The 258,066-nt window shown below is 57.7% G+C and overlaps 18 protein-coding genes and 1 non-coding gene across 21 annotated transcripts; 7 read left to right on the forward strand and 12 right to left on the reverse strand.

Annotated features, from left to right (window-relative positions):
- Positions 1-13,084: 13,084 nt before the first annotated feature.
- Positions 13,085-22,289, reverse strand: FOSL1 (FOS like 1, AP-1 transcription factor subunit). The gene is made up of 4 exons (XM_065408248.1): positions 22,161-22,289; positions 15,709-15,951; positions 14,020-14,127; positions 13,085-13,573 (listed from the first exon to the last, which is right to left on the reverse strand). The coding sequence occupies exons 1-4, from the start codon at positions 22,287-22,289 to the stop codon at positions 13,085-13,087; spliced, it is 969 nt and encodes a 322-aa protein (XP_065264320.1).
- Positions 22,290-29,984: 7,695 nt separating this feature from the next.
- On the forward strand, positions 29,985-34,961 carry LOC135880963 (transmembrane emp24 domain-containing protein 10-like). 2 transcript variants are annotated; one of them, XR_010561531.1, is made up of 7 exons: positions 29,985-30,351; positions 30,708-30,828; positions 31,177-31,250; positions 31,651-31,777; positions 31,953-32,086; positions 34,624-34,672; positions 34,928-34,961. XR_010561531.1 is itself a non-coding variant. In XM_065407407.1 (5 exons), the coding sequence occupies exons 1-5, from the start codon at positions 30,148-30,150 to the stop codon at positions 32,072-32,074; spliced, it is 648 nt and encodes a 215-aa protein (XP_065263479.1). In that variant the 5' UTR covers positions 29,985-30,147; the 3' UTR covers positions 32,075-32,373. The 2 variants fall into 2 exon arrangements, 1 of the variants encoding a protein (XP_065263479.1); XM_065407407.1 differs by lacking the exons at positions 34,624-34,672; positions 34,928-34,961 and having other exon boundaries at positions 31,953-32,373.
- Positions 34,962-40,115: 5,154 nt separating this feature from the next.
- Positions 40,116-42,375, reverse strand: LOC135881588 (Bardet-Biedl syndrome 1 protein homolog). Its single transcript, XM_065408245.1, has 4 exons — positions 42,320-42,375; positions 40,766-40,838; positions 40,384-40,515; positions 40,116-40,226 (listed from the first exon to the last, which is right to left on the reverse strand). The coding sequence occupies exons 1-4, from the start codon at positions 42,373-42,375 to the stop codon at positions 40,116-40,118; spliced, it is 372 nt and encodes a 123-aa protein (XP_065264317.1).
- On the forward strand, positions 42,374-47,744 carry LOC135881589 (cathepsin W-like). The gene is made up of 11 exons (XM_065408246.1): positions 42,374-42,469; positions 42,994-43,060; positions 43,538-43,651; positions 44,113-44,246; positions 44,503-44,602; positions 45,274-45,354; positions 45,895-46,011; positions 46,485-46,549; positions 46,682-46,787; positions 46,896-46,954; positions 47,520-47,744. Exons 1-11 carry the CDS (start codon positions 42,374-42,376, stop codon positions 47,742-47,744), a joined length of 1,164 nt encoding a protein of 387 aa, XP_065264318.1.
- Positions 47,745-55,337: 7,593 nt separating this feature from the next.
- LOC135881841 (cathepsin W-like) lies at positions 55,338-60,818 on the forward strand. The gene is made up of 11 exons (XM_065408554.1): positions 55,338-55,427; positions 56,062-56,128; positions 56,581-56,694; positions 57,014-57,147; positions 57,384-57,483; positions 58,161-58,241; positions 58,717-58,833; positions 59,296-59,360; positions 59,483-59,573; positions 59,707-59,765; positions 60,701-60,818. Exons 1-11 carry the CDS (start codon positions 55,338-55,340, stop codon positions 60,812-60,814), a joined length of 1,032 nt encoding a protein of 343 aa, XP_065264626.1. The 3' UTR covers positions 60,815-60,818.
- A 669-nt stretch (positions 60,819-61,487) lies between these two features.
- BBS1 (Bardet-Biedl syndrome 1) lies at positions 61,488-71,342 on the reverse strand. The gene is given in 16 exon segments (XM_065408247.1): positions 61,488-61,631; positions 61,831-61,917; positions 61,996-62,130; positions 63,570-63,724; positions 64,083-64,152; positions 64,430-64,588; positions 64,902-65,022; positions 65,523-65,629; positions 65,787-65,918; positions 66,175-66,247; positions 67,128-67,166; positions 67,542-67,588; positions 67,816-68,088; positions 68,456-68,490; positions 70,601-70,677; positions 71,291-71,342. Coding segments are annotated over 16 exon segments (1,644 nt in total). The 5' UTR covers positions 71,338-71,342; the 3' UTR covers positions 61,488-61,544.
- A 1,679-nt stretch (positions 71,343-73,021) lies between these two features.
- Positions 73,022-90,703, reverse strand: DPP3 (dipeptidyl peptidase 3). The gene is made up of 18 exons (XM_065407816.1): positions 90,675-90,703; positions 89,687-89,969; positions 89,357-89,446; positions 88,932-89,069; positions 82,747-82,821; positions 82,368-82,461; positions 81,998-82,128; positions 81,486-81,616; positions 81,153-81,211; positions 80,491-80,685; positions 76,351-76,463; positions 75,963-76,055; positions 75,679-75,741; positions 75,242-75,366; positions 74,544-74,664; positions 74,145-74,324; positions 73,738-73,900; positions 73,022-73,193 (listed from the first exon to the last, which is right to left on the reverse strand). The coding sequence occupies exons 2-18, from the start codon at positions 89,954-89,956 to the stop codon at positions 73,042-73,044; spliced, it is 2,193 nt and encodes a 730-aa protein (XP_065263888.1). The 5' UTR covers positions 89,957-89,969; positions 90,675-90,703; the 3' UTR covers positions 73,022-73,041.
- Positions 90,704-101,329: 10,626 nt separating this feature from the next.
- On the reverse strand, positions 101,330-105,675 carry PELI3 (pellino E3 ubiquitin protein ligase family member 3). Of its 2 annotated transcripts, none has more exons than XM_065408139.1 (6): positions 105,535-105,675; positions 104,625-104,648; positions 104,203-104,304; positions 103,401-103,598; positions 102,532-102,720; positions 101,330-101,896 (listed from the first exon to the last, which is right to left on the reverse strand). In XM_065408139.1, exons 1-6 carry the CDS (start codon positions 105,673-105,675, stop codon positions 101,330-101,332), a joined length of 1,221 nt encoding a protein of 406 aa, XP_065264211.1. The 2 variants fall into 2 exon arrangements, with proteins under 2 accessions (XP_065264211.1, XP_065264210.1); XM_065408138.1 differs by having other exon boundaries at positions 104,625-104,754; positions 105,524-105,675.
- Positions 105,676-111,301: 5,626 nt separating this feature from the next.
- Positions 111,302-120,766, forward strand: LOC135881941 (actin-related protein 2-B-like). Its single transcript, XM_065408712.1, has 9 exons — positions 111,302-111,396; positions 116,695-116,805; positions 116,959-117,174; positions 117,571-117,643; positions 118,140-118,276; positions 119,172-119,321; positions 119,522-119,667; positions 120,070-120,202; positions 120,586-120,766. The coding sequence occupies exons 1-9, from the start codon at positions 111,349-111,351 to the stop codon at positions 120,754-120,756; spliced, it is 1,185 nt and encodes a 394-aa protein (XP_065264784.1). The 5' UTR covers positions 111,302-111,348; the 3' UTR covers positions 120,757-120,766.
- Positions 120,767-125,448: 4,682 nt separating this feature from the next.
- CD248 (CD248 molecule) lies at positions 125,449-127,647 on the forward strand. The gene has a single exon (XM_065408571.1). The coding sequence runs from the start codon at positions 125,488-125,490 to the stop codon at positions 127,645-127,647; it is 2,160 nt and encodes a 719-aa protein (XP_065264643.1). The 5' UTR covers positions 125,449-125,487.
- Positions 127,648-145,073: 17,426 nt separating this feature from the next.
- RIN1 (Ras and Rab interactor 1) lies at positions 145,074-151,079 on the reverse strand. The gene is made up of 10 exons (XM_065408410.1): positions 151,039-151,079; positions 150,432-150,615; positions 150,011-150,125; positions 149,716-149,788; positions 149,344-149,435; positions 148,098-148,901; positions 147,355-147,660; positions 146,584-146,715; positions 145,663-145,814; positions 145,074-145,328 (listed from the first exon to the last, which is right to left on the reverse strand). The coding sequence occupies exons 1-10, from the start codon at positions 151,077-151,079 to the stop codon at positions 145,074-145,076; spliced, it is 2,154 nt and encodes a 717-aa protein (XP_065264482.1).
- Positions 151,080-153,615: 2,536 nt separating this feature from the next.
- BRMS1 (BRMS1 transcriptional repressor and anoikis regulator) lies at positions 153,616-161,330 on the reverse strand. Its single transcript, XM_065407756.1, is given in 12 exon segments — positions 153,616-154,143; positions 154,621-154,753; positions 155,148-155,187; positions 155,958-156,022; positions 156,416-156,508; positions 157,123-157,219; positions 157,625-157,704; positions 158,412-158,539; positions 158,825-158,915; positions 159,263-159,408; positions 160,910-160,979; positions 160,982-161,330. Coding segments are annotated over 12 exon segments (1,410 nt in total). The 3' UTR covers positions 153,616-154,025.
- A 1,113-nt stretch (positions 161,331-162,443) lies between these two features.
- On the reverse strand, positions 162,444-164,717 carry B4GAT1 (beta-1,4-glucuronyltransferase 1). The gene is made up of 2 exons (XM_065408356.1): positions 163,635-164,717; positions 162,444-162,769 (listed from the first exon to the last, which is right to left on the reverse strand). The coding sequence occupies exons 1-2, from the start codon at positions 164,715-164,717 to the stop codon at positions 162,578-162,580; spliced, it is 1,275 nt and encodes a 424-aa protein (XP_065264428.1). The 3' UTR covers positions 162,444-162,577.
- Positions 164,718-165,200: 483 nt separating this feature from the next.
- On the forward strand, positions 165,201-165,282 carry TRNAS-GCU (transfer RNA serine (anticodon GCU)). The gene has a single exon. It is a non-coding gene; the product is annotated as a tRNA-Ser (tRNA).
- Positions 165,283-169,782: 4,500 nt separating this feature from the next.
- On the reverse strand, positions 169,783-180,420 carry SLC29A2 (solute carrier family 29 member 2). Its single transcript, XM_065408105.1, has 13 exons — positions 180,348-180,420; positions 176,009-176,117; positions 174,711-174,792; positions 174,208-174,383; positions 173,419-173,558; positions 172,791-172,925; positions 172,475-172,572; positions 172,010-172,094; positions 171,648-171,850; positions 171,264-171,369; positions 170,996-171,081; positions 170,544-170,743; positions 169,783-169,894 (listed from the first exon to the last, which is right to left on the reverse strand). Exons 1-13 carry the CDS (start codon positions 180,418-180,420, stop codon positions 169,783-169,785), a joined length of 1,605 nt encoding a protein of 534 aa, XP_065264177.1.
- Positions 180,421-186,539: 6,119 nt separating this feature from the next.
- NPAS4 (neuronal PAS domain protein 4) lies at positions 186,540-192,427 on the reverse strand. Its single transcript, XM_065408608.1, has 8 exons — positions 192,253-192,427; positions 191,702-191,850; positions 191,089-191,191; positions 190,414-190,663; positions 189,777-189,886; positions 189,540-189,678; positions 187,858-189,119; positions 186,540-186,568 (listed from the first exon to the last, which is right to left on the reverse strand). Exons 1-8 carry the CDS (start codon positions 192,425-192,427, stop codon positions 186,540-186,542), a joined length of 2,217 nt encoding a protein of 738 aa, XP_065264680.1.
- A 13,083-nt stretch (positions 192,428-205,510) lies between these two features.
- MRPL11 (mitochondrial ribosomal protein L11) lies at positions 205,511-218,430 on the reverse strand. The gene is made up of 6 exons (XM_065407932.1): positions 218,344-218,430; positions 217,660-217,794; positions 207,467-207,562; positions 207,025-207,118; positions 206,237-206,396; positions 205,511-205,954 (listed from the first exon to the last, which is right to left on the reverse strand). Exons 2-6 carry the CDS (start codon positions 217,780-217,782, stop codon positions 205,843-205,845), a joined length of 585 nt encoding a protein of 194 aa, XP_065264004.1. The 5' UTR covers positions 217,783-217,794; positions 218,344-218,430; the 3' UTR covers positions 205,511-205,842.
- LOC135881920 (transmembrane protein 121-like) lies at positions 209,629-213,983 on the forward strand. The gene is given in 3 exon segments (XM_065408665.1): positions 209,629-209,670; positions 209,672-209,846; positions 213,037-213,983. Coding segments are annotated over 3 exon segments (1,164 nt in total).
- A 20,569-nt stretch (positions 218,431-238,999) lies between the features above and the next one.
- Positions 239,000-240,676, reverse strand: GAL3ST3 (galactose-3-O-sulfotransferase 3). Its single transcript, XM_065408720.1, has 2 exons — positions 240,549-240,676; positions 239,000-240,185 (listed from the first exon to the last, which is right to left on the reverse strand). Exons 1-2 carry the CDS (start codon positions 240,674-240,676, stop codon positions 239,000-239,002), a joined length of 1,314 nt encoding a protein of 437 aa, XP_065264792.1.
- Positions 240,677-258,066: the final 17,390 nt, after the last annotated feature.

Consider the following 258,066-nt stretch of genomic DNA (forward strand, 5'->3'; position numbering starts at 1 on the left):
CCATGCTCAATGTGATCCCTCTGGTGTCGGGGGAAGAGAACTTCCTCTGGTGAGGGAGCTCAACACCCTCCCCCTCCCACAACCAGGGACCATCCCAGCCAGCTCCTGTGCCAGGTTCCCAGCAGCATTCTCTGCTGGAAACACACAGGCAGCACAGATTTGGTATAACCAGAACCCTTCCCTACAGGCCCCCCTCACTGCACTGCACTGCACACCCTGGGGCTGGGTGGAGAGAGAATGAATCCCACCGGACAGACCTACCTTAGTTATGTTGCTTAATGCCCGACCGGGGAGATGCCAGGATGCCACAGTGATGGGTGTGGGAGATGCCATGTGCAATAGATACAGCCCAACGGGGTCCCATGCCTCAGCCTTTGTACAGTCTCTTCTGGGAGTGCCCCCTTTAACATGCCAGACCCTGGACTCAACTTTTTGCCAGGGTGAGCCCCGTGGCTCCACCGCTCCAGGATTGGGCCCTCAGGCTCCAGCTCCCCTGTTTCTCACTGGCACTCCCAGGGAGTTCTGATGGGATCGGACCCCTGGCAGAGACTTCTGCTCATCAGGGAGCAATGCCATCAGGGAGGATCTGCTGTGAGATGGGGCAGGCTTTTCAGAGCAAGCTGGGGATTGTTAGTCAGCTGGAATCCAGCACCGAGGGGCCCTTAGGTGAATAGAGGGAAGGCAATACTGAATTCAGAGTCCATCATCTGCCTCACTTCCCCAGGCATACTGGACCCTAACTCTCTATCTGGGTCCCTGTCTCTCTGTCCTGAGCAGCCGAGTCCTTAATGCTGTCCCCTGGCCAGGGCCGCCCAGAGGATTCAGAGGGCCTGGGGCAAAGCAATTTCGGGGGCCCCTTCCATAAAAAAAAGTTGCAATACTATAGAATACTATATTCTCGTGGGGGCCCCTGCGAAGCCCGGGGCCTGGGGCAAATTGCCCCACTTGCCCCCCCCCCCCCCCCCAGGGCCGGCTCTAGGTTTTTTGCCGCCCCAAGCAAAAAAATTTTTGGCTGCCCCCACCTCAGCCCTGGGCTCCCCCGCGCACCTCCCTGCTGCCACAGCCCTGGGCTCTCCCCCCCCACCTGCACCCCCTGCCGTCCCAGCCCTGGGCTCTCCCCCCTCACCCGCACCCCCTGCCACCCCAGCCCTGGGCTCTCCCCCACACACACCCCGTGCTGCCCCAGCTCTGGGTTCCCCCCCACCAGTGCCCCCCCACCCACACACACCCTGCCGCTCCAGCCCTGGGCTCTGCCCCCTCCACCCGCACCCCCTGCTGTCCCAGCCCTGGGCTCTCCCCCCCACCCACCTACACCCTCCTTCTGCCCCAGCCCTGGGTCACTGGTAACTTGCTCCCAGGGTGGGTCATTCAGCAGGAATTTTGGATGTGCACACAGACAGGGTTGGTTCCCATATGGTTACAGAACTGCAGTAAAGTGGAACAATTTTCAGCTTGTGTGATTGGAGGATATCTGGATGCATATTATAAGACTGTCCTCCATAAATGAGGAAAAGTTGAGGTGCCTTTATTATTCTTTTGTTCCACTCTTTGTTTCTATGGGGAATTTGCCAATGCAATCACTGTCTTCCCTTTAAACAAATAACACTAAAAAAAAAAAAAAAAAGGCAATGGCTGTTGAAAATAGCAATTCCAGTCCTAAAAACCACTGGGACGCATTTCTTGCTCAATTTTATCCTACTTTTTCTACAGCAAGTTACAGTGGATCAGTATATTTGATTTGGGAGAAATGAAGTAACAGCTGCCCAAACTGAGCTTGAGCACTCCTGAATTTTGAGGTGTTCAAATCTTGAAGGCAGATTTTCCCTTTCTGAATATTAGCTAAATCTGGAAAGGAAAAGTCAATTTCTGCTTCCATGGCTCAGATGTGGAAATCCTCCTACGAGCCTGGTTCTGTATCTAAAGCCGTCCAGGTCCAGAGCCTCCCCTCCCTTATTTTTCATTTTAAATTCTAGTGGGATCCACGTACCTCCCTTGCTAGGCTTCAGATAGAGAGGGGCACTGTCCATTTAGTCCATCCAATTCTTTCTTTGGGGGCTGCAAGGTGAGGTCACACCAGTATCCCTAATCCAGTCTGGGGATGTCTTCTGAAGGAGATATCTGGGCCAAAGCCTTCTACTCCTTGGGCATACTTGTTCCCCGTTCCTAGTGCCACCCCGCTCTAGCAGTGAGCTCTCCATTCACAGCAAGCTGCAACATGAGGTTTCAGCTACCATACTCCCTCCCCCTCCCTTTCCTGTTGATAGCGGCCAAGGGAATGCTGGGAAATGTAGTTTCTTTCCCTGCTCCAGGGCTGGCTCTATAGGCAGGGAGCTATCCAAGGAACTACAGCTCCCAGGGCCCCCTGTTGGTTCTCAGCTCTCAGGCTGGATCCCTGCTGGCTGCTGCCCCTGCAAATGGGCTGCCCCAAGCACCTGCTTGCTTTGCTGGTGCCTAGAGCCGCCCCTGACCCCGGCACCTCCTTTGACCCCAGCTGCCACCCTGCTACATTCACAAGTTCTGTGTCCTTGGCTGCTAGTTGTTGAGAGTTAATGCCCGGTCCTTGGATTTCCTACCATCTCTCCAAGGCCCCCTATTCATACAGGACCCAGGTCCTGTGGCACCTTATAGGCTAACAGATGTATTGGAGCATAAGCTTTCATGGGTGAATATCCACTTCGTCAGATGAATGTGATTCTTGATCGAGCATTCCTACCAACCCAGACAGGCTGAGACACCAACCCACACGTGTTATTACCCCTGCCCCAGAGGAAACATTAATCCCTTCAAAACCAGTGGGTAGTAATACACAGCAAGTGGGGAAACTGAGTCACACCTATTGATAACAATTTTATCCTAATTCCCTACAGTCTTCACAGCTGTCCTTCCCAGGCCCATTTGGTACCTGGTGCCAGATCCAAACGCTGAAGCTCCATTGCGTTAAAGACTGAAATAATCCCCCTGCGTGGCTGCACTTATCTCAGTTCAAACCCAGCTCTGTTAGCCTGTGGATGCACCAGCACAAGCAGAACCAATGTGTGACAGAGTGGGATTTTTTTTTTCATAATATTCTGTATGAATAGTCTGTGTGGCTCAGTTTCCCCTTTGTGGTGCTTGGTTAACAAGGTGGTGGGAAAAGGATGTTTACTCTTTGCAGAGATCCAGGTGTGACTGACACCTGGGCCCATGCCCATGGAGAATCCAAGAAGACAAAGGCCAGTCCAATTGCCCGGACATTTGGCACCTGGCAACTAACGACTATGGATGGCCCCCCCTTAGGGAGCCAGCCAGGTGTGACCAGCTGTGACCAGCTGGAGGACAAAGGGCTCAGGAGGAGGGCCAGGTGACAATGGTTGCCAGGAACAGGACAAAGGACTGGGGAGGGGCCAGGTGGGGTTAAGTGTGGGTGACTGGGACTAAAGATGGGGGGGTTAGGGGGCTCTGGACAGACCCAGAAGGACTTTGCTGTAACTTTCCCTTCTCTGTGTTAACGAAGGACTTTCTAGGCTGTGTTCCAGACATCTAATAAACCTCCCTGCTGTGACAGCGCTGGCTGAGTCACTCCAGTTTAAGGAAATCGGGGGGGGGGGTTGCTGCTCCCTTTGGGTGTGTCAGTCTCCCTGAGGTGTCCAGTTCAGGTGGACTCGCTGAGGGGAGCTCGCGGCATGACCCAGGGGTGCTGAAGGCTCCGAGCAGGGCCGGCTCCAGGCACCAGCCCACCAAGCTTGTGCTTGGGGCGGCACCTGGAGGGGGGCGGCGCGGCGCTCCGGCCGCCGGGGAGAGCGGGGCCACAGCCGGGCTCGCCGCCCTCCCCCCGGCGCTCTGGCCGCCCTCCCCCCCGCGCCCTCCCCCCGGCCGCCGGGGGGAGAGCGGCGAACCCCTACCGGGGCTCGCCGCCCTCTCGCCGCCCTGCCCCCTGCGCTCTGGCCGCCGGGGGGAGAGCCGAGCCCCAGCCGGGGCTCGCCGCCCTCTCGCCGCCCTGCCCCCTGCGCTCTGGCCGCCGGGGGGAGAGCGGAGCCCCCGCCGGGGCTCGCTGCCCTCCTCCCAGGGCTTTGGCCGCCCTCCCCCCCGCCGCCCTCCCCTCGGCCGCCGGGGGCAGAGCGGAGCCGCCCTCCCCCCGGGGCTCCGGCCGCCCGCCCCGCGGGGGGGGGGGGGGGGCGGCCGGAGGCTTTTTTGCCTGGGGCGGCAAAAAAGCCAGAGCTGGCCCTGGCTCCGAGGTTCGACCCAGGAGGTGGTGAAGCCAAGAGGCCTGCCCTAGCGAGAGTGTGACCCTCGGGGGCTGACACACTGAAGGGGTCCTCCCAGAGACTGCTCCAGAGCCATACGAGAGCACCGGATCTGCGCATCCATGACAACGTCAAGTCTATTCAAGCCAACGTGCAAGCCACACACACCCCTCACTGGCAGGTTTAATATCACCCCAGGTTAAAAGGGGGCACAGTAAAAACCTCAGCCGCATGGGAAGCTCAATCTGGGTTCACTCCAATTGCTTTGGAAACTTGGTGCAGACCCCTGTGCCCTGCTCTATATGTTGATTATGTCCCAGTGTAACTCTGGCAGGACGTGCGGCCCAATGGCTAGGCCATTCACCTGGGACTTGCAAGTCCCTGCTCTGCCACAGACGTTCTGAGCAAGTCAGCTAGGGCAAAACTTTCAAAAACGCCTGTCTCCGTGAACGCGATCGAATCGTACAAACGTCGGCTGGAAGGGACCTTGAGAAGTCAAGTCCCGTCTCCTGCGCTGTGGGGAGACCACATAAAAATCTAGACCGTCCCTGACAGGTGTTTGCCCAACCTGGTCTTAAAAACCTCCAATGATGGAGATTCCACAACCTCCCTTGGAAGCCTGTTGCAGAGCTTAACCACCCTGACAGTGAGAAAGCTTTTCCTAATATCTCACCTAAATCTCCCTTGCTGCAGATTGAGCCATTACTACTTGTCCTACCTCCAGTGAACATGGAGAACAATTGATCATCAACCTCTTTGTAACAGCCCTTAACATATTTGAAGACTTATCAGATCCCCCCTAGTCATCTTTTCTCAACACTAAATATATCCAGTTGTTTTAACCTGTCCTCATGAGAAAAAGCAGGAGAATTACCTCCTGTGTCTTACATACAACAGTCCTGTTAAAACATCCCAAAATATTGGCCTTTTTCGCAACTGCATCACGTTGTTGACTCATTCAATTTATGATCAACTATAAACCCCAGATCATTTTCAGCAGTGTGACCACCTAGCCAGTTATTCCTTATTTTGTAGTTGTGCATTTGATTTTTCCTTCCTAAGGGCAATACTTTGCACGTGTCTTGATTAAATTTCATCTTGTTGATTTCAGACCAACTCTCCAATTTATCAAGGTTGTTTTGAATTCTAAGCCTGTCCTCCAAAGTGCTTGCAGCCCCTCCCAGCTTGATGTCATCCCCAGATTTTATAAGCACACTTTGCACTCCATTATCCAAGTCATTAATGAAAATATTGAATAATATTGGACACAGGACTGAGCCCTGCAGGACCCCATTGGGAAGTTGTATCTAGTTGGACAGTGAACCATTGATAACTCCTCTTTGAGTACAGTCTTTCAACTAGTTATGCATCCACCTTATAGTAATTTTATCTAGACCACATTTTTCTAGTTTGCTTATGAGAATGTCTTGTGGTACTATGTCATATGCCTTACTAAAATCAAGATACATCACATTTACTGCTTCCTCCCCCCCCCCCCCCCCCCCCCAATCCATTAGGCCACTAATCCTGTCAAAGAAGGCAATTAGGTTGGTTTGGCATGATTTGTTCTTGACAAATCCATGCTGGCTATTCCTTATAACCCTATTATCCTCTGGGTGCTTACAAATTGTTTAATTATTTGTTCCAGTATCTTTCCAGGTATTAAGTTAGGCTGACTGGCTATGATTCCCTGGGTCCTTTTTGTTCCCCTTTTTAAAGTTAGGTCCTGTGTTTGCCCTTCTCCAGTCCTCTGGGCCCTCACCTGTCCTGCAGGAGTTCAACAGATAATTGCTAATGATTCTGAGATTGCTTCAGCTAGTTCATTAAGTACCCTAGGATGAATTTAATCAGGCCCTGCCAACTTGAATACATCTAATTTATCTAAATATTCATAACTGTTCTTTCCTCATTTTAGATTGCCATCCTTCCCCCTTGTTGTTAATATTACTTGGATTGAGCATCTGATCACCATTAACCTTTTTAGTTAAGATTCAAGCAAAATAGGCATTAAAAACCTCCACTTTCTTGATATCATCAGTGATTAGCTCTCCTTCCCTGCTAAGTAGAGGACCTGTACTTTCCTTTGCTCCTAATGTATTTAAATAACCTCTTCTTATTGCTATTTATGTCCTTTGCTAGGAACTCATTTTCTGCCTTAGCCTTTGTGTCTCTATGTGCTTGTGCTATTCTTTTGTTCTCCTCCTTAGCAATTTGTCCATTTCCACTTTTTGTAGGATTCACTTTTGATTTTCAGGTGATTAAAGAGGTATTCCTCCTATCTTTCCTTCGCATTAGGATAGTGGGCAGTTGTGCCTTTAATATTGTATCCTTGAGAAACTGCCAGATCTCCTGAACTCCTTTATCCCGTAAATTTTCTTCCCATGGGACCTTACCTACCAGTTCTCGGAGTTCGTTAAAGTCTGCTTTGGTGAAGTTGGTTGTCCATATTCTGCTGCTCTCACAGAACCATGAAAGCAGAATCAGCTGCTTTCCTTAGAATCATGAACTCTCTCATTTTTCCTGATCACTTTCACTCAAATTATCTTTCACCTCCAGATTCACTACCATTCCTCCCTGTTGGGCATATTCAAGTCTACAATGGCTGTCCTCCCGGGTACTACCTTCACTTTCTGGAAAAAGAGAGGGGTTCCCAATACATTCCAAGAACTCACTGGACATTTTGTGTTTTGCCATATTACTTTTCCAGCTGATGTCTGGGTAGTTAAAGTTCCCCATTACTACCAGGTCCTGTATTTTGGATATTTCTGTTATTTGTTCTCCAAATGCCTCATCTGTCTCCTCTCCCTGTTTTGGTGGTTTATAGTAGACCCCCTCCCATGATATCACACCTATTTTTTATCCCTTTTATCTTTACCCAGAGACTCCCAACTGGGCTGCCTCCTGGACTACAGAACAAGCGTATATATTCTTGATGTATAATGCAACCCCGCCTCCCTTTTTACCCTGCCTGTCCTTCCTGAACAAGCTGTACCCCTCCATACCAATACTCCAGTCATGAGGCTTATCCCGCTGTCATAAACATAGAGATAAGGGCAGCTGTACTGAATCGCTTTACCTGTAAGGGGTTAAGAAGCTCAAATAACCTGGTTAGCACCTGACCAGAAGGACCAATAAGGAAAGCAGATACTTTCAAATCTGGGGAGCAAGAGATTTTGTTTGTTCCCTCTCCTCTGGACAGAGAGAGAAGCCAAGCAGGGACAACATCTCTTGAAAATATACCTGGAATAATCCATCTAAGAATTACAGAAATTGTAAGTAAGGCAAGGAAATGCGTTAGGTTATCTTTTGTTTTAGCTTGTGAATTTTCCCTATGCTAAGAGGTGGTTTTATTCCTGTTTTTGTAACTGTAAAGCTGAGTCCAGAGGGGAATCCTCTGTGTTTTAAAGCTTTTTATTACCCTGTAAAGTTACCTTCCTGATTTTGCAGGTGTGATTCTTTTACTTACTTCTTTATAATAAAGTTCTTCTTTTAAGAACCTGATTGATTTTAGTGTCCTAAAGATAAAGGGTCTGGTCTGTACTTACATTAAAGGCAATTGGTTGGTATATTATTCTCAAACCTCCCCAGAAAAGGGGGTGAAGAGGCTTGGGGGGATATTTTGGGGGAATACGGATTCCAAGTGACCTGTCCCTAAATTTTTGTTTAAATCACTTGGTGGTGGCAGCAATACCATCCAAGGAAAGGAATTTGTGCCTTGGGGAAGTTTTTAACCTAAGCTGGTAGAATATAAACTTAGGGGGTCTTTCATGTGGGTCCCCACATCTGTACCCCAGAGTTCAGAGTGGGGAGGGAACCTTGACACCCGCCAAGTCTCTGTGATGCCAATTAAATCATACTTTAGCTTATGGACTAATACTTTCAGTTCTTCCTATCTCTTCCCCACATTCCTTGCATTTGTGTTTAGACAGCTAAGATGTCAAGCAAACTCCCCCACTGATTTTCCTCTTGTTGCTTCTATGATGCTATCGTAATCTTCCATGTCCCCCTGCAACATCTAACTCTCAGTTAAGGTTGTCCTTTTATATATTTACCTTTTGTCACCTGCTCCCTTTGAACCTAGTTTAAAGCCCTCCTCACTAGCTTGGTGAGTCAATGTAGGAAGATGGGCACGCATATCACTTTGGTGACTTGCAAAGTTTTAGCCTTTGGTTCTGTGCCTCAGTTTCCCCATCTGTAACATGGGGCTAACTGCACTGCCCTCCAGGGGATTGTGAGGATAAATACAGGAAAGGTTGTGGCATGCTGAGATGCTGCAGTAACTGGGCCAGATAGCCATGTTCGATACATGGCTGTCGGCGAGAGGAGTGATTTTATTTACCAACGTCATTACACTGAGTGTACAGTGAGATACACAGGCCCATATTCCATTTGGTCCTGGGAAAACTTAGACTTCAGACTTTCCCTGATCTGAAATGTAAGAGGTGTTGTCTCTCTTTAGGTTAAGAGGCACTGGGGAAGGCAGCCCTAGCCTGTCACCTAGGTTAACCCTCAGAGCGACACCCTTCATTTCTTTAAAAAGCAACAGAGGGTCCTGTGGCACCTTTAAGACTAACAGAAGTATTGGGAGCATAAGCTTTCGTGGGTAAGAACCTCACTTCTTCAGATGCAAGTCATTTCTTGTCTAGCAACTCTCCGGCGAGGAGGAGGAGTCTTGGGCTCTGCCCCCGTGTCTGTTCCCCCAGACGGATGGCTGACCCCGTTGCTTTCAGTCTGGGTCCCGCACGTATCCTGTTGTGTGTGTTTTTGGAAGAGCATCTGCTGGTGGTTACCAGATTGGATTTCGCAAGGAAAGAGTCATTCACAATGGGATTTTCCACAATGACCTAAGGCCTAGAGACCTGGGCTACTTGGACTGCACGCCAAATGCAGAGATCGCCTAACTGATTCCAGAGGCAGCCCCTGAGGCAGAGTAAAGGGGAGACTGAGCCATAGAAGGCTCTGGCTACACTTCAATTAGACACTTGTGGCTGGCCTGTGCCAACTGACTCCGGCTAAGGGGCTGATTAATTGCAGTGTAGACATTCAGGCTCAGGCTGCAGCCCAAGCTCTGAGACCCTCCCACCTCTCAGAGTCCTAGAGCCCAGGCTTCAGCCCAATCCTGAATGTCTACACTGCAATTAAACAGCCCCTTAGCCCAAGCCCCAGACAGCTGGCATGGGTAGACATCCCCTCAGACATAACTCCTTGAGGAAGAGAAGTGCTATCTCTCAGGCCAGCAATCCCACCCAAAGCCACTGCCCTGCCCTTCCCAGGACAGGCCCCCCAGAGGAAGAAGAGGTGGAAGATTTCACCAATTTGCTACTTACCAAGAGATCCTGCCTGTGTGCCAAGCTCCTACCACCTGCTCCTTTGCTGGGTTTCATTTACCTCCCCCCATGAGTTAAAGATCCCAAGAAAGGAAGCTGAAGAAGTTTGAACTCTTTTTTTTTGGTCATCTTCTAGGAGGGACGCTGCCCTTGTTCCACCACAGGGTGAACATGCTGAGTGTGTGTGTTTGTGGGGAAAAGTGCCCTGTTCATCACACCCTGGGAGCAGATGCCACCCCCTGCTCCGAATTGGTCAGCTATGGCTAGTGAGGTAATCCTGGCTGGTGTGTGTGTGTGTGTATTCAAACAGCTGCTAGGTATCTCATTTAACCATCACAGCTGTGTCAGATCTTGAAGATTCAGGGGAGGGAGATGAGAAAAACAGCAGCCTGGGACAGCTCTATTGCCCCAGGATGCCTCAAGCAGCGATGAAACACAGTCCCAGCTGCTCTCTCTGAAGGGGTAAATTGTTAGTCCTGTTCCCCACAGCTGGGGAAGGACAGGCACAAGAGAGTCAAACCCCAAAGTCAAAATTCAGATTCCCAGCCAGGGGGTAAGATTCAGGCCCCGCACACAAAACTTAACTGGTCCCTAACACTGAGGTTCATTCAGGCCAGGCCTCCTCCACTTGAATTGCCCCCTCTCAAGTCCAGGAGAGCTATTTTTATCTGACCCTTCACCTAGCCTGATTGGCCCCCATCTCTGCTTTCCTCAAAAGCCTCACCTGGCCTGTCGGGATCAAAGCAGGGCAATTAGCCCCTGTCTTTTCCTGCTCCTTGTTGGTCAGGCAACTCAGCTGCTTCCCAGGGGTGTGCACAACAGGCACTGGACCAGACACCTGCTGCAGCACAGACAGCAGAGAAGGCAATCGTCCATCCACGCTCACTCAGACCACACACAACAGGTGTTTGATAAACTACAGCAATGTCTTTAAAAAGGAGGCCAAAACCTCCACTGCTGCATCCGGCCCAGCTGGTATTTAGGCACCTAACTCCCATTGGGGGATAAACACTGTTGCAGAGCTGGGCCTCCTGCCTTAAATCTCCCACTGCAGGACAAATGGAGCCATTGTGTCTCGTGTCATCCTCAGCAGGTGGCTCAATGACCTGCTGTGTTGATTTGAGCCCAGGGGTGACTTTAGCCATGATCCAGGGGTGCAAGGGCACTCCCGGAAATCAGGCGAGATCGCAGCATCACGTGGGTTTGGACCAGCTTCCCCAAACTCACCACACCTCCAGTGGTGGCTGCCGTTCCGTGCGGAGTGCAACACCACTCTGATTTCCCAGAGGGGTGGCCGGGCCAAACCCGAGTGGCACTGCGATCTTGTGCCCCAGGTCACACTGCCTGGAGCAGGAAGCCAGGCCTACCCCTGCAGGCCAGGAGTCACTACTGTGGGGTGAGTGCGGGGCAGGCGCGATCCTCCACCCCAGGCCTCCCCCCTGCGATGGGCCAGCATTAGGGGTGTGTGGCAAGTTTGTGGGTGCCCTCTGGGCTGTTTAGGATAGTGCACCCCATTGAGTAGGGAGACTACATCTGCCCCGCTTGCCCCCACTGAGCTATTGAGTCTACCTCATTCGGAATTAGTTGAGTGGAGCTAGAGCAGTCGGGGCTGGGATCTGCTTGTTGGGTTTGATATTTCCTTGCTGAGTCTTTTTCATTCACAACAAGCATCTCCAAGTGGGCTTTCCTTCAAATGCACCCCTAGGCCAGTAACCCAAGGGCCAAAGATTTAAGTGCCACTTGGCTTCACTTCTAACTTGCTACCTCTCGCCCTCATCCCTCCGTGTTGATGCACATGTCCCAGGATGAAGGTGCTTTTCCCCCAGTTCCAGGAGGTGTTGGAGTCCAGCAGGCGGGAGAGGGGGGCATGGGAGATATGGGACACGGGTGCCACTGATACAAAAGGGGATTGGTTCATGGCATGGCCAGGCCCAGCCCCTGAAAGGGGTGTCCCCTGCAGACTGGGTTCAGTGCACTACAGGTGCCAGCTAGTGAAGCTACACCTCTGGTACCAGGGGTGTGGAGTTGTAGCTGTGCTACAGCAATGTGTGTGTGTGTGTGTGCGCACGCACACTCCCTCGACAACACAACCAACCCACTGCCCCCACACACCCATATACTCTCCACTCCATATACACTATTCCCAATAACCAACATGCTCCACCTCATACACCCCCCAACAACACTCCTGACACTCACATATCCTCATATATCCCCCCACTCTCTATATCCCCCAACAGTCCACCTCCCATCCCACAACTCTATATCTGCCCAATGCCCCCCATGCCACATACACCCCCCCCAACACCCTCAAGTCATATACCAACCAAAACCTACACCCCATCCCTCAAACACACACATGAGCTGTCTCTACTTGTAGCTTTTAATTGTCTCCCGAGACACAAGACACCGTTGGTAGAAAAATACTCTTTGAGTGACAATAAATAGCATAGAAATGGCAGCTCCAACAATGAACACTGTGCAGTCCAGAGCACGCCCTGCGGTTCTGGATCAGCTTCTGGAACTTGGAAGCAAAAAAAACCCCAACCAGTCCTGGTTCTTGGCTGGCCAGCGCTGTACAACCCTGCACACCTGAGGTTGTTCTGGATCAGGGAGTGGGTTCTAGAATGATTGGAGGGGCAGTTTGCAATGTTCAGGTGAGTTCTAGAATGAGGGAATTCTGGAACAGTCAGATGGAGGTCTAGAAACAGCAAGAGAGGTCTGGAACAGCTGTGAGCATTCTCAAATGAGCAATGGCAACCTAGAACAGCTAGACCGGTTCTAGAATGAACAAGTTTTGCTAGAATGGTCAGTCAGAGTCTAGAATGAGTGCCTGTTGAACTGGGACATCTGGTTAGGTTCTAGTATGAGACCATGAATGGCTGGGGGGGGATTCCAGAGCAATCCAGAAGGAGGTCAGGCAAGCTCTAGTATGTTCCTGGAAAAAAAACTGCAAGCACAATGGGAATTTTGAGAAGGTTGCCACATCCCAAAAGGAATGGGAGGGTGGGGCTGCTATGGAACAGACAGGAAGGGGTTGTGGGAGGGTCTGGGATGGTTCTGAAGCACAAGGACATTCTTGGGCAATGATGGTAAAGGGATGGACAGGTTCCTGTCTCGTGGGTGAAAGATTCCAGGGAGCCCTGGAATAATCAAACACCGATGGCAGGGAAGGTTCTAGAATGTCACTGAAAGTTCTAGAGCTGAGGGGGAAATTCCAGATGGGGGTGAAATAATTGGGAGCCTGGAATGGAGTGTGTGTGTGGCAGGGTGCTTCTAGAATTATCTAGAATGACAGTGAAGGTTTGAAAGTGGAAGGGGAGATTCCAGATGTGTCTGGAATGAACAGGAAGTTGGGATAATGGGAAAAAGTGCTAGAATGATCGTAAAGGTACCACAGCTGAGATGAAATGGTTCCAGAAGGGCCCGGGATGACAGGGAACAGTTCTAGAATTGTCTGGAACCACGTGGAAGGTTCCTGGTCATGAGGCTGGTTCTTGAGCAGGAAGAAAAGGGCTGGGGAAGCCGTGCCTGTCAGAGCGCCAGCAGGGTGGGGGAGTTGAGGGAGTCAGATGATTGGTCACCACTGCTGCTCCCACGCCGGTGGGCAGAGCTGCAGGGCTCAGGCGGGAAGGTATGGCCAGCAGGGGGCTCCCCTTCCCCTGGGGCAGGGTAGTTGAAGATCAGGCTTGGAGTGAAGGGAGTTAGCGAGGGTGTGACCATCAGGGTGGGGGTGTGCAGGGCCTCAGGCTCCAGGACCCCGCTTGGGGGAAGGCTGATCCGTGGGGGCACCGGTGGTGGGGGCCGACGTGAGACTGCTGGGGGAGGGTCCGGGGACTCCTGCTTGACAGGGGGTGGGGCGGACGGCCCCCCCAGCTCCTCCTCCTCTCCCGAGGACTCATCCTGCACTTTGCACACTGGCCGGTGGGCCTCCAAAATCAGCTCCAGCCTCTCCTTCTGCTTTTGCAGCTCTGCAATCTCCTTCTGCAGGCCTGACTTCTCCTCCTCCAACTGGTCCGTCTCCTGGGGGGGAGAGAGGTCAGGGGGAGGCAGGACACTTGGGTTCTATCCCTGGCATGGGGAGGGAAGTGGGGTCTAGTGGTTAGTGTGTGGGGGGGTGCTGGAAGTCAGGAGCTGTGGGTAAAATCCCCAGCTCTGGGTGGGGAGTGGGATCTGGTGGGTTAGCACAGGAGAGGATGCGGGATGAGATGCCTGGTTCTGTCCCCAGCTCTAGGAGTGGGAAGGGCACATCTTGCCCTACAGCCATCACAGTTTGCGTGGCTTTGATCCCATCCCTTGCAGAGCCAGGCAGGGTCAGAACTTGCATGGGCAACCTCCAATGAGAACTGAAGGAGGAGTCAGTAGGGGGACTCTCCCCTCACAGCCAGGGCTGGCCCCAATGCCCCTGCATGGTGCTGGGGGCGCTGTGCTGCAGGGAGTGCTGGGGGGACTCAGTAGGGGGTGTTCACCATTTGCAGACAGTCCGTTAGCTCTTTCCTCCGGTTCCGGCACTTTGCTGCAGCCAGTTTGTTCCTCTCCCGTCGTACCCTGCGCCGCTCCTCTTCCTCGGGGGTCATCTGAAGTGGGGGCAAGAGAGGGGCAGGGGATTTCAAATGAGTGACAATGATGCCATATCTATCCCCTTCTATGCCAGTCCATGGACAACTGCCAAGGACCAGGTCCTTGTCAGGCTTTCACCCCAAGGAATAATACCCACAGGGATCCCTCACAGTGCATCAAAGATGCAGCCACCTCTGGGGTGGGGTAGGGGGGGCTTCTTATACAGGGATCCCTAACTCAGTGCTGAGATGAGATTGGGGTACTTTTCTAGTTAGGGTGGGGGAATTAGCTTTGGGGGAGGTATATAGGGATGAGGGGGGAAGGGGAAGGGTTGTTTTGGGGACATGGCAAGCATCCCCAAGGGTTAAAGTCTGGCTCGGGGAGCCAGCCCTCTCTGGCCCCAGTGGCTTCAGATGCTGCCTGGACTCCACAGGCTGGGGTGGTTGGGGAGGGAACACTCCTGGTATGCTGCTGGCCCCAGTGCCCCTTCCCTTCTGAGTCATCCTGTGGCTCCATGACTCAGCATGCTGTCATTTCCTCTCCTGCCTGCCCCCGGGGTGTGAACCCAAACGTCCCAGCCAAATCCCAGCTTGAATGATTCCCTTCTAAGACTAGAATGAGGTCTAGTGGTTAAAGCAATGGATCTGGGAGCCAGGGTTCCTGAGTTCTAGTTCTGGGAGGGGAGTGGGGTCTAGTGGTCAGAGCAGGGGGGCTGGCAGCCAGGGGAGTGGGGTCTGGTGGTCAGATCGGGGGAGCTGGCAGCCAGAGCTCTGGGAGGGGCGTGGGGTCTGGTGGTCAGAGCAGGGGGGCTGGCAGCCAGGGCTCTGGGAGGGGCGTGGGGTCTGGTGGTCAGAGCAGGGGGGCTGGCAGCCTGGGCTCTGGGAGGGGCGTGGGGTCTGGTGGTCGGAGCAGGGGGGCTGGCAGCCTGGGCTCTGGGAGGGGCGTGGGGTCTGGTGGTCGGAGCAGGGGGGCTGGCAGCCAGGGCTCTGGGAGGGGCGTGGGGCTGGTGGTCGGAGCAGGGGGGCTGGCAGCCAGGGCTCTGGGAGGGGCGTGGGGCTGGTGGTCAGAGCAGGGGGACTGGCAGCCGGGACTCCTGGGGGTTATCCCCAGGTCTCTGTGTGGGGACAGTGCTCTGAACCGGCCTTGCTAAGCATTTGGAGAGCTCCGGATGGACAGCGCCCTGTGTCCTGCCCGCGGTTCCGATGTTAGCCACTAGGTGGCCCCGCTGCCCTGTGGCGTTTGCGGCAGGGGGCCCAGCCCTAGGGCGGAATGAGTGCCAGCCACCCTTACTTGGTTCTTGTGGGAGAAAGGGACTCGCCTCCCCCCAGCCCAGGCGAAGCCCTGCTTCCCTCTCCCATCTCCTCCAGCCACTGCAAATCAGGGGGTAGCCTCCCACTGTCCTGGGGATTTGAAGTGGGAAACTGAGGCACAAAGCAACACACACCCCGGATTTCTGTCTCCCACCCCTCCCTTGCTCTAACCCTCTACACCCCACTCCCCTCCTGAAGCTGGGGGTGGAACCCAGGATTCTAGCCTCCCAGCCCCCCTAGGCTAGGCATTCACCCCTCTCCCCCCGCTCCAATAACTACCCTACTCACATGCTCACTGTGCCTCCGACGTAGCCCAGGGGTGGGCCCAATGGTGCGGATGACGCCTGGGCGGGCCCCGGTGGGGTAGGGGCCATAGGGGCGGGGGTATGGGGCAGCTGTGAAGGAGGAGGGGGAGGAGCAGGTGTTGAGCATCGTGGGCCGAACCATCCACTGCAGGTCCTGGCTGGAGGTGATGGTGTTGAGGCTGGGAACGAAGCTGGCAGCCCCTGCACTCGGACCAGGGGGGAACTTCTGTGGAGACAAGAGGAGGTGGCAGTTAGAGGAGGCCAGAGGCTGGAGGGGCGGCGGGGGAGGGTTTCCCATTGCTGTGGGCTGTACAGGGGGCAGGACTGACACACGGACCTGGGGAGCAGTGCTGGCTGCAGCTAGCGGAGGGCAGCACTGCCAGCATCACAAGGGCACCTGGTGCTTCCGAATAAAGATCCCCATTGCCATGGGCACCCGGGCATGGGGGAAACATTCCAGTCTGCAGAGGGGGCCCTGGCTTGGCTTAGGGGCCAGGGGCCAGCAGTGAATTGCTCCAGGAGCAAATCCTGAGTCACCAGCTACATTCAGTCTCCTTGTGACCTCAGAGATCCTTGGATGCAGCATGTCTAGGACGCAGGGAGGGAGGGGCTGGGAATCAGGACCCCTGGGTTCTCCTCCAAGCTCTGGCAGGGGAATGGGGTGTAGTGGGTTGGAGCAGGGAGGCTGGAGTCAAGTCACTTGAATTCTCCTTCTGACCCTAGGAAGGGAGTGACATCTAGTGGCTATGGGGTGGGTTGTAGGGGGGCTGGGAGCCAGGACTCCTGGATTAAATTCCCCACTCTAACCACTGACAACATGGGAGCTCAGGTGAGTCATTGCATCGCTCCTGGGGGAAGGCTCCCTAGTGGTACAATGGGATAACACAGAGAGGCAGGAAGCGTAACCGGCTGATGTTCATAAAGTCGGGGAAAGGAAAGAATTCCTTGCACCATGGGACTGGTGGGTGAAACTCTGCCCTGGGGGCTGCAGGAGGTCAGACAGATGATCAGAGCGGTTTCCTGGCCTTAACGTGACTGGCTTTGTGAAGTGAGGGAAGGGGCTGCTATTTGAAAAAACAAACAAGGAAATTCCAGGTTTACATTTGGAGAAAAATCAATTTTGTTAATGGAAATTGCTAGTGTCCAGCTGAGCCTGGAGAGGACTTCAGAGGTCTGACAGCAAGTCAAATACTACACTGGGGCTCAGGGCTCCTGGCTCCTGCCACTGACCTGGGGAAGGGCCTTTCGCCTCTTAATGCCTCCATTGCCCCTTCACAGATTATATGGCCAGAAAGGACCATTGTGATCATCTAGTCTGAGCTCCTGCATAGCCCAGCCCCTAGGACCGCCCTGAACTAATTCCTGGTTGAACTAGAGCAGACCCGTTAGAAAACCATCCCGTCTCGATTTCACAGCTGCCAGTGCTGGCAGTTTGTCTGTTTAGACTGAGAGATCTTTGGGGGTAGGGACTGTCTCTTACTGTGTGTCCACGAAGCACCTGGGACAATGGGATCCCCCTCCCCTCTCAGCCCACAGTCTCTAGGTGCTGCCCTAATACACATGATAACCAGGAAAGAGGTACAGCTACTCATGGTACAAATACACTTTAAATCATTGTAAAGTGCCTCTTTGTCATTCAACACGTGTCCCCAGGCCCCTGATGAGGCTTCAGAAGGTTCCATATTTAACATCCCTCCACCATCCCCCCCCCATTATTGTCTCTGACAGTTCATTTCACCCTTCACCCTCTGTGACAACATAGGGATTTTCTGTAACATTATTATGAAGCCTCTGTGTTCCTCAGTTTCCCTCTGTACTTTGCATTGCTCCCCAGTGGAGGAAAAGGGTTACACCTGCTCTTGGGGGCAGTGAGGATGGGAGGTGTGGGTGCTGCCTTGCTGCCTTGCCCACAGGGAATGGGTCTTTAAAGAATTGATTGAAACCGACCCAGACCAAGAGAGGGTCCAGGGAGACAATGGAAGTGCCAACAATTGTGCAGCAGAGGGAAGCTTCCGTGGGTGGGGTTGTGAACTCAGCTTGGCTCTGCCTGGAGACAAAGAACTGGGAGGTCACCAGCAGAGGCTAAAGAGTCGGCTTCTGGACCAGGCTGGCTGCTCGCACCTGGGACTGATGGCGGGTCGGGGGGGAAAACAGAGTCTGAAATGGAATCGCCTACAGCTGGGCTGGTGGGTTGCTCTGGCTTGGCTGGATGGGCTATGTCTTAACCTGTAGTTCTCTGTGCTAACCTAAGGACTTCCAGTGCTGGGTTGCAGGTGACTAAAGGCCCCGCCTGTTTGACAAGGGCTGTCTGGCGTCACTGCACATGCATCCTGAGGTGCATTAGTCCCTGAAGAGTGGACAAGCCTCTGACTAGGAGTCTGTCTCAGCGCAGTGGCTGGGCAGCACACCCGGTGTGGCGCAGGAGGGCTAAAGCCCAGAGGCTCAGCCTTAGCGGCGGCAAGGCTGCATGGCCTGCCCTGAAGGAAAAGTGGGGCCCGTTGCTGAAGGGGTTCCTCCAAGAGACTGTTTAAAGCTGGGGCCCAGCCCTGAGGCTGTGGATCTGTGAACCCTCCCACCCCAGTGTTGTGTGTTGCGGTTGGAAATGCTGTAGGTGGGCTCTAGCTCCCAACAGTCAATTAAGGAGTGGGTGGGGGAGATTCTGTGGCCTGCGTTGTGCAGGAGGTCAGACTAGACGATCATAATGGGCCCTTCTGACCTTAAAGTCTATGATTCTAAACCCACCCTGCTGGCCTTGGGATTTTAAACCCAGAATCGGTGCAGAGGCTTCTATTGGGGTTAAACCTTTGGGGGTCATGGGGTAATCCAAATCCTGATATCTCCATTTTACAGATGGGGAACTGAGGCACAATCAACAGAGAGAGAGATCTGCCCTGGTTCACAGAGCAAGTCATAGGCAGGGAACCCAGGAGTCCTAACTCCAAGTCCCCTCTTCTTCCCCTCCACCCCCCAACAGTAGACTCGCCTCACCTCCCAGAACTGGGAATAGAACCCAGGAGCCCTAACTATACCTAACTATTAGGCCCTATGTCACCCTGGCAGTGCCCCCTTTAAGCCCTCAGACAAAGCCCCTTCCATCCCATACTCAGCCTGTCTGAATCAATACAAAGCTGTTCTGAAACCCTTTACAGCTCATGCTGTCTCTGAGCATGGTGGCCAATCACTGGCTAGGGGTTCCTACCCTCCCATCCCAAAGACACAGGCCCTCATAGGCTTTGGGAGAATCCCCACTGGTGATTGGCAGTATAGTGTGTAGGATACACAGCTGCATGGTCAGGATTCCATTCAGCAGGGGACAGAGTGGTACAGGCACAGCAGCTGGTTTGGTGCAATAGGCAGAGGGGCAGATACCTTGCTAGTGCCATGCCATGCCCACTGTTTGCCTCCTGCCCAGATTTAGGGGTGCCCATGTGGGTTACTTATTACATGAATGGGGCAGAGCAGAACAGGAAGGTTTAGTGTCTCTTCCCAGCCCCATCACCTTTTTAGGATCTGGCGAATGTCAGGGGCAGAGCCCAGGCATGGGGCAGAGGAATTCAGCTCCTTGGAGCTAGGACCAAGGGACTGACAGGCTCAGGGGGTGGAGAATGGGATACAGGACCCTTTCCCTTGAGAGGCCGCCAGCTCCAATCCAGCCCCCATGCTGCAAGACTGGCTGGCTCAGGGATATGGGGTCTTCCCCTCTAGAAGGCGCCAGCTCAGATCCAGCCCCAGAGCCACAGCATGACAGCTGCTTCTGTCCCATGCCCGTTGGGTGGCCCCCATGTAAAATGAGTTTGCTGGGTCTCAACATAGTGCATGGGCCCCGTCCCCACCTCGGCACTAGCCAGTCCTCTCAGCGACAGAGAGACCAAGGGCTCAATGGGGCACAGAGACCAAGCACCTGCCAGGGTGGGTGAAGACAAGACAGAGGGCTCCGTGCTGCCACTCTGGGCACACACCGGTGATTCCAGCTCCCAGGGCCCCTGAGTCAGCATGATCCTCTGGCATGCTCCTGCATGTGAACAGCAGGGTGTGCGCAGAAATCCTGCCCCCCGATAACCCTCCCTGTGTCCTCCCCACCCCTTGACCCAGTTTCCCTGGCCTGGTCCCTCCCCAGCTCTGGCGTCCTGCCCCAGCTCACTGTGCTGCATACTGGTGCAGCCCAGCCCTGGGGCAGCAGACTGGCCACGCCTTCTGTGTCAGACTGAGAACACCTCCGGGAGATACTGCCCCCGGGACTGGGGACTCCCCCAAAACACAAAGGGGGCTGGGCATGGGAGCAGAGCTTCCCAGGCACTGAATCTTGGCTGCCACCCTACTCAGGGCTAGTGGTTAGAGAAGCTGGGGCTGGGAGCCAGGACTCCTGGGTTCGCTCTGGGAGGGGAGCAGAGTCTATTGGCTTAGAGCAGTGGGGGCTAGGAGCCAGGACTCCTGAGTTCTCTTTGCAGCTCTGGGAGGAGAGTGAGGCCTGGTGGGTTGGGGGAGGGGAGGGAAGCTGGGCGTCAGGATGCCTGGGGTCTCTATCCCCTGTGTGGCAGCTGTTCACAGGGGGCCGGCAGGCACTGCAGCTGGCTTTGGGGTGGGGCTGGCAGCTGTCGCAGGGGCGACCTTATGCAAGAGGAAATTGCTGAGGAATCTCGGCTCCCTGGGACACAGGCTGGGGTGAATGGAGGGGCCACCGGGGTGAGCGCAGCCCGTGACTCAGCCCCGCCGGTTCTGGTGACTCACCCGGCATGACTTGGCACCATGGAGCTCCAGCCGGGAGCGCGGTGCCTCGGGAGCCAGCGGAGGGGGGGAGCAAGAAGGGAATTCCCCCATTCGCTCTCCGTCTCCAGGTCTGTCCTGGTGCCACTTTCTGCCGTAGCCTGGAGCCCCAGCCCCACCCCCCACAACACTCATCCAGCCGCTGGGGGAGGCGGGTGTCTCACAATTTGCCAGCGGGGGAGGGCGGGGGGGGGGGGCTGGGAGTGTGTCCAGCCCTGGGGTCTGTCTACCCCCCCCCACACACACACACTGGGCTGCCTGGGTCCCCACCGCTGGCTCCGGACAGCCCAGAGAGGGAGGCGAGTCTTAAACCCTGCCCGGGGAGAGCTGGCAAAACAGACTGGCCCGGACACCCCCCACCCCCTGTTTTCAGCCCTGTGGCTTACGTTCTGGACCCGTCCTGCGGGGCACGGAGGTGCCAGGAGGTGAAGTGGGTGCCCAAGAGAAAGGGGAGCAGAGCTGGCACGAACCCAGGAGTCCTGGCTCCCCCCCGCTCTAGCCCCCGAGCCCCTGCTCCTCTCCCTGAGCTAAAATACCGTGTGTCGGTCAGCCCCACAAACCCGCTGAGGATGGACACCCTGGTGCACCTGCTTCCGCAGCCCCCTCCTGGATGGGATAAACTGTGTGCCATAAACCCTGTAGGATGACAGCTGGCGAGGAGTCCCCTCCGCTGGTACAGGTGACTCTGTGGTGTCTCCCTGCAGCTGCCACTATGTGGCTGGGTGGGGGCAGGGACACGGACACGGACACCCCAGGCCCGCATAGCGCCAGATCACTACAAGGGGGGCACTCAGGCAACAGCGAACGAGGGGAGCCCCCCCCCATCGCTCTGCTGTAGAGCGCCGGGTGGGGGAACCCCCTACATTCCTCAGCCATCGGCACGCGAGTGCCTGCGTGCGGGAGGGGGAGGGGGTCAAAGCAGCGGCCGCCACGCGGTGGGGTGAATCAACCCAGAGTATGAGTCACACCCCCCCCCCCCCCGAAACGAAACAGAGCGAGAAAGGAGAGGGCAAGAAAACAGACGGGGAAAGGCTGGAGCAGGGCGGAAGGGGATCAGTGACTGGCGAAATAGGGCAGAAGTGGCTGGCAGTGCCTAGAGATGTGGCGGAGCAAGGGCTGGACAGAAGGAAAGGGGTGTGTGGAGACAGAGTGTGGGTGTGTATAGACAGCTGGGGATGGGGATGGCTAGAGACTAGATTAGCCAGAGGGGTGGGGATGGGGACAGAATGACAGCCAGTGGGGGACAGGGGCGCTGGGACAATTTGTACAGTGGGGGAGCTGAGAGCCATTGAACCAAAATGTAACCCTGGATATGATGGGAACCACTTCAAGCCAGGGCCCCCCAGCACCTAGGGCCGGAGAGGTGTGTATGGGAACAGAGAGACAGACAGAGGAGGAGGTGTGTATGGGGGCGAACAGACAGATAGAGAGGGGGAGGTTTGCATGGGGACGGGGGGCACACAGCGGGGGAGGTGTGCACCTAGACGGACGGACAGACGGAAGGGGAGGTGTGCACCGGGACCGACGGACAGACAGGTGTGCATGGGAACGGGCAAACAGGGAGGTGTGAATGAGGACGGCCGGACAGATAGACAGACACAGGGGAGTGTGTGTGGGGACAGACAGACCGACCGACCGAGCTCTCGGCCCCTTGCCCCGCTCGCCCCTTACCTGCTGCGCTGCTCCCAGAGTCCCTGAGGCGGCGGCCGGTCCCATGCTGCGCAGGGCAGGGTGCTGAGGGCGAGGGTTGTACGAGGATCCCGGGCCGTCCGCACTACCCGCTCCATAGTCCCTGAACATGTCTGGCTCTCCGCTGGGGCCGTGCTGTGCCTAGGTCAGTCCAGTGAGCGCCTCTCAACTGCCTCCCGCCTGGTTACTTTTTTATGAATGGGAACTCCGGGGCTGCCTCACTTTAAGCTGGGGGAGGGGAGGGGCGAGTCCCATCCCGCGCCCTTTTCAAGCCATCAGGGAAGCAGGGAATCCCCTCTCCAACAACCCACCCCCGTTCCGCTGGGCCCTATTCAATTAAGATGCACCCTTCTGCCCGGAATCAAAGTTTGGTCAGCCCCTAAAAGGCCAGCAAAGTCAATATTTCCCCCCTGTTCTAAATCTATTTGGTACGGTCCGGGGATTGACTCAGCTTGGTGACGTAGATATCCATATATAGTATGATTTCCTCCGGCTTGCTGTGCAATGGTAAAGGATTCCCCTCTGTGTTTGTTTCCAAGCTCTGTTTGTTCAAGATGCGTTTCAGAGAATCCGGCTCAAGATAAAAATACGCCCCCCCCCCCAGTACTACAATAACAACACCACACAAACACCCACACCTGTACACCACCACACACATCTGAACCTCACACACACCTGTACAACCCCCCCACCGTATTACAACACACGCCCTGTACACCACCATCGTACACATCTCTGTACAACACACAGCTGTGCAACAACACACCCATCGCTGCACAACCACACACACACACTGCACAACTACATGCATCGCTGTGCACACAAAAATACACACAGCCTGCACAACGACGTACACCTCTAAACAAAGCCAGACATACACACTCACATCAGGCCAGGTATCAGAGGGGTAGCCGTGTTAGTCTGGATCTGTAAAAAGCAACAGAGAGTCCTGTGGCACCTTTAAGACTAACAGATGTATTGGAGCATAAGCTTACGTGGGTGAATACCCACTTAGTCAGACGCAGATCACTGAAGTGGGTATTCACCCACGAAAGCTTATGCTCCAATACATCTGTTAGTCTTAAAGGTGCCACCGGACCATCAGGCCAGGTAGTTTGTTTTCACACAGTCAAAGATGCAAAGATACCCTCTCCCCTCCCCCCACTCTCCCCTCCCCCACGTGCTCATGCAGTAAATGAATTCGGGGCTGGGTAGGACCCCACGGGCAATGGGGGGCCCGGGACGGGACACTCCAGGAGCCAGGGGGCCTAGGAAAGGAATACAGAGAGAGAGAGAGAGGTAAGCAACAGGGGCCTCCGGTTGGTCCAGAGATAGGAAAGTGTCTGGATGGGGTGGCTAGACAGACCAAGGAGTGTGTTGGGGGGAAGGGAGAGAGTGGGTGTGTGTGAATGGATAGATGGGGATGTGCATGGGGATGGGTGGATAGAGGCGAAAGTGGCACAGGGGATGGGGGCAGAGGGTCCCTGTGACCATGCGGAAGGGGGGAGTCAGGGGATAGGGGTCCCTGTGACCCTACAGGGGAAGGTGGGAGGCAGGGGCAGTTTATAGGTGGGACCCTGCCCCTCCGCACATGCCAGCACTGCCAGTTTCTGGGGCTGAGCAGCTGGGCCAGACCCAATGATATTATGGTATGCCCTGTGAATCCCCCTAATACCCTCCCATCAGAACAAGAACCCCCCAACCCAACACAGGCAGGGACCCCTGCAATCTGGCTGCCCCCTCCCCTCTGCAGTATCATAGAGAGCCCCTGCCCCCTTGAACAGAGAAGCTGAGCCTGGCTCCCCCACCCTCCCCCACTGATGATAGCCTCAGGTCACCCCTCCGGCTAAGAAACAAGCCGCTGGAAGATACCCTAGCATGGAGAATGGAAGTGTCCAGCTAAGGTGGTGGTCTGGGAGTCAGGACTCCTGTATTCTGTCCCCAACTTTGGTGGTGGTGGGGGGGCTATTGGATTAGAGTGGGGGCTGGGGCCAAGACACCTGGAAGGGAATGGGGTCTAGTAGGTTAAAGCAGAGGGGGCTGCGAATCAGGACTCCTGGGTTCCATACACAGCTCTGGGAGGAGAGTGAGGGCATTGGTTTCTCTCTCTCTGCGTGGGCTGCGGGGGTGTAATTTCCTGACACGGAATTTTCCTGCGGGTTCCTGGAGAGCAATGCAGCAGCCTCTGGTCACTTTCAGAATCAGGAACTGAAAGCGACTACCAGTGAAACTGACAGGGCTGGGCTCCCTGCAGAGAGTGAAAGCATGTCCCGCATGTCCCGCAGGCTCCCCACAGCCACAAGGAGCCTGACAGTGTCATTGGGGGAGAGGGGAATGAAACCCAGGGGTCCTGGCTCCCAGATTCCCCCCCCCGTTTTAACCACTAGAACCCCCCTCCAAGTACCAGGGAGAGAACCCAGGGGTCCTGGCTCCTCCCCCCAAGCCTCAAAACAAACAGCTCTTCTGGGAGGTGGCCACAGGGTGGGGGTCCAGTGTCTGTTCCTGTTCCCTCCCCCCACCCAGGCGCCATGAACCCCCCCATCCCCTGTGAAGGTTAATGATCCCTCTCCCCAAGGAACGGGACAGGATGTGAGACACAGGAATGTGGATGATCTCATGCTCCCGGTGACTAACCTGGCAGGAATGGGGGGCAGAGAGCAGCCAGCTGGCACCTCGCCACTAGCCTTGGGGAGCAATGAGAGGTCGGGGACATGGCTGGTTCCCACCCCTGGGTAATGGCCCCCCTGCTCCCCAGTAACCCTGAGCACAGAGCAGTGGAGTCACCACAGTTCCCTGGGGACTATCATGGGACAGTTGCTGGGAGGCTGCCGGTTGGGACTGAGGGGCACCAGCAGAGCCACATGAGGAGGGGGAGCCCAGGGCTGGAATATCAGGGGGCTGCAGGCTGGCATTGAGGGGCACTAGCAGAGCTGGGTGAGAGGAGCCCAGGGCTGGGATAGCAGGGGGCTGCAGGCTGGCATTGAGGGGCACTAGCAGAGCTGGGTGGGGGGAGCCCAGGGCTGGGATAGCAGGGGGCTGCAGGCTGGCATTGGGGGGCACTAGCAGAGCTGGGTGGGGGGAGCCCAGGGCTGGGATAGCAGGAGGCTGCAGGCTGGCATTAGGGGCACTAACAGAGTGCATGTGTCCCAGCCTTTCAAACTGCCCAGTCACCTTACTCCATACTTGAAAGCAGCAGCAGTTTCCTGCAGGTTCCTGGAGAGCAATGGAGCTGTGTGGAGGGGATTTCCACAGGCTCCCGCCAAATCATCAGCACGTGGCACTCACAAGTGCTTGTGGCTGCCAGGGATGAGGCAGGGCCCCTCTGTGTCTATGGAGGGAACGGGAGAATGGGCCAAATCCCAAACAGGAGACGGCCGAGAGCTCTGTATACTCATCCACTTACTCACCCTTCCTTTTCCTCCTGACTTTACTCACTCTGGCAACTTGAGGTTTGGATCCCAGCCTAATGCAGCACAGATCCAGGGCTGGGATAACAGGGGCTGCAAGTCTGGATTGAGTGGCAGCAGGAGAGATGGGGGGGACGACCCAGGGCTGGGATAGCAGGGGGGCTTCAAGTCCAGAGTGAGAGCTACCCCTGTGGAATTCAAGGACAACAGGGTACCAGTGTTACCATCTCCTGGGACACTCCGAACAGCTCCCTCTATCCATGGGGCATGTTAACCCCTTGCATGCTAGAGCAGAGGGATCCTGGGTGCTGCAGTGCATGGGGGAGGGGCTGCCTTAAGATCACCAGCCATGTGCTCAGCCCCACCTTCCCCCTAGCTGCCGAGTTGCCAGGGCCACTTTGTGCAGTGGTTCCCAGGGGATATTCCTTCCTCGCCCCTAACCCCACCCAGCTTAGGGGCCTCCCTCTGCTCTGAGTCTCAAATACTGTCAGGCTGGGGCCCCTCAGGATGAGATGGTTCAAGTGCCATTGGCCTGGGGGTCTCTGCCCACCCCAATCTTGGACCCAAGGGCCAGGGGTGTCCTACACCCCCCCCCCAACTCCTCCCAGAGCTGGGAGAGAACCCAGGAGTCCTGACTCCCCCACCCTGCTCTAAGCCAGCAGATCCCGTAGCTCTTCCAGCATCCCAGTAAAACGTCTGCCTGGATTGGCCTAATAGAGAGGCTCCAGAGCTGTGCCCTTTACCAAAAGCAGTTTTGCCCCCTCCCCTCACTCTTGCCTCTCCCCAGCCCCATTCCCCTGAAGCCCTTCCCCCTGTTCCTACAGGCTTCATGTACTGACAGTGCTATACAGAATGCAGGGAGAAGATCCCTGGGAGCCAGGACTCCTGGGTTCTATTCCCAGCTCAGGCAGGCAGTTGTATGGCAGCCCCTTAGCACCAGGGTAGGGCCCTCCTTGGGCTTGGGGCAAATGGTGCCAGGATGGCATATTGGGTTGTTGGCACCATGCCCAGCCAGTGCCCTGTCCTGGAGCCAGCAGGGACATTCAACTCAATCATCTCAGGGCTGGGAGATTCTTGAAAGAAAAAAATCAGACTGGGTGAGACACAGAGCAAAGGAGGGAGTGGAGAAGAGGCCTTTCTCCTCTTGGGGCACTGGCTCCACTCTGACCCCAGGCTGGCTCAGGGGATTGGGCAAGGGGCTACAGGGCACCAGGTCCAATCCAGACCCAGGTCATTCATAACTGCAGGCCATTCCCAGTTCTGCTGGTGGATTGAGTTGTGGGCCTCCCTGGGGGCATCTGCATCACACCAGCTGAAGCAGAAAGGCCAAGGGCTGAATGGTCCAGTGACAACCAACTCCCCTGTGAAAGGGGGTTGCAGCAGGCCATTTGGGGAAGGGAGTCTCCATGCTGCTGCCCCATTTTAGGACAAGGAGAATCCCAGGTCCAGGAGTGCCGAGTCAGTACTGACTGTGCCCCTGTATCTGGCACAGCCCAGACCTCACCTCTTTCTTCCCCACAGGACCCAGAGTCTCATCCCTCTCTGAATCACTGCAGGCCTCTGGCACGTTCCTCTACCCAGGCGCCTGTCATTCCACCCCATGAGCTGGGGGATCTCCAGCACCGAGAGAGATTTCCTGCCCCCTGTGCTCCCAGCTTGCAACCATCAGCCACTGGGCCTCAGCCAAAGCAGCAGGTCTCCATGCTAAGCAGAGTCCAGCTGGGTCAGTGTAGGGTGGGAGACCCGTACTTCACGGGGAGAGGCTCTCCAAATAGCCCCACCCCGTGTCAGACAAACAGCATCCATTGAACAGGGAGGCTGCCAGCCACAAACCGGCACATAGTGCACACTCATTATGGGACTGCACAGACACCAACCTATGCGATCTAGTGTGTGAATGCACTTACACAGCAACAATCACTCAACTACACACAACGAAGACTGCACAGCCTCTCTCCTGATTTCACAATCATATGCAATGCCAATTGCAACACTCACCCAATTGCGCACATACACATGTATACAGCTTGACAATTGCACAGACTCTCACCCTAACCCTAACCATTGCCCATAATCACACACAACAGCAATTGCAACACACACCCTCTATGTGTGGATGCACATTCTGCCACACCCCCTGCTCCCTTTCTCAAGTTCCAAGCCCACAGCAGCCTGTTCCCCTCAAGCCCCGCAGCAGGGGGTGCTGTAGGGAGCAGGGTGGGAACTCTGGCTGTACAGGGAGCTCCTAACTATTCCAGGGGGGAGGGATAGCTCAGTGGTTTGAGCATTGGCCTGCTAAACCCAGGGTTGTGAGCTCAATCCTTGAGGGGGGGTCACATAGGGATCTGGGCAAAATCAGTACTTGGTCCTGCTAGTGAAAGCAGGGGGCTGGGCTGGACTCGACTCGACTCAATGACCTTTCAGGGACCTTTCAGTTCTATGAGATAGGTATATCTCCCTTTAAAAGGACAGACAGGGGGTGGTTCCCATTCTCAGCTGGGCTGTGTGATTCCAGCAGGTGCAGTCTTGCCCCCATCCCCACCCTCCTGACTCTGACGCCAGCACCTGGCAGGGCTGACGCAAGCAGAGCGATTGCTCCATCCCCACTGCCATCTACCACAGATAGGGAAGGATAAAGGGATATTGCTCTTCCCTAGAGACCTCGTACCTCAGTTTCCCCCCTGCCAACCAGTCTTCAAATCTACTAGTCTCCTTTGTTTTGCTGACAATATCCCTGAGCTCGTGTCCTGCTTTGTGCTCAGACTCACCTGTCCCAGGGCTCTGATCCAAGCTGCAATGACTGGAAGGCCCCTGATACCTCCCATAACACTATGCAGCAGGGAGCCAGGGCTATTCCCAGCCCCCTGCCGATTACACAGGGGGTAACCCTAGAGGAACCTCAGCCCCCTGCCACCAGGGGCAATGGGTGGTCACCATTCCTCTTTCCAACCCCAATCCTTCCCAGGGGTTACCCGGCGCCAGCTGGAAACTGGGCCTGGGCTGCACCCACCTTTCTCCAGCCCAGGCCCAATTTCTCCCAGCTGGGATGTTCCCATCCCGACTAACTTCCCAGCTGCTTGTGCCTCCCTCCCCACTAGGTTTATTATGCCTCCCCCAACACCTGTGGCTGCTCTAGGGACCCCATATCCCCTCCCTGCCTCACTCTCCATATCCCCCAATCCCATTTATCAATTCACAGGTGGCTCTGATAGTAAGGGGGGCCATAACACTGCATGGGGGGGAAGTCCCCAGCTATCCCTTCTCTCCCACACACACTCCTATTAACCCCTTGGGGCCCTGTTGAGGGGGTAGGGGATCAGTCTGCCCCACCCCTGCCCCATCCTGGCACATTAATTTCCTTGTGGCTGCCAGGTTCTCTCTTTTATGCAGTGCCAGCCCCGCTGCAGGCGGGGAGTGGTGCCAGGGCTTGAGACACACTCTAGGCATCCTTGCACCCAGTGCCTTCTCAGCCTCACCCCATCACAGCCTTTTAACCAGTGTCAGCAGCACTTGGGGGCTGATCCCTGCCCTGCCCTGCTCCAGGGGGCAGTCCTGGGGCTCCCTGCCTGGCTAACCCCTGGACAGACCGGGATTGGGGGGAGGAAGGGAAGGGGGTGGGTTGGAATGAGGAGAGGGGGGGACATGCAGGGGGAATGAGGGAGAGTAGAGAGGTGATGTTTGGGGTGATTGGGGAAGCAGGAGAGGAAGGGAAGACATGGGAGAGGGGTGTGCGGGGTTGGGGGGGCAAGCTGTGGAGCAGGCACGGGAGTGGAAAGGGCATAGGGGATGAGAGAAAGGGTGGGGTGCTAAAGGATACTGGGGGGGACTAAGAGGGAAGGAGGGATACAGGGTTTCCTTGCTCCGTACAGCGAGCCTTTGGGCTCTCTTCCTGGCTGCTGGCCCAGGGCGGGGCGGAGGGGTCAGAGCTGCTCCCCCTGACTCCTTGCACGTACGGCCCCTGCCCGGCCCCTGCTCTCTGGCGCCACCCAGCGCCTCTCCGCTTGTAAAGCGGATTCACTTAATTTTTACATTTCTTGCCCATTGGTGGATACAGACCCCGCCCCCCGCAGCTGGGGAGAGGACCCAGGAGTCCTGGCCCCCTGCTTCTATCCATTAGACCTCCCTCCCAGCAGCCCGAGGAAGGGGAGGAGAGAAGCCCCACCAAATCCCTGGACTGACATCCCTCCCCCCGCACTCTGCCCAGCTGCAAGCGTACAGGGCTTCCTGCACGGCACAAGCTGAGCCCCCCGCCGAGATCGCTCCGCGCCTGCGCACTTCCTCCCCCCCGCGGTCCGAAGTTCGCGCTGCCCGGACTCTATTTCGCGCTGCCGGAGATGGAGTAGAGTGGAGCCGGAAGCGGAAGCACTGCTAGGGCCTGTCCCCGCTGTGGGGTGGGGGCCGGACCATAGAGCGAGCGCCACGTCGGGTGAGCGCCAGGTCCGACGCCACCGAATCAGCTCAGGGACAGTGTGACAGAGGAGCCGGACGCAACCGACTCAACCTGCCAGGGGGAGCGGGACGCGGCGTCTCGAGGTCAGGGGGGTTCCCCGCCGCTGCTCGCCATGCGGGTGCCCCGGCCGGGCCCCGGACTCCTGGGTCCCCTGCTGCTGCCGCTGCTGCTGGCCGGCGGGTGCGGGGCGCTCTCGTTCCAGCTGCCGGCGCAGACCCGCAAGTGCCTGAAAGAGGAGATGCACCGCGACGTCATGGTGACCGGGGAATATGAGGTGTCAGAGGCCGGGGCGCCGGGGGCCAGGACCGATCTCCGGGTGAGAGCCCCTAGGGATCCCCGCCGCACCCCCGAGCCCTCCCTCCGTGGTTAACGCTGGCTTCGGGGCCACCCCCGTGACCCCTCGGGTGCCCTGCCCCCTACGCTGTGCACCACCCCAGGACCGCCCCTTTGTTCTCCAAGGTCCGAGGCTTACCTCGGAGTTATGTGACGCCCTCCCCCAAGAAGGATATCAGGGACCCCCGTCTCCCCACTGGACACCCCATACTCCTGGGTGGAGGGGACACACTACACCCCTATCCTCTTGGGGAACAAGATCATCGTAGGCATTGGGAGCCTGGTCCGGGGAGATGGGTAGTACTGTGGGATCACAGTCTGTCCCCACCCCCACCCCAGGTGACAGACTCCTCCGGCCACCTGCTCTACTCCAAGGAAGACGCCAAGAAGGGCAAATTCGCCTTCACCACAGACGACTATGAGATCTACGAGATCTGCTTCGAGAGCCACGCCCAGTCGGGTATGAGGTCTCACTCCTGGTGCAGGGATTCTGCATCCTGGGGGGCATTCCTCCCACCCCACAGCTCCCTGCCACCCTCATTTGGGGTCTCCTGCACTCAACACGGCCAGGAAACGTGTGATCATGAGGGAGGTCTAGTGGTTAGCATTGAGGAGGGTGCTGGGGGCCAGGATTCCTGGGGTCTATTCCTGGCTGTGGGAGGGGAGTGGTATCTAGTGACTACAGCAAGACAGGCTGAGAACCAGGATTCTAGGGTTCTATCCCTGACTGGAAGGGAAGTGGGGTCATGCACCAGCTCTTCCCTCCCCTGTGACAGTTATAACTTTTCTTTCATCCCTCCCTCCCCAGTGGGTTTCCGAGTTCCTGACCAGCTGATCACCCTCAATGTCAAACATGGGGTGGAGGCCCGGAACTATGAAGACGTGAGTAACACCCCCTTTGAGTCCCCCACCCCCTGCAGCTGCCCCTCTGTCCTGTGCCTGATGGGGAAGGTGGGGTACCAGCAAACTCAGCCCAAGGACAGATTTGACAACATCCACCCAACTGGGCATGTATCCCCAGCTCTGCTAAAGCCTGAGGGCCAGAATTCTGACGGGTCCCTGTATAAACAGCCCCCTGTGCCCCAGCCTAGAGGCGTCCGCATCTCAGCATGGTGCGAGGGATCCCTGTATAAACAGCCCCTGTGCCCAGTCCAGGATGGCCGTGTCTCAGCACCGGACAAGAGATCCCTGTATAGACAGCCCTTATGCCTTACCCCAGAGGTGGCTACGTCTCAGTGCGGGGTGGAATTGTGCATCTCATTCCCACTGTCCCCACCCCCAGATTGCCAAGGCAGAGAAGCTGAAGCCCCTGGAGGTAGATCTACGACGTCTCGAGGACCTTTCTGAATCCATCGTCAAGGACTTTGCCTACATGAAGCAGCGGGAGGAGGAAATGAGGGACACAAATGGTGAGGAGGCACCCCATGTACCCACTAGACCCCACTCTCCTCCCAGGGCTGGGGACAGAACACAGGAGGAGGGGACCGGGAGCCAGGACGCCTGGGTTCTCGCCTGTGAATTGGCTGGAAGCCACTTGTGATGATGCTTTGGGGTCCCCTGTTCACCCCATGTCTCTCTCCGCAGAGTCCACCAGCACCCGCGTGCTCTACTTCAGCATCTTCTCCATGCTGTGTCTGGTGGGCCTGGCCACCTGGCAAGTCTGTTACCTGCGCCGCTTCTTCAAGGCCAAGAAGCTTATCGAGTGAGCAGCCCCTTGGGTGTGTCTGCCTCTCTCACAGGCCCCCCTGCGCCGGGCTCCTTTCCTGATGGCCCTAGAATCCACATCCAGCCTCTCTCAGCTCTAGTGGGAAGCGGCGCCTGCACTGGACATCTCTGCCCATCAGGAATGGATTCTGGTGGGAAGAGGGGGTTCTGGCCCCCCAATAGGGATCCAACTACCCCCACGTTTAAGGATCCTGTAGTTAACAGAGGATCCGGTAGTGACGGCACCATGATCGGGAGGGATTGGGTTGTAATTATTTTAAAATAAATAGTTAATTGGGATGCTGGCTTGTGATGGCATTTTGTGAGGAAAGGGGGGGGGGGAATCTTCCACCTCACCCCTGATTCCATTGGGAGCCCCGTCCTATCATGTCCCTGGGATTGCTCTGGAGAAAACTGTATCCCCTCTACGCACTGCTTGCTGGGATGTGGCATGACAGATGCGTTCTGTCCCTGGCTCGGAGAGGGGTGCAGCTACCGGATTAGAACATGGTGGGGGCAGGGGGGCAAGTTGTATGGGCCTGTGGGGCCCGTGCTCCACCAATATGAGAGCACGGGGGCCCAGCTCCACCAAAGTTCAGGGCCGGGTCTCTCCCCTGGCCCTGCCGGCTGCCTCCCCTGGAGCATCCCCCCTAGCCCTGTCTGCCGCCCCTGGGCAATTTAAAAGGGCCAGGGCCCCTGCTGCCACCACCGGCAGCACAATGGGGCTAAGGCGGCTTCCTGCCCACCCGCTCCGCTTCCGGAAGCGGACGGCACATCCCTGCGGCCCCTGGGGACGTGTCTCTGTACGCTGCCTCGGCCCTGAGCTGTGGCCAATGGGAGCTGCAGGGGCAGTGCCTGCGAGCAGCAGCATGTGGAGACCCCTCTAGCCCCCCACCTAGGAACTGCTGCCAGAGGGGGGCATGGGTCGCTTTTGGGAGCTGCCCGAGGTAAGCGCTGCACCCCTCACCCTCTCCCACACCCCAACCCCCTTCCCCAGCCCAGAGCCTGAACCTAAACTCCCTCCCAGAGCCTTAGGCGGTGGGGGTGAGGTGGGGCCTGCGGGACTTGGACCCGCTCTGGGCACTACCAAAAATTATACAAACCTGTTGCCCCTGGGTGGGGGAGGAAGTGCTGGGCGTCAGGTCTGCTGGTTCTACTCCTGGCTCTGCCATGGCTCTGGACTCCAAGGTTCCTTTTAACACCCCCTCCCCCACACACCTAAAGTCTCCACCCTGTCTAACAGTGTTGATGGGAAGTGTTCCTTATCCTCCCTCCCCCGATGTTGGCTGGCTCCAAATCACCCATTGTTGGGGGTAAACTGCCTGGAACTCTTCTTGCTGTCTTTGTGTCTTTTTTTAAACCCTCCCTCCCCCAAACTCCTGCTCCTCTCCTGTCCATCTGTCTGGAGGGAAGTGATGTGGCTCAAGCGGACCCGCTGTGGCCACTGTGTGTGTGCTGCAGGTTTGAGTGCTGCTCTCAGGGAATGGATCTACTTACCTCAGGTTCACATGCAGCTCCCATTACCGTTGTAGCTGGCCGAGCGTGCAAGGTCCTTGCTCTCTACAGGACAGCATTTCTCGGTCTGAATGCCGTGGCCGGGCAGCTCCACAATGTTGGGGAACGTTCTAGGCATCGGTGGGCTTTTTTTCCCACCTTCCTCTGAAACATCAGGGATTGGCCACAGCTGGAGACAGGACACCAGACGGGTTGGGCTGGCCTCTGAGGTGGTTCAGTGATTCCTCTCTAGCTACAAGGCTGGGAGTCTTGTTCACATCTCAGGGTCCAGCTGATGGCCAGATTTGGGGTCAGGAAGGAATCTCCCTGGTCAGTGATTGGCAGGGACCTTGGTGGTTTTCTCCTTCCTGTGCAGCACGGGGTGCAGGTCAGCTGCTGGGATCACCTGGGCATGGCTCACCTCAGCGATTCCCTGCCAGCGCAGGAGTCTTGGGCATCCAGGACCCCTCAGTTTCTTCTGTTCTCTATCTGGGGCACGCAACAAGTTAATCTCCTGAGGACTGAAATGGTTTAGTCTAACCAAGGTCCTGGGGCTCAATACAGAGAACTGGGTGTGATTTAATGGTTTATAATAGCTAGGAGGCTCAGGGTAGAAATATAGGACTGGCATGGACCTCACGCAGTCAAAGTTCAGCCCCCGTGCTGAGGACGGTCCAAGTAAACCTAGACAATGTCTGACATATGTTTTGTCCAGTCTGTTCTTAAAAACCTCCAGTGACAGGAATTCTGCAACCTCCTTTGGAAGCCTGTCCCAGAGCTTAACTATCCTCTAGTATTTGTCCTAAATCTCCCTTGCTGCAGATTAAGCCCATTACTTCTTGTCCTGCCTTCAGTGGACATGGAGAACAATTGATCATCAACCTCTTTGTGCCAGCCCTTAACATATTGGACTATCAGGACCCCCTCAATCTTTTCTCACACCTAAACATGCCCAGTTTTTATTAACCTTTCCTTATAGATCAGGATTTCTAAACCTTTTATCATTTTTGTTGTTCTCTTCTGGACTCCCACCAATTTCTCCACATCTTTCTTAAAGTGCGGTGCCCAGAACTGGACACACTACTCCAGCTGAGGCCTCCCCAGTGGTGAGTAAAGTGGGACAGTTGCCTTCTGTGTCTTACATATGACACTCCAGTTAATACACCCCACAATTATATGAGCCTGTCTTTGCAACTGCATCATATTATTGACTCATTCAATTTGTGATCCCCTATGGCCCCCAGATCCTTTTCAGCAGTACTAGTGCCTAGCCATTTTATAGTTGCACATTTGATTTGTTTTCCTGCCTGAGAGCAGTACTTTGGACTTGTCTTTATAGAATGTCATCTTGTTAATTTCAGATCAGTTCCAAATTATGTTGACAAATTGAAGAATTCTCATCTTGCCCTCCAAAGTACTTGCAACCACCCAGCTTGGTGTCGTCTGCAATCCAAGTAACTGATGAAAATATTGAATAGTGATGGACCCAGGACTGACCCCTGTGGGATCTCCCTATATACAACCTGCAGTTTGACAGTGAACCATTGGTAACTACTTGAGTACGGTCTTTCAACCAGTTGTAGTCTAGAAGAAATTACTATAAAATGGGCGCACAATTCCCTAGTTTGCTTATGGGACTGTGTCAAAAGCATTACTAAAATCAAGATATTACATCATCTACTTCCCTCCAACTCCACTAGGCCAGTAACCCTATCAAAGAAGGAAATTAGATAGTACCTATCTTTAAAAAGGAGAACAATGTTTTCCCATCTCCAGTCTTCTTGGACCTCCCCTTTCCTCCATGAGTTCTCAAAGATAATTGGTAATGGTTCTGAGGTTGTTTCAGCTAGTTCCTTAAGTACCCTAGGGTGAATTTCATCAGGCCCTGCCAACCTGTTCTTTCTTTATTGTGGCTTGCATTCCTTCCCCCTTTTTGTAAATATTAATTGTGTTGAGTATTTGGTCACCGTTAAGCTTTTTCGTGAAGACTAAAGCAAAATAGGCATTAAACACCTCAGCCTTCCTGATAGCGTCAGTTACTGGCTCTCCTTACCTGCTAAGTGGACAGCCTAGACGTTCCTTCATCTTTCTCATGCTCCTAATTTATTTAAGGAACCTCTTCTTATTGCCTTTTATGTCCCTTTCCAGCTGTAACTCATTTTGTGCCTTTGCCTTTCTGAATTTGTCTTTACACGTTTGTGCTGTTTGTTGTACTCCACCTTAGCCATTTGTCTGTTTCTGCTTTTTGTAGAATTCCTTTTTGATTTTTCAGGTGATGTAAAGAACTCCTGAAGGAGCCACAGTGGCCTTTTACTATTGTCTATCTTTCCTTTGCACTGGGATAGTCTGCTGTTGTGCCTTTAATATTGCGTCCTTGAGAAACTGCCACATCTCCTGAACTCTTATCCCATAGATTTTCTTCCCACAGGACCTTATCTCGGAGTTTGTTAAAGTCTGCTTTGGTGAAGTCCATGTTCTTTATTTTGCTGCTCTCACCTCTTCCTTTCCTTAGAGGTATGAACTCATTTCCTGATAACTTTAACCCAAACTGCCTTCCACTTCTAGGCTTGCTACCACTTCCTGCCTGTTGGTGTGACTCAAGTCTACAATGGCTGTCCTCCTGGTTACTTCCTCCTCTTTCTCAAACCAAAGCTGTCTAGATGATCTGATGGACCCTTCTGAACTCTTCAGAAATGGACCCAGCTGTGAAATTGACCCTGAGCTGGTCTCTTGCTCAAAGCAGAACAGCAGGTCTAATTCCAGCCATCAGCTTGGGGGGGGGGGACGGACCCTTCCCCCACTGGCATCCAGCCCCACGGGCAGGATCAGGGTCTTGGAGTGATGAGCAGTGACTGGCAGCATGGGAGAGTAGTGGGGGCTTACGCTGTATCCCCACTTGTCACAGAGCCACAACACTGACTTGTACTAAAACGGGTAATTTTATCAGGGTTTTATTATTTTTCTTCCCCTGATACACTGTTCAAATGCAACCCCTCCCAAAGCCATGCAGGGAGCTCTGTATTACAGCCCCCAGGGGCTGGTAAGAGCTGAGATTGTGCCTCTTGCGGTAGGGAGGATTTGGGGGCACCTGCTGGATTGTGGGGCTCTGTGGGGGCAGGGAGGGGATGGACACCTTAGGTTCCAGAGAGTCATCTTGCTCCACTGCACCCCCAAGGGATGGTGCTGCCACAGCTTGGAGGAGCATTGTGGGGGTGCACCCTGCTGGTATAGGAGAGAGAGTGACTTAAGTCAGTGCAGCAGCTGCCCCCCGGGAAGATCCCCATAGCAATGATGGTGATGTCCAAGCTGAGGCTCTAGAGGGGGGTGTAGGAGCAGGTGCTATCTGGCTGGACCAGAGGCAGTTCCAGCCCTGCGTTGTGCAGGAAGGCAAAGAGCAGCGGGGTCTCACGCGCCTGGCAGCCAGGGCCCTGCAAGGTGGAGAACCGAGGGCTAGTAACATGGTGGGTTCTCCCCAACTAATTCACCACTACGACGTGCAGTGAGTGGCCTGGAGGCAGGGCAACCACACAGGGATCGTATCAGTACTGGTCACCCTCCCACTCTCCTGAGGGATCAAGCTACAATTGGGGCCTCACCTCTGGCTGCGATCAGGCTGGTACCAGATCTTGCCCTCCAGGGATCAGACAGTACTGCCCCACACCCTGCAGCAATCAAGATATTTCTCCCCACCCCCCATGTGACAGGGTGGCAGCTGGGAAGCATCAGGAAGGGTGGTGCTTCCCCACCTGCTCTGTGACTATCGGTCACAGGTTGGGGGGCCCAGGAACTCAGTGAAGGCGAAGGATTTGGGGTGGAGCACCCAGCTCTGCCAGGTGAGATGTGGGGGCATAGAGGGAAGGCTGTGAGGGTGGTTCTCAGACATAGAGGAATGGACTGGGGCTTTTGGTCTCTGCAGAGGGATCTTCAGGAATCAGGGGGCCTATAGGGGTCAGCAGGACTAGGAGGGAGAGGAGTAGGGACTGGAGGGATGGTCTCCCTGGGGAGTGCCTTTGGACTTCAGGGGGTGATAGGAATGGGGGGGACCAGATGTCTGGGGTCTGCAGAGGGAACGTTGGGGGAAGTTATAGACAAGTGCACTCTCAAGACATTCAGGGAGGCTAGGAGCAAACCTAGGAATTCTGGTGTGTCGTTCCCCCAGAACCACTAGATACCACTCCTGGGAATCAAACGCAGGAGTCCTGACTCGCAGCCCCCTGCTCTAACCACTACACCCCACTCCCCTCCCAGAGCCAAGATAGCACCCAGGAGTCCTGGCCCATCCTTGGCTTTTGGGGGAAGGATCCAGTGGATTAACCCGGTAGTGAGATCGGGGAGCAGCCCTGCTGGTGGATCAGCAGCATCTGATTGGAAGATATAGCTGCAGACACACAAATGGGATCACCTGATTGGTTACCATGGGATGGGCGAGCAGCAGCCAATGAGAGGGGAGTGTCACTCATTCCAGTGCTGCCCCCCCCCGAAGGGGGTGGAGCGGGGCAGAAGGAGGGCAAGGGAAGGACGGGGGTACAAAGAGGGAAGCAGTGGGTCCCTGGGAGGTGTACAGGGGAGGGGGGAATCAATGTGAGGGTAGGTGGTTGGGGGGGCTCTGTGGGGTGCAAGGGGGGAGGGTATCATTCCAGTGCTGCCCCCAGGGGGGAGGGACTTGAGGGTGGGGCTGTAGGGTGTGTTCCAGGTGAGAGGGGAGCAGCGGGTGTCACTCACTCAGATGCTACCCACAGGGGATGCTGGGAGCCATGTGCTGGCCTCAGCCCAGGCCACCTGCAGCTGCCCCCCCTCGGGCCTTGGGATCTCAGGGGCTCAGTCCAGTCACAGCAGCCAGAGCAGTGTGGCCCCCGCCTGGGCGAGGGCCTGCTCCCTGCAGCTGGAGGGAGACGACACAACAACGTAACACAATCTCCTGCACTACAACACTGCCACCCAACTGCACGTGACACCACACAACACAACACTGCTACACAACCCCTAAACAACAAAGCACTGCTACACAACTCTGCATACCACAACCACGACAACACCAGAACCTACCACAGCACTACTACACAACATAAACAATCCTATGCAACACACCATGGGTACACCACAGTGCAACATAACTACACACCACAACCACCACACAGTCCTGCTACACGACTACACACCACAACACTATTATACAACATAACACAATATACAACACTCCTGGGCCCAATCCCGACCCACAGCCCCCTGCTCTCCCAGCCCCGGGCCCAATCCCGACCCACAGCCCCCTGCTCTCCCAGTCCCGGGCCCAATCCTGACCCACAGCCCCCTGCTCTCCCAGCCCCGGGCCCAATCCTGACCCACAGCCCTCTGCTCTCCCAGCCCTGGGCTCCCCACTCACTGGTGAATCAGGCACCATGTTTCCTGAAGTGACGGAGATTTCAGACCTTTCACACTAATGATCCCTCTGCCTTCCCACACAGTCCCTGGGTCTGGGACCCTTAGAACACAACAACTGTTCAACTAAATGAGCCCAACTGGGGGGCAGGAGGAGAGATTGGGAGCCTGGGGTCCTGGGGATAAATGGAGTATAAAGCTGAGGAGTTGTTGGGGTGGGAGCTGTGGGGTGGGATGTATGGGCAGTCGCAGTCAGGGGGAGCCCAGGGCTGAGCTAGCAGGGGGCTGCTTGTGTCAGGATGAAGCACAGAGCCCTGTGGTGCTGGGTACAATGAGCTGGGGGTGGGGCCCTGCAGGGCTGAAATCTGTCAGGTGATTAGCTGCTTGGAAGCTCAGTGCCTGCACCTGTTCAAGGCCGTGAAGGGCGGGGGACTGGGTGGGATGGACTCAATGATGTCTCTGATCAGGTCCTGCCTCACTAGCTAGACAGGCCACAGGGTGGGGATTCAGTAGGGGGCATAAGAACATAACATAAGAATGGCTGTACTGTGTCAGACCAAGATCCATCCAGCCCAGTATCCTGTCTGCCGATAGTGGCCAAGAGGGGCACTCTCCCCTCACACTCAGTGCTGGCCCCAATGCCCTAGTGACACTGGCCCCCTTAGCAGACCAGACTTAAAATGGAGCCATGGAGATCTCCCGCTGGTCCCCCCAGGGAGAGGCGCCTTGTTCACAGGTGGTGTAGGGAGCAGATCTGGGGGCACACAGGTTCCAAGACCTGCCCAGCTGCCCCACCCCTAGTGCCCCATAGGGAATGGGCACAGACAGGCCTCACCCGTAGGGATGTTACACAAGACCAAACCTTCAGGCACGGGGGCTTGGCTGAGCCCTTGCATGGAGGGAATCACCCCTATGGGAGAGCGCTACAAAGAGAGGTGCATTATGGGCAACTGGCATGGGTGGCTGTTGGGCAGTGGGGCAGCAGAGAGGCAGAGTATTGGGATGGGCCCGTGGGTCTGATCGGAGAGGGAAGGGAATACCAAGCTGGAAAGGACCATAGGTCTGGTCTGGGGGGAGGGGGAGACATACCAGGTTCCTTATCTTAGGTTCCTCAGCACTCCCCTGCCTTCCCCTTTGCCCCATTCCAGCCCCAGAAACCCCGACGGCTGGCTGTCACCTGCGCAGGATGTAGATGCTCCCATCCCGGCAGGCCACCGTGACCCGGTACTCCACATCGAACTGCCCCATCACGTCCAGGAAGGCTGGCACGCTCGGCAACGTCATCTGCGACGGCAAATGGAGAGCAGGGGCAGCCCCACAGCCATGGGAACGAGCTATATATGAGCAGGGGTCCCTTGCCCGGTGCTGAGATGCAGCCTCTTCTGGGGTGGGATGCGGGGACTGTTTATATATGGACCCCCTTACCCGGCACCCCACTCACCTTGGCCAGGATAGTGAAGGCCTCAGGGTCCAGGATGAGGACATCGGCGCTTTCCATCCCAATCACCAGGCAGCTGACCGCGTCCTCATCCGCCATGTTCTTCTTCAGCATGCTCATGCAGGTGATGACAGTCTGGACAGGGAGATGGGCATGAGTGCTCCCCAGTCCCCATCTCTACCCAGGGAGGGCAGTGCCAGTCTCCCCAGGGGCATGCTGGGAAGTAAGGGTACCTGGATGGCCCTGCTGAGACCCACAAGACATTGGTGGGGAACTGGCAATGCTAGAATACCCCCTTTCTCTAACCCCCACTCCACCGAGTCCCCTACTCTGGGAGGGTCCACTGGGGAGTTTTCCCCAGACCCAGGGCAGGGCAGGGACCCACCTGGCGCTTGATCGGTTGTCCCTTATGTAGGTTCACAAAATTCTCCATCTCTGGTACATCTTGGGCCAGGAACCTGTAGGTGGGGGAGACAGAGAAGGGGATTGTGGGATAGTGACACAGCCTGCTCTGGCCCACAGTGTCCCCCCCTACCCCTTAGAACAGGAGCTCTGCTGCTGAGAGCCTTCCAAGCTTTGGGAAAACGTCCCCCCCACCCCCCAGCCTATGCTCCCCACACCACCCGCCTCCCCCACTGCCCAGATCCCTTCCTGATCCCCACCCCCCCAGCTTGTACTCCCCACACCACCTGCCTCCCCCACTGCCAAGATCCCTCCCCGATCCCCACCCCCCTGGCTTGTGCTCCCCACACCACCTGCCTCCCACACTGCTGAGATCCCTCCCCAATCCCCATCCCCAACCCCGGGCCCTATCCTGACCCACAGCCCCCTGCTCTCCCAGCCCTGGGCTCCCCACTCACTGGTGAATCAGGCACCATGTTTCCTGAAGTGACGGAGATTTCAGACCTTTCACACTAATGATTCCTTTGCCTTCCCACACAGGCCCTGGGTCTGGGACCCTTAAAACACAGCAACTGTTCAACTAAATGAGCCCAAGCCAGGGGCAGGAGGAGGGACCGGGATTCTGGGGATAAATGGGGTCCAAAGCTGAGGAGTTGTCGGGGGGGGGGGGCTGCAAGTCAGGATAGAGGGGCAGTGGCAGAGTCAGGGGGAGCCCAGAGCTGGGCTAGCAGGGGGCTGCTTCTGTCAGGATGAAGCACAGAGCCCTGTGGTGCTGGGTACAATGAGCTGGGGGGGGCCTGCAGTGCTGAAATCTGTCAGGTGATTAGCTGTTTGCGAGCTCAGCGCCTGCACCTGTTCAAGGCCTGGGGGTGGGGGGAACTGGGTGGGGTGGATTCAGCCATGTCTCTGAACAGGGCCTGCCTCGCTAGCTAGACAGGCCGCAGGGTGGGGATTCAGTAGGGGGCACTCGCCCCTCACAATCAGTGCTGGCCCCAATGGCCTAGTGCAGCCCTAGGGGGTGCTGTGCTGTGGGGGGTTCAGTAGGGGGCATATGTGCCTCACTTCTCCAGTGCAGTGTTACCTGGAGGTCACGGCTGATCCTTTTCCCTGGACTCAGGGTGCGGACCCAGGCATCCGGGCCGAATTCCAGCATGGCCAGGCCGGCCCCAGACAGAGATTCACTGTGCTGTGGCTTCCATAAGCATCTTTGCTCCCGAGGTCCCTGAATTCTGGGGGACTCTTACCTCCCATGGGGGGAGGGTGGTCACCAGGGGATGGTGCCTCCCGGTAAATGTAGTAGAGCAGATGTGCGATGGGAATGGACGGAACAATGCCCCATTGTCCCCAAATCTGCCCCCCTCCGCGGTACGGACCCTGAGGGCACAGGAGCAGGTTTGAGGCTGCTTGGACGTCTGAAGCCCAACCCCCACACCTTGGATTCCCTCCCCCCACACACACACACACATCTGCTCCCCCACCCCCGGATCTCACACCTACAGCTCCTCTGCTCTGTGGTTTCCACCAGTCTTCTGCCTACCCCTGCCCATATAACCCCCCAGGATGCCTGGGCAGGCACTGAGCAGCTACTGCCATGGGGCCTGGAGTCCTGAGTCCCTGCCTCCTGCTGCTGTGGGCCTGGGCCTGGGCCCTCCCAGCTGGCTCTGTCCTGCCCCCTGAACTCAGCAAGGTAAGGGATGGAGGATGCACCTGGAGGGAGCAGTTTTGGGTGGAGTGGGCCTGAAAGCCAGAGAAGGACAGAGAAGACACTGAGTGTCCGTGCCAAGAGCCGCTGGCTACTGTGCTGAGACCCAGCATTTGGTGCATGTGTGGAGAATCCAGGGACGGGGATTGGAGCCAGCACCCGAGAGAGGGGAAGGTCCTGTAGCCATTCCCCACCACTGTAGGCCAGTCTGTGCCTCACGCTCCTTGCACACTCCCCTATGCTCCACGTGCTCCCACACACACCAACGCCCACCCACCCAGACAGGCATGTCCCCCCATCCACCCCAGACAGCAGTGAACTCCACCCTACACCCCAAAGCAGGGATAGCCGGGGGCTGGGGTAGGGGTAGCAGGGGGCTGTGGGTGGGGATTGGGGGGCACTAGCAGAGGTGTGGGTAGCCGGGGGCTGGGAGTGGGGATTGAGGCAGGGGCACTGGCTGCTGGGATGCCCCTTCGCTCCCCACCATCCTGCCCGTTTGTCCATTTCAGGCTGAAGTGACTCGAATGTTCAAGGATTTTATGATTCAGTTCAACAGAACCTACAGGAGCCCCGCAGGTGAGGGACAGGACGGGGGAGGGGCTGTTGTTGTGGGGGGCAGGCGGCTCTTCCTGGGGGCTGTTACCAAGGGGAGAACGTGGGGGGCAGCAGGGGGACGGATGGGGCTGAGGCGGGCTGGTCTGTCCACCCCCGATCCCCTTCTCCACGCCTCTGTGACCAGCCACCTCTGAGCCCAGACTGCCTGCGGCTGGTGCAAGCTTCCTTCCCTGGGCCCCGCCTGCTCCCCTCCCCCCAGGGCCGGGGAGGAGTGCGGGGGGGCTCCGCTGCTGTCTCGCTCTTTCTGTCAGGCTGGTTTCACACCCAGCCCCCTGGGGCTCGGCTCTGTAGCTGGCAGCGGAAAGAGGCGCTGGGAAGGTTGGAAATCTCCGCCCGATTTGTCCTGGGGGACCGGGGGGGGGGGGCAGGGTGTCCGATGCCACTGGCTGGGGGTGTCATTCCCCTCAGTGCCCGTGACCCCCCCCCATCCCCCTCCAGAGCAGCGCAGACGCTTCGGGATCTTCACGCAGAGCCTGCTCGCGGCGCGGCGGCTGCAGGAGACGGAGCTGGGCACGGGGCAGTACGGGGTGACCCGCTTCAGCGACTGGACAGGTGGGGAGCGACCCCTGATGCCGCATCCCTCTCCCCTACAGCTCTGCACCCCTCCCTTCCCCTTCGCCCACCGCTCTGCACCCCTGCCATGCACCCCATTTCCTGCCCTGACCGCTCTGCACCCCACTTCCCCCGGCCCCACCGCTCTGCACCTGTCTCATGCACCTTCTCCCTTCCCCACCCCCACTGCTCTTCACCCCCCTTTTCCTGACCCCAACCGCTCTACCCCCCCCCTCTGCACTCCCTCCCTTCCCGGCCCCCACCACTCTCCATTCCCCTTCCCCACCCTGCACCCATCCCATGCACCTTCCCCGCCCCCACCGCTCTGCACCCCTCCCGTGCACCTTCTCCCTTCCCCTGTCCCCACTGCTCTGCACCCCTTTTGCCTGCCCCGCACTGCTCTGCCCCCCTCACTCCCCCTTCCAGCACCCCCTCAGCGCCATCTCCCTCCATCTCCCCAGATGAGGAGTTCCGGGGGATGTTCCGGAGCCCCCCGCCCCACACCATGCGCCAGGCCCCCCAGCTCCTGAGGAAGAAGCCACCTCCATCCTGTGATTGGAGGAAGGCGGGGGCCGTGACTGCCGTGAAGGACCAGGTAGTTGTGGGAGGGGTAGGTTGGGACCCCGCCCCCAAACAGGGAGTTAGATGGGGCAGGACAGGGGGAGCCATGGGGGGCTCAGTAATGACAAAATCATTCCACCCCCTCCCCCCTCCCCACTGCTAACCCCAGCCGGCGCCCCCTCCCTTAGCTGGGGCATTGGGGTCAGCGCTGAGGCTGGGGAGAGCACCCCCTCCTGCCCTGCAGCACAGCGCCCCCAGCACCACGCTGGGCCTCACCCCTCTCTCCTCAGGGCGATAAGTGCAGCTCCTGCTGGGCCTTCGCTGCCGTTGCCAACATCGAGTCCCTCTGGAACATCCACTTCCACCAGCCCCGGAACCTCTCGGTGCAAGGTAGGGGCTGTGGGGAGCCCCACCCCCTCAACTGGAACAGGGTTGGGCACCCCAGCACTGCCCCGCTGTGTGCAGCAGCCCCCCAGGCCGGGGTGAATGGGGGGCAGAGAGAAGGGGGTGCCTGGGACTGTTCTAAGCTCTGTGCCCTTCCCAGCCATGGGGGGTGGGGGGGGGGAAAGAGAGAGAGAGTAAAGTACCCACTTCACTTCCTGTCCCAAACTGGGAGCTTGTAACCCTTGATGGGCCTGGGAGCAGGCTGGGTGCGTGGGGTATACAGGGACCATGTCTCCATGCATGGGGTTCACATATTTTCACCCCGTTAGCACTCACTGGGGTGGGGGGACAGCCCCACCACAGACTTGCCTCCTGGTAAGTTAGGATCCCATCACCGACCTCCCCTGCCCCCCAGTCTACTATCAGCTGAGCCCTGCCTGTGGAACTCTCCCCCACCAGATGTTAAAGCAGGGGGTGGTAGGTGCTGAGTCTCTCCATGCAGGGGTGGGTTGATCACCCCACTGGGAGCCACTGTGGGACATCCTGCCAGTCGAATGAGCCAGTGCCCACTGGGGTCTTTCCTGGTCAGTGTGTGCCACCCAGCAGGAGCAGGATCCCAGGCTCTGACTGGGGTGAGAGGGAGCTGGTTTGGTGCTCACCCACTACTTCCCTTGCAGAGGTGTTGGACTGCAGCTGGTGCGGAGCGGGGTGTGAAGGGGGCTACGTGTGGGACGCCTTCACTACGGTGCTACACAAGCGTATGTAGGCACTGGAGGGACGTGGGGTCCTTTGCCCTGCAGACAACAAACCCCACACAGCCCCCAGGACTGTCCCCTGTTCACCCCTCACAACTGTTTACTGTGAGGATACTTTAGTGCATGGAGACTCACTCAGACTGGTGCCTCCCCTCATGCCAGGCACTGTAGAGACCCCAACCCAGATTGGGGCCCTGTCACCACAGGTGCTGCACAGACCCCTTGACTGAGATTGGGGCCCCCAGCCCAGTCTGCAGCCCCCATCACCGGACGCTGCGCAGTCCCTGACTGAGATTGGGGCCCCCATCACGCCAGGTGCTGCATGGACCCTGACCCAGACTGGGAGCAATCTTCCCAATACTGTATACAGAAGGGAGACCCCTCCTCAGTCCTAGACACTGCTCTGGCCACACTCTTTGTGACAGGCTGAATTTGGGGGAAGGGGGTTTACTGTGACCCTTGAGTCCAGAACAGGGGAAGGATGGAGCAGGGAATGAGGCACTCTGGGCCCATCCCAGACCTTTCACATACACTCCCTCCCAGGTGGTCTGACCAGCGAGGATGCCTACCCCTACACAGGGAGAAAGGAGACATGCCACAACCTCAATGTGCCGGCTGCCTACATCCAGGGCTTCCAGACCCTACCTGGAGATGAAGTGGGTGAGGCCTGGGGGGGAAAGGGGTTGGGGTGGGGCCAGCACTGGGGCCAGGAGGGAGTGGGCCATCTAGGGTTGAGTTCTGGGGGCAAAGGGAGCAAGTGAGGGAAGTAGAACAGGATTAGGAGGTGACAAAGAGGGCTGGGGAGGGGAGAGGGGGGAAGCAGGGCCAGGTTGGGGGCAGAACTGATCAAGACCTGGTCAGTTTCCAGGCAGCTGTGCATGGGCAGGAGGGTGCATGGGGTGATATGTGTCAAACCAACAAGGGGCTGGTTAGTTTCATGCTTCCCCCTGGGGGAGCTCTGAGCAGCAGAGGGGGAATGTGAGGGGTGCAGAGGGCCCAGAGGACACAGGGAGGGGCAAGGGCCAATGTAGCCAGTGTGTGGGGACAGCAGCAGCCTGGTAGGGCCATGCCTAGGTCAGGGATGTTTGTTCCTGGGTCCTCCTCACCCCGTACATTTGGGTTTTCTCTTGTAGAAATAGCTGCACACGTCGCAAGCAAGGGCCCAATCACAGTTACTCTGAACTCAGCTGTCATGAAGGTACGTGCCACCCAATTAGCAACGCAGGAGAAGCCCTCTGGCTACTCAGCCCATCCCATGGTGACCCGCCCACTAAGGCCCCCCACCACCACCACCACTACTCACTTTCGGCTCATTTTTGTGCCTCGTCAGAATTATCAAAATGGCATCTCCCAGCCCTCGGTGATGAGCTGCAGTCCAGACCACGTGGATCATGTTGTCCTGCTGGTTGGCTACGGGGGGGATGGGCAGTGCAAGGGTTTGGATTGGGGTGAGATGGGGTTAAATGAACTGTGGGCTTGGCAGGGGGCTCAGCTGTCAGAAGCACTAAGACCACTGTGTCTTTCTCTTCACCAATTCATTGCAGTGATGGATAGGCGATACTGGATCATCAAGAACTCCTGGGGGAAAGGCTGGGGAGAGAAGGTGAGTGGGGAGTGTATGGGGCTGCCCCGAGGGCAGTGCTGTCTGTGGGGCTGTGGGCTGGTTTTGTCTGAAGGAGGCTGTGCTGTGGGATCCTACAGAGATGGCCTCTGGGTGGGGTGCAGGGACTGTTTATACAGGGAGCCCCTGCCTAACGTGAAGACACGGCCCCCACTGGGGTGAGGTGTGGGCTTTTATTATCCACTCCCTGTCCAGGTTCAGACCCCTTTCCAGTTTGACACAAAGGCAGAGTGAGGGTTTGTCTACACTTAAACTGCTACCACAACACAGCTGCTCCGCCACCTCCACCATGGCAGGGGTTCTCCTGTCACTGAAGTTCATCCACCTCCTTGAGAGGCAGGAGCTGAGCTGACAGAAGAATTCTTCCATCCACCTAGCGCAGGCTACTGCGGGGGCAGGGCCACACTGCTACGTCTCTTGGGGTGTGTGGATTTTTACACCCCCGAGAGACAGAGCTATGTCAATGTCAGTTGCTGGTGTAGAGCAGCCCTGGGTGAGGAAAGACTGTCCAGTACCATCTGTCCCTAACCACATGTCCCCTCGGCAGGGCTATTACTGTCTCCATCGGGGCAGTAATGCCTGCGGCATCACCACGTTCCCTGTAACAGCCACCGTCCACCGCGTTGGGGCTCCGGGACATAACGTCCACTGCCCCCCCGAAGGGGGTGCTGCTGCTGCAGAGAGCCTGCTGACTGCCTGCCAAGACCCCTGCTACCACCAAGACAGAACTAACTGGGGCCATGGGCCTTCCCTGGGTGATGGGGGGAAATGAATTTGATACTCAGAGTGCTCTAGCTCCATCCCCACAGGTACCCAGAGCTGGGCTCGGCCCTTCCAGCAACACTGCCTCCATGCGAATGCTCCTTCCCTTTGCTGCAGCAGCGAAAGGGGCCCGTGAAACTGCCATTAAACTGCTTGTATGTGCCGTGTGTGTTTTGATTGGGGGGAGGTTGTTTAATTGTTAACCTGAGTGTACCCCCCCAACTCCCCCCGCGCTGTGCTCTCCACACACCAGCACCCTTGGTACAGCAACAGTGCTGGCTTTATTGAGATGCTACGATCACAGCTAAGGGGGTTTCCAGGTGCTGCCCCCAGGGCCATGATGGGGGAGAAACACCCCTTTCCCCAGCAGCTCTGGATACCAAACCAGGCATAACACACACACCCCCCCCCGACGTAAGGAGCTGGCCTGATCCCAGACAACGCAGCTGGGTCTGCACCCCAGGCTGGGGACGGCAGCCCTGACACCCCCCTCTACATGGTCCCAAGTCAGCAGCGTGCACCCTGGGGGCAGCTGTTGGTTCACTGCACAGCAGGGGGCCTCGGCTCCCAGTCCTGGCTCTGATCCAGTGAGGGCTCCTATGGGATCTACTGCAGCTCTGGTCTCTATCGCCCCCCAGAGGCGTTTCAGGCAGCTGCCAGGCCCTCTCTCACTGGCATGTTGATATGGGCAGTCAGCAAGGGCATGCTTTGGCCCTCCTGCAATACAGACACCTGCTGAGATGCAGCCACCTCTGGGGTGGGGTACAGGGACTCTTTATACACAGATCCCTCCCTTGGCACTGAGATGCAGCCTCCTCTGGGTCCTACCCCCCACCCCAGGAGGGAGGTGGGAGCATTTTAAAGGGTCAGGCAACTCTCTGGGGTGGGGTGTCCCTGTACAAACCTTGATGATGTCCGAGATCCCCTTGTCGCTCAGACACTCCACAAAGTTTTCAATGGGGTAGTTCAGTCCCAGGACCAGCATGGGGGCCTGTAGGGAGACAAAGCTGAGTCAGTCAGAGTGCAGGGGCCTGTAGGGGTGGTCAGAGGTGTTGGGGGGTGAGGGTACCTTGAAGAAGGCTCTCTTCATGGCATAGAGGCTCTGGTCGTAGAAGAAGCTCACCAGCGGTTGATGGAGGGGCGCCCAGCTGACGTGTTCTGAATGTGGAGGGTCAGTTTGGAGGTGGGGCTGATGCCCTGGACCTGGGGATGGGGGGGCGGGGTAAATCCTGAGCACAGGTTCAGTGCAAAGGAGAGAGGAGTCCTTGATCCCACAGCCAATCCAGCCAGCCTGGGGTTGGGGTGGGGGGGAGGGGTTCTCCATCACAGGAGCCACAAGAAGGGACCCCTGGAAATCTAAAGAGATGATTGAATCCCAAATCTCACCCCCACCGTTCCGGAGTTCAGCTCAGATCTGCTCACTGAGCTAGAGCCACATCCCCTCTGGATTGGAAGCCCCCAAGCGCTGGAGAGTTCCCTGCCCCCCCGTTGTCTGAAGGGCAAATCCCTCTCCCTGTTAAACACTGGCTGTGGCTGACGGTGGCTCCTGGCTCTTGCTCAGACTTTGTCTGCGACCTTCATGAACCCCCTGCTCCCACAAATCCCCCCACTATGCAGAGAGACCGGGACAAGCCCCCTCAGGACCTTCTCTCAGAGGAACTCTTCCACTAGGGCTCCCTGAGGCCCAGGGTTTCCATTGTTTGCGTGGCTCCTCGCTGACCCCTCCCCTGAAATACCAACGGAAGGTCCCGCCCCCAAAATACTGCCAATGACCGGGGCGGCCGAAGATCCAGCCGCTGGCGTCGCTGCCCCTCCCCAAATCTTAGTGCCCTGGGCGACCGCCTAGGTCACCTAATGGGTTGTGCCGGCCCTGCACCAGAGACAGACACTGAACATGCAACACAGACTTTGTTGCGGCACTATAACCATGGTATTTTATAATTCTTCAGCTAGTACCAGATCTCCTGACGTTTTAGTTCAGAGCCTGAAAGGTAAAAGCTTAGAAACAAATTAGCACAGTGCTCCCACCATGGCAGACCCTGCTCGGTTTCTGCCACAGTGTGTCTGGTACTTGGCGCTGCACAAATGCTCATTAAGTGGTGCATTTCTTGTGGGTATAATTTTTCCTTTTTCCCAGTAAAAGGGCATTAACACTTCACCTAGAAACTTTTCCCCATTTTAAAATCCCCAGCCACTTTGTCATGGCCTCGAGATCTGAGGCAGAAACAGGCACTGTGGTTACTGTGTCACTCTCACCACCCTCCCTCGTGGTGGTGACTGTTCTCTTTGTTACTGCTGCAATGGCATTTTGGCTCCGGGGAGGAGGAATCGACCCAAATATCCCCTTCCCAACCTCCAGGGGAGTCCCCAAAAGTCTGCCCCTTATGGGGTCTCAAATGTCCCTTCTCCTGAAGTTACTGCTGCAATTTGTTTATTTGCAAATCCCCAATTTTTGTTCCAGTTGTTTAATGGGTGATTTACAATGGTTATGGTCAGCGGGGGCTCTCCCCTGTTCTAAAGTTAATTTTTTGACCATTCCCTGTAATACCTGATTTTCTTTTTCAATTTTCTCCTTCTCTTTTGTGTGGTCCTGTAGGATTTGAGAGTGCTGCTTTAACTCTCTGTACCCATCCTTAAGGACATCTAGCTGGGTTTGGGTACTAATGGACATACATTTCCATTTCTCTGCTTCTGCAGCAGAGGCTTGTAAATCTTGGTGCAGTTTCTTGTTTTCATTTTTACATTCAACCAATTGAAGGAATACCTCATTACAGGTTTTCCATAGAAGCCAAACTGCAGCTGCTTCCTTTTTCATTTGAGTTGAGGGTTTATATATCAATATGTACCGAGCCAATTTATCTTCTAGGTCTGAAATTGTATGGACATCAGGCAACACTTGATCAGACCAAGGGCTGTGTCCGAATTTTTGCAAGATTTGTTCAAAAGGGGTAACATCTTTTACAAATGCCAATTTCTCAGTCTCCTCGCTGGGAGCCTTCTTAAAAGACAGTTTGTGTTTAAACATTTTCTAGTATATCCAACCTCCTATTGGGACTAAAATAGCAATGCTTATCTCTTTACTCTTATTTACCAATACTTCTTTTCCTGGAGTGAGAAAGCTACTTCTCCTCTCTTTACCCAGCTTTCTACCACCGGGGATGTGCACACCTTAATGATCAATCACTTCTTAATACTTTTCAAGGTTTGTGATCACTTTTCCATACTTCTCAATACTTTTCCATTACTTATTATCAAAGTTTGTTTCATTACTTAATAAATGCTTGTGGTACCTTTCCCAATTCTCCACCAAAATGTTGTACTTAAAGTACTGCACAGGAGCTTTTCAGGGGGAAAAAGGCAAAACACCACATTTATTAGTAATACATGTTTTAATTAACACTGTATCATATGTATTTTACATATATAACATTACACGCATGCACACACACACACACACACAAGCACACTCCGTCTTGTTCTTGTTACCAGTTAGTTGCTCCCCTTAACTTCACTGGCCAGGTGAGTTAGATGCGGGAGGGGGCGGAGACGGGCTTCTGCCGATCCGGATCAATGCTCCCATGTTGACAAGATGAGACCCAGGGTCCTCTGCAAGCCACCTCACATTTATAGCAGCTTCCCTCACATGCAAATCTGTACCAGATTCAAAATCTGTGTCTGTATCCATTGGTCCTTTGTGCTGCTTCCTTCTGGGTGTTGTCCCAATGCTGCAAAGAGGGTGTTTCCAAAAGAAGGTGCTTGCTTCTAACCCTCGAGGCCTTCAGTATGTCTGCTTTTCTTTAGTGAGCTCACTTGACACATTTTATTGTCCTTGGGTCTGGCTCCCAGCCCCTCTCCAAGAGTTGCAGCTGTTTGGAGGTGCTACCTTCCATGCCTTGCTCATTCACACCTCATTCATTCAAGAGGGCAATTGATTAAGGGAGTTGGGGGGGGGGGGGGGGAGAGAAGAGATCTTATTCTACTAGCAAAAAGACAGGTTTCAGAGTAGCAGCCGTGTTAGTCTGTATCCGCAAAAAGAACAGGAGTACTTGTGGCACCTTAGAGACTAATAAATTTGTTAGTCTCTAAGGTGCCACAAGTACTCCTGTTCTCCTAGCAAAAAGACATTTTCCTTCTACTTTAACTATCCTTAGGGGCTATACCATTATACCAAGTGTGACAAAGTTCCTCCTCTATCTTGGTGGGTCCTGGGCTTCCTGACCACCCTCCGGATGTTGATTCTGGAGTTCTTTTGGTCAGGACAGCACTGGGTCTCTGCGGGGGTTCTCCATCTACCCCTGGAGGAGGGAGAGCAGGGCCTGAAGTGTCTGCACGCTCAGGTCCACGTCTTCCGCCTCCAGGCCCTGCAGAGGCTCCTTTATGGTGCAGGTAGTCCGGCATGGAGCGTATTGGCGCACGCCTTCCTGCGCCGCTTCCGAGGGCTCCGATATGACCGGCAGCTCCTTTGTCTCCACCCGAGAGGTCTTCCGCGAGGCCTCTCCGAGCTGCCGGTCTTCTACCAGGACCTCCTCCCGACCTGGAAACTGTTTTCAGTGACCAGGTCCGTGGCGGCCACCGTGGGGGCAGATCTCCTCGCGGAGCCCCTGCTACACAACCCCCAGCTTCGTGTGCAGGTGGCGGAGTCCCCCATGGTGCGCCAGAGGTTGGTCCTGGCAGAAGTCACCAAAGTCGGAGACCTCCTGGACTACGACCGGGGAGACTGGCTGGATCCCCTGACGCTCGCTCAGCGCATGGGGCTCTCCAGACCTCGTACTCCCCGGCGCGTACTTCAGGAGGTGAGGGCCGCTTTGCCGCCCGCTGCTCGGGACTATCTCGACCGGGTCCTGTGAGAGGGCACGCCCCGCCCACCCTCCACTCCAGACTTTTTTCATCGGGCCCCTGCCCCGTGGACCCAACCAGCCCCCTCCCCGTCCATTCGCCATGAGCCGGCTGCACCAGCTGCAGCCGGTTCTGTTCCGGACCGCGCCAAGGAAACATCTATACACGCTCGTGCTCCATGTTCTTCATGTCCTCACCCTCGCGTCCCGCCCCGATACGAAGTGGCGGGACCTTCTGCCACCTCTGGAGGGTGAGGAGCCCCGGTGGGCCAGCCTTTATTCTGCTCTGACCGTGGAGGGGGCCCTCCCGGACTGAGTAACTTTTGAACTGTGCTCTTGTGGTGGGGATCTAGACTGTGTTTGTGGGGACACAGGGGGTGTGGCGTGGAGCCTGCCCCCTGGTCCATCTGTGTCCCCCCCCCGATCCCCACCACCACCATCATCGTTGCCCCCTCCACCACCCCCACCGGCTACTCACCATCTGCCTCAAGCTCCTGCCTCTGGGATTTCAGCTGCTCACCTAGGCTTGCTATGCCCTGTTGCCACCATTGGGCCTGATACAGCAGCCAGCTTCCAAAGACTTTCTTTTTGTTACAAGCGCACGTGGGTGCACGTACCCCCCCTTTTGGATTGACCCCCTCCCCCCTGCAGCAAGCCCCCAGCTTTGCCCCTGCTGCCTACCCATTTGCCCCTTGCTGCCTTTTGCCCCTCCCCCTTGCCCCAGCCCCTCGCTAGCTCCAGTTTGTTTGCCTGCCCCGCCCTTTCCCTCTGCAGCCTTTGTTTGACCCGCCCCAGCCTCTAAAGCTAGCCCCCTGGTTCCTCTGCCCCATTTCCCGCCTGGTTGCTCCCTTCCCCCTGCGGTCCCCTTCCCCTGATTAGCCCCTCCCCTCGTGCACCCATGTCCCCTCCTATGCGCTTGTACCCCTCCCCGTTTTAGTTTGATTCTGTCTCACTGCACCCCCCCAATGCTGTTATATCCTCCCTTCCTTGGTGCAACAAGAGGAGCCGGAAACCTTCCCTGAGTCGGTGACTGACCCCTAGCCCTTGATAGCCCCCCCCATCCACCCCCTCCTTTTTTTTTTTGGCGCCCTCCTCCCCTGCCTACAGCCTAGCGGGGAGGAGTGGTCGACCTGCTTCCCCCTTCCCTACCCCCCCTCCAGTGTTTGCTCTCCCCCCGTCCTCATTATGGCAGGGGACGAGGAGAGTGAGACCCCTCGGGCAGACCCTGCTGCCCCTCCTCCACCCGCCCCACCATCGTCCCCCCTAGCCACTACCTCAACCGCCGCTGCCAAGCCACCTACTACCACCCCTGCTGGAGCACCGGCAGCGGTGGGTAACGAGGTGACCTCCGCTGCTGCCACGTCCCTCGCCCCCTCTGACTCTGGGGGAGTCCCTCCAACTGGCAGGAAGGGCCAGGGCACAAAGAAGGGTAAAGGCCCCGCTAAAAAAGCCAGGCCCTCCATGGCAGGGGGTGCCCCCACTGCCGCGGCCCTGCAACCGGCCACGGCGTCCCTCCCTGCTGTTCCCTCCACCAGCTCTGTGGGTGTCCCTCCCCCCGCCCCCAGGGCATACGCCCAGGTGGCGGCGGCCCCCCCGCCTGCCGCTACGTCATCTCCCCCATCCACCGCCTCTGCTACCATCTATAGTGGCAGGGGCCCCTTCCCCACCTTGACCAGGAAGCACGGCGTCCGTTGCCTCCTGGTACCCGCCTCGCCCCACGTGGAGACCTACGTGCGGGCGTTGGCGAGGGTGGTGGGGCCCACGGCCATTGTGGCGGCCTCCAAGATGTACGGAAAGGTCGTCTTCTTCCTAGCATCGGAGGCCGCCGCCCAGGAGGCAGTGGAGAAGGGCCTGGTGGTGGGAGGCGTGTACGTCCCCCTGGAGCCGCTTAGAAGACCTGGGCGCCCGACTGGTCCTGACTTCTGTCCCTCCCTTCCTTCCAAATGCCGCCCTGTTATCCGCCCTCTCTACCCTGGGGAGGCCGATCTCTGTGGTCAGCCCTCTCCCATTGGGCTGCAAAGACCCCGCCCTCCGTCACGTCCTCTCGTTCCGCCGGCAGGTACAGTTACAACTGCCGCCGCCGGCACGTGATGGTGAGGCGCTCGAGGGGTCCTTCTTGGTCCCCTATCAGGGGGCCCGCTACTGGGTGCATTATTCAACGGGGGAGGCCCGGTGCTACCTCTGCCGGGCGATAGGACACGTCCGGAGGGACTGCCCCTTGGCACTCAGGGAACAGAAAACTACTCATCCAGTGACCAGTATATTTGTCCTCTACCAGACTCCTGTACCCCTGGTCTGGGTCTGTCACACAAGGCTTGACACAAAGTTTCGACATGAGGCTTTGATACAAAGTTTCCATATACCAAGGCTCATCAGTACAAGGTTTCTATATTAGACTTCGATACAAAGTTTCATGAAAACAGAGGTCACACGTGGGTAGACCCACTACAAGGATATATGAAGAGGCACAATGTAAAGTCATATGAAAATTATCAGAGATTTATCTACACAATGCCCCATTGTCCCCAAATCTGTCCCCCTCCATGGTGCGGACCCTGAGGACACAGGAGCAGGTTTGAGGCTGCTTGGACGTCTGAAACAAAACCCCCACACCTCGGATTCCCTCCCCCCACACACACATCTGTCCCCCACCCCCGGATCTCACACCTGCAGCTCCTCTGCTCAGTGGTTTCCGTCACTCTTCTGCCTGCCCCTCCCCATATAACCCCCCCACAGGATGCCTGGGCAGGCACTGAGCAGCTACTGCCATGGGGCTTGGAGTCCTGAGTCCCTGTCTCCTACTGCTGTGGGCCTGGGCCCTCCCAGCTGGCTCTGTCCTGCCCCCTGAACTCAGCAAGGTAAGGGATGGAGGATGCACCTGGAGGGAGCAGTTTTGGGGCGGAGTGGGCCTGAAAGCCAGAGAAGGACAGAGAAGACACCGAGTGTCTGTGCCAAGAGCCGCTGGCTACTGTGCTGAGTCCCAGCATTTGGTGCATGTGTGGAGAATCTAGGGACGGGGATTGGAGCCAGCTCCCACGAGAGGGGAAGGTCCTGTAGCCATTCCCCACCACTGTAGGCCAGTCTGTGCCTCACACTCCTTGCACACTCCTCCATGTGCTCCCCCTGAGACACCAATGCCCACCCACCCAGATGGGCATGTCCCCCCATCCACCCCAGACAGCAGTGGGCTCCACCCTACACCCCAAAGCAGCAATAGCTGGGGGCTGGGGATTGAGGGCCATGAGCAGAGCTGGGAGGGGGTGCAGAGCCCAGGGTTTGGCTAACAGGGGCTGTAGGTGCGGATTGGGGGGCACCAGAAGGGCTGTGGGTGGGGGAGTCCAGTGGTAGGATAGCAGGGGGCTGTGGGTGGGGATTGGGGGGCACCAGCAGGGCTGTGGGTAGCCGGGGGCTGGGAGTGGGGATTGAGGCAGGGGCACTGGCTGCTGGGACGCCCCTTCGCTCCCCACCATCCTGCCGGTTTGTCCATTTCAGGCTGAAGTGACTCGAATGTTCAAGGATTTTATGATTCAGTTCAACAGAACCTACAGGAGCCCCGCAGGTGAGAGAAGGAGGGGGGAGGGGCTGTTGGTGTGGGGGGCAGGTGGTTCTTCCTGGGGGCTGTTACCATGGGGAGAACGTGGGGGGTAGCAGGGGGACAAATGGGGCTAAGGTGGGGGTGGACAGACTAGCCTGATCCCCTTCTCCACATCTCTGTGACCAGCCACCTCTGAGCCCAGCCTGGCCTACCCGCGGCTGGTGCGAGCTGCCTTCCCTCGACCCTGCATGCTCCCCTCCCCCCAGGGCCGGTGGGGGGACGGGAGGCTCCGCTGCTGTCTCGCTCTTTCCGTCACGCTGGTTTCACACCCAACCCCCTGTGGCTCGGCTCTGTAGCTGGCAGCGGAAAGAGGCGCTGGGAGGGTGGAAAATCCCTGCCCCGATTTGTGCTGGAAGGTCAGGACTGGGGGTGTCGTTCCCCCCAGTGCGCGTGAACCCCACCCCACTCTCCTCCAGAGCAGCGCAGACGCTTCGGGATCTTCACGCAGAGCCTGCTCGCGGCGCGGCGGCTGCAGGAGACGGAGCTGGGCACGGGGCAGTACGGGGTGACCCGCTTCAGCGACTGGACAGGTGGGGAGCGACCCCCGATGCCGCATCCCTCTCCCCTACAGCTCTGCACCCCTCCCTTCGCCCACTGCTCTGCACCCCCTTCCCCTGCCCCCAACCGCTCTGCCCCCCTCCCATGCACCTTCTCTGCCCCCACTGTTCTGCACCCCCTTCCCCTGCTCTGCACTCCCACCCTTCCCCACCCCCATTGCTCTGCACCCCTCCCGTGCACCTTCTCCCTTCCCCCACCATTCTGCACCCCCTTCCCCTGCCCCCCACTGCTCTGCACCCCTCATTTTCCCTTCCAGCACCCCCTCAGTGCCATCTCCCTCCATCTCCCCAGATGAGGAGTTCCTGGGGATGTTCCGGAGCCCCCCGCCCCTCACCATGCACCAGGCCCCCCAGCTCCCGAGGAAGGAGCCACCCCCGTCCTGCGATTGGAGGAAGGCGGGGGCTGTGACCGCCGTGAAGGACCAGGTAGCTGTGGGAGGGGCGGGGTTGGGAACCTCCCAGATGGGCAGTTAGATGGGGCAGGGCTCAGTACTGACAAAATAATTCCACCCCCACCCCCCTCCCCATTGCTAACCCCAGCCAGCGCCCCCTCCCTCAGCTGGGGCATTGGGGTCAGCGCTGAGGCTGGGAAGAGCGCCCCCTCCTGCCCTGCAGCACAGCACCCCCTAGCGCCACGCTGGGCCTCACCCCTCTCTCCGCAGGGCAAAAAGTGCCACTCTTGCTGGGCCTTCGCTGCCGTTGCCAACATCGAGTCCCTCTGGAACATCCACTTCCACCAGCCCCGGAACCTCTCGGTGCAAGGTAGGGGCTGTGGGGAGCCCCGCCCCCTCAACTGGAACAGGGTTGGGCACCCCAGCACTGCCCCACTGGGTGCAGGAGCCCCGCAGGCTGGGGTGAATGGGGGGGACACAGAAGAGGGGGTGCCTGGGGCTGTTCAAACCACTGTCCCCTTCCCAGCCGAGAATCCCTCTGTGTGTATGTGTGTGTGTAAAGTACCCCCTTCACTTCCTGTCCCAAACTGGGAGCTTGTAACCCTTGATGGGCCTGGGAGCAGGCTGGGTGTGTGGGGTATACAGGGACCATGTCTCCATGCATGGGGTTTCACATATTTTCACCCTGTTAGCACTCACTGGGGTGGGGGGACAGCCCCACCACAGACTTGCCTCCTGGTAAGTTAGGATCCCGTCACCGACCCCCCTCCCCCCCCCCAACCCAGTCTACTATCAGCTGAGCCCTGCCTGTGGAACTCTCCCCCACCAGATGTTAAAGCAGGGGGTGGTAGGTGCTGAGTCTCTCCATCCAGGGGTGGGTTGATCACCCCGCTGGGAGCCACTGTGGGACGTCCTGCCAGTCGAATGAGCCAGTGCCCACTGGGGTCTTTCCTGGTCAGTGTGTGCCACCCAGCAGGAGCAGGATCCCAGGCTCTGACTGGGGTGAGAGGGAGCTGGTTTGGTGCTCACCCACTACTTCCCTTGCAGAGGTGTTGGACTGCAGCTGGTGCGGAGCGGGGTGCAAAGGGGGTTACGTGTGGGACGCCTTCACTACGGTGCTACACAAGGGTACGTAGGCACTGGAGGGACGTGGGGTCCTTTGCCCTGCAGACAATAAACCCCACACAGCCCCCAGGACTGTCCCCTGTTCACCCCTCACAACTGTTTACTGTGCGGATACTTTAGTGCATGGAGACTCATCACCACAGGTGCTGCACAGACCCCTTGACTGAGATTGGGGCCCCCAGCCCAGTCTGCAGCCCCTATCACCGGACGCTGCGCAGTCCCTGACTGAGGTTAGGGCCCCCATCACGCCAGGTGCTGCATGGACCCTGACCCAGACTGGGAGCAATCTTCCCAATACTGTATACAGAAGGGAGACCCCTCTTCACTCCCTGACCCTGCTCTGGCCACACTCTTTGTGACAGGCTGAATTTGGGGGGAGGTGGTTTACTCTGACCCGAGACAAGAACAGGGGAAGGATGGAGCAGGGAATGAGGCGCTCTGGGCCCATCCCAGACCTTTCATATACACTCCCTCCCAGGTGGTCTGACCAGCGAGGATGCCTACCCCTACACAGGGAGACAGGAGACATGCCGCAACCTCAATGTGCCGGCTGCCTACATCCAGGGCTTCCAGACACTACCTGGAGATGAGGAGGGTGAGGCCTGTGGGGAGAGGGGTTGGGGTGGGGCCAGCACTGGGGCCAGGGGAGAGTGCGCCATTCAGGGGGGAGTGGTGGGGGGCAAAGGGAGCAAGTGAGGGGCAGTAGAACAGAATTAGAAGGTAACAAAGAGGGCTGGGGGGGAGGGGGGGAAGCAGGGCCAGAACTGATCAAACCTGGTCAGTTTCCAGGCAGCTGTGCATGGGCAGGAGGGTGCAAGGGGTGACGTGTGTGAAACCAACAAGGGGCTGGTTAATTTCATGCTTCCCCCTGGGGGAGCTCTGAGCAGCAGAGGGGGAATGTGAGGGGTGCAGGGGGCCCAGAGGACACAGGGAGGGGCAAGAGCCAATGTAGCCAGTGTGTGGGGACAGCAGCAGACTGGTAGGGCCATGCCTGGGTCAGGGGTGTTTGTTCCTGGGTCCTCCTCCTCACCCAGTACTTTTGGGTTTTCTCTTGTAGAAATAGCTGCACACGTCGCAAGCAAGGGCCCAATCACAGTTACCCTGAACTCAGCTGTCATGAAGGTACGTGCCACCCAATTAGCAATGCAGGAGAAGCCCTCTGGCTACTCAGCCCATCCCATGGTGACTCGCCCACTAAGCCCCCCGACTCGACTCAGTTTCCGCTCAATTTTGTGCCTCTGCAGCATTATAAAAAGGGAATCTCCCAGCCCTTGGTGAAGAGCTGCAATCCAGACCATGTGGATCATGTTGTCCTGCTGGTTGGCTATGGGCATGGTGAGTGGGGATGGGCGGTGCAGGGGTTTGGATTTGGGTGAGATGGGGTTAAATGAACTGGGGTCTTGGCAGGGGGCTCAGCTCTCAGAAGCACTAAGACCACTGTGCCTTTCTCTTCACCAATTCATTGCAGTGAAGAAAAGGCGGTACTGGATCATCAAGAACTCCTGGGGGGAAGACTGGGGCGAGGAGGTGAGTGGGGAGTGCATGGGGCTGCCCCCAGGGCAGTGCTGTCTGTGGGGCTGTGGGCTGGTTTTGTCTGAAGGAGGCTGTGCTGTGGGATCCTACAGAGATGGCCTCTGGGTGGGGTGCAGGGACTGTTTATACAGGATCCCCTGCCTAACGCTAAGACACAGCCCCCACTGGGGTGAGATGTGGGCTTTTATTATACCAGGGGTGGCCAACCTAAGCCTGAGAAGGAGCCAGAATTTATCAATGTACATTGCCAAAGAGCCACAGTAATACGTCAGCAGCTCCCCCCATCAGCTCCCCCACCCACCAGCAGCCCTATTGATCAGCGCCTCCCCCTCCCTCCATGCACCTCCTGCTCAGCTGTTTCATGCCGTGCCGGAGGCTGGGGCGGGGAGGAGAAGAGCGAGGGCACAGTCGGCTCAGGCAAAGGGGTGGAGTGGGGGCAGGGCTGGTGGCAGAGCCAGGGGTTGAGCAGTGAGCACCCCCGGCACATTGGAAAGTTGGCGCCTGTAGCTCCAGCCCCAGAGTCGGTGCCTATACAAGGAGCCGCATATTAACTTCTGAAGAGCCGCATGTGGCTCCAGAGCTGCAGGTTGGCCACCCCTGTATTCTACACTCCCTGTCCAGGTTCAGACCCCGTTCCAGTTTGATGCAAAGGCGGAGTGAGGTATGTCTACACTTAAACCACTACCATGCCACAGCTGCACCGCCACCTCCACCAGTGGCAGGGGTTCTCCTGTCACTGAAATTCATCCACATCCCTGACAGGCGGGAGAATTCTTCCATCCACTAGCGCAGGCTACTGCAGGGGGCGGGCGGCACTGCTACGTCTCTCGGGGTGTGTGGATTTTATGTAAGTTCCCGGCATAGAGCAGCCCTGGGTGAGGAAAGGCTGTCCAGTACCATCTGTCCCTAACCGCGTGTCCCCTCGGCAGGGCTATTACCGTCTCTATCGTGGCAGGAACGCCTGCGGCATCACCACGTTCCCTGTAACAGCCACCGTCCACCGCGTTGGGGCTCCGGGACATAACATCCTCTGCCCCCCCTGAAGGGGGTGCTGCTGCTGCAGAGAGCCTCCTACTCCCTGCCACCACCAAGACAGAAATAACTGGGGCCACGGGCCTTCGCTGTGTGATGGGAGAATGTATTTGATACTCAGAGTACTCTAGCTCCATCCCCACAGGTACCCAGAGCTGGGCTCGGCCCTTCCAGCAACACTGCCTCCATGCGAATGCTCCTTCCCTTTGCTGCAGCAGTGAAAGGGACCCGTGAAACTGCCATTAAACTGCTTTTATGTGCTGTGTGTGTGGCCCCTTTGATTGGGGGAGGTTGTTTTAATTGTTAACCCAAGTGAACCCCCCTATCTCCCCCCGCGCTGCGCTCTCCACACACCAGCACCCTCGATACAGCAACGGTGCTGGTGTTATTGGGATGCTATGATCACAGCTAAGGGGGTTTCCAGGTGCTGCCCCCAGGGCCATGATGGGGGAGAAACACCCCTTTCCCCAGCAGCTCTTAATTCCAAACTCCCCCCACCCCCTCTGATGTAAGGAGCTGGCTTGATCCAAGACAACGCAGCTGGGTTTGCACCCCAGGTAGGGGGGGATGGCAGCCCCGACACCCCCTTCTACATCATCCCAAGTCAGCAGCGTGCACCCTGGGGCAGCTGGTGGTTTACTGCACAGCAGGGGGCCTCAGCTCCCAGTCCTGGCTCTGATCCAGTGAGGGCTCCTATGGGATCTACTGCAGCTCTGGTCTCTATCGCCCCCCAGAGGCGGTTCAGGCAGCAGCCAGACCCTCACTCACTGGCATGTTGATATGAGCAGTCAGCAAGGGCATGCTCTGGCCCTCCCGCAATACAAACACCTGCAAGAGAGAGAGCCTAGCGCGGAGATGCAGCCACCTCTAGGGTGGGGCGCAGGGACTTTTTATACACGGATCCCTCCCTTGGCACTGAGATGCAGCCACCTCTGGGTCCTAACCCCCACCCACCCACACCAGGAGGGAGGTGGGAGCATTTTAAAGGGTCAGGCATCTCTCTGGGGTGGGGTGTCCTTGTACAAACTTTGATGATGTCCGAGATCCCCTTGTCGCTCAGACACTCCACAAAGGTTTCAATGGGGTAGTTCAGTCCCGGGACCAGCATGGGGGCCTGTAGGGAGACAAAGCTGAGTCAGTCAGAGTGCAGGGGCCTGTAGGGGTGGTCAGAGGTGTTGGGGGGTGGGGGTACCTTGAAGAAGGCTCTCTTCATGGCATAGAGGCTCTGGTCGTAGAGGAAGCTCACCAGCAGGTTGATGGAGGGGCGCCCAGCTGACGTGTTCTGAATGTGGAGGGTCAGTTTGAAGGTGGGGCCGATGCCCTGGACCTGGGGAAGGGGGGGCGGGGTAGATCCTGAGCACAGGTTCAGTGCAAAGGAGAGAGGAGTCCTTGATCCCACAGTCAATCCAGCCAGCCTGGGGTTGGGGGGCGGGAGGGGTTCTCCATCACAGGAGCCACAAGAAGGGACCCCTGGAAATCTAAAGAGATGATTGAATCCCAAATCTCACCCCCACCGTTCCGGAGTTCAGCTCAGATCTGCTCACTGAGCTAGAGCCACATCCCCTCTGGATTGGAAGCCCCCAAGCGCTGGAGAGTTCCCTGCCCGCCGTTGTCCGAAGGGCAAATCCCTCTCCCTGTTAAACACTGGCTGTGGCTGACGGTGGCTCCTGGCTCTTGCTCAGACTTTGTCTGCGACCTTCATGAACCCCCTGCTCCCACAAATCCCCCCACTATGCAAAGAGACCAGGACAAGCCCCCTCAGGACCTTCTCTCAGAGGAACTCTTCCACTAGGGCTCCCTGAGGCCCAGGGTTTCCATTGTTCGCCTGGCTCCTCGCTGACCCCTCCCCCCGTGGGTCAATATTCTCATGGAAGAGCAGCCCCCCAGGTGCCTGCAACATCCTGTAACGGCCTCGCAGGCGCTGCCTGCTCCGCTCCCAGCACCTCCGCCCTGGGCAGCAGAGAAATCAGATGCTTCTCTCCCACCAGTGACCCTGCCAAAGCAGGCAGCTTAGTCTAGTAGTTAGACCATGTGCTTCAACCTAGAGCCCTGCAGCGGGACTGGGATCCCGAGGGTCGCGCTGCCATGACAGCGGGAGTGGCAGAAATATTCAAGAAACAATGCGGGAGCAGGATTAAAAAAATAGTCCTTCTACACCGCAAACCACACGAATGCCCCGGCCAGCAGGCACCGCTCTCTGGCCGCCCAGCTCTGAAGGCAGCGCCGCCGTCAGCAGCAGCGCAGAACTAAGGATGACAATGGGAAATCTCCCTGCCTGGGCCTGGGGATGGCTTCCTGTCCCCTTTGCATGATGATGCAGGGGCTCTCCAGCCATTTGCCTAGGGCCAGCAGCCAATCAACAAGGGGGATCTCTACCAATCACAACGGATCTTGGCTTTATGCCTTATCTGCAGCACAGGGCCCTTTAGTGTCGCACCGCTGGCACCAGGGTCAGCACTGAGTCCCCATCCTGCTCCCTGCAGCACAGCGCCCCCTGGGGCTGGCCAGTGCATTTGCACGGACATGCTGAGTTGGTAAGTAAATCCCAGTCCAGTGGCTTCTCTCTTTCCCATGGTTGATGCTCAGAGTGGGACTGGTGGCTCTATGGCTGGGCGCATGGGAGGAGGTGGGAGATGCCCCACCTCACCTCCCACCCCCAATCTCCATTCCCCCTCCTCATTCCCCTACACCCCCAGCTGCTCCATCCCCAACCTGCCCACAAGCAGTCCCCCTCCTCAACCCACCATTCCTGCCCTACTCACCCACGGCATTCTCGCGCTCCCACAGAGTCTGGTCCACGTACAGCCTGGTCTTCTTGGGCACGCTGAGTCGGATGCTCTGGGCCACGGGAGGGCCCAGCTACGTGTCCTTCTCCTCAAACACGGCCGTGAGCTTCAGGATCTTGATGATCAACCCCCCGCCTGCGGGGTGGGACCACCAGGATAGAGTACAAATGGGCACAAAGGTCCTGAATCCCCTCTCCCTGGATCAGACCCGTGGGCCCCTCCCCCCATGTTGTCCTGTCTCCTTAATGCCCCTTGCTGCACTGCACTGTCCCACGGGAGTTGGATTCCTTCCTGACCCACCAGCTGGAGCCCAGCTGATGCCCAGATGCCTGAGGGTAGAATTTCTAAGCTAGGGTCAGGGTGTCCTTACAGATGGGGCTGGGCAGGGTGTCCTGCACACAGCCGGTAGCATCCCCTGCAGGGTGCGTTCACTATTGCACAGAAGCAATTGCAAGGAACTGAATGGTGCCCACCCGGCACGCCCCTTGCCTACCTTTAGTCGTCATGATCAGGGTGTTGTCCTCACGCCCATAGCGGCCAAAGCAAATGCTGGTGACCACGTCCTGTGGGGGAGTGAGGGGGGTGGTAATGGGGTATCAGGCAGCTCGGCCAGTGTCCTGGCTCCCCCATAACCACCAGACCCACAATCCTGCCTCCTAGCCTCCTCACTCTAATCCACTAGACCCCATTCCCTTCTCAGAACCAGCGATAGAACTTAAGAGGCCTGGCTCCCAGCCCCCTGCTCTAGCCCATGAGACCCTACTCTCCGTCCAAAGCTGGGATAGAACCCAGAAGTCCTGCATTAACCCTGGCACTGGCTTTGCTTGCTGGGGAAGTTACCTGGGTGCGGATGACATCCACAAGGTTTTTGTCCCGGTACATGTGCACCTCCTGGTTGGCCAGACCTACCATCACGGCTTGGAAGCCGCGTGATTTCTGGTCTAGGAGGCTCATGGTCATTAGTGGGGCTGGCAGATAGACTGTCCACAGCTTCTTCCCCTGTAAGAGAAAGAGATCTGGCACTCAGATGTAACCATTTCTGGGGTGAGGTGCAAAGCTGTTTATCTGCCTCTGGGGTGGGGCAGGGGGGCTATTTATACAAGGATCCCTTGCGTGGCACCCCTGTAACACTGGCCACCTTAGCAGACCAGACCTAGAATGGAGCTACGGAGATCTCCCGCTGGTCCCCACAGGGAGAGGCACCTTGGTAACAGGTGGTGTAGGGAGCAGATCTGGGGGCACATAGGTTCTAAGACCTGCCGAGCTGCCCCACCCCTAGTGTTCCATAGCAGGTGCCCTCACCCACTCCCACCTTCTGTGTATAGCCCTGCAGGGTTTCGTCAGAGCAGCCGGCCACGATATTCTTGTGTACCCGCACCAGCCCCACGGGCTGGGCACTCAGCTCGATGCAGTACTTGGGCCGCTTGGACTCCCTGGAGTGGGAAGGGAGGGCAGACAGGTCAGTGCCAGCCCCCCACAGTGCTTGCTGCCCCACCCAGCTCCCTCCTTGCACCCCTGCCTTGTGGGCTCCCATCACTCCCCCCCCCCGCACCCCCTGTGCCCAGGGAATGGGCACAGACAGGCCTCACTCGTAGGGATGTTACAGCAAGACCAAACCTTCAGGCACCGGGGCCTGGGCTGAGCCCTTGCATGGAGGGAATCACCCCTATGGGAGAGCGCTACAAAGAGAGGTGCATTATGGGCAACTGGCATGGGTGGCTGTTGGGCAGTGGGGCAGCAGAGAGGCAGAGTATTGGGATGAGCCCGTGGGTCTGATCGGAGAGGGAAGGGAATACCAAGCTGGAAAGGACCATAGGTCTGATCCAGGGGGAGGGGGAGACATACCAGGTTCCTTATCTTATGTTCCTCAGCACTCCCCTGCCTTCCCCTTTGCCCCATTCCAGCCCCAGGCACCCCGACGGCTGGCTGTCACCTGCGCAGGATGTAGATGCTCCCGTCCCGGCAGGCCACCGTGACCCGGTACTCCACATCGAACTGCCCCATCACGTCCAGGAAGGCTGGCACGCTCGGCAACGTCATCTGCGACGGCAAATGGAGAGCAGGGGCAGCCCCACAGCCATGGGAACGAGCTATATATGAGCAGGGGTCCCTTGCCTGGTGCTGAGATGCAGCCTCCTCTGGGGTGGGATGCGGGGACTGTTTATATATGGACCCCCTTACCCGGCACCCCACTCACCTTGGCCAGGATAGTGAAGGCCTCAGGGTCCAGGATGAGGACATCGGCGCTCTCCATCCCGATCACCAGGCAGCTGACCGCGTCCTCATCCGCCATGTTCTTCTTCAGCGTGCTCATGCAGGTGATGACAGTCTGGACAGGGAGATGGGCATGAACCTCCCCCTTCCCCAGTCCCCCTCTCTACCCAGGGAGGGCAGTGCCAGTCTCCCCAGGGGCATGCTGGGAAGTAAGGATACCCGGATGGCCCTGCTGGGACCCACAAGACATCGGTGGGGAACTGGCAATGCTAGAATACCCCCTTTCTCTAACCCCCACTCCACCGAGTCCCCTACTCTGGGAGGGTCCACTGGGGAGTTTTCCCCAGACCCAGGGCAGGGCAGGGACACACCTGGCGCTTGATCGGTTGCCCCTTATGTAGGTTCACAAAATTCTCCATCTCTGGTACATCTTGGGCCAGGAACCTGGGGGTGGGGGAGACAGAGAAGGGGATAGTGAGACAGCCTCCTCTGGCCCAGTGTCCCCCCTACCCCTCAGAACAGGAGCTCTGCTGCTGAGAGCCTTCCAAGCTTTGGGAAAACGTCCCCGCTCCCGGCCTATGCTCCCCGCACCACCCGCCTCCCCCACTGCCGAGATCCCTCCCCGACCCCCACCTCCCCAGCTTGTGCTCCCCACACCACCCATCTCCCCCACTGCCGAGATCCCTCCCCAACCCCCACCTCCCCGGCTTGTTCTCCCCACACCACCCGCCTCCCCCACTGCCGCGATCCCTCCCCGACCCCCACCTCCCCGGCTTGTGCTCCCCACACGACCCTCGTCACACACCCGTCTCCCCCACTGCCGAGATCCCTCCCAGACCCCCACCTCCCTGGCTTGTGCTCCCCACACGACCCGCCTCCCCCACTGCCGAGATCCCTCCCCAATCCCCCCCGCCCCAGCTTGTGCTCCCCACACCACCCACCTCCCCTACTGCCGAGATCCCTCCCCGATCCCCCCCTCAGCTTGTGCTCCACACACCACCCGCCTCCCCCACTGCCGAGATCCATCACCCCCTAGTCTTGTGCTCCCCACACTACCCGCCTGCTCTACTGCTGAGATCCCTCCCTGATCCCCAACCCCCAGCCTGTGCTCCCTACACCATCTGCCTTCCCCGCTGCCAGGATCCATCCCTGACCCCTTCACACACTCTCCCTTGGCCACCAGCCTCAAGCTCCCTGCTCCAATCCCCTAAAACAGCCAGGCTCCTAGAGCTCCCAGCCCATGTTTTTGGTGCTAGCCAGGAAATCGCTGGAGGGTGAGGTGCTCATGCCACTCCTTGCCCTCAGTGGTACCATATGGCCTTACCTCAGTGATCGTACCGACAGGGGGATCTCCGCCTTGTCCCTGACACACACCAGGAGAGGAAGATGTTGAACAGAGAGGAAGACATTGGACAGAAACTCAGTACGATACATTCACCATCACAGACCCTGCCATCCACAACCCAGAACAGAACACAGGAGTCCTGATTTCTCACCCCCTCTACTGTAACCACTAGATCCCACTCCCCTCCCAGAGCTGGGGATAGAACCCGGGAGTCCTGGCTCTCAGCATGCCCGGCTCTAACCTCAAGGATCTCCCCAGAGTCCACACCCAGGGATCGAATGTTAAATGCCTCTGGCATTAGCTCCCAGCACTTGCTAAGCCAAGGACCAGGACGGAGTTTTTGGGGGGGCATGGTGATGTGACAGTCCATGGGGGGAAGGAAGAGCCACTCACCGGATCCCCTCCAGCATTTCCTTCAGAGTCAGGGGGTCGATCATGTCCTGGAACGAGAGGCAGATAGAGAGAGATGGGAAGGCACATGACTATAAGCTGGGAATAGAACCCAGGAGTCCTGGCTCCAAGCCCCTCCATTTTAACCACTAGACTCCACTCCCAGAGCTGGGTCTGATGTGGAGTGCCAGGGAGGGGTGGGCCCATTGGTTTGAGGTGGGGGACAGGGGTGTGGACTGGTACCCTGAGATGGCCATGCCACCCCCCACCTGCTCACCTCTTTGGCCTGCTCCCAGACGTCCTGCTCCAGGGGGTTGGCATCCAGGGGGGGCAGGGTAAATTTGAAGTAGGGCCGCAGGTTCTTGTAGACATAGACAAATGGGCCGGAGGCCACAGCCACGGCAGGCGTGCGTGGCTCATTCTGGTCCATCAGGAAGGTAGCGACGGCAGACGGCAGGTCCAACAAGATGCTCTCGCTGGCCAGCCCTGTGCCCCGGTACACCTTCAGCCTCATGGTGTGCCCAGCCATGCCCAGGTCACCCACCACCAACTGGGGGGGAGACAGAGACAGAAGGGCAGTGCTGGGGGGTCCTCACCCCCCACCCCAGGGCAGCTCCCACCTTCTGGGCTGGGCACAGGCACCCTCGCTCCCTCCTGCCCAGAGAGGCAACTGGCCCAGAATACTCACTCCCACCCCAAGAGACAACCCCCACCCTGAACGTCTGCCCCCACCCCGCCCCAAGAGACACAATCCCCATCCAGATGCTGTTTGCCCCTGGGGGGGGGTTGCCAAAGCCAGGGTGGAGTGTGAGGGATACCAGGCTGATCTGGGAGGTGGTGGTGGGGGGAGGTACCAGGCTGGATAGGCCCATTGCCTGGGGAGTGGGGGGGCGGGCAGGCAGGCCAGCCTTCCTCACCTTGTACTCTCCATCGCCATGCAGGTCAGCCAGTGCTGGAACAAAAGAGAGATGTGGAGTCAGCATCCCTGACAACCTCCCCCCGTGCTAACCAGGTCCAGCCATGCCCAGTATCTGCATGGGAGACCAAGGGGACGCTCTCCCCTCCCAGTTAATGCGGACCACAGTGCCCCAGCGTAGTGACAGGGGGCACTGTGCTGCAGGGAGTGGAATTAGTAGGAGGTGTTCTCTCCTCGCAGATGCGTTGGCTCATTCCATACCAACTGAGGAGGCTTGTGCTCCAGAGCCGTGTAATAATTTGAAGGACTTTGAGATGAAAGGGGCTCTGGAAACATGGAGTGTAAGAGCATGACTGGGAGCCAGGACTCCTGGGTTCTATCCCCAACTCTGGGAGGGGAGTGGGGACTAGTGGTTAGAGCAGATGGGCTGGGAGCCAGGATTCCTGGGTTCTATCCCCAGCTCTGTAAGGCAGACCATCTAACCACTATGCTCAGTGCTCTGTAACCACAGGGCTGTGTCTATCACTGCTGTGCGTCTGGTTCCCCTCTGGGATGCTCTCAGCAGGGTCTCATAAATGTCCACAAGTGGCATGAAAGGTCGGGGGATATACCCTAGGGGAGACCCCTGTAATGGGTGGCCCTCCACAGGCCCTAGCTAGCATGAGCCCAGCAGTATTAGTCATTATCCCTAACAGCACAGCTCCCATCTATCTTCCCCTCCCAGGGACGTTAGTGGTGGACATGATGAAGGCAAGGTGCCATAGAAGGGGTTAGAGAGACAAGGTATTGGACCAACTTCTGTTGGTGAGAGAGACAAGTTTTCAAGCTACACAGAGCTCTTCCTCAGGTGTGGGAAAGGTACTCTGAAAGTGTCTCTCTCTCTCTCTCACCGGCACAAGTTGTTCCAATAAAAAATATTCAATCCCCCACCTTGTCTCGCTAATATCCTGGGACTGACACAGCTACAACTACACTGCATACAACAATTAGAAAGGATTACACAGGGCCCTGGAATCCAGGGCTGCTTGCTATGCGCTACAGTTAGTTATTTAATGGTGATCCGAGGCAGGCTGGGAACCAAGCTCAATCAAGTTCAATCCTTGAGGGGGCCACTTGGGGATCTGGAGCAAAATCAGTACTTGGTCCTGCTAGTGAAGGCAGGGGGCTGGACTCGATGACCTTTCAAGGTCCCTTCCAGTTCTAGGAGATGGGATATCTCCATTAATTATTTATTTAAGCTTCTAACCTCAGCTTTGGGAGGGGAGTGGGGTCCAGGAGGTTAGAACTGGGGGGCTAGGACTCCTGGGTTTATCCCCAGTTCTGGGAGGAGATAATGAACACAGTTATAAAGTTTTCTTCCCAGCACTATCAGGAATGCAACAGCTGCTTTCCAATGAGTTCTCCTTGGAGGACCTAGAGATGTGGAGCTGGGGCTCTGTCACTGAAGGGTGGGAGTGGGTTAAATCCTTAATGGAGAACACTTTCCTGCCAACCAGGCCTCAGGCCTCAGAGTTAAATAAGCATCAGACCGTCCCCTTCATTGCCTTTCCCTGTGTTTTTAAGTTCCACGTCCTGTTTGCTGTGGCTGTGCATCTCACACACTCACCTTGAGAGACAGGAGACTATGGAGTCCCATTCCCATTGAGTGTTAACAAACCTGGGTGGGTGGGAGGGAGGGTTTATTTCGTATTCCCAGGGTTGGGATCCCATGGCTCTGTACATAACTATGCTTTGCCATCCGCCAGCACCACACGTGCTTAAGTGTCCTTGAGAAGAGCTTCCTTTGCAAGGTACCTCACTAAGTTATTGATGGAGAATGTGGGGGGCAGATAAGGGAAGGGACTTATCTAAGCACCTACAGAGACAACATGGCAGGGGCAGGAACAGAACCCAGCTGTTTGGATTCTCAGCACCCCACCGCCCACACATTATAACCACTGGAATAGAAACAAAAAGTCCTGATTCCCAGCCCCCCTCCAATCTAACCACTAGCCCTCACTCACCTCGCAGAGCCAGAACTCCTGGCCCTTTTCCCCCTCCCTCCCCACCTCTAACCACTCAATGGGCCTCCACCCAGGAGAATCCCACAGGCCCATTCCCCAGCTCTCTCAGCTCAGGGCACTTTATGGGAGGATCCTGGACTTACCGATGCAGGAGGAGAAGGTGTAGAGATTGGCCATGGGGTCGTAATGGGCATCCAGCCATTTGGAGTTGGCTTCATTACTGGAGAGGGACGTGGACAGGGTGGGGACACAAAGAGACAGGTAGACACAGAGCGACAGTGAGAAACTGGGATATATTTCAATCAACACATGGAACAGAAATTCCAGCCGCCCCAATCCCTCCCCATCTGCTCAAACCACTAAAGCCCACTCCCCTCCTAGAGCTGGGCTAGAACCCAGGAGTCCTGGCTCCCAGCCCCTCCCCTACTCTAACCACTGGCCCCCACTCTCCTCCTAGAGCTGGGATAGAACCCAGGAGTCCTGGCTCCCAGCCCCTCCCCTACTCTAACCACTAGCCCCCACTCTCCTCCTAGAGCTGGGATAGAACCCAGGAGTCCTGGCTCCCAGCCCCTCCCCTACTCTAACCACTGGCCCCCACTCTCCTCCTAGAGCTGGGATAGAACCCAGGAGTCCTGGCTCCCAGCCCCTCCCCTACTCTAACCACTAGCCCCCACTCTCCTCCTAGAGCTGGGATAGAACTCAGGAGTCCTGGCTCCTGGCTCCCAGCCCCTCCCTGCGCTGGGAAGAGGATCCCAGACATTGCCACCCCCAGTTAACCAGGCCCATGAAAGAGGCGTTCAGGGATCACCAACATCCCCCCTCCCCCCACACACCTCTCGCTGCTGGAGGAGGAGGAGGCGGCGGCGGCGGCGGTCGCCATGTCCTTCTGCAGGACTGGCAGGATCTGTTGCTACGGCAACCCAATGGCTGTGGATGGGAGTAACCGGAAAAGTCCCCTAGCCAGATACGGTGTCGCACTCAAAAGGATCCTTCCGGGGGAGACTAACCCTAGCAACTCAGGGTTCCGGATCCGCGGGGACTGTCTCCGCCCTGCCTCCCTCCCCACATCCACCCCCACTGACTCTGGGGCGCGCGGCGACGGGAGGGGGGCGGGCAGAGAGTGGAAGCAGAGCAGCTCCTGCAAGGGAGGAGTCACCCTAAGAACCTGACTTCCTCCTGGATCCAGCCTCCAAGGGAGAAAATGGTCCCCTAGGAGCCATGCAGGGATCCCCAACTTGACTGACCCACAGTACAGGCCCCAGTGCCTGTGTCCCCAGGAGGGGAAAGGCCCTGTATCCCATACCGCCGCACCAACCAGTCCCTCCCAAGCCCGAGGCCCAGATCAGAGCCAGCAGCCCCTTCCCCTGCCCCCTAAGCCAGCCGGGCCACTCTCCTTTGAAAATGAGAGGCGGAAATGCACTGGTCTGGCTCCTGGAGATCCCAGCTGAGCTGAGGCCCGGGCCCAGATACTTCATATGGCTCTGCAGAAAGAGGATCACCCCCTGTGACAGGACAGGAAAGGGAATGAACAGGGGGATTCAGAGATTCCATGGCCAAAACAGACTACCACACCCATCCAGCCCAAGCCCTCCAGCACACACTGGCTGTATCATTTCTCCCAGGTGCTGGATTAAAGTAAGATGTCTCGTTAAAGGCTCCAAGCAATGGTGAATCCCTCCACCTCTTTGGGGAAGCCCTTCGAATGGCTGTGGAACTTGCACCTGAGATAAAGGTTAAATCGGTCTAAATTCAACTTCCAGCTGTTGGGTCTTGCTATGTCTTTGCAGCCGTGGTGAAAAGTCTCCACTACCTGCTCTCTTTTCCAAGTGTAAGTACCTATACCCAGCGATCAAGTCAGCTCTCACCCTTAGCTTCGATCAGCTGAATAGACAGAGCCCATCATGCAACCCTGGCTCATTTTTGTGGCCCTCCTTTGAACGTTCCACACCCTGGTGGAAGTGTGTACACCCAAACCGAACACAGCATTCGAGCAGCAATCACACTGACACTGGGGGCATAGGCAAGATCATTCCCTGCTACTCGCTATCCCGGCTCGTACACCCAAGGGTCACATTAGCCCTTTTGGCTGCAGGGATGGACTGGGAACTCATATTGAGGCAATTATTTTTGATGCCAGCTACGTCCTTTTCTGAGTCACTGCCTGAACCTGCATTGTTGTCTCCCAGACATATTACCTTGAATGTGGATGTACTGAAACTTCTCAGGGTTCTCTGGGAAGGGAGTAGGGTCTAGTGGTTAGAGCAGGGGGAACTGGGAGCCAGGACTCTTGGGTTCTATGCCCGACTCTGGCAAGGAAGTTGTTTTGGTGGCTTGTGCTGGTGGAAGGGAATGGGAGCCGGGACTTTTGGCAGAAGTTGGGGGGGTGGGTGTTAGACACTAAGGCCCATTAAACCTCCTGCCATTTTGCTGAGGCTGTGGTGAGGAGCCCCATTAATGCTCATGTGGGACAAGCTCCCCCACCCTTGTTTGACACATCAGACGCAGCAGAAAGAGACGAGAGGCAGGTACAAAAGCTGAGTGTATTGAGTCCCCTGTGCAGTGGGGGGGTTGGGTCTCCCTGTTCTCAGCCCCGGCTTGCCCAGAAGTGGGAATCGGCGTCCGACAGCTCCAGCAGATGGCGCTCCAAGAGCTCAGCATCCTCAGGGAATCGCTCGGAGAAGGAGCGGATCAGTCCGGCTGCGGTACCCTCGTACTGCACCAGGGTCACATCCTCGCCTGAGGAGGAGGAGGGGGGAGACAGGGTCATGGCATTGCCCTCATCACAGCCCCCCACCTCACCTTCACCCCACTCCTCTCTCACACACACACACACACACACACACACACACACACACACCCCTCTCATGTTCTTGCCTGCAGAGGCGGTCACGGTGTTTCCCCCACCCCCTGCTCCATCACAGCCCTCTGTATTGCACCCACCCCCTGCTCCTGTACCCTTCCACCTGCCCCTACCTTGTCACGTCAATCACCCCTCATGGGCTCCAATCTTAGCCCACCACGCCTTCTCGGCACCCTCTCCACCTGGCACCAATGCCCCATGGGTCTGAACTCCCAGCTGGCATAGGACTGGGGTAAACCAAGGCTCCGTTACCTGAGGGGGGCAGCTGGGTGGGAGTTGTGTGGCAGAACTGTACCCGCCACGTGAGTGTCACCCCAGAGCAGGGTGCATGGGGGAATCGGGGGGACTCCATACCCTCCAGGCAGTGTTACCCCGTAGTGAGGTAGATAGAAGGCTGGGCAGTGCCGGGGGATTCCATACCTTCCAGGCGGGTGTTGGCCTGCACAAACATCTTGCGTGCCTCCTTGCGTAGCAGCACGGTGTCGCGCAGGCTCAGGAAACGCTCAGGCCCCTCGTCTGTCACAGCTGAGAAACCCCCATAGAGCGCCCGGCCCCCCGCCACATCCGCCGTCGACTTCAGCACCTGCAACACAAAGGGGGCTGAGACCCAGCCAGGCCGCCCCCGGCAGAACCGCCCCATGCCCCCACAACACAGCCATGGCCCCACCACCCCCATCATGGTCCCCCTCACAAGAACAAGCACTGCCTCGCTGAGCCCCATTGTCGAGTAGCACAGCACCCCCATTGGGGCCAGCACTGACTGTGAGAGGAGAGCGCTCCCTACTGAGCCCCTAGCTTGCTCCCTGCAGGCCTGCCCTACCCCTCACCTGCAGCCTGCGCAGGAACCGCTCAATGGCCGGCTTCCCCACAGGCAGGATCTTGTTGCGGTTAAGAGTGATGAGTGCATCGGGTTTGCCGTCAGCGCCCGTGGTGTGTTGCAGCGACACCAGCCCCTCGCCTGCCTCCAGCAGCACCCGCAGGATCACGAAGCGCGCCTGCATGTGAGCCTGGGGGAGAGCAGCAAGGTGCAGTGATGAGCCCAGGAGTCCTGGCTCCCAGCCCCCCTCCGCTCTAATCCACTAGATCCCACTCCCCTCCCAGGGCTGGGATAGAACCCTGGCTCCCGCCACACACTACAGCCCTGCCTGCCACCCCCCCCAGAGGAGGAGTCAAAGGCTGCCCTGCCTCCCTTTTAAAGGGCCAGTGCCCCCCCACCCCCAACTCACCTGGCGCCAGGTGCCGGTCTCAGGGGTGTAGAACTCCAGGCCTAGCAGCCCAGCCCGCACCATGTTCAGCCAGTTGATGTAGATCACGTCTTCCGCATCCTCGCCTTCCAGCTCAAAAATCCTGTGGGGGGCAGGAGGGAGTGAGGGAGGCCCACTGGGGAACCCCCAACCTCCCATCCCCCCCACTGGGGGGACTGTTGCTGAATTCCGAGACCAACTCTCCCAAATTCTGCAGGGTACCCCCTCTGTCCCCCCAGCCATGACCCCCCCAAAACTCCGCAAGGTCCCCCCATCCGTGATCCACCCCCGATGAGCCCCCTGCAAATACACCGGGTCCCACACCGTAGAACAGGGGATGTGTCTGGATGTGGGGGGCCTGGATACAAAAGCCGGGGGGGACGGGACTTGCTGACAGTGGGGGACAGCAACAAGTGCAAGGACACGCCCCTCTGGGTATCTGCAGGACAGCAGCATTATCCTGCGCCCCAGACCCTGCCATCCCCCAGCCTCCCCCCCACTGTCTCACAGTCCCCAGTGACAGCCCCCACCTCACCACTCACCGTCCCCTCCATACCCAGGTAATATGACCCCCCCCCCCCCCCATGACAGCCACCCCCACCATCCAGGTGACCCTCCCCATCCGCCTACGGTCTCCAGCCCTGGCGATAGGCCTTGTCCCCCCCACCCAGGCCCCTCACCGGAGCACGTCTTTGTTGAGGCAGAGGTAGAGCCCCACGCACTCGGCCCGACACTCCTCGTAGCTCGATGCGATGGTGGAGAACTTGCTGTCCCACGTCTCGCCGCCCTGGTACCAGCTCTGGATCTGTGGGGGGGACAAAGTTAGGGGGCAGGGCTGGCACTTGAGGGAACCCTATAGGCAATGTGGGGGGCAGGGCTAGGGGGCTGGGACTGATACCCAATGGGACCCTATAGGTAATGTGGGGAGGAGGGGTCTGGGGAAGACACTCATGAGGACATTATAGGGGTTGGGGTGCAGGGCTGGCAGGTGGGGGGCACCCCAAGGTGATCACAGATGTTCAGTGTAAGCTGGCTCTGCCACTTCCCTTCCCCCATTAAGATCATTACTCTCCCCACCCTCCCCCATCGCCATCACTTTCCCTCCCAGCCCCCTTACCAGTTCCCCCGTCTCCGGGTTGATCACAGCCTCTCTGTCGAAGTTACAGGTGCCCTTCTCCTCCTGTGGAATGGGGGAGACGTTAGCATCCACCCTCAGCCAGCACTGCTGCGCCGCACCAGCCGTGCTAGCCCATGGGGAGAAGCATCATCCCAAACACTGTGTGCAGGGATCCCTCGCCTGCAGCGGCGATGCAGCCTCCTCTGGGGTGGAGCACAGGGGCTGTTTATACAGGGATCCTTTCCCCCTCCCCCACCCCCATCCCCTGCCAAGGGGGTGCTTACCTGCACAAAGAGCTTCCCGCTGCCATGCCCCAGCAGCTCGTGAAGCCCGACCTGCACCTCAAATGATGGCCCCTTCCACTTAATGTACAGGTCCTGCAAGAGACCCACAGCCTCAGCCAGCTATGGTGTGCAGTGCCCCTTCCTCCCAACCCACAATCCATGTTATCCCAGCCTTGGCCTTCTCCCAAAGCCCCCCCGCTCTGCCAGTGCCCCATAATCCTGACCCACTGCCCCCCCGCTATCCCAGCCACGGGCTCCTGACCAGCTCTCACAGTGCCCCTCAGTCCCAACCCAGAACCGCTGCTATCCCAGCCCTGGCCTTGCCCCAACCCCCACAGCTCTGCCGATGCCCCTCAACCCTGACCCACAGCTCCGGGCTCCCACACACCTTGTCCTCCTCAGCGAGGAAGGTCAGTTTGTCCTTCTGGGTGGCATAAGCCACTGACAGCACGTTGCCCAGGGACACATTCTTGAAACCTTCGGTCTGGCGGATGTCGTCATCTGGAGAGGTGGGGGAAGCAGACACTTGGCTCAGCCCCACCTGCCCCACACTGTGGCCCCAAACCTTCTCCCTGAAGCACAGCGCCCCCTAGCACCGCACTAGGGTCAGCAGTGACTAGGAGAGGGGAGAGTTACACTCCCAGCCAGGAGAGGCTGAACTGCAGTGATCTGACTTCTCCAGGAGATGAACCTCCCTAGAAGCTGCTGTAAACTGTTCCAGGGAAAGCTGCCAGGGAAGATTTCATTATTTACAAACACTTTGGCTGAGAGAGCATTAGAGGACTGTCACATGGAGGTAGGAGGACTTTTATACCAGCCAAAGGATGGTCTGCGACTCTCTGGGCATTTCTGGGACAAGTCGCAGTGAAACTGCAGCAAAATGTTGACTTGCTTTAATCAAATATGTAAACCATTGCAGGAAGAGTTGGAGGATCAGGGACTGTCTACGTTGCTGGCATTACAAGATAAGCTCATCGCTGCAGCAAACGGGGAGCAAACAGAAACAACTGAAGAAGAGACAATTCAGACAGAGTGCTGAAATATTTAAATGGCTTGAAATACAGTCTCAGGAAAGCATGAATGAAATTAACAAGCCAAACCCCTGTGGAAAATCTGCCACCCCGAGCCCAGAAAATAGAACTAAGTCTAAGGGAAGATTTTAAAACAACAAGACAGACTGGGAACGCAAACCAAGAGGACAGGTTAAGCCTAAACAGTCTGGCTTATCAAACTGAGAGTGGAATTCAAAAGGGGTACGCTGAGGCAGAGACAATGGAAGCTGTGATCAGGGCAGTTTGCCTGAGCTTCAGGAGTTACTTGGAGGGAAAAACTAATCAGAGCCTGCCAAAACTGAGGGTATATTAAGGTCCTATTACCAGGAAAAAGATGCAACTGAACTTCCCCTGCAGCTCTCAAGAGCAGCACAAGATGACACATCTCAGGATTTGCTACTCCCAGCCCTTGATCTGAGACAGAAAGTACTGTCTGCCTCACAAGTCTGATTCTCACTGAAAATATGATGCTGTGCTACAGATATGACTTTACTGGAAACCAAGCTACCTCGTATTACTTGAAAAATCCAAAAGCAGGTACATCAAGAACCACATGAAGAGATGGGACATTGAGGAGCAGAGCAAGTAATCAGTCTTGCAAGAGATCGGTTTTATTGGCCACAGACGAAGAGAGACAGACATTGTCACTAGAGTCTGTCCATGCGACAAGCAAAAGAACCCTCACCAGCCTACCAGAGCACCATTAACTCACAGTTACAACAGAACCATTTGGGCTTGTATCAAGAGACTTCTTGCATCTGGATAGAAGCAAAGGAGGATAGGAACACATCTTAGTCATAAGGGATCACTTCACTAGGTATGTCTAAGCCTTCCCTCCCACCACCGAGTCAGGAAACACCATGGCAGACTAGATCTTCGGTGACTGTTTTAAAATTTGGTTTCCCCCAAAGGATCCAAGAGGCAGAGTTTGAAAATCATTTATTCCAAAGGTTACAGCACTACAGTAAAACTGAAACTCCCTGCACAACTCCAAAGCATCCATGGGGCAAAGGGCATGTGGAAAGGCTGAATCAGGCTCCGCTGAGTAGGTTGAAAACCTTGCTGGAAGAACAAAAGTCAAATTGGTAGGATTCCCTTAATAAAGTGATTTTTGCCTATAACTGTACATGAAATGAGCTACTCGGTTCTCATCCTTCTGTTTATTATATGGAAGTTCAGCATATTTGCCCATTGACGTTGCATTTGGTTGATCTATAAACTCTCAATCTGCACCTGGGAACCGTAAAGATTATGCTGAGAAGTGAAAACAGCAGATGAAAGCAGCTTACAAACCAGCATCAACATGTTCTCAAAAATCTGCTACTCACGAAAGGAATCACTGTGATTAGAAAGTGCACCAGTACTCGTCCAGAGTCTCCCAGAGAGAAGGGGACCAGACAAATTAAGATTGTAGTGGGAAGATAAAAAAATCATGTAGTACTTCACAGGGAAGGGGACAGTCTAGTCCAGGGGTAGTCAATTATATTTTGGTCAAAGTCCAAATTTCTTGGTCAAGGTATAGTCAAGGTCCAGACTCCAGGGAAAATAATAAAACCCAACAACAACAACGATAATAATAAGTAAATAAAAAGATGTTCAAAAGCATCTGGCGATCCGGATTGGGCCCATGATCCGCCTATTGACTACCCCTGGTCTAGTCTATGAAGCACAAGCAGAAGACAGGAAAGGAAATGTTTGCAGTGAAGAACCCTATCTTCTACTTCCCTATGACTTCCCCTTGGATGTAACACCACTACAGAAGACACATAGGACAAGGCAAACTAACACCAAAGGAAATCAAGATGAGGACAGGAATTCAGACTCCAGGGACTCAAAGTGAGAGTGAAGATGAACTACATTGCTGATGATATCCGATGCTGCCCATGCCACAGAGACTCTGAATCCACAAATATTTCTTCCCCAGCTGGGAAATGAGGATCCTGTTGACCCTGTACGTTTGGAAACTGCTGGTCACATTGATGGGACATTTGCAAGAGACGTTGAAAGACAGGATTATCAAAATGTGACCATGGAACCTGAAACCAACAATGCTCCCCGGAGGACAGATCACTGACACACAGGGTCGGCTGACTAGGAAGAGAAGAGCCCCGCAGATGCTGATATAGGAACAGTTAGGGCACCTACTTATCAATAACTAAATCCAACTATTGGACCGGTGAATGCACCAGGAGGGTGTCCTCATGTTTGTCACATGTCATACCCAGTACCTATTCCTGCACCTTATCCGGCATTCTATCCAAGACTGATGTAGGGGATATTGAATTACACTGTGGATGTTGATCTACAGCGTTTTACGGCTCTGGATAGTTTGTAATTCTGTTAATTTAGTGTGTTTTTCTAAGTAGCTTGCCATATGCCTAGTGACTTGGAGTTACATGGTGATGCCACCGATCACATAGGAACTGTTATTCCATAAGATATGAACATCTTTGGGGACTGAAGGTAGGGTGACCAGCAAGTGTGAAAAATTGGGACAGGGGGTGGGGAGTAATAGGCGCCTATATAAGACAAAGCCCCAAATACCAGGACTGTCCCTATGAAATAGGGACATCTGGTCACCCTAATTGAAGGTGTTCAGAACTGACTATTCTGTTGGACAGCGGAACTAAAATTGCTGCAGAAACTTTCTGCTGAATGTGAAATAAATGGGAGAGAGCTGCAGAAGGTCCCACCATCAGTCCCAGAACTTGTGACAGATGAGAGGCTCAAATGACAATGATGTGCTGGGACTATTGCTAATAACTCAAACGGATGGACTGGTTTCTATTTTGCTTGGGAAGACATTACATGAATGGGGGGAATGTAGTACTCTAAAGGGAATGTCAGGGTTAGATTTACCTGTGCCATGTCCCTTTAAAGATTGAAGGTCTGCCAAGGGGGTCCAAAGGGGAAGTTCTGGTTGCAGCAGCAGCAGCATCTGTGCTCTGAAAGCACTGAGCAGTAATGGAGCTTGTGCAACGTGTGTGGGTGTGTTCAGGTTTTGATACAGAGCTTAATAAAACTCCAGTTTTAAAACTGTCCCTGGACTGGAGTGTAACAAGAGCGCCTATTGTACCCTCCACCCTGCTCGCTGCAGCACAGTGCCCCCTAGTGCTGCATTGGGGTCAGAACTGATTGCAAGGGGAAAACACCCCCTATTGAATCCTCCCTGCAGCATAGTGCCCCATAGGGCCTTGCTAGGGCATTGAGGCCAGCACTCACCATGAGGCGAGAGCATGTCAAGGGGACAGACCAGCGGGCCTTACATGTGGTCTGGTCTCCCGTGCCAATGGCTGGGATGCAGATGCAGGGGATTGTGGATAGTGTCAGGGTGGAAGAGGATTGTGGATAGCTCCTGGGAGGCACATGGGATTCTGGGAAGGGATGCAGGCAAAGAGGATTCTGGGTAGCCCCTGGGGAGGTGCAGAGCACTGTGGGCAGGGGCGCAGGCACAGAGGATTGTGGGTAGTGCTCACAGTTGGGGATGTTGATGCCAGCCGGGATCCCACTGCCTGCGAAGGTCAGCACATCCAGCGAGGTGAAGTCCGGCGTGAGGAAGGTGTCCTTCTCGAAGGCACGGGGCCAGGGCAGCTCCAGCAGCAGCTGCTCAGCCGACTCCACCAGCCGCGCAAATTTGGCGCTCATGGCCTTGTTCACGACGGCCACAAATCCTGGGAGGGGGGTGGGGGGGGAAAGCGGGTGCTGTGGACGGGGCTGGCTAGTACTGCCCCGTCCCTGCCAGCCAGCCACCCTCTGCCCACCATCACCACCTCAACCCCCCCAAACCCACTGAAGAATGCAACCCCCCACAAAACACCCCAACAGTCGCACAAAACTATACCCCCCCCTACAACTCCCACAAAGCAATTACAATATACGACCACCATCTCCAAAACACACCTACAGTACACAATTGCAAGGGACACACAGCCACACCCCCCACTGAAATAATGACATTACACGACTACACAACCAACTCCCCCCAGCAAACACCCTAACACAGTTACAGCACAAAAGCACACCCAGAACAACACACACACACGTCCACAGCCTACCCATCCCCTCCCTCCCACTACTCCAACCCCTCCTGGTTCCCCAGGGTCCTTTGAGGCTGGGATCTGGGGGCCTCGTGTTTTACCTTCAAACTCCCCCCGGGAGCCATAGGGGTCTCGGTAGCTTTCAATAAAGCCGATGTAACTGTGGAGGGAGAGAGCACATTAAATGGCCTGGCCTGCCCTGGACTGGGGGGGCTCTAAGAGACAAGCCCCCTGGTTCGCTGATCCCAGGAGGCAAATGTCCCTATCAACAAACCCCTCTACTCTCCCAGCCCCCCCCCCCCCCCCCCCCGCAGCTGGCACCTGACTTCTCTCAAAACCCCTGGCTGCCAGCCTTCCCTGCTCTAACCCACTGAACCCCACTTCCCTCCCACAGCTGGGGACAGAACCCAGGAGTCCCGGTTCTCAGCCCGCACCTTTCGACAATAGGCCCCTTGTCACGGATCCAGCAGCGAGAACCTTCCTTGTGGGCCGCAATGGAGCCCTGAGTGAAGCTACGGATGTAATGCTCCAGCATGTGCTCCTGGTTGGTGTTGGCAGCATGAGACTGGGAGAGAAGAGGGGCAGACACGTAGCTCATCAACGACTATTCATCTGGCTTCAGCCATTCCTCTCCCCACCCCCCAATAAATTCCTCCTCCCCCATCACCATCTCAACCCCAGGAAGTGAGAACCCAGGAGTCCTGGCTCCCAGCTCCTCCCCACTCTCCTCCCCGAACTGGGAACAGAACCCAGGAGTCCAGTCTCTCAGTCCTTTGTCCCTAAGACTATCTTCTCTCTCTGGATATAAAACTAAGGTTTCCCCTTGGTGGCAGAGTTAGGGTTTAAAACCTACAAAAGCCACTGGGAGAGACCTCCCTCCCCCCCACCACAGAGCCCCCCACAGCTCAGTGCACACACAGAGCGGTGGCGGCAGGGGGACACATGCCTTGGTGCGCTGTAGGTTCTCCACCACTCTCTCCAGCAGGGGTGCGTAGTCCCCGCGGGTCACACGGAACGTGCAGCCCTCAAACTCAAAGCTGCGTAGCTTGGGGGCCAGCTCATGGTCGACGGGTGCATCTGGGGAGAGACCCAGAGAGACAGATAATTCAATGGGGGAAGGGAGAGAGTGGGGAGCACAGGCCGGGAGCTAAGCATGGGGGTGGGATCCAGGCAGCAGGTGAGGGGGGAGTACAGGTTGGGGGATTGGGGAGAGATCCGGGAAGCACAGGTCAGAGGAGCTCAGGTAGGTGGGCACTGTGGGGAGCACAGACCAGGGGGATCCAAGCAGTGAGGGGGCAGAGAAGGGGGAGTCTTACCAGTGCCCAGCACTGATGCCAGTCGCACCTCGTAGCATGTCTGCCCTGCCTTGTCCTTCTCCTTGAAGAGCCGTGTGTTGTAGGCACTGATGTTCTGAAAGATGCAGAGATGGTGTTGGAGGGGGTGGGAGATTTACCCCATCTGACCCCCGACTTCAGTGGGCACCCTACAACCCCATGCAGAGGCACTGGAATCAGAGTAGGGGATGGGAAACCTGGAGGGCGCAGACCCCAGGAGGTCTGATGCTGGGCACTGCCCTATGGACACAAGGGCCGTAGCAATGCAGAGGCAGCAGACACACCCCACAGAGGTGGTCAGGCCTTGGGGCTGCCTGGGGGGAACCGGGGAGATGTCCCATGTCAGCGCGCCAGCAAGTACCTGCGAGTCGAGGAATTTCTGGGCTAGCTGGGCATCCTCCAAACAGCAGTTCCCAGAGAAATAGGTGGTGGTACCCTGAGGGGGAGGGCAGGGTGTTACAGAGAGACCACTAACCCCCCCTCCCCGCCACCAACTGAAACCGCTCACACATCCCCTCCCTGCCGCCAGCCATGCCCACTGACCCCCCATCTCTCTGCTGCCAGCCACGCTCACTGAGACACCCCTCCCCACCGCCAGCCATGCCCACTGAACCCCCATCTCCCTGCCACCAGCCACGCCCACTGAGGCACCCCTGTCTCCCTGCTGTCAGCCACACCCACTGAGGCACCCCTGCCGCCAGCCATGCCCACTGACCTCTCATCTCCTCGGGCTGCCAGGGCGGATAGAAATTCATTTTTTTAAATCACATTTTACACTTTACATCAATTTTTTAATCATTCTATCAATTTCTCTTTCCAAAGAAAATAAGAACATAAGAACAGCCATACTGGATCAGACCAAAGGTCCATCTAGCCCAGTATCCTGTCTTCCGACAGTGGCCAATACCAGGTGCCCCAGAGGGAATGAACAGAACAGGTAATCATCAAGTGATCCATCCCCTGTCGCCCACTCCCAGCTTCTGGTAAACAGAGGCTAGGGACACCATCCCTGCCCATCCTGGCTAATAGCCATTGATGGAACTATCCTCCATGAACTTATCTAGTTCTTTTTTTAACCCTGTTATAGTCTTGGCCTTCACAACATCCTCTGGCAAGGAGTTCCATAGGTTGACTATGTGTTGTGTGAAAAAATACTTCCTTTTGTTTGTTTTAAACCTGCTACCTATTCATTTCATTTGGTGACCTCTAGTTTGTGTGTTATGAGAAGTAAATAACACTTCCTTATTTACTTTCTCCACACCAGTCATGATTTTATAGACCTCTATCATAGCACCCTTAGTCGTCTCTTTTCCAAGCTGAAAAGTCCCAGGCTTATTAATCTCTCTGTTCCGTACCTCTAATCATTTTTGTTGCCCTTTTCTGAAACTTTTCCAATTCCAATATATCTTTTTTGAGACGGGGCGACCACATCTGCAAGCAGTATTCAAGATGTGGGCATACCATGGATTTATATAGAGACAATATGATATTTCTGTCTTATTATTGATCCCTTTCTTAATGATTCCCAACATTCTATTCGCTTTTTTGATTGCTGCTGCACATTGAGTGGATGTTTTCAGAGAACTCTCCTCAATGACTCCGAGATCTCTTTCTTGAGTGGTAACAGCAAATTTATACCCCATCATTTTATATGTATAGTTGGGATTATGTTTTCCAATGTGCATTACTTCGCATTTATCAACATTGAATTTCATCTGCCATTTTGTTGCCCAGTCACCCAGTTTTGTGAGATTCTTTTGTAGCTCTTCGCAGTCTGCTTGGGACTTAACTATCTCGAGTAGTTTTGTATCATCTGCACATTTTGCCATCTCACTGTTTACTCCTTTTTTCAGATCATTTATGAATATGTTGAATAGGACTGGGCCCAGTACAGATCCCTGGGGGACACCATTATTTACCTCTCTCCATTCTGAAAACTGATAATTTATTCCTATCTTTGTTTTCTATCTTCCCTCTTATCCCATGACAACTTACTTTGCTTAAGAGCCTTTGGTAAGGGACTTCATCAAAGACTTTCTGAAAATCTAAGTACACTGTATCCACAGGATCCCCCTTGTCCACGTGCTTGTTGACCCCCTCAAAGAATTCTAGTAGATTGGTGAAGCATGATTTTCTTTTACAAAAACCATGTTGACTTTCCCCAACAAATTAAGTTCATCTATGTGTCTGACAATTTTGTTCTTTACTATAGTTTCAACTAGGGCTGTCAAGCTATTAAAAAAAATTAATTGCAATTAATTGTGCTGTTAAACAATAATATAATACCATTTATTTAAATATTTTTGGATGTTTTCTACATTTTAAAATATATTGATTTCAATTACAACACAAAATACAAAGTCTACAGTGCTCACTTTATTTTTTAACACAAATATTTGCACTGTAAAAAAACAAAAGAAATAGTATTTTTCAATGCACCTAATACAAGTACTGTAGTGCAATCTCTTTATCATGAAAGTTGAACTTACAAATGTAGAATTATGTACAAAAAACCTGCATTCAAAAATAAAACAATGTAAAAATTTTGAGCCTACAAGTTCAATCAGTCCTACTTCTCATTCAGTCAATCGCTCGAACAAGTTTGTTTACGTTTGCAGAAGATAATGCTGCCTGCTTCTTGTTTACAATGTCACCTGAAAGTGAGAACAGGTGTTTGCATGGCACTGTTGTAGCCGGCGTTGCAAGATATTTACATGCCAGATGTGCTAAAGATTCACGTGTCCCTTGATGCTTCAATCATCATTCCAGAGGACATGCGTCCATGCTGATGACGGGTTCTGCTTGATAATGTTCCAAAGCAACGCGGACTGATGCAAATTCATTTTCGTCATCTGAGTCAGATGTCACCAGCAGAAGGTTGATTTTTCTTTTTTGGTGGTTTGGGTTCTGTAGTTTCCACATCAGAGTATTGCTCTTTTAAGACTGAAAGCATGCTCAACACCTTGTCCCTCTCAGATTTTGGAAGGCACTTTAGATTTTTAAATCTTGGGTCGAGTGCTGCAGCTATCTTTAGAAATTTCACATTGGTATCTTTTTTGCATTTTGTCAAATGTGCAGTGAAAGTGTTCTTAAAACGAACAACATGTGCTGGGTTATCATCCAAGACTGCTATAACATGAAATATGTGGCAGAATGCGGGTAAAACAGAGCAGAGGACATACAATTCTCCCCCAAGGAGTTCAGTCACAAAATTAACGCATTATTTTTTTAATGAGCATCATCAGCATGGAAGAATGTCCTTTGGAACGACGGCTGAAGCATGAAGAGGTATATGACTCTTTAGCGCATCTGGCACGTAAGTCTGTTGCGACACCAGCTACAACAGTGCCATGTGAACACCTGTTCTCACTTTCAGGTGACATTGTAATTAAGAAGTGGGCAGCATTATCTCCTGTAAATGTAAACAAACTTGTTTCTCTTAGCGATTGGCTGAATAAGAAGTAGGACTGAGTGGACTTGTAGGCTCTAAAGCAGGGGTGGGCAAACTATGGCCCGGAGCCGTTTTAAGATGGCCTGCGAGCCGCATCAGTGGCTCGGCCCTGCTCCGGCCGGGGCGCTGGGTCACGGCTGCACCACACGGCTTGGCCCTGCTCCGGCCGGGGTGCTGGGTTGGGGCCACACCACGCCGCTCCCGGAAGCTGCGGGATGGCCCCGCTCTGGCTCCTACATGCTCCAATGGGAGCTGCAGGGGCAGCACCTGCGGATGGGGCAGCGAGCAGAGCCGCCTGGCTGCGCCTCCGCGTACGACCTGGAGAAGGGACATGCCACTGCTTCTGGGAGCCGCTTGTGGTAAGCGCCACTTGGAGCCTGCACCCCCTGAGCCTCTCCCCATGCCCCAACCCCCGCCCCAGCTCTGATTCCCCTCTCCAAACCCCTCGATCCCAGCCCGGAGCACTCTCCTGCACCCCAAACCTCTCATCCCCAGCCCCACCCCAGAGCTGCACCACCAGCCGGAACCTGCACCCCTCCCCCAGCCCTGATCCCCTCCTGCCCTCCGAACCCTTCGGTCCCAGCCCAGAGCACCCTCCTACACCCCAAACTCCTCATCCCCAGCCCCACCCCAGAGCCAGCACCCCAACCCCAATTTTATGAGCATTCATGGCCCGCCATACAATTTCTATTCCCCGATGTGGCCCTTGTGCCAAAAAGTTTGCCCACCCCTGCTCTAAAGTTTTGTTTTGTTTTTGAGTGCAGTTATGTCACAAAAAAACCTACATTTGTAAGTTGCACTTTCATGATAAAGAGATTGCACTACAGTACTTGTATGAGGTGAATTGAAAAAATACTATTTCTTTTATCATTTTTACAGTGCAAACATTTGTAATCAAAAATAATATAAAGTGAGCACTGTACACTTTGAATTCTGTGTTGTAATTGAAATTGATATTTTGAAAATTTAGAAAAACATCCAAAAATATTTAATAAATTTCAATTGGTATTCTGTTTAACAGTGTGATTAATGGCGATTAATTTTTTTGAGTTAATCGTGTGAGTTAACTGATCATATTAGCTATCCTCCAGTCATTTGATTTAAATGACACAAAGTACAGTTAATAGTTCTGCAATTTCACATTTGAGTTCATTCAGAACTCCTGGGTGAATGCCATCTGGTCCTGGTGACTTATTACTGTTTAGTTTATCAATTTGTTCCAAAACCTCCTCTAATGACACCTCAATCTGTGACAGTTCCTCGGCTTTTTGTCACCTAAAAAGAATGGCTCAGGTTTGGGAATTTCCCTCACATTCTCAGCCGTGAAGACCAATGCAAAGAATTCATTTAGTTTCTCTGCAATGACCTTATCATCCTTGAGTGCTCCTTTAGCCTCTCTATTGTCCAGTGGCCCCACTGCTTGTTTAGCAGGCTTTTTGCTTCTGATATCCTTTAAAAAAAAAAGTGCTATTAACTTTTTGATTCTTTGGCTAACTGTTCTTCAATGTGATTCAAATTCAGTTTGAACTCCTGATAGGCTCTGGCAAGGCCAAAACTTACCGCAAACCAATAGAAACACTGAAAGAAATACACAATAATATAATATGCTGCATGGATGAGCCCTCCTCAAATCTTTAAGGGGGAAAGTGCACGGCTTGTGTAATTATATGAGCAATTGGGGCTAAACCATCTTTAACGGCTGAGGACGAGTCAAGCTTTATACATGTCACAACGGCCTGTGTGTCCTGAGGCTGGAGCAGAGTGAGACCTGGGCACGCCATTAGTTTGACAATGAGCAAACTTTGCTATCTGCATTACCTCAAACCACAGCTCTTTCAGTTTCTGTTCTGCACAAAAGCTTCCGCCTTAATTTAGTGCTCAAGTTCAGCGTTTTTCAAAGTTTGGGTCAGGTCGCAGCATGGAAGGTCGCTCTGGTCAGCACCGCCGACCGGGACGTTAAAAGTCCCGTCGGCGGTGCTGCCCAGCTAAGACAGGCTAGTGCCTACCTATTCTGACACCGTGCTGCGGCCTGGAAGTGGCAAGCAGCGGGTCCAGCTTCTAGGCAGGGGGGCCACGGGGCTCCGTGCACTGCCCCTGCCCCAAGCACCGGCTCCGCACTTCCATTGGCCAGTTCCCAGCCAATGGGAGCTGGGGGAGGGGCGGTGCCTGCAGGCAAGAGCTGCGCGGAGCCACTTGCATACCTCTGCCTAGGAGCCGGACCTGCTGCTGGCTGCTTCAGGTGCAGCACGGTCCGCAATGTGAGGACTGGCGGGAAGCCTGCCTCTGCACCCCGGCTGCGCTGCTGACCGGGAGCCACCGGAGGTAAGTCCGTGCTCCAATCCCCTGCCCCAGCCCTGAGCCCCCCCAAACCTGGAACCCTTTCCTGCACCCTAAACCCCTAATCCCCGGCCCCACCCCAGAGCCTGCACCCCCAACCCAGAGCCCTTACCCCCTCCTATACCCCAACCCCCTGCCCCCGCCCTGAGCTCCCCCAAACCCAGAGCCCTTCCTGCACCCCAAACTCCTCATCCGCAGCCCTAGCCCAGAACCTGCAGCCCGAGCCCAGAGCCCTGATCCCCTCCTGCACCCCAACCCCCTGCTCCAGCCCAGAGCCCCTTCCCACACCCTGAACCCCTCATTCCTGGCCCCACCTCACAGCCCTCACCTACGCACCCCAACCCTCTGCCCCAGCCCTGAGCCCCTCCCACACCTCAAACCCCTCATCCCCAGCTCCGTTGGGTCACAGGCATCAACAATTTTCTTCAACTGGGTCCCCGGAAAAAAGTTTGAAAACCACTGCTCTAGTTCAACCAGGAATTAATTCAGGGCAGTCCTATGGCCTGTGTTATACAGGAGATTAGACTAGATGACCGCAGAGGTTCCTCGTAGCCTTAGAATTCATGAATCTATAAATCAACCTGTTTGAATGATTTATAATAACCAATGAGAATAAACCTTTCTTTAGGAAAGCAACTAAAAAGTACAAAGGCAAAACAAGATGACAATAGATTATTTAAATCAATCCATCCTGGTTGCTCTCAACCCCCACCCCTCCCCAGACTAGAATCATCATGTGTGTATGCATGGGGCATTACCTTCTCTCTAAGCCCCAGCTGTCTCTGCTGCGGGTCCAGTGAGAACATCAGCTCCCCACACCTATCCCACAGCAACTTCATCTCCTCCGGCTGCTCCTGGAATGCCTGGCTCTGCCAGATCAGCCGCCGGAGCTTGTCCTGGGGGGAAAGGGGTACAGGGACTGAGCTGTGATGGAGGGGGGGATAAGTGGGCTGGAGCCATGGGGTGAGGGAGGGCCAACAGTCTCCCTCCATGGAACATTCAACTCAATCAGGGACCTGCCCCATAGCCAATGAGAGGGAAGGCATCTGGCACAGAGCTCTTGGCAAGAGGATGATGCTGTGTCTGGGGAGCAGTGTCTCCCCATGGAGACTCCAAAATATGTTCCATCCCCATGACTCTGGCATGTGGCCCCTCCCTCCGCCCCTTGCATCCACAGACTCACCTTGGGCAAGTTGGGCACAAACTTGGTGTCCCCAAAAGATTTGTAGTTCCCCATGTTGGAAAAGACGCCAGCAGCGTAAACCAGGAACGCCTAGGTGGGGAGAGGAATGATCAGGGTCCAGCCAGGCACTTCAGTGCCAGGGAGAACCCAGGAATCCTGGCTCCCACCCTCCCTTCCCCCCACTCTAACCTACTAACACCCAATCCCCTCCCAGAGCCAAAGAAACCCAGGAGACCAACCTCCCAGCCCCTCCCCAGTGCTCTAACCCACTAGACCCCACTCCCCTTCTAGAGCTGGAGACAGAACCCAGGTATCTGGATATGGTGGTACCTGGTACTCCTGGTCAGTGAGGCCAGTGGAGCGTGCCAATTCCCCCAGCTGGTCAGGGTCCTGGGCACGGAAGAGGCGGGAGAGCAGCACATAGATGGCTGGTGCCTCAGGTGAGGTCTGGAGCAGCACAACCAGCCCCCCATACCAGCAGGCACGTGACAGGTAGTGGGCATAGAGCCGCTCGCCCCGCAGCAGCAGCCGGAAGGCCTCGCTGCAGTCCAGGAGCGCCAGCCCCACATCATTGGGCAGCACGTACTGCGAGTCCACCATCTTGCTGGCCAGCCTGTGGGGAGAGCATGGGTGCCCCTCAGTCCCAACCCACAGCCCGTGATCTAACCACGAGACCCCACTCCCTTCCCACTTCCATATTCATCCCTAGGCTGGTTATTGTCCCCACCCATAACAGCTACAGCAGAAGGTCAATGAGGACAGACAGGGCTATTGCCCCACAGCTGAGCCAATGTGGCATATGCACAACCAGGGACACAGCCACATGCACAACCACATGCTCATGCAATGGCATATCTGACTGACCTACACAACCACACAATTGCCCTCCCAAACACAACTGTACAATGACACATCCACCCCAAGATGCAGCACCCCAGAGGAGGCTAGATAAGGGATCCTGTATAAACTGCCCCCACGCCTCACCCCAGAGGCGGCTACATCTCAGCATCACACACACACACACACCCCATGACAGTGCCCTCATTGCACGGTGCACCCTTATATTGCAGCAACATCTGCACCCACAAGTGCCTGCACATACCCCAGTGCACACCCTTCCACTCTCCCTGTGCCCAGCCCCCAGCTCACACCTGGTGCCTCCCCAGTCCGGGCAAGGCCTATGCCCCCTGCACCGCGGGGGGGCCTTCACCACCCCCCAGAACCTCCACCGCTCTGAGGATTCCCCCTCCCCCCGAGACCCCTATGCACGCCCCTCCCCCCGGCAGGGTGCGCGAAACCCGCCCTGCACCCAACTCACGCTACAACACGCGCTCAGAGCCCCCACCTGCCGCCACTTCCTGCTTGCCGCCCCGCCCCCAGCGGCTTTCCATTCATAACCTCGGCCCTTGTCCACCCACCAATCCGTGCGCTCTGCCGGGGAGAGGGACACTCTTTGCAGCCAATCGTGCTTCGGGATGGGGAGGACTTCACTTTCCGAGCTCCTCCGCTGCCACACGCGTTACCCTAAAGGGCTGGTCCGTGCTCTGCCGCCTCAGGTGATGTTGTCATGTAACTAACGGGCGGGGGAAGGTCCCAAATCCCATTGCCCACCCCCGAGCCTGCCAGTCCACCTGCCCTGGGGCTGGATCGGGGTTGGTGCCCCGAGAGGGGAAAGGCCCCGGCTCCCATTCCCTGACAAACCGGATTAGACCCCGCTTTACTTTCCCAGAAGGTCACAGGCTGCCCTGCTCCTGGAGGCCGGGGAGGGGGTCAGCCTGCTTTTTAAGTGCAAGTGGCTTTTCCGATTTTCCAGAAAGCTCGCAACCAAACCATGCAGCGAGAGTCGTGTCTGCTGGCAATTTTACAGGATTGTGATTATTTATTATGTGTATTACCGCAGCGCCTAGGAGCCTGGTTCACAGACAGGACCCCATTGTGCTAGGCATTGTTCAAATGCAGAACACACAGACCCTGCTCCGCAGAGCCTACAATCTAAGTATAAGCCAGGAGACAACAGAGGGGTAGAGAGACAGAGAGATGGGGAAGCACAAGGTAACAGTGAGACAGTAGTGGTCAGCATGAGAGGCTGTCTGGTCTCAGCACACCTGCAGCCTCACCCCGTCAAGTTGTTTCTAGGTGTCACCGCCACCTAGGGTGACCAGATGTCCCGATTTTATAGGGACAGTCCCGATTTTTGGGTCTTTTTCTTATATAGGATCCTATTACCCCCCACCCCCTGTCCCGATTTTTCACACTTGCTGTCTGGTCACCCTACCGTCACCACCACCAAAGCTACCTCTGGGTGGGGAAATGGGCCATTTTCATTATCACTACAAACAGTTCTTTTTCTCTCCTGCTGATAAAAGCTCACCTTAACTGATCACTCTCCTTAGAGTGTGTATTGTAACACCCATTGTTTCATGTTCTCTGTGTATATATATATATCTTCCTACTGTATTTTCCACTACATGCATCCGATGAAGTGGGCTGTGGCCCATGAAAGCTTATGCTCAAATAAATTTGTTAGTCTCTAAAGTGCCACAAGTACTCCTGTTCTTTTTGCTGATACAGACTAACACTGAAATCTGGGTGGGGAGTCATCAAGCCACTCCTCTTCTTGTCTTCGCTGGTTCGTTAGTTTCATCTTCTTTCTAGTTTGTATTGCTTGATAACTGAATCCAGGGTCCAGTGTAATCCCATCACATCTTTGGGCCCTAGAAAGGGCTCCATATAGCATGTGCATCTGGCTGCAGGTTCACGTTGGCCAATGTCAGCGACAACTTTGGATAACAGGAGCCTCTGCGACTCCTGAACTGTCCCAGCCCAAGCCCAAAGCAAAGGAAAGTGGCTCTTAGCTCCATTTCTGGTCATCCAGCCCCAGTGATGGAGCTCCCAGGACTTGGTGCTCTGGGGACTATATGAAGTTGGTCCAGTGTACTCATCAAAACGCAACACAAACTCCTGCAGGCATGTCTGCCACTGTTCTGTTCACCTACTCCATCAGGTGACCTCTACCTGTGACCTGTCCATGACTTTTACTAAAAATACCCATGACTAAAACGTAGCCTTAACTATACCCCATTCTCCTCCCAGAGCCAGGGACAGAACTCAGGTGAGGGGAATGGAATCTAGTGGTTAGAGCAGGGAGCCAGGCCTGAATATGGCAACCCCAGAAGAGAAAGCGATTGTAGAGAGATACCTTTTTTAACCTGGAAGCAAGAATCAGAAGGGGAAATAGATAATTATGTTAAAGAGCTGAGAACACAGGCATCCATATGTAACTCTGGAGACATTAAAGATTCCCTAAGTAGAGACAGGATCATTTGTGGGACACATGATTCCAGCTTACTGGAAAGATTGTGGAAAGAAACCGATCTAACCCTAGAGAAATGCCTCCAAACAGCAGGGGCAACTAAACTGTCTGGGGAAGGAGCAAAACAGTGACAGTGACTGGTGCAGACCAAGTACACAGGCTCAAGCTAAAGGAACCCAGGAAGCAGGACAGAGACATATCAGCCAAGAATGCAGCCATCATGGTCCAGTGAGTGGCATGAAAGGCAGAAAGGAAAATGCCCAGCCTATGGACAATGGTGCAAGGGATGTGGAATATAGAACCACTTTATGTCTCCATGCCAGTATATGTAGTGACTAAGGATGTAGAGACTTCCAGTGGGGAAGAGGAGATCTACAGTATAACTTTAGCAGGTCCAGAGACACTCACTCAATGTCCATGCACTGCAGGAGAAAGCTGCCCACCATTCAACTGCCATATTTGCAGCTATGCTATTGGATCGACAACCGATTGGACTCCAGCTGGACTGCAGAGCCAGCTGCAATGTAATCCCAGCAACAATGATGAGCACCAATATTAGACTGGAGGAATGTGACTAAGTGCTGGAGATATACATTCTGAGGCTAGTGGGCAAATGCAGGTGCTTGATAAGAAACCCACGAGACAAGAGACATTGCTTGGAGCTCACAGTAGTTGATATACAGAAGCACCACCCGCTGCTGGGCAGCACAAGCCATGGACCTGATAATAGCACAACACGAGAATACCTTCAACGTCTGAGAGGAGGAAGAACAGTCACTGGGAGCCCTATCCAGCACTATATCAGAATATCTATATAATAAGATTCCACAGTTGTCACGTGTGTGTGTGTGTGTGTCACTCGGAGGCCTACACTGTCTGTGGAGTCAGTGTGAAGGGATGGAAGCAGCTATAAGCATGGCTGTGAGCTCTTTTGGTTCAGAATATCACCAGGTTCGTTCATCACTGGGTTTCGCAGTTTGTTACTGTCCATTTTTTAAGTTCTCAGCCATTTTGACTTTGCAAATTACACCTGTGTTGTGTACAGCTACAGTAAGGCATGTATCCACACCAGGCCAAGAGTTCTAGACCATTGTGAGATCAGAGGTAACTCAACCAATCACCATCCTTGCTCTACAGCTAACTTGCATGCAACAGTTTCATTGGTCATATGAAGGAGATGGCACAGATGGTGAATTACTTGGCTCAATTGCCACACCTGTGTGACAGCATGGGCTTTCGGCAATTAGGAAAGACATATCTCAGGGAGATGGACACCAAGCGGGCAAGCTGAAAATAGAAACAGACCCTCACATGCAGCTTGTGAGACAATCAAAATGTAGAGACCACCTTCTGTAGGTGAAAGAGACAAGCTTTCAAGCTACATTTGTGTATCTCAACACTTGTCTCTCTCACCAACAGAAGTTGGTCCAATAAAAGATATGACCTCATCAGGGCTGGCTCCAGGCACTAGCTGAGCAAGCTGGTGCTTGGGGCGGCAGCTTGTAGGAGGCGGCATTCCGCAAAATGCTAGGGCGGCACGGCCGCTTTTTTTTTTTTTTGGTGGTGTTCCGCTCCGGCCACCCTGTAGGGGGTGGCGGCGCGGAGGACGGGAGCGCCCTGCAGCAAGCCCGGCAGGGCAGCCTGCGTCCTTCCCTCCCAGCCGTCCTTCCCTCCCAGCCGACCGGAGCAGCGCAGAGCCCTCCTGGCAGGCGGCGGGGCCGCGTGGCAGCGCCCCGCTGAAGCCCTGGCCGCCCCCCTTCTCTCTCTCTCCCCCCTGCTCCCTCCCCCTTCCCCCGCTAGCCGGGGCACATCTGCAGCGCAGGGAGTCCCCCTGCACCCTGGCTCCGGCTGCGCTGCAGGGTTTGTTTGTTTTTTTTGCTTTACCGCTCTGGCCGCCCCATTTTTTATTTTTTTTTTGCTTGGGGCGGCCAAAAAGCCAGAGCCGGCCCTGGGCCTCACCCACCTTGTCTCTCTAATATCCTGGGCCCAACACTGCAAACAACACTGCATGGGATGTCATGAATGGGCTCTGCTGTGTTGAGCTAAATGAGCTATCCAGCCACCTGTGCCACACCTTTTGGCAGGTACTGCAGGGTCTGAAGGCCATTGGCATCAGCCCCAGAGGTGTTCCACCATACACAGATAAAGATGAATGAATCACTGGTCTGGAAGGTGCTGGTTGCCTAGGGACCAGAGATCATGACCCGATTACATTCAAAATGGGCAAACAGAAAACAGTCCCAACCAGTAACATAGACTTGATTCTTCAGAAGGGCTAATTTCCCAAAATTGAGGAACATTATATGTGAAATTGATTGGGAGGAAAAATTTAGATGGAAAAAATTCGAATGAAAACTGGAAGTTCTTTAAGAAGAGCAGATCTTTTAGAAAAACATCCAGTCTTGATTTTAAAATGGTCAGTGACAGAGAATCCACCACAGCCCTTAGTAAATTGTCCTAATGGCTAATTACTCTCACCATTAAATATTTATGCCTGATTTCCAGTCTGAATTAGTCTAGCTTCAACTTCCAGCCATTGGATCATGTTATACCTTTCCCTGCCAGACTGAAGAGCCCATTATTAAATATTTATTCTACATGTAGGTGACTGAGATCAAGTCACCCTTCAACCTTTGCTTTGTTAAGCTAAACAGATTCAGCTCTTGGAGTCTCTCACTATAAGGCATGTTTTCTAATCCTTAAATCATTCTTGTGACTTTTCTGAACCCTCTCCTATTTATCAACATCCTTCTTGAATTGTGGGCACCAGAACTGGACACAGGATTCCAGCAGCGATCTCACCAGTGTCCAATACAGAGGTAAAAGAACCTCTTTACTCCTACTCGAGATTCCCCTGTTTATGCATCCCAAGATCGGATTAGCTATTTTGACCACAGCGTCACACCGGTAGCTCATGTGAGGCTGATAACACGCCACGACCCCCAAATCTTTTGCAGAGTCACTGCTTGCCAGGATAGAGTCCCCCATCCTGTAAGCATGCCCCATGCTCTTTGTTCCCAGATGTATACATTGACATTGAGCTGTACTAAAACACTATTTGTTTGCTTGCGCCCAGTTTACCAAGCAATCCAGATCACGCCGAATCAGTGACTTGTCCTTTTCATTACTTACCACTCCCCCAATTTGTGTGTCATCTGCAAACTTGATCAAGTCTAGGAACAAGGGCTGCAGGCCACGCCTACAGAATGGGGACTATATCCTGGAGAGCAGTGACTCTGGAAGGATTTAGGGGTCTCAGTGTACAAGCAACTCCACATGAGCTCCCAGTGCCATGCTGTGGCAAAAAGGGCCAGTGCGACCCTTGGCTGTGTAGACCGGAGCATAGTGAGTAGGAGCAGGGAGGGAATTTTACCTTTGCAAATGGCACTAGGGAGACCAGTGCTGGAATGGTGCGTCCAGCTCATGAGGAGGGGCCACATTTTAAAAAGGGTGTTGAACAATTGGAGAGGGTGCAGAGAAGAGCCACAAAAATGGTCGTGGGGCTGGAGAAAGTGCCTTAGAGTGTGACTTAAAGAACTCCATCCGTTGAGCTTCTCAAAGAGAAAGTAGAGAGGTGACTTGATGATGCTGTCACAGGGAGACAATACTCGTTACTAAAGGGCTCTTTAGGCTCACGGAGAAAGGCAGAACAAGAACCAACAGCTGGAAGCTGAAGCCAGCTACACTTCCCCCTCCCAGCAGCCCCAGGGATGCACTGCCCCCATCCCAAGGGACAGCCCTGGGGTGGGCCTTGGGCCCGGGGCCATTCAGTCCTCAGCTTCTCTATTGGGCCTGCCCACAAAGGAGAGGGTCCTGCCCACCTGAACCAGCCAGTCCCCCACCCTGGGGCCAGACTGGAGCCGGTACCCCCTTTAGGGGCAAGCTCCTGTGTCCCATTCCCGGACAAAGCTGGTGCCCCAGTTTACTTCACTAAAGGGTCACACAGGTCATTGCTCAGGGAGGCTGAGCTCTGTGTTATCCAGCTTTTAAAATGCAAATAAAGGCCTGGCTGGGGGACCTGGTCGGAATGGGGCGAGGGGCTGGCCATAGTGGGGGCGAGGGACCCGGCTGGGAATACAGCTTGGTCTACATAAGCAACAAAGGGTGTAGACTTGCTTTGCATGCCCAATAATCAGAATCCCAGACAGTGCTCTTTGGGGCTGGGACTGTCTCTCACTGTGTGTCTGTGCAGCTCCCAGCCTGAGGGTGCCCTTATCTCTGCTGGGGTCTGTGCAGTGTGATGGGGTCCCAATCTCAGTCAGGGTCTGCGCAGCACCCGGCGCGACGGGGCCCTGATCTCAGTCAGGGTCTGCGCAGCACCCGGCGCGACGGGGCCCTGATCTCAGTCAGGGTCTGCGCAGCACCCGACGCGACGGGGCCCTGATCTCAGTCAGGGTCTGCGCAGCACCCGGCGCGACGGGGCGCTGATCTCAGTCAGGGTCTGCGCAGCACCCGGCGCGACGGGGCCCTGATCTCAGTCAGGGTCTGCGCAGCACCCGGCGCGACGGGGCCCTGATCTCAGTCAGGGTCTGCGCAGCACCCGACGCGACGGGGCCCTGATCTCAGTCAGGGTCTGCGCAGCACCCGGCGCGACGGGGCGCTGATCTCAGTCAGGGTCTGCGCAGCACCCGGCGCGACGGGGCCCTGATCTCAGTCAGGGTCTGCGCAGCACCCGGCGCGACGGGGCCCTGATCTCAGTCAGGGTCTGCGCAGCACCCGGCGCGACGGGGCGCTGATCTCAGTCAGGGTCTGCGCAGCACCCGGCGCGACGGGGCCCTGATCTCAGTCAGGGTCTGCGCAGCACCCGGCGCGACGGGGCCCTGATCTCAGTCAGGGTCTGCGCAGCACCCGGCGCGACGGGGCCCTGATCTCAGTCAGGGTCTGCGCAGCACCCGGCGCGACGGGGCCCTGATCTCAGTCAGGGTCTGCGCAGCACCCGGCGCGACGGGGCGCTGATCTCAGTCAGGGTCTGCGCAGCACCCGGCGCGACGGGGCCCTGATCTCAGTCAGGGTCTGCGCAGCACCCGGCGCGACGGGGCCCTGATCTCAGTCAGGGTCTGCGCAGCACCCGGCGCGACGGGGCCCTGATCTCAGTCAGGGTCTGCGCAGCACCCGGCGCGACGGGGCGCTGATCTCAGTCAGGGTCTGCGCAGCACCCGGCGCGACGGGGCCCTGATCTCAGTCAGGGTCTGCGCAGCACCCGGCGCGACGGGGCCCTGATCTCAGTCAGGTTCTGCGCAGCACCCGGCGCGACGGGGCCCTGATCTCAGTCAGGGTCTGCGCAGCACCCGGCGCGACGGGGCCCTGATCTCAGTCAGGGTCTGCGCAGCACCCGGCGCGACGGGGCGCTGATCTCAGTCAGGGTCTGCGCAGCAGCCGGCGCGACGGGGCCCTGATCTCAGTCAGGGTCTGCGCAGCACCCGGCGCGACGGGGCCCTGATCTCAGTCAGGGTCTGCGCAGCACCCGGCGCGACGGGGCCCTGATCTCAGTCAGGGTCTGCGCAGCACCCGGCGCGACGGGGCGCTGATCTCAGTCAGGGTCTGCGCAGCACCCGGCGCGACGGGGCGCTGATCTCAGTCAGGGTCTGCGCAGCACCCGGCGCGACGGGGCGCTGATCTCAGTCAGGGTCTGCGCAGCACCCGGCGCGACGGGGCCCTGATCTCAGTCAGGGTCTGCGCAGCACCCGGCGCGACGGGGCGCTGATCTCAGTCAGGGTCTGCGCAGCACCCGGCGCGACGGGGCCCTGATCTCAGTCAGGGTCTGCGCAGCACCCGGCGCGACGGGGCCCTGATCTCAGTCAGGGTCTGCGCAGCACCCGGCGCGACGGGGCGCTGATCTCAGTCAGGGTCTGCGCAGCACCCGGCGCGACGGGGCCCTGATCTCAGTCAGGGTCTGCGCAGCACCCGGCGCGACGGGGCCCTGATCTCAGTCAGGGTCTGCGCAGCACCCGGCGCGACGGGGCGCTGATCTCAGTCAGGGTCTGCGCAGCAGCCGGCGCGACGGGGCCCTGATCTCAGTCAGGGTCTGCGCAGCACCCGGCGCGACGGGGCGCTGATCTCAGTCAGGGTCTGCGCAGCACCCGGCGCGACGGGGCCCTGATCTCAGTCAGGGTCTGCGCAGCACCCGGCGCGACGGGGCGCTGATCTCAGTCAGGGTCTGCGCAGCACCCGGCGCGACGGGGCCCTGATCTCAGTCAGGGTCTGCGCAGCACCCGGCGCGACGGGGCCCTGATCTCAGTCAGGGTCTGCGCAGCACCCGGCGCGACGGGGCGCTGATCTCAGTCAGGGTCTGCGCAGCACCCGGCGCGACGGGGCCCTGATCTCAGTCAGGGTCTGCGCAGCACCCGGCGCGACGGGGCCCTGATCTCAGTCAGGGTCTGCGCAGCACCCGGCGCGACGGGGCCCTGATCTCAGTCAGGGTCTGCGCAGCACCCGGCGCGACGGGGCCCTGATCTCAGTCAGGGTCTGCGCAGCACCCGGCGCGACGGGGCCCTGATCTCAGTCAGGGTCTGCGCAGCACCCGGCGCGACGGGGCGCTGATCTCAGTCAGGGTCTGCGCAGCACCCGGCGCGACGGGGCGCTGATCTCAGTCAGGGTCTGCGCAGCACCCGGCGCGACGGGGCCCTGATCTCAGTCAGGGTCTGCGCAGCACCCGGCGCGACGGGGCCCTGATCTCAGTCAGGGTCTGCGCAGCACCCGGCGCGACGGGGCCCTGATCTCAGTCAGGGTCTGCGCAGCACTCGGCGCGACCGGGCCGGTTTGAGCCTCTAGCTGTCACAGAATAAATGTAACTCCCCTCCGCATCTCAGGGACTGAGCCCGGGATCCCTGCAGGTAAAAGCAGATTCCTGTGTCTGAGCTAAAGGAGCGGCTGTGGCAGCGCCAAGGCTACAGGCCACTCACAAACCTCTTGATGGCTCTGGCCACTAGGAGGAGCCAGAGAGCCACACAGGGTTCGTGTGAGTCACACCAGTGACAGCAAAAGTCAATTGTCCCCATGAACCTCTTGTTCCATATCCTGCTCCATAGATTTCAAGGCCAGAAACGGCTGTTCTGACCCCTGCATCAGCTAGGCTGGCAATGCCCCCCAGCCACTGAGTGATGGAGAGTCAGTCAGCTCTTCCCCATGTGCGCCTCCGTTCCAGGCCAAATGTGACCAGCATCGGCTCTTGGCCCTGGGGTTCTGGCTTGGCCTTTGTCTGTGGGATGGAGGCAGGGCCGGCTCCAGGCACCAGCCGAGCAAGCTCGTGCTTGGGGCGGCAGATTGTACGAGGCGGCATTCGGCCCAATCCTAGGGCGGCATGGCCGCTTTTTGTTATTGTTGTTGTTCCGCTCCGGCCGCCCTGTAGGGGGCGGCGGTGCAGAGGAGGGGAGCGCCCTGCAGCAAGCCCGGCAGGGCAGCCCGCGTCCTTCCCTCCCAGCCGACCGCAGTGCGGAGCCCTCCCGGCAGGCGGCTTGGCGGTTGGGGCCGCTGACAGCACCCCACTGAAGCCCTGGCCGCCCCCTTCTCTCTCTCCCCCCGCTCTCTCCCCCGCTAGCCGGGGCACCAGCGCAGGGAGTCCCCCTGCACCCTGGCTCCGGCCACGCCGCAAGTTTTTTTTTTTGTTTTGTTTGTTTGTTTGGGGCGGCAAAAAAGCCAGAGCCGGCCCTGGATGGAGGAACCCCTTGCTCCCAGATGGGGAGTGGCTGAGAGACTGGGATTGAGCCCCTTTGGGATCCTCCTTCGGAGGAGCTCTTCCAAGGGGCTCCCTGAGTCTCGGGGTGTCCAGACTAGCCTTGTTCTCATAGCTCCTCTCTGACACGCCATGCCCCATAACTGGGTATAGTCTCCTCACTGCGGTATGCACAGGGGACCTCCCTCTCCCCACTGGTTATACACCCAGGGCTGCCTTAGTTCTCAGCCCCTGCGTCCTGCAGGGAGCGCCCAGCCAGCTGGTTTCCTCCAGGACTCCTGGGTCCTCGCTAGGGCAGCTGCATCTAGGGGGCTGCCCACGTGAGCCACGTTCGCTAGCAGGAACTGGGCTGACACCGCTGCCCCAGCCTGCATCTCAGGACCCTTGGGCACTAGCCTTAGGGACCCTGAGGAGCTGGGGCACCCGTTCCTGGGGTCAGTCACTGCCCCCATTTCTCCTCACCTGTGGGACTTCTTGCAGCAGGGGGCATTAGCTGGGATAACAGCCTGCAGGGGGCACACCCTGCCCCTGCTGGGGCGGGGACGGATACTGGGCTGGATGGGGGGGAGACGGGGACCTGTACAGCAGGACAGGGCAGTGGGTCCATCTGGGGGCAGGCAGTAAGTGACACATGGACACGCCCCTGTTTAGTCTTTGTAGATAGTTCCCCCTCCCAGGTTTTTTGCTGTTTTATTGGTCACTCGCACTCAGTCCATGGGCACCCCCGTGCACCTGCCCCACCCCCCACTCTGTCCACAGAGCCATGCCATGTCCCCCCCGCTCAGGCCACAGGCTTCACCTCACCACACGCACACGCACGCTTCGGCCACAGGCTCCTCCTCCACTTACGTTCCTGCTTGGCTCCCCATTCAGTCCACGGCCCCCGCCAGGTACCCCGGCTCAGTCCATGGGCCCCGCCCCTGCTGAGTCCCCGGGCCCTGCCCCGCCCCATCTGCTCAGTCCACGTCCACCTGCTGAGTCCCCGGGCTCAGTCCATGGGGCCCTGAAAGATGAGGCGCACAAATCCCCGCTCGCCTGTGAGCCAGGTGCCGCAGAAGGGGCAGGCAGCATGGAAGGCGTGGGTGCCGTGGGGCAGCGGGATCTGGGCCCAGTACTGCACAGTCTTCTGGGAGCATACGTGGCCGCAGGGGCAGAAGGCGTGGGTGGGCCGGCCTGCGTCCAGGTACAACCCGGCCTCGCAGCCCAGCCAGAGCGGCACGTAGGGCCCGGCTCGGCGGCACATGGGGCACTCCCGCTCCAGCCCCCCCTTCTCCTTGCGGAAGCCCCAGTTGTGGTAGCCGTGGACATGGCCGCAGTTGACGTAAACCCAGGGCTGCTGTTTGTCCACCACGCCGCGCTGGGCCAGGCTGGGGAAGGCCAGCGTGTTGAAGCCCACGGGGCACTGGGGGCGGGCGGCATTGGTCTCCTGGCGCAGCGCCTCCAGCTGCTTGAGGGTGGGCGTCAGCAGCAGCCCCGCTGTGGTCCGCCACAGCAGTGTGGCCCCGCACAGGTCGATGAGCGAGCCGTCCTGCAGCACGTTGGACTCGGTCTGCACCTGCAGGACATGGGCATCGGGGAGCCGGGGGCATAAGAGCATCAGTTCCAAGGGAGGGAGGTTAAGCTGTGGGGGCTGGGGAGGGGAAAGGGGGAAGTCAGGACGGACCAAGGGAGGGAGATATCTGCTCCAGACAGGTGGGGCGGGGTCAAGTTGGAGGGGCGTTTGGGGAAGGATCACCAGACTGGAGGTGTGTGGGGGAGGGGGCTCAGGCTAGGGGGAGGATACAAGGCCAGGGGGCATGACACATGGGGCTGGGAGGGGTGCTCCTGAGAGGGCAAGAGCACCAGGCCAAAGGGCTGGGGGTTTGTTCCAAACCAGGGGCATCCCTCTGGGTGCTGAGTCCATCCTGGATTGGCAGGTGGGAGGTTTCCTCTATGACCACCAAAGGGACTGGGGCCTCCCACAGACTTATAGTCAGGTCCCTGCAACCCCCAGCTGGGTGTGGGAGCACCCCCTGGGCAGGAGGAACCTCCTGGAGGGGTGGGGCAGGGGCCCCCCTTTGGCAGTGAACGGGGCCCTCCAGGAGGGTGTTGGGGGCCCCATGTACCAGCTTGCCCTGGTGCAGGTTGGAGCTCCCTGGGGAGTGCAGGGAATGGGGGACCCCCAGGAGGGATGACGTGGGCCCCACGTACCAGCTTGCCCCGCTGCTGCGCGGAGCGGCTGTCACGCAGGGCGTACACATTCCCACACACCGAGATCTCGCGCCAGACGCCGGGTGCCGAGTCCTCACTGAAGCCCCCTATGGGGTGCATCACCAGCACCCCATTGGTCGTCAGCCCATCCATCAGCCCGTCCGGCGTCCTCCACTTGGCCGCCCTCTCCTGCCAATGAGAGCAGCCAGGGGTCATGGCAATGCGGGGGGGGGGGGGGGGGGGGAGAGACACGACTCCTTACAGCTCTTCCCCTGAATCCCCCCATCTGGACCCAGCTCCTTGTTCCTCCCCCAAGGGGGCCATCTGCCCCCATCCTCCTCCATGCCCAACACATGCACCCAGCACCCTCCAGGACCCAGAGGCTCCCAGTACCTTCACTAGGGCCAAGTAACCCTGCTACTCATGGGCCCCAGCCCCCTGCATTATTCCCAGTGATCCAGGGCAAGGGCGACCCTTACAGTCCATTCCCCAGGGCTTGAGCCTTGCTGCCCCCCATGCTTGGACTCCCATCATACCCGGGAGAAGACCCCCAGATCCCTCAGCCACAGGGCACCAGCCTGGACCAGCACCCTGCCCAGCGATGACCCATGGCTCCTGCTCCCCCTCCAGTATTCCCTCGGGGTTCACAGCCACTGAGGGCAGGGACCTCAGGCACCTGCTTCCCTGAACAAATGCCCCGAGGACCAGCTGCCCTGGGGCTAGATTGAAGCCAGCACCACCTAGAGGGAAAGGCCCTGTGTCCCATTCCCTGACCCCTGAGCCAGGCAGTGCCCCTGGTCGGGGGCTGGATTGCAGCCAGCGCCCCTGAGAGGGGAGGTCCCCTCTCAACACTGTCAGGACTCACTCACTCCAAGGAAGATGTTGCGCGAGGAGTCGAAGCCTGCGGCGTAGATCCGGGCGGTGTAGGGAGGGCTGCGCTCACAGATGATGCGGCAGGCATAGCGGGAGATAGTGCTTTGGGCCGACTGCCCCTCACTGGCGCAGCTGCCCCCGGGTGCCGTGTCCGTCACCACAAAGTCGATCATGTTCTCCGTGGAGCGGCCAATCTGTACAGACATTAGTTCTGAGCGACCAGCTTCCTCCTGCCCCCTCCGGGCTGAGAGGCAGCTACCTCTGGGGTGGGATGTGGGGGCTGTTTATACAGGGATCCCTCACCCAATACTGACATGCAGACACCTCTGGAGTAGGGTGTCGGGGCTGTTTATACTGAGATTCCCCTCACCTGGCGCTGAGATGCAGCCACCTCTGGGGTGGGCATGGGGGCTGGTTAAACAGGGATCCCTTACCCACCACTGAGATGCAGCCACCTCTGGGGTGGGCATGGGGCTGCACAGCAATAATGCCCAACAGTCTAGGTCAGGATGTGAGTGAGAACTGCAGGTGGAGGCTTCAGGGAGGCAAAATGGGATCCATGGAGTCAGTGTCTGGCTCAGAAGGGCCAGACAAGGGCTTTGATGGGCACAAAGGGGAGGCTCTAGCCAAGCCTTGGCTCCTAGCCTGTTCTGCCTGCTGTTGCCACAAGGGGGCACCCTGACCCCAGCCTAAATTAAGCAGTGGTGGAAGAGGCAGTGGCTGAGCTAAGATGTCATGGGCAAGTGGCTATGGCGGGGGGGAAGCCACAGTGCATTGTGGGTAGCTACGGTGTGGTACCTGGAACATGTCCGTATCGCAGTCATGCGTATATTCCACAATCACCGAGTGGCTGCGGGACAGTGTGTAGGAGATGCTGTGCTGGCCCTTGTTACTGAGCGCCTGGGGGAGCAGAGAGCATTACTTGAGCCAGATGGCCCCAGCACCACCCCTATGCCCCATTCCCTGTCCCCCCAAGTCAGATGAGAGCTGGCGCCCCCTAGTGGGGAAAGGGCCCGTATCCCATTCCCTGTCTCCCCCCGCCCCACCCCACCCTGAGCCAGCCAGTGTCCCCTGCCCTGGGGCTGGATCAGAGCTGGCGCCCCCCAGTGCTGTGTCTATGTGCAGTATCTCCCCTTGGTGGCCAAAGCAGGCAGCAGCACTGCCTGGGAGCCTGCTGGAAGCCATGGCCATGGGGCAGTGGTTGCAGGGGCATGGCTCACCTTAGAGACAAGGGGGGTGGAGATGTGGTGTATCACATCTGGCTTCACCCCATTGGCCTTCGGCCTCTTGAAGAGTGCGATGCGGCTGCGGCGTCGGCCCTTGTCCCCACTGGCCAGGGAGCCATTGTATCTGTGGGTTGGGAGGTTAGTCCCATACAGACACTGTTCCCCCCCACACACCACCCTCCCCTCCTGAGCCAGCACAAGGCCCAGCCCCCACCATGCCAGACACTCCTCTCTGGGCCCAGGATGGCAACACAAGCAAGAGAAACCAGGTGTCATGGCAGTGCCGAACCCCTCCCCCGGGGGCCAGCACAGCAACACCAATGAGCAAAGAATTCTGGGATAGCCGGGAATGGGTCTGGGAGCCCAGCCCTGCCTGCTGCCTGACTAGTACCTTAGCAGCATACAAAGGGTTAAACAGTGCTTCTAAGGAAGGCAGCAGTCCCAGCACCGCCAAACACACATGGTGCTGGGTGTTGCACAGACACAAAGTGAGCGAGAGTCTCTGCCCCAAAGAGCTCACAGTCTGAATAGCCAAGGAGTGGGAGGGAAACTGAGGCTCCAAAAGGGGATGGGACTTGCCCAAGGTCAGTGGCAGACCTGGGAATAGAACCCAGGTATCCTGAGTCCTGTCCAGGCAAGGTGCCCACTCCAGCTGGACCTGTGTTACCAGAGAGGGCTCTTGTTTGCCTCATCCCTCCATAATAAACCAGCCCCAGCATCCCCAAGAGACCCTACAATAACAAACCAGTGTGCATACCGAGCACCCCTGGAGATGCTACAACAAGCTGGCCTGCACAGCCCCAATGCTCCTAGAGACTCTAGACAGACTAACAAACCAACCTGCATATCCCCAGGGCTCCCCCCATCACACCTCATCCCTAGTCCCCACTCACCCCAGCACAATGAGCTCTCCATACTTCACCGCCTCTTTGTTCAGCAGGGAGCCCTCTCCAGCAGAGGGGAAGACCCGGGAGCCCTTGGGGCAGGAGCGCCGCAGATCCAGGGACTGGGAGCTGACGGCCTCGGGGCTGCCCTCCAGCACCATCCTGCAGAGAGAGAAGAGGGGATGAAGTGGTAATTAATGCAACCTGGGGCTTAGATCCCATCTCTCTATCTACCCTTCTGTCCATCCATCCCCCTACACCCCCATCTAGTTGTTGTTCCAATGGTTAATTACCTTCACTGTTAAAAATTTGCACTTTATTTCTACTCTGAATTTGTCTAGCTTCAACTTCCAGCCCTTGGTTCTTGTTAGATCTTTGGCTGCGAGGCTGAAGAGCTCTCTATTATCACATTGCTGTTCCCCACCTAGGTACTTCTAGACTGAGGTCAAGTCACCCCTTAACCTTCTCTTTGTTAAGCTAAACAGATTCAGCTTATGGAGTCGCTCACTACAAGGCATGTTTTCCAGCCCTTTATTCATTCTGGGTGGCTCTCCTCTGAGCCCTCTCCAATTTAGCAGCATCCCTCTTGCATTGTGGGCACCAGAACTGGATGCAGGATTCCAGCAGCAGCCGCACCAGCGCCACACCCGGAAGTAACAGAACCTCCCTCCTCCTATTTCAGACTGCCCTGGTTACACACCCCAGCATCACCTTAGCCCTTTTGAACACAGCTTTGCACTGGGAGCTCATGTTCAGCTGATTATCCACTGTATTTGGATGGGTGGATGGTGTGCGTCTGGGGGGAGGAAGGAAGTGGGTCCCAACCACATGGCAGGTAAAGTGTTAACCTCCCCACCCCTTTCTCCTCCCACCTCCCCTATGTCCAACAGGAACACAGAAAGCTGAGCAGCTCAGGACTCTGCCCCCTCCCTTGTCCATCCCCACCCTGACATTGCCAGGACAATGCCCCTAACACTTAACCTCTTGTCACTATGGCAACACTCCTGAGCTCTCCCAACCCCATGTTACCATGGCAACACCCCTGATTTCTGATATCCACTTGGCATCATGGCGATGCTCCAGACCAAAACAACCCCATTGTTTCCATGGCAACATTCCTGAACTGGAATCCCTGTCATCACAGTGACATTTTAGATCTTTAATACCCCTCTTGTTACCAGGAAAACACTTTCCCTTCAGTCGGTCCCCCCTCACTCAGGCTGGGTCAGAGCCAGCCCCCTAGAAGGGAAAGACCCCACATCCTATTCCCCCTCGCCCCCTCACCAGCTGATCCTGAAGGCCAAAACCCTCCCTGCTCTGAGTTGCCCCTATGGATTGCCATGGGTTGCCCATGTGCAGAGGCCTGTGCAGCCCCCAGATGCTGGCTCTCCGGCCTTCCCCTGCAATGGGATCCATGCCACACAAGGCCAGCTGTGCCAGGCAGTGAAGCCTAAGCGAGGCAGGGGAACCTGGGGAAGGGACGAGGATAGCGAGTTTTCTCATCCCCCCAGAGCAGCATAGGACGCAGGGGATGCAGGAAGGATCGCTGGTCTGTGGGGTTCCCTGGGATGTAGGGGCAGCTGTGGGCATTGAGGCTCGGGATGTGGGTAGCTGCAGGGACTCATCGGGTACCACAATGCAGTGCCTCCCAACTGTCATCCCACCCGCCCATGGACAGGAGAGGCCCACTGGCTGGGAGGGAAGGCGAGAGTCTACGGACTGGTTTCTTTGGTCTGTACATATCTGTATGGGGGGAGGAAACATCTGTTTCTAATATCTCAACTGTAACATCAACCATCCACACACACACCTGACATGACACACAGACACCCCCGTCACCCCACACAGACACACCTGAAATGACACACAGACACCCCCGGCATCACACACAGACACCCCATCACCATACACAGACACCCCGTCACTACACACAGACATACCTGAAATGACGCAGACACATACCCCTGATACTACACACCTGAAACGGCAGACATAGACACACCTGGCAACACCCCCCCCCCGACACCACATACCCATCCCTTACACACACGCAGGATAAACATCCTTCACCCCACCCCCTTTGAAAAGCAAGAAGCCAAACAACCCTCACCAAAACAACATAACACAACAATTCCTGGTGTCATCACAGGGAGAGACATTCTAACTCAACAACACAACCCTATCCCAACACACACACAGGGCTGCAAGGGGCTCCCCACACGTGCACAAGGACAACACAACCTCTTTTCCCCAAACACAAACAGACAGGGAAGGAGCAAGGGCTGCCCTCCCACTCAACACAACTCCCAAACACACACAAATGGCAGGGGATCCCCTTCCAACACAATGCCACCACAACTCCCTCCCAGCACACACAGGAGTGGGGTGAGCAGGCGCTTCCCTTCCCACCAACACAACCCACATGGAGAAGAGCAAGGGGCTCCCCTCCCAGGCACCACCCCCCAGCAACACAACCGGCTCCCCAAACACACACAAACAGGGAGCGGGCAGTGGCTGCTGCAGCTGCTGGCAGCAATTGCCTGGGAGCCAGGTGATCCCCGCACCTCCTCCAGCCAGACACAGACTGCAGCCCCGGTGTGGGTGTGCAGAGAGCCATTTGGTCCCCAAGCCACAGATGGGTGTCTGTGTCAGGGGTGAGATAGGAGGGAGGGGGGCCGGGATCAGGGGCTGGGGATTAAGTGACTGCGGGCTGCTGGGAGGCGGGAAGGGATGTAGCTGTGGAGGTGTCCCTATCTGACCCTTTGGTTTGGATCTAACACACATGGTGCAAAAGAAACAACCCCCTCCCCTCCAGCCAACAAACGCGTGTGTGAGTGAGACAAGGAGGGGAACTGATGGTGCAATCAGATCTCAAGGAGAGAGAGAAACAGATGGAGTGGATGGGATAGATAGATAGATAGATAGATAGATAGATAGATAGATAGATAGATAGATAGATAGATAGATAGATACAGGGCTGTGGCGGGAGGGATGGTTGCAGGGCTGGGGATGGAGGAAGGGAGGGAGGGATGGTTACAGGACTGGGGAGGGAGGGATGGTTACAGGGCTGGGGATGGAGGAAGGGAGGGAGGGATGGTTACAGGACTGGGGAGGGAGGGATGGTTACAGGGCTGGGGATGGAGGAAGGGAGGGTTACAGGACTGGGGAGGGAGGGATGGAGGGATGGCTGCAGGGCTGTGAAGGGAAGGACAGAGGAGGTGACCCTGGCTGACACTGAGGTTCCCATCTCCAGCCGCCCCTCTGCTTCTGTCTCCCCCCATGTAATCCCCCCAGCAGCCCCGACCCCCCCCCGCTTACCCCTCGGCGCGGCCCCAGCTCCCCCGCAGCCTGGCTCAGCAGCCGCCTGCGTCGCGCCGCCAGGATGAATAGCCCTGCATTGCTGCTGTCTCCGCCGGCAGTGCTGGAGCGGAACTGCCCTCCCCCCGGGGCGGGGTGTGAGTGGGGGAGGCCCCGAGACCACCACGGCCACCCCCGCCCCTCCCTGCCCTGCCCCCGCCTCCCCCCCACCCCATCGCAGGCAGGGATCCCCCCAGCCACGCGTGCATGCACCCCCTGCCCGCAGCCGCTGCGTCACTCGTGGGGGGATGGGGCGAGGCGCTTTTATTACTATGCAGGTGCGAGAAGGGATGGAAAAGGCTAGAACTGGGGGGGGGGGGATCGGAGCCGGAGCGGGGGGGCTGAGTTGATCGGGGGAAGCAGAGCCGGATGGGGGCACTGAAGCTGGATTAGAGTTGGATTGGGGGCTGAGCTGATCCGGAGAAGGGAAGCTAGAGCTGTATTGAGGGGACTGAAGCTGAATTAGGGGCTGAGCTGATCAGAGCTGGATGGGTGGGGGGGGAGCAGAGCTAGACTGGGGGGCAGGGCGCTTGCTGTGGGTTGGGGGGCATGAGAGTCTGTGCATTGGTCTCCCCTTCCTGCTGAGCAGTGATGCTCGGGGGGGGGGGGGGCGGTATATGGACCCTCCCACACACACTAGGAACTCCCCGTGGACTTCGAGCTGGGTTTCTGCCCTATCTCCATTATGGGGGCCTGGGGACACATTGAGGGGCCAGTGGCCTCTGCAAACTCTTAACTGTGCCTCAAAATTTCCTTGGCCTCCTGTATCCTTCTTTGCCCATTAGGAGGAGGACAGTGAAGGCTGGTTCAGGGGCCAGGGCACTGGCCTGGGTTCACTTCCCTTTCCCACCAGCCTCCTGGTGTCCCCTTGGCCAAGTCACTTTTTTGGCTGATGCACAATGGGCCAGATCCATTCTGGGTTGGTTGAATGGTTGGTTCCCCTCTCCCCCCACCACCATCTTCCTCTGAAGCATCAGGGCTGGCCACAGCTGGAGACAGGACACCAGGAGGAGGATGAGGAAAGGTGGGCGCTGGACTCTGAGCCTGTTCACAGAATCTTTTCTCTAGCTGCCAAGCTGGTGCATGCTGCCCAGATGCTCAGGGCTGGCGCTTCCATTTAGGCGACCTAGGCGGTCGCCTAGGATGCCAGGATTTGGGGGGGCGGCATTTCGGAGGCGGGGGGTCCTTCCACGCTCCGGGTCTTCGGCGGCAATTCTGTGGCGGGTCCTTCACTCACTCTGGGACCCGCTTCCGAAGTGCCCCAAAGACCAGGAGCACGGAAGGACCCCCCCGCCGCAGAATTGCCGACGACTGGGAGCGCGGAAGGACCCCCGCCTAGGGCACCAAAAACCCTGGCACCGCTCCTGCAGATGCTCAGGGTCCAGCTGATCACCAGGCTAGGGGATGGGAAGGAATTTTCCCCAGGTCAGATTGGCAGGGACTTTGGGGGGATTTCACCTCCCTCTGCAGCATGGGGCACAGGTCGCCTGCTGGGATCCCCTGGGCATGACTCACCTCAGCAATTCCCTGCCACTGCATTAGCCCCGGGCATTGCGGGCACCTCAGCCTCCCCTGTTCTCTGCCTGGGGCTCACAACAGGTTAGTCTCTGGAGACTGAAATGCTTTGGTTTAACTAAGGTCTTGGGGCTCAATAGAGGGGGAATTGGGTGAGAGGTCAGGCCTGTGCTAGACGGGAGATCAGGCTGGATGATCTATCGGTCCCTGCTGGCCTTAAGCGCTAGGAATCTAGAGCCCCGAGGGTATGTCTGTCCAGCAAGTAGACGCCCACAGGCTGCAGGGCTGTAAACTTGCTGGGCAGACATTCCGGCTCCAGCTGGAGGCAGGGGAGCCTCCCCCCTCTTGGGGTCCCAGAGCTTCGGCTCCAGCCCAAACCTGAATGTTTACACAGCAATTTTACAGCCCTGCAACCAGAGCCCCATTAGACCAAGCCAGCTGATGTGGGCCAGGCCGGGGTGTGTAGACTGGGCCTCAGTTCCCCCTCTGTGCAGTGGGGCTCACAGCGCTGCCCTGCCTCCTGGGGGGAAGGGTTGAGAGAGAGGTGCTGAGCCCCTGCGGCGATGGGGGCAACCCAGACAGTATGACCTCTCCCCCCTTGACCCAGTGACTGCCCCAAGAAGCAGACCCCCGTCATGAGCCGCCAGGAGTCCCTGGGCTGTCGCTGTGTGTGTGGCTCTAGCTGCAAGGTGAATACTGAAAGCAGCTTTTCCCGCGGAGGGAGAGGCAGTGCCCCCCCGCCCCCCGCGCCTCCCGCTTTGCCCCCGCCCCACACACTTTTCTGATTCTCCCCAGCAGGGGGCAGCAGCGCGTCGCACACAGACACACCCCGCCCCCGACGCGGTCCCAGCCCAGGACGTTACATCAGCGGGGCTGGTTTCCTGCGCTGGGAGCCGGGTCACTGGGCTGGTACCGCGGTTCCGTGGCTCAGACGGCGCAGGGCAGCGAGAGGCGGAGCCCCCATGGACAGCCAGGGCCGCAGGGTGGTGGTGTGCGACAATGGCACGGGGGTGAGTGTGCAGCCCCGGCCCCACCCCTGGCTGGGTGCAAGGGCGGCCGTGAGCCGCGGCTCGGGACCTAGACCCGGCCCAGCCTCGCTGCCACCGCGGTTCGGGGTGGGGATCGGGCCCCGGGAGGAGCAGGGGGAGATCGGGCCCTCCCACTGGCACCGGCAAGAAGCAATCGGCTTAAAGGGTTTTGCAGCCGCCGGAAGAGCCTCGCCCCGCTCCGCTCCCCGGGGTGCGGTGCGGGGTCCCGGCTCTCCGGTGAGGGAGGTGGAGGAGCAGATGGAGTAACTGGGCCAGTGTGGCCTGTGGGTGCGGTGACTGTTTCGGCTTGGCCGGCAGTTCCCCTGGCCGGACAGGGTTCGCCCGGCGGTGCTGGCCCGGGTGGGGAAGGGGCCCAGCGACTCCGCCAGCATCTCAGCGTTGGCGCTTCCTGTTTGCCCATTTCTGTTAATTATTTGCATTACGGTGGGAGCTGCACTCCCAGCCTGAAATCAAGGGCCCTTGTGCCAGACCCACTGACCAAGCTTAGAGCCCCCTTGTGCCCGGTGCTGCCCAGCCACCCAGTAAGAGACAGTCCTTGCCCTGCAGAGCTCACCATCTAAATAGACAAAGGGTAGGAAGGGAAACTGAGGCAGGAAAAGGGACTTGCTGGAGGTCACAAAGCAGCTCAGGGGCAGGGCCAAGAATAGAACCCAGGAATCTCAGCTATCAGCCCACCCTGACTCATCCCCTCTGCTGAATTGCTTTGTGTAGGGGGAACTATGTATATCCAGTATAAGCAAGGCACCTCCATTGGTGAGAGGGAAGCATTAATACTGTTAGACAAGGCAGTGGTAAGACCACATCAGGAATACTGTGTGCAGTTCTGTTCACCCCATTCCACAGAGAAACTGGCTCCTAGGCTGATCAGAGGAATGGAGAGCCGATCTTAGGGGAGGAGCCTGAAAGAGCCGAGTCTCTTCAGCCTGGCCAGAGAAGGGATCTGCTTGCTCCCTCTAAGGAAACCCCAGAGGGAGAAGAGCTATTGAAGTTTAAGTGGGCATAAGAACAAATGGGGTTAAACTGGCCAGGGAACAGCTGAGGCTAGAAGTGAGAAGAAGGTTTGTGCCCCTCACAGGAGGGAGGTTCTGGAACAGCCTCCCCCAGCAGTGGGGGGCAAACACCCCCCCCCCCCCGGAGGTGGATTCTCAAGGCAGGGTAGAGATGACCTCCTTGTCTAGAAAGTCCTTTCAGTCCTGTCTAGCCCTGTAGAAGAGCAGGCTCACTCTGGTGCTCTCCCTTGTGGAGAACTGAGGGGTAACAGCTCTTTCCTTGCTACTTCCCCTGCCCATGGTCACACCAACCATGGTGGAGTTCCTTTTCTCACCACTCAGCCAGCTCACACCTCGGTTCTACCCCTCCCCTTTTGGGTACCAAAAGCTAAACTAACAGCAGTCCCCATCCTTACGCTGGATCTTTGGCACTCGACTCCAGGCTCTGTGGTCCCTACAGCCTCTCTTTCAGTCACCAGTATCCCCTTCTCAGAGGCCTCACACTACCTCCCCCAGGGGCTGGTTGGGGGGTTCAGTCCAGGGCCCCTAGCATATGCAGCCAAGCTCTGTGCTATCAGATGCCTTGTCACTGTCTCCCGGGTCTCTATCCTACCCCTTAGCCTTTCTTCAGGCCTCATCCCCAGCTCCCCTCTGGGCTCTTTAACAAGCTCCCAGGGCTGCTCCCAGAGATCTGGGCCCTACCCTTGGGTCAGGTCAGCCACAGGAACTTGCTTCAATCTGGTGCCTTCCCAGCACCCCCATCAGATCCTTACTAGGCCACTCAAGGCACTCTCGTGTCTCAGCCCCTCCCCCACCAGGATGTAGAGTTCTTCCACCTTTTTTTTAGCTCCACCCCACTTCCTCTTTTTATAGCTCCATCCGGCTCCCCCCCAGCTGAGCTTCATCTTCACTGAGGCCTGGCCCACCTTCCAGGTGCAGCCAGCTGTGTTAATTGGGCTCTCAGGCCCACATTAACCCTTTCATCACCTGTGTGGGGCAGACCCCCACTTCCATAGGCACTCCTCTGTCTGTCTGTAAAGAAGCCTCTGTGTGTGATATACATTACAGCGAACATCGTAAGAGCCTTTTCTTCAATATTTCCAAGTGAGAAACTCTTTTTAACCTGCTTCATTGGAGAGCTTTGCCATGAGGTGAAGGCTGAGAGAAGGCAATGCTGGTTCACACAAGGCGTATTTAGCCTGTGGGACTCACTGCCACAGGACATTGTTGAGGCTGAAAACTCAGCAAAGTCCAAGAAGGGATTGGTCATTTCTGTGGAGAAGCAGAATCGGCAGAGTTGGAATTGTTGATTCTGACATAAATCCTGGCGGGATGAAACCTCAGGCTCCAGGGTTTGAGCTAATCTCTACCCATTAGTGAGAGAGCAGGGGGAGGCTAATGTGAGGCAGATTATTCCCCATTGCCTACTGCAGGAGTCTTACACCTTCTACTGACCAATTCCACTGGCAATGGTCACTGTCAGAGACAGGATTCCGGGCTAGAGGGGCCTTGACTCTGAGCCAGTCTAGCAATTGCTATGTGAGTTCCGCAGGTTAACAGCTATGCTGTGTGTTCGGCAGGGAACTCCGGCACTGCTTGCTGGATCTATCCAAGCGTTTGTCAGAAGTGTCTACAACCTGGCTGTCCTCACCAGGGCCCCGATCTCAGCTGCGTGCAGCACCCAACACAAGGGGTCCCAATTCAGCCCGGGGGGAGGGGCTCTGTGCAGCACCTGGTACAGTGGGGGCCCTGATCTTGGTCAGAGTCTGTGCAGTGCCTGGCACAGTGGGGGCCCTGATCTCAGTCGGGGTTGGTGCAGCGCCTGCACAATGGGGCCCTGATCCTGGTCAGGGTTGGTGCAGCGTCTGGCACAGTGGGGGCCCTGATCTCAGTCGGGGTTGGTGCAGCGCCTGCACAATGGGGCCCTGATCCTGGTCAGGGTTGGTGCAGCGTCTGGCACAATGGGGGCCCTGATCTCAGTCGGGGTTGGTGCAGCGCCTGCACAATGGGGCCCTGATCCTGGTCAGGGTTGGTGCAGCGTCTGGCACAATGGGGGCCCTGATCTCAGTCGGGGTTTGTGCAGTGCCTGGCACAATGGGGCCCTGATCTCGGTCGGGGTCTGTGCAGCGCCTGGCAGGATGGTAGCCCCGCCCACACTTGCTGACTTGGGGGTTAAACGGGAGACAGGCCTGCATTATGCCAAAGCGGAAGGTAATTTGTAAATGAAACATGAAGCAAAACTCCCTTTGCAGGGAGGATGCCAGGAAAGTGCCTGTAAAAGGAATCAGAAATGAGATTCCTCTGTAAGGGCTGTTGCTCTAGAGGCTTTGGCCACGCAGAGTCTGTAGCCAGAAGAAGGGGAGATTGCCCAGAAATACAGGGTGCTGCCAGGAGCAATAGGGCCAGAGGGGATGTGCCTGTCTCCTGCAGGCTGGGTCTGCGGGTGCCTCTCTGCTGGTGTGAGTGCATGTGTTGTGCTAGCAGAAGCAGGCTCAGTTCTTGCATTTCCTCTTTCTCCACATCCGCTCGCTCGCTGCAGGGTTCACGCTCCCACAGCAGGCAGGGCCAGTCTGTCAGTGCTTTTGCTATGATTGCCCGGGCCTGCTGTTCAACATGAGGCAGAATTAATCTGCAAGCTGCGTCCAGTGGCAGAGGGTTCCACAGGTTAATGGGAGTGAGGAAGGCCTAGGGGACACTCTTGCCTAATCTGGGAACCAAGGAGCGTTGGGTGAAACTTACACTGCTCAGAGGGAGTAATGGGTCCATTGCCTGCCACCCTGGAGGGCCCAATCCCCTGGGGCAGGTGAGAGGATCAGGCCCAGTGCTTTTACACAAACTCTAATTAACTTGCAGAGCTCGCTGTCATTGGGTGTTCAGGAGGCCAGGCTTGGAGAGGTGGCAGGTCATCCACAGATCGGAACAAAATTAAGCAGCATGGTTGAGTGGGTAGTGGGGGTGGGACTGGGACTCAGGACTCTAATTGTAGCTATGCCACCATCTTCCTGTGTGACCTTCGGTGGGAGCTTTCCCCTCTTTGGGCCTCAGTTTCCCCTCCCACCCCTTGTCTGTTCAGACAGAGTTCTTCGGGGCAGGGCCTGTCTCTCACTGTAGGTCTAGGTAATACCTGGCACAATGGGGGCCCTGCTGTCATACTGCTGCTCTGACTTCTAAAGCATAGAACACAGTGAGCACCCCGAAAGGACTCACACACTATTTAAAGGGATATTATCTTAGGCCGTTACAGCAGGGGTTCTCAACCTTTTTCTTTTGCAGGCCCCCCCAACATGCTATAAAAACTCCACGGCCCTCCTGGGCTCAAACAACTGTTTTTCTGCATGGCTGGCATTAAGGGGTAGCAAGCAGGGCAATCGCCTGGGGCCCCACTCCACAGGGGCCACCACAAAACTAAGTTGCTCAGACTTTGGCTTCAGCCCCGGGTGATGGGGCTCGGGGCCCCAGGCTGCAGTCCCATGCAGCAGGGCTTCGACTTTCTGCCCTGGGCCCTAGCGAGTCTAATGCCAGCCCTGCTTGGCGGAACCACTGCTTTACAGGCCTCTAGGCACTACCCTAATACTCCTAATAGCAGGGCACACACATCGCCCTGCATGGGGATACTGGTGGAGCCTCTCCCTTGCCATGGGGGGGGGGGGGGGGGGGAAGGGAGTGGTAAGTGTCTACAAAAGCAGAAGTGTCACTTCCTCTAGACTCTGCGCCCAGGGCTACTTCCCTCCATGGCTGGGGTGGGGGAGGGGGATGGAGGTGGGGCTAGTGACCCTGTATGCATGTAGCACCTCCTGCTGGTGCTTGGGGTGCAGACAGGGAGGGTCAGGCCAGCCCGGGGGGCATTGGACACAGTTCTGTGCAGCAATTTGGCTCCGTCCCCCTGGGGCAGGGGTGTCTGGGGCTCAGGGCTGGGCCAAGAGGATTTGGGGCTGAGGGGAGAAATTCTTTAGGGATTTAAAGGGTGATACTTCCAGTGACCACCCAGCCTGGTATCCTTCTGCTCCCTACCCCCGGTCATCCTGGTGGGCCCAGCTAGCCTGGGACCCCCCCACCCCACCTCAGAACACCCTCTAGGTGTTGCGAGGGTAACAGGAGTAGCCAGGTGGCCCCAGCATGTCTCTCTGGTGTCCTTAAACCAGCTGGACGGAGGAATGGGGCAGTTCTCCCCCCAGCTTGGCCTAGTCCCCAGGTCGGGGGGATCTTGTGTGGCTGGGCGGAGACTTGGGGGGTTGTCACCTGTTTCATTTCCCTCTCTCTCTCTCCCCAGTTCGTTAAGTGCGGCTTTGCCGGCTCCAACTTCCCTGAGCACATCTTCCCCGCACTGGTCGGGCGCCCCATCATCCGCTCCACCGCCCGCGTGGGCAACATCGAGATCAAGGTCAGGCTCTGGCAGGGGGGAGCATGTCCCACAGGGGTCAGGTAAGGGGAGGGGGGCTTTGAAGGGGAGCCTTTCCTTGGAGGGAGGGGCCCTGGCCTCTGGTGGTGGCTTAGCCAAAGGGCTAGTGTCAAATCTGCCCCCTGCCCATCCCAGGACCTGATGGTAGGGGATGAGGCCAGCGAGCTGCGCTCCATGCTGGAGGTGAACTACCCCATGGAGAACGGCATCGTGCGCAACTGGGACGACATGAAGTACCTGTGGGACTACACCTTCGGGCCCGAGAAACTCAACGTCGACCCCCGCAGCTGCAAGATCCTGCTCACCGAGCCCCCCATGAACCCCACCAAGAACCGTGAGAAGATCATCGAGGTCAGGCTGGGCTGTGGGGTGGGACTGAGGGGCATCAGCACAGCCCAGGAGGAGGGGCTGCGGGGTGGGACTGAGGGGCATCAGCAAAGCCGGGGAGGGGGCTAGGTTGGGACTGAGGGGCATCAGCACAGCCCAGGGGGAGGGGGATGTGGGGCGGGACTGAGGGGCATCAGCACAGTATGGGAGGTGGGGCTGCGGGGCATCAGCACAGCCCAGGGGGAGGGGGCTGCAGGTTGGGATTGAGGGGCATCAGCACAGCCCGGGGGTGGGATTGAGGGGCACTGGCAGAGCTTGAGGGACGACAGGTGGGGAGCCCAGGGCTGGGTAGCAGGGGCAGGAGGTTGGGGCTGAAGGGCAGCGGCAGGGCTGTGCCCATGATATCTCCTCTCCCACCAGGTGATGTTCGAGACGTACCAGTTCGAAGGCGTGTATATCGCCATCCAGGCCGTGCTGACTCTCTACGCCCAGGGTGAGGGGGCGCTGGGGCTGGAGTGGGGGTGGGGGGATGAAGGGGAATGGAAGGGGCAGAGCAGGTGAGGTATGGGAGGGCCAGAGGGGGAGGGTGCAAGAGGTCTGGGGAGAGGAGAGGGGAGGGCAGAGTCAGGGGCAGTAGAGAGAATGCAGGGGAAGGTGTTACAGTGGTGAAATCTACCCTGCCGTATGGCAGGTGAGTGAACCAGTTGCCTGGGTTGCTGGCCTGGGGAACTCACTGCCAGTGGATGTCCTGGAGGCTGAGAGCTGAGCAGGGTTTGGGGTGGGAAGTGCAGGGAATGACCAGGGGAGCCCTGCTTTGGGAGGGCGGGCAGGGAGACATCCCCTCTGGGCATGTTATTTCCTGTTTGGCCACTAAGGGGCCATTGTCACCTTTCCTCTGAAGTAGCCAGTCCTGGTGCCTTTGGAGGTGGGATACCAGGGTAGATGGGCGTATTGCCTCTCAGCACAGTAACCTCTCCCTCCCGTTTTAGGCCTGCTGACTGGGGTGGTGGTGGACTCTGGGGACGGTGTGACCCACATCTGCCCTGTCTATGAGGGCTTCTCCCTGCCCCACCTCACCCGGCGGTTGGACATTGCGGGACGGGACATCACCCGCTACCTCATCAAGGTGAGAGCTGGGTGAGGGTGTGTCATAGATTTGCTAGCCGCCCGTTGGACTGCTGTGAGGGGAATCCACGCCCCAGGGTCCCTGGATGTCTTAAGCCTCCCGGAACCTAAATGGAGTCCAGCCCATCTCGAGGTGTGAGCTTTCTGGGTCCAGCTCAGCTCTCGCAGGAGCCCCGTGGCAGCTGTGAAGCAGATCTCTCACCCGGACCCCGCCCCGAGACTCACCTGCTGATCTTGTACCTCATCACACACAGCAGAGAGCTCAGATCCTGCAGACCCGACCTCCTGCCTGCAGCGCCTGCTGCTAGCTCCCCTTCCCTGGGGAGGCCTCCACCCAGCTGGGCTCAGGCAGGGCCCCTGCCTCAAGGCTACTCTGTCGAAAATGGCCCAAACCTTCCAAGAGCTCAGCTCCTCCCCTTCATAACCGTCCAGTCTCCTCTGACAGGTGACTCCCTCTCAGCTGCACCAGGCAAGCCCGACCTTGCTGCCCAGGCCGCCTCCCCCCACTACCCAGCTCTCCTGGGGGGGCCAGTCTGTTGTCTAGGGCGATGTCTGATGTCTGTGGCTGAGTGCCTCGCGTCGCCGCCGCTCTGTGTTACTGCTTTGCCCCCGGCCTTCGGACTCTCCGCCCACCGTGGGGGCAAACAGGGCGTCGTGCAGGTGAAAGGCTGCACCCCAAAGGGAGGGTCCTGCGTGAGAAGGAGCCAGGCAGCCAGTTCCTGCCCCCACTCAGAGTGCCTAGATCGTCCCCAGATCCTCACAGGAGGCCAGAGTGAGGGGTGGGACCTTTATGGGAGGGGGAGGGGCCCCAGCAGCTCCTGTTACTATGGTCTCCCCCTCTGGCAGCTGCTGGTACTGCAGGTTCCCCCCATGACTCTGTCTCCCCCTCCTGGCAGCTCCTGTTGCTGCGGGGTTATGCCTTTAACCACTCTGCGGATTTTGAGACGGTGCGGATGATGAAGGAGAAGCTCTGCTACGTGGGGTACAACATTGAGCAGGAGCAGAAGCTGGCTCAGGAGACCACAGTGCTGGTGGAGTCCTACATGGTGAGGGAGCTGCTGGGGGTGCGTCTCTGCTTGGTGGATGGGTGGGTCACTCCTGCCCCATTGAGAGACCCTTGCTGGGATGGTGGGGACCTTAGCGCAGTGGGATGCCTGGGGCGATTCTCCCACTTGGAGCAATCAGCTCAGGCTCTCTGCAGACTCAGGCAGTGTTGCTGATGGCCTCTCCCTCTGCTCCCCCCCAGCTGCCCGATGGGCGTGTGATCAAGGTGGGGGGTGAGCGGTTTGAGGCACCCGAGGCCCTATTCCAGCCCCACCTCATCAATGTGGAGGGTGTGGGTGTGGCTGAGCTGCTCTTCAACACCATCCAGGCGGCTGATATCGACACCAGGTGAGCAAGGGGGTGGGAAGTGGAGCCTGGAGCCCCTCCCCCAACACTGGGCCGCTGTGGGGGGGGGCTGCCGGCCTAGAAGGCGAGACCATTGGTGGGGATTTTGTGTGTGTGAGCTAGTAGGGGAGGTGATGATATTATTGGGGATTGAGAGGTTGTTGTTGGATCCCAGGGGGCCGATTGGAGGGGGGTTGCTGGGGAGATCCTAGGGTGTTGGGAGGTGAGTGGAGGCAATCACTGGGGTAAGCCTGTTGGGGGGGATCCTGGTGGAAGTTGTTTGGGGGTTGAGTGGGGAGCTGGGGGGTTGGGAGGGTGAGTGGAGATCCTAGGGGTGCAGTGGGGCTGAGCCTCGAGGACCCCTCCCACGGGGTGTTGTCTGTCTCACTCCATCCCTCTCCCCAGGTCAGAGTTCTACAAGCACATTGTACTGTCAGGCGGCTCCACCATGTACCCGGGCCTGCCCTCCCGGCTGGAGCGTGAGATCAAACAGCTCTACCTGGAGCGGGTGCTCAAGGGCGACGTGGAGAAGCTGTCGGTGAGTGGGCACCATGTGGGATGCATGGGCACTGCCCCACTGGACCCTAGCTCTTGCAATGGGCATGGGGCCTACAGTCTCCTCCCTGGGTGGGACAGGCCAGCTCAGCTCCCCAATGCCACCCACAATCCATTGCAGCTGACCTGCGTGGGGGGCCAAGGAGGCCCCTGCCGTGCGAGGGGGATTTGTCCAGGGGTGATGCAGGGGTTCAGAACAGCTCTTCTGGCCTGAAAATCCAGGGGTGAAATCCTGATCCCATTGACCCTGTGCCTGAGACCAGTCGGGCTCCTCCCATAGCCAAGGGGGCGGAGCCTCTTCTCCTGGCTCTGGGTTTGAATCCTGGGGATCCCGTTTTTAATAAATGGTCTTCTCTTCCCCTGCAGAAATTCAAAATCCGGATCGAGGACCCACCGCGGCGGAAGCACATGGTGTTCCTGGGGGGCGCCGTGTTGGCCGACATCATGAAGGACAAGGATACCTTCTGGCTGCAGCGAGCCGAGTACCTGGAAAAGGGGACCCGCATCCTGGAGAAGCTGGGGGTCACTGTGCGATAGGGACGCCCCCGTCTTCCCCCGCCCCCCACTAGCTCAGCCGCCCCATCTCTTCATTAACCCTTTCCTTCCTGTCAATATCGCCTTGATTCTGCCTTTCTAACAGGCCAACCAATCACAGGGCTTCTTTTGGGAACTTTTCTTCTGGGGTGGGGAGGGGGGAATAATCATGGTACCAGGGGATTGGGTCTGGGTGGGGTGGGGAAAGGGAGGGTGTGCCTCTCTCATAGGCCCAGGGCACTCTCCGTCCCAATCCCTGGGCTCTGCCCTGGCCACGCCAGTGATGTCTTCCCTCCCCCTAGGGGCCAAGCGGGCCCCTGGAGCAGCCTGCTAGAGGCAGGAGAGAGTGGGGTTCACACAAGGCTGTCTCGGGCTGGATCTCAGGGAGATGCCCCTGCTGGGGAGGGATCAGTGAGGCCAGGTAGTCCCCCACTCCAAAGCCTGGCTAACACCCTGGGGGATGTGCTGTAGGGACCAGGGGGAGGGGCTAGCTGCCCCCCCGTGGGATTGGCCCTTGGGAAGCAAATAAGGGAGTGTTGGGGGAAATTTGAGGGGAGGAATAAAGGGATCAGTGACACCCCCCAGCATCAATGACACAACAAACTGGATTGGGGTGGGGAGTGTAGCCAGCTTCAGGGGGTGGGGGGCACTTCTTTCCATGCCTCCCTCTCTCCACACTGCAATGCTGGGGTGCAGACATGGAGTGTATGCTGGGCCTGGGGCAGGATTCCCATGCGACGCATTCTCTGTATTAAACGTGGTGGAGGAAAATCACCCCCGCACACGCACAAAGCTGTAAATGGGTTTTTTTACCCTGATTTTTAAATTGTTTTTGCTTCTTAGTGTCTCTCTGTCTCCTGTCTCTGCTGGGGAGGGAGGGGTGAGAAGAAGTATATGTCCCAGCTCTGGTTCAACCACAGGCTGGCTCAGATATGGGGCCTTTCCTCTCTATGGGGCGCTGGTCCCTGTTCTGTGGCCCATGAGTGGATTGACTGCGGGGGAGGGTCCCAGCCCAGCTCCTAGTGGGACCAAGCAGCCATGTAACTGTGAGCGCTGAATCTGGCCTCCCTGGGGGATCTGCCCCCATCCCTAGGGGCAGGAGTCAGGCCTCGGGGTGGCTCCCCTGCTCCCTCCATACACATAACGGGAGATGCTCTGGGCTGGGGGGTGCTGTGATGACACAGAGTCCCTAGGGCTGCCAGGCGTGGGGCACGAGGGCATGTCCAGGTCTGGAACTCTGAGCCCCCCCATGATTGTTTCCTGGCCAAGGGGACCTTTTTAAGTGTGTGGGGGGGCTGTTTTTCCGATTACTGCCATTGGGTTGCCATGGCAACAGATGCCTGCTTGCGGCTGGGGTGAAAGTGACTGGTGGAGGGGACCTTGATTTATGTAGGAGGTGCCCAGGCCTATCCCCCTCAGCTCCCTCCTGCCCTGCGCTACACACAGGCCCCCTGTGATGAAGATGGGAACGACATGTGTGTAAATAGACTCCTAGAGTCTATCCCCAGCTCTGGGTGGGGTCTGGTGGTTAGAGCAAAGGAGCTGGGAGCCGGGACTCCTGGGGTCTATCCCGATCGAGCTCTGGGTGGGAAGTGGGGTCTGATGGTTAGAGCAGAGGAGCTGGGACACCTGGGGTCTATCCCCAGCTATGGGAGGGAAGTGGGGGATGCTCACCCAGACCCCAGTGTGGTCCTTTGTCTAAAGGGTCAATCGGAGCATTTCCTGTCCCGGCGCTGTGGCTCAGGTCCCTGGGGTCTATCAGGGGCGGTGAGGTCCTGCGATGGCAAGGCCATGGGGACGACAAATGCCAAGAATAATCCTTGTTGCTAAATAGGAATCCTGCTGCTCTTACAGACCATAGGGCTTGGGCAGTGTCAGCCCCAGGCTGCCAGGGGGCAGCACAGGCCTTCAAGACTAACTACGTCGGAGTGATTCACACGTACATTTCCCTGTCTGCCCTGTGGTAAATCTGGAGTCACTGAGTGCAGAGGCTGCCAGCATCCCCCATGCTCTGACCGTTAGACACCACTCCCCTCTAAGTCAGGAGCCCTGGCTCTCAGTTCTTCACATTGCCACCAGGTGGTGCTCAACCCACATCTCTGTCCCAGCACAGAAGCCCCTTAACTGGGGAGCCCCTGTCCCCGCCCACCCCCGAGCCTGGAACCAGGACCCAGGGCAGAATCAGCCACTCCCCCCCCAGTACAGAGCCTCCCCCCGGCCTCAGAGAGTCCAGAGAGGGGATGAAAATGGGGGAGGGGCTGGCCCCCATCCCTCCCATCCCACAGGGATTGGGGCCGGGCGGCATACCAGGCTGTGGGGGGGTGGAGTGAATACCTGGTGGGGTCTAGGGGTCAGTGTCTCCCCCAGCCCCAAGCGGATCCAGCGGGGCCCAGCTCCATCAGCCACAGGCCAGTGTTTCTGGAGTCTCTTAAATCAACCAAGCAGAAACCGGGAGGGGGGGGGTTGATTAAAACGAGGGGAAAGGGGGCGGGAGAGCTCCCATAGCGTCTGCCTGGGATGCCCCCCCCCCCAGCCCCCGTGGGGCCGCTAGCACGGGGTGTGGTTACTACCTATGGGGCGGGGGCTCCTGCCCCAACAGGGACCAGGGCGGCTGAGACCCAGCAAACTCACCTCTCGGCGGGCCCTGAACGGGCGCTGGATCGGAGCCGGTGTGCCGGGGCGGGGGGAGGGGCTGTGTCCCACCCCCCACCTCCCTGAGCCAGCCATTCCCCCCAGCTAGGGCTGGAGGGGAGCAGAGCTGGCGCCCCCTAGCGGGGAAAGGCCCCGCGTCCCACGCCCGCCCCCCCCTCCTGGTTCCCACACACAAGGAATTCCATGCATTTCCGCGCTGCGGCTCCATCCGACCTGCAGCCCCCGCGGCTGGGCCCACTGTACCCTCCCCTGCTCGGCTCACACCACACACACCGAAACACCCAACCCCCCGGAGATGCACCACACACACCCGCCACAAAGCCCGCCAAACACACACAGCCCCCCGTGCAGAGATGCACACCACGACCCCCTGACACACACACGCACACCTGGTTCACAGCAGAGACAGCTGGGATCCCTGCCCCTAGTCGGGGCTGCAGCCCGGGATTACTGGATTGCAGAGCTCCGACCCTTCCCTGTCTCCCCTCGCCTGGCCTTGGGGGGAGTTCCAGAGCCTCGCGAACCTGTGCTGCTGGCCTCGGCCTCGGCCTCCCCAGGAATGGAGCCCCCTAGGGACTGCCAGTTGGCTTAGCAGACAGGGTGAGCAGGTAGGAGTGCGTGGAAAAGCACGTGTGCAAATGCCCAGGGTTGTGCCCACAAGTGAGTGCACATGTGCAAATGCTCAGGTGTGCATGCACATGCATGGCACACACATTTGTGAGTGTGGGAGCAGCGAAGACAATGTGATGGCATGGGTGTGTGGTGGCATGGGAGGATGTATGCATATGTGCAGGTGTGCAATGGGACGATGGTCACACCAGTGTGTGTATGACGAAGTAAGGAACACGTGCATGAACAGGAGGGTATGTATGCACATGCACAGGAAAATGCATGCACGGGAGGGTGTGTACACACAGGGGTATGCTTTCATGGGAAAGTGAGAAGGTACAAGAAACTGAGCTTGCACAGGAGAGCTTTGGTGTGTGTGTGCACAGCATGCACACACAAGTGTGCACATGGGTGTGCACATGTACATGCATGTCAAACTAAGCTGCACATGGGGGTACTCACACGTGTGGGAAAGTGAGGGCTAGGAACAATTCTGGTCCCTCTATGTCCCCACCCCCCACGCTCCCACTCTCGCCCATGCAATGCGCACCTTTGTATGCACTCACGCTCCTGTGCATGCACACCCACGTGCACACTGACTTCCCCCAATCTGGGACCAGCTCCCTGTTGAGGGTCTCAGCTCCCCGTGGGAATCGCCCTGAGCAGCATGAGGGCCTGGAGAGGATGGCGGGGAGGAAACTCACGCTGAGCCTCTCCCTGCTCCCAGCCGGGCATGGGGGCGGGGGGAGTGAGGAGCCAAATTCCAGCCCAGTGTTCCAGCCTCCAGGTTTCTGGAACAAAGGGCTGAACTAGGTCTGGGACTGGGGCGGGCGGGGGGGATGTAGCAGTGTATGCAGAGTGTGTGTGAGTGTTGTGTGCATATGCATGTGTCTTTGTATGTGTGTGTCAGTGTGAGCCACAGCATATGGTCACTACACACCCATTCTCTGCAGATTCACTGTCTGTCCCTTTCAGCAACTACTAGAGGAAGGCAGGGTGGTGGGGCGGGGAGTCTGGACTCCTGGGTTCTAGCCCCAGCCCTAGGAGAGGAGTGGTATGTCTAGTGGTTAGAGCAGGGGGGCTGGGAGACAGGACTCCGGGATCTATCCCTACCCCTAGGAGGGGAGTGGTATGTCTAGTGGTTAGAGCAGGGGGGCTGGGAGCCAGGACTCCGGGGATCTATCCCAGTTCTCAGAGCGGAGTGGGATCTGCATTTCTCATCCAGCTGCACACAAGGGAAGGTCTCACACACACATACCCTGCCTCCATCCTCTGGGTCAGGCCATCCAGGATCCCCCCAGCTGCCCCTCCCAGCTTGTCTCCCCCTCTTCCTGGGCCTGGGACCAATTCTCTGCCTTACAAGGGCAGGGGCGGGCACTGTCCCATCCTGCCCCTCCCTGCCGAGGGGAAGAGAAGGGCAGGGGCTCCGTGCAGAGGCGCAGAGCCGAGCAGGCAGCCGTGGGCGCCAGGACGATGCTGCGTCTCTGGCTGCTCCTCACTGGGCTGGTGGGGCCGGCGCGGGGCGCCTGGCCAGGGCCTGAGGCTGCCTGGCCGGGGCCCGAGGCTGCCTGTGGTCCTGAGGGCTGCTACGTTGTCTTCTTCCAACGCCGCAGCTTCCTGGAGTCCTGGCGGAGCTGCCGAGAGCGTGGCGGGAACCTGGCCACGCTCAAGCGCCATGAGGAGGCCGCCCAGGTGGCGGAGCTGCTGCAGGCCACGGGCCCGGGTACAGGGCAGCGGCGGCTCTTCTGGATCGGGCTGCAGCGCCAGCCACGCCAGTGCTTCCCCCAGCGCCCACTGCGTGGTTTCACCTGGACCACCGGTGACCAAGACACGCTCTACACCAACTGGGCGCAGGCCGAGCCGGCCGGGGGCACCGCTTGCTCGGCCTCGCGCTGCGTGGTGCTGAGCTATGGCCCGGCCACGCAGGAGAATTTCCAGTGGCTGGAGGGTTCGTGCACCCTACCCGTGGACGGCTTCTTGTGCCGCTTCGGCTTTGCCGGCATGTGCCACGGACTGGCCACGGAGGAGACGGGGCCCGTGAGCTACACAACGCCCTTCGGCCAGGTCAGCAGCACCCTGAGCCACATCCCCTTCGGCACGGTGGCGTCCGTGGCCTGTGGCGGCGCAGCCCCTGTCTCGGTGTTGTGCATGCAGCGGGACGACGGCTCCGTGGGCTGGTCCAAGGAGGAGCCCCTGTGCGGGGAGGAGCCGGGGGACTGGTGTGAGGGTGACAATGGGGGCTGCCAGCAGCTGTGCGTGGACGAGGGTCCCAGCTACTCCTGCGAGTGCCACGCCGGCCACGCCTTACTGCCCGACGGGCGCTCCTGCGCCCCAGCCGATGGCTGCCAGAACCACCCCTGCCAGTTTCAGTGCGTGCCAGGAGAGGACGGAGGGTACCGGTGCTTGTGCCCCGTGGGCTATACGCTGGCCAGTGACGGGCACACGTGCGAGGACACAGATGAGTGTGCCACGGGCCCGTGCGAGCAGCTGTGTGACAACTTCCCTGGCGGCTTCCAGTGCCGCTGCCAGCTGGGCTACGAGGACGACGGGGCCGGAGGCTGCGCCGACCTGGATGAATGCAACACCGCCCCGTGCGAGCACCAGTGCGAGAACACCGAGGGCTCCTACCTGTGCCTGTGCCACCTGGGCTTCAGCCCGGCCGAGGAGGCGCCGCAGCACTGTGTCGACAACGACGAGTGCCAGATCCCCGGCGTCTGCCAGCAGATGTGCGTCAACTACGTGGGCGGCTTTGAGTGCTACTGCACCGAGGGCTACGAGCTGGAGGCTGACCGCATCAGCTGTGCCCCCCTGGCAGAGCCCCCTGCGCTGGCCACCAGGCAGCAGACCTTCTACCCACACTTCAGGAACCAGCAGGAGTGGGGAGCAGAGGTGCTGCAGGTTTTGGGGACGGACGAGTCTTTCAGCCTGACCCAGGAGTTCCCCGACCCCACTGCTTCCCCCCCTGATCTCTCTCCTGCAGCCCCACACCCCAGCACTGGCCACTCAGCCCCTCGCCCCTCCACCACCAGCCCCCCAATCCCTTCCACAACCACTGGTCCCCCAGACCCCACCACCAGCCCCCCAATCCCTTCCACAACCACTGGTCCCCCAGACCCCACTACTGGCCCCCCAATCCCCAGTACCACCACCCTGATCCCTCCCACATCCACTGCCACCCCAGAGCCCACCAATGGCCCCCCAGTTCCCCACACCAGCCCCGCTATCACTCCCACAATTGGCCCCCTAACCCCCAGCACCAGCCCCCCAAGCTCCAAATCTCCAAGGTCCCCTGGTGCTCCTGCCTCACCCTACAGCGGGGGGGAGGGGGACCCTTCAGCAGACAGGGCCAGGGCTCCGCTGCCCCCTTCGGAGGACCCCAGCACCTCTCCAGGTGGGGAGCGGGCATGGAGGAAGCGGGATGACCGGTGGCTGCTGGTGGCACTGCTGGTGCCCCTCTGCGTCTTCCTGGTGATCATGGTGGCGTTGGGCATCGTGTACTGCACCCGCTGTGGTGCCAGGGCCAAGAGCCGCAGCGTCACACAGTGCTACCGCTGGGTCACCAGTGCGGGGGGCAAGGGGCCCTCCCACCCCCCTGCAGGGGCCCACCTGACCACCTGCCGGACCAGCGTCTGAGACTGTGGGGGCCCAGAACACAAAGGGACCAGGACGCCCCCCCCCCCACCTCAGCTGGGAGATGAGACCCCCTGGCTGGGATGCCAGGACTGGCCTGCACCCCTCCCCAGCTGAGACCCTGGAGCCACCCCATAGCCCCTGGCTGGGACATGGAGGCCGACGCCCTGGCTGGAGCAAGGGCCCTGCAGCCACCCTGCCCCCTGGCTGGAACATGGACCCCCATTTATTTCCCAACTCCCCACCTGGAGCATGGTCCCCCCACAACTGTCCTGCCTCCATCAGCTGGTCCCCTGGAATTGCGCAGTGGCTGTCCCGGAGATGGAATCACCCTCACCCGAGGGCTGGCACTAGGACTAGGACTGGGCCCCACGATCCAGGGCAGAGACATGGATCCCCTGCACCCTGCCTGGGACACGCCCCCCCCCCCCATCTCCAGGGCTGGGTTCCTCCTTATCTTGCTCCTTGGACTTCTGCTAAATGGACACAGGAGCCACCCCCACTGCTCTGATTGTGGGGAACCTCTGATGGGACCCACTGCTACCCCCACCCCAGAAAAGCTTTGAGAAACTGACAGGGATGGAGAAGTGCCCGCAGGACTTGAGGGACCTCTGGAACTAGGGGTCAGGGAGCCAAGAGGGGAGGGAAGTGGGGGCCTGGAGCTAGGGGAAGGGGGGAGTCATGGGGGGCTCAGAATGGGGGTTGTGGGAGGTCTTGGGGAGATAATGTGGGGGGCCTCTGGGGGCGTGGATGTTCAGGGGGCCCCCAGATGCTGTTCCATTCTTAACGTGTGTTGCTCTCACAATAAAGGGGTGGAGCCCGCACTGCCTGCAGCTGGACAGCTTTACTGGGGTGGGGGGCTGGGAGTCAGGACTCCTGGGTTCTATTCCCAAACAGTTTTACTGAGAGGGAGGGAGTCAACCCCTGACTCCATGATGGAAACCTTGGAATTGGCATTGTGTGAGAAATCTGTGGGGGTCATAAGCTACTGAGCCCCACACTCAGCCCCCTGGCCATCCAGGACGATCCCAGCCCTGGGAGGGGAGTGGGGGCTGATGGGTTAGAGTTGGGGGGAGGCCACTACTCATGGGTCTCCCTGGGAGCAGGCAGGGATGTTTGTGTCTGCTGTTGCCTCTGTAATTAAAGCTCCTGGTGGCAGGAAGCTCCCTGTACCAACTCCCCTCTCCCCTGGGGCCTTTCCCACCAAGCGAGCGATGGTCCCCCAGAGTCTGTGTCCCACTGGGGTGGGCTGGGACATGGCTCCCCCACTTAACCCTTCACTAAAGCCAGGAACATCCCACCCCCCTGTCCTGTTGTAAGCTGGGCTGTCTTCAGCTTTTACACTAAGTGGGGGCAGGTCTGTGGATGGGAGACCTCCAGGAGGCTGTGAGAAGAGATAGAGGCTCACTTCCTGCCGTAAACGATCCTGCAATGAGCAGTTACCCAGTTGCTGTGCCTCACTCCAGAGGTGGCTGCATCTCTGCGCTGGGTGAGGGATCCCTACCCCATGCTCAGCCCCAGCAGTGGCTTCATCTCAGTGCCAGGTGAGGAATCCCTGCGTAAACAGCCCCCATGCGCCACCCCAGAGGTGGCTGCATCTCAGAGGCAGGGAAGTGATTTCTCTGTATACAATGTGTACAAACCATTAGTAAATATTTTAAACTGAGTCTGGCTATGGATTAAATGTTCTACAGCTTCTTACGCAGGGAAATACGCCCTGTTATCCCAGCCCTGGGCTGCCCCCTCCCTCTCTGCCAGTCCTGACCCACAGCCCTCTGCTATCCCAGGCCTGGGCTTCCTCACCCCCAGCCCACCATGCAGTGAAGGGTTAATACTGCGGGGGCCCAGGGAGCCCCCCACCCCAGCCGGATGGGGGAAGGTTTCCTGGGCTCCCTGCCCCAGAGCCGCCCGGCCTGTTAGCACAAACTGGAAACAGACTCTGGCCTGACGCAAACACTTGGCAAACAACGGCCCCCAGGCACCTTGGGGGGGGCGGAATGGGAGGGGTGCTGGGAGCCATGGGGGGGCCGGGAGAGGAAGGGGGCAGGGGGGAAGGGAAGGAGATTTTGGCTCCTTCAACTGATTGAGTTTCCCAATGTCTGTGCCCAATTGAACTCCAGCTCCCCCACGTGCCAAGACACACGGACACCCAGAGACATTAACGCGCACTGACACACATACACCCCGAGACACGCTCACGTGCAATATACCAACATGCATTCACCCACCCAGAGACACGCGCCGGCACACACCCAGAGACACGTGCACCCCACCCTGGAGACACATGTGCGCACACGCTGGTGCGAGCGTGCACACACAGACAGACATGCACATACAAACATGCACACACACCAGTGTGACCACACACAGAGACACATGCATTCCCCCCTCGAGACACATACTGGTGCAAGCACACATGCACACTGACACGCACCCACACCAAGGTGAACACCCTCACCCCCGAGATGTGCATGTGCTCACACACCCTCCCCCCCCCCCGCCGATGGTCCCCCCATGGATTTTCCTGGATCAGGGCTGAGCAAAGGCTATAAATGCGACAGTGAGCAGGCTAGGCGGTGTGTGTGCGCATTGTGTGTCTGTGCAAGTGTTAGTGTAAGTGTGTGCTCGCCCTGCCCCCTGCTGGCTGGATCAGGAAGCTGCATAGACCCTGGGCCCTGCTGGGGGAAGCCGGCATCCCCCAGCTATGGTCAGCTAAGGGGGTTTGCAGCCTTCAGGTGCTGACAACATGGCGCCCCCACACGTATCCCCTCCTGACACAGCCTGCATGTGGGATAGACCCAGGCCTGGGATAGCAGGGGGCTGTGGGTCAGGACTAGGGGGCACTGGCAGAGGCAGAGTTGTGGGTGGGGGCAGGGCTGACTCTGCATGTTTATGGGGGGTGTATTTGGGGGCAGGCAGGTTGAACCCCAACATACTGTCCCCTCACCCCCTTTCCCCCAGTTCCCTGTGTCCCCCCCCCCCCCCAAGATGGACAGGAATGTGCCGGGGAGAGGGGGGGAGTGTTGAGAAGGGTTAATTAGAGCCAGACGGGTGGAGAAGCCAGAAGAATCCCGGCTCTGTGGGGCCTAATGAAGAGCAGATGGGGCTGTGTGGTTGGGACAGGGACCCCTCCATGGCCTGGCTCCCCTCACCCCCTGTAGCATGGCCCCCCATTGTCCCAAAGACCCCTCCTGGCCTCCCCCACAGTACAGCCCCCCCCCCCCCCACTGACCTGGCACAGCTCTGCTATCCACTCCTACAGTCCCCTGCCTCCCCCATCAACCATGACACCCCCACTCCACCCCCACCATTCACCCAGCACAGCCCCAATACCTGCCCCCAGGGCCCTCCCACCCTCCAACACCATGGCCCCCCATGGCAAGGCCACCCCCACAGCACTGCCCTCCTTCAGGACAGGCCCCCATTCCTTGATACCCCTCCTATGGCTCCTTATAATCCCTCATCCCAGCTCCCCATACTCCCCCCAGTTCCCCACAGCCCACTGCCCCTAATCCTTGTCATCCCCCCTGTGGTGACCCCAAATCTTTCCCCCATAGAGGCCCTCAGTGTCCCCCCCAAGCACTTGCAGAGAGTGACCCATACCGGTGCTCTGCTCTTGGGGGATGGGGTGTCCTTCACCAGCGGGGGGTTTAAAGGAGTTCTGTCCCTGTTCACCGTGGTGGGGAGACGCTTGCCCGGCGGCCAGGCAGACACTTGTGCGGGTGGATGGCCTCATCGGAACACAAGGGACCAAGCTGACGCCCGTGTGGGCACGTCGTGAGCACGAGGGGCCAGGCGGACGCCCGTGCAGGCGGAGGGGCGGGTGCGTCGTGTGCACAAGGGGCCGGCCAGACGCCCGTGCAGGTGGGTGCATCGTGTGCAGGAGGGGCCGGGCAGACACCCGTGTGGGTGGGTGCGTCGTGAGCACAAGGGGCCAGGCGGACGCCCATGCGGACGGGTGTGTCGTGAGCACAAGGGGCCGGGCAGATGCCCGTGCGAGCGGGTGTGTCGTGAGCACGAGGGGCTGGGCAGACGCCTGTGAGGGCGGGGGGGGCGGGTGCATCATGTGCACGAGGGGCCGGGCGGACACCCGTGAGAGTGGGTGCGTCATGTGCACGAGGGACCGGGCGGACGCCCGTGCGAGTGGGTGTGTCGTGAGCACAAGGGGCCGGGTGGATGCCCGTGCGGGCGGGTGCGTCGTGAGCACGAGGGGCTGGGCGGACACCTGTGAGGGCGGGGTGGGTGGGTGTGTCATGTGCACGAGGGGCTGGGTGGATGCCTGTGCAGGCGGGTGCGTCATGAGCACGAGGGGCCTGGCGGACGCCCGTGTGGGCAAGTGGGCATATCAGGTGGAGCAGGGCCGTGAGTGCGCCCATGCAGGGATCTCACACACGTGCAGAAGCCTGAGGACCCATGTGGCCCCTAAGGACTCGTTCTGAACATGTGTCCTGGCTCCCCCCAAGTCACTCGTGACCCCTGGCCGTGGGGTGCAATAAGCCAGCCTGCAGCCCACCCCATACCCTTCCCCCACTGCATGGACCCACAGACTGCCTGGGCTGCTCCTCTGCAGAAGCCTGAGGCCTATCCCAGCAGTGGGGGTGGGGAGCAGAGATCCAGGTCGGGCAGGGGGCAGAGCTGAAGGGGAGCTGGGAAAGGAAGTGCCGGGACCACCCAGTGAGTCCCAGCCATGGCTCAGCAGCGGGAGCCAGAACGAGGCACAGAGGAACTGGGGAACACCCCCCCAGCTCTGCCAATGCCCCTCACTCCTGACCTTCAGCCCCCTCCTATCCCAGCCCTGGGCTCCCCCCCCCCCCCAGCTCGGCAGGTGCCCCTCAATCCCGACCCACAGCCCCCGGCTATCGCAGTCCAGCCCCCCAGCTCTGCCAGTGCCCCTCACTCCTGACCCACAGCCCCCTGCTACCCGAGCCCTGAGCTGCCCACCTGAGGCAGAGACCCAGGTAGGGTAGCCTGGCCCATCCCTGTGCCGCAGGGTGGACGGTCCCTGGAAATCAGCCAGGCCCAGGCCTCAGGCTTCTGCAGAGGAGCAGCCCAGGCAGTCTGTTTGTTTTGGCTGGAGCTACAGCCCCCTCTCCCCGCCCAAGCTTCCTGCCACCTCCCCCACCGAGCGGAGATATGGGGGAGGCACAGGCTCATTTTACAGGATCCCAGAGTGGGGATAGCAGGGGGCTGTGGGTTGGGATTGAGGGTCATCAGCACAGCTGGGGGAGGGGGACCCCAGGGTCTGTCTGAGTATGGAGGTACAGGAGCCCTTGCTGTGCCCATCACTCTTGTCCCAGCTCAGCCCCACTGCCAGGGAAGCATGCAGGGTGTGTGTGTGTTTGTGAGTTCATAGGGGGTGTGTGCTGGTTCTGTGTGTGAGCCTGATGGGAAAAGCAGGCTGGTTCGGTGTGAGTGTGCACAGCCAGGTGTGGGGGAGTGTGTGTGTGTGTCAGTGCAGTGTGAGTGTGCACAGCCAGGTGTGGGGGAGTGTCTGTGTGTGTGTCAGTGCAGTGTGAGTGTGCACAGCCAGGTGCAGGGGAGTGTCTGTGTGTGTGTGTCAGTGCCATTTGAGTGTGCAGGGGGTTAGTGCATGTGCACAAGTGTGGGTGTGCACCCAGCTGGGTGTGCGAGGGACATGCAACCGGTCAGAGTTTGGCTAGCCAGTGGGGGGCTGTGGCGGTAGGAGGGATGCAGGCGGTGTGGGAGGGAATCAGGGGCTGGTTCAGGCCTGTGAGGGCATGTGGGAGTGAGTGTGAAAATGGGCCCTGGACACAACAAAAGGGAAGCTGAGCGACCCCAGCTCTACTCTCCCCTCCCTTATCCCCATCTCTGGGAGGGGAGTGGGGTCTTGAGCGTTAGAGAGGGAGGACTGAGAGCCAGGACTCCTGGGTTCCCTCTGGTTCAGGGAGGGGCTATCTTGTGGCTCAGCCATGGCTCAGTGACAGGATCGCTGGTGGGGCAGGAGCAGGCGTTAGGGTGAGGGGGATTAATGAGTATCCAGCCCCCGTCCCATCATAGGGACTGCAAATGACCAGTTAAGGGGGAGGGAGGGTGCAGTGGGTACTGGGGGAGGTGACAGTGTGTGTGGAGGGGAGATGGGGGCTGACAGTGGGGAAGAGAAGCGCAAAGTGAGGCTGGGAAGGGCTGGGCACGCTGCCAGCTCCCACTTTGTACCGTCCTGTTCAACTGCGTTTAACCCCCTCGGCTCAGAGCTAAGGACGCTTTCAGTAGCCCTCTGTCAGGCTTTGTTTTTGTAGGGTCTCTCAGGAGCGTGTCATGGTGGGATATCTGAGGGGCAGCAGAGCTGTGGGGGAGCCCAGGGCTGGGATAACAGGGGGCTGGCGGTTGGGGCTGAGGGGCACCATCAGAGCTGGGGGTCGAGCCCCTGCTCAGGAGAAAGCGCTGGCTCTGCAAGGAGCAAGGCCCATTCCCTGCTAAACCCATTTCCTGTCTCAGCCCTATGGGACCTGCTCCGGCGCCTGGTGGAGCCATCAGCAGCCAGAGGGGGGCACGAGTGCCATGTGGCACCGTGCCCCCACTGCTGCCCCAGAGCCCAGCAGCTGCGCATCCATCCTGTCCCCCAACAGCTCGCCCCACCCCCGCACTGCCCACACGCTGCTCACAGGGGGTCGCCCAACCGAGCTGGAATAGAACCCAGGAGCCCTGACTCCCAGCCTCCCTGGCACTGCCCCTCACTCCAGCCCTGCAGCCCAGCCCTGCCTCTGTCCTGTCTCCGTCCCTTCTCTGGGGGAGGGATGCAGCTGTGGTGGTCGGAGGAAGAAGGAGTCCCTGGGGAAGTCCCCCCTTGTCTATCTCCGGGTCAGGGGGTGGAGTGGGGAATATTTGAGGCTTGACAGTCTGGGAGGAGCCAGGCCAGGACCTGCACATCACCAGGAAAGTATCTGAGCAAAGAGCCAAAGGATGGGATGGGAGAGCAGGGCCAAGCTTTGCATGGGACATTGGGGCCTTTCCCCTCCAGGGGGTGCCAGCTCCCATCTGACCCCAGGATTTGTGTGTTTGGGGGGGGGAGGGAGACTGGCTCCCAGGGGATGGGGAATGGGAAAGGGGGCTTTTTCCCTCTTGGGGTGCTGACTCCAATCTACCCTCCTCTTAGAGGAGAGCCACTGGGGCAGGGCGGTGTGGTGGGGCCAGGGGGCCTATGAGTGGCTACAGGTGAGACCCATAGGTGCTGGAACTAGGGGCGCTGCAGCACCCCCTGGCTGGAAGTGGTTTCCATCATACCCAGGGTTCACAGTTTGGTTCAATGGCTCTCAGCTCCCCCACTGTACCAATTGTTCCTGCGCCCTTGGTGAGACCTGGGGGAAACTCCCCCTGGGAGCCAGGCAGACCTGGAGGCTGGGCGTGTGTGTGTGTGTGTCCCCTTTGAATGCGCCCTGTTCTTGTGTGACCCAGCCCTGGTTCTGCTCAGCTGTCCCAGCACCTCCAGGCTGGGGGATTGTAGCCCAGAGACCTGCTCCCAGCCCTCACGGGGTTGGTGTGCGAGAGAGATGGCGTGTGCCCCACAACTAGTGCGCTGGTCAGGCAAGTGCGGGTGAGAGTGCGTATCGGTGAGCGGCTCTGTGTACATGTTGGTGTATGTGTGTGCACGGGTGTGTAGAGGAAACAGTGCATTAAACATCCCCTCCGTGCCTGTAGCTGGTCACACTCACACGCGCTGCCATACTAACCAGGCCGACGGGCTGAGAGGGGCACTCGCAGCCTTGCCTCTCCTGCACAGAGCCAGCACCGACCCGGCCCGGACTCCTGGGTTCCAACCCAGCTCTAGGAGGGGTGGAGTGTTAAGGGGAGAGGTGGTTCAGGACACCCCAGCACCCCAGGGAAAGTGAGTCATCACAGCAGGAATGTGATGGGCTCACGCGTTCCCTGCTCACACCCACCCCACCCGACACAGGCCGGCTGGACCCACAACAACATCTGGATTTGCTCAGCAGCTGGAGCGCCCATGGGGGGGGGGGCGCAGTGAGAGCAAGAATGGGATCATGTGCCAGGCTTTGCTGGGCCTGGAGCTCCCCTCCTCTAACCCAAGCTGTGTCAGTGCCCCCCAGTACACACTGGGTGCCACTAGCTGGGACTCCCCTCCATATGGACCTCTTCAGAGCTGTCTGGGAGTGAAAGAGAGTCTATCACAGAGCAGGGAATGGAACCCAGGAGTCCTGCTTTAACCACTGGACCCACTCCCCTCCCAGAGCCAGGACATAGAACCCAGGAGTCCTGACTCACAGCCCCCTGCTCTAACCACTGGACCCACTCCCCTCCCAGAGCCAGGACATAGAACCCAGGAGTCCTGATTCCTATGAAGTACTAGGCTCCATCGTTTCCTTCCTGCAGTCCAGTGGTTTGGTCCCTCAGCCCTGTGCAGTGTGGGACAGACCCTGCTTAGCAGCAGGGAGAGCGTGGTCCAGGCTGGATTCCCAGCCCCCTGGGGTCTGAGTTCCCAGGGAATGTGGCCCCAGCAGGAAAGGAAAGCAAGCAACCTCTTCCCAGAGTGGATAAATATAGCTCAGGGGTGGGCAGGGGGTCACAGACAGGAAGGAACAGGGTGGCAGCTTCCAGCCATCCCTCTCTGTCCTTGAGTGACCCGCAGCGACACTGACACAACCCCATGATTCCTCCTCCCACACAGGCACCCAGCATCCGGGCTGCCAGGAGCTTGCTGAAACAGTGGAGGGGGGATCCAGCAGAAACAGGAACGGAGACTCTCCCCCCTCCCCCGCCCAATAAACCCTACAGGCCCGAGCCAGACAGTCCTTCCATCCTGTCCCACAACAGCTCACCCCACCCCCCATAGAGGGAAAGACCCTGTGTCCCATTCCCCACAGATGTAGGGGGCTGACTCCTGGGCGGGGGCAAAGTTGTGATGAGACCGAGGGATGGGAGAAGCATCCTGCGTATACAGATTAACACCAGAGTGGGGAGCGTGGATGCTGCCACTGACACAGAGATGGGGGGCCTGGAATCTTCCTCCTGTGGCCCAAAGGGGGCTGGGGTCCCCTGATGGGGTTTACGAGGGGAGATACCAGCTCTGCCCGCTAAAGGATGAATGAGGGTCAGGGACTAGTAGACAGTGTGTGGGGGGAGCAACTCAGAGCCCAAAGGGAGGCACTGACAGCAGGATGGACTGGGGAGGGCAATTCTGATCCCCTCTAGCCCCCCCAACAGACCTCACTCCGGTCCCCCCATGCTCCCTCTATAAACAGCCCCCATGCGGGATCCTTGTATGAACAGCCCCCCTACCCCACCCCAGATTATAGAATTGGAAGGGACCTCAGGTCATCTAGTCCAATCCCCTGCTCAAAGCAGGACCAATCCCCAGACAGATTTTTACCCCAGTTCCCTGCAAGGATTGAACTCACAACCCTGGGTTTAGCAGGCCAATGCTCAAACCACTGAGCTATCCCTCCCCCGAGCTGGGATACCTGCACAAACCCCAGTCCTGCAGTGCAGCAGCCCCCACCACTATCCTGAGGCCCAAGGACCAGCGCTGACGACTAGGCGAGAGCCCCCCCCAGTGAGTCCCCACCCCACTCCCACAATTTAACTTTGAGCTCGTCCACTCAGACGACACCTGGGCCTGTCTCTGCTTTGAGTGAGGGCCTGGCTGGGAGCAGGGACATTACTTTCCCCCGTGGAGTGGGGGTGTCTCAGGGCCATAGTCCCCCCTCCCCTCTGGCAGAGTCCTTTTGAGTGCTGCCCCCGCCTCACTGCTCCAGGACAGGACAGGACAAACAGCATGTGCTATTCCAAGCCCCCCTTGGATGAGCTCATTCCCCCCCCCCCCCGACCGCCATGCAGGGCGGGGCCTCAGGGTTCACGCAGCGTCTGCTGGGCCTGGGCGGTGCTGGCTCAGCCTGGAGCAGACCCAGAGCCCAACAGCCAGCAGGGAGTGAGGGGGGAGGACACAGAGCTCCTCTCCCACACAGCTGCCACTCACCAGAACACCCACCCCTCTCCATAGCCTGGTGGGGGAGAGACATACACAGAGCATCTTCCCCCACAGCCCACATACCCCACTGGCAGGAAACCTGCCCCCCCGTCCCCCAGCACATCTGCAGGAATCCCACATCCCTAACCGCACAGAAGATCCCCTAACACTCATAGCCCCTCCCTCAATCTAATGTGCCCCCTCCCTGCCCTGCAGGAACCCCCTCCACCCAATGTGCCCTAGTCTCACCTGCTCAGAGCAACCCCGCCACAGCCCTCCCCACCCCTCAGTCACCCTCTCCCCACTCCCCAGCCATGCAGGGTCCACTCCAGGAGGCACAAGGGTGCTACTGCCCCTGTGGAGGGCAGATCCTGCCTTGCTAGGGACCAGGCTGTGACCTGGCAAACTTGCCTCTTATGGGGCAAATGAACTAGAAGGAAAAGGCCCCATGTGCCATTTCCCACCCCCCTGAGCCAGCCAGCCAGTCCTGTCCCCCCTCCCCCGCCCCCCAGCTTGGGCTGGATGGGAGCTGGTGCCAGAGGGGAAAGGCCCCATGGTGCAGGGGAAGTGCAGCAATCAGGGGTGGGGAAGAGCTCCACACTCTCCCCACATGAGCTCACACAGACCCAGCTGCTCCCAGCCCCGCTGGCCCATGGACAGGCTGACGCAAGGGCAGGGAATTGGGGCCGGAGCACGAGGGTGGGTGGGACGGGGACAGGGGTCAGTGCCCAGGGATAGAACTGGGCCAGTCACGGGGCGTCAGCTGCTGTAGCCGGTGCTGCCAAAGATCCTGCAGCCTGGCCCAATGCACAGAGCTCTGCCGATGCTCTTCCAGCCCAGCTTGCAGCCCCTCTGTATCCCAGCCCTGGGCTCCCCACTCTCATCCTGACCCACTGCCTCTTGCTCTGGGCTCCCCTCTCAGCTCCGCCAGAGCCCCTCAATCCCAGCCCTGGGCTTCCCCTCAGCTCCGCCAGAGCCTCTCAATCCCAGCCCTGGGCTCCCCCCTCAGCTCCGTCAGAGCCCCTCAATCCCAGCCCTGGGCTCCCCCCTCAGCTCCGCCAGAGCCTCTCAATCCCAGCCCTGGGCTCCCCCCTCAGCTCCGCCAGAGCCCCTCAATCCCAGCCCTGGGCTCCCCCCTCAGCTCCGCCAGAGCCCCTCAATCCCAGCCCACAGCCTCTGCTGTCCCAGACCTGGGCTGTCCCTACAACACTCCAAATTCATAACTGAGTTACAATCCCTGTTTAAGGATACGGATGGAGTGATGTTGCCCCCTGCAGGCGTGATCGCAGCACTACACCTGGACTCTATTCAGTTGATTCAATGATGAATTTAACATTTCAATTAATGTCTTTTGGGTGCTGGTTCCCACTGGCTGGCTCAGGAGGGCAGGGAATGAGATATGGGCCTTTTCCCGTGGGGGCACCAGCTCCAATCTAGCCCCAGGGCAGGGGACTGGCTGACTGGCTCAGGGGCACAGACCATGACCATGTCTTTCTGACACCAAACCACTCCAGGACTCCTTTAGGCCCTGCTCTTCACACAGTGGATTTCCTCAGTAGAACAATGTTGGGAGTGGAGGCGCACACAGAGGCTGATTTTGTAGTGATACAGTTATCCCAGGACAGCCCCTCAGGTGGATCCTGTTATCCCAGGATAACGGTGCTTTAACCCCACTTATCTTATTCCCCTTGTGTACAGCTATCCTGTATCCTGGTACAGCTGCACCGTCACCAGGGGCAGGAAGTATCCTAGTGCTGAAACGAGACCGGGAGTGCTCCAGCCGGACCACGTGTGTGCGCTGACTGGCTCTTACACTGCCGTACCTACCACCAGGACCTTAGGGAAGCCATAGAAAGGTTCCTTCCTTGGACAGCAGCTATGGGCTTTTGAGAAGTGCTGCCCCGGGCGTATTCCACTAGAGGTGCCCCTGTGCCACAGTCCTCCCAGAGCAGATATTTTTGCCAGCAGCGCCCCTCTGGTCCACACCTGCACCCCCAACTACCCCATGCTCCATTTCGAGGAGGTGGAGTGGACCAGTGCCTTCACCACCAGGGCTCCCAGAGCAGACAGCAGGCTCCACAGTAGAGGGGAAGGGGGGCAGGATGTGGAACAGACACAGGGCCAACACATTGCAAAGAATCTCTGCCACTGCAGATAACTGCCCTATCTTCCTCCAGTGCTTGTCCCAATGCATGCTACATTCCAGGGGCCTCCCGAGCAGGGCTCCGAGCCCTGCCTGCCACACACAGGAGAATCGCCTGCCCCATCTGCAGTACCCGGGAAGGGTATGGATAGAGCCCCATGTGGTGGCTCAGCTCCAGGAACGCTCTTCAGGCGGCCCACGAAGGATACCTTGAGCCCTTGTCAAATGCGCTCTAACCGTGCTTGTGGGATCTTGTGTGGCAGCCTCAAAACTTGCCAGCTGCAGCTCAGACCATAGCACCTGCCATTCCCCCAGCCAACGAGACAGACTGGCTCTCTGGGGGGAAAAGGCTAAAGGTCTCCAAACCCATGACGTGTGTTACTTGGCCTCCCCCGTTTCTGTGACGTTTCAGATACCACACAGCAGTACAAGACTCACCACCGCAGAGCAGCCCCTCACAGCGAGGCCCTGCATGGCAGCACACTCTGCCTCAGTTTCCCCACAACAATCTTCAGCCTACTCCAGCCATAGGGATGACAGGCTGCAGTGATGTGGCCCTCCAGCTAACTCATTAACAGACATCCACCCTGTCTTGGGAATCAACAACCCTCCCAATGAGCCTTTGCCCCAGTTCCCAACTGGATCCACTCCTTCCTTCCCAAGGGATCTGTCCTCTTTCCTCTAATTCACATACACCTGCTGTGCTAAGCTTCCAGGCCAGCCATGCTTCCCATCTGCCCCCACAGCCCCTCCCAAGCAGCCACACCCAGACACCTTCCCCCCCTCACTTTACGCTCCACTCTGCTCTGCTGGGCTTCCTTCCTCTTAAGGCCCACACCCAGCAGGCTGCAGCTAACTGAACCAGGCCAACTGGCCCAAGGCCTCCTGGGCCTAAAAGGGGCAGGCCCTCATGTGACACTTGGGTAAATGGATGGCGTGAGTGGGATCGATGGCATTCAGACACAATTCTGGGTATGAACTTAGGGTGTGGCCTGAGCGAGTCCTTGTCTGGGAACAAAACTGTATAAGGAGGGTCAGCTGTAAAAGCCCCTAGTTCCCCCACCATTCATAGAATCTCAGGGTTGGAAGGGACCTCAGGAGGTCATCTAGGTCCAACCCCCTGCTCAAAGTAGGACCAATCCCCAGACAGATTTTTACCCCAGTTCCCTAAATGGCCCCCTCAAGGATTGAACTCACAACCCTGGGTTTAGCAGGCCAAAGCTCAAACCACTGAGCTATCCCTCCCGATGTTATTGCTGCAGGACAGGGGGCTTTCCTGGGTCAGTGAAGAAAAGAGCATGGTTCAAAGAGTGATCTCATCAGACAAGTTCACACTGCACTGAGGTCCCAGACTGGGGCAGGTTCCACTCCAGGTGGAAATACTCTCAGGGAAATGGGGAGTTGGTATGGTGGAAGAATACCAACAAACTGTCTACATGGAGCTGGGGGACACTGATCGCTGCCCAGGGCACCCTGAGAGAGCAGCACCAGAGACCCGAGTTCTTCAGCAGTCGTACAGAGTCCAGACTGTCAGCTACCCGAGACTGCCCCAGTACAAGCTCGAGCTGGTCCGCCAAGCCACGGATCCTTTCCACTCGGAGCTGCCCACTTTCCTCATGGAATCAGCCTGTGGAACTCATTGTCAGGGGATGTTGTGAAGGCCAAAAGGATATCTGGGTTCAAAAAAGAAATAGGTAAGTTCATGGAAGATAGGTCTATCGGTGGCTATTAGTCAAGAAGGTCAGGGACACAGCCCCATCACATGGGTGTCTCTAACCCTCTGTTTGCCAGAAGCTGGACTAGGCGACAGGGGATGGATCACTTGTTAATTGCCCTGTTCTTTTCATTCCCACTGACACATCTGGCACTGGCCCCTATCAGAGACGGGATACTGGGCTAGATGGACCATTGGTCTGACCCAGTGTGGCCCATTCTTATGCAGTCCTTTCTACTGCTGAGCAAGAGACTTTGTGTCCCTGTTTGTGCACTGCCTATTCTTTCTAGCTCTGACACCCAGCCAAGAACCAAGTGGTCAGGTGGAGGGAGGACAGCTCGGGGGAATGAGCCCTTCTCTTGTTCTGTGAGAGGAGCCCTGGCAGCAGAGGGAATGGGATGGGACAACAAGTGGACAAACCAAGAGGATCTTGGAACCACTATTGCCTCGGCCACGTGGGTGCCAGTAGGAGAACTAGCACGGTGTCCAGTTTGCTGTGTCCTAGTGGGAAGCAATGGGGTGGGTGGATCGACATCTGTTGTGACCAAGGGGACGGGAAAGAGAGGAGCTCCCTCCCCCTGCTCGTTTATAGCATGGTCATATTGTCTGTGGTGATGGGAACGGACCGGTTGGAATGGCCGGTCTGGAGAACATGCCCGCATTGTGCCCTGCTCTGAGATCCATCAGAGCAACTCTTCTTGCCCTGAACTACGTGATGGTCCAGGTGGGCTTCCCAACCGAGCACAGATGCCTCCAGCAATATCGTTCCTGTCAGAAGGGCTGGGGCGAAGGGGACTCCTACCCAAACTGCAGCCAGGTGCTTCCCCAGTTGGGAGAGGAGGGAACCCTGGGTAGGAGTGCTCCCATCCAGTCTGGGCTGCGGGCTGTCCCCAGCTGAGCTTGCATGCAGCGTAGATGCAGTTTGGCAGGCGGCGTCACAAAAGGGCAAGAGACTGCGTGGCCCAGCAGGGTCCCATCATTTGTGGAGTGAAGAGGACGGACGTATCAGTCGTGAGCCAAGTCCACGCCGGCAGCCCTAGAATCCATCTGGCGTGGCTTGGCAGGGGCTGAGGCCTTCAGCCAGCCTTCCGGCAGTAACCCCGCCTTGTGCCAGGCCCCGCAGTAGCTCACGAGAGACTCCTCAGCCTGGCCATAGAAGTGTTCAGATACAGCCCACAGGGAAAGGATCTGACTCCAAATATTTCCTTATCCCAGGAAGGAGGGCGGGGGCCTGGCCTAGCCCTCAGAGAGATCAGCACCCGAGGACGTGTCCCCTAGATGGGCCCCAGGGATCCCAACTGGGCCACTCTGGGGCACTGTGTGGATTAGGAGAAGGGCCCCGGGGTCGGAGTAACGGGGCATATGGGGAGCATGAGAGTTCCTGTCCCGGGAGCGCTGGGATACCCGAGAGAACCGCTCTGAACTCATGTCTGGGGCTGGGCTCTAGGACAGCGGAGTGATGACTCAGGGCCCTTCGGCTAGGAGTCATCCCATGACTCATGACTTGTCTGTCTCCAAAGTGGGGGCAGTGCTCAGGCCAGGGGGACCTGGCCCCACAGCCTGTGCCAGCTCCCTGCAGTCAGTGGGGCCCATCCCTCCAGTCCTGGCTGCCTCTCCCATCCCCACACTCCTTCTCGCCCCCGGAGACCCACTTCCCCCCAAAAGCCTCACGTTCTGCCGGACTCCAGGCCAGTGCCCCACTCAGTGCAGCAGCTGCTGCCTGTGATGTGCTAAGCAGCAGCAGCAGGGGGCACCAGTGTCCCCACTCTGCCTACCCCGCCAGATGAGCCTGATTTCCCTCCCACTGGGTTCTGCCCCCGGGTGCTAGGCCCGTCCCTGAGGCTGTGGCATTGCTGCAAGGCCCGCGCCCGACAGGCAGGCCGTCACAGGCCGGGGAGCTGGGCGTAGAGCCTCGGTGTCCAGCCACAGACAGAGCCGGGCATGGTGCCTTGGGGGAAAACCGCAGTGAAACCCGCCAGGGCGCCCGCTTCACAGCTGGTGTCGACCGAGCTCATCACCCCCACCAGGGTTCCTGGCATTCCTCCTTCCCCTGTCCCCAGCTGCCTGGGTGCAATCCTCCATTCCCCTCTCGTTCAGGGGTTCCCTGCCCCTCCCCCAAGCTCCTCCTTGCCAGGGGCTGTCTGCTCTCCCTCCCCCATACCAGGGGCCCCCATTCCCCCCCACACCATGGGCTCTGTCAGTTCCCCCTCCCTCCATAGCAGGGGCTCCCCTTCCCCCCCATCATGGGTTCTGTCAGCTCCCCCTTCCCCCATACCAGGGGCCCCCATTCCCCTCCCACCATGGGCTCTGTCAGCTCCCCCTTCCCCCTGCCATGGGTCTGTCAGCTCCCCCTTCCCTCCATACCAGGGGTCCCCATTCTCCCCCCCCCGCCAAGGGGTCTGTCTGTCCACCTTCCCCTCACACCAGAGCCCCCTTATTTCCACCCATGCCAGGGGCACTGTCTGTCCCTCCTCCTCTCCCACCATTTTCATTTCTTCTCTGTCTGTCCAGGAGCTCAGTCACACAGGGTGTCAACGTCTCAAACTCCACCTGGAGGCTGGGCAGAGCTGAGATGATGGGGGGTGTTATGCTGGAAGGTGTTAATCGTTGTCAGCAGCAGAGGGACTTGAAGCCATGGCTCTGCTATCGGATGCTGGAGTTCCAGGGGCCTCCCAGTTTCCCCTTTTGGTTTCTCTGATTTTCACCAACATCCATCGGCTCTTGCCCATTGCTGCCTAGAACGTTCCTGGAAACGTTGGAATTGATTGTACGCAGTGTTCAAAAGTTATCTTGTTACAGATAGAGACAGCTAAACAGATTGCACGTTGTTCGGCCAATAAAGCAGACCCTACAATAATATCAACAGGAGAGTTTTGTGTTCCAGAGCGTTGTATTTATCAAAAACATATGGAGTTTCAGAAAATAAAAAAACCAGACTCGAGTTAAAAACAAAGAATGCCACTCTTCAAACAAAGTAAATCTTTTTTACAAATAGTAAATAAAATAGGCCCTACAATAATATTGATACAAGAGCATTTTGTTACAGAACTCCTTTTCTTGTAATGTATGAACAAATTGTAAATTTGAGGCCTTGGACAAACCAGCCGTGTCGCTTTTGGGAGAATAAAAAATAAAAATGAATTTTTTCCCCAAAAAAATATTTAATAAAGTAGGCCCTACAAAAATACCATCAGCAGAAGAGGTTTTTGTGCCAGCAAATCCCCCTGATGTATGTACATTGATCCTCTGTGTCATTAGAGAAAGAATCTCCCTCTCTCTCTCTCTTTCGGCATTTAACGGACTCTTATTCAAGTCAGGAGTGATTGTCACAAGCTGATACTCCCTGCCCCACCCCCAGAGTGAGGAAAAGGCTCCCCCAGAACCCCCTCCCCCCGAGAGTGGAACAGGGAGGAGCTACCTGGGACAGACATCCCTTCCACACTGCTGCAGGTCTTATTCACCCTGTTTTACATAAGGGGGAAACTGAGGCACCAAGAGGGACGTGGTCATAAAGCCAGTCACAGCAGAGCTTGGACTAGAACCCAGGAGACCTCACTCCCAGCCCCCCTGCTCTAACCTATTAGACCCCACTCCCCACCTAGAGCTGGGACAGAACCAGGCATCCCAGGTCAGAGGGGTTCATCCAGGTCGACAGCCGCTTCGCGGAGCAGCCTGTGTGGGGGTCCCGGCCCAGGTCCCATCTCCCCGGGGTGGTGGTGCTGGGCCGGGTGCTCCTGGGGCTGGCGCTGGCCCTCAGGGTGCAGGGGGAGACTGTTGTCTGTTGGGTGCCTCTGTAGCTGCTCCGCCGTCCCCTGGGCTCCCAGTGCAGGTGTGGTGGAGTGGCACCCACTGCAGGGGGCCTGGGTTTTCTCAGGCCGTGGGTCCTGGAAGGCAGAGCAAGTCAGGGACATGTGGGGGGGGGGGGGGGGACTGAGTGTGGCAGGGATCAATTGGGATGGGGGCAGGGACTGAGTGGGCACTGAGGCAGATGGGGTGACATGGGGGATAGGGACTGAGCAGGCATGAGGGGTGATGGGGGGACTGTGTAGGCAGCGGGGAGGGGCAAGGAAGGGGGTAGGGATGGAGCGGAGAGTAGACAGGGGAGGGGTAGGGAGGGGGCAGGAGTTGGGTGGATAGCAGGGAGGGGAGGGGGCAGGGACTGGGTGGGTAGCAGAGAGTCCCCGTCAATGACTCCCCCCAGAGCACCTCCCCACGTACCTGGCATGGGCTGCCAGGGGGCCGCCCTGAGGGGCTCTGGTGCCGCCAGCTCAGGGCTCTCTGGACATCAGGGCGCAGCTCCATGGGCTCCTCTTCATGGAAACGCCCCAGCAGGGCCAGGCTGGCCTGGAGAGTGGTCAGGTAATAGCCCCCTGGGGGAGGATGGGGCGTAGATTGTCAGGCCAGAAGGGCCCATGGGGATTCTCTAGGCTGCCCCCCTCTCTGCACAGGGCTGCCCTGAATTGATTCCTGGAGGAACTAGCACGGATCTCAGAAAAACATCCCACCCTGCTTTAGACACTGCCAGCGAGGGAGAATCCAGCCCTTGGGAGGCTGTGCCCCTGATTAATTCCCCTCACTTACAAAGTTGCACCTTATTGCCAGTCTGAATTTGTCCAGCTTCAGCTTCCAGCCCTTGGTTCTTGCTAGACCTTTGGCTGCTAGACTGAGGAGCCGTCTGCTCTCCCGTTTCTGTTCCCCACGTAGGTACTTAGACTGGGATCACTCTTAGCCTTTTCTCTGTCAAACTAAACAGATCGAGCTCCTGGGGTCTCTCACTCTGAGGCCTGTTCTCGAGCCTTTAGTCATGCTCGTGGCTCTTCTCTGAGCCCTCCAATTTACCAGCGTCCCTCTTGCATTGTGGGCACCAGGATTGGACGCGGGATTCCAGCAGCAGCCGCACCAGCGCCACACACGGAGGTAACAAAACCTCCCTTCTCCTAGTCGAGATTCCCTGTTTACACACCCCAGGATCGCAGAGTTCACGTTCAGATGATTAGGTGGGTCCCTCCCATTTAGGGAAGTAAACAGACTCAGGGATTTTCCCCTCTAGGGGGCACCATCTCTGATCTGGCCCCAGGGACTGACTGGCTCAGGGGGACAAGGAAAAAGGGTAGTGGAGGGCCTAGGGGTCTCCCTTACCTTCCCCCAGGAGCTGGCTGGGCTCCATCAGCTCCATCATGTACTCAGCCTCCATGAGCAGCTGGGGCAGGTCGCACTGAGCCAGGATGAAGCTCAGAACCGGCAAGAACTCATCCGCCCCATAGCTCCCATCTGGGGGGGAGAGGGGACAAGTGAGTGGGTGCTGGCAGGGATGTGGCAGGAACATAGGGGGGATCAGGAGGGGGGGTCCCGGCAGCAGGGGATGCAGGCGGCATTGGGAGCACGAGCTGGGGGAGTGGGGCTCCCAGCAGCAGGGGGCTGTGGGCAGCATGGAGAGCACAGGCTGGGCAGGGATGGGGGAGGGATCCCAGAATCCGGGGAGGCATGGGGTGAGGTGCACAGGCGGGGGGACTGGGGAGGGTGGGATGGGGGGGCCCTGGGTGGATATGTGAGATGGGGGAGGGGCACAGGGGTCGGTTATGGGGATGGGGGGAGGATCAGGAGGTTGTAGGAATGAGTAGGTTGGAGGTGAGGGAGGGGGCCAGGCTGGGTGATATGGGAATGGTGCTGGGGAACAGGGAGCCATATGGGGGTTGTCCGTACTTGGGGACAGATCTATGGCTGCAGAGATGCTCTCCTAGGCCTGGGTGCTGGGCGAGGAAGAGCGGAGGGGGAGGGGACATGCAGGTTAGGCTGGTCGGGAAGGCTGTGCGGGGACCCCTATGGCTCTGCAGACACCTTTGCAGCCCTGCAGGAGCAGCATCACGTGGGCGAGGGAGGGGAGGGGGGAAGGGATGAAGGGATCCGTACCCGGGGCTGCCCCCATGGCTTGGTAGACACCCTTGCAGGCCTGCAGCAGCAGTGTCACCTGGGTGCTGGGCGAATAGGCATGCAGAAGCTGCAGCAGTTTGCGCCGTGCCCGCTGGGTGTCATGGGGGCTAGGCAGGGTCGCCCGTGCCGGGAAGGCACCAGGGCCCCGCTCCCGCACCAGCCGCAGGTTCTCCTGGAGCTGGCCCAGGGACCCATCTGCCACGCGTAGCCTGCGCAGCCGTGATGCCAGCACTGGTTTGAGAGGCTTCAGCACACAACGATGTAGGGCCCGTTCCAGCACAGCGTCTGCGGGGTAGGAGTGGGTTACATGGGCTAGAGCCAGAGCCAGGAGTCCTGGCTCCCAGCCCCACTGCTCTAAACCACTAGGCCCCACTCCCCTCCCTGAGCTGGGAATAGAACCCAGGTGTCCTGGTTCCTCCCCCGCTCCCAGCTCTAACCCACTAGACCGCATTCCCCTTCCTGAACTGGGAATAGAACCCAGGCATCCTGGCTCTCCCCCTCCCTAACCCCCTAGACTCCATCCTACTCTTAGAACCCAGGAGTCTTGGCTCCCAGCCACCCCTACTCTAACCACTACACCCCACTCGCCTCCCAGAGCCGGGGACAGAACCCAGGAGTCCTAGCTCCCAGCCCCACAGCTCTAACCCAGTAGACCCCATACCCGTCCCAGAGCTGGGAATAGAACCCAGGCATCCTGGATCCCTCCCCCCAGCCCCACTCACCCAGCCTGTGGTCAGGCAGCAGCGTGGGGCTCGGCAGCTCCAGGGCTGGGCTGGGCAGCAGCTGGGCCTTGGTGTGGGTCAGGAAGGTCCGGACGGGACTCAGCAGCTCGTGGCTGGACCGCCACTCCCCCCCGCCACCCCTCACTAGGGTCAGGAAATCCTGGACGCTGGCTCCCAGCCTGGTGCTCCGGTCCCGCGCCAGCCCCTCCACGGCCCGTGCCAGCTGTTTCTCAGGGGCCAGCACTGCCAGGACGGCATCGCTCATGGAGCGCAGGGGAGCACGGGGGCGGCGCTGGGCAGGAGGTGAGGGGGCCCGTGGACCCCCACCCCCCTCACTCTCTGAGCCACTGGGGGACCCGCTGTCCAGCTCCTGCAGGGATGGGAGGCTGCTCCCAGCTGGCTTGGGATTAAGGGGCTCCCCAGCCCGCTGGGGCACCCGATACCCCGACATGCTGAGCGATGTGTACTGGCCCGGCTCTCGGCGCGGGGTGGGGAGCATCCCAGTCTGGCTGGAAGGGATGGGGGGGGGTGGCTTGGGGGGTGGTGAGAGAGGGCTGGAGGTCTCGGTGGACACCCGCACTTTAATGCTGCGCTTGAAGTCGTCCCGCCGTGAGCCCCCATCCCTGCCCTGGAACAGGGGGTTCAGGAAGCCCAGCGCCCCGTTGCCCAGGCCGCAGTCCAGCTCCCTTGGGCTCCGTGTGGGGATTGCACCCAGCTGGCCAGCTGCAGGGGCAGCATCCTCACAGAGTGGGGGCTCAGGCGACTCCAGGGGGTCCTTGGCATTGAGAGAAGAGCTCCAGAACTCTGGGGGGGGAGGAAACGAGGGGTCAGCACTGAGGAGAGGACATGGGCCTTTCCCCGCTAGGGGGCACTGGCTCTGATCCATCCCCAAGGTGGGGGGCCTGGCTGGCTCAAATGGGATATGAGCCTTTCCCCTCTAGGGAGTGCCAGCTCCAATCTGGCCCCAGGCCGGGAGGGAGGGGAACTAGAGGAGGAAGGGATGGGAGGGATTTCCCAGCTACCTGGGGGGTGCAGGGAGGAGGTGATGGGGGAAGGGGAGTGGCTGTGGGGATGGGGGTAATGGGGTGGAAATGGGGCACAGAGGGAGGATGGGCAGGGAGGGACCAGGGGGACTGAAGGGAGAGGAAGGATCAGGGAGATCAGTGTAGGGGCCACTGAGATGTGGGGGGTGGGGGGGCGCTGAGGGAGGGGTCCAGGGGGAAGGGCTGTGGGGGGTGTCACTCACCGAGCCCCAGGTGGGAAATGGCCTCCAGTTCCTTGTGCGACACCGCCTGCTGGATAGGTTGGGGCAGGCGCAGGGCGACCGGGAGAACCTCCCTAGGGGGACAGTGCATCAGGCTCTGACAGCAGTCCCAGGGCTCCCTCCTCCCTCAGGGACATTCCCCCAATTCCCTTCTGCCCCTCTCCCTTGGGCACTTCCCCAATCCTCTTCTGCCCTTTGCCCTCTCCCCCAGGGCTGCCCCAACGCCCTCTGTCCTATAACCCCTCCGCTGTCCCCCACTGCCCCGGACACTACAGGATCTCAGTCTACTGGGAGCAGGGGAGAGCTGAAGCTCGGGGGCTCAGATTTTGGGATGTCCCCCATCCTCCCACTCACCGGCTCTGGCAGTAGGAGGCCACCAGGTGCAGCAGGTCTGGGAAGCTCCAGGATGAGCCCTCTAGAGAGATGCCTGCAAAGAGAAGGCCCCTCAGACCCTGCAGCGCTAGGAGGCGCTCTCCCCTGGCAGTCAGTACTTGCCTACTGGCCAAGTGCAGCGCTAGGGGGTACCGTACTGCAGGGAGCTGGGGAGCTCAGTAGGGCCCCAGATGCAGGGCTGTGTGTAGGCATGGGGAGCTGTGTGTAGGCGTGGTGCTCCCTGGGGGGGCACAGGGCAGCGCAGACGCGTCCCTACCTGCTGCTCTCTCCTGCAGGCAGTAGCTAGCAACGAAGGCCGGGGCCAAGTCATCTAGGAGGCGCAAGCAGAGCACCCGGCGTCGGTGTGTGTTCGATCGGCGCACCAGGAATGTCTGGGGCAAGAATGGGGCACCCATCAGCAGGGGCTACCAGGGGCTGGGGACATTTCCCGATATCCACCCCCTTCCCTGCTCAGCCCCATGAACCCATCCAGTGTGGGATCCCCCCCCCCCCCATCAGCCTCATGGACCCCATCCGGCCTGGGTTTTGTCCCCCATCCCCAGGCAGAGCCATGGACCCATCCAGCCCAGTATCATTCCCCTCCCCAGATGAGCCGCAGGGGCCCATCCCCCCCCCCCAGACCAATGGACCCATCTCCCCCAGTGTCCAGCCCGGCAGAGGCACCCCTGAGCCCTCACCCCGGGGGGCTCACGCTGCAGGATGTGCAGGGCGGTGGCAGAGTTGAGGCTCAGCTGCAGCCAGACAGACTGGGTGAGGAGCAGGCGATCCAGGAGGCTGACGTTGTTCGGAGACCCCGGTGCTGGTCTGGGCTGGGGGAAGACGTGTGGGTCTGGGACATCATACACAGGGCCAGGCCCCAGACTGAGGAGGGACAGACAGAGCTGTGAGGAGGGTGGGGAGCCCCTAGCACTAAGGGCCAGAGCATGGAACCCAGGAGTCCGGAATCCCAGCCCCACCTGTTTTAACCCACTAGCCCCTCGCTGGGATAGAACTCAGGAGTCCTGGCTCCCCCCACCTCCCCGTCCCCAGGCCCCTCTGCCATACCCGTCTGGCTGGTCCGGGGGCTCCATCTCGGCTGGGTGACCAGGCTGCGGAGACAGGCTCCCTCTGCCAGAAACAGGAGCTGCTGTTAACCCTTAGCGCCCCCCCTTCCCCTGGTACCAACTCCTCTGGGGTCCCCAGGGGCGGCTGAGTGTGGGGCAGCCCAGCCAAGCCCAGCCTGACGCCAGCCCTGAAATGCTACCGGGAAGCTGCAGGAGGAGCAGGAAGGGGCACGACTCATACCCACGTGGCCCTTGCTGGGAATATGCTTCTCCACAGGGCATGGAGTGCTGGCGGGGCGCTGAGATGCAGCCGCCTCTGGGGTGGTGCGCGGGGGCTGCTTGTACCGGGAGCTCAGTAGGAGAGGGGGGGATTCCTACACGGGGCGGGCTGCGGCAGCGGCTACACAGTGCCCCGGCTCCGCGGGACGGGGGAGCTGTTCGTGCCTGGGCCAGGAATGCGCGCGTCGGCTCTGACTCACCGTCACACCCAGCCCTGGCACAGGGCTGGGCCGGGCTGAGCCAGAGCCAGCCCCAGCCCCAGCCAGGGACAGACGGGCTCCCCCCGCCCGCAGCGCAATCACGTTTCCAAGGCAAAGCTCTCTGGGCTGGCACAGCCCATGCGGGGGCGCAGATCTAATCAGCAACCCAGCCCCGGGGCAGGGGGAACAGAGGGGGACCGGGGACAGACACCAGCCTCCCAGCTTGCCCATTTTGTACAGGGGTAAACTGAGGCACGGAGAAGGGTTGTGCTCAAGCGAGCTGCGAGCTGCCCAGGAGTAGTAGTTCTCAGCCCCTCTGTGTGACTAGACCCTAATCCCTGAGCTAAGAATAGAACCCAGGCGTCCTAGCCCCTAGCCCCCTGCTCTTACTCGCTAGACCCCACTCTCTTCCCAGAGCCGGAGCTAGAACCCAGGAGTCCCGGCTCCCAGCCCCCCTCCCACTAGACACCACTCCTCTCCCAGGGCTGGGATAGAACCCAGGAGTCCTAGCTCCCAGCACCCTGCCCTAGAGACACTACTCCTCTTCTAGATGGGAGAGAAAGGTCAATCTTAGGGCTGCAGGCCAGGTGTGTACTTATGTGTGTATAATTACAGGGAAATGGAGCGCGGGGGGCAGGGCAGTAGATGGAGGAGGGGGGGGGGGGAGAAAATTAGCAAAAAATGGAAAATCCATCAGAACTAAGCCAGATCCCAGCTCCCCTCCCCTGATCTCAGCTCCCTCCCAGATCCCACCCCCCATCTCAGCCCCCCCAGGTCCTGAGCTATAAATAGCTGCTGGGTTGCTCCCTCCCTGCCGGGAGTGAAGTTTTGATGTGAATGGAGCGGACATCGCGGCTCGTCCTGGGGGAGTCCCCAGTGCCCCCCTGCCACTCCCCCAGTGCCCCATCCAATGCCCCCCACCACAAGCCCTTACCTGGCAGTGCCCCCTTCCCACTACCCCTTCGCTGCCTGCAGTGACGTTATTAATTCATTATTCCCTTCGCTCCCACGTCGGACTCAGATGCGCTGGGCTCTGAGCATGTCTGGGCCGCCAGCCAAACCTGGCAGCTGCCTGGCCGCCCCCAGACACCAGGGGTCCTGGGCACCAGCCCCCGGGGACTTGCTTTATCTTGGGTTTTGTATCTGTCCCCAGCCCCCACCTAAGAGCCCTGCCCAGATGCCCTATCCCCTCACCCTGACATCAGGGAGGCCACAGTGGCTCCCAATACAGGGAGGGAAACTGAGGCATAAACAGGGGAGTGGACTCTGCCACTGTCAGACAGCCAACTGGGAAGAGAACCTAGGGGCCCTGGCTTCCAGCCAGCACCCCCCTCCCCAACCCAGTGGACCCCACAGTCCTTCCAAAACTGAGGATAGAACCTATGAGTCCTGGATCCCAGACCCCAATCAGCTGGGCATGCAGAGAAGGGAGCTGAGCCATGGGGAGGGTAGTGGGGTGTTGGAATCCAGAAGATCAGTTCTCTGCACAACTCATGGGGTGTCAGGCTAAAGCCCCAATGTGGGGAGGGACTAGTAGAGACCCCCTGTGGGCAGTTGGCAGGAGGGTTTGAAAGTCCAGCATGGGGCAGAACCAAGATCGGGGTGGGATTCCCAGGTTTGTGACAGATCCCCCCCCACCCCGTGACCCAGTTCCACTCACCCTAAGGCCCTTGTAGTCTCTCCAGAGCCTGTGAAGTTGGGGTGCAGCTCTGGCTGGGCTCATGCAGAAGGGACGGGAGGGATCCCCCATTTTCATTGTCCCCCTTGCTCTGCTGAGGAGCGCTGGAGGGGTGCAGGCAGCTGCGCTTCTTGGTGTGCTGGGGGAGGCCTGGCTGAGAATGGGCACGGCCCAGACACGAGGCCCCCAGGTTGTCGGCCACATGAGCGGCTCCCAGCAGTATGGTCTGGCCAGGGACTGTGAGGGGCCCTGTCTTTCCCGAGGGCAAGGAAGGCTGGAGAAGGGGCAACAGTGCGGGTTGGGAGAGTTGGGGGGGGGGGGTGTCCCAAAGGTGCTGCCACTTGGGGGAAAGAAGCCAGGGTGTGCGTCCCAGAATCAGAGCAGGTTGGAGTTGGTGGTGCCCTGATGCTGCAGTGACCCCACCCTAAGGGGTTGTGGCCAGCTGTTCTGGAGGGGCTCAGAGACAAGGGACGGCGCACACAGCTGGGGGGGGCTGCTGGCTTAGAGCTGGGAACCCTCTGTGCCCCAGCAAGGGGACACCCCACTCACCCCCCCATCCCCAGCCCACCCTGGGGCCGGAACGGAGTTGGCGTCCCCTAGAAGAGAAAAGCCCCATGTCCCACTCCCCAGCATACACTGAAATGAATCAAAGGGCCAAGATTTGTATGTTTCACTTGGTTTTTAATGTGAACGCTTCCAGGGGTCTGGCCGAGGCCTAGGGCTTTTCCTGCTGAAGCCCCTGGAACCAGCACCCCTATTTCCCTGGGGGGCACAACAGCCCCAGGCACCGGGGTTTACGTGCAGCCCCCCAAGATTGCTACAAACACCAGAGTCCTAGCGAGGGAAGCGAGCGGTGAAGCCTCGTGCTGGCCTGTCTGCAGGGATCTGAGGCGGGAGCGCTGGCCATGGGAATACCCTGCCGGGCAGGGCCCCAGAGTCCTCTCCATCTGAGTCCTAGTGCAAAGGGAGAGCAAGTCCAGCCACTCGGTGCGCCGGGGAGGGTCCGTGGGCCGTTGGTTTCCAGGAGGAGGCCTGTGCCGAGCCACAGGGCTGAGCCACGAGAGGGCCCGCTCAGGCCTTGCGCACCGAGTACTTGCCCTTCTGCAGCTGCGAGACGTAGATTTTGGTCTTGGTGCCATCCTCCCGGCGCAGCCAGACCTCCCCAGTGCTGACAGCCGTGATCACTGCCCTGCAGGGGAGAGCAGGGGTCACAGTCAGTCCCCCCGCCCCGCCCTGGGACTGGATTGGAGCCAGCACTCCCTACGGGAAAGGCCCTGTATCCCATTCCCCGCCCCCTGAGCCAGCCAGACCCCCTGCCCTGGGGCTGGATCGGAGCCAGCACCCCCCATAGAGAGAATGGCCCCCTATCCCATTCCCTGTCCCCCTGAGCCAGCCAGTCCCCTGCCTTGGGGCTGGATCAGAGCTAGCACCCCCCGTAGAGAGAACGGCCCCCTATCCCATTCCCTGCCCCCCTGAGCCAGCCAGTCCCCCGCCTTGGGGCTGGATCTGAGCTAGCACCCCCGTAGAGAGAACAGCCCCTATCCCATTCCCTGTCCCCCTGAGCCAGCCAGTCCCCCGCACTGGGTCTGGATCAGAGCTAGCGCCTCCTCAAGGGAAAAGGCCCCGTGCCCCATTCCCTCCAGCCAGCCAGTCCCTGGCCACTCACTGCGCGGGTGCCTCGTCCCCGACCTCCAGGATGACGCTCTGCCCTTTGCTGTAGATCTCACCCTCGTAATGCAGCCGCCCGTCCTCGCAGCGGGCTGAGAACTGGGCCCCTGGCTTCTCCACCTTCACCAGCACTGGGGGGAGGGAGGTGATCAATGCTGGGGGGGCAGGCACAGCCCCACATACCGGGGAGGGGCACCTGCCCTGAGGATGGGCCCTGCTGGCAGCTGCAGGGCCAGGTTAGCTCGTGTCCTGGTTGAGGCACTGGGGGAGACCAGAGGTGGCAAGGGGGATATGTGCAGGGTGGTGGAGGGCAGCAAGATGGCAGGCGAGGAGCCATGAAGGGGCAGGAGGGGCCCGACTGGGATTCAGGGGGGCCCAGGTCAGAGCCAGCACCCCTAGGTGGAAAGACCCTGCACCCCACTTCCTGAACACCTGAGCCAGCCACTTCCCTGCCCTGGGGCCAGACTGGAGCTGGTGCCCCTAGAGAGGAAATGCCCCGTATCTTATCCCTTCCCCAGCTCTTACCATCTGATTTTCTTTTCTGGGGCGACACGGCTGCTTTAGCCTGTAGGGAGAGACAAGACGATTAAAGGGGCTTACGCAGGGATCGTGCTCCATCCCCTGCCGCTGCTCACAGAGCTATGCAGACCCCACCCATGCTGGTCCCCCAGGAAGGATGGCAGCATTAGCCTGAGAGACAGATGGGGAAACGGAGGCACAAATAAGGGACTCACTCAGCATCAGTGAACAGAACCAGGGAGTCCTGACTCCCAGCCCCCACTCTCCACCCAGAGCTGGGGATAGAACCCAGGAGTCTTGGTTCCCAGCCCCACCCTCCCCATCACTCTAACCCACTAGACCCCCCACTATGCTCCCAGAGCCAGGGACAGACCCCAGGAGTCCTGGCTCCCAGCTCCTGGCCCAGCTATGCAAATGGTGACTTTTTAAAGGGCATATTAAGAATACATATGAAAATAATCCCATTTCCACATGTTTGATCCCAAACAGCAGAGCTAGGAAGGGGGATTATTATTCTGCAGAACAACTAAGGGTGTGTATGGGGATGGTTATTAAGGGACCTAGGCAGCCTGTGGGGCAGCCAGGGGACATGTGTGTGTGGGAGGGGCTTAAGGGACCCAAGCATTGTGTGAGGTGGCCAGGGGTGTGTGAGGGAGTGGGGATTATTAAGAGACTCAGAGGTCCCGCAGTGTCGCTGAGGGATGTGTGGGGCGGGGGGATGGGGTTTCAGGGACTCAGGCATTGTGGGGGGTGGCCAGTGGTGTGCGAGGGAAGGGGGTTATTAAGGGACCCAGGTGTCCTGTGGGTCAGCCTCACCTTTTTGATGGCCGTCCAGTCTTCCAGGATGTCGATGTCCCGCAGCATGTAGACGATGTAGGGGCGTGAGGGGCATGTTAAGGGCATGTAGCCATACGCAGCCATGGTGATCATTTAGCCCCATTCCCTCCCACACCAACTTGGGGAGGGGGCAGCATCAGAATGGGGGGGACAGTAGCAGCCAGCCAGGCAGGAGCCAACAGGATTCCCTGCCACAGGGCACCGCAGAGAGGGGAGCCCCTGGGTCAGACATCCCAGCCCCCCTTTTCCCCAACATCACCACTGGGACTGGAAGGGTCAGGGGCCAGGACTGATGGGACGGGTCTGTTCTGGGGGAGGAGATACCAGCATGGCCAGCGGGGGGATACCAGCAGAGTGTGTGTGGGGGCGGTGGGGGGACACCAGCATGGTCCCTGCCCCATGCCCAGCAGAGGGAGGGGATACCAACGTAAGGATATCAGACACAAGCGGCGCTTTCTTCCTCTTGGCGGGCCGGAAGGGATCCCACTTCTTGAGGCTGTTCTTGGGGCGCAGCTTGTCGTCCCACCACTCTAACCCAGGAGGAGAGGACAAGGGTCAGAGGACAGTCCCTCCCACCGGGCTGGGGGAGGGGCCTGCTTGGCAGCAGCCCACTCTCTCCCTCCCCGCTGCCCCACATGGATGCCTCTGGGGGGCAAAGGGGACTCAATCCTCTCTCTCCACTGGGGCTGCCAGTGCAGGGGAAGTTAGTGCCCTCTGGGGACAGGGATGAGTGGAGTGGTTTGTGCTAGGAGTGGGGGGGGGGGGCAGTGATCCTGCCCCACGAGGGACTGGGCTGAGACCCAGGAAACTCACCTCACACATGGAGCAAAGGAACAGCTAGAAAGTGGGAACAACACTAGGATACTGGGCAGGATGGACCCGTTGGTCTGATCCATGGGGTGCAGCGACCCTGGACACAGCTGCCTTTGTAATGGGGATGCAGGGGTGTGTGACACCGGGGACTGGTGGGAGGGACCCTGTGGGGGGCAGCAGCGGTGCGGCAGGGGGCATCAAGCTGGGGATGATTGTGGGGGCACACTGAAGTGAGAGCAGGTTAGAGGCACCCTGGATGGCCAGGAGGCAGAGACATGTGGAGAACGGCAGTGGGGGAGGGGAGTCGGGGTAGGCCCTGGGGCTCACTGACCTGAGGTGATGTCGATGCTCTGCCGATCATCCTCCAGGCGCTGGATTCGCTCCAGCAGCTCACTCTGCATGTTGTCGTAGAGCAGCAGCTTCTCACTCTGTGTGGACAGGACGGGGTCGGGGGCGCAGCCAGGATGGACCCACCCCCTTGGCACAGAGAACACTAGGGAGACCCTGGAGGCGCAGCCAGACCCGATCCCACCCCCAGGCTGTGGGCTCCCAGCCTCCCACCCGGCTCCTTTGGTCCCATTCCTGGCCCTCCCACAGTGCTCCCTGGGAATGCTGGGGGTGCAGAAGTCAGCCACAGGGCTCAGACAGGATGCGGCATCTGGAGCTGGGAAGTGGATGGAGGGTCTGCGGGAGCAGGGCAGTCCATGGGGCACCTCAGGGGCAAGATCGGGGGGCTTACGCAGGGGGCCCCGTGGGGCGTGGAGGGGTAGATGGGGGCCTGCAGGGGACCTCAGCAATGGGTAGGAGCAGAGGGGGGTCATGGGGGCCCTCACCTCCAGGTGCTGGCGTGCTCCCTGCAGCTCACACTCGTGCTTGTTCCTCACCACCTCCAGGCACAGCCCCTTGTAGATGCCTGCAAGAGGGGGACCAGTGACCCCTGCCCATCCGCCAGCCCCTCCGCCTCCATGCCCAGCCACAGCCCTGCGAGATGCCCACCCTGGCTAACCCCAAGCCTCCCAGGAGGCTCCCAGTCCAAGTCCCTGCCCTCCTACCACCACCAGTCTGGGCCCTGCCAGCCTCACTCCATCACTCCCCTGACCCTGCGAAATTCCTGCCCTCTGGGCCCTGCCATCAACTCCCTTCTCTGGGCCCCACCCCTTCCTCCCACAGGTGGGCCTTGCCTCCACCTGCCTGAATCTGTCTACCCCTGAGCCCCCTCCCAGGGCTGCCTGCCAGCACCCTCCTCTGAATTCCCACCCCACCCCGCAGGCCTGAGTCCTCCCCATGCCTCTCCTGAACCCCCTCCCCCCTGCTTCCTCTCCCACAGGCTCCCACACCCGCCATCCATCCTCCCCTCTCCTGAACCTTTCCCTCCCCACACTGGATCTGGGCCATGTCATTTCCCCTCCAAGCCCAACTGCCCCCAGCTCCTGAGCCTTCAACCCTTGCTGCTCCCTTAGAGCTGGTCACTGCCCTCTGAGGCCTGCCTGGACCAGGACAGCCACCCTCCCCCCACACCCTGGTACTGAGCCCTGGCACCCCAACTCCTCAGCGGTGGGACCAATCCCCTGTGGGGCAGCAGGGGATACAGCTAACACATGGGCAGGGCCAGGAGCTCACCAGCCACCTCGATGCGGATCTTCATGTTGTTCTGCAGGACACCCAGGGGGTCGAGGTACTCGGCCGCCCGCCCCGACGCCACGTCCTCCAGCTTGGCCTTCACCTGGTTCAGCCGCTCCTTGAATAGCCTGCAGGGTGCACCAGCAGGGACTGAGCACAGCCCTGTCCACCCCACCCAGCCTGCACCCAGCCCCGCCCCACACTCCACCCAGCCCTGCCCAGCATGGTCCCGCTCTGCCCACCCCCCCCACCCAGCACAGCATAGGCCTGTCCAGCCCCATCCAGCCCACTGTGTCAGCCAGAACTGAGACAGCCATCTCTGGGGTGGGGTACAGGGACAGTTTGTCCCAGGATCCCTTGCCTGGCACTGAGATACAGGCACCTCGGGGTGGGGAAGCCAACAAGAGACTCACTTTTCCTTGAGCTCAGAGAACTGCTTCTCCAGGTCACACATCTCATCCAGGCACTCGCTGCGGCGCCGCTCACAGTCCTCCTCGTCCATCTCTGTAGGGCACAGCACATGTACCTTCCAGCCCATGCTCACCCATGGGCATAGTGCCACAAACAGACCACCCGGGGAACTGAAGCACACAGAGTCAGGACACTCACCCAGGGGCACACATACAGCTGGGGGTAATAGAACCCAGGAGTCCTGGTTCATCGGCCCATCCCCCTATAGCCCACTAGACCCCACTCTCCTTCCAGAACTGGGAACAGAACCCAGAAGTCTGGGGAGAGGACACCAACTTGGCTGGGCCATGGCTCTTACCCAGGAAGCAGGGCCACCCCCCACTACCGCTCTGTGATGAAGGGCCAAGCCCCACCCCAAATCCCCTTCCACACCCCAGTACCTGAGCTTTCTTCCTCTGATTCAGAAGGGCTAGCACTATGCTCCTCCTCGCTCTCCTCCTCTTCGCCATTCAGCTCAGGTGCCGAGTCCCCGTCCCCCTCCATCTCCTCCGCCTCCTTGGGCGCCGGGTGCACCGGCATGGGCACTCTGGGTGATCAATGGCAGGGATTATTGCCAGGTGTTCTGGGAGGGTCCTACTTCACTGCACCCCCCACTGCCCTCCTCCATCACATGCAGAGCAGGGGGCCCTGGACAGGGACAGCTGCCCCCCAACCCATGGGACCCCCTGTGTGCCCAGAGCATGGGTCTGGATGGGGCAGCTCCAACCTCCAAGCCCTGCCAATGTGTAGCCCCCAGCCCCAGGGCCACCTCAACTAGTGGACCCCAGTCTCCATAGCCCATTGAGCCCCCAAGGCTTCCTATTGGCCAAGGAAGTAGCTGCCTTCTCCACTGGGAACAACACTGAGACCCAACAACTTGTTCCACATGTGGGCCCTGAATACATATCACATGGGGCTGGATCAGAGCCAACGCCTCCTAGAGGAGACAGGCCCTGTGTCTTATTCCCGCTCCCCCCCACATCCTCCTGCCACGGGGCCAGACCAGAGCCAACGACTCCTTGTTCTCACTGCATTGTGATGTGCAACCACCTTGGGGGGAGCCCCGCAAAGCCGCCCAGTCGCTCTGTCAGGGAGCGAGGTGCTATCAGCTGGTAGCCGCTATTGCAATGGTGTCGTGACATGTGATGTGACTGCAGAGATGGGTGCTAGCCTCAGCGGAGCCAGCATGGTGACCCCAGCGTTCTGCTGCCATGAGCCTGGAGCTCCCTCCTCGCCAACACAGCGGGTCCCAATCCAGGCCCATGGGGCACCGGAGCTAGCAGGGCACAGGACTCTAAGGCTGGGAATACAGGCAGAGACAGTAACAGAACCCAGGAGTCCTGGCTCCCAGCCCCCTGCTCGCTCTGTAACCATGGTCTGACCCAGCTCCCTGCTGGCTTTATTGGTGCATGTGCAATGCTCTTCCCCCCACCCCTTGATGGGAATGGAATATCTCATCTTCTGCTCACTTGAGAGCACTGAGGAACATACCAATGCTATAACTTCCCCCCTCCAGTTGACATTGTCTGCTCTATTTCCGTGTTGGGGAAGGTACCACTGACCCCCACACACAGCAGGAGGGCACAATTCACCTCCCCCCCCCCCCCGAGATGTCTTCGTCTCTCCCAGTTCCTTTGAGTTTGCTTTGGAAGGTGCCATTCAGGTTCCCATGATGGGGGACAGTAGGATATACGGCACCCTTTCCCAGGCTACAATGGTCTGCACCCCCAGTGCGTTTCAAACGGGGAATGGATCATTGAGCACTCACAATACGGGGGCCACAACCCTCCCCTTTGAGTTGCAATGGTCTGGGCCGGCCGCCACTGTAAGTTCTCCCCCTGGGGTTGCAATGAGCCAGCCTGCCCTCCCTTGAACTCAATGGGGATGGAACCAACAAGCTCCAGAAGCAGGGGAGACAGCGAATTCCCCCCTTGGGCTGCACTGCTCTAGCTCGGCTTCCATTGATCTCAGCTGGGAATGCACCACCCAGCACCCCATGGAGGGAGGCTGCGACGAATCCATCTCCCGCTGCTCTGAGCCCCACGTACCTCGGGGAGCCCAGGCCGGCGGCCTCCCTCCCGTAGGCGCTTCGCTTCTCCGTACCCGGAAGCTCCGCACTACTGGCCCCGCCCCGCCCTCTGCCAGCCAATCAGGGAGACCAGTTAACCAGAGCGCCGTTGCCTCTATGGTTCCTAGCTGCCCACTGCGCTGAGCCTTATGGGATAGTGGAGGATGGGGCATGTTCCCATGGCAACAGGAGGCCCTCAGCCTAGCGTGAGGTGAGCGACATTCACCCAAAGTTGGGCTAAGGGGAATCCCCTGAACTGGTGTTGCCATGGCACCTAGTCTTGTGGTTGCTATGGCACCTGCTTGTGACACATCACCATGGCACCCAGTCAGGTTGTTGCCATGGTACCATGGGACCTGCTGACTCCTGGACAATGTCATCACAACCTGGTGCAGCGCCATTGCTGCATTGCCAGAGCACCAGTCATGGCGTTGCCATAACACTTGGCACCCAGTCCCAGCGCAGCCTTAGCACAGTACCTTTGGCCCCTTGCCATGGTGCCCAACTGCAATGTTGTCATGGCACCCATGGGACTGCCCCCATCACCCAAGTACCTGGAGAGAAGCCAGGGCTGTGTGGCTCTCAGCTCCCCTCTCCCCATCCTGAGCAGGATGCGGTGCATTGGCAGGAGGGTCCCTGCTTTGGCACACTGAGGAGTCAGCACCACTCACCAGTGCTATATCTAGTGAGCCAAGCTCTGTGCAGGATAGATAAGTTCCAGCCACTGCCCCCCACACCACAGAAAGGACCCACAGCAGGACACAGCCATGAGGAGACGCCCCTGGCCTCCACAGTACTTTATTGTTCTAACCCAAGGCTCGCACTCAGGGGGACTGAATGCCAGGCCATTTCCTACAGTGGGGTAAGAGCACTCTGCCAGTCCCATCCAAGCAGCATTGAGCATCTTCATAAATTAAGCCTCATGCCCCCTGCCCTCAGGAGGTAGGTCAGTGCGTTAATTCCCATTTTACAAAGGGGAAAAATGAGGTGCAGAAAGGGGAGGGGACTTGGTGGAGGGCAAATAGAATCAGTGACAAAACTGGGAACAGAACCCAGGAGTCCCGAATTTCAGCCCCTCATTCTTTAACCACTAGACTCTCCTCTCCTCTCTGAGCTAGGGAAAGATCCCACAAGTCCTGACTCCCCACCCCCTTCTCTAATCCCTATACTAGCTTCCACCCCATAACCACCTACAGAAAGGGAGAGGGGGCTGCTGAGTCCAGAACAGACCCTTTCTCCCTGCTCAGGGAGGGAAAGAATCATAACAAGGGAGCTGCGGAGGGAGGAAACAGCTGTCCTCTGCCCACACAGGCAGTAGGCTGGGGGGAGGTCCTCTGTTCTGACAGCCTGCTGTTCAATAGGAAACTGGGGGAGGAGAATGCTGAAGTATTTTGAGTGATGGGGATACAGGAATCCATGGCCCCAGCAACAGGTTGGGGCAGGTGAAGGATCCAGTGTGATGTGGCTGGAAAGATTCCCCCCAACTATAAACCTCTGTCCGATGTGGAGATTAATGACTCAATGGAAAGGAGGGGGCATTCCAAGCCCAGATTGGGCAGGGCCCCCCAAAAACACTGACACCAAAGCTACAGATGAAGGGTCATGGGGAAGGCAGGTCTGAGGAGCTATGCCGGAGACGGCAGGACCATCAGCACCGGCGCGGTGAGCCAGGATACTTCAGCTTCAGCTCCTGCTTGAACTGGCGGAAGAGCATCTTGTTGCGCTGATTCTCGGCATCCTTCTGTGCATGGAACTCACTCGGCACCTTGAAGCCCTTGTGCACCAGGAAAGCATTGTTCAGCACTGAGAAACTGTATCCGGCCACATGGAGCTCACATGCCTGTGAAAGGGGACAGGAGAGCTGTGAAGGAGAGACCAGGGTAACCCACACCAGACTCCAAAGTGTCCCACACTCTGTTACATTGAGGGCTGAAAAGCAGCCACCTCTAGAGTGGAGTGTGGGGGCTGTTTATACAGGAATCCCTCATCCAGTGCTAAGATACAACCACTTCTGCGGTGCGGGGGCTATGCAGCCGCCTCTGGGGTGGGGCATTAGAGCTGTTTTATACAGGGATCCCTCACCCGGTGCTCAGATGCAGTGTGGGATGTGGGGGCTATTTCACAGCTTCACAGAACACTACAGTTCAGGATAGGAAGTGGAAATTCTCCACTGGATGGAAGCTGTAGGAAAAGGGACAAATGGTCATTAGTAAGCACAAGGGGCCAAGGCCCATTTTACATCTCATTGGACAGATGCCACTTCAGGGTGTACAACACCCCCTGCTGCAGCCCTGGGTATTGGAAACAGCACTGACTGCAAGGTGAGAGTACCTCTTACTGAACCCCCCCCCACCCTGCTCTCTGCAGCACAATGTCCCCTACATCGTGCTGTCTCTCCCCACTAGCCACCAAGTACTCTTGAGCTAGGCCTGGATCAGGGCCAGAGCCCCCTTGCAGGGAAGAAAATATGCACTCCTCGCACCCTGCCCATGTGTCTCATGGGGCCATGTTCGGGTGCCCTCTATGAGGCTCAGTGAGCATGGCCTGAGGTGCCCAGTGATCAGGAGAGCACCCGGCTGAGACATCCCAGATTTGTTTCACCCACGGGTCAGAGACACCCTGCTCCATCTCTTGGGGTGGCTGGGCGTATATCTGGGGTTGGCCCCCATGGCACAAATGCCTCCCCATGCCGGTGAGGCAGGTACCTGGCTGATGCGGTTGAACCCATACTGCTTGAATCTTTCATCATAGGGTGGCACAGAGTTGGCACTGATGTAGAAGGGCTCCCAGGGGTCCCTCCACTCCACGGTGTAGGCAATATTCAGGGAACTGCCCGGAGGCAGGTTCAGCCAGCGTGAGTAGTTGGTGGGGGCCTGGCAGCGTGGGCAGAGCTCCTCGTAGAACGGCCGGATCTCCCCCACCTGATACAGCTGCAGCAGCTCGGCCTTGGCACCTGGGAGGCGCCGGGTGTGCCGGATCTCAAAGGCGGGCACCACAAAGACGTCTGGTGGCCCCTCAGCACCCAAGGTTGCAGCCAGTGCCAGGAAGGCCTCACGCAGCCCCTCGCTGGGCAGCATGTCCACGTCCAGCACGAGCGTGTAGTGCCCAGTGGCTGCCCCCCGTGCCACATTGCGCAGCAGGTTGTTGGGGTACGAAGCGTTGGCACCCAGGGCATAGTTACGCCGGCCCGCCCCAGCCCGTGCCAGCTTGGTGAAGACATCCCCACAGGCCTTGAGCCGGGCAAACTCCGCCCGGTCCTCTAGCTCGGGGAAGGCGGCCAGGTCCCCCGAGTGGCACACCAGGTGGGCACTCACCAGCTGCCGCACTGGCCCGCACAGCGCCCCCAAGGCGTAGAGCATCAGCGTGGCCAGCCGCACCTCGGCGGGGCCCGGCGCAAAAAGCGCCACGGAGACCGGGCCCTGCCAGCGCCCCACCAGCTCCTGCAGCTGGTGCAGGTTGCTCAGGCTGGTGTGGGTGGCGAGCACCAGGTCGGGCACCCGCCCCGCCCGCTCCGGGGGCCCCAGCATGTCCGTGTAGATCCGGTACTGCCCGCTGGCATCCAGCCGCCCGCCGCTGGCCAGGGCGCGCTTCAGCTGCTCCTTCTGCTGCTCGCTGGGCCGGCCGGGCGCCTCGCCCCGGCGCCCCCCGAACAGCTCCGAGTAGCGGGAGCGCTGCTGGCGGCCGTGGAGCCCCGAGAGCAGGGACAGGTAGAGCAGCTGCAGCAGGGCCACCAGCGCCAGCGCCCACAGCAGCGCCTTGAAGAAGGAGCATCTGGCGGGGCCCTGCATGCCGGCCGCGGCCGGGGCTCCCCGCTCAGGCCCGGCGCGCTGCGCCCATGCTCGCCAGGGGGGACCGGCGCAGGCAGCGGGCGGCTGCAGCTCCCAGCCCTGCCATGCAGCCTGCCGGGAATGGAGGCGCCCGTCGCTGCGGCAGCGCGCCACCTGCCCTAGGGAGGAGCCACTGCAGGCCGACTCGTCACCGCGCCCCGCCCGCCGGGGACAGGGGGGCGCAGGGGGTGTATCGGGAGGTGGTTTTCTGACCATTGCCCGGGACGGGCTCACGCGCCCCTGGCTGCATCCGGGGCTCAGCTCGGATGGGGCAAGGGGGGGACAGGAAGGGGGGGCTGTCCGGGCAAGGGGGTGTGTGCAAAAGGCAGTGCAGGGGGAATCAACCCTCCCTGCACACAGACCCTCCCCGTCCTGTGCACTCTTGCCCTCGCGCACACACACTCAGGGGTATGGCTGGGATGGCAGAACGAACCCAACAGGAGAGACGAGGTGGCCGAGTGGTTAAGGCGATGGACTGCTAATCCATTGTGCTCTGCACGCGTGGGTTCGAATCCCACCCTCGTCGGTCCCTTTTTGGGAAGAAGAGGAGGGTTAGCAGTGCCTTATTTTCTGGACTGGTTTTGGAAGAAAGGGATTGGGGGTGTTCGCAGCCTTAAGGGTATGAGAGCAGCGTCTGCTGTTCAATTTGTCTCATTCTCCTCCTTTCATGCAATAAAGTCTCCTCTCAGCCCCTGGGGTTAACGCTGGCAGGGAGAGGTGTGTGCAGTAAAATCCCCCCTCAGTATCAGGGGGCCCAACGGGTGGGTTTGGGGTGGGTGAAATGACACATTGGAACCCCGATAACCCACAGTAGATTGAATGGGGGGGTGTCTATTGGGTGGTGGGCTGGGAACTGTATTAAACTCCCCAATACACTGCCCTAGGAATATGAAAGCAAGCTAGCTATTCGTGGGGGGCAGGTCGAGCAGCCAACAACCCCCGCTTAGATGAAGGCAGATGGCAGGGGATCTGTCACTCACTAGAGGGGCCAAATGGGAGACCCCTGGATGGGATGGGTGTGCCTCCGGATGGTGTGTGTGTGTGGGGGGGTAGAAATCCCCACTCGGGACTCATTTTCCAGAGGGGGCTGCATCACATGGATGAAAGGGTCAGCCTGGGGGAAGGGAGCCCCCAAGAGCCGGAGGAGTCGGGTTTGGATAGGAACGCTGGGATTTGGGGCTGTCGTTAATGTGGCACTGAATGACTAGTGTCCAAGCCCCTGAGCCACAGCACAGCACCCACATGTCAGCTGCGTGCTTCAGTCCCCTTGAAGTGGAGGCAATTTAAGCATAATTGGGCCTCAATGTGTCCTCCCCCTTGACAGATGTGGAAACTGAGACAGATTGCTGGGGAGGAACTCACCTAAACAATCAGTGGCTGAATAGGGACTGGAACCCAGTGAGTCCTGGCTCTCAGCCCCTCTGCTCTAACCCCTAGCCCCCACTCTGCTCCAAGATCTGGGAACAGAAGTCAGGAATCTATTTCCCATGCCAGAGTTTGTGGTTATGTTGAGTATCGCATGCTGGGGGGCACATCCCTCCCATGGACTCCCTCTGAAGCACCTGGCATTGGCCACTGTTGGCAGACAGGATACTGGGCTAGATGGACCATTGGTTTGACCCAGTATGGCCGTTCTTATGTGATGCTTTGCTTCAGGCAGTGCCATCATAGACCTACACCATTCCCCATCACCACCACCACCAGTCCCCTCTCAATTCATCACAGATCCTGGAGAGGGGCCGGACCAGCAGCCCCAGCGTGGGATATCCCCTCTTCCCTGCAGGAACCCCATCTGAGGGAAGAAGGTGAGGGCTTGGGGCCTGTTGAGGGGCTGGTGTGGGGATGGCATGAGCCCCAGTGCTGCAAGGAACAGGGCTGAGACCCAACAGACTCACTCTCCCAACAGGGTGGGCTGGATGAAACTCTCAGATTGTCTGGGAAGCTGATGCAGGGGGTTGAGTCCAGCAAACAGCAGAAGACTGGCAAAGAATTAGGCTGAACAGAATAGGGGCCCTGGGCAGTATCAGCTAAGAGGAGACCAAGGGTACAGCTGGCATTGAGGTAGTCCCACCTGTGAATATTTGTTGCTTCATTAATAGATTCATAGAGTTTAAGGCCAAAAAGGGCCAGCAGATCATCTAGCCTGACCAGCTGTATGGCCCAGGCCAGAGATTGCACTGAGCCCGGTCACCTGGGTTTAACTACAGCATCTTCCCCAAATGCAGTCAGGCTGGATTTGAAGACTCCAAGAGATGGAGAATCCACTACTTCCCTTGGCAATTTGTGCTGCTGGTTAATCACTTGTTCAGTTAAAAACTGGTGCCTTATTTCTCCTTGGAACACGTCTTGCTTCAGCTGTCACCCCTTGGTTCTCGTTCTGCCTTTCTCCACTAGCTTAAAGAGCCCATCAGTATTAGGTGTCTTCTCCCCATGAAGGTGAGACACCTAGATCAAGCCACCTCTTGATCTTCTCTTTGAGAAGCTAAATGGACTGAGCTCCTTACGTCTCTCGCTACAACATTTTTTTCCATTCACTTGTGTTGCTCTTCTCTGCAACCTCTCCAATTTTTCAACAGCTTTTTTATAATGTGGCCCCCAGAGCTCCATTAGGTCGAAGAGCTGGTTAGTACTTTTGTCCCCAGGAATGTACTTACAGACTGTAATCCAGTCACCTCTCTTTTTTGGTAAGATGAATAGATGGAGCTTTTTAAGTGTCTCTCTTTAATAATTTTTCACACCCCTGGGTGACGTCGCTGGATCCATCTAATTTTCTAGTGGAGACCAGCCCTTAGCGTAAATCAGGCCCAAGACACCAGCCCGGCATCTATAAAAGTGATTCTCCAAACCATCTTCAAGCACTGGCTGAGCCTGTCCAGCATCCTGTCTCCAATTGTGGCTGATCTCTGATGCTTCGGGGTGGGGGGTGAATTATGCATCGGGGGAAAAATTCCCTTCCTGACACCTGCAGGGGATCAGCTGAAGCCCAGAAGTATGAGATTTGATTAGTCACTGTCGGGGCTGTGGGTCTATGGAGCCGTGTGGGTAGCTGGGCGGAGGTCTCTGATTGGAGCTGACTAGAGACAGAACTGCTCCTTGGGAGGAGGGATTACCTCGGGGGCTAGCTAACCCTTCCACTAGATGGCGGGTGTGTATAATGTAAATAACTCCCATGGAACAGCCCTGGATCTGCATGGCCCAGACACCTGCTCCTACCCAGCGTAGGGCAGCAGTGGTGCTGGGGGAAGGGGGAGATTTTTACACATATAATATAATGACACACACACCCCTCTGCCCCCTGCAGTAGCTTAGGCAAAACCAGCAGCTCTAATTCCATTTCACTTCCCAGCAAAGCTGCTGCACAGGATGGCACATATCCACACCCAGCCCCACGTCGCTACGGGATGGGGTGGGGTGGGATGGGGGCTGTGCACCTACAGAATACCTGCCCGCTTAGCCTTGGTTTCCCAGCCACCCCACAATTGCTCTTAGCAGCAAATGGGGAGTTAACACAAAGAGGCCAAGACGAATCCTTGTAAAAAACTCACAGCACTTTTATTGAAAAAATAAAAATCAAACTTATTAAAAAGAGCCAAAAGCAGGCAATGAAATACAATAAAACAGCCACTCCAGCCCCATGCACACAAAGCCAAAGGGGAAAAATGCCACCATGTCCTTCTCTCTCCCATGAGAATTTCTATAGCACCTGCCACCATGGTATCTGGGCGCTTCACAACATGAACTGAATATGTCCTCGTGCCCTGGGGAGGCCAGGGCAGTGCTAATGTCTCCATTGTACAGATGGGGAAATTGAGGCACAGAGAGGCTAAGGGACGTGCTCAAGGTCACACAGGGAATCCGGGGCACAGCAGGGTACCAAACCCAGGTCTGCTGAGTTGCCAGACCTGCCCACGAGCCACCCTTGAGCTCTTCCAGTAGCACAAAGCCGCCTGCTAGCGGCTGGGCCTTAGCTACTGATGCCTGCTAGAGGAATTGCCGCACCTACTCTAACTACTATTATTTATCTAGCACCTAAGGCCGGGGGGTTCTCAAACATGGGGGGTCGCGAGCTCTCAGCCTCCACCCCCAAACCTCCAGCATTTATAATGGTGTTAAATACATAAACAAGTGTTTTTAATTTCTAAGGGGGGTCGTACTCAGAAGCTTGCTGTGTGAAAGGGGTCACCAGTACGGACGTTTGAGAACCATTGACCTAAAGCATAACTAGGCACTTCAGAGCACAGACAAGACCTTGCCCCAAAGAGTTTACAATCAACTGGCCAGCACGTGCTTCCCAGAGCTGGGGACAGAACCCAGGTGTCCTTGCTCCCATCTCCTGTCCTACCCATTAGGCAATATTCCCTCTAAAGGGCAGTAGCCGCCATCCAGGAGCTAGGACCCTTATGGGGGTCAGGAGAGAGGGGATATTTAACCCTGTCGAGCCCAGCCAGCAGTCTGGCTTGGATGTGCGTTTCTGCAGCAGAGGCAAAGCCCCAGCAACCCTTGGGGTCCTCCCCTTCCTCGACCCCAGGGCGAAGGGGCAGGAGTTGGAGACCGGGCTCTACGTGACTCTCCAGGCGAAGTGGTATGCTGTGGTGTCCCTTTGTGTAGCCCATGACACCGCATGGGGCTCAGCCCCCCACCTGGGCTCAGGAGCCCCACAAATAAATACATTAAAACCCCAGATACTTCTTTACATTAACCCTTTCCTCCCCCGCCACACCATTCTATAGACATTCCCTTTGCTGGAATTCCTATGGAACGGTGGTGAGGAACAGAATGGGGCTGGGGGGCAACCCCTAATGGGGTATCTGCCTTGCAACAGGAGACTTGGGGGGGGGGGCAGGACACTAATCTTTACACTCACCAGGCTGAGATGATGCCCATGGAAAGAAAAGGGGAAGTCAGGAGGTACCAGCCCCCCTCCTATGCAAAGCCCCCCTCCATCCCTCCTATTCCAAGCCCTCCAGTTTGATGGGGTGCACTCAGACGAGCTGCTGGAAGATGAAGGGATGGATCTGAGGGGGGATCACAGCAGGGCCTTGAGGAGGAAGGAGAGCCCAGCCCCACACGACAGCCCTAGTGCCAGGAAGAAGGTCATGATGGCTCCAGCCAGCTCGCTCTCCTGCGGCAGCACCTGCCTATGGGGCGAGAGAGGAGGGTGGCGGGGAGGACACAGTTGAGAACCACACACACACCACTCCCCAACATGCAGAGAAACCCAGCACTGAGATGCAGCCACTTCTCGGATGGGCTGTGAGTAGGGTGACCAGATGAGATGAAGAAAATATCAGGACAAAAATTGCGTCCCAACCACAGATCGGTCGGGACGAGAGACAAACAGCTCAAAATCAGGACGGTCCCGATTTTATCGGGACGTCTGGTCACCCTAGCTGTGAGAGCTGTTTACATCAGGATCCCTCTCCTGGTGCTGAGATGCCACTCTGAGCGCACTGGGAGAGCGCCCCCTACAGACCTCCCCCTGCAGTGCAGTACAGCGCCCCCTAGCAGCACACTGGGGCATTGGGTCAGCATGGCTGTGCTGGGAGAGCACCCTCTAGAGACCCCCCCACCCTGTTCCTAGCAGTGCAGCACAGCGCCCCCTAGCAGCACACTGGGGCATTGGGGTCAGCACTGACTGCGAGGGGGAAGTGCCCTCTAGAGACCCTCCTACCCGGTTTCCTGCAGTGCAGCACTGCGCCCCCTAGCAGCACCCTGGGGCATTGCGCTCAGCACTGACTGCATTGGGAGAGCGCCCCCTACTGAGCCCCGACCCTGCCCAGCACTCACTTGGGGGCGAGGCACATGGTGAGCGAGACGAAGTAGCCATTGGAGAGCGAGAAAGGCAGCATGAAGAGGATGAACCAGGCGTCATGGTGGAAGAGCACGGGCAGGCGGGTGCGGGGCTCGGCCTGGCATAGCATCAGCAGGGGCACAAACAGGAAGCGCAGGCCCACCAGCAGGGGGAGTAGCCATAGTCTCTTCTCTGGCTGGAGAGCAGCGGGGGGAAGGGAGGTGTCAGAGTGGGAGGGAAACCCTGCAATCATGGGCTAGCCCCCCCACGCAGACCCAGTGCAGGATTGGGCCCCCCATCTAGTCCCCCCAACATCACCCACTCCATAAAGCCCTCCCTTTGCCCCAGGGGTTCACCGCCCATGGAGGCTGCTGATTCCCCCCCTCCCTCCATCCCTGCCAATGAATGCAGAGCTTGGCCAGCAGGGGCTGGGTGTCCCCCCACTCACCCAGAGGCAGTATGAGGTGATGCTGCGGCCCAGCCAGTCCATCATGTTGAACAACAGGAAGCAGCAAACAGGGGTGAAGAACTCACCTATGGGGGAGGGGAAGAGTTGGGGAACAGGATATGAGGCTTTCACCTCTAGGGGGCGCCTGCTCCAACCCAGCCTGGGGCATCAGCAACCACAGCACCACCCAGAGCCAGGGATTCACGCCAGGAGTCCCAGCTCCCAGCCCCCCATGTTCTAACCACGAGACCCCACTCCCTATACTCACTCCATTGCTTGCTCTCCGAGGTGCTGGTGACGGTGGCAGTGATGGCAGGGAACACGGACAGGGTGATAGTGAAAACCATGACAATGCAGAGTGCCAGCAGCCAGATCTGTGCCGGGGTGGGAAGACAGTCAGAGCCAGCTGGGCCCCACCCCCAACAGCTCCAGAACCCCTCACTGAGACACAGCTGTCTCCAGGGAGTAAGGCAGGGGCTGTTTACCCAGGGACCCCTCACCTTGTGCTGAGATGCAGCCACCTCTGGGGTGGGGAGTGTGGGCTGTTTATATTGGGACCCCTCGCCTGGCGCTGAGATGCAGCCACCTCTGGGACGGGGCATTGGGGCTGTTTATAGCATACCGCAGGGACTCTTCCCCCCATCCCCTTTACCTTTCGGAGCACACTGAACACTGACGGTCTCTCTGGTCCCGGCCCCCCGTTCTGGGCACTGGTGGCTGTCCCATTGTGCAGGGCGAAGGCTCCCTTCCCGGAGCTCTCCACACTGATCTCCTCCAATGTCCTGAGTGTCCCGTTGGCCATTCCCAGCATTGGCTCCTCCCCAGACCTCTCCGACTGGTCCCCACTCTGTTCCTCTGGGGACACAGGGAAGAGAGGCAGTGATCAGAGATCCCAGAGGTCTTCAGCCAGCCTGGGCATAGCCGGTGGTTTGGACGCAATCCTCTCCCATGCTGGGGGCAGCGAGGTGTCCCCCTGCAGCAAAGGGCCCCACAACTCCCCAGGACCTTGCGTACCGGTGCCCAGCAGCCCAGCCTTGGTCTCCAGCTCATTGCGTGGGTCACGCTGCCAACCCCGCTCCAGGTAGTGACGGAAGAAGGCCTGCAGGGGGCGACAGGACAGAAGGGGGTCTGTGGAAGGGGCACACATCTGACCCAGGGCATCACACCCATGTCCCTTCAATCCCCCCATTGCTAATACACAACCGCCCTGGCTGCTACACACTGACCCCCCCAAACAGCCCTATCACCCAACCCCACCCCCCCCAGCCCTAATCTCCCCCACATGGGTCCAGTCAACCCGCCGGCTGGGGACACTCCTGGGACACTGCTTTTATAGGCCCCCAAACCTCTGGGGCCTGCCAAAGACCCCCCCCCCCCCACACACACACTGCTTGCATCCCCAGTCGGCTTGGAGCCAGCACCCCCCAGAGGGGAAAGTCCCTATGCCCCATTCCCCACATCGGCGGTGCAGCATCTCACCATACGGGGCAGCACCAGATAGCAGACAATGGACATCAGGGTCCCGACACAGGGGGTGATGAAGTAGCTCAGGGCAGACGTCTGCGCATCCGCACCACCTGAAACAGCCAGCACAGCACGTGGAGCAACAGCGCGCAGACAGCACGACCAGGGGCCGATCCCAATGTTCCAGTGCAGCACTAGGGGGCGCTGTGCTGCAGGGAGGTGGGACTCAGTAGGGGGCGCTCTCCTCTCACCGTCAGTGCTAGGGGTGGGGCTCAGTGGGGGGAGCAGGAGAGGGGCTGCGGGTGGCGAGGCGGGTCCCCGTCATACTCACTAGCCATGGAGAGCAGCATGGCACTGGCGGCGAAGGTCCCGGCCATGCCCTGACCGCTCAGGAAGAGAGTGCTGTAGCCCTGGGGCAGGGTGCCCAGCTGCCCGAACAGGCTGCCTTGCAGGACGGCGCAGAACGCTGGGTAGAGACACAGTGGGTCAGAACTGCCCCCACCGCCCGGGGACCCACAGTGCCATGGGGGGAGGAGGGGACGCTGAGCCCAGCACAGGGGCCTGGCCAGGGAAATCAGAGCAGCTGCCGTGGGGGCGTCAGGCCCAGCAGCCCCCTCCCCGCCAGTCCCCTGGGAGTTAACCCTTAGCTTCCCCTCCCCCGCAAAAAATACACCGTGCCCTCACTGCCCCCTCCTCCACACCATCATCAGTCGCGTCTCCCACGTGGGTGCACGGCCCCATCACGGATTCCCCCCCCCCGCCCCCAGTCTCCTTCCAGCTCCGATACCCCTGCATTCAGTGGACTGAGAGTCACTGTATTTGGCCCTGTGGGGGCACAATGGAAGGGGAATCTTTGCAGAACCACTCCCCGCCCTCCGAAGCCAGCCAGCCCCTCAGCCTTGGGGCTGGGACCCCCGAGAGGGGAAAGCCCCCATGTCCCATACCCCGCCCCCACTCACAGTTAATGAACCACACAGAGCTTATGGTGACGGAGAAGAAGCTGTGGGAGGGCATTTCCACTCTGACCAGCACGGCCGTGAGGATGAAGAGGAGGAGGATGCCACTCATGCTGCCGAGGACCCGCACCTTGTCCGGGATGCTGCAGGGGGAGGGGGAGCAGGTCAGAGCCCCAGGGTCTCACCCATCACTCCAGGGCTGACTCAGTGTTGGGCCGCTGGTGCCTTGTCACCCCATCAGCCCCGACTGCAGGGGGGTCAGCTCAACGAGGCCATCGGGGTGTGCGGGGGGCAGAGGGACCCTCTGGCTTCTCTGCTAGACCCTGCGGTAGGGGTGGGGCACTGGCGCTGTTTATAAAGGGACCCCACCCACCTTGGTGCTGAGGTTGTCAGGATTAGAAGCCCCTGGAACTGCAGGGGGCTGCGGGTCAGAGCTGGGGGTGAGTGGGGGAGCCCCAGGCTGGGATTGCAGGGGGCTGGGGTCAGGACTGAGGCCCCGGCAGAGCTTGGGGGCGGGTGGGGGAGCCCCGGGCTGGGATCACAGGGGGCTGGGGTCAGGACTGAGGCCCCGGCAGAGCTGGGGGGTGGGTGGGGGAGCCCTGGGCTGGGATCGCAGGGCTGGGTCAGGACTGAGAGGCATTGGCAGAGCTGGGTGGGGGAGCCCCGGACTGGGATCGCAGGGCTGGGGTCAGGACCGAGAGTCCCCAGCAGAGCTGGGTGGGGGAGCCCCGGGCTGGGATCGCAGGGCTGGGGTCAGGACCGAGAGTCCCCGGCAGGACCGAGGTTTCTCACCATTGGTAGAGGAAGGAGTTGAGCAGGGTGAAGAGCAGCAGCGGGAGCTGTGAGAGCAGCGTCAGCCAGTTGTTGAAGTTGAACTCATCCCGGGCTGGGTCCCGCTGCGTCCCAGAGCTGTTTCCCCCCAGGCCCACGGTCAAGCTGGTCCCCACAATGAGCCGGGCCTTGAAATACTGTGGGGGAGAGACGAGGTGAGATGGGGCTGGAGCCCTGCTGCCCATACACCCCCGGGGGCACCTCCCCCACTGAGCCACCCTCCCCTGGGCCCCAGCAAGACCCCCACATGCAGGGCTGCACCCCTGTCCTGGGTGCTGCTGCAGAACTATGAACCCTTGGCCCCCCAGTGCTCCCCCTTCCTTAGCCCAGCATCCCACTTCCCCTCCTCCTCCCCTCAACACCATACCTGCCCCTTGCCTACCCCAACCCCCAAAGCCCTTCCCCCCAGCACTCCACTTTCCCTTGCCTGCCCCCCAGAACCCCATGGCACTCAGGGTCGGTACCGGGATGGCCGTGATGAAGAAGTTCCAGGGCAGGAGGGTGCCCAGACCCAGGATGAAGAAGATGATTCCCACAGCATGAAACCTGGGGGAGAGACACCATCATGATGGGAATAGGGCCTTCCCGCTCTAGGGGGCACTGGCTCTGACCCCAGGCCTGGGGTGGGGGTGGGGGGGGGAGAACTGGGGCATTTCCCTTCTGTGGGCACAGAGGGGCTCAGTCTTGGTGGCACATTCAGCCCCCAGTCAGCCAGCTGGGGCTCCCTCCCTAGGGACTGGGCTGAGGCCCAGCAAACTTGCCTCATGTGGGGCTCCAATTGGGGATGGTTTCCATTTAGGACCCAGCTATATGGGGTGTGGGGACTAGAATCCTCATATACCTCCCCCCTCCAAATCAGGCTACCTGCCAGGCATGGAGCCAGCCCCTCCCCCATTCTCTGGCACCCTCCTCACCTGCCCCTGCCCCTCACACCTGGACAGGGTAAATCTCTTTCCCAACTTGGAGAGCTGCAATTCTCCACCCACTCGTCCCTCAAGCTGCACCCAGAATGGGATGGGGTGGGGATTGCACACTGCCTCATGTCAGAGCTGGGGATAGAACCCAGAGTCCCCTGGCTGGCTGGCCTCCCCCCCACCCCTCTGCTCTAACCCACCAGACCCCGCTGCCCTCCCAGAGCTGGGGATAGAATCCAGAGTCCCCTGGCTGCCTCCCAGCCCTCCCCCACACCTCTCTGCTCTAACCCACCAGACCCCACTGCCCTCCCAGAGCTGGGGATAGAACCCCAGAGTCCTGGCTCCCAGCCCTGTCTGCTCGAACCATTAATCCCACTCCCCTTGCACTGCAGTCATTTCTCATTAGCTCCAGGGAGCACTGACTGCATAGCTAATGGGGGTCCCCTCCCTGGGGGCCTGCGGGGATGGGTCGGGGTGGTGGTGTTAGGCTCCCACGGGGTGGGGGAAAGACATGGTCCGGGGCTCGACCCCTCCTCCTGCCCCCACAGGAAGTGTGAGTCCCTTGGTTTGACCAAGGGATTACCAAGTGGGCAGGATGCCCAGCAGAACCCCCTCCCCCCCAATCTCCCAGCCTGTTCCTTTACTCCTAGGGTGTCCATGGGGCAGCCCCTTTCCCTCCCCAGCCCACACATGAACCTGGCACAGAACACAGGTGTCCTGACTCCCAGCCTCCCCCACCTGAACCCCACAGGACACAGCCCCTGGGGGATGGTGGTCCCAGAGCAGAGTCCCACCCCCACATAGAGGGCGCCAAGGGTCTTTTGTTGGCAAAGGGAGCTGCCACTCACTGGTCCTTGGGCATGTCCTGTCGAGCCATCTGGGTGCTGGGGGGGATGTCTCCGGGCCGTGTGGGGAGGGAGTGGGCAGTGGACAGCCCTGGCTGGTTCTCTACAGCACCTAGAACAAAACACTCACTAACAGGGAGGGAGCAGCCCTCAAACCAGGAAGGAGCCCTGGGGGATGGAAAAACACAACCCATGAAGGGGGGATGGGCTTAAGGAGAAACCTGCTCATACAGGGGCCTTGCAGGGAGGCTCCCAGCTCCGCTGTGGAAGCACGTGAAGACAGAGGCCAGGTAACCCCAGGAACAGAAAACACAGCTCTTGGGTCCCCACATTCCCTCCCAAAGCCAGGATAGACCCCAGGAGTATGGGCTCCCAGCCCCTGTCCCCTCCCAGAGCTGGGATAGAACCCAGGCTCCTGTCCCTAACTCACTAGACTTCACTCCGCTCCTCAAGCCAGGAATAACGCCCAGGAGTTCTGACTCCTGAGTGCTCCCTACTGAGCAACCTGCAGCACTGCACCCCCCCGCTCCGCACTGGGGCATCGAGACCAGCACACACTGTGATGGGAGAACACCCCCTACCGAGCCCCCGTGCACTCCCTGCGGTACAGCACCCCCAGCAATGCACTGGGGCGCTGCATCCAGCACTGACACCTAGGGAAGAACGCCCCCCGACTGAGACCCTGCCCTGTTCTCTGCAGTACAGTGCCCCCTAGTACCAAACATTGGGCCAGCAGTGACTGAGGGGAGAGTGGCCAATGCAGCACCAGGCCTGCCTGTGGGATTCTCCACTGCTCACTGGGGCGAGCATACTGTGAGTCAATGGCGAGGGGGGAGTGACTGTGAGTGCCTCCCACGGCCCAGGCTTTTTCTATACAGAGCTCCCATTACCTACCAGGAATCGGCAGGGCACTGCACTGGCAAACAGCCACAAGCCCCTTCCCTAGCCTGAGGACCCTGCCTTTGCTTGAGGCACCTCAAGCACAAAAGAAATGTCCCAGCCTTGCCCTGGGTTGTGTCTGTGGTGGTAGTGGTGGGGATGAGGCTACAAGCAGCTTTTGCAGCTGTCAGCGGGTTGGGGGTGCCCTGGGTTTCCCTCTGACCAGCTTGTGACGTTATGAGTGTAATATAATATTTCATTGGAAAGTCACAGGGCCAGAAAGAGTTAATTAACTCACCGACTGACCTGACCCATGGGTGAACTTTAGAGACTGGCTAGGAAGATAGGTAAATGAATAGAGCTTTGAAATGTAAGTCTGCATTGTTAGAGGTAAAAGGGTAGATGTTTGCTCAGGGCTTGTGATGTAAGCAAACAAGTCTTGTCTATTGCTATAACTTTAATTCAAAAATCAAAAAGGAATATTAACATTTATAATGATACTGGAGTGAAATAGTATTATTGTCTATATATCTCTTTGAAGGTTGTGGTAACCTGTATCTGAACTGTTTAATGGATAAATTACCCTGTGCTAATTGCCTGGATGTTTGGAAGGAGAGTTAAGCCTATTGTTTTCTCAGGCCGAAAAGGCTGCTGGAAATGTATAAGAACGCTGGGACACGATCCTATTTCATCTCAGATCTGCTTTGGGTTTCAAGAGGGGGAAACCATAAGCCATAAGGATTGAGATCCCCAGTCACTGACTGGAGTCACCCTGAATTTGGACATTGGACTATAACCTATGGACTATATCTAAAAGGACTTTTGTCAACTACAAGCTCACCTCTGCTATGTATCTGAACCTCAAGAATTGAATTCAAGTCTGTATGTATATTGATCTTTTAACCAACACTCTCTCTCTTTTCTTTTTTAATAAATTTTAGTTTAGGTCATAAGAATTGGCTATAGCGTGTATTTTGGGTAAGATCTAAGTTATAATTGAACCTGGGTATGTGGCTGATCCTTTGGGATTGGAAGAACCTTTTCTTTTATGTGATGAGATAAGATTTTCAGTAATCATCATCATATCTGACAGGTGTGTCTGGATGGAGGCCTGAGGCTGGGTACTTTAAGGGAACTGCCTTGTTTGAACTTCTAAGTAACCAGTGAGGTACTATAGAAGCTGTTTTGTGCTGGCTTGGTAAATCTAAGTATTGGAATATCCACCAGCTTCTGGGGTTTGTCTGCCCCGTTTGGTTTGCAGTTCACCCTAATTGAGTGACCTCAGCTGGCTCCCACGAGCAACTCCGTCACACAGCTAAAACAAAATATCACTCCAGCTTGCACCACCTAAACTGAGGGCTTTAACAGGAGACTTGTCTGCACTTTGAAATTTACCAAAATCTCTTCGGGACTGCTCAGCCAATGGTCAAATTAGAAACATTGGAGAATTCCGTAGGCAGGGTTGGGTGCCTGACACTTCCCATTATAGGACGCTATTGTTAAGTGCTTAAAACTTTGCTAGACTTTAACCAGACAGGCTGAAATTTCACACATGAGGCATCAGGCCAAATTTTTTTTTGAAAATTTCAGCCAAAACAGTTCCGCCATCTCCAAGAACTAGGTTTGGGAACAATGCATGGTTTTGCCCATGTTAATTATATATTTATTTTCTGGAGACCTTTACTTTGGCTCTAGCACCCCCATGCTTTGCAGCAGGGACTTGAAATTTGGCAGGCTGGGCTGTGTGCCAGGGCCGTGCCTTTTACCAGGGCTGGCTCCAGGGTTTTTGCCGCCCCAAGCGGAAAAAAAAAAAAAAAAAGCCGCGATCGCGATCTGCGGCGGCAATTCGGCGGGAGGTCCTTCGCTCCAAGTGGGAGTGAGGGACCGTCCGCCGAATTGCCGCCGAATAGCTGGACGTGCTGCCCCTCTCCAGAGTGGCCGCCCCAAGCACCTGCTTGGCAAGCTGGTGCCTGGAGCAGGCCCTGCCTTTTACAATCCCCATGAAAATCCATCCACCCAAATTTGAAAATATTGCAGTTCACACGTGCTCAGTAGAGACTCCTTAGAGCTTAACTAACATTTCTAAGAATCCATCCTCACTGGGCATGCTCCATCCTCACAGAGTGCCTGAGTATTCTCCCTCCAGCTCAGGTCTATGGGGCAAAACCAGACCTTTTCTTAGAAGGGCTGCCCTGAGCCAAGCATGGAACTGAAACCCTCTCTCTCACACTCTGTAGCCACACACCAACACCCCCCCATCTTCACTCCGTACATGCTATGACACCCCTCATTGCCCCCCCAACCTCCCCACAGGAGGGGAACCGAACCTCCACCACAATCCAGCCATCCCCCACTGCAGAGATCCCCGAACGTGACCCTCCAACTGCAGACCCACCTGCACACAATCCAGTGACCTCCAGCACAGTCATTACCTTCTGTCTCCGGCTCCAATGCCTCTGCTCCCCCTCAAGGGCAAAGGGGGGTCCTGCCCCCTTACAAAGCCCCCAAGGTCAGGCGGGGAATGTGTCCTCCGGCTGCCAGCAGGGCTGCCCAGTGCAACCACACGTGAAAACGGAATCGCTACAGTGCAGGGGACAGCGACATTGTAGCGGGCGGGGAGGGGGTTGGAACCGGTTTGTTCCCTTCGCACCAGCTCCGCCAGTGGCCGGCCGGACCCCCCAGCCCGGGGACGCCCCGGGGGTGGGAACGGGAAGCGATCAGCGGGCTGAGGCTCCACGGCCCGGCAAGGCCGATGCGGTTTCACCTGCTAGCGCGGAACGGTCTCCAGGCGGCGGCGGCGGCTCTGCGCCGGGAACAGCCCAGCAGCGCATCCATCCGGCGGGGCCGCCTCGCCTCGCCCCGCCCCCGGGGCCCCCTAGAGAAGGGTCCGGACCCCAGCGGCCCTTCCCGCCCGCCGGGGCCTGGCTGGGGCGTCACTGACACCCCCCCCCCAGCAGCCCCACGGGACACGCAGCAGCGGGGGGCGAGGCGCGGCGCGGCAGTTTTAGCCTGGGCTAGTCCCGCTCCCCCGCGGATCGCCCCGGCCCCACCAAGGCATGTCCCCAAGGGTCACGCTGCGCGCGGAAGCACCCCCCCCCCAAGTAAATCTGACGCAGCCCGTCCCGACTCACCTGCGCTTAGGGGAGAGAAGGAGGGAGCTGAACTGGAAGGAAATCGGGTTTAGCAACACGGTCCTCGGATCGCGGGGAGGGGAGAGGTCCCTGCTCTGGGGCGCTGCCCCCACCCCGTGCCCGGATCGCAGGGGGGTTCCTGCTCTGGGACGCTACCTCCACCCCCTGCCCGGATCGCAGGGGGGTCCCTGCTCTGGGGCGCTGCCCCCCATGCCCGGATTGCGGCGGGGCTCGGGGTACCCCCGCAGCCGCCCGTGGTGCACAGAGAGGCCCTGTTCCCAGGAGGCGGACAGACCGTCTCACGGACTGGGCAGTGCCAGGGGCTCACTCACCTTCTCTTGTTGTTGCGCTTGGAAATTCCCGCTCCCGCCAAAACATGGAAATTGGGGCGGGGCCAGGCTGCATTTTCCAATCACAACTCCCCTACCCCCGCGACCCCTCCTTCTCCAGTCACATCCCACTCCCCTTCAAGCCCCTTCCCCAGTCACACACTGCTCCCCCTGTGGCCCAGGCTCCGGCTGGGACTCTGGGAAACTGGGTCCCTGCCCGGCTCCACCACTCCCCCTGATTGGTGACCTCAGGCAATTTCCTTCCCCACTCGGTGCCTCAGTCTCTCCCCCCCCCCCTTGTCTATGCAGACTGTGAGCTCTTTGGGGTCAGGTCTGTCTCTCACTGTGTCTCTGTGCTGTGCCCATGGGGCCCCAGGTTCTGCTGGGGGTTGCTCTGTGCAGCACCCAGCACAAGCTGATGTAGGGCTGGAAGAGGCCATGAGAGATCAGGTAGTCCAGCCCCCTGCGCTGCAGCAGGCTCTAGAGAACCCTGACTGTTCCTCATATCTGTTTGTTCAGCCAGGTCTTAAAAACCTCTAGTGATGGGGATGCCACAACCTCCCTGGGGGACCTGTTCCAGGGCTTAACTAGCCTTGGGGTTAGCAAGTTTCCCCAAATGTCAAACCTCAATCTCCCTTTCTGCAAACTAAGTAAGCGGATTACTTGTCCCATCCGCAGTGGCCATGGAGAACAATTGATCACCATCCTCTCTATAGCAGCCCTTAGCATAGGTGAACACCGTTATCCAGTCCCCGTCCGGCATCTTTTCTTTAGACTAAACAGGCCCAATTAAAAAAAAAACTTGCCTCACAGGTCGGGTTTTCTAAACCTGTCATCGTTTCTCTTGCTCTCCTCTGGACTCTCTCCAATTTGTCCACATCTTTCCTGCTGCGCTGCGCCCACAACTGGACACAGTTCTCCAGCTGAGACCTCCCCAGTGCCCGCCCATGTTCTACATACAACACTCCTGTTAATACATCAGTGATGGGGCAACACCCTCGAACACACACCCATGGGGCACAACACAGCCTTGGAGAGGCACTGCCCTCTATTGCCCCCATCCCACCTCTGCTGAGAAGCCACTCTCCCATAGAGTGTTTTAAACAGGGGTTCCCTTGTGAGGGGTCTCATTTCTTACAGTATGTCAAATTAGTCCTGTGCCACTCAGGTCCCAGCCTTGTTTCTGGGCTCCCACAGCCCTCCTTGGGGTCTGACTGATCATTCAGGCCAGCTGCAGCCTTCAATCAGCCTCTTTGTATGGCCCCTTTTAATCCTGTCCTTTCCCTCAGGGCTGGGAGAGGTCACAAGCAAGCAGGTATCTCCTAGGGACATCTCTTTCCAGCTGTCTGTTTCTGTGCCCACACACAGCCCCTGGGCTCTCCAGTGACTCTTCCTTTTTATCTCCAGGCCTGCACTGATTTTTTTTAAACTATCTGTGTATTTAGGTAGGAAGTTTTAACAAGCCTACAAATCCTTGCCATGTAAATATCAGAAACCAAACAATCATTACAACAGTTAGCTTTTGTTAAGAGACAGTGTTCAGGATTGTAGTCATCAGATCTTTCTATTTAACAGCGTGTTACCATACTATAGAGTGTGCTTTGCTACAACACCTGGAATATGTCCCTTCTAGCGATAAACGGAGTGAAATCTCTATGGACACATATTTAACTGACCAGGCATGTCTATCAAATGTTAAGAGTCACAAAATTTGGACCAGCATGCTGAGGGGTTTTTTTTTTTGCAGGTGACTTTGTCTGAGCATTGAATAAAAAGTAACCAAATATCTATCTGTTCTCTTTCTCTGGGTACGTATTTGGTGTGTGAATTTCCCCCTAACCTCAACCTCCCATATTGTTTAGATACGTTCCTGGAGGACAGGTCCATCAATGGCTATTAGCCAAGATGGTCAGGGACACAGCCAGGTGTCCCTAAACCTCCAACTGCCAGAAGCTGGGATGGGGGATGGATCACTTGATAATTGCCCTATTCTGGTCATTCTCTCTGAAGCATCTGGCACCAGCCACTGTCAGAAGACAGGATAGTGGGCTAGATCTCAACCTTTCCAGACTACTGTACCCCTTTCAGGAATCTGATTTGTCTTGCATACCCTCAAGTTTCACCTCATTTTAAAACTACTTGCTTACAAAATCGGACAAGCGTCACAGTACACTATGACCGAAAAACAGCTGACTTTCTAATTTTTACCATAGAATTATAAAATTAATCAAGTGGAATATAAATATTGTACTTACATTTCAGTGTATAGTATATAGCAGCAGTTCTCAAACTTTAGCAACCTGAGGCCCCACATTTTGATTTAAAAATTTCCATGGACCCCCAAGGCCCCCCGCTCAGCCCCAGGCCCCACCCCTGCCCCACCTCTTCCCGCCCCCACTCCACCCCTGCCCCTCCTCTTCCCTGCCTCTTTCTGCCCCCTTCCCCCAGCGTGCCCCATCCCTACTCCTCCCCCTTCCTCCCAGCACCTCCTGCACGCTGCTGAACAGCTGTTCCCTGGTGTGCAGGAGGCACTGGGAGTAAGGGGGAGGAGTTGATCAGCGAGGCCTGCGGACCCCTTGGAGTACCCTCACAGACCGCCAGGGGTCAGTGGACCCCAATTTGAGAAATGCTGGTATATAGAGCAGTATAAACAAGTCACTATCTGTAGGAAAGTTTAATTTGTACTGCTAGTACTTTTTATGTAGCCTGTTGTAAAACTAGGCAAATAGCTAGATGAATTTATGTACCCCCTGGAAGAACTCTGCCTACCCCCAGGGGTACACATACCCCTGGTTGCGAACTACTGGGCTAGATGGATCATCGGTCTGACCCAGCATGGCCGTTCTTATGTTCTTAATCATTCCTCTGTGATTGGGCTAATTTGCTTTTTCCAGTTAGAGGCTACCAATAACCGAGCATCTAGGAGCTGATGAGAGCGTAATTCTTCATTTCTTCTTGTGGGGCCATTTCCACTAGGAGGAGCATTACCAAACAATCGCTTGATAATAAATACAGGCCTGGACTGATTTTAACCACACAACCTATCTGCCAGGTGTCTACAGAGGGGAGGAGGGTTGAATGAGTCCCAGATGGAGCTGACCCATTACCTCTTAAAGGGGCCAGTCAGCTGGTGACAACATCTCAGAAAAAGATTTGCCTTTTTCAAAACAGCATCACACCGTTGGCTCTTATTTAGTTTGTGATCCACTCTCACCCCCTGATCCTTTTCAGTAGTGCCGCTGCTTAGCCGGTGAGTCCCATGTTGTATCTGTACCTTTGCTTTTCCTGCCTACATGTGATACTTTGTACTTGCCTTTACTGGATTTCATCTTGTTGATTTCAGACCAATTCTCCAACGTCTCAAGATCATTCTGACTTCTAATCTTGGCCTTGCAGTGTGGGCAGCCCCTCCCAGCAACTTTTATAAGCATACTCTCCACTTCACCAGCCAAGTCGTTAATTACAATATTGAATAGTACCAAACCCAAGACAGACCCCGGAGGGATCCTACTTGATATGGCCTTGCAGTCTGACAGGAAACCATCAAGAACTACGCTTTGAGTATGGTCTTTCAACCAGTTGTACACCTGCCTGATAGGAATCTCATCTAGACCCTATTTCCCTAGTTTGCTTATGAGAATGTCAGTGGGGACTAACTCTTTACTAATGGTCAGATATAGCGTGTCTACTGTTTTCCCCACATCCACTTGGCTTGTTATACAGCTCCCGCACTCCACCCCAGAGGCAGCTGCATCTGGGTGCTGTGCGAGGGGTTCCTATAGAAATAGCTCCCACAGCCCACCCTAGAGGCAGCCGCATTTCAGCACCGGGCGAGGGATCCCTGTATAATCAGCCCCTGCCCGCCCCCATCCCAGGAGCAGCTACATTTCAGTGTCAGATGAGGGAATCCCGATATAAACAGCTCTTGTGCTCCACTCCAGAGGTAGCTGTATCACCACTGCCACAGGTTAGCAATCCCCCACCTAATCCATGTGCTGAGGGCGGGGGCTCTAACTCACTAACCTGGCACTAGGCCACCCTGCCCTTGGTGCTGCTGACATGGGGGCTGATGCACAGCAGAACAGGTCTGGTTTCACCCTGCAGGGGGCAGCAGCGCTGCTAAAATGGGGGAAGGGCGAAGAGGTCTTGGTCACCACCATGCCATGCCCTGTAGCAGAGACCCAGGGAATCCTTGCTCAGGCTCACAGGATATGGGGATACCTGGCACAATAGGGGCCCCGATCTCAGGATCTGTGCAATGCGCAGCACCATGGGGGCTCTGGGCTCAGTTGGGGTTTGTGGGGCATCTAGCCCAGTAGGGCCCTGATCTCAGTCAGGGTCTGTCCAGAGCCTGGTGCAATGGGATCTCCAGTCTTGGTGGGTGTCTATGTAGCTCCTGGCACAATGGGGGCCACCGACCTCAAATGCAGCCCAACAATACAATTACTAACCCTCTCCCGAGGAGATAGCTTAAGAAATGCCCCACGTCATTTTTGTTAATTTCAGTTTTATTACAAAGATTTTGGCATTACAAATGCACTCACAGCGACACACACCGAAGAACGACTCCACGTTGTCCATGACCTGGTGCACAATGATCCATATATATAATATAGAGATATATGTACAGCGATGGACACAATGATCTTTTTTGTTTTAAAAAAAGAAATCCCGTCGTTTTCCTTTACAAATATACATGTGTCTTACAATACTCCACATTTCGGCAATGTGCGAATTGGTAAAGAGTTAGAGGATTCAATCCTGATACTTGAGCGTAGACAACTCTACGGTTAGCGACAATGGCGCCTCTCTGGGCGTCACATCTTAACATTTGTTTATTTTTTTTATCAACACCCCAAAAAGAAAGGAAAGGGGGGAAAACCCCCATGGATCCTGATGTCTCACAGTATATCCCTGTCATGGCACGGAGACTGCGCCCAACTCAGGATCCCACTCTGGAGAAGTTAGAAAATCATTCTTGTGTTTTTAAAAAAAATTAAAGATCTATATATATTTATATCTATAAACATTTCTGTTCTACATTGGTATATTTCACCCCGCCCCGCCCACCCCAGGTGGGGGAGAGGGGTGTTTCTGGTGCCAGGAATCATTCCGAGTAGCTCACTCTGGTGACAATGTTAAGCTCTGATCTGGAAGATGCTTGCGGGGGATTATTCCAGACAGGGTGAGTTAACATTCATGGGTGACATTTCAAAATGAAACAACAATTAAAATGACTCCTGCTAAACAACGATCTCACTCAAGGCTGAGAGTCTCAAAGCTGGACCAGGGGCTGGAATGTCAGTCCCTTCAGGTAATGACTTCTTAGGCTCAGATCCTGTCTGACATGGATAACACAGGCTGGAGAATGTCACCCCATTACCCAAGCACTGAGTCCAGTCAGGCTAGAGAGAGTCACCCAATCTGGGTTTACAGCCCACATGATGGAGAGTCCATCACATCCCCAGGCCATTTGTTAGTCACCCTCCCCACTTCAACATTTGCCTTTTATTCATTGTTCAGCTGCCCCTGTGCAAGAGCCTATGCTCAAGCCAGCTTTGACAGTCCCAGCCTAGAATCCCAGCAGAAGCCTCATGGTGAAATGGACGTAGCCACAAACACTGTATTTTGCCCAGGCAGCTCTGAGAAAAATTAGAGCTGGGCCAGTTGAATCTAGGGATTTTTTTTGAGTCAGGAACAGAAATGCAATTGCCAAAAAACACCTGAACAGCCATGGGCCCTTACTGCGGTAGGTTAGATACCACCTACGCCCACCATTCTCTAGGGGTCCAGAGGGGTGGGGAGGCCAAAGCCAGGCACCCCCGTGCCTTGTTCCAACGCTGGGTTGAATGCACGTGGGGGCGCAGGCCTTGGGGAGAGGTGACCATAGTATTTCTTATTAAATTACATACATATACTCACTACGAGTGAATACAGTTCTATGTGTAAAGCCACGTACAATGGTCCTTTCAAGAGCTCTAGTTGGCAACTCTAGCTTCGACAGCACGATGGTGGTCTTTTTGGGGGGGGGTTATAAAAATGCTAGTTCTTCGCCCAAAGCTCACCCCAGGGACGCCCAGCCTGGCGCCCCCTCCGGATGTGCACGGAGTCAGGTCTCAGCTCGAGTATAGGTGGAAGAAGCTCCTCAAAATATGACAATATGCCATACTTGGTGAAGTAAGTCACAGACTTATTTCAGAACGAAGGGTCACTTTCGCTTCCATCTGTAGGGAGACACAAAGCAAAGGGGGCGGGGGGTTAGAGGGCACGCGGGGCATCCCAGCCAGCTCCCACCACAAAGACAGAACATGCTCTCCCCAACTGCTGTCAGGTCTGAGGGAGCCAGGACCAGCCTCCTCATGGATCTCCACTAGAGGGCGACCTGCACCACAACTTTCCTTCCAGGATAGCTACCTGGGAGAGGTTATTCTCCCCTACTTTCACAGAGGGGGAAACTCACACATGCAGCGTGCTAGGGTCAGGAGTAGAACCCAAGAGTCCTGATCCTATACTCTAACCACTAGTCCATGTTCACTCAGTACTGGGAACAGAACCCAAAAGTCTTGGCTCCTAGCTTCCCTGCTCTAACCCACTAGATCCCACTCCCCTCCCAAACTGGGATACACCAGGAGTGGTGGCTCTCAACCTCCTGCTCTAACGGCTAGTCCCCTCCGAGCTGGGGTAGAACCCAGGAGTCCTGGCTCCCAACCTCCTGCTCTAACGGCTAGTCCCCTCCGAGCTGGGGTAGAACCCAGGAGTCCTGGCTCCCAGCCTCCCGCTCTAACGGCTAGTCCCCTCCAAGCTGGGCTAGAACCCAGGAGGCCTCGCTCCCAGCCCTTCTGCTGTAACCCACTAGAGTCAGCCCCTCACTCGCTCAATCCCTTGCCAGTTGCTCATGTGCTATCCCCAAGTGGCAGCACCATGTTGCAATGCTGGCCTTGAGGTGAATGCTACAAGCTGGTGCTCAGGACACCTGGGTTCAGTTCCCAGCTCCACTGCTGCCTCCCCATGTGACATTGGGCAAGTCACTGACTCTTTCTGGGCCTCAGTTTCCATCTGTAAAATGGGGAGGATAATCCTGCCTATGTCTAGAGCTTGTGATCTTGTTGGGACAGGGACTGTGTCTGTGCAGTGCCCAGGCTGACGGAGACCCTGATCTCAGTTAAGGTTGGTGCAGTGCCTGGTGTGACAGGGCCCCCGCTCTCAGTCTAGCTGCCTTACATAGTGCCCTGGCAGCAGCCTTGGAAATGGCCACCCAGCCAAACTGGAGCTGTGGCAAGTGTAACCGGGAAGGGACGGGCTACATTTTGGAGGGCAGGGGGCAGCATGCATGTGCCTTAACTGGTGGCAGATGTGCTGCAGTGCAGGGTTGCCCCCCCCCCGGAAGAGTGATGTGCCCCATGGTGGGGACAAATGGGTGGCCAACAGAAGATCCCTACAGTCCATATCCATGCGGCCTGAGTTCCTGCACTGACCCCCCCCCCCCCAAGCTGGCACTGCCTCTGCCCCTTACCTTCATGGAAGCTGTCTTGCAGGTGGCTCTGGAGTTGATACAACTCATCTAACCCATCACAGGGCGACCTTGAGGCACATGTCTCAAAGACTGTTTCATAGGAGGCCAGTTCTTCCAGAAAGCACTGCTCTTCTGGAGACAGGTCCGTGGAGGGCGAGGGAGCCAAGGTCCCACTGCCGCTCTCTTCGGCGTCCAAGCTTAGTGGACTACTGACGTTCCCACCACAGAAGTGGTGGTGGAGGGGGCACCGGACACCGGCGCCACTCTTCTCGAACAGAGAGGTGGACAGGTCCTGGAGAAGGTTCTCCACGGTGTCCGCTTCCAGGAGGCTCTCCTCGGGGCAGGAAAGGAAGGAGAAGTCAATGCTCCTCCAGCTCTTGAGGGGCTGGAAGTCCAGGCAGGGGCTGGGCATGCCGGCAGGCAGGGAGGAGCTGCGGGTGACCTGGCCTTGCTTTGCCTGGAGGGAGAGCTCCGTGGAGTGGAAGGAGCTGAAGTCTTCAGCCAAGCTGCTGATGTGCCTGGCCAGCAGGTCAATCTCAGTCTTTTCTTTTTCAGAATATCTGAAGAAGGTCTGTTTGATGGGCGAGGCCTCCGGGGTGAGCACCCCCTCGGGCACCATGGGCACATCAATATAGAGGGGGGCTCTGACCTCCGGCAGCGTCATGACGGTGCAATCCCCATTACCGGGGCTGTCAGGAGTGGGCGGCAACTTCTCATAGAGAGCACTGCAGTTCTCCGGAGGGTAGAGGAGCTCGGAGGAAGTGGTGGTGGGAGGGGAGGTGGCTGTGGTGGGAGGGTAGGACTCCTGGGTCCCGAACATGAAGGTGCAGCCCTGGTGGGGCGTGTAGGGAGGCGTGCAGACAAAGTCCTTGGCGGAGCCACCTGGGTTGTCCCTCCGGAAGGCCGGCTCGTAGGCAGTGGGGAAGAACACGTAGCTGAACTCGGTGTCTTTGCCCGGCTGGCCCTGGGTGGAGCTGGAGGCCTCCTCCATGGAGGAGAGATTGCCCAGCTCCATGGCCATCGATGCTCCCTCGTGGCTCAGGCTGGTGCCCTCTGCATACTCCAGGCTGGCGAAATCGAAGGAGGGCACCGGGGCGGCACCGGTGGGTGTGCCGGACAGGGGCGTGAAGACCTGGTCGGGGCTGGAGAGCTGCGCCGGGGACAGCAGCCCCTCGGAGTAGGGCGGCGCGGCGCTTAGCACGTAGGCCACCTGCGGCTCCTCCGAGGCCAGCTGCTGACGCAGGCACCAGGCTTCCGAGTCACTGGCGAGCAAAGGGAGGCAGGGTTAGTGCTGGAGCTGGCAGGAGTGACCCCCCCGCCCCCAGCTCGGGGCTCTCCAATACACCCGCCTGTTGCACCACGACACACAGACCAGGCTCTGGACAAGGAGTCAGGACGCCTGGGTTCTATTCCTAGCCCCTGACCTTGGGCAGGCCCCTTCACACCATCTGTCTATTTAGACTGAGAGCTCTTTGGGGCAGGGACCGTCTCTCGTGCTGGGTCTGATCTCTGTCAGGGGCTATGCAACACCCGGCCCGATGGGGTCCCTGACCCTGCCTCGGGCTCCTGGGTTCTAGCCCAAACCAAATCAGGGCCTGATCCCAGAAGCTGCTGAGTGCCCAGGACCCTCAGTCTGGCTTGGGGCCCTGTAACCCAGGAAGAGGCTGGTTGCATGTAGTTACCTGATGATGTAGTTGTGGCAGGTGACGGGGATCTCAGCGCTCTCCATGCGTGCCAGGGAGTAGATCCAAACCCAGCTGACACCATTCTTGGTCTGGAGTCGGACGACCATTTCCACCTGTGGCTCACCAGCATCGCCCACTGCAGGGGGAGAAAGAGGGCAGGGGGTTAGTGTCACGGATCCTCAGGAGCCCAGCCCAGCCCTCAGTCGCTCGGGGCGGAGAGGAGGGGATACTCACACAGGCGGCAGTGCTGGGCTGAGGCGTGGCTCAGGTCCTCTGGGTGCATCAGGCTGTACCACGACCGGCATAGGAGCTCACTCTTCTCAAAGCCCAGATGGAAGATCACACTGCAGGGGAGCCAAGCAGAGGAGACCATTAAGCACTCACGAGGAGCGGAGAACGACCCACAGAGCAGCACAGAGCTGGGACTCAGAACACCTGGCTTCTACCTCTGGCACTGGGAAGGGAGTTGGGTCCAGTGGGTTAGAGGTGGAGCCAGGACTCCTGGTTCTCCTCCCAGCTCTGCCACTCCACTTGAGCCAGTCCTTCCCACTCTTGCTGCCTCGGTTTCCCCTCCTCAGCTTTGAACAGACGAAGCAGGGATTGTCTCTCATTCTGCGTCTGTGGAGCTCCTGACATGATCAGGGCCCCTGACCTGGATCAGGGTTTGGTTTATAGACTCAGCTCAGGGGCCCATCTATCCCGGTACCCCATATTTTACAGCTGCCCAGAGCAGGGTTCAAGGCACCCTGCTGAGATGGGTAACCACCCCTGATTTTCTTCCTAACCCCTTCACACAACTCCTTATGCCCTAAATCAGGACATGCCAGAAGGTCCCTCCTCCCCCTGTGCTGAAGGCTGAGCCCCTCCTCACCTCTCTGAGATGTCCAGGATGGCCAGGTCCTTGGTGTGCCGGCTCTCGAAGGAGGCCAGGAAGAGCGAATTGTGGCTGAGCCGTGGCTTGGGCTCTAGCGGGGTGCAGAAGGCCATGAAGACGGGGTTGGTGGACCAGTAGGAGCCGGACGGTGGCTGGTGGAAGCGGCCTCGGATTAGCACCAGCTTGTTCCCCGCGCTCTGGCGCCGCACGGTCTTGGAGGTGTTGAAATGGCACCGGAACAAGCGGTCTGGAAATCAGCAAGGGGAGAAGATGGTGAGTGTGTGGGGCAAACGTAGGGAGTCTGGGCACGCGGGGAGGGAGCTCACAGAAGAACTTAATGCACTGGGGAGTGTCAACTCCAGGAATATTAGATTAGTACAGGAATGAATCTATCCTCACATGCCCATCTCTAGCTATCCACCCAGCCTTATATAAACCCGTCCACCCATCTAGCCATCCATCCATCTCCCCCTCTCATATTTCCATAGTGGCTGCGCTCTCTCTCATTTCTATGTCTATTTGCATACTCTGCATGGATGTCTCTACCCTCTGTCCCTCCTTGGCCGGCCGCTCAGATCCTCCGCTCTGCTCTTTCTCAGTTTTCATGCTCTTCCCAAGTGGCATCGCATGCAGAATAATTTCAACGCAAGCCCCAATCACACAGGGACCCACCTGTATCAGTCGGGGAGGGCAGCGCCAGCTGATTTCTCATCACAAAGTGGTCGGTGGGGTCAATGATGTCGTAAATACTGTCTCCTTGGGCTACCAGGTCCACCTGGGGGTGAGGTAATGGCGAGATGTTAGCGCACACTGCCATGCAACACAAGGAACAGGCTGCTCGGAGCTGAAGCCCAAGGGTTGGCAACACACATCATTGTGCCAGGATTTCTATGTGGTCATATAACACAGATCGGCATTTGGCAGGTAGCTGTGTATTTATGCTCCACAGCTCCACAAGCTATCAGTGTCTGTGTTAGAAACACTGCTTAACAACAAGCACAGGGGAAATACACAGTGAGATCCTCACTGGTTAACTCTAGAAATAGTCATCCCTCTACCTATCCATCCCCATATCTATCCATCGATCGATCTATCTCCACATGCATCCCTCTACCTATCCATCCCCATATCTATCCATCGATCGATCTATCTCCACATACATCCCTCTACCTATCCATCCCTCCCCATACACATCCCCTCTCTCCCCCAGCTCTGTAGTATGTACAGGAGCGGAAGAGTCGGTGTGTGGATAACCCAGCCACCGGCTCGCCGACTGAGCCCTTACCATCGAATGTCCCAGGTGCTCTGCTACGTTCTCCGAGACGTAGATCAGCTTCCCTTCGCCGGTGAACGCCAGGAGGAAGCCTGGGAGCGTCTGCACGAACTCTTCCAGGTCCTGGGGTGACAGCAGGCTCTCCAGCCCTCCCAGGGCACCTGTTGTGGAAGAGGAGAGGGAGTCAGGATACAAAGCCCTTTCCATGCATTGCAGCCCGGCCGTACCATGGACAGCGACCCGCGGCAGCCACTGACTCAGGAGCCTGCAGCTTCAGAGCCATGGACAGCGACCCTACCGCTACCTGGGCAGCACCATGGACAGCGACCTGGACTCAGTGCCCCAAGGCCATGTAGCTTCAGCACCACGGACAGTGCCGCGAGCCTTTTACCCCTACCCCAGCCCCCTTGGCTGGAGGCGCCCCATAGCCAGACACCCACCGGGCACTGGTGTCTAACAGGTGTCTGTCTGGGCACATTGGCTCCTCACTTCTCCCTGCCCAGTGCCAGCCAGGAAACGCGTCTCTCTCGCTCACACACACACACTCTCTCGGTGCTGGTTACCTTTGGCGAAGAAGATGGACTTGCGGGTGTAGATACACGCCAGCGACATGATGTGCAGGTAGGAGAGCCGGACTTTGTCCCCTTCCGGGATGGGCAGCAGGTCCTTGAGATTGCGGATCTCGGCGTTGATCTGGTCCCGCCGCGCCTTGGAGGCGCCCTTGGTGGAGCGGTACATCTGGGCTTCTCCACGCTCGGCGCTTGGCGGCGGTCGGTCGGTCCGTCTGGCTGGCTGTGTGGCTCCCAGATTCCTGCCGGCAGATCTGGTTGAGAGCCTCAGCCTGCATCCCGGCTTTTATAGGCTGCTGGGAGTGTGGGCACTGGCATGACAAGGAAAGTGGGGCGGGAAGATTTGCTCAGATCAATGGAGGGACATGGCTGGGAAGCTGCTCCCCCCTCCCCTCTCCCCCCTCCTTCTATGTGCTGGGGGAGCCACACGTCACCCTCTCCTCAGTGACGTGCTCAAGTGAGGGAGGGGGAGTGGAGGAGGCAGGCACAGAAACACACTGCACCGAATTAGGAGAAAAGCAGCCAGAGGAGAGACTTGACTGTTGGAATCACATCTAGCTCCAGGCTGAGTCTGCCCCTGCTCCTTCCTAGAGTCAAACATTAACTCTGACACTGACTTCTTGGTGAAGTATTCTGTAGGGGAATCTAATTTAATCCTATCAATCCATCCATCTCCCTTCCACCTATCTACCCCTCTCTCCATCCATCCATCCCCTTCCATCTATCTACCCCATCCATCCATCCATCCCCTTCCATCCATCCATCCATCCATCCATCCATCCATCCATCCCCTTCCATCTACCTACCCTTCTCTCCATCCATCCCCCTTCCATCTATCTACCCCTCTCTCCATCCATCCATCCCCTTCCATCTACCTACCCTTCTCTCCATCCATCCCCCTTCCATCTATCTACCCCTCTATCCATCCATCCATTCCCCTTCCATCTATCTACCCCTCCATCCATCCATCCATCCATCCATCCATCCATCCATCCATCCATCCCTCTTCCATCTATCTACCCCCTATAAATCCACCCCTTCCATTTATCTACACCTCCATCCATCCATCCATCCATCCATCCATCAATCTACCCCTCTATATATCCATTCCCCTTCCATCTGTCTACATAAGAATGGTCATACTGGGTCAGACCGACAGTGGCCAATGTCAGGTGCCCCAGAGGGAATTAACAGACAGGTAATCATCAAGGCATCCACCCCCTGCTGCCCATTCCCAGCTTCTGGCAACAGAGGCTAGGGACACCATCCCTAATAGCCATTGATGGACCTTATCCTCCATGAACTTATCTAGTTCTTTTTTGAATCCTGTTATACTCTTGGCCTTCACAACATCCTCTGGCAAAGAGTTCCACAGGTTGACTGTGTGTTGTGTGAAAAAATACTTCCTTTTGTTTGTTTTAAACCTGCTGCCTATTCATTTCATTTGGTGACCCCGAGTTTGTGTGTTATGAGAAGGAGTAAATAGCACTTCCTTATTTACTTTCTCCACACCAGTCATGATTTTATAGACCTGTATCATAACCCCTCTTAGTCGTCTCTTTTCCAAGCTGACAAGTCCCGGGCTTATTAAGCTCTCCTCATATGGAAGCCATTCCATACCCCTAATCATTTTTGTTGCCCTTTTCTGAAACTTTTCCAATTCCAGTATATCTTTTTTGAGACGGGGCGATCACATCTGCACACAGTATTCAAGATGTGGGTGCACCATGGATTTATATAGAGGCAATATGATATTTTCTGTCTTATTATCTATCCCTTTCTTAATGATTCCCAACTTTCTGTTCACTTTTTTGACTGCTGCTGCACATTGAGTGGATGTTTTCAGAGAACTCTCCACAATGACACCAAGATCTCTTTCTTGAGTGGCAACAGCTAATTTAGACCCCATCATTTTATATGTAACGTTGGGATTATGTTTTCCAATGTGCATTACTTTGCATTTATCAACCTTGAAATTCATCTGCCATTTTGTTGCCCAGTCACCCAGTTTTGTGAGATTATTTTGTAGCTCTTTGCAGTCTGCCTGGGACTTAAGTAGTAGTAGTAATTTAAAATATGCAAACATTGTCTCCAGGAATATGATTGATACATTCTTTAAAAGTATCTTTTTGGTCTGTAAACAACTAACTCCTTTTGATGGCTGCAGTTGTTTTCTTTTTCTTTGCCTTTCCATACAGATGCCTTGTATTAAGCCCTCCACCCCGTCCAGGTAGCATGTCTCTCCAGAAGTTAAGAGCATTTCCACAGAGCGATGCTGGGCGAGTTTGGGGGGTTACTTTTGCTAATCTTAGTGCCATTAAAATAATGTTTTTCCAAATGGGATAAAAATAAAGCCAACTTCTGAAAAGCCCAAAGAAGTCCCACACCAGTATGTGTGTGTGTGTGTAGCATTGTTAGGAGAGCAATTGTGTCAAATGCAAAGAGACAGAGCTGAAGCGCCACGCTCAATGGAGTAACCTAAATTGGGTAGCTAGGTTTTGCATAATCTCGTTTTCCATATTAGGAAAGAAAGTACCGAGCTGAGTAACCCTTCATTGCCCAGAAAGCCTTTGCACCTGTTTTGGAAATCTCTCACAGCTAATAGCACACTTGTTTGATTTCTAATGCTGCAGGGAACTGGGGCACCCCCAGCACCCACACGAGGGCTGCTGTATATGGGTGGTTTTACACTGCTTTCCTTATTTAGGCAGTTTAAGGAATGATACAACTTTCCAAAGTCACCTTTTAAGGGCTAGGCCCTGTCTCTAGTTTCTCAATGGTCTGTTCACTGCCATTGTGCAACGTACAACAGCGATTGTCAGCGAATTCCCTGTGCAGGGACGGGGCCCTCTGGGGATTTGAGCCTATTGCAGAATTTCTCCACTCTTCTGTTTTGTAAGATGGTAGTTTAGTTAAACCTGGCATTTCCAGAGCTGCCATCAGGACCCAGGAGTCCTGGGGCTCCCAGCCCACCCTGCTCTAATCCACTAGAGCAAGGGAAGGGGTGTCTATTGGGATAGAGCAGGGGAAGCTGGGAGCCAGGATTCCTGGGTTCTATCCCTGGATTTGGGAGGGGAGTGGGGTCTAATGGGTTAGAGCAGGGGGCTGGCAGCCAGGACGCCTGGGTTCTATCCCTGGTTCTGCAAGCCGGGATGCTGGAACAATTTGTATAGTAGGGGTGCTGAGACACATTGAACCAAACTGTAAACCCTGGATATAATGGAAACCACTTCAAGCCAAGGGGTGAGGCAGCGCCCCCAGCTCCCCTAGTTCCAGCATCTATGTCTGTGAGCAGTGTGGGATCTAGTGGTCGGGGGGCTGGGAGTCAGTTTCCTTGGGTGTATTATAGGACGCCATTGATCTGAGTTGTGGGAAGACAGCCACCAGCTTTCTATCCTTTAGGAATGTGATGCTATAAATAGACACAATGGGAGCTTTTTTCTGTTTTTGGCTTGCAGCACCGACGTCAGCCTGTTATCTAGGGCTGTGCCCTCGCAGCGTAACCCAGCTCAGCTCAGAGCTGAGTGGGCGCATCATGAATTAGAAAAGAGTCTTTGGATTGTGGGGGTGGACCCGAAGCCTTAACGCCTATAAAAGGAAAGAGCTGAGCACTGGGAGAGGCAGCCCGCGCCCCGCCAATGCCGCATGGCTGCTTCCATCCTAGGCTGAGAAAATCTATTTTGGGGAGTCTCTGACTTTAGGAGAAGGCACAACAAGGATGTGTGGCAAGTAAACAGCTCCTTTCACCCACTGCCTTGGTAAATGGAATGACCCACAGATAGAACCCAGGAGTCCTGACCCCCCCAGCTCCCCTGATCTAATGCCCTAGACCTCACTCCCTACCCAGAGCTGGGGATGAACCCAGGAGTCCTGACCCCCTAGCTCCCTGCTCTATATACCAGACATCACCCCTACAGTTACTGCACTGGAATTGAAGCACAGGGCACTAGAGGTTAACCTCTTCTCTTCTTACTAGGCAGGGTGCAGACAAGGGGAGGAGTTGCATGTGCCAGCCGGTCCCAGCCCAGTCCCTCCAGAGGGTGAGTGGCTCAGAAGCCCTGTCTGGGAGCTCTGGATGATGATGTGCTGTGGGGCAGGCCCAGGGCACTCACCCCAGGGCCAGCTGTGGTGCTGATATGGCCCCATGTCTCTGGGTCAAGCTGCAGGACCAGATCTTGAGCTGGGGGAGCGATATGGTTCCCTTGGGGTCATCACTTTGCACCAGCAGGGTTGGGCCTGGGGTGGGCAGCGAGCTATTGGATGGGGGCTGGCTCAAGGGGACCTTAAAGCCCTGCTGACACCAGAGAAGCATCCGGCATCCCGGGAAAGGTCTCCAACCAGGGGCAGTACCAAAGCAAGACCCCACGACCACCTGCCCAGAATTTGGGCTCTGTGGCCTGTTCAGCCTCTCTACTCATCTCCCACAGCCCACCTTCCCTCAGCCAGCCACTCCCCCCTGCCTGGGAACTGGATCAGAGCTGGTGCCCCTAGAGGGGAAAGGCCCTATGTCTCATTCCCGGAATCTTATGCCCAGCCAGTCCCCCCAATCTGCAGCCAGCGCTGCCTAGAGGGGAAGGCCACATACCTCGTTCCCTCTCTTTTCTTTTTGCTATGGAAAGGGCAGGCTCCACCCACCATCGTCCATGAAGTCCCAGGGCCAGGATTCCTTTCCAGGAGCCATTTTACCCCGAGAGGAAGAGCCCCACCCCCACCAGGGCCCCTTTTAACCCTGTGCCCTCTAAGTCCAAACACAGGACCCCACCTAACCCTGCTGGGAGCCCCCCACCCACATGAGCTGCTGTGTTTGCAGGCTCTCTCCCCCCACCCCCAGCCCTTCCCTGCCTGCTGCCTCCCACTGGACGGGGTGCAGTGCTATTGCCCTGCAGCCTTTACCTGGAAAGGGCCCCCTCCTCCCAATGAGCTGAAAACCACAGCCTAGCTTCTCTCTGTACCCATCTCTAGTAGCTCAGCCCCAGTATGTGTGAGGGGTGGGGGTTGGCACAGCCCTGTGGGCAGGTGGGAGGGGGGGGTGGCTAGCTCTGCTCCTCAGCTGTGGCTGGAATCTGGGAGCCAAATGACTCAGAGTGCATCACTGCTGAGTCACCCCCTGGTGGAGAGAGGGGACCAGGGGTGGGGTTGCTGATCCCGAGCCCATCTGTTCTGGGAGCCTGCTGGGCCCTTTCATCCCCCCCCCCCCCCCACCTGGTGTTTCATTCAGGATCTGAATCAAGCAACTAAAAAGAGAAACCTGGAGGCTAAAAATAGCTCTGGAGTCTGTGTGATTTAGTGAGTGGCTCAGCGACTCAGCCCCGTAACAGCCAGTCCCTGCCAGAGCCAGGCCGGGGGAGGGGATAGGCAGTGCCAGCCAGCTGGCGACAGGACATGGGGACATTGCCTTCTATCCCAGTCAGACACCGGAGCTCACGCCGAGGGGAGCTCAACATGGTCAGGCATGGACCTCGTGCAGACATGGAGTGACAAACAGTGACACACGCCAACACGCTCCACTAGGAACCGATGCACCAACATGTAGTAACACACACTGACACACAAGCTGTCATGCACTGACATAGAACACATGCTGAGTGTCACTGGCATGTGAGTCATTGCACAGACACATACCCATATGCCGGCCATTACATGCCACCACACAGGCACAGGCAGGATGCTATCCCCACACCCACACACGCTTGTAGCACCCTAGAAATGACAGGCCCTGTATCCCATTAAGCCAGCCAGATCCCTCTGCCTGGGGACTGGATGAGAGCTGGTGCCCCCTAGTGGGGAAAGGCCCCATAGCCCATTGCTTGCCCCCTGAGTCAGCCAGTCCCAGGCCGGATCTGGGCTGGCACCTAGAGGGGAAAGGGCCCATGCCTAGGCCTTGGCTAGCTCTACCTGGGAGCTGCCCTCATTTCCAGATTCCTTTTATCAGGTGCTGGTGAATGTCCTGATGATGCTCCAGTACGGAGGACGATTTTCCAGGTAACTGTTTCTAAATGCAGCTTGCAAGCGTCCCATCCGCGTCAGAACCCAGGGAGAGGACAGATTGGTGGGAGCGCATGTTAGTTGAGCAAGGGCATGGACACAATGGCAGTGAGTGGAGGCTGTGAAGGGGGCATGTGGAGGGGGGACAGTGGCAGGGTCAGGGAATGTATGGAAAGGAGCCATTGTGTTAACCTGCTTAAATAAAATCACCCCCTGCCACTTTCCACCTGTTGCTTTTGAGAACACAAAATGAGCGATTTCTACTCCCCTGTCCAGCCTGCCAATCCCCCACCTCGCTCAGAACCCCTGCATGATATGGGGGGCTGGCTAGCTCAGGGGGACAGAGACTGGGGTACAGGGTTGCTCCCCTCTAGGGGGCACCAGATCCAATCGGGCCCCAGGGAGGGAACTGGCTGGCTCAGGGGACAGAGACTGGGGTACAGGTTCGCTCTCCTCTAGGGGGCACCGGATCCAATCGGAACCCAGGGAGGGGACTGGCTGGCTCAGGGGGGCAGGGAATGGGACATGGGGCCTTTCACCTTTAGTGGACCTTGGCACCAGTCTGGCTTCAAGGCAAGGGGACTGGCTGGCTCGGGGGGTTAGGAATGAGCTCTGGGGCCTGTCCTTCCTAGAGCACCATGACTGTGTGTTTTCTATTAGTGTTTTCAGTGGGTTCTGCTTCCAGTTCTGGGGCAGGGGGCTAGTGGGTTAGACTGGGGGTGCTGGAAGCCAGCACTCCTGGGTCCTATCCCCCCCTGCAGAGTGGGGATCACACACCCCTGCCTTAGTCTGGCTGCTGTTGCTCTGTGGCTCCCAGAAGGGCTGAAGGACTGTGCTACACCCCCCCCCCCCTCCCCAATTGCCATCGGTGTCTTTACCCCACCAAAAAAGGCTCTTTGCTCCTATTTTTAGCCCCACTCCCAGGTTTTATATAGCTCTGAACGTTCACGTCCCCCTGCGTCCCCCGCTGGCGCGGGAGGGGAGAGCGAGAAAAATATCTACCAAGGTCCCTTCTTCATCGAAAATATCTCAGCAGTTGCCATGGAGACCCGCCCACAGCTTCACCTCCCAGCACAAGAGGCTTCGCAATACAGAGGGGCTGGAGGCTTTTTATAGACCCAATGTGCGAAAGAAGATGGGGGCCGGGGGGGCCAGAGCCAGCGGGATTGGCTAGCGGCCCCCCCCAGCATGGGAAGTTCAGACCCAGCCACCCCCAACATCTACCCGTCAATACAAATGCAGAATGGGGTTTCAGGATTTGCATGGGCTGGTTCTTCATTCCCACCAAGCCCAATCTGGCCCCCAACCCCCTGCTCTAACCCACCAGCCCCACTCTCTTCCCAGTCTTGGAACAGAACCCAGGCATCCTGGCTCCCAGCCCCCGCTAGACCCCACTTCCCTCCCAGAACTGGGAACACAATATAGACTTTACACCATCCCAGGAATGATGCACCGTTAGAGGCTGCTTGAGAGGGGAGGGCAATACTGGACAAGGTGGTCTCACGTGGTTGACCCAGGAGACTGGGGAAGAGGAAGTGAATAGTGCCTCCAATGCCATATTGTTCTAGGGCTGCCCTCCTGCAGGCAGCCTTCCCTGTCAAACTCCTTCGCCACTGCTGTGAACTATTAAACATCTGCCACCCCAGAGGTGGCAGCATCTCAGTGCTGGGCAAGGGATTCCCGTATAAACAGCCCCACACCCCACCCCAGCGAGGGCTATATCTTATCACTGGTTGAGGCATCCCTGTAGAAACAGCCGCCACACCCCACTCCAGAGGGGGCTGCATCTTAGCACTGGGTGAAGCGTACCTGTAGAAACAGCCCGTGTCCCACCCCAGAGGGCACTGCATCTGAGCACCGGGGTGAGGAGTCTCTGTATAAACAGCCGTCACACTCCAGAGGCAGCTGCATCTCAGTGCTGGAGGAAACGACTCATATTCATATGCTGGTCAGGTGCTTTGAGACCCAAATTGGGAGGAATTCTGATTAAAAAGCCAGCAGTTCATGGAGCTATTTTTGAAAACACAAGGAGTAAATAAAAGGCAAAATAGCAGAGGCTGAAATGAATCTATTTTAAAACCCTCACGCCCAATTTCCTGTGAGTCCTGGGGCGAGGACATCGTGCTGGACCCAACCTGCACTTTTATAGACATAATAAAGCCAGAATGCAACCTACAGACATCTAAATGTGTCTGACAAACACTCCGATGCAGCAATGAGGAGAGCCACGCAGCTCCAAGCTATTATAGAATAGGCTCCCAGCACCTGAACAGTACCTGCCAATCCCAGAGCACTATGCTTATACATGTACTTGAAGACCCCTCATTCAGCACTGAGATGCAGCCACCTCTGGGGTGGGGTCCAGAGGCTGTTTATACAGGGATCCCTCACTCGGAGCTGAGATGTGACCACTGCTGAGGTGGGATGCAGGGCTGTTCACACAGGGATCCTTGCAGCTGCTTCTGGGGTGTGACAAAGCATTTGGCCGACTGCTGCATAGAAATGCTCTACCATGGTTCATAAAAAGAAGGAGAATTGCAGGGTATTGTGGCCAGCCCTGACTGTGAGCTCCCTATCCCACTCCTTGCACACAGCACCCCCTAGGGCAGGACTGGGGCACTAGGGTCAGCCCTGACTGCAAGAGGAGAGCACCAGCAATGAGTTACGTCAGAGCTCAGCATCCCCAGGGCTGCTCCTTGCTTTAGATCCAGGGTGACCAAGAGAGAAGCAGAATTACGCTATAGCAACAGAGAGGGGGAGGGAGGTATTTTTGGGAGGGATGGACGGAGGAGTGTGAGCTGGAGGGTTGGCTCATGCCCCACAGCCCCCCTGCTCTCAGTCCCTTTCCAGCCTGCGGCCACGGCTCAAGGATGCGGGGGCGGGAGAATCCGCTTTTTGCTGCCAAAATAGGAAAAAGGCAGAGATGCAGCTGTGACGTCACTGCTCCCTACCTGCATCACATCACCATGGCAACAGCGTACAGGGGGATTGTTCACTGCAACAACAGAGCAAGGTGTGACAGTGGACCCTCTCCCCCTCTCCTGCCCCCCCAAACTCCTCCCCCTCCACCCCCCAGACCTCTACAACCCCACCCACACAGACCCCTCCACCCCACTCCCATTGACCCCACTGACCTCCCACCCAGAAACCCCCTCCCTCACACAAACCCCTCCCACCACCCCACCCCAGACCCCTCCTTCACACAAACCCCTCCCCCTCCACACCACTGCGCCCCACATACCTCTACACCCCACCCCAGACCCCCTCCCTCACACAAACCCCTCCCTCCACGCCACTGCACCCCACATACCTCTACACCCCACAGACCCCCTCCCTCATACAAACCCCTCCCAACACCCCACTGCCCCCCACAGACCTCTACACACCACCCCACAGACCCCCCTCCCTCACACAACCCCTCCAACACCCCACTGCCCCCACATACCTCTACACTCCACCCCCCAGACCCCTCCCTCACACAAACCCCTCCCTCCACCCCACTGCCCCCCACAGACCTCTACACCCCACCCGCCAGACCCCCTCCCTCCACCCCACTGCCCCCCACAGACCTCTACACCCCACCCGCCAGACCCCCTCCCTCCACCCCACTGCCCCCCAGACCTCTACACCCCACCCGCCAGACCCCCTCCCTCCACCCCACTGCCCCCACATACCTCTACACCCCACCCGCCAGACCCCCTCCCTCCACCCCACTGCCCCCACATACCTCTACACTCCACCCCCACAGACCCCTCCCTCACACAAACCCCTCCCTCCACCCCACTGCCCCCCAGACCTCTACACCCCACCCCACAGACCCCCTCCCTCACACAAACCCCTCCCAACACCCCACTGCCCCCAGACCTCTACATCCCACCCGCCAGACCCCCTCCCTCCACATACCTCTACACTCCACCCCCACAGACCTCTCCCTCACACAAACCCCTCCTGCCACCCCACTGCCCCCCAGACCTCTACAGCACACCCCCACAGGTTTCCATTTTGGGATGCAGTTGGGGCCAGTTCCTCAGAGCAGGTGCTGGGGGTGAAATTTGGCTTGGCAACACAGAGGGTAGGGGTAGATGGGGGGCAGAGACCATGCCCCAGCCATGCCAAGACCTATGCACCAGGGTCATGCCCAGCAAAATGGGAAGGAAGGGAGGCATGAGTAACAGCTCTAGATCTGTCCTTGTAGGTCTGGGTGTGTAGGGGCATTCATGTGCAGGGCAGTGCCCACTTCTTCCTGGGGAGATGCATGTGGATGGGAGGTCCATGTGTGTGGGGGGTGTGGGGTGTGGATCTGTGTATTTGGGGGGAGGTGTGTGTGCTTGGTGGTGATCTATATCTGGGTGGGTTGTGTGCATGGGAGTGATGTGTGTGCATGGCAGAGATGCATGTCTCTGGGGGGACTGCGTGTGAACGGGGCACTGCATGTCCATGGGGCTGCGTGTTCATGGGGGCAATGCGTGTCTTCGGGGGGTTCCGTGGGCATGGGGGGTCCATGTCTCTGGGTGGGGTGGAGGCGATGTGTGTGTAAATGGGCACAGCCCCCCATGTGGGACTGACCTCCCACCCCACCATTCTGCGGCAGCCTCCCCTCCATCCCTCGCCCACGCAGCCCTAGCAACAGGAACCCGTCTCCTAGAGACTCTCTTACGTTGCTACGGCAGCAGCAGCACCAACAAGCGAGGAACCATCAGTCCCTGGGAGTGGGGTGCTTTGGTGGGGAATGAGCAGGGAGCAGTCACCCCCCAGGGAAAATTTCTCCCCATATCTCTCAGTCCCTCCCCATCCCCCAACTAAATATTTCCCCTCACTCCCTGACCCCCAACTCCTCCCTCTCTCCTGCTGATCCAGCCCCAGGACAGGGGGATTGGGACACGGGGCCGGGGGAGCTTGCTCTGATCCAGCCATGCTGACCCACATGGAACAAGTTTGCCAGGTCTCAGCCCCATTCCCAGCCAGGTGTCACACAAACTCCATCCCCTTGGGCACTAACTTGGCCCAGGCAGAGGGGACAGGGCCAGCGGAGCTGAGCTCCTCAGGGAGGGGATGGGGTGTGCGTGGGGTGGGGAGGCTCCTTGGCATCAGCCCCAAGGCTGCCCCAGAGGATCCCATTCCTGGGGTGTCGAGCTGCCCCTCCTCAGCACTGAGGGGCCTGAGCCGGCCGGACCCAGGATCAGGCCAGGCGGGAAGTGTTGGCTGCAGAGGCATGGAGAGATGGGGCCTCGCTCTGCCAAAGGCTGGGCCGGGAGCTGAGGTGGCTGGCTGGGCCAGGGGTGCCACCCACAGCCAGAGAATGAATGGGAAGGGATGAGACTGGCCAGAAAACCCCAGCCACACCCCCACATACAAACTGCATCCCCCTGCACTCTATCCGCACCCCCCACAGAACGCCATCAAGACCCTCCACACTGCTCCACCTCACACCTGCAGCCCCCCACTGCACCCCATCCACACACACCCCAGAACCCACCACACTGCTCCACCTCACACCTGCACCCCCCCACTGCACCCCATCCACATGCACCCCAGAACCTGCCACATTGCTCCACCTCATACCTGCACCCCCCACTGCACCCCATCCACATCCCACGCCACCCATTGCACCCTCCACTGCAGCCCATCCATACACCCCAGAACCCCATCCAGACCCCCCACATTGCTCCACCTCACACCTGCACCCCCCACTGCACACCTATCCACACCTTGCGCCCCCACTGCACAGCCACATACCCCCATACCACATCCCTCACACACACTGCACCCCATCCCCATACTCACCACACTGCACCCCCAACCTGCAGCCCTATCCACATACCCCCACTCCACACCTGTTCCCTCCACTGCACCCCATCCACAAACCCCCACACTACACCTGCACCCCCATGCACACACTGCACCCTATCCACACCCCCCCACACCTGCCCCCCAGTCACACACCCCTTTTCTTGCTGTCTAGCTCAAGGCAGCATAACCCTGTGGCTGGCTCAAACAAAGGGCAATGGCTGCTCCTTTGGCTGGGCGGGTGGGGGCTGTTGGCCAGCATGGGGTGTGGGCTGGGACGGCCCTGGCAGAGCCCCAAACAGGGCCCCCATGCTGCAGTACGTTAGCCACCATCTCCCCAAGCCCTGCTCCATGCCAGCAGCAATGCAAATCGTGGATAAACTCTGCCACCTGCTGGGGACAACAGGAAACAGCAACTTTTCTCTCATTCCCCCCAGCCCCCTGCCCCTCAATCCCAATCTGTCACCCTTGGCAGTCCCGGTCCTGGGCTCCCCTACCCCCACTCCTATTGATACCACTTAATGCTGATAACTCACGGTCAATCAAGAGTGCGTGGAGGTGCCCGCGGCAGGCTGTTTGCCCCAGCAACCACGTTGTGTCCTAGCTCCAGGTAATTCTAGTCTGTCTGTTCACCTGCTTATTAGTTTCAAATAGAGATTTGATTCCCCTTCATGTCTCACCTTAAAATCTTGTGAAATGATGCTATAGATACTACCCAGCTGATGTGCCCTAGCCCAGAGGCAGCTGCATCTCTGCACCAGGCGAGGGATCCTGGTATAAACAGCCCTCCTGCCCCACCCCAGAGGTAGCCGCATCTCAGCACCAGGCAAGGGACCCTGGTATACACAGTCTCCTTGCCCCACCCCAGAGGGGGCCAGGTCTCAAGATCCCTGTATAAACAGACCCATACCCCACCCCTGAGTCCCTTTCCTGAGTTAATACAGTAAACCGAGAGCCTGGGGAGGGACAAGGTACTTATGTTTCCCATCCAAAATACATTCTGTTGGATTTATGATCCTTGATGATTGTTTGTCCTTGTTTTGTTCATTCCCCCAGCTGGGTTTGGTGTCTCTGAAATACATCCAATATATTGTAACACAATGGCTTCTCTACCACTTTCCAATCAACCTGGGTTTTGACAGAACCGCAGATGGGCCAGTCCCCCGGATGTCTCAGCACACAGCACTGTCCCCTTCTCTAGAATTGCAACCGGCATTAATAATAAAGCAGCTAGTTTCCAGCCCTTGGGGTTACAAATATAATCTCCAAAGAGCTGTCCCACGTGTAACCCATGCGGAACTAGCTGTCTGAACTAGAAATGAGGGAATAGCCCTGTGTCCTGTTCCCTGCCCCCCATCTTCTCCCCGAGCCAGCTAGTCTGACCGCTCTGGGGCTGGATCCGAGCTGTCGCCCCCCAGAGGGGAAAGGCCCCATATCCCAAGTCCCTACCCCTGCACACACAGACACAGGCTGCTCCTAGTTTGGGGGTCACAGTGGGGTTTTATTGGGTTGGGATTTTAATTGCATGAAAGCAATTCAGCACATTTTAAAGAAGGATTGGATATGAGGGGTGGGGCCTGTGGCAGGGGGTGGGGCTAATTCCCGTTCTCCATAGAGGCAAGTCCATAGGACAAAGATGGCCAGGATAGGGGAACAGGGGTGGGGGAACGGATGGACAGACTGACATGCTGCTCCTGAAGGGATGCCCCCAGCTCCCCACGCCCAGAGTGGGGCTTTGACCCTGGGGGCCAGGAACGTGGGATCTGGACTTGCTGGTCCTGCAGTCCCCTAGGGAAGCGGGTGTCCTGGAGATCATTTCTTCTTGGTGGCTGTCGCCAATGCCGCTGCCTGGGCTTCTGCTGCCGCCACCGCCAAGGCCTCCTCGCGCTGCTGCTGGAACACGGCATATTCCTCTGCACTGAGGCTGGTGGGGGAGAAGAAAGGGGTCAGACCTGCCTGACATGGGAGACCTGGCTCCCAGCCCCATCTAGCACACTAGACCACACCCAGCCCCACCTGCTCTAACCACTAGATTCCACTCCCTGCCCAGACCTGGGGATAGAACCCAGGAGTCCTGGCTCCCAGAGTCAGGCATAGAACCCAGCAATCCTGACTGCCAACTCCCCCAGCTCCCCCCACTCACCCAGAGCTGGGAACCCAGGGCTCCTGGCTCCTGCCCCCCCATGGACTCTGTGTGGGTACTCACTCTCTCACCACCTTGATGCCCAGGGTTCTGGCACTGCCAATGAGGGATTTCACCACCTTCTCCAGACTCATGTCCCGCACCACAAAGTTGGAGTTCTTGGACTTCACCAGAGCGATCTCGTACAGATGCTTCAGGGTCACCATGCCCGCTACCTCGTGCCCTGTTCAGCCAGAGACCTGTTAGCTCCACCCATGGGACCCCATCACAGCCCCCCCCGCGGGCCCCTTGCATCCTGACCCACAGCTCCCCTACCCCATGTGGGCCCCCATGTCCCAACCTGCAGCACCCCCCAACAGACCACAGGGCCCCTCCAGCCAACCTGCAGCCCTTCTGCAAGGCCCCTCCATCCTGACCTGCAGCTCCCTGTGTGCCATGGTCAGACGCAGTTCACAGCTCTAATGCTGGAAGCAGCCACCAGGGGACCCACAGGCTCTTTCTATGGGGTGCACTTGCTGCAGGGCATCTCCAAGAGGGGGTGTGTGGGGGGGTGAATCCTGGGGGCCCAACTCTCCCCCCAACACCTGTTCACAGGGCATCAGGGCCAGCAGGGAAGTGGAGGGAGGCCCTGGGTGCCACTCACCATGTGCTAGCTGGGGTTCAACACAGAGGGCAGCGTGGGCACCCCCAGAGCACAGGGTGACTGCCCCCCACCATCGGTGGGACCCCTGCCCTGACCACCCTGTGTGGCCCTGCTCCCATATTGTGTGAGTCCCTCCCCACCAGTCTGGACCTCTCCCCTCCCTGCTCTGTGTCCCCCCAGTTTGCGCCGCCTCCGTTCACCTCCTCACCGGTCTGTGCTGCCCCCTTATCGATGCCGGCGGCTGCCTTGAGGAAATAGGAGGCCGTGGGCTGGTTGATCTGGATCTCGTAGGTTCTATCTGGCTGCAACACATCGAGGGGGTGGGCTTAAACTGGGGTTCTGCCTGAGGAGACGTAGCCCAGACCCTTCTGCACCCCAAAGGGAGACCCCCAGTAACCTGCCACACACAGATCCTGCCCCACTGCAGAGGGGTGTGCTCTGGCCCAGTGGCAGTGATGGGGTGGAGTAGGATAGGGCTGTGTGTGGTGGTGCCTCCCCCTGATATCAATACACATGGGCAGCAGGGCTGGGGGGCAGTGGGGGGCAGCAGGGTGTGGGGTTCCTGGGGCGTGCGCGCTCGGCGGGGGTTGTGCTGTGCGTGTCTCTGGGTGTGCTGGGGTGTGGGTTGCAGGGGGTGGGGGGTGTCTCACCTTGACATCAATGCGCACGGGCAGCGGCACCCCCTCCTTGATGTCCTTGGTTCGCTCGTTGAAGTCCTTGCAGAACTGCCCGATGGGGATGCCCCTCTGGGAAGAGAAGCAGGGATACTGTCAGGGGGTTCGGATCCCCTACCCACCTGCCCCATATGCCCCAGAATCTCTTGCAGATCCACGTGTGACCCAACCCCAAACCACAGCCGGTGCTCCCCAGAGGGGAAAGGCCCTGTATCCCATTCCCCGCACCTGAGCCAGCCAGTCCCCTGTCCTGGGGTCACATTTCAATGGTATATGCCCCCCTCCCCCTTCCCTGTTTGATGGCATGGGGTGAGGCTACTGCACTCCTTCCCAGAGGGGCTGGGCGTAGAGTCCAGATCCAGGGTGTAACGCAGGGCTCTGGATCTGGTGCGACGAGTTGTGCAATGTGAAGTTGTCACTAATGATCAGGCCAAATAAAGCTGAATTAGAGCAGCACTCGCTGCCTCCCGGAGCAGTTGTGAGCTCCCCAGGGAACCCAGACACCACACCGACCACGCGTTGCACACGTCCTGCCGAGATGGACCCCCAGACATGCGTAGCATAATCCCTGCCCAGCGCACACCCCCCAGCACACCTCAAGACACGCACAGCACAACCCCCCCAGCACGTACACCCCAGCAACCCCACACCCCGAGACACGCACAGCACAACCCCCGCCCAGTGTGCACACCCCAGCAACCCCACAGCCCGAGACATGCACAGCACAACCCCCGCCCAGCGCGCACATCCCAGCACACCCCACACACGCACAGCACAACCCCTGCCCAGCGCGCACACCCCAGCAACCCATCATCCCGACACACACACAGCACAACCCCCGCCCAGCGCATATACCCCAGCAACCCCACACCCCGAGACAGGCACAGCACAACCCCCGCCCAGCGCGCACACCCCAGCACACCCCGAGACACGCACAGCACAACCCCGGCCCAGCACACACACACCAGCGAACCCCACACGGGCAGAGACACACGCAGAGACCCCAATGAGCCCTTCTGGCCTCACAGCCTATGAACCACACACTGCAGGACCTGCTCCCTCCAGCGGGAGGCAGCACACACACTAGCCCAGACCCCATGCCCATGCTATTGCGCCCCTTTGTTCATTGCTCTGGTCACTGCACTATGATTGACGGGAGGATACCAGGGTGGCGCCTCCCTCCCCGTCCATCTCTGCCTGCCTGCCTCCGGAGAATTCCCCGCCTTGGGGCTGCAGAGCTATCAGGGCAGGCTGGCTACTGCAGGGATCTGCACCAGGATGGGCTGACGCTGGCGCTTTGGGGCCCAAAATGCTGTAGATGTAGACCGGTAACCCTGCCCCCGGCCCAGGAATGGACAGTCCTGCCCCAGAAGGGACTGAACTCCTGGCCCCAGGAGAGTCACTGGCACTGTACAGGGGCAGCAAGAATGCCACCCCCACCCCTCTCCCAGAACCAGGGACAGACCCCACGTCCTGATTCCCACTCTAACCACTAGACCCCACTGCCCTCAAGCGCTGGGAAGAGAACCCAGGAGTCCTGGCTCCCAGCCCCTGCTCTAACCACTAGACCCCGGACCCCACCCCTCAGCCGGAGCCCCCTACCCCACTCCAGAGCCCGCCCCCCGGAGCACCGAGAGCAGCCCAGGCTCCCCGCCCCCGCGCCGCCGGCGGCACAAGGACCGCGCAGAGCCGGGACCCCGCGGCGGGATTCAGGCCCCGCCCTCTGCGCTCACGCACGCGCGCCGCTGCCGCTCCAGCATACGGGACCTGCAGGTAATGGGGGCGGGGAACAGGCTGCCCTGCCCCCGGGGGTCTGGCCGGGAACGCCTCCGAGCTCCGCGCGAGACGGGCAGCGGGAAGCAATGGGGTGTCAGGGGCCGGGGGGGGGATCAATGGGGGGATTGGGGGCCGGGGGAGGCGGAAGCAATGGGGGGGATTGGGAGCCGGGGGAGGAGGAAGCAATGGGATGGGGGGAAGCAATGGGGGGGATTGGGAGCCGGGGGAGGAGGAAGCAATGGGGTGGGGGAGGCAATGGGGGATTGGGGGCCGGGGGAGGAGGAAGCACTGGGGTGGGGGAGGCAATGGGGGATTCGGGGACTGGGGTGCGATGGGGTCAGGCTCACAGGATCTGGGGACACATGGTAAGCCCCGACCCCTTCCCCACAGGCAAGGCTGTGCAGGGAGCAGCACCCAGGGCTGTGGATTAGGGAGCAGCCAACAGACGCAGGGGACTGCCCACAGCTTGAAGCCATGGCAGGGAGTGGGGCACAGACAGCCGGACAAAGCCCGAGCCCTGGACTGATGCAGGGGGAGGAGCGAGGCCCAGCCTGCTCCCAGGGAGGACCAGGATGCCCAGGTCAGTATGTCGCTCTGAAATCACCCCTGTTCTAACAAACTAGACCCCTCTCCCCTCCCAGAGCTGGGGACAGAACATCCACCCCTTTAGCATCACGTCAGGGAACTGACGTCAGCGGCAACAAACAGTTCTTCCTGTCACCCACTGAACTACTGTGCAGTGCTGCTTTTACACAACCCCAGCCCAGAGATGGCTGCATCTTGACACTGAGCAAGGGATCCCTGCATAAACAGCCCCAGTGCGACGCTGCACAGTCCCTGGCTGTCTACTAGTCTGTGAAGTGCCCGAGAGTCCTGCTGTGGGGAGACGCTGGGAGCTGACGCATCTCTCGCAGGGCAAATGTATCCGACCGATCGTCATGTGAGTAGGTAGCGTGGAGAGCCCAGGAGCTACTTGCTGGGCTGGAAGCTGGCATAGGGTGACCAGATGTCCTGATTTTATAGGGACAGTCCCGATATTTGGGGCTTTTTTTTTTTTTTTAATATGGGCTCCTATTACCCCCAACCCCCTGTCCCGATTTTTTCACACTTGCTATCTGGTCACCCTAAGCTGGCACCAAGGAGGGAGGGACAGGCCCCAGCACCCACCCCCACCTGCAGGGAATCACCTACCGGGAGGGGCCGTTCCCATCCCCTGCCAGAGCACACTGCTGTCAGCAAGCCAAATGGCTGGTTCTGGGATCCACGGGTGGGAGGGGAGCACGAAGACAGCGGGCAGGCAAAGCGTGCCCCACTAATGCAGGCTGGCATGTCACAACCAGCTCCCAGCACAGAAGATTGGCTCAGGTGGGGATGTCCATCAGTCCCCCTGCGTCAGGGCTGGATCACAGCCAGCAGGGCAGCCCCTAGACAGCAAAGGTCCCAGCCCCCAGAACCAGCCAGTGCCACCCCCAGCTGTGTAACCCTTCCAAACTCCATCATTCGGGGGGGGGGGGGAAGAGGCAGGAAAGGCAGTGATGGGAAGAGCTCATTGAAACTTTACTCCCTCCCTCCCCCCAAAAAAAGAAATCCATAAATCATGCTGCCATGCTAGGAGCTGGCACTATCAGCTGCACTGGCATCAGGGCAGTTGGGAAATTGGACCCTTGGTCTCTACCATCATGGGGGGGCCCAGCCCCAGCCCCTACTCAGGCTGGGGCACAGGTCTGCTAGCCAAAGCTGAGAGAATCCTACACCGCCTCCTCCCTGCAGCATCCTAGTCAATAACCACATGGGCCCTTTAACCTCTGAGAAATCAGTGCTGTGTGTGCACCAGCAAGGCACCTAGCACCTGCCTCAGGGTTGGGGTGTAGGGGCTATTTATACAGGGATCCCTCGCCTGGCACTGAGATGCGGCTGGCTCTGGGCTGGGGCACGGGGGGGAGGGGGGCTGTTTATACAGGTATCCCTCGCCTGGCGCTGAGATGCAGCTGGCTCTGGGCTGGGGCACGGGGGGGGGAGGCTGTTTATACAGGGATCCCTCGCCTGGCGCTGAGATGCAGCTGGCTCTGGGCTGGGGCACGGGGGAGGGGGGGCTGTTTATACAGGGATCCCTCGCCTGGCGCTGAGATGCAGCTGGCTCTGGGCTGGGGCACGGTGGGGGGGGGCTGTTTATACAGGGATCCCTCGCCTGGCGCTGAGATGCAGCTGGCTCTGGGCTGGGGCACGGGGAGGGGGGGCTGTTTATACAGGGATCCCTCGCCTGGCGCTGAGATGCAGCTGGCTCTGGGCTGGGGCACGGTGGGGGGGGGCTGTTTATACAGGGATCCCTCGCCTGGCGCTGAGATGCAGCTGGCTCTGGGCTGGGGCACGGTGGGGGGGGCTGTTTATACAGGGATCCCTCGCCTGGCGCTGAGATGCAGCTGGCTCTGGGCTGGGGCACGGGGGGGGGGGGGCTGTTTATACAGGGATCCCTCGCCTGGCACTGAGATGCGGCTGGCTCTGGGCTGGGGCACGGTGGGGGGGGGGCTGTTTATACAGGGATCCCTCGCCTGGCGCTGAGATGCAGCTGGCTCTGGGCTGGGGCACGGGGGGGGGCTGTTTATACAGGGATCCCTCGCCTGGCGCTGAGATGCAGCTGGCTCTGGGGCAGGGGGCTGTTTATATCTAATCAACAGTAATGAAATGGCACGTCAAGGTGGCTGAAGTCGCTATTTGTGGCTGCAGTGTCTTGGGGGAGCGTGAGCATGGCCAGTGTGTATGTTTGTAGTGTTCGCTATGGGGCAGGGCAGGTGGAGGGCTCCCCCTCCGCTGGCTGCTCTCCCCTGAGAAGGTGCCATGGGGAAGGACCAGAGTGGCAGGGGCTGGCTGCCTTGCTGGCCCGTTAAGAACGAGGGGACAGGGCTGCCAGCAACACTGATAGTTGCTGGGATCAGCAACCAAATACCTCGCTGCTCAACTCCTCCCCGCACACAGGTGCTGCTATTGGAGCCAGCGGTTAGAGCTGAGAGCCAGGACTCCTTGGTTCTACTCTCCACTCTGGGAGGCGAGTGAGTCTAGTGGCTAGAGCAGCAGGCTGGGAGCCAGGAGGTCTAGCCCCAGCACTGCCACTGACTCCATATGCCCCTGGGTGAGCCCCTCTCGCTCAGTGCCTCAGTTTCCCTGTGTGGGACAGGACTGGGCTGACCCAGTTTCAGGGTCCCCATCAGGTATGGGAGCCAGCAGAGTCAGAACACTCCCATCACCCTGCCTTCCCAGCCGTGCTCCTCAGATAACTCCCTACAGGCACCTCCCCCACTGAGGGCATTCTGTGCTAGAGGGGGCCCTGTGGGACTGGTGCAAGGGCCGGGGTGAAGTACAGGGGGAATGCAGGGGTGCTGGGCCCACCCCTCCCTGGGAGCCCTTCAGAGAGGCTGCATTCCTCAGGGCAGCAAAAGGGGAAGTGCGTTCCCTGCAATGCAGCCTGTAGGGGGCAGAGGGGAGCACAGTCCCCACCCCCTGCCCACAGCACTAACCATGGGGGCATTTGGAGTGACCCATTCTGGAGGCCCAGCATTAGCCCCAGGATGGTATGTGCATGTCCAGAGGCCACGGCCTGTCCTTGGTCCCCCATGGCCCAATTGTCCATAGCCAGGTCCCCTCTGGCCTGTCCTCGGTCCCTGTGGGCCCAGCATTAGCCCCGGGATGGTGCATCCCAAGTCTGCAGCCTGGTCTCTCATGGCCCATCCTGCCCCAGGCAAGTGTGACTCACCACTGCTGTCTTTTCCCCACAGGTGCTGCCAGCTGGCCACCCCCTGTGACCAGGCTCCCCCGCTCCATGGCACCACCGCCCCCTGCCAGCAAGCCACATGCCTGCATGTCAGCGGTGGTGATCGTCTCCACCATGGCAGCGGTGGACGTGTACCTGATGGAGCTGAGCGCTGGAGCGCAGTGGGCCAGCGTGCTGGCCCTGGCAGGTGATCTGTGCTTCCTCTTGGTGCTGCGCTATGTGGGGGCATGGGCGGGTGCCGAGGCCCGGACCCCGCGGCATGGCTACACCATGGCACTCTGGTTCCTCTTTGTCTTCACCCTGGAGATCAAGCTATACTTCATCTACCAGGGGTACCGGGCCGACCGGCGCACCCCTGACCCGCTGGCCCGCCGTACCCTGACCCTGCTGCTCTCCATCTGCATCCCTTCCCTTTACGTGGTCCTGGTGGCCACCGAGCACCTGGAGCATGTGGCCACCTTCCAGCGCAAGGAGGACCTGCGCGGCCGGCTTCTCTGGGTGGTGGTGGACCTGCTGGACCTACTGGAGATGCAGGCCAGCCTGTGGGAGCCTCAGTGGCAGAGGCTGCCGCTGTGGGCTGAGGGCCTGACTTTCTTCTACTGCTACAGCCTGCTGCTGGTGCTGCCCTGCGTGGCACTGGGCGAGATGGACCTGCCCGCCTCCCCCCGCCTCCCACTTTACCCACTGCTCAGCCTGCTGGCCGTCAACCTGGCCACACTGGCCATCCGGGCTGCTGACCTGCTGCTCTATCGCGACCAGCGGGTCTCTGCCATCTTCATGGCCAAGAACCTACTGGCCATCGCGCTCAAGGGGTGCACGGCCCTGCAGTACCACAGAGCTGGGGCTGCTGGGCTGGGGGAGCTCCCCCCTGGGGACATGCCATGTCACACGCCCCGGCATGGGGGCATGGACAGCACCTCTGGGCCCAGGTTCATCCCCCGGGAGTTCTGAGTGCACAGGGACACTGCAACACCCACACCCTGAGCTGGAGGGACACTGGCTGTGAGAATGGGGCCAGATCCCCAGCTGGTATTTTCTGGCAAAGCTGCCCTGATGTAAACTGGCCCCCAGACTCCTTCAAACGCAGAGAGGGGCTGAGATCACAAACCACTATTCACTAAGGGACAGGACTAGCATAGAAAGGGGCTGAGGAACACCAGGGGGCTATGGGTTGGGATTGAGGGGCGCTGAGATAGCTGGGGAGCTGCAGGTGGGGACTGAGGGACGCCACCAGTGCTGGGGTGGGAGGCAGGCTCCACCCCTGCCCTTTGGGCTCCACTCCCCACTGCAGCACATTGATGACCACTGTGTACACTCATCACCCCTGTGCTGAGCTAGACTGAGACACATGGGCCCACACCCAGCTGGCCCCGTGGTGAGGGACTGGAGTGTGGCGAGCCCAGGCCGGAGCACTGGATGGGCCCAATGGGTGGTGCCAGCTATGGCCCTGGCACTCGGAGAGGTAGGGGGCACATGCCCAGGCCTGGATGCTCCGTGCAGGACAGAGGCGAAATAAAGAAGAGCTAACACAGACCAGACCTTGGATTCCAGTGTGCACGGAGTCCTGGGGCTGGTGCACCACGGCCTGCAATCACCACCAGTGCCCCCAGGGAAGCACCAGCCCCTGCCCTTGGCGAAGGCCGGGCTGGGGAGGGATGGAGTCCTGAGTACCCCCTTTATCAGCCAGCAGGAGGGAAGGGGAGGGGAGCCAGGACTCCTGGGTTCTGTCCCAGCTCAGTCACTGACTCACTGTGTGACCTCAGAGAAATGTTTTGTCCCTCTTCGGGCCCTCCGTTTCCCCATCATAGAGTTCAGGTTATTCCCATCCCAGTGGCGGGTGGTTAGTGAGTGACCACTGACAACGTGCTGTGACATCCCCTATGAGGGGCTGTGGTCCCCTCTCGTCACTGGGGAAAGGCTCACACATTGGTTCCTTTAGAGCCAGGCCCAGCCCAGCACCTCAGCAGCTCCTGGCTCTGTGCTTGGGTTACCCTGTCCCCTCCAGCTTGAGAGAAGGGGCTTTAACACAGCCTTCCCTGCACCCATCCTGCAGCCACTCACCTGCCCCAGCGCCGGAACATGGCCACCTCTGGGGTGGGCACAGGGGCTGTTTATACAGGGCTTCCTCCCCAGCACCCCTTGGAGGGGAAAGGGCCAGTGCCCCATTCCCTGGCCCCGCAGTCCCAGTGGGGGGGAGGGGGAATGGGGTAAGGACACAGAAGCAGAATGAGCCCCACACTGTCTTTCCCAAAGGGCACTGTCCCTGATCTGGCCCCAAACCAGGGGGACTGGCTGGCTCATGGGTTGGGACTCAGGGCTGTCAGCTCATATTTACAGCAAAAGCCTTTTGTGGGTTTTGCAGCAACCCCCGGCCCCTTCTCCAGAGCTGGGACAATCCCAGCTTGGGGGCCAGGATTCAGTGGGGTCACCCCATGGCCCTGTTACAGCAGGGCACCGCATGGGGCAGCAGCCCAGCAGGACTCTCCACACTCCCAGCAGAGGAGAGGCCAAGTGCCCTGCTGCTGGGACAGATGCCCACTACCCACCGGCTGGGCCCCGCCATGCCAGGAGGCAGCATGGTCTTGGGGAAGGGTGGGAGGATGCTCTGGGCTGGGACTCAGGGGTGCAATCCTCGCCACTGATTCCCTGCATGACCATGGACGAGTCATGGCTGCTCTGTGGGTCCCAGCTAACAGCCACCCTACCTCTGCCCAGGAGCTCTTTGGGACAGGTCTCTTGGTATGGATCTGTGCAGGGCCGGGCACACTAGGAGCCCTGATATCAGCTGGGGAAACGTCTGTGCAGCCCCCAGCATGATGAGGGCTGATCTCAGGCGGGGGAGAGGTAGGTAGGTAGGTGTGCGTGTGTGCGCCCGGGGCAGGCAGGGGCATTCTCAGCCATTCCAGCCCCTCTCTAGCCATTGTCTGAACACAGCCCAGAGTGGGTTGCAGCAGCAGACACGACAACACACAGGCGCATCGCTGGGCAGCGCTCACTCTAAGCAGTGGGATCGGGGGTGCGGCGGGAGCTTGTGCAGTCACATGTCAAGGCCAGAAGGGCCCATTCAAATCCTCCAGTCTGACCCCCCCCGGTTGGATAATCCCCCCAGGGATCCTGCAGCCTGCCTAGAGCTGCTCGTTGAGCTGGAGTGGAGCTTTTAGAGAGACTCCAGGGCTGCATTGAGACTCCAAGCAACAGACTCCCTTCCCACCCCCACCCCATTCCTGGGGCACTTGTCAGAAGGGCAGATCTGCCTCCCTCTTAAACAATGGCCCAGGCATCACCTCCAGGCCCTTGACTCTCGCTCAGCCTCTGTTGGTGACATTAATGAACTCCCTGCTCCAGAACCGCCCCCACCCCACGCGGAAGGGCTGAGAGACTGGGGATCAAGCCCCCTTGGAACCTCGTCTGGGAAAAGCTAACTCCATGCAGTTCCCACAGCCCCTCCCCGCAAGACATTCTCCAGCCGTTGGGTCACTGTGGGGCTCTTTTCTGCACCCTCTCTGATTTTTCAACACATGGCAATGCATGTGGACGCACTACGTGGACTAGGACGGGGCTCACCAGTACAGAGGCAAAATCCCCACCCTGCTCATACTCACTAATCCCGTTTACACAGTCAAGGGGATCACTAGCCAGTTTCTAGCCCCTTTCATAGGGGTGCATTGATTTTGTCCAGCCCTAGGCGTTTCGTCAGAATGCCATGAGGTGCCAAGTCAGATGCCTTGCGGAGTCCCAATCAACTGTATCAACGCAGTTACCGTCAGCGACTAAGTTGTGATCTCATCCAAACACGATGCCAGACTCGTCTGACAGACGGACTCCCCAGAAAGTCATCACCGGCAACAGTTACAACACTCGTTCCTCGCAGCACAGGTCTGAGGCGCTGCCCCATTTGGGGAGAGCAACGAAGGCCTCCGAGATGCCCTTCTTCTCTCTCATAGCTAAAGCCACCAGTGCCAGCTACTCCCAGCCTGAACCGATCCTTTCCACAGGCATTTGAACGACAGACAACCCCTTGTGATTCCCGAGTGCCTCATGCCCAGCCTGGCTGCCCTGATTGGGACTGGAACCCCAACATGAAGTTAAATAGAGCAATATCTCTCTGTCCCCCACCCCAAGGGGGAAGATGCTTCAGTTGCAGAGAGCTCAAGAGCCAGTAGAGGGACTGGGCCCCATAAGAGACTCAATCCCTAAAGGGCTCAGTGCCCCCCAAACATGCCTGGGGAGGCTGGATCTCTTCCTGCCCGCAAACACTGTGCCCCTGGTAACAGGTGTAAGAGGAAATCCTCCTTCCATAAGCTGGGATGCTGCCCTGACATCTGCATCCAGCCAGCAAATGGGAGGGGGCTAAAGACCCCGTACCGCAGGATTTGAACCACAGATCCAACAGCCTTGAGCAGCCCAGAGTGAGAGCAGCTAACCCTGTTCCCACCTTGTGAGTAGCCACAGGGGGCAGCAGGAACCCTGGGGAGGGGGATTATTTTGGAGCATCACTGTCCCAGAAGCACCTGCTGCCCTTGCAGTGAACCTCATTAGCCCACACCACTTGTTAAACACACCAACCATCCCCAGTATAACAGGCCTCCCTGCCCCGATCACACAGCCAGTGAGAGGCCTGGCCTACCTGCCCGAGGACAGGGCCCAGGGGAGGCCCCGGCATGGCCTGCCCTGCCCGGATGATCATTCGGATGACACTCCCGGGATCGACCTTCTTCACAGCTTTGGCGGCACGGGAGATTTTTGACATGGTGAGTCTCAGCTGCGAGATGAGTACAGGAGAGGAGAGGTCACAGGGGGCAGAATCCAGCCCCAGGGGAGAGCGCTGGGGAGCTGGCAGGCTCTCTCTAGCACCCACCACACTGGCACTAGAAAGGGCTCCTTTGCCACCCAACAGGTGCCACAGGCCTGGGGAAACTGTTGTTTGTGCCATATCACGGTTAGAAACCACTATTCCCTGAGGGTCCTAGTGCTCCCCACCCCTATTGTACAGCCATACAACTCAACCCCCCAATTCCCATGGCTCCTGTACGCCCTAACCATACACCTCAGTCCCCTCCAATCCCCTGTACACGCCTCAGTCCCCCCGATCCCCTGTACACGCCTCAGTCCCCCCCCCAATCCCCCGGCTCTCGATACACCTCAACCATACAGCTCAGCCCCCCCATCCGCCCTCACCATACAGCTCAACCTCCTTCGCGTCCCACCACCGCATGGCCCCTGCCTGGCTCCTGCCCTGTGCTCCCCACCCATGGCCATTCCCCAAACCTCAGCCTCCCTTCCCCATTGCCCCACGCGCCCCAGAACTCACCCTGCGGCTCAGCCCCTAATATCAACTCCACTCGCCGCTCTCAGCGCAGCCTGGGCGCAGACATATTGGGGCAGGAGACTCGGCGAACGGCATGCCGGGAGCTGTAGTTCCCCTTGGTACGTCCCCGTGCATGCCCAAATGTATGCTGGGAGTTGTAGTTCTCACTAGCCCTTCCTGTGCAATCCCACGTGCATGCTGGGGGTTATAGTTCCCCCTCCATGTGCATACTGGGAACTGAAGTCTTCCCCACCCCCACATGTGCTGATATAGGTGCATGCTGGGATTGGTAGTTCCCATCCCAAAAGAGACAGACACACACACACTGCTTTGTTTTATGTTAGAGAGCAGCTCGATCCATCCAAGCTTGCTAGTCCTTTTCAGTAAGCCAGGGTGTTCCAAGCTACTTCTCTCACCTTCTTCAGACTTTGTAGCAAATACGGAGCTCGATCCCCAAAGGGCAGATTTCCTGTACACGCCATACTGAGGCAGTCTCCAGCAACGCAAACCCTAAACACTCACGAGTCTGGCCTGAAAACCCAGGAGAAGATCTTAAAAATCTCGAGATCTGTTTTTAATGTATATACATATGTGGGGGGTGGTATTTTTATTTGCCTTCTGATTTCTGAACCTTTATGGGGCACTTGGGGACATGCTTTTTTCCACAATCAGGAGAGCTGACTTTTAATTGCTTATTTTAATGAAAGTTCAGATTCTTCTGTAATGCCAAAAGTCTGGGCACTGGGTTTTAAGGGAAAAAGCAAATATCATGAAACTCACGATAAAATCAGCAATGTGGGGTCTCTCTCTTCCACATACAGAAACTCTGGAATATTCGTTGGCCTGCCTTAAAGTAACTAGGAAGGCTGCTTGGCAAACAAACCTTACCCAGCTTTTCCCTCCTCTCCCCCCCAAAAACCCACACACCCTTTGTGTTGTTGAAATTTGCAGTTTTCAGGTTTTCTCCCTTAAATGTTTTGACAAAAATAGATGTTTTTTGAAGGGGGGGGGGGGAGAGAATGGGATTTTCATTTAGTCACAAAGCCATTTTTTTTTGCTGGAAAAACATTGTTCTGAAAAACCTTTCACTAGCTTCAGGGACTTTCATAGGAAAGTCTGAGTGGTCCAGAGCAGCAGGAGAGCAAATGGCAAAACACAAATTGTTTTAGCATTGCAAGTTCTAAGGTGCTGCCTGCAACCCCATTGCTTAGCTCCTGGTAGGCTTTAATTGCACCTTAGAGGGAAATTTACTCTGTTTCCATCCAGTGGCACTGAGACTTCTCCCACCAGCACTGGTTTCACTCTGGTGTAACCACACGGACGTTGATGCGGTCACTCCTGATTTACCTGGCTGCCAAGGGACAGAAGAACCAGGCTCAATGCCATTGGGTGGGTTAAAGGGCCAGATCCTTAGCAGGCATAAATCCTCTAGCTCTTTTTACACCAGCCGAGGATCTGGTCCCAAACATTTTGCAAACCCAGCTGTCGTTTAGATCGTCCCATCCAGCTTTGGCCAGGGGCAAGACAAGAGAGGGCGCTTGGCAGGAGTAGCACAATGCATCCTGGGAGGTGGGGGAGGATGTGACTGTGAGGTGCTTAGGCGGATACCCCCCAAAGCTCCCGCTTCTCCACTCTGGCCCGCTTCCGCAGGCGGTGGTGCCAAGTCTGAGCCCTCCCCCACACCTTCCCACCCCAAGCTCTGAGGCCTACGGGGCTCCCAGAAGAGGCCTGCCAGGCCTGACTCCTGATACTTGTGGGAGCGTTGGCATCAGCAATTGTCATACACATGCTGTGTGACACACACACTGAGGTGGGCAGGGGGAGTTCAGCCATCAAAACCACACCATCTTGTTTAAAAAACCAGGATTTTTCAGGATCTGACTCATACGTTTTTTGATCTCTTGAGGTTGGTAATACTGCCGCCTCTCCCTCCCTGCATGCACAGTGCCCCCTGATGGCTGCCACAGACCCTAATGCCAGGCCTGCCTGGCACTGACTGGTCACTGACTGACTGGTCACTAGCTGTGACACCCCCCATCATAGTGATCTTGTGGCCTGGAAGGATCCCCACAGACACACTCACAGCTGGGACCCGCCCCCAAGAGTCCCGCACAGCCCCAGCCACTGCTTCACTCCCAGACACGGGGCAGGGCCACCCATACAGGGGCCAGGGGATTCCAAGACCAGGGCTGAGCCATTTTCTGTACCCAGCGCATGGCCCTTCCTCCCCTCCCCTTGTGGGCACCTTCTGCTAGTCCTGCCGTCTCTTGTGCTAAGTAGGGGGTGGGCCTCACCTGAGGATCATGGGATCCACCAGCACCATGGGGCTGGGCTGGGTCTCCCCTGACAGTGTCTCTCCCTCAGCAGCCAGGTTGCTGAGCTGCACTGGCACTGATGCTGCCCTGCCCCAGGTGCCAGATTCCCAACCCCCCCAGTACAGATGGGCACTGGCCTGATCCCTAGCAGTCAGGGCCCTGTCTCTCTCCCTCCCCATTCGATCACTCCCGATTAATCAGCTTGTCTCACTCAGTGCCCACAGTCCCCCAGTGCATTCTGTCTCCCCTGCTCCTCTGACCCAGCCCCTGACTGAGAAAGATTCCCTACCCTCCCACAATGGGGCATTATAAACCCCCTGCCCACCTTGGGCCCCTTTGCCCCCCATGGCCTCTCCACTCAGTTCCCTTCTGGGAGAGTTTATTGCCTGAAGTGCCACCCACACGCTCTGAGGGCTCTGGACAATCAGAGCCCTGCACTCTGGGGGGAGGGGCGGCGGCCCCAGGACAGGGTCACACACTGCACACTGGGGCGCGGGGATCCCTCAGTCCATGTGTCACTCCCACCCTGGTGGCTGGCTTCACAGCACTGTCTCTGGGTCTCTCTGCACCCCCCGAAGGCCAGGCACGGTGAATCTCGCGTCCCAGATCGCCCCCGTCTCACTGGGACCTGCAGGCGCTGGATCCCTCCCTCAGTCGTAGAAGTCGTCTTGGTCGTCCGGGCTCTGGTCCTTCCTCAGTGACGTTTCCAGGCCTGCTCCCAGCTCCTCCGAGTCACCCCAGAACCCTGTGCAGGTAAAGTGGGGTAAGCAGGAGTGGCCAGGAATCCTGGGTTCTATTCCCAGCTCTGGAGGGCAGACAGATCTAGTGGTCTTAGGCAGGGGGGGCTGGGAGCCAGGACTCCTGGGTTCTATTCCCAGCTCTGTATTAACCTGTCTCTCTCCGTGGACACCTCCTCACCTGTGACACTGCGAGCTTTAGGCCCCCGCGGCGGTGTCCTGGGGGAGGAAGCACAAACACAGACGGGTCAGGGAACTCCCAGCTGGGGGCACCTCTACCTGCCCCAAGGGGACCATTCTGAAAGCAGGTGGATCCCAGCCTCCGTGGCCCATCCAGCCACTTCCCCCCGGCCCAGGGAGGGGCCTGTGCTATACCAAGGACCACGGAAATGAGGCCAACCTGCCTCCCCCTTTGGGGGCTGCCTGCTCCCCACCCCCTCCACAGCGAAGGCCACCCCATGACAGGTCCTCGTGTCCTGGCCCTTTAAATGAGACAAATGCCCTAACCACATGGTTCCCCCTTTCACCCAGTTCATGAATCAATTGCTTCCCCTTCCCAAGCAGACAGCAAATTCACATGGGGTTAATTAGTGCCCCCGGGCGGGTGTGTGTGTGTGAGTCTGCCCCCCTAGGGACTGGGTGGAGATCTGGCAAACTTATCTCATGCATAGGAGGATCCAGACAGAAGCCACTGCCCCCTAGAGGGGAAAGGCCCCAGATCCCATTCCCTGCCCCTGAGGCAGCCAGTCTCCCCCACTGTGATAGAGGAGTGCACCCCTGTATTCAGACCCTGCACACTATTGCACTAATATTTGTACATGGATTGCCATGTGAGGTATCATTTGAATACTCATAGCTTGCTGATCAGTAATATCAGGGTAAAATGCACGCAGTAACATTATGTGTTCAGTTATGAACATAAGCTGAAATCATGACTGAAGTGTGTTCCCAGATAAGTCTGGGGAGCGGCTAAAACAATTTCTCAAAGACAAAGGCTATGGGTACACTACAGCTTGTGTCGGCATAACTTATGTCACTCAGAGGGTCGCTCAGCTTCTCCTGCCGCTCGGGCTACATTGGAGAGCTTACGGCCAGCGGTGCAGCTGCACTGCTGTGAACTCTCTAGTGTAGCCATGCCCAAAGTGCAAGCCAACGCCCCAGCCAGGCGTCAACAAGGCTGATGGGTTATCACAGGAAAGGGAGACAGGGACAAAGAGATCTGCATCTTAAGAAACAGCCTCAGGTCTCCTTCCTCCACCAGCCCCCCGTCTCTTGGTTCGCAGCTGGAAATGCTTTTCAAAGCAGGACTGAAACTATAGAAAGGAGGGGCAACCCACCTCCCCAAGACCACCCTCCCTGCCTATCTCATTCTCCACCTCTGAGAAGACAAAGGAAACAGCTATTGGACACTGGGGGAGACGTTGGCAACCCTCCAAGGGGTCCTGACCGGAAGAGTTCGGTCAGTAATGCTGTTGGAAGCATGTGGTGAGAAACTTTGCTTTCTACAGCTGGTTAAGTCGGCACTAGAAAGCGTTTTATCTTTATTTTTCTTGTAACCATTTCTGACTCCTATGCCTCATTGCTCATACTCACTTGAAATCTCTTTGTAGTTAATAAATGTGTTTTATTGTTTTATCTAATCCAGTGTGGTTAAGTTGAAGTGTCTGGGTAACGCCATACAGGATGGCAAGTTGTGTATATATTACTCCCTTAAAGAAATAATGGACTTAATATATTTGGACTGTCCAGGAAAGGGCTGGGCAGTACAGGACATACATTTGGGGGGGGGGGGAGAAATCTGGGACTGGGAGTATGTTGGGGTCACCCGGCAGAGGTAACTGAGTCTGGTAAAAGCCAGAGTGCAACCCAAGCATGGCTGGCAGGCTGCAGTTACACACAGACAGTCCGGGCATGAGCTGCATGCTGGAAGGCTGTTTGTGAGCAGCCCAGATGGGAGCCGTTGCAGCAACGTATTGTAAGAGACCCAAGGTTGCCTGGCAACCCCTCACTGGTCTGGACTGCTCCCCAGTATGTCGCACCCACCCTGGGGCCAGACCAGAGCGGGTGCCCTCTAGAAGGGAAAGGCCCCATGTCCCATCACCAACCATGGAACTGGATTCTCTGGAAAGACTCCAGCTCATCCTTCTGAGAGGAGGGAAGAGCTGGACTGGACTTTGTCTACAGAACCTGCCCTGTCTTTTGCCCATTGTACCTTGGCCACTGGGTGGTGCTGGTGGGCGGCGCCTCAACCACCTTGACTTTCCTTGACCCTTCCTCCAAGTGAGGGCTCCTCTGGCTGCCTCTCCTCCACTCATGGCTCTCTGACGATCTCCTCTTCACCCTGCAAAGGGCAGACCATGGCGGGGGCTCAGCAGCTAGCTCCTGCCGAGAGCCTAGCCAGCTACTCTGCCCTATTCAGGTGCTGATCCCACACCCGTCACCGCGGTATCAGGGCTGCTCCCAGCTGTGCACTGAGGTTGGTACCCATGCGATGCATTCCCTCTCCTCCCCTCCCCTCCCCGGAATGTGTGTGCAGTTGCCTGGATTGGTCTGGTGGAGTGTGGTGTAAATGCCATGCTGCTCTGCGTTTATATCAGAGCAGGCTGACGATGCTTAGTCCCTTGTGGGGCAACTTGTTCCATAGTCCCCCATTATTTATCCACTCAGTGCCAAGGGCAGAACCCTGGAGTCCACCTGCTCTAACCCACCAGACCCCATCCCCTACTAGAGATGGGGACAGAACCCAGGAGCCCTGGCTCCCAGCCCCCTGCTCTAACCACTAGACCCCTCTTCTTGTACTGTACTAGGAATCATGTTTAGCTGAGCTGGGGGCAGGGTTGGCCTGGCTTTGCTCACCCTGCAGAGACCTCCCCTGTGGTGGATGCCTGCTGCAAATTCACACTGAGGGGCCTCCCCAGGGACTGTAGGCCATACAGGGCCTCTGACACATGGGGGAGCATGAGCCAGACTGCACACCCAGTCTGCAGCCACAGGCATCTCCCCTGGCAGAGAAATCTGTATCACTGCCATTCAGCCTTGGGCGAGTAGAGGGCACTCTGGGATCAGGGTGTTTTCATTAGCCTGGGCTGGGAAAGGGAAGGAAATTCTCTGCCTCTGCTCCAGCCTCTTTATACCTGGGTGTAACCTGTCACATTGACTGCAAGGGGAGAGTGCTCCCTACTGAGTCCCCACCCCACTCCCTGCAGCATAGCGCCCCCTAGGGTTCAGCACTGACTGCAAGGGGAGAGCACCCCTATGGAGCACCTGTCCTGCTCCCTGCAGCACTGCGCCCCCTAGTGCCACACTCAGACATGGGGAACACAGGATTCATGGTCGATCCCCACCTTGGTTCTGTTGCATTTCCTTGGGGAGCCAAAGCAGCTTCTATGTCTTCATCCCCTTCACTCTCTGCTTCCTCCTCCTCCTCCTCCCAGGTTGAAAGCTGTCTTAGATCTGTAGTAGGAGATGCAGAAGCTGAAATTCTCAGGTGGGGGGTGGCAGGGGCTGGACAGGGGGCAGCGTTGGGACAAAGGATGGGGGGGGGGGAGAATATAAGGCTGAGGGACCTTAGATCTGATCCGGGGGAAATACTAGGCTGGCTGGGCACAGGGTAGGTTTGCCAGGCGTCCAGTTTTCAATCGCAACTCCCAGTTGAAAAGAGATCCTGGCAGCTCTGGTCATCACTGACCGGGCCATTAAAAGTCCAGTCAGTGGCGCAGCGGGGCTAAGGCAGGCTCCCTGCCTGCTCTGGCTCTGTGCAGCTCCTGGAAGCAGCCAGCATTTCCCTCTGGCTCCTAGGTGGAGGCGCAACCACGGGGGCTCCACGCGCTGCCCCTGCCCTGAGTGCCAGCTCTGCAGCTCCCATTGACCGGGAACAGCGGCCAATGGGAGTTGGGGGCGGGGAGGGTATGTGCCTGCAGACAGGGGCAGCATGCAGAGCCCCCTGGCCACGCCTCTGCCTAGGAGCTGGAGAAAAATGCTGGCCGCTTCCAGGAGCCACCTGAGGTAAGTGCTGCCCAGAGCCTGCATCCCGCATACCCTGCACACCCCAATCCCCTGCCCCAGCCCTGAGCCCCCTCCCGCACCTAATCTCCCTCCTGAAGCCCGCACCCCGAACCCTCTCCTGCACCCCAAACCCCTGCCCCAGCCCTGAGCCCTCTCCTGTACCCCAGCCCCTTGCCCATCTCGGTGAAAATGAGCAAGTGAGCAAGGATGGGGGAAAGTGAGCAATGGAGGGATGGGGGGAATGGAGTGAGCAGGGGCGGGGCCTCGGAGAAGGGGCAGGGATGGACGGGGAAAGGGTGTTTGGTTTTCTGCAATCGGAATGTGGGCAACCCTAGCCCAGGGGTCGAACCCTAGCAGGAGGGGGGATACCAGGCTGGCTGGGCCCAGGGGTCGGACCGAGGGGGGATACCAGGCTGGCTGGGCCCAGGGGTCGGACCGAGGGGGGATACCAGGCTGGCTGGGCCCAGGGGTCAGACCTAGGGGGATTCCAGGCTGGCTGGGCCCAGGGGTCGGACCGAGCGGGGATACCAGGCTGGCTGGGCCCAGGGATCGGACCGAGGGGGGATACCAGGTTGGATAAGCCGTTGGGTCTGACTGGTTGTGGCTGGGCTGGAATTCTGGTCTGGATGGGCCATGGGTCTAACTCAGGGATGCCGAGTGGGGGGATACCAGCCTCCTCACTCACCCTGTGGGGACTCTGGGGTGTGGCTGTTCCAGGCAGGGGTCTCTCTGCCACGGCCCCTAAAATGAGATGGAGAGACGGGTTAAAGGGGAGGATTCACTGGGACTCATGGCCCGTGGGGGGCGGGTAAGAAGAGGACTCACCTTCCCTGCCCAACAGTGCCTGAGCCCCCCTGGGCACCGGCTCCCAGGGCGCCCAGCACCAAGTCGCTGTCTGCATCCTCCTCCTGCACACGGCCTTCTGTGCCCCCCACCGTCGGGCCCTCGCTGCCCTCCTCCTCCTCTCCTCCCTCCTGACCCCCTTGCCGCCCCTCCGGGCCTTCCTCCTCCTCCTCGCTGCCCTCCTCCTCCTCACCCTGCTCCCGGCCCCCCCACCCCACCAGGCCCTCCTCCTCCTCGCTGCCCTCCTCACTCTTCTCCTCTTTGGCCCCATCCTGGCCCCCCAGCCCTTTCGGCGGGCCTTCCTCCTCCTCACTGCCCTCTTCCTCCTCACCCTGCTCCTGGCCCCCCCACCCTACCAGACTTTCCTCCTCCTCCTCCTCACTCTCCTCCTCGGCCCCATCCTGGCCCCCCAGCCCTTTCAGCAGGCCTTCCTCCTCCTCGCTGCCCTCCTCCTCCTCACCCTGCTCCTGGCCCCCCCACCCTACCAGACCTTCTTCCTCCTCCTCCTCACTCTCCTCCTCGGCCCCATCCTGGCCCCCCAGCCCTTTCAGCAGGCCTTCCTCCTCCTCGCTGCCCTCCTCCTCCTCACCCTGCTCCTGGCCCCCCCACCCTACCAGACCTTCCTCTTCCTCCTCCTTGGCCCCATCCTGGCCCCCCAACCCCTTTGACGGGCCTTCCTCCTCCTTGCTGCCCTCCTCCTCCTCCTCCTCCTCCTCACTCCCCTGCCCACCTGCTAGGCCTTCCTCACCCTCCATCTCCACATCCTCACCACCCTCTTGGCCCTTCTGCCCCCACACCAGGTCTTCCTCCTCCTTGCTGTCCTCCTCCTTGTTCCCCTGACTCCCTGCCAGACCTTCCTCTTCCTGGCCTCTCCTCTCCACCAGGCCTTCCTCATCCCCCCCCCCATTTGCTGATGCCTGGACACGCTCCAAAGCGGAGCCTTCCTTGCTCCCCCTCCCCTCTGCCTCCCCCTCCTCCCCTGCCCCTCCAGAGCCTTCCTCCCCATTGCCCTTCTCATCCTTCTCCCCTGCCTCCTGGCCCCCCGGCCTCCCCACCAGGCCTTCATTCCCCTCCTCATCCTCCTCCCTCTCTTGGCCCCCCAATTCCCCTGCCAGACCTTCCTCTTCCTCCTCCTCCTCCTGTGTCTGCCCCACGGCTGAGCATCCCTCCCCTCCCTCCAGCTGCCCCACCCCCTGGATGGGAACCTGCCCTCCCTCTCTCTTCAGCTGCGCCCCTTCTCCGCAATCCCTGTTCCCCCCAGGCTGTCTCACTCTGACACTCAGTCTCCGCCTTGGCTTCCCCGGAGACTTTTCTGGCCTGTCATCCCCTGCCTGCTCCCCCCATGGCTCCTGGCGCCAGCTCCTGCTCCCCCACTGATCCAGGGCTGTGGTGTCTCCTCCTGGCTTCTCCTTGCACCACAATCTTGGGACCCTAGGGATGAAAGACAGAGTCTGAGCACAGGATGAGACCGCTAGGCACAAGTCCTGTGGTCCACCCCAGAGGCACCTGCATCTTAGCATAGAGTGAGGGATCCCTGTACAAACAGCCCCGGTGGCCCACCCCAGAGCCAGCTGCATCTCAGTGCAGGGCGAGGGATCCCTGTATAAACAGCCCCTGCACCTCACCCCAAAGGTGGCTGCATATTGGGATGGGTGATGCACCATCCCTTGGGGTTCTCTTCAATGACTGGGAACCTTGGGGGGATTCCAGGGAGGTACCTGTCCCAGGACTCCTCACAGGCTGTCTCCGTGCTGTCCTGCTCCCAGGCTCCTCTCCACAATAGCCTCCTGGAGGCCCTGTTAGCTGCCCAGTGTCGGTGCCTCACCCCAGAGCTGGCGGCGTCCTCAGTGTGTGTCCCAGCTCCTGCACGTGCCCTGGTCTGCGTGGGCTGGGGGCGAGTCCCTGGAAGGGAGAGGAGCGCAGCTGGTACAGGCTACAGCTGCCAGGCTGGGCATGGCCAGGGCCAGGGCTGCCCAGCGAAGTGCCCGATCCCTTCCCAAATCCATGCCACAGGATTGCAGCAGAGCCAGCAACTGTGCCAGGCCCTGGAGGGAGGCAAAGGCCACAAGCAGCTCATTTGTAGCACAGAGCCTCCTCCCCCCACCTGCAGACCCCCTCCAGCGCCCCCCCCCCGAATCCCCTCCCCAAGCCTTGCCACCCCACAGAGCCCCCTAAGCCACCCTGTCACCCATCTGCAAGGCTTCATTGCCCTGGCCTTTACCCAGTCTCCTGGGAGGACCCCTATTTCTCTGCCAGCCCCAAGCTTAGTCTTTCCCAGGGCGAGTGCCACAGCTCTCCGACTCCTTCGGACTCCAGGCCCGTTTGTCACTGTGTGCGCTGAGCTCAGACCCCATAAATGCTTCCACCTCCCTCCTGCCTTGCCATCTGAAGTGGGTCCCCCTGCGGACAGACTCTGCCGTCTCACTCCCCCACCAGGTCCCAGAGCCTTGGGTTGTTTAGTCAAATGGTGGGGGCCCATACTGGGGTCTAGGGATGGTTCCAAAAGGCCTTACTGCTTATGTGTGAACTGCCCCCTTAGGCTCATCGCAGGAGAAGGGGCTGGGGTGTGCAGCAGACCCAGGGGGATGTATATGGGGTTGCCACTCTGATGGGAGATATTGCCCCAAAGGGGGTAAAGGGGCAGGTGTCACTGCGCTGGATGCTTTGTCAGACCTTGGGGGGCCAGACCAGTTCTGTGGAATCTGCTCGCGTGAGCTCAGGCTGTGGTTAGTGGATCGGGAGCTGTGTAGCACGGGTCGTTCGGCAGATGAGATCATAGACAGTAGGTCTGGCTCGGAGTAAAAACCAAAGGTGGGGACTGGCCCAAGTTGGGGCCGCACAAAGGGGTCACTTGGGGGCTTAGGGCAAACCTGAACTGGGGGGAATGGTTGACTCCTGTCGCAGGATCCTAAAGTCCTGAGGTGCAAGGCTGTAGCTGAATAGGACATGAGTGGGCAGGCAAGCTGCTCGCGGGTCAGGACTATGGGGTGTAACTGGCTGGGGCCTGCACCTCCAGAGGGAAGATCCGTTTCCCCAGCCTTTGGGGGCCTGGATAGACCTGAGGCTCATCAGGAGAAGGCCTCTGGGCTAACCCATATGGAGGGTGATGTGCCCGTGGCGGGGCTCAGCCCTCAGGTCCAGCGGGCTTGCCCTTGGGACAGCTGGTGCCTCAGCCCCAGAGAGATGGATGGGAGGAGGGCCCAGGGGGTGGGAGACATGGTGCCGAGGTAACACTCCCCTGCTCCAATGGAGCAGCCTGGATCAGTTTGGACCCAACGAGTATCTAACCCCAAGGGGGGCTGGCCCCTGGTTAAGGTGCCTGCAGTGAAGACACATTGAAATGGGGTACCAAGGAGGGGCCCTGAGTGGGGTGTATAAACCCTGCTCTGCCACAGTCGTTAAGGGCAGACTAGCTCCCCCCAGCTGTGGCTAACTGGCTGACCAGCGAGGCTTGGGACAAGAGGCTGCTGCCCAGGCTAGTGGGAGGGGGGTTTGCCAGCGAGGCTCAGGGCTTCCCAGTGTCAAACTGGAGGGGCAGCAGGAGCTGGGGTGAGGCTGCTGCGGGAGACCTGCCAAGCCAAAGAGGGCTCCTCTTCCCCTTCACAAGCCGGCAGAAGGCTGGCCCCTGGGTGGAATATGGCAGAAGGATTTGCAGGCAGCGGGAGCTGGAAGGCTGAGCCACCTCTGAAAGGCCAGGGGCCTGGGGGCAGGTCAGAGGGTTGAGTTTCCGCCCCGCACAGGATTCCAGCAAATCTGGCTGCTTCGGCCCCCTGCCTTTCACAGGCTGAGCAGATCCTGGCGTGCAGGCGACTAACGCTGCCTGGAGGGGGGAAGCCCCCGCTGGAGTCTCCATTCAGGTGGACTCGCTGCAGAGTGTGGGGAGAAGGGGCCTTTGGGTCTAGCTGCCCCCTCAGAGACAGAGAGCTGCAGAGCTCACCCTTGTGAAATGCCACGCCTAGGGCTTGGCAAAGAGGTAGGGCTCCTCCCAGGAGACTGGATGAAGGCTGGGGGATTGAACCCCTGTAGATTGGACCCCACCCTCCAGGGACACATTAGCCCCCCAGCTACCCCACTCCCCATTCTCAGCCCCTAGACCCCCCTTCTTCCCACACCCCCACTCCCCTCCAGTGCTGCATGGACATGGCTGGGTGATGGCACCCGGTGGCCGGGATGTGCTGCACCCTCCATGTGCCCATCCACCCTCTGGACTCCCCACTTCTCAGGACAGGCCCGTGGGCCTCCCCACCAGGAGCAGCTCTCCTCTTGCTGTGGGTGCCAGGGGGGCGCCTGGAGCACTGCCACCCAGGAGAGCCCCGTCCCTCACCCACACGGACTCCGCAGGCACACCCTTTGATTCAGCTGTGTTGGGAAAGCGGAGACGATGTGGGGGGAGAAGCAGGGATGACTCCTGAGGGGGCATAGCAGCCAGCATCCTGTAGCCATGGTCTTTGGCGATGGGCCCTCTGTGGAGCCAGGATGTGCCAAGGGGGCCCCCTGTGGGCCTGGCTGCTAGGGGGCAGAGAAGAAAGAGGCATCAGCAGGGATAGGAGGACCCAGGAGTTCGGGCTCCCAGGACAAGCAGTATAGAGCAGGGACAGGAGGACCCAGGAGTCCGGGTGGGCTTCCAGGCTGAGCGGCACAGAACAGGGACAGGACAATCTCCTTACCCTCCATGGGCCCAGCCCCACCTGCCCCTGTGGATGCAAGGAAGGCAGCAGGCTCTGGGGACTGTGTGGGGGAGACGGGATGAGGCCCCCAGGTCCGATACTGCAGATGGTTCATCCACTGTGTGGGGTCAGGGAGGTGTCTCCCAGAGTGTGAGCGCAGAGGCAGGTCCAGCGTCCAGGCGGAGACCCAGTCCTGGGGAGAGGGGGAAGAGAAATCAACCGAGTATCTGGATGATTCCAGAGCCCATCATGCTTCAAAGCAGAGCTCACGCTAAGCAGGGTTAGGCCAGGCCAGTGCTTTGGGGGGTGAGGGGGAGAACCCAAGAACTGTGGGAAGAGAGAAGGGCTGCAGGGAGGGGTGGGGGCACTCTCCCCTCACAGTCAGTGCTGGCCCCAATACCCCAACACTCTGGTGCCAACTCCCTCTCGCCCAAGAGGTTTACTGTGACTGGGCTGTGCCTACCTGGTGCTGAGGGACCTGGCCAGGGCTCCCTGCCTCCATCCTTGGGTGAAGAAGCAGCCGCTGCAGAAATTTGTCATAGTCCACCTGAGATGAGCAAGACAGGGATGCGACCCTCTGCCCTTGGTCCCACCACAGGCCCCATCTGGATCCCCCAGGGCTGAATTCTTTCCCCGGTGTCTCAGCATCCTCTCTTGCCCCATGGAATTACTGATTTCCACCCACTCTCTGCACTGACGGTGCTAAACCATCCTCTTTCTGGGAGGATAGAACCCAGGAGTTCACCCCCCCCTCCCCCACACACACACTCTAACCACTAGGCACCACTCCCTTCTGAGAACACGGGCTTGAAGCCAGGAGTCCTGATTCAGTCCATTTCTCTTGGGGTGCTGTCAGGGCCGGCTCTGGCTTTTTTGCCGCCCCAGGCAAAAAAGCCTCCGCCCCCACCCCCCGCGGGGGGGGGGCGGAGCCCGGGGTGGGGGGGGCCGCGAGCCCCGGCGGGGGCTCCGCTCTCCCGCCGGGGGGAGGGCGACTGGAGCCCCGGGGCGAGGGTGGCGAGCCCCGGCGGGGGCTCCGCTCTCCCCCCGGCGGCCGGGGGGAGGGCGCCGGAGGGGAGGGCGGCCGGAGCCCTGGGAGGAGGGCGGCGAGCCCCGGCGGGGGCTCGGCTCTCTCCCCCCCCCCCCGGCGGCCAGAGCGCCGGGGGCAGGGCGGCGAGAGGGCGGCGAGCCCCGGCTGGGGCTCGGCTCTCCCCCCGGCGGCCAGAGCGCAGGGCGGCGAGCCCCGGCAGGGGCTCGCCGCTCTCCCCCCGGCAGCCGGGGGTAGGGCGCGGGGGGGAGGGCGGCCAGAGCGCCGGGGGGAGGGTGGCGAGCCCGGCTGTGGCCCCGCTCTCCCCGGCGGCCCGAGCGCCGCGCCGCCCCCCTCCAGGTGCCGCCCCAAGCACCAGCTTGGTTGCCTGGTGCCTGGAGCCGGCCCTGGGTGCTGTCCCCTGTCCGAGTCTGACTCTCCCCGGATGGGGCTCTCTGTGATCAGCCCGCTCAGCAAGATGTCCTGGTGCTGAGCCCGTCTCACCTTCCTCCTCCTGACGGCATCTGTCCTGGCCCAGAGCAGCCCCAGCTGGGTCTCCAGGTGACCAAAGTCCTGCAGCAGTTGGCGGTTCCGGTCCCGCGCCTGGCGTTCCCGCACACACAGCTCCTGCCATACCCGGCACAGCTCAGCTGCCTGTGCTCCAGGGCTGTGGGGTGAGGCAGGGATGGTTCAGCTCCCACCTGGGCTGTTCCCTGATACACAGCACCCACAGGGAGCCCCGAGGGCCTGCTTGCCCCACCCTGGGAGCAGGGGGCTCTGCCCCAGCAGGGGTCACCCCCGCACTCACCTTGTCAGCTCCACCCCATCCTGCCAGCAGTACCCCCTAATCAGCTCCACCCCTCACCCGCACAGGGAGAGGCAGCAACACCCCCAGTTCCTGCTGCTGAGTGTGTGGGATGGGAGGGGGGATGGACGGATAGACGGTGACAGGGGTGAGCATGCAGGCTGGGTGGTTGGCGGGTGTGCGTGGAGAATGGAGGGAGTCGTAGGTTCATTCATAAATGTTAAGGCCAGAAGGGTCCTTTAGAGCCTCTAGGCCGACCTCCTGGATGGCCCAGGCCAGGGAGTGTCACCCTGATGCCCAGGCACTCGTGTCACTCAAGACTGTGCTGGTCCCTGGGGGATGGGGGTGGCAGCGGGCAGCAGTGCTGGTCTCTGCTGGGTGGGAAGGGTGGCAGCTGCAGCAGAGGGAAAGAGCCGTGCTGGCCTCTATGGGGGGCTGGGCTGGGCTGTGGAGGAGGGGGATAGTTCCCATCGCTGTGGAGGGATGGTGAAGGGGGGCTGTGCTGGTCCCTATGGGGGTGGGCAGTTGTGCTGTGGAGAAGGGAGGCTGTTCTGGTCCCTGTGGAGGGATGGTGAAGGGGGTTGTGCTGGTCTGTATGGCGGTGGCAGGGTTGTTCCAATTGCAATGGGGGTGGGAGTGGTGGCTGTGCAGGTCTCTGTGGAGGTGGGGGGGAGCTGTGCTGGTTCCTATGGGAATGGGGGGGCTGTGTTGTGGCAGATGGGGCTGTGCTGGTTCCTATGGGGGTGGTAGAGAGCTGTGCTGGTTCCTATGGGGGTAGGGGGGCATGCTGTGGTGGATGGAGCTGTGCTGGTTCGTATGGGGGTGGGGGAGCCATGCTGTGGTGGATGGAGCTGTGCTGGTTCCTATGGGGGTGGGGGGCATGCTGTGGCAGTTGGGGCTTTGCTGGTTCCTATGGGGGTGGGGGGCATGCTGTGGCAGTTGGGGCTGTGCTGGTTCCTATGGGGGTGGGGGGCATGCTGTGGCAGTTGGGGCTGTGCTGGTTCCTATGGGGGTGGGGGGCATGCTGTGGCAGTTGGGGCTGTGCTGGTTCCTATGGGGGTGGGGGGGCCATGCTGTGGTGGATGGAGCTGTGCTGGTTCCTATGGGGGTGGGGGCCATACTGTGGCAGATGGAGCTGTGCTGGTTCCTATGTGGGGGCTGTGTTGGTTCCTATGGGGGGGGGGGCATGCTGTGGCAGTTGGGGCTGTGCTGGTTCCTATGCGGGGGGGGGGGTGTGCTGGTCTCTATGGGGGTGGGGGGGCTGTGCTGGTTCCTATGGGGGTGGGGGGCATGCTATGGCAGTTGAGGCTGTGCTGGTTCGTATGGGGGTGGGGGGCATGCTGTGGCAGTTGGGGCTGTGCTGGTTCGTATGGGGTGGGGGGCATGCTGTGGCAGTTGGGGCTGTGCTGGTTCATATGGGGGTGGGGGCCATACTGTGGCAGATGGAGCTGTGCTGGTTCCTATGTGGGGGCTGTGTTGGTTCCTATGGGGGTGGGGGGCGTGCTGTGGCAGTTGGGGCTGTGCTGGTTCCTATGAGGGTGGGGGCCATACTGTGGCAGATGGAGCTGTGCTGGTTCCTATGTGGGGGCTGTGTTGGTTCCTATGGGGGTGGGGGGCATGCTGTGGCAGTTGGGGCTGTGCTGGTTCCTATGCGGGGGGGCTGTGCTGGTCTCTATGGGGGTGGGGGGGCTGTGCTGGTTCCTATGAGGGTGGGGGGGGAGCTGTGCCAGTCCCTGTGTGGAGAGATGGGGGCAGTGCCCGTACCTCCTCCGATGCCACCTGTGGCTCTGTCCCAGGCCAGGCAGGGGGGAGGTCATCCTGGACGTGCTCCCTGTAATCAGCTCGGGGGACCACAAGGCTCCACTGGGAGGAGTTGCTGTGTCCGTCTGACCCACAGCCCAGTGTCCGTCTGAGCCAATCAAGGGAGGCCTCAGGGGATTAGTGAGAAAATCCCATTGCGAAGTCTGTTGCCCCCGCCCCTGCAGAGTCTCAGCCCCAGCTGTGGGGGGGAGGGCAGGGGGCTGAGGGGTGCTGGGCCCAGTGCATGGACCCTTCCCTTGCTCCCCTTCCCCCCTGCACCCTTCAGGAGTCCCTTACTCCCTCCCCCCACACCTCTGCATGGCAAGGTTAATCTCTGCAGCTGTAATTAGCTGGGCCCGCCTGCCAGTATAGGACCCAGGGGACCCCAGGGCCTAGAATAGCTGCAGGCTGTGCCCAGCTCTGGGATGTGACCAGCCGGGACTCCCATGCTGAGCAGGGCTGGGCTGGGGCACCACAGGCATGGGACACAGTCAGGGCTGACCCCAATGCCATAGCGTGGTGCTAGGGGGTGCTGTGCTGTAGGGAGTGGGGTGGGGCTCAGTAGCGGGCCAGTCTCCCCTCCCAGTCAGTGCTGGTCCTAATGCCCCAATGCAGCTCTGAAATCTTCTCCCCCTTAGGGCTTAAATTAAATTCACTGTCCTTCCCCACTCCCTGTCACAAACACACGTTCAGCTGTTAAACAGCCAGCCCCCTGCGCTCTACTCCAGAGGTGGCTGCATCTCAGGGCTGGGTGAGGGATCCTTGCATAGAGAGCCCCTGTGCCCCACCCCAGAGGCGGCTGCATCTCAGTATGTGAGCTATACACAGTAGTAGCATTTATATTTGTGAAATCCTATTGCCACTGGGAGGCATTTATTGTGCTGAAATTGTGGGGAATCTGGGCAGATCTAATCTTTTTGCAGAAATCACCTGCCTGAGGCTGGGCTATGGAGCTTAACTGTGTCCCATATTCTCTGGGGGTGGCTGTGTGGTTCTGTGGCTGTGCATGCTTCTCTGCACTGGAGGGATGAGCCTGAAGCTTGGGAGGGTAAGAAATCTGTGATGATCCTAAGCGTCAGCCCCGTGTCTCCATGGCTCAGGCCCGTGACTAGGCACTTGCCTAAGTCCCCCAGTGCTGGGGGATAGAAGATTACTTTTTAATCTGCATCAGTGCGCAGATTTTAGCATTATGTATCTCAGCCAGAACTGGTTCAGTTAGACTCTGGACACAGACGGGCTGGTGTGCTGCCAATGTTATCAGTCCAATACTATCCTCCACCCTGCCACCCATCCGCCCTGGTATCCCCTCTTCCCTGCCGCCCATCCATCATGGTATCCCCTCCTCCCTATCACCTGTCCGCCCTGGTATCCCCTCCCCTATGTCACCTGTCCACCCTGGTATCCCCTCCCCCCTGTCACCCATCCGCCCTGGTATCCTCTCCCACCTGCCGCCCGTCTGCCCTGGTATCCCCTCTTCCCTATCACCTGTCCGCCTTGGTATCCCCTCCCCTATGTCACCTGTCCACCCTGGTACCCCCTCCTCACTGTCGTCCGTCTGCCCTGGTATCCCCTCCCCCCGCCACCTGTCCGCCTTGGTATCCCCTCCCCCCTGTCACCCGTCCGCCTTGGTATCCCCTCACCCCTGCCACCCATCCGTCCTGGTATTCCCTCCTCCTTGCCGCCCATCAGCCCTGGTATCCCCTCCTCCCTGCCGCCCATCCGCCCTGGTATCCTCTCCCACCTGCCGCCCATCTGCCCTGGTATCCCCTTCTCCCTGTCACCTGTCCGCCCTGGTATCCCCTCCGCCCTGCCACCCCACATTAGAGCTGTGGGCCCATCCAGACAGGTCTTGCCCACCCTGCACATGGGACCGCCCCCATCAGCTCCCAGTTGTGCAGAAGCAAGGTCAGAGAGGTGTGTTCCTTGAGGGGCTGTAAATGGACCCCAATGAGTCCAATGATCCAGCCAGCCCTCATCCTCCTGGCCCAGCGGTGCCCCACCACCACCATTGGGGCGTCCACATCTCTGCAGGTCACTCATCCCACTCCCTGGAGCTATCGCCTGCCATGTCTTCACACTGCCATCTGTGCTGGCATGCTCAGTGTGGGATTGCTGGGGGGGGGGGGGAGGGGAGAGAGACAGCCTCTGCCCACATACCAGCCCCCCATTGCCTGCTCCCCTGAGTTAGCTAGTCCTGCTGCCCTGGGTCTGGTGCCCATGGAAAAGGCCCATATCCCATTCCCTGGGCTGGGTACGGTCTATGGTGCAGGATGGTCCTTCGCCCTCTGCCAGGGACGTGTGAAGCCAGCTGCTGCCACTGGTGTCACTCTCTCACCATTATGGCACAAGGGGGCAATTACTTGCTGCCCCCCTTGTCCTCCACTCTGTGACCCCCAACCCCATTCTGCATAAGAAGGTCCAGGACAGGGGGCACAAGATCCCTGGGGCATGCAGTCTGACCACTAGATGCTCCCCGCACCCTGTACCAACATGCCCATTGGCTAGGCCTGCTGGGGGCATCTGTGCAGCTGCACCTCCCCTCTCCCTGCTACCTGCCGATGCCTCTGCCCTTGCCCCACACTGACCCCTTCTCTCCATGGCAGATCTCTGTGGCCCATGCCCCCTGGGCTCCCTGCCAGGGGCTTATGGACAGGGGGACCCCTGTTCTGCTTGGAGCCAGGCTGAGACCTAGCAAACCCAGCTCTGGGGGACCTGCTGGAAGGGGAGCAAGGGTGGGGGGCTGGGAATGAGGCACCTGGTCCCCTCTACCTGACAACACTCCTGCAGTGAGTCCAGCATCCATCGGTGCCAGCAAGCCAGTCACCATCCTCAAGAACCAGCCCTCAACTCGTCCCCAGACACAGCTGCATTGGTCCCTAGAGTCACGCTCAAGGTGTGTGTGCAACACATGCCATGTGTGCCTGACTGCCCCCCCTCAGGCTCTAGCCACATGGAAGATAACAACCTCCTACTGCTGCCAGCTACGGGCTCCAGTGTCTGCTGAGTGTCGGGGGTCACACCCTGGGGTACCCATGGGGGCAATGACCCACAGAGAGCCACCCACCAGAACCTCCCACCTGCCCCCCATGAGCCACAGACACCAGAGCAGACCAGGCACCTCACAGAGTCCTTTATTGGGGGCAGGTTCCCATCCCCCTGACAGTTGCTCAGCATCAGCCTCTTCCTGGGAACCCATTACCCAGGGAATGGCTCATGGGGCGGGAGGAGCCAGGCCGTGCCCCCTTGGGGTCTCGGGGAGGGAGTCACTCCCTGCTGGGACACTGTCACCTTGCCACACCAGTGTGACACCCTGGCGAGGGGGGTGTGAGTGTGATTGCACAGGGGGCCAGCTGTGAGTGATTGTGTGTGTGACACTGTGCACGTGTGCAACCAGTGTTTAATTTGGGCCAGGGCTTGTCAGGGTGGAGCCCCAGCACCTCTGGGCCTGGCAGTTCGTAGCCCCAGCACCTCTGGGCCTGGCAGTGCCTAGCCCCAGCACCTCTGGGCCTGGCAGTGCCTAGCCCCAGCACCTCTGGGCTTGGCAGTGCCTAGCCCCAGCACCTCTGGGCCTGGCAGTGCCTAGCCCCAGCATCTCTGGGCTTGCTGCATCAGGTATGAATGAAAAAAAAAATCGCTTGAGCCCCGGCACCTGTTTCATGACAGATTAAGCACTGTGTGCAAGGTGTGTGGGTAAACGCAAGTGGGGGTGGGGACTGATAGGATGTGTGCGCTATCTGTGATGGGGGGGTGCTCTGCGAGTGATGGGGGGTGTTTGTGTGCGGTAGGCTGTGTGGTGTTGTGTGCCTGGACAGGACAGGTTCTCTCCTGCATCCCCGGTGCTAGTGTGAGGGGCCCTGCTCTGTTACCTGGAGCAGGGGTTCAAGTCCCGCCTCCCCAGGGTTGACCTGGGCCCTGTGTCTCCCATGCAGTGCTATGTCCCCATGTGAGTGGCGGCACTAGGGGGAGGTATGGGCCAATGCTGGGGGGGAGGAGCACTAGTGGAGAAAGGCTGGAGTTGGGGGCGGCCACCATCTTGGCCCCAAACCATAGACACTGTTGTTCCGTGCTGAGCTGCTGGGCGTCCCTCCCAGGCTCCCGATGCCTCAGTCCCCAGGCTGTGATTGGTGGATTTCCAAATCCAGGTCACGTGCAAACCATCCAGAACCTGCAAACGGACCCGACGCAGGCTCAGGAAGGGGGCAGCTTCCCAGTGCCAGATCAGGCCTCAATGGCATTCAGTTCAGATCCAGCCCTCCCAAAGGGACGTGGGATGCAAGGGGGGGGGGGAGTGGAGCTGTTGTGCAGGATGGGGACTGTCACAGGGAGGGAGAAGGGGGCCAGCAAAGGGATCTCCCCATGGCTGATCCGAGGGCAGGGGGGCACAGAAAGCCAGGTCCACGATGCCTGCACAGCCCCACGCCCAGGTGTGAGTCTCCAATCTGGGCTAAGGTCCCAGCCCCTGTTCAGGCTGCCTTGGGCATTGCGGGGTGGCGGAGTGGGAGGGCCCTGGCTGGGCGCGGGACTCCCCGGGGGGGCAGAGGGCGGTGGAGCACGGCCCTGCGGCGGGTACGCAGGCTCTGCTTGCGCAGCATATAGCGGGAGTACTGCACCTCAGGCATGGCCAGCTTGAGGCAGCGCTCGTCAGGGGGGGCACCTGAGCCAGGCACAGCTGGAGGCAGGTCATAGCCCACAATGTCCACCTTGGAGCTGGGCTGCCAGGGCCGCAGCTCCTTGTTCTTGATCTGCGTGGCGGGGCGCAGCTGGGGCCGCCCCCCGAAGCAGCGGCGCAGCAGCTGTTCGCAGGCCCGGCGCAGCGCCCGCACCTCCTCCGCCACGCACTCCCGCCCTGCCTGCGCCACCTTGCGCCAGAAGGTGACATTGAAGTGGTCGTAGAGCCGGGCGTCCAGCCCGTTCCAGGTTCGGATCCGGGTGGCCAGCGCCTCTGAGCTGACGTTGCCCTTGGACCGGGGACCGCGCATGTTGAGCTTGACGTAGAGCATGTCCTCCAGGTCCCAGGAGAGCAGGCGGCGCAGCAGCACCAGTGACTCGTCGAAGTACTCGGCGATCATCACCAGCGAGAAAACCTCCTCCATCTGGCGGATGAAGCCGGGCAGGTAGGCGGGGTCGGCGGGGCTGTGGTCGTTGTCCCCGCCAAGGTCGTAGAGCAGGGTGTTGTGGGCGTACATGGAGAACTTCTCCTGGGGGCGATAGAAGGCCAGTGGGTTGGCCAGGAAGGCTTCCATGGAGCCGTTGGGTACCCGTTTGAAGGCGGAGCAGTACTGGTTGTAGTAGGTGAAGAGTGACTCGAACATGGCGACGGGCTCGCGCAGGATGGTGACGTAGAGCGTGTCGTTGGGCATGAGGCGGTGCAGCTCCTGGCGCTGGAAGCGCAGGTGGCTGGCGATGATGCGGGGGGGCAGGGTGTGCGGGTGCACGAAGCGGGCGGAGAAGTTGCGGGGGTAGCAGAACTGATGGTCGCAGGCGTGGTGGGGCAGCGCCACTGTCACGTTGTGCTGCTCAGCGAAGCGGAAAAGGATGTTCTGCACTGTGGTGCCCGCTGTCTTGTGGGTCTTCAGGAAGGCCACCGAGGTGTGCTTGGGGCGGGACGAGGGGGCTGGGGGGCAGCCCGGGGAGGAAGGCTTGGGGGACCTGCTTGGGAGAGGGGGGGTCAGCACGAGGGGCATGGCCAGCCCAGCACTCCCCTGAACCCCTGCCCTGATCAGCCCAATGGGCCCATCCATTTCCTCCTCATGTCCCAGCCCCACATGCCCATCTGCCCCTGTCCCTAGCCCCATGCCCACTAGCTCTGCCCCTGTACCATCCCACCCTGCCTACTATCCATGCCCCACTCCACCCACCCCTGCCCCCATTCCCTAGCCCTGTCCCCATAGCCCCACTCGACAGGCCCCCTGCCTCATCCTCTAGCTCTACCCCCCTCCATGCTCCAACCCTTCTTCTACCCACTCCCGCATGACCCCCATCCTCCAGCCCTCCCCCTCCCTTGCTCTGTACCAGTTGAGGTGCGTGCTCTGGTGGATGAGCAGGCTCAGGGTGCTGAGCGCCAGCAGCAGCAGCAGCAGTGCCTTCTTGCGGGACATCATCTTGAGGGCGCAGTGCAGAGGAGGGAGGGCGTAGGGCATGGTGGGCGCTGGCTCCTCCCTACCTGGGCACCATCCAGATGGGCACCTCCCTCGTCATGGAGCCACTGGGCGGGCAGCTGGGCCAGCCTCACGCTGGGGAAGCCTGAGGGAAGAGGGACAGATGAAATGCTGGCATGCCCACTTCTCACACTCATACCCCACCCTGCCCCTTTGTGCCACTCACAACCAGCCCATGCCCCTTTTCACAGGCATGCCTGGTCCCCTTTGCACACCGCTGCCTCACACTCCTGCACTCACACTGACCCTCCCGCCCACCTGTGCATGCGTCCCGGGACACAGGATGTTCCAGGCTATAGTCCCCATCTCATAAACGAGACCAACGTTCTTGGGCTCTAGACGTGCTGGGCCCTGCGTGGAGCTGTGTTCAAACGAGCCCAGCTCAGCGCGTGAGCCAGGTCGCTCTCTATGACGGCCCTGTCCCCAGCATTATTTACCGCTCTGCCAATCTGTGAGCCGTATTTCCTTCCAGACTATTGCATAGCGCCAGACCTAGAACCCATCCCTGCAGACCTCACGAGAAGCAGCCCCATTGGCTGACAATCCCCCTTGACGATCCCCATCGAGCTCTATCAGTTAGACAGTTTTTAATCTAGTTAATAGGGGCTCATGACTGCGCTCTTCAGGGTCCAAGACACATTTCAGGGCAGACTCCAGAGGGAGCAAAAGTCCACGGAGTTTATTGAGGCAGCTCCCCACATCCTCCCTGGGCAGGGGATCCCCACGAGGCCCCGCAGACCTGGCCCAGGCAGCACGGACAGCCTGATAGTCATTTTGGACTAAAGCAAAGAAATAATCCCAAATCCAAACTCAACAGTTCTGTGCCAGACCTAGCATCTTCTGGAGGACTCTGGCAATCAGCAGTCTCAGCAGAGGGGCTGGGCTGGGCCTCTCCCCAGGAAGCAAAGGAAAGGAGATCTGTTCTCCACCCTGATCAGCCAGCTACTGAGCTGTTCTCCAGTGCTCTCCCCTCGTAACTTTACCTGACAGCGCACGTCTGTGTAATGGGGCAGGGCTCAGTGGGGCCATAGCACCTCATTAGCCCTTGCTGGCCGAGGCCACGTCTACACTGCAAACTTTGGTTGGCCCAAGTTGCATCAGCGCACAATCGCCAAAGCGTGTATATTGCTCGTGTGCATGCACACTTGGCTGCTTGTGTCAGAGCTGCGTGTACCCACCAGGAGTGCTTGTGCCAATGCAAAGTGTAGTGCACCATGGGCAGGCACCCCAGTGCGCCATGCGCCGCCGTCCCATGCAATGCCCTTGAGGAAATTTTCAGAATGTGCTGTGGGATAGAAGCGACTTACCCAGGGATCTCTGGGAGATGGGGTCTAGTTCCCAGCATGCAACTTCCTCCATCCCATAATACCATCCATATCCCATCATTTTTGCCCCTTTTATTTTTTTTAATCCCACAAACCCATGTGAACTTCTCCATGTCCACCATCTCTGACGGAAGCATGGAACCCTCTCATGAACACTGTAAATACGGGACTCACAGTCCTCCTGTATTTGCAGACCTGCAGGAAGTACCTCAACGTTGGGAAACATATGGATTTATTTGAGGACAGTTAGCTGAGGGACACAGCAAAGAACAATTCCAGGTTGTTGGTAGCATTCACGGAGCAGCTGCAGATGGTGGAGTGCCGCTTCTGGGCCTGAGAAACGAGCCCGGACTGGTTTGATCACATCATAATGCAGGTTTGGGATGATGACCAGTGGCTGCAAAAGTTTCGGTGGCAAAAGGCCACATTCCTGGATCTGAGTGCGGAGCCTGCCCAAGCCCTCTAGCACATGGATAGCAGAGTGAGAGCTGCACGGACAGTAGAGAAGCCAGCGCTGATTGCACTTCGGAAGCTTGCAATGCAGGATTGCTACCGATCAGTGGGAAATCGTTTTGAAGTTGAAAAATCCACTGTGGGGGCCATTGTCATGCAAGAGCACAGGGCCGTTAATCGTCTCCTGCTAGGCAGGCCTGTGACTAGGTTTGTGCAGGACATAGCGGCTGGATTTGCAGCAATGGGGTTGCCGAACTATGGTGGCATGAGAGACGGCACGCATATCCCTATTTTGGCCCCAGCCTGCCTTGCCACAGAGTACATCAACAGAAAGGGCTACATGTCCATGGTTATGCAAGCGTTGGTGGATTCCCCAGGGATGCTTCACTGATATCAGGGTGGGCTGGTTAGGGGAGGTGCATGAAACTCGCATCCTTAAAAACACAGGCCTGTTCAAAAAGCTGCAAGCAGGGACCTTCTGTCCTGACCATATTGGTGATATGGAAATGCCAGTGGTGATTTGGGCAGACCCAGCCTACCCCTTGCTCCCCTGGCTCATGAAGCCGTATGCTGGCCACTTCGACAACACCACAGAAAGATTCAGATACCGGCTCAGCAGGTGCAGAATGACAATTGAATGCGCTTTTGGTAGATTGAAGGGACCCTGGTGGTGTTTACTCACTAGATTGGCTCTCTGTGAGAAAAATATCCCACTGGTTGTAGCTGCCTGCTGTGTGCTATGTAATATCTGTGAGACAAAGGGGGGAAAGCTGCCACCAGGGCAGAGGTGGAGCGACTGTCTGCCAAGTTTCAACAGCCAGACACAAGGGCCACTACAAGAGCTCCATGTGGAACTGTGTGGTTGAGGGAGGCTTTGAAAGAGCCCTTTAATGGTGAGCCACAGGAATGTTCTGTGCTGGGCCAGGAGCTGTGGGTGCTGCTGGGAATCGGGTAGTGCTTGCTGCACATCTATAAATCTGTTTTCCTGAGCCTATGAGTTGTATGGTGCTTGCTGTACATTGACAAGTACAGTGTGCTGTGAGTACCACCGTGCGTTCTGCAGTACATGCTGGGAACCAATAAAGAGAATTTTATTCTCCATAAATAGAAATTTATTGAGTGGCAAAAACACTGCAGAAAAACAACGTCCAAAAAGACAGGCATCGCAATACAGACTTTAAACATAAATTAATGGAATGGGACTTTGCAATTGAAAAGGCAGCAAATATTTCTGTCCATTTCAATGCACAAAAGTAGCCCACCATGGCTACACATACACCAATCGTGGTCTCACAGGTCAGTGTGTGTGAAGGTGTGGTTTCCCCTGCTGTCCCCTGGCCTGGAGCGGTCGGTGTAGGGTGCGGCCCGTGATGCCAAGTGGTATGTTGCGGGGACATTGGGAGTAGCTAGCATGGAGTTCTCCAAGGACTGCAAAGGGTGAGGAGTCTGGGATTTTTGGACCTGCAGGTCAAAAAGGTCTGCAGCATCTGTGTTTGCTGCCTGAGATGACCCATTATGTCCTGGTGCATCTCCCGTTCCCTCTCTCCTTTTCCATGTTGTCTGCCATGTTGGCCCTCCACTCCAGGCCCTTTGTTCATGGTCCGATGCAGCACTGGCTGGCAGGAGCTTGCTGAACATGTCCTCCCTAGTCCTCAGGCGTTCTGCAGGTGTGTGTGTGTGGGGGGGCACCCTCAAGTCCACAACAGCAGCAGCTGCTGATAGAAAGACAGATGTATCACTGACTTTACCGTCACAGTGGAAAGGGAAAGTTACATTTCAAAACTCCCTTGCCTTAGTCCCATAAAAACTTTGAATAAGACATGCTTGTTGACATGCCAGCTTCAGGGTGCCCCTGCACAGCACCACTCTCCAGCCCCAGCCACAAATGTGGCCCACCAGGGGCGAGTGGAGGGGAAGGAATTTTGGTTGCATAGAACAGTCACGTTTCAGTCCCTATTCCATGGGTACAGGTATAGGGCAGTGGCACTGAGTATTGGCACTTCATCCCACAGGTGGTGGTGATTTTAGCTGATATCTCACTCCTGAGAGTAGCAAAGCCACAGAGAGCTCAACTGCTGCTGGTTTCAGAAATTGAGATGGATGGGCCTATTGGTTTGTGTGGTGGAAGTCGGGCGAGGAACTAAAGCCAGCAGTCAGAGCCGGAATCAGGAGTCAAGGGCCGGGTTGGAGCAGAGCTGGAGCCGGAGCAGGGCTGGAGCAGGCTAAGGCCTGTGGAGTCTGTCACCACTCTCAGGCAGGGGAGAGTTCCAAGCCATGAAGTGACGCTGGGCAGACCGAGCTGCGAGCTGCTGTTTCTCCTGTGAGGGTTATATACCTGCTCTGAGAACCATCAGACCAGCTCCTGGCTTGTGGATTGGCTGGAGCCTAGCTCAGGAGTGACTCAACACTGCATGTGGCTTAATCAGGCTCTAGTTCATCACCTCACATCACCCCCCCACTCACCGGGGCATACACTTCCCAGTCCACAAGGTACACAAGTCATCATCAGAGGAGCTTAGAATCCAGCATCTGTCTCACCAGGTATCTTCCTGACCCCGAACCATGATGAGGGGTGGGGGTGGTTGTGTGCATCCAGGAAAAGAGTTGGCCACCTATTTCTTTAACAAGGAAACATGGAATGCTGGATGTATCTTCATGGCACAGGGCAAGTGGAGCTTGAAGGCCACTGGGTTGATCTGTTGGATGATCAAAGTGGGCCAAGGTAGTGGTGGTCTAGTTTCCTTGAGGAGGTATCCAAGTGTTGAATCAAGAGCCTTAACTTGTTTCCGACCGACAAGGGAGGAGGGTCCTGTTGATGGAGGTCAATGTATCATTTGTAGTCATCCTTGGCTGAGTTTAAGTGTGATTTTAATTCCTCTTGAAAGTGGTGAAAGTGTTGAACCAAATCAGAGGCCATGAGGACATGGGAGATTGGCGGGACGGATGGATGGAATCGAGAGTGGAAGCCACAATTGGCATAGAAGGGGTTTTGGCAGGTTGATCTGTGATTGGAGTTACTGTAAGCAATTCAATAAAAGGTAAAAGTTGGAAACAAACATCTTGATGGTAGTTGATAAAGCAACAGAGTTATTGTTCTGGAATTTGATTTACTCATTCCAATTGTCCATCCGTCTGGTGGTGGTAAGCAGAGGAAATGCGCAGAGTGACTTCAGGACTTCGGCCAATTTTCCCCAAAAAGGGGAGACAAATTGTGGCCCACATTCTAATGTCATGTTGGTTGGTAATCCATGGAGCGTGAAGGTGTTGTTGAAAGATAAATGAGCAGTTACTTTTGCAATGGGGATCGTCTGACAAGGTGCAATGTGTGCCCTTTTGTTGAGGAAGTTGACGACGACCAGGATAGCTGTGGAGCCCTATGAGTTGGGGAGATCTGTGATGAAGTTCATTAAGACAGATGCCCAGGGTTGGGGTGAGGCCAAAAGTGGGATCAGGGCACCTAGAAGTTTGTCACGTGGTCTTCATCTGGCTGGATGTCTCATAGGAAGTCATGTAAGATCTGACAGATGAGAATAGTTTGCCACCAAAAATTGCCAGAAATCAGCTTCACCATCTTCCTGTACCTGAAGTAGCCTGCAAGTGGGGAATCGTGGCATAGCAAGAGTATGGCTGGATGGGTGGTCCATCAGGAACATAAATGCAATCCTTGAACCAGAGTCCCTTGTTTTTCACTGTGATGTTTGGGTCAGAACATCTGACATCCATCCACTGCAAGTGGATCGTTGGGCAGCGAGGCCTTTACAGTGGCCAAAAGATCAGTGTTGGTCAGCATATTTACAAAATGGCAGGGCTTCAATATTGGGGTAGGCTTGGGAGGTTTAACCCCCTTATCTATGTACCCTCCCTTGTGAGATAACACCTCGTGTTTATCATTCCAGGTTCTCAGCTGGTAGGTCAGGCTGAAGTTGAATCTACAGAAGAAGAGGGATCAACATAGCCGACCTTGGTTGAGGGCTGCAGAGAGAGATGTTCCAAATTTTTATGATCTGTGAACACCTGGACTGAAAGGCGTGCCCCTTCTAGATGACGGTGCCACTCCTGAACTGCAGCCTTGATGGCCAATGACTCCTTACAACAGATTTTATAATTTTGTTCCTCAGGTGTCAATTTCATAGAAGAGAAGACACAATGGCTAAGGTCATTCAAGGGCCCGTGTTGCTGTGATAGCACTGCCTCAATCATGTGATCAGAGGCATCTGCTTTGATGACAAAGGGTTTTGATGGATCCAGGTGTATTAGGATGGGGGTAGAAGTACACACTTTCTTCAGACGATCAAAGACCAGTTGGGCTTCTGGTGTCCAGGGGGGAGTTCTTCCACAGCAGCTGGCTAATTGGAAATACCACTTGTGAGAATCCTTGAATGAATCATCTACAAGTCTGTTGCATCTTAGGCACATTTAACATGTGTGATTTCAGCTTTATGCAGTCGGCAAAAACAACAAAAAAACAACAAAAAAAGAGAAAAATAACAATTTAAATACTGTTTTTGTAGTGCGGGCGATTCCGCCCGCCATTACACTCAATGTAATTTTGACTATACGCGATTTTCGCTTTAGGCGCTGACTGCGGAACATAACCCCAGCGTAAGATGAGACAGACCTGTATAGAAATTGGCAAATCCTAGGAAGCACTGGATATCATGGATGCTCTTGGGTGTAACCCAAGTTGAAATCACAGAGTTTTCTGTGATCCATACTTATTCCGTTGGGAAAAACAATATAACCCAATAATTCCACAGAGGTGCCACTGAAGTCACATTTCTCAGATTTCCCATACAGACTGTTTGCTTGAAGACGTTCTAGTACTAACCAGGCATGCTGGTCATGCAGGGTTTGGTCCTCTGAAAAAATAAGAATGTTGTCTGGGTAGATTACAACAAACTTATGCAGAACAACCCTGAAAATATCATTAACAAAGTGCTGGAATGTGGCAGGGGCATTACAGAGACCAAAAGGCATGACAAGGTACTCAAAATGTCCATACCACGTATGAAAGGCTGTTTTCCATTCATTGCCCTCTTGGATGCAGACCAGGTTGTAGGTGCTGCGTAGCCAAGCCAACCATCTCCTGTAGTTCACTGATCAACAGCAAAGGATATTTATTCTTGACGGTGATATTGTTCAGCACTGGATAGTCTACACAAAGGCACAGGGTACCATCCTTTTGCTTGACAACCGGGGCTGGGGCCTTGGCAGCGGACACAGAAGGACAGATAAAATTATTTGCTAGATTTTCATTGAGGTGTTCCTACAGGGCCCTGAGTTCAGGTTCTGACAAAGCATAAATTTGCCTGAAGGGTATTTTGGCCCCTGGCAGGAATTCTATGGGGTAGTCGTGAGGCCTATGCGGGGCTTGGGCATTAATGTTTCTTTTATTGACTATGTCCACAAAGTTCTAGTATTTCACAGGAATTGGAGAGTTATCCTCACTCAGAGCCTGCTGTGAGAAGAAAATGGTGGCCTTGCCCAGATTGTGTCTAGTGTCTTCAACACCAGGTTGGACTAGACACTGATGCTGACAAAAATCAGACCCGAACTGCACTTCTCGCGCTCTGCAGGAAATGTCTGGATTGTGGAGGGAGAGCCAGGGGATGCCAAGCATGATCGAGGAGTGGGGTGAGTCAATCAGGTTAAATTGCAGGGTTTCCTGGTGGCCTTGAATCACAGCCCAAAAGAGGTGCAGTCTCCTAGACGACCAGGCCCAAGGACAGCAAGCTGCCATGAATTGCCTCCACCACGGGGGAGCTTCCTTTGCACTGACACTGGTTTATTTTAGTAAAGCCAGTGTCCATGAAATTACTAGACATTCCTGAGTGCAGCTTGCTTCGGGCGTAGCCAGGGCCCAAAGCCGGTACTTGATCTGGAGGTGGGATTGACCATTGTCCGCGGTGGTTAGGGTACACGTAGGAAGCAGAGGGGGTCTGCTCAGGGAACCTGATGTTGCCATTCTGTCCAGCCACATCCCCTATAGTGAGGGTGATCCCTCCCATCTTCCTGGACTAGCCATAGAACAGGACTTGAGGGGACACCTGGTGGCAAAGTAGCCTCGTTCCCCACAGTACAGGCAGAGGCCATTCAAACAACGATATTTCTTCTCTTGATCTGAGTCGCCTACATGTCATGTCGACCTGCGTGGGTTTGGATCCAGCAATTGCCTGGGAGGGTGAGCGGTGGGAATAGGGCTGGTTAGGCAGGGACAGGCGTATGCCTTCCTTTTTTCCTGACTCACTCAAACAGTTGATTGTCAATCTGGATACACAACTCAATTTAGGGGTGCAAATGCACTGGGGGGGGTCAAGTTCATCTTTAATCTCATCACTGAGGCCTAGGTAGTATTGGTAAATCTGCACCACTTCGTTCCCAGACGTGTCAGTGACCAGGTGTCAGAAATGGGTGGCATAGAGTTGATCAAAGTTGTGGAGAATCGAATCTCCCCACTCCAGGAGTGTGATGCCCAGTCTAATGATTTGTCTGTCAATAAGCTGATGACCCCTACCTTGGTTTGGTCGTTCAGGTACATTTAGCACAACAGGAGCAGCAGGCGACATTGTTGAGAAGCCCCTGAAACATCTGACGGTTCCCATCAAACCGCTCTGATAGCAGGATCTTTGGGCATACATCCTGGGCTGGCTCAGCTAATGATGTGGGGGGTCCAGGACCACTGGGACCTGCAAGTGCAGGAAGATATTTTCCCATTGTAGCTGGACCACTTGGTTCTGGAGACCTTGAACTAGCTCCGCAATCTCTGGGCACTCATTTTGACTGCAAGGAGCTTCTGTGGGCATAGGAGAGGCCAGGCACCATCTTTAAATTTAAACACTATAAGGAAAAATGCATGCATACACTTACCCGAGGTCCCTTCCCCTGGATTGGGCTTGTGCGTGCTCAGTTGGTGGGACTGGCTAGACTGTGGTGGAGTCTCTAACAGGTCCTGACTCATGGCATGGCTGGAGCCCCCCAGCTACATCCACCCCTCGTCTTCCTCCTTCCCACTGTTCCTAGCAGGAGTCGGTGTCTCAGGCTCCTCCAAGGCACCCACAGTGGTCTGGAGGGTGCTGGTGGGGTCTCCATGAGGTATGTCATGGAGCTTGTTGGAAAAGCAGCAGGACTGCGCCTCAGCAGCAGATCGATTGTTGTGCTTCCTGGCCTTGTGTATGCTTGCTGCAGTTGATTTTCACGTGGCACTGCTGCTGATCCTTGTCGTACCCCTTTGCCTGCAGCCCCTGTTCGATCTTTTCAGAGATGTCCACATTTCTACAGCTGATCCATAGCTGTGCCTGCACAACCTCTTCTTCCCATGGGCCCAGGAGATCCAATCCCTCCTGTCTACTCCAGGCAGGGCGTGTCCAGTGCATGGAGCCAGCATGGTCAGTAGGGCAGTTGCACACAACAAGGGAGAGCTGCTAGGTGTGCTTGCCAAGCTGGGCAATCAGGAAAAGGCATTTCACAAATACAAGGGTGGGGGGCTTAAGGGGGTGCCTGGCTTCTTTTCTCTGTGACCCCTGAGCGGTGGAATTCATAATTGCAACCACAGCGATCACTGTTGCAGGGAGTAGCCATTGTAGGACAGCTGCTGGAGGACTGCTAAGGTCAGCACAGGTCACGCATTGACCTCATTAGGTCAGCCATGGCTCCACAGCATTCCGAGAGGTTGTTTCACTGGGTCGCTGTGGCGGGCTGCCTACCTCAGCTAGAGACAAATTTCACTATAGACGTATTCACAAATAGACTGACACAAGGCAGCTTACATCAGCCTCACTTTGTAGTGTAGACTGGGCCTCAGGGTGGGGCTGGCCATACCCTATCACAGGGCTGCAGCGTTTTTGAATTGTAGCAGAGCAGCAGCTATGCTATAGTTAAGACCAACTTTCTGTTTTAAGCTTGACTGTTCTAAGTGCTCAAAAATCTGTACAGTTACTTGGGATGTCTTTTAATTTGGCGTGTCTTATGGGGGTTCAGGGTCGGGTCAGTGATCCAAATTGGGAGCCATTTGGCCAATGGGTTCCTGAGATACAGCCCCTCCCCAAACAGTGTTTCTGAAAGTTGACCCATTCTGGCCACATTTTTTTGCACACTAGGGTGACCAGATATCCCGATTTTATAGAGACAGTCCCGATTTTTGGGTCTTTTTCTTATATAGGCTCCTATTACCCCCCACCCCCTGTCCTGATTTGTCACATTTGCTGTCTGGTCACCCTATTGCACACAGATAGAGATCAAACCAGGGCTCATGCTCTCCAACACTCGAGGGTTACCCAACAGGCGGCCACCAGCCCTTTGGGGAAAGTCAAATTACAACATTGTTTGAAAAAGAGTTTGCTTCTCCAGTTAGGCATGCTCCAAGCATTTCCAAGGTGCAGGGAGGTGCCCCCCGGATTCCACTAAGCATGTGCAGACAGAGGAATTGACAGGGTTTTTAGCTGGATAGCTCAAGCAGATAAGCAGTGATCCTTTGAACCTGACTCACTGTGACACAGATATGCCAAGGCATGTCCTGGCAGATATACAATTTTTATTAAAGCTAATGTTAAAAGATTATATAGTACACCAGTTAAGAAAAGAGTGTCTGTACATCTGGGTATAGTGCTTAGATTATCCACAAATATGAAGTTTGTTTTTAAAGTCATAAGATACATATAGTGCATAATCAGCACTAACCCAAATTTAGGTGAATAAATTTAACAATACAGTTTAGATATTAGCATCCAAGTATTTGGGAACATTACTCATAAAAACTTACACAGAGAGTTGGTTGTGGAAAGCGCATATAGCAATGAGTGAAGATTGCCCCTCAGTAATTGAGAATTTAGAGTAGGTTGTCCATTAGAAAATACAATCCATCAGGGAAGTATTTCAGTTACTTTCTCTACTGCGCTTTGCATCTGCACTCCAGCTCATCCCTACTAGTATTGCCGATGTCCGGTGTTGTGATCTACGTAGATGTCTCTCAACCACCTGATGGCATCCGACACCATGTGTTGCCGCATCAGCTGAGCGTAGCGTTGACTGATTCCACATTCTCTCAACACTCGCTTGTTACTGGGGTCCCATGCACCCAGGGCTCAGATGATCAGCGCGTGAGTTTGAACCTCGTAGCCCCTAGCTCTCAAAGTGTGAGCCAGAGGGGCATATTTCTCCAGCTTTTGAGATCGGGCATCGCGGAAGGCCAGGGTCCTCTTTTCAAAGGGAACTGTGATGTCCACCATGATGATCTGTATGATCTACATCTTCATCCAATCATCTTCTTGATAGTTGACTGAAGGGGTCATATGTGGTCTCTGCCAAAAGCCAGTAACTAGCTGGTTGTCAAGGTTATCGCGGGATGTTTGTATGGGAAACATTTTTAGAGTTATGTAACTTGTAGAATATTGGTTTCCAAAACTGGGGGAGGTGAAACATGTCTTCTGAGGTGGGGTGGGTCTCCCAGCTGACTCAGTCAACACTGAGACTAATTGATATTCTTTGACTCAGCGCAGCCCTTTTTTATAGTCTGGGGCTGATGCAGACATGAGCATTGACAAAGGCCTGGGACTGTAGAGAAGGAAATAACACAAATTGTTATCCATTCGGAGGCCACATTCTGCCAGTGGGAGTGTCTCCCTGGACTGGACAAGCGCTGTAAAGACTGACCATTGGGTAAGAAATACCTTGTTAGACAGGAAAGTCACTTATTAATAAGACTAGGCTAGAGATTGTGCTTTTATATGTTTCTTTTACCTTATGTTTCCAAATCATTTTACTCACTTTTATTTGAATCTTTAACTCAAGCTGTGTGCAATGGTGGGGCGGTTGTCCCTCCCGTCTGGGTCAGAGGGAGGACACACCTTCTCACTTCATCATCCACCTAGTATCAAGGCAATTAGTGTAGTGTTAGCGTCCCTACCGGTTTGACGGGCTGTGCAGTCCAACCGTCTAGGGCCCTTGGACCCTTCAAGCAGGGGCTGCACCCACCTTAGTCTATGGCCTCGGGGCCCTTGGGGCAGGGTCCCGGGCCAACACTGGAATTAAGTAGCTCCAAGCCCTCCAGCCTAGTCAATTAATCCTGGCCTCTTGGTTCAGAGACAGAGCGAATCCACTAGGCAATCAGCTCTGGTCTCTGGTTGCAGACACAGAGCAAACCCAGTAGTCAATTAGTTCTGGGCTCTTGTAGCAGAGCCAGAGAAAACCCCAGGGGCAGCCATTCTAGCTTCAGCGGACAACCGACGGGCACGGGCCACTTGGCCTGGAGAGGGGAGGCTGTCACCCCAGGGCCCTAACAGTGGCAGAGTGGTCCGCCACCGGGTCAGCAGGGATCCCAACCACAACACACTGGCCGTGCCTCAGGCAAAGCTGCAGCCAGACTAAGGTCGGCTGCCCCTGGGCCACTTCCTCCCCTCCCCTCGGGGTCTATCTGGAGCATGGTAGCATCCATCTCTTCGGGGTAGATGCAGCTCTGAGCAGCTGTGGGCAGCGGAGGCCCTGGCAGCTCTCAGCCGCCATGGGGGGAACCCAGAGCTCCCAGCCACCATGGGGGGAACCTGCAGCTCTGAGCCACTGCAGGCAGTGGGGGGACCCCAGAGCTCCGAGCTGCCATCCCTGGAGCTTCAAGCTGGGGCCCCACAGCTCCAGGCCACTGTGGGCATCTGGGGGACCCAGAAACTCCCAGCCACAACGGCGGTGGGTGCTGCATCTCCTCCCCCAATCCACCCCTTGCAGCAGGGCTGGGGCTCAGCAGGAACTGGCCAACAGGAACTGGGGGCAAGGCAGTACCTGCAGGCGAGAATCGCAAGGAGCTGCTTGAGTGCCTCCGCCTAGGAGCCGGACCTGCTGCTGGCTGCTTCTGGGGCGCAGTCCACAGTGCCAGGACAGGCAGGAAGCCTGCCTTAGCACCCCTGGGAGCCGCCCGAGGTAAGCCCATGCCCCAATTCTCTACCCTGGCCCTGAGCCCCCCCAAACCCGGGGCCCCTTACTGCACCCCAAACTCCTCATCCCCAGCCCCACCTCAGAGTCTTCACCCCCAGCCCAGAGTCCTGACCCCCTCCCGCACCCCAACCCCTGCCCCAGCCCAGAGCCCCTTCCCTCACCCTGAACCTCTCACTCCCAGCCCCACCCCGCAGCCCTCACCCCTGCACCCCAACTCTCTGCCCAGCCCTGAGCTCCTCCCAAACCCCTCATCCCCAGCTCCGTTGGGTTGTGGGCATCAACAATTTTCTTCAACTGGGTCACCAGAAAAAAGTTTGAAAACCACTGATCTAGTCCAGTCCCCTGCACTCATGGCAGGACTAAGTATTATGTAGACCAGGGGTTGGCAACCTCTGGCACGTGGCTCGCCAGGGTAAACACCCTGGCAGGCCGGGCCAGTTTGTTTACCTGTCGCGTCGGCAGGTTTGGCTGATCGCGGCTCCCACTGGCCGCGGTTCGCTGTCCTAGGCCAATGGGGGCTGCAGGAAGTGGCGTGGGCCGAGGGATGTGCTGGCCGCGGCTTCCCACCTCCCCCATTGGCCTGGAGCGGCGAACCACGGCCAGTGGGAGCCGCGATCGGCCAAACCTGCCGACGCGGCAGGTAAACAAACTGGCCCGGCCTGCCAGGGTGCTTACCCTGGCGAGCCGCGTGCCAGAGGTTGCCAACCCCTGATCTAGACAATCCCTGACAGGTGTCTGTCTAACCTGCTCTTAAAAATCTCCAATGATGGAGATTCCACAACCTCCCTAGGCAATTTATTCCAGTGCTTAACCACCCTGACAGTTAGGAAGTTTTTCCTAATGTCCAGCCTAAACCTCCCTTGCTGCAATTTAAGCCCATTGCTTCTTGTCCTATCCTCACAGGTTAACAAGAACAATTTTTCTCCTTCCTCCTTGTAACAACCTTTTAGGTACTTGAAAACTGTTATCATATTCCCTCTCGGTCTTCTCTTCTCCAGACTAAACAAACCCAATATTTTCAATCTTCCTTCAAAGGTCATGTTTTCTAGACTTTTAATCATTTTTGTTGTTCTTCTCTGGACTTTCTCCAATTTGTCCACATCATTCCTGAAATGTGGCGCCCAGAACTGGACACAATACTCCAGTTGAGGCCTAATCAGTGCAGAGTAGAGCAGAAGAATGACTTCTCGTGTCTTGCTTACAACACTTCTGTTAATACAGGTCTGTCACATCTTACGCGCATTTAACATGCGCAATTTCAGCTTTACGCGGTCGGCAAAAAAAAAAAAGAAAGAGAAAAATAACAATTTTAATACTGTACCTGTAGTGCGGGCGATTCCGCCTGCCATTGAACTCAATGTAATTTTGACTATACGCGGTTTTCGCTTTACGCGCTAACCACGGAACGGAACCCCCGTGTAAGATGAGACAGACCTGTACATCCCAGAATGATGTTTGCTTTTTTTGCAACAGTGTTACATTGTTGACTCATATTTAGCTTGTAGTCCACTATGACCCCCAGATCCCTTTCCGCACTACTCCTGCCTAGGCAGCATTTCCCATTTTGTATGTGTGCAACTGATTGTTCCTTCCTAAGTGGAGTACTTTGCATTTGTCCTTATTGAATTTCATCCTACTTACTTCAGACCATTTCTTCAGTTTGTCCAAATCATTTTGAATTTTAATCCTATCCTTCAAAGCACTTGCAACCCCTCCCAGCTTGGTATCATCTGCAAACTTTATAAGTGTACTTTCTATGCCATTATCTAAATCATTGATGAAGATATTGAACAGAACTGGACCCAGAACTGATCCCTGCAGGACCCCACTCGTTATGCCCTTCCAGCATGACTGTGAACCACTGATAACTACTCTCTGGGAACGATTTTCCAACCAGTTATGCACCCACCTTATAGTAGCTCCATCTAAGTTGTATTTCCCTAGTTTGTTTATGAGAAGGTCATGCAAGACAGTATCAAAAGCTTTACTAAAGTCAAGATATACCAGGTCTACCGCTTCCCCCCCCCATGCACAAGGCTTGTTACCCTGTCAAAGAAAGCGATCAGGTTGGTTTGACACAATTTGTTCTTGACAAATCCATGTTGACTGATACTTATCACTTTATTATCTTCTAGATGTTTGCAAATTGATTGCTTAATTATTTGCTCCATTATCTTTCCAGGTAAAGAAGTTAAGCTGACTGCTCTGTAATTCCCCGGGTTGTCCTTATTTCCCTTTTTATAGATGGGCACAATATTTGCCCTTTTCCGGCCTTCTGGAATCTCTCCCATCCTCCAGGACTCAGATCTCTCCTCAGTCAGCTCCTTGAGTATTCTAGGATACATTTCATCAGGCCCTGGTGACTTGAAGACATCTAACTTGTCTAAGTAATTTTTAACTTGTTCTTTCCCTATTTTAGCCTCTGATCCTACCTCGTTTTCTCTGGCATTCACTATGTTAAGCCTCCAATTGCCACCAACCTTCTTGGTGAAAACCGAAACAAAGAAGTCATTAAGCACCTCTGCCATTTCCACATTTTCTGTTATTATTTCTCCCCCCACCCCTCATTGAGTAACGGTCCTACCCTGTCCTTGGTCTTCCTCATGCTTCTAATGTATTTGTAGAATGTTTTCTTGTTACCCTTTATGTCTTAGCTAGTTTGGTCTCGTTTTGTGCCTTGGCCTTTCTAATTTTGTCTCTACATACTTGTGTTATTTGTTCATATTCATCCTTTGTAATTTGACCTAGTTTCCACTTTTTGTAGGACTCTTTTTTTTTATTTTTAGATCATTGAAGATCTCCTGGTTAAGCCAGGGTTGTCCCTTGCCATACTTCCTATCTTTCCTACACAGTGGGATAGTTTGCTCTTGTGCCCTTAATAATGTCTCTTTGAAAAACTGCCAACTGTCTTCAACTGTTTTTCCCCTTAGACTTGCTTCCCATGGGATCTTACCTACCAACTCCTTGAGTTTGCTAAAGTCTGCCTTCTTGAAATCAATTATCTTTATTTTGCTGTTCTCCCTCCTACCATTCCTTAGAATCATGAACTCTACCATTTCATGATCACTTTCACCCAAGCTGCCTTCCACTTTCAAATTCTCAACCAGTTCCTCCCTATTTGTCAAAATCAGATCTAGAACAGCCTCTCCCCTAGTAGCTTTCTCCACCTTCTGAAATAAAAAAAATTGTCTCCAATACATTCCAAGAACTTGTTGGATAATCTGTGCCCTGCTATGTTATTTTCCCAACAGATGTCTGAGTAGTTGAAGTTCCCCATCACCACCAAGTCCTGTGCTTTGGATGATTTTGTTAGTTGTTTAAAAAAAGCCTCATCCATCTCTTCTTCCTGCTCAGGTGGTCTGTAGTAGACCCCTACCATGACATCACCCTTGTTTTTTACCCCTTTTATCCTTACCCGGTCACAGTTATTTTTAGTAAAAGTCAGGACAGGTCACAGGCTTCCATGGATTTCTCTTTGTTGCCCATGACCTGTCCCTGACTTTTACTGAACATAACCGAGACAAAATCTTGACCTTAATATTAAATCTTTGGTGGGGGGAATTTGCAGTAAAAGTATTTTTGTGAAAAGAAAATTAGACATGTGAATGCTTGCTGGCAAGGGAGGGGCATTTTAGGGGGGGAAGGGGTGCCAGGGGGTTGTGGCTGCACTGAGGGGAGGGGGATGAATGGAGATGGGTGGTAGAGGAAGTGAGAAGGCTTGGGGGACTCAGTTGAGGGACACTGGGAAGGGGACTTGGTGGTGAGTGGGTGGGCTGGGGAGAATAGGGACAGGGGTGTCTGTTAGCCCCACATTCTCCCATTCTATGTGTGTGCTAGGATTGGAGGGGTCTGAGCTCCTTTCTCTACCTTCATGTGTTGTGCCAGAATCTAGGGGGCCCCTGCCCCTCTTGGGGGGGGGTCTGAGCCCTTTCCCTACTCTTCCATCTGAGCTGGGACTTGGGGGTCCCTGCCTCCTAGGGATATCTGAGCCACACTCCCTGCTCCCCTGTGTGTGCCAGGATCTGGGGTTCCCTGCCCATCTATGGGGCTCTGACCCCCCACTTCATGGTCCCCACATGTGTGCTGGGTTCTGGAGGGCTCACCTGTTGAGCAGGGCCTGAGACCCACTCTCTACGCTCCCCTCCCCCAATGTGATGTGGGGAAGCCCCACCTCTCTGGGTGGGCTGCTTAGAACAGACAATATTAAAGGGATAACTTCAAACTATCCCAGTGCAAAGGAAGGATAGGAAGACTAGTAAGAGGCCAATAGGACTGGATAAGGAGCCCTTTAATGACCTGAAGGAATCCTACAAAGAGTGGACAAATTGCTGAGCAGGAATACAGAAGAGTAGTAGCGCATGTAGGAACAAAATCAGAAAGGGTTAGATACACGATGAGTTACACCTAGCAAGGGACATACAAGGCAATACAAAGAGGTTCTTTACATGTATTAAGAGCAAGAGAAAGATGAAGGAAAGTGCAGATCCTCTACTTAGCAGGTAAGAAGAGCTAATAAGCGATGACTCCAGAAAGCTGAGGTGCTTAATGCCTATTATGCTTCAGTCTTCACTGAACAGGTTAATGGTGACCAGATACTTAACACAATTAATATTAACAACGCAGAGGAAATAGGGAAAGAACGTGTTTAAAATATTTAGATAAGGTAGCTGTATT

Source organism: Emys orbicularis, chromosome 7, assembly GCF_028017835.1.
Source record: "Emys orbicularis isolate rEmyOrb1 chromosome 7, rEmyOrb1.hap1, whole genome shotgun sequence".
Lineage (NCBI taxonomy): Eukaryota > Metazoa > Chordata > Testudines > Emydidae > Emys > Emys orbicularis.

Excerpts from the sequence above, each read along its gene's own strand:
- CD248 (XM_065408571.1), top strand. The coding sequence starts at position 125,488 with ATGCTGCGTCTCTGGCTGCTCCTCACTGGGCTGGTGGGGCCGGCGCGG.
- RIN1 (XM_065408410.1), bottom strand. The coding sequence starts at position 151,079 with ATGCCCTGTGGAGAAGCATATTCCCAGCAAGGGCCACGTGG. Across the intron at positions 148,902-149,343 it reads CATTTCCCACCTGGGGCTCG|AGTTCTGGAGCTCTTCTCTC; the intron begins GTGAGTGACACC and ends CTCCCCCCCCAG. Across the intron at positions 145,329-145,662 it reads CCCCTGGCAGCCCATGCCAG|GACCCACGGCCTGAGAAAAC; the intron begins GTACGTGGGGAG and ends TCTGCCTTCCAG.
- LOC135881588 (XM_065408245.1), bottom strand. The coding sequence starts at position 42,375 with ATGGCAGTAGCTGCTCAGTGCCTGCCCAGGCATCCTGGGGGGTTATAT. Across the intron at positions 40,516-40,765 it reads GACAACCGATCAAGCGCCAG|ACTGTCATCACCTGCATGAG; the intron begins GTGGGTCCCTGC and ends CTCCCTGTCCAG. Across the intron at positions 40,227-40,383 it reads CCTTCACTATCCTGGCCAAG|ATGACGTTGCCGAGCGTGCC; the intron begins GTGAGTGGGGTG and ends TTGCCGTCGCAG.
- LOC135881841 (XM_065408554.1), top strand. The coding sequence starts at position 55,338 with ATGGGGCTTGGAGTCCTGAGTCCCTGTCTCCTACTGCTGTGGGCCTGG. Across the intron at positions 58,242-58,716 it reads CACTACGGTGCTACACAAGG|GTGGTCTGACCAGCGAGGAT; the intron begins GTACGTAGGCAC and ends ACTCCCTCCCAG. Across the intron at positions 59,574-59,706 it reads GCTGGTTGGCTATGGGCATG|TGAAGAAAAGGCGGTACTGG; the intron begins GTGAGTGGGGAT and ends AATTCATTGCAG.
- SLC29A2 (XM_065408105.1), bottom strand. The coding sequence starts at position 180,420 with ATGCAGCCTGGCCCCGCCCCAATTTCCATGTTTTGGCGGGAGCGGGAA. Across the intron at positions 176,118-180,347 it reads AAGCGCAACAACAAGAGAAG|GTGCTGTAGAGAACCAGCCA; the intron begins GTGAGTGAGCCC and ends GTTTTGTTCTAG. Across the intron at positions 172,573-172,790 it reads CATGCTGCTCTCCATGGCTA|GTGGTGCGGATGCGCAGACG; the intron begins GTGAGTATGACG and ends TGGCTGTTTCAG.
- GAL3ST3 (XM_065408720.1), bottom strand. The coding sequence starts at position 240,676 with ATGCCCTACGCCCTCCCTCCTCTGCACTGCGCCCTCAAGATGATGTCC. Across the intron at positions 240,186-240,548 it reads CAGAGCACGCACCTCAACTG|GTCCCCCAAGCCTTCCTCCC; the intron begins GTACAGAGCAAG and ends TCTCCCAAGCAG.
- MRPL11 (XM_065407932.1), bottom strand. The coding sequence starts at position 217,782 with ATGTCAAAAATCTCCCGTGCCGCCAAAGCTGTGAAGAAGGTCGATCCC. Across the intron at positions 207,119-207,466 it reads CCGTGCGCATTGATGTCAAG|CCAGATAGAACCTACGAGAT; the intron begins GTGAGACACCCC and ends GATGTGTTGCAG. Across the intron at positions 206,397-207,024 it reads TAAGGGGGCAGCACAGACCG|GGCACGAGGTAGCGGGCATG; the intron begins GTGAGGAGGTGA and ends CTGGCTGAACAG.
- LOC135881941 (XM_065408712.1), top strand. The coding sequence starts at position 111,349 with ATGGACAGCCAGGGCCGCAGGGTGGTGGTGTGCGACAATGGCACGGGG. Across the intron at positions 118,277-119,171 it reads TCACCCGCTACCTCATCAAG|CTCCTGTTGCTGCGGGGTTA; the intron begins GTGAGAGCTGGG and ends CCCTCCTGGCAG. Across the intron at positions 119,322-119,521 it reads TGCTGGTGGAGTCCTACATG|CTGCCCGATGGGCGTGTGAT; the intron begins GTGAGGGAGCTG and ends GCTCCCCCCCAG.
- FOSL1 (XM_065408248.1), bottom strand. The coding sequence starts at position 22,289 with ATGTTCAGGGACTATGGAGCGGGTAGTGCGGACGGCCCGGGATCCTCG. Across the intron at positions 14,128-15,708 it reads GTCGGAGGCACAGTGAGCAT|ATGACCCCCGAGGAAGAGGA; the intron begins GTGAGTAGGGTA and ends CCCCCACTTCAG. Across the intron at positions 13,574-14,019 it reads TAACGGACTGTCTGCAAATG|GAGACGGACCAGTTGGAGGA; the intron begins GTGAACACCCCC and ends TCTCCCCCCCAG.
- B4GAT1 (XM_065408356.1), bottom strand. The coding sequence starts at position 164,717 with ATGCAGGGCCCCGCCAGATGCTCCTTCTTCAAGGCGCTGCTGTGGGCG. Across the intron at positions 162,770-163,634 it reads GGTTCAACCGCATCAGCCAG|GCATGTGAGCTCCATGTGGC; the intron begins GTACCTGCCTCA and ends CCCCTTTCACAG.
- DPP3 (XM_065407816.1), bottom strand. The coding sequence starts at position 89,956 with ATGGTGGACTCGCAGTACGTGCTGCCCAATGATGTGGGGCTGGCGCTC. Across the intron at positions 82,822-88,931 it reads AGCTGGGGCTTAGAGAGAAG|GGTACCACCACCTATTTCTC; the intron begins GTAATGCCCCAT and ends CCTCCCCCTCAG. Across the intron at positions 75,367-75,678 it reads ACCCGGAGACGGGGGAACTG|ATCCAGAGCTGGTACCAGGG; the intron begins GTAAGGGGGCTG and ends TCCCCCCCACAG.
- LOC135880963 (XM_065407407.1), top strand. The coding sequence starts at position 30,148 with ATGCGGGTGCCCCGGCCGGGCCCCGGACTCCTGGGTCCCCTGCTGCTG. Across the intron at positions 30,829-31,176 it reads CGAGAGCCACGCCCAGTCGG|TGGGTTTCCGAGTTCCTGAC; the intron begins GTATGAGGTCTC and ends CTCCCTCCCCAG. Across the intron at positions 31,778-31,952 it reads GGAAATGAGGGACACAAATG|AGTCCACCAGCACCCGCGTG; the intron begins GTGAGGAGGCAC and ends CTCTCTCCGCAG.
- PELI3 (XM_065408138.1), bottom strand. The coding sequence starts at position 105,675 with ATGGTGCTGGAGGGCAGCCCCGAGGCCGTCAGCTCCCAGTCCCTGGAT. Across the intron at positions 104,755-105,523 it reads GGAGAGCTCATTGTGCTGGG|ATACAATGGCTCCCTGGCCA; the intron begins GTGAGTGGGGAC and ends CCCAACCCACAG. Across the intron at positions 103,599-104,202 it reads GCGATACGGACATGTTCCAG|ATTGGCCGCTCCACGGAGAA; the intron begins GTACCACACCGT and ends ATGTCTGTACAG.
- NPAS4 (XM_065408608.1), bottom strand. The coding sequence starts at position 192,427 with ATGTACCGCTCCACCAAGGGCGCCTCCAAGGCGCGGCGGGACCAGATC. Across the intron at positions 191,851-192,252 it reads GTCCATCTTCTTCGCCAAAG|GTGCCCTGGGAGGGCTGGAG; the intron begins GTAACCAGCACC and ends CTTCCACAACAG. Across the intron at positions 190,664-191,088 it reads GCCCTCCCCGACTGATACAG|ACCGCTTGTTCCGGTGCCAT; the intron begins GTGGGTCCCTGT and ends GCTGATTTCCAG.
- LOC135881589 (XM_065408246.1), top strand. The coding sequence starts at position 42,374 with ATGGGGCCTGGAGTCCTGAGTCCCTGCCTCCTGCTGCTGTGGGCCTGG. Across the intron at positions 43,061-43,537 it reads AACCTACAGGAGCCCCGCAG|AGCAGCGCAGACGCTTCGGG; the intron begins GTGAGGGACAGG and ends ATCCCCCTCCAG. Across the intron at positions 46,012-46,484 it reads CCTACCTGGAGATGAAGTGG|AAATAGCTGCACACGTCGCA; the intron begins GTGAGGCCTGGG and ends TTTCTCTTGTAG.